Here is a 244,171-nt window from a genome sequence, read left to right on the forward strand (position 1 = left end):
GAGACAAGGTTTCACTATGTTGGCCAGGCTGGTCTTGAACTCCTGACCTTGGGATCTGCCTGCCTCAGCCTCTCAAAGTGCTAGGATTACAGGCGTGAGCCACCACGCCTGGCCTCACTTTTTTTTTCTTAGTAATGTTTGAAATCAGGAAGTGTGAGTCTTACTACTTTGTCCTTTTTCAAGATTGGCTTTTCTGGGTTCCTTACATTTTCTTTTCTTTTTTTTTTTTTTTTTTGAGACAGAGTTTTACTCTGTCGCCCAGGCTAGAGTGCAGTGGTGCGATCTCGGCTCACTGCAACCTCCACCTCCCGGGTTTAAGCAATTCCCCTGCCTCAGCCTCCCGAGTAGCTGGGATTACAGGTGCCCGCCACTGCACTCATCTCATTTTCGTATTTTTTAGTAGAGACAGAGTTTCACCATCTTGGCCAGGCTGGTCTCAAACTCCTGACCTCATGATCCACCTGCCTTGGCCTCCCAAAGTGCTGTGATTACAGGCATGAGCCACCATGCCTGGCCTACATTTTCATATAAACTTTATAACCAGTTTGTCAATTTCTGCACAAAAATGCCAGCTGAAATTTTTTTTTTTTTTTTTTTTTTTTTTTTTTGAGATGGAGTCTTGCTCTGTCACCCAGGCTGGAGTGCAGTGGCGTGATCTTGGCTCACTGCAAGCTCTGCTTCCTGGGTTCACACCATTCTCCTGCCTCAACCTCCCGAGTAGCTGGGACTACAGGAGCCCGCCACCACACCTAGCTAATTTTTTGTATTTTTAGTAGAGATGGGGTTTCACCGTGTTAGCCAGGATGGTCTTGATCTCCTGACCTCGTGATCTGCCCGCCTCGGCCTCCCAAAGTGATGGGAAATTGTAATAGGGATTGGGTTGAATCTGTGGATCAGTTTGGGTAGTATTGCTTATCTCCACAATATTAAGCCTTCCAATCCATGAACGTGGTATGTCTTTCCATTTTAGGTTGTCTTTAATTTCAACAATGTTGTGTAGTTTTCAGTACACAGTATAAAAAGTCTTGCATTCCTTTTGTTAATTTTATTTATTTATTATTATTATTATTACTTTTTTTTTGAGACTCACTGTGTCACCCAGGCTGGACAGTGAGTGATCCTAGCTCACTGCAGCCTTGACCTCCTAGGCTCAAGCAGTCCTCCCACCTTGGCCTCCCAAAGTGCTGGGATTACAGGTGTGAGCCATCATGCTCAGCCAGTCTTGTATCCTAAAATCTTGCTGAACTCATTAGTTCTATAGATTTGTGTGTTTGTAATCCTTAGGATTTTTTTTATATACAAGATCATGTCATTTACAAATACAGATACTTTTTACATTTTCCTGTCCAATCAGGATATCAGGATGTCTTTTCTTTTTCATGACTAATTGCCCCTGGTTAGAACCTCCAGTACAGTGTTAAATAGAAATGACAAAAATGAACATCTTGACTTGTTCTTGTTCACTCGCTTATTTGTACATTTAATTATAGTACCAAGTGCCTTGAATATGTTTGAGTGCAGAGACGTAGTAGGAAAAGATGAAATACTTATGGGTGAAATGATACAATGAAATGTCAGAATTGCCTCAGAATGACTTGGAGAAAGGAGGAAGGTTGCACTGAGTGTGGATGGGTGGGAATGGCCATGGCCAGTTGGCTGGTTGTTGGGGATGGTGATGGCCACTGAGGTTTCATACTATTGTGTCTGCTTTTGTGTACTTTTTTTTTTTTTTTTTTGAGACAGAGTGTTGCTCTGTTGCCAGGCTGGAGTGCAGTGGCACGATCTCTGCTCACTGCAACCTCCATCTCCCGGGTTCAAGCGATTTTCCTGCCTCAGCCTCCCTAGTAGCTGGGATTACATGCGCCTGCCACCACATCCGGCTAATTTTGTATTTTTAGTAGAGACAGGGTTTCACCAGGTTGGCCAGGGGGTCTCAAACTCCCAACCTCAAGTGATTCACTGCCTTGGCCTCCCAAAATTCTGGGATTACAGGCATGAGCCACCACGCCCGGCAACAAGAGTTGTTTAAACGGCACTTATTTGTGGAAGAGACCAAGCCAAATATCCCACACATCTGGATTTGTCCGCCTGCTTCCTCAGAGTGTCATTTAGCACGTCCCTTTATCCCCTGTATTTCCTATTAACTCAAATTACCAAGATAGTCTCCTGTTTTGAGACATTTAGATATTTTCAAATTCCCCTACTACAGGGTTGTGGAGAACATTCTTGTACTTTTCTCCTGGTGCAAGTGGGAAGACTTTCTCTAGCACATAGCAGGAAGTCCTCAGGGTAAGTTCTTCCACTCCATTAGATGTGCCAAATTGCCCTCCAGATTAACTGTATTGATCTGTACCCCCATCGGGTCACATTAGAGACCCCATTTTCAGACCATAGCCGACATTTGGTACTGTCCTCCTTTAATTTCTGCCATTCCTGATGGGTGTAAAATGCATCTTCTTACGCTCACTTTCCCTTTCATGACTTGCAGTGCGGTTGGGCATCTTCTGTCACCTGTGTTGACCTTCCAGGCTAAGGAAGGAGACTGAGACAGCCGAAGCCACAGGATTAAGGAACTGCTTAGAGATGGTACCAACTGGTTTTATTCAAAGGGAAAGTGTTTGGCTCACGCCTGTAATCCCAGCACTTTGGGAGGCCAAGGCAGGCAGATCATGAGGTCAAGAGATGGAGACCATCCTGGCCAACATGGTGAAACCTCTAAAACTTCTACTAAAAATACAAAAATTAGCTAGGTGTGGTGGCGCACACCTGTAGTCCCAGCTACTTGGGAGGCTGAGGCAGGAGAATCTCTTGAACTTGGGAAGCGAAGATTGCAGTAAGGTGAGATCACACCACTGCACTCCAGCCTAGTGACAGAGAGAGACTCCACCTTAAAAAAAAAAAAAAAGGGGGAAGTGTTGCCAGCTGTGGTGGTGCGCACCTGGAATCCCAGCTACTCAGGAGACTGAGGCGGGAGGACTGCTTGAGCCCCAGAGTTTGAGTCCAGCCTGGGCAACATAATGAGGCCCTGTCTCAAAAAAACCACAAAAAATAAGCAGGGGGTGGAGTGCACAATAGCATATTTTCTATATCCACCACAAATGCATTCAGATGTTAAATGTTTTATTGATTTTCATTCTAATGTGTTTTCTGTTATTTTTATTTTTATTTTTTAGTAGAGATGGGGTTTTACCACATTGCTCAGCCTGGTCTCAAACTCCTAACCTCAAATGATCCACCCACCTCAGCCTCCCAAAATGCTGAGATTACAGGTATGAACCACTGCGCCCAGCCTGTTTTTTGTTTTTTGAATTTTTTTTTTTTTTTTTTGAGATGGAGTCTCGCTCTGTCACCCAGGCTGGAGTGCAGTGGCACGATCTCGGCTCACTGCAACCTCCACCTCCTGGGTTCACACGATTCTCCTGCCTCAGCCTCCCAAGTAGCTGGGACTACAGGCGCCCACCACCATGCCTGGCCAATATTTTGTATTTTTAGTAGAGACGGGGTTTCACCGTGTTAGCCAGGATAGTCTCAATCTCCTGACCTTGTGATCCACCCGCCTCGGTCTCCCAGAGTGCCGGGATTACAGGTGTGAGCCACCGCGCCCAGCCTGTTTTCTGAATTTTAACCTGGCATTAAAAAAACAAGAGTGCTTCTTTTTGGACTGCATTTCAAGTTCTAGAACTTTCATTGATCAAGCGTTGAGGCCTAAAATGCTTTCATAAGAAGATGATAGATGTTCCAAGCAAAAACATACACTTGGCAGATAGCGTGTTCAGCTCACTTGCTCTGCACTAACACAATGGCATCTTTGTTCAGATTTTGATGGTGCTATTAATACACCGTGACTCACTAAAGGCCCCGCTTCCCGGAATGTTCTTCTCAGGGAGGTGATGTGACATTCCCTCCTATGGAAGAAGAATCTATAATCACACTTTCAAAGTCTTGAGCAGATCTTGAAGGCTTAGCAAAGGGAACAAAAGCTTCCTAAATTATACAGAATTATTTAAACAAATTGTCATCCCCACAGGAAGGGGGAAAACATCATTTGTACATACCACTTCTTCACTAAGGCCACAAATACGTATCAGGTGTTGGCCACATGCACCAATTTAGCAGTGAACACTCATGCCTTCCCTCCTGGGCTGACAGGCAGCAGAGACAGGAAGACTGACCTGAAACGAATGGTCATTTCCTTATAGTTGTATAATGCTACAAAGAAAGGTAGAAGACGCAAGGGGAGTGTATGCAGGGCTTACGTTATGTCAGGAAAATGTTTTCTGAGACCAGATAATGGAAGGGTTACCTGGGGCCAGATAGTGGAAGAGTAGAAGGATTTAGCCTGGTGTGGGGGGACATGGAGACCATCTCAGGCAACTGATGGCTTACCGGGTACAGAGTTGTTGTTAGGGGAATGAAAAAATTTTGGAAATAGTAATGATAGTTGCATAATGTTGTGAAAGTAGTTAATGCACTGGATTGTATACTTAAAAATGGTTTACAATGGTCAGTTTTATGTTACAGGCCGGGTGTGGTGGCTCACGCCTGTAACCCCAGCACTTTGGGAGGCCAACGTGGGCGGGACACGAGGTCAGAAGTTCGAGACCACCCTGGCCAGTATGGCAAAACCCTGTCTCTACTAAAAGTACAAAAATTAGCCGGGCGTGGTGGCAGGAGCCCATAATCCCAGCTACTTGGGAGGTTGAAGAAGGAGAATCACTTGAACCTGGGAGGCAGAGGTTACAGTGAGCCAAGGATCACACCACTGCACTCCAGCCTGGGCGACAAAGCAAGACTCTCTCAAAAAAACAAAAGTTACATATATTTTACCACAAAAAAAAAAAAAAAATACAAAAAAGCTGGGCGCGGTGGCTTACGCCTGTAATCCCAGCACTTTAGGAGGCTGAGGTGGGTGGATCACGAGGTCAGGAGTTTGAGACCACCCTGGCCAACATGGTGAAACTCTGTCTCTACTAACAAAAATTAGCCGGGCAGAGTGGCTGGCGCCTGTAATCCCAGCTACTTGGGAGGCTGAGCCAGGAGAATCGCTTGAACCTGTGAGGCAGAAGTTGCAGTGAGCTGAGATCATGCCATTGCACTCCAGCCTACGCAACAAGAGCAAAACTCTGTCTCAAAAAAAAAAAAAAAAAAGAGAAAGAGAAATCATTCCAGGCAGAGGAGCTCTGGTGTCTGGTGTGTGAGGTCTTAGAAAGAGACATCAGGTTTTTTCTTTTTCTTTTTTCTTTTTTTTGAGACAGAGTCTTGCTCTATGCCCAGGCTGGAGTGCAGTGGTGTGATCTCGGCTCACTGCAACCTCCACCTCCCAGGTTCAAGTGATTCTCCTGCCTCAGCCTCCTGAGTAGCTGGGATTACAGGCACCTGCCACCATGCCCAGCTAACTTTTGTATTTTAGTAGAGATAGGGTTTCACCATGTTGGTCAGGCTGGTCCTGAACTCCTGACCTCAGGTGATCCGCCCACCTCAGCCTCCCAAAGTGCTGGGATTACAGGCGTCAGCCACTGCAGCAGTCTGTCAGTTTTGAGTTGCCCAGTGCTGAATGCCCCGCCTACATTCGGGGGACTCCCCCACCTCACGAGGCCGGCTGGGAGGAAAAGGCCATGAAAAGACCAGACACCGGTTTTCCCAGCCTCTCTTGCAGCTAGGACACAGGCTAGGCTCAGCCAATCACATTTTGAATGGGGTGTTTGAATGGGGCAGCTGGTGTGGGGAAAAGCCAGGGTCCAGGGACAATCTATTTTGGAAGTGGGTAGGGGAAAATATAGTCTATCTACCTCTTACTTGCTGTGTGACCACTCTGATCTTTGGTTTCCTCATCTATCAGAAGGAAGTGATAAACGATACCTTCTTCATAAGATTCCAGACTCAGATGAGACCTCATTACTGTAATTGTTGCAGCTGACTGGTGGGCACCTGTTGGTTCATAAAACAATTCCTGACCAGGTGCAGTGGCTCATGCCTGTAATCCCAGCACTTTGGGAGGCCAAGGTGGGTGGATCACCTGCCATGCTGGTCAGGAGTTCAAGACCAGCCTGGGCAACATGGAAAAACCCCATCTCTACTAAAAATACAAAAAATTAGCCAGGCATGGTGGCAGTGCTTGTAATCCCAGCTACTTGGGAGTTTGAGGCAGGAGAGTAGCTTGAACCCCAGAGGCAGAGGTTTAGTGAGCCGAGGTCACGCCACTGCACTCTAGCCTGGGGGACAGAGTGAGACTCTGTCTCCAAAAATAAATAAATAAATAAATTAATTAAATTAAATATACTTAACACGAAGTTTACCATTTTAACCTTTTTTTTTTTTTTTTTTTTTTGAGACAGTGTCTGGCTCTGTTGCCCAGGCTGGAGTGCAGTGGTGTGATCTCAGCTCACTGCAAGCTCCGCCTCCCACATTCACGCCACTCTCCTGCCTCAGCCTCCTGAGTAGCTGGGACTACAGGCGCCCACCACCACGCCCAGCTAATTTTTTTGTACTTTTAGTAGAGACGGGGTTTCACCTTGTTAGCCAGGATGGTCTTGATCTCCTGACCTCGTGATCCGTCCGCCTCGGCCTCCCAAAGTACTGGGATTACAGGCGTGAGCCACCGTGCCCAGCCCATTTTAACCATTTTTAAGTCTGCAGTTCAGTGGTGGAGATATCCACATTATTGTACAAACATCATCACCATCCATCTTCAGAACTTTTTCATCTTCCCAAATGAAAACTGTTCCCATTAAATGCTAACTCTCCCTTCCCTCCTCCCCAAGCTTCTGGCAACCAGCATTCTACTTCCTGTCTCTCTGAATTTGCCTACTCTAGGTACCTGAGATAAGTGGAATCATACAGTGTGTGTCCTTCTGTGACTGGCTTGTTTCACTTAGTACAATGTCTTTAAGGTTCATCCATGTTGTAGCATGTGTCAGAATTTTCTTCCTTTTTAAGGCGGAATAATATTCCATTGTATGCATAGACCACATTTTGTTTATCCGTTCATCTTGAGTAAATCCCAAGGAGTGGAATCGCTGGATCATATGGCAATGCTATGTTTAACATTTTGAGGAACAGCCAGACTGTTTTCCAAAACAGTATCATTTTACATTCCTACCAGCAGTGTACCTATGAGGGTTCCAATTTTCCACATCCTTGCCAACATTTGTTATTATCTATCTCCTTCTATTTTGTATGTTTTGGAAATCTCCAAAATAAATAGTTTTTAAAAGAGAGAAAATTAGCCAGGCGTGGTGAAGTGTGCCTGTGGTCCTAGCTACTCGGGAGGCTGAGGCACAAGAATTGCTTGAACCTGGAAGGTGGAGGTTGTGGTGAGCCAAGATGGCGCCACTGCACTCCAGCCTGGGTGACAGAACGAGATTCAGTCTCAAAAAAAAAAATTAGAAACTGTAAGTGAAAGTGTAAACTATGAAGTGCTTAGGTTAATTTGTTATTGGTTAGCAACGATTTGTGTGCCTGCCATGTGCCAGACACTGTTATGAGTATTTGGGATACAAACGTAAGCAAAACACACACACTTCTGTCGTCTTAAACTCAAGACTGGGCCTATCTGCCTCCTGAACCCCTTCCCTGGAAGCAGAGCTGAGCCTAGGACATCCATCCCGCTCCCCAGGCCCTGCCCAGCCCTTGGGCATTTGGGAGGTGCCAGGGTGCAGGAGAAGTCTGATGCTTGCGCCGCAGCCTTGGCCTCCCTTAGCCCAGAGAGCCCTGAGTGTTCTCCACTTCCAGAGCTTGTTTTTCTTATCTATAAAATAAAGTGGGGCCAGGTGCAATGCCTCACACCTGTAATCCCAGAACTTTGGGAAGTTGAGGCAGGAGGATTGCTTGAGTCCAGGTGTTCAAGACCAGCCTGGGTAATATGATGAGACCCCTCCCCACACCCCGCCCCATCTCTACAAAAAATACAAAAATTAGTAATTAGCCGGGCATGGTGGCACGTGCCTGTAGTCTCAGCTGCTTGGGAGGCTAATTTGGGAGGATCGCTTGAGCCTGGAAGGTCAAGGCTGCAGTGAGCTGAGCTTGTACCACTGCACTCCAGCCCAGGCAACAGAGCCAGACCCTGTCTCAAATAATAAAATATAAAATAAAATAAGGCAGGTATGGTGGCTCACACCTGTAATCCCAGCACTTTGGGAGGTGGAGGTAGGCAGATCCCTTGAAGTCAAGAGTTCAAGACCAGCCTGGCCAACATGGTGAAACCCCGTCTCTACTAAAAATACAAAAAATTAGCTGGGTGTGGTAGCGGGAACCTGTAGTCCCAGCTACTCAGGTGCCTGAGGCAGGAGAATGGCGTGAACCCGGGAGGCAGAGCTTGCAGTGAGCCAAGATCGCACCACTGCATTCCAGCCTGGGTGACAGAGCGAGACTCCGTCTCAAAAAAAAAAAAAAAAAAAAAAAAAAAGATGAGACAATTTTGTGAAAGGAGAAGGAGAAGCAGACTTAGCCAGCTGCCTCAGTATTACTGGTATTAAGGACATTTTTCAAGGGGTTGGTACAGGCCCCACCGTTTTGAAGAGGTTTCTCATGGCAAACCACAGGCTACCGGGCCCACGGCTAAAGTTCCAGGAACACACAATAATTTGTATCCCCCCTCAGACAGCTCACATGTCCCTTCCCAAGAGCAAGCATGCCCACTTCTCAAGCCTGGGAGTGTGCCCTTCCTTCAGCCAGGAAAGCCGCCTCCACTTCCCTCTTTTTGAATGAGGTCAGCTTTATTTATTTATGTATTTCTTTCTTTAGACCATCTGAGCAAGTGTATTTATTTAATGTTTTAAATAGAGACAGGGTCTCACTATGTTGCCCAGGCTGGAGTGCAGTGGCTAGTCACAGGCATGATCCCACTTCTGATCAGCCTGGGAGTTTTGAGCTGCTCCATTTCTGACCTGGGTCTGTTCACCCCTCTTAGGCAACCTGGTGGTCCCCCACTCCCAGTAGGTCAATATATTGATGCTGAACTTAACATGGACTTTCGACTGCAGTACAGCACTACAGCCCAGAACTCCGGGGCTCAAGAGATCCTCCTACTCAGCCTCCCAAGTGGCTGGAACTGCAGGCATGCTCCACCGCAGTCCCCTTTCTATCAGTCTGGATATCTCCTTCCCAGAGCTTCTCTGAACTCTGCCCCACCAGCAGAGCAAACCCCACCCTGCTCCGTGCCTCGCCCTCGGTTGGGGTATTCCTGGTAGCTGCTGTAGCTTAGTTCTGCCCTGCTGGCCTCCCCAAGTGGTGCCATCATCACTTGTGTGGCCCACTGCACTGTGTTGGGCTGGCTTTTAGTAGGTATTCTTTTTTTTTTTTTTGAGCTGGAGTCTCGTTCTGTCGCCCAGGCTGGAGTGCAGTGGTGCTATCTCGGCTCACTGCAAGCTCCGCCTCCTGGGTTCACGCCATTCTCATGCTTCAGCCCCCGAGTAGCTGGGACTACAGGCGCCTGCCACGACACCTGGCTGATTTTTTTCTATTTTTCAGTAGAGACGGGGTTTCACCGTGTTAGCCAGGATGGTCTCGATCTCCTGACCTTGTGATCCGCCCCCCTCGGCCTCCCAGAGTGCTGGGATTACAGGCGTGAGCCACCGTGCCCGGCCTTTAGTAGATATTCAATAAAAAGTTGATGAATCAGCAGGACGCGGTGGCTCACACCTGCAATCCCAGTGCTTTGGGAGGCCGAGGTGGGCATATCATGAGGTCAAGAGATCTAGACCATCCTGGCCAACATGGTGAAACTCTGTCTCTACTAAAAATACAAAATTAGCCGGGCGTGGTGGCGTGTGCCTGTAGTCCCAGCTACTGGGGAGGCTGAGGCAGGAGAACTGCTTGCACCCAGGAGGTGGAGGTTGCAGTGAGCCAAGATGGTACCACCGCACTCCAGCCTGGCAACAGAGCAAGACTCTGTCTCAAAAAAAAGGAAAAAAAAAAAGCAAATATTGATCTTGATGAATCTATTATGCCTGGTAGGAATCACTGAAAGTTGAGAGGACCGAGAGATGGTGAGGACAGGGCCACTTCCTGAGGCGACGAGGCAGGCAGGGGGTTCTGCTCCAGAAGAGCCATGCCTGTGGTGGAAGTGGCCTGAGTAAAGTGAGCTCTCAGGACAGGAGAGGATCAGCCTTAAGCAGATGAGTCCTGGCCAGGTGCGTGGCTCACGCCTGTAATCCCAGCACTTAAGACCGGCCAAGGCGGGCAGATCACCTGAGGTCAGGAGTTCCAGACCAGCCTGGCCAACATGGTGAAACCCCGTCTCTACTCAAAATACAAAATTAGCCGGGCATGGTGGCGGGTGCCTGTAATCTCAGCTACTCGGAAGGCTGAGGCAGGAGAATCACTTGAACCCGGGAGGTGGAGTTTGCATTGAGCCTAGATCGCGCCATTGTACTCCAGCCTGGGCAACAAAGTGAGACTGTCTCAGAAAACAACAACAACAAAATTAGCCGGGCATGGTGGTGGGCACCTGTAATCCCACCTACTTGGGAGGCTGAGGCAGGAGAATCGCTTGAACCCAGGAGGCGGAGGTTTCAGTGAGCCAAGATTACGCCACTGCACTCCAGCCTGGACAACACAGTGAGACTTCGTCTCAAAAAAAAAAAAAAAAGAAAAAACATTATATACACACACACAGCTAGCACCACCTGATCATTTTCCAACACTTCCAACACTTCCATTATTGCACTCAAAAGTTCCTTCTTGCCTCTCTGCAGTCACTCCCCGCTTTGACTCCTGGCCCCAGACAACTAGTGCTTTTATTTTATTCTTTTATCTTCATAGAGACAGGGTCTTGTTCTGTGCCCCAGGTTGGGGTGCAGTGGAATGATCATGGCTCACTGCAGCCTTGAACACCTGAGCTCATGCAATCCTCCCACCTCAGCCTCCCAAGTAGTTGGACTACAGGCATGTGCCACCATGCCCAGCTATTTCAATTTTTAATTTTTTTTGAGACGGTGTATCCTTCTGTTGCCCAGTCTGGAACGCAGTGGCGCAATCAGCTCACTGCGACCTACACCTCTAGGGTTCAAGTGATTCTCCTGCCTCAACCTTCCGAGTAGCAGAGATTACAGGTGCCTGCCGCCACACCCAGCTAATTTTTGTATTTTTAGTAGAGATGGGGTTTTGCTATGTTGGCCAGGCTGGTCTGGAACTTCTGACCCTCAGGTGATCCACTCACCTCGGCCTCCCAAAGTGCCGGGATTACAGGCATGAGCCACCACACCTGGCCTTAGTTTAATTTTTTCAGAGGGACAGGGTCTCACTTTGTTGCCTAGGCAGTCTTGAACTCCTGGGCTCAAGCAACCCTACCTTTGCCTCCCAAAGTGTTGGGATTACAGGTGTGAATCACCATGCCTGGCTCAACTGATTTTTATATATTTATCTCTTATCCTATGCTAAAATCACTTCTAGTATAATTTTGGTAGATTCCTTATGAGTTTCCTACCTAGACAACCATGTCATCTATGAAGTCTTTCTCTTGTCCAGTTTGCATGTCTTTTCAGCACTCACCACCCTCCCTGGCAGGATGGAACTTGATTATGGAAGGTTTGAAACAACAGTGAATTTTGAAGCAATAGGGTAAGAATCCTGGAGCAGTGCAAGGGCATTTTCAGCATGACATGTTTCATCTAGCTCATCTTCTCACTCACTGGGCTGGGGATCCATCCTCTTGGTGGTAGTCTCCAGCACAGGGGTTGCTGGGAGATGGGTACTTACCTGTGCATCTGGACCTATCTATTTGCCATAAATGCTTTCCCAGTAACTCCAGGAGAATGAGTTCATTTGGGAGATCATTTATAGAGGTTCTACATTGACTGATTCCCTCAAGTGCCTTATGTTTTTAATTGAAAGAAATCTTAAGATTTTATATTCTTTTGCTAGACCTGGGAAAAAACAAAATTGACTTTTTACCCTTTTTGCCATTCACTTCCTAGTTGAACACCGTAAACCTTTCTTCTAGCTGCTAACACCTTTCAGTATGCAACAAAACTTAGCAAAGTAAAATGGGGCTTTGGAGTTAAATTTAGCCACTACTAAGACCTCAATTTACGTAATTCCTCCTGTATATTGTCGAAGGGGATTAACAACTTCTCACAGGATTTAAAGGATTAAATCTGATTGCCATTTACCAAGCATTCAATACCTGCTTAGCACGACAGACTGAGACTAAGGTCTCTCCTTGTCTGTGCACTGCCCCCTTAGTCACTGTCACATATCCAAGTCCCAGGCATTTCCTATCATTTTTATATATGGCGTTAGGCTCAGAATGCAAATCCTATATGCTATCTAACCAAGTTTTCTCTCTAGAACCACCAAATTTCAGAAGTGAAGACTTATTTAGCCATTACCACCCCCAGTCCCCAGAGGGAATCTTACCTATTGGGCTTTTTCATCTTTTTTTTGAGATGGAGTTTCGCTTTTGCTGCTCAGGCTTGAGTGCAATGGTGCAATCCCAGCCCACCACAACCTCCGCCTCCCAGGTTCAAGCTTCTCCTGCCTCAGCCAGGATGGCTTTAAGTAGATTTGGTAAAGAACTTTGAGATACTGTAAGGCCAAGGAATTAAGTGACTGTATTTAGAAGGTATTCCATGAATAACATCAGAACAATGTGGACGCTAAGAGAACACATGTAAGTCACGGATACAGGGGATGCATGTCGTCTGCATTCCTGTTTTCTGTGCCTACTACAGGTGCTCCACCCCACACCTGCTGAGTACATGCTGGGAAGATTATGTCAACCCTTGGAGCAGCTAGTGCTTAACCATCTCCTACCAGCACCTCATGTTTTACGTTTTGGCACTGTCATCCAGATACTCCCCCCCTTTCCCCCTAAATAAGACACTGTCACACAATATCTTTTAACTCATCTGTATTTGTTACAACTTTAAGCAGAATGTGACTCGAGCACTACATTTCCATCCACAAGACTGGGTCTGAGTTATTTTTGAACAGCTTTATGATATGCTTAGGTAGGCTTATAACTTTGCTCCTCCAAACAATACTTTTCTTTGGAAAACAAGCCCTGCGGAGAGATCCTTCCATCAAGTTGCTTCAGTTTAACCTATTTCTAGAGGACTAGTACATGCAGAATTGTCAACTACAGGGGATGAATAGTTCAAAAAGTAAATCCTACAAGATGTAACAAATACTTTTCTAAACATCAAGGTATAGCTCAGAACACTTCGATAACAAGATTTGGTCTACTTAGGAATCCGGCTTGACAGCTAAACACTTAGACCACAAAGTTAACATCATGTTACATACATCTTACAACGCACGTTACCCCCAATCTGTGAGAATAAACCAACGTGAAACTCAAAAAGCATTACTAGCTCTGCTTTAGTGCCTAAGGTATCACAGCATCACTTAGTAGACAGAAATCTTATCTTCCCCTTAAAGTAGTTGTCATGCCATACAGACTTTTTAATATTAACAAAAATAAAGAAAAACATCCTTGAAAATATATTATTGGAGGAATTGTAGAGTATTGAACAGGTAAGTCATCCCTCAGCCAGAGGTTAGTCTACTTCTTCCATGCGTGATGTGTCGTCATCTCCTTCGAGGGGCGGCATTTCTTCAGTTACAGCAGCACTGGTATCATCAGCAGTAGGGTCATCTTCATCAATACCTGTTTCCAAAATAAAATCCTCGTATTACAAGATTTCTTAAAGCCAGCTATTAGTGTAATACTCTTGGTTTATACCTGCTTTCAAGACAGTATTACAGGACATATATGAGTCTCAATTTTATTTCTTAGCTCTTATAAGACTTTACTTATCCCTAAAAAAATATACTTTAATACCTCCAAGCAGGACAAGGTGCTCCAAGTTTGGATAACTGAAAGTTTACCGTTTTCTTCAGTCATGTGTGTTTATTTTAACATTACGTAGTATAAGGCTTACCCAGACCAAGTTTGATCATCCTGTAGATCCTATTAGCATGTGTCTGGGGATCTTCCAGACTGAAGCCAGAAGACAGGAGCGCAGTTTCATAAAGCAAGATGACCAGATCCTTCACAGACTTGTCGTTCTTATCAGCCTCTGCCTTTTGCCTTAAGGTCTCAATAATGGAATGGTCAGGGTTTATCTCCAGGTGTTTCTTGGCTGCCATGTAACCCATTGTTGAGTTGTCTCTTAGGGCTTGAGCTTTCATGATTCTCTCCATGTTTGCTGTCCAGCCGTATGTGCTCGTGACAATACAGCATGGAGACGTCACCAATCGGTTTGACACAACCACCTGTAATCAAAAAGCGATGACTAGGAGCCTAGAAAGATTAAATCCTAAACTTTCCTTGTGAAATGAAATCTGTAGAACCCAAATTTCAATAGATCCAAAATACTATCTACCGTCAAATACAACTTAAATGTCACATTAGGTATCCAAAAAGCACAGGTTATAATTTCATGTTTTACACACACAACTTTTTTTTTTTGAGATAAGAGTCTCGCTCCATCACCCAGGCTGGAGTGCAGTGGTGCAATCTCGGCTCACTGCAATCTCCGCCTCCCGGGTTTAGGCGATTCTCCTGCCTCAGCCTCCCAAGTGGCTAGGATTACAGGCCATGCCACCACGCCCTAGTTTTTTTTTTGTATTTTTAGTAGAGACTGAGTTTCACCGTGTTAGCCAGGATCCACTGCCTCAACCTCCCAAAGTGCTGGGATTGCAGGCGTGAGCCACTGCGCCCAGCCATACACGACATAGTTTTCTATTTTAAGTTGAAAACATGGGAAAATGGACTATGTATGACTAAGCTTGAAAGCACCTTAGAAGCATCTATGATCAGGAAATGCTGTATTCACATACCTTTTCAACTTTTTTCTCCAATATGTCTTTCATGATTTTGCAGAGGTTCTCAAACTTTGTTTTTTTCTCTTCCTGTTTCTTTTTCTCTTCTTCATCCTCTGGAAGTTCCAGGCCTTCTTTGGTGACTGACACTAAAGTCTTCCCCTCAAATTCCTTCAGCTGTTGGACACAGTACTCATCAATGGGCTCAATCATATAGATCACTTCTAAGCCATGTTTCCGAAGACGTTCCACAAAGGCTGAGTTAGCTACCTGGTCCTTGGTCTCACCTGAGGTATTAATTACAAAGTTACTTTTAGATCTTTTAACAACAGTTTAAGAATGGCTTCATCTAGTTCTGACTTTTCTTGCTAGCCAGATACCTAGGCAGTACCTAAGACAGATCATGACCTAGTTCATGTGAATTATCTTGCCTAGATCAATACCAATTGTAACAGTGCTACCCGAGTAGAAAACACACCCACAGAACCTACAAGGTTGTAAGAATGACGTGTATGACTTTAACATAGTGTCCTCCTAACCTGTGATATAATAGATATGTTTCTGGTTTTCCTTCATTCTGGTGCAGTAGTCCTTGAGAGAAACCATCTCATCACCAGAGGCAGACGTGTAGTACCTTAACAGCTCTGAAAGCTTCTTCCGATTTTGAGAGTCTTCGTGTATTCCAAGCTGAAACAAAATACGTTCTTTACAAAGACTTTCTGAATTAAAAAAAAAAAGATAAAAACAACTAAAAAGGCCAGTTGGAAAACTAATCGTCAAATATTTACACCAACCTTTATGTTTTTAGAGAACTGCTCATAGAATTTCTTGTAGTTCTCTTTATCTTCTGCCAGTTCAGTAAAAAGTTCTAAACATTTTTTGACCAAATTCTTCCTGATAACTTTCAAAATTTTGCTTTGTTGCAACATCTCACGGGAAATGTTTAGAGGGAGATCCTCTGAGTCTACCACCCCTCTAATGAAATCTGAAAAAAATATAAACCAAATGCATTGAGTCATTTCAAGGACAAAACTGGTACTATGTAAACCCCCAAAATCAAAGATAACCTGGAGATGACAGAACGTATTTTTGAGACAGTCTCACTCTGTTGCCCAGGCTGAAGGGCAGTGGCGCAATCTCTGCTCACTGCAACCTCTGCCTCCCGGGGGGTTCAAGCTATTTTCATGCCTCAGCCTGCCACTACATCGAGCTAATTTTTGTAACTTAGTAGAGATGGGGTTTCACCATGTTGGCCAGACTGGTCTTGAACTCCTGACCTCAAGTGATCTGCCCACCCCGGCCTCCCAAAGTGCTAGAAATTATAGGTGTGAGCCGCCATGCCCACCCAGAAAGTATTTCTTTAATCAGTGACAGTGATTATTTTTCCTATCTATACTTACTCAGATATTCAGGGATTAGCTCCTCACAGTTATCCATGATGAAAACTCTGCGTACATACAATTTGATGTTGTTCTTTTTCTTTCTGTTTTCAAACAGGTCAAAAGGAGCACGTCGTGGGACAAATAGAAGAGCTCTGAATTCCAACTGTCCTTCAACTGAAAAATGCTGTAAATAAAACAGATACACTAAGTACCAATAAACAATGCATTATAGAAGATATTTGGGGTGGTGGGGAAAGATGATAATCCAAGGACAAGCTTGAAGCACTCATCAGTCACTCACCTTCACTGCCAAGTGATCTTCCCAATCATTGGTCAAGCTCTTGTAGAATTCTCCGTACTCCTCATTAGTAATATCGTCGGGATTTCTGGTCCAGATGGGCTTTGTTTTGTTGAGTTCTTCTTGGTCGATGTACTTTTCCTTAATCTTCTTCTTCTTCTTCTTATCACCATCCTTCTTTTCTTCTTCTTCCTCATCAGAACCAACATCTTCAATTTCAGGTTTGTCTTCCGACTCTTTCTCTTCTTTTTCTTTTTCTTCTTCTTTGTCTTCCTTTTCTTCAGCCTCATCATCGCTGACTTCTTTATCACGTTCCTTCTCCACCTTCAAAAGAAGACATGAAATCACATCACTGCTGCACTCTAGAACTAAGTGACAGCGCTGCGCCACTATTCTCAACCTAAGGCCAAAGTCTAAATTAGCCAACTTGAGAAGCAGCCAGCTTTTCATCAGTATTTGATACATCTACTTAAGAGCCCGAGGAACCTTTACAGAGTTAGGTAGTAGAGCTTAGGTTCCCCAGGCTTCAGACTAGTTGAACAGACCTAGGGACTAAGGATATAGTACAGTCACCCCAATCACCTACAGACAGTAATTCACTCTGCAATTATATAGAAACTTACAAAAAGAGTAATGGGATATCCAATAAACTGAGAATGTTTCTTCACAATCTCCTTTATTCTTCGTTCCTCTAAGTACTCAGTTTGGTCTTCTTTCAGGTGTAGGATAACCTTTGTTCCACGACCCATAGGTTCACCTGTGAGAAGAAAAATTGACTCAATAATACATTCAATTTAGTGGTCAACGCCATGCCTAACACCTTTACGACGTGTCTGTAAAGCGAGGTTTGCGTTACTACAGACGCAAAGGCGCCCACAGCAGATCTAAGTGCCTTGCCCAAAAGAACCACCACCAAGTCATGCCATTACACTAATTAAGTGCTCCAGCTTGTTCCTGATCGTTGGGCAATCACAAATTTCTGTAAGCTTCACCGCATCCCCAGGGGTCCAAGGGTTGCAGCACCCCACCCTTCCACCGCTCACTTAACCACTGAATGTTCAGGTGCCTACCTGTGTCTGTCCTCACTGTGAATGATCCCCCTGCTGAGGACTCCCAGGCGTACTGCTCATCATCGTTATGTTTGGTGATCACAGTTACTTTCTCAGCAACCAAATAAGCAGAATAAAAACCAACACCGAACTGGCCAATCATAGAGATATCTGCACCAGCCTGCAAAGCTTCCATGAACGCTTTGGTCCCAGACTTGGCGATAGTACCAAGGTTATTGATCAAGTCAGCCTTGGTCATTCCAATTCCAGTATCCACAATAGTGAGGGTTCGATCTTGTTTGTTCGGTATAAGGTTAATATGCAGCTCTTTCCCAGAGTCTAATTTACTGGGATCTGTCAAGCTTTCATACCGGATTTTGTCCAATGCCTATTAACAAAAAATATTAATTTAAGCATACAGCTCTAAAGAAGTTCATACTGAAACCAAAATCCGATTCTGGGTTAATAAGCGACTTACATCTGATGAATTTGAAATGAGCTCTCTCAGAAAAATCTCTTTGTTCGAGTAGAAAGTATTGATGATCAATGACATCAACTGGGCAATTTCTGCCTGAAAGGCGAAGGTCTCAACCTCCTCCTCCTCCATCGGTTGGTCTTGCGTCTGCGTTTCCTCAGGCATCTGGAACGACACCGCGCCGGTTTAAATCCTTGCAGAACGTCTACAGAGGCAACACGAGATTCCATCGCGTCCTCCAAATATTTTTAAAGCCGGATTGGAGATTTACGAAGTTTAAGTAAACCGAAAATAGAAGGGCGGCTGACAAAGGATGACCTCATTTCGGAGCGCGGCAACTACCACGAGCGTGTGCGCGCCTCCGGGAGGCCGCCGCAGGCCCGGGCCCAGTCCCCCGCCGCGGTCCCTAACGGACACCCCGTGTGCCCTCCCGCGCGGGCTGCGGCTCCGCCACGGCCGCCTCCTCCGCCTGCGCCCCAGCGGGGCCGGGCGGGGGACCCCCGCGGCTGGGCCGCTCTGTTCGCGTGAGGCGCCAGCTCCGGCGCTGCTGCAGAGCCTCGGAGAGCCTGCGGCCGCCCGGCCCATTCCTGAAGCGGGATGCGGAGACCGCAGCGGGCCCGAGGCCTCCGGAATAGGAAGCGCGGCCCCGGCTGCTGCAGGGATCCGGTCCGGCCCCCACAGCCTCCCCTCCGCGCCAGCCGCCCCCGGTCCCCAACCCACCTCCACAGGCCCCCACAACCGCCCCTCACCTTGGCTGACTGACCGCACGGTACCCACCACACAGCAACACCAGGACGCTGAAGCAACTGACGCGCCGCCCCCGCGCCTGCCTTATATAGCGACGGGCCCGCCCAGCGCGCGGCGCTTTTTCCAGAAGCCTCCCGAACCTTCCGGAAGAACCCTCCCCAACCGCCGCCGCGGCCGCGCGCCTGCGCCTGCGCTGTCGCCGCGGCAACCCTCCTGCGGGCGCGCGCAGGCCCTGCTCGTGGCCCGGCCCGGGCAACTTTCCCTCAATCGCTGCCGCGCGCCTCTCGCACGCCCCCGCGCCGGCCTCAATGCGCCTGCGCGGCCTGGAATTCTCGGGAAGGTCCGGGGGCCTTATGCGGCCGCCCGCGCCGTCCGCCCTGCACCCCCACCTGCCGAGCGCGGGCGGAGGGCACGCCCGGGCGTGGGGTCTTTGAAGTGGGGTGAAGTTGGCCACCCGGGCTGAGCAGAACGCGGGGCCGGGGCGGGAGGCGCGCCTGGAGGGAGGGTCGTGCGTGGACGGGGAGCGCCCCGGGTGTCACGCGCCCGGGAGACTACCGGAGCCGTCGTCCTGATTGGCGCCGCGCCCGCTGCCAAAGAACCCAGCCGCAGGCGGCGCCGGGATCGCGGGGCTCTGCCCCCTGGGGTTGGCCTCAGGCTGCTGCGCACTGGGGACGCTGTCCCGCGGCCTGCGCGCTCGGGGATTCTGCAGACTCACGGCTGGCTCGGGAGCGCTCCCTACCTTTGGGTTCCCCGAAAGCCATGTGCTTCATACTTCAGGGCCCCTTAGCTTGGGAATCGGGGACTCGGTGAACAAATTCATGCTTACCCAGTTACACCCGGCATGATTTTGAAAAGCCCATCGTTTTGCCGACCGATTTGAGGTCTCCAAATTAAGTATCTAACACTTTGGTGATTAACTTGCCCTAAAAGACAGGTTTGGGTTTTTTTTTTCTTTTTTTCTGGACAGGCTCTCGCTTTGTCGCCCAGGCTGGGGTGCCGTGGCACAATCTCGGCTCACTGCAGCTTCGACCTTCCGGGCTCAGGTGATCCTCCCGCCTCAGCTTTCCCAGTAGCTGGGACGAGCGCGGGCAGAGGACCACAGGCGCGGACACCACACCTGTCTAGTTTTTGTATTTATTTGTAGAGTCGGGGTTTCACCATGTTGCCCAGGCTGGAAGAGCCAGTTTCTACATGGGAATTTTTGGATATTTTGGCCAAGGCCAGCTGTGGAAACCTTGGAAGCGTTGGGGTTCCTTCGACCTGGCTCCCCTGCGTGGTCCATGTCCTTTTCCTCTTTGTCTCTGGCGCCTCCCATGATTGGGCCTTCTCCTGCCTAGACTCATAGCCAGGCCCTGGGAATAATCTGAAAGCTCCTTGCCGTGTAAACCACGGAACTACCGCCGCTTCCTGGTCTCCAGGGAAACGCAGTTTGCTCAGGAGCAGGGGTTTTCAGACCGCGGCCTGGGACCCCCTTAAGAGTGTGTGAAATCAACATAAAGCGTCTTGCCTGGCATTACAAAGCGGCGGAAGTGGAAGAAAACTAGCAGCCACGGGGCGCCGGCCCCAGCGGTGGTTACTGGGTGTGTGCCTGCTTCCGTGGTAGCTGTTGGCGCAGCCTGGGGGCGCGCCCCCGGCCCAGGCTTTCCCTACGGCTGCAGCCTGGATTTGGCGGGGAGGAATCCGGAAGCAGGAGGAGCGGTGAGCGGGTCGCTGAAGGGGGGCGCAAGGTCTTCCCTGGCGAGTGCCGCCTCCGCCTGTTTCCTTCCTGTCACCACCAGCCACTGTCCCCGCTCTCCTCACTTGTAGGAAATTTTCCTACCGCAGTTTTTGCCATTGCCCAGGGGGTTTGAGATTTCTTATAGAGGAGCCATCCAGGGCCCTAGCTCTGACGTTCTTTTTTTTTTTTAGACAAAGTCTCACTCTTGTTCCCCAGGCTGGAGTGCAATGGCACAATCTCTGCTCACTGCAACCTCTGCCTCCTGGGTTCAAGCGATTCTCCTGCCTCAACCTCCTGAGTAGCTGGGATTACAGGCACCCGTCACCACGCCCGGCTAATTTTTGTATTTTTAGTAGAGACGGCGTTTCACTATGTTGGCCAGGCTGGTTTCGAACCCCTGACCTCTGGTGATCCGCCCGCCTCGGCCTCCCAAAGTGCTGGGATTACAGGCGTGAGCCACGGCGCCCGGCCAACTCTGACATTCTTTGTCCTTTGTTTTTGGGACCTTCATTTTCCCCCATTTCTCCAGTGAACCTGCTCCAAAGCCCCTCCCTGGGTCTGGGCATCGCTGGGAACCACTGTTGCCCGTCAGGCCCCATCTTTAATGTCCCTCCTTCCTTCCACAACTTCCTGTCTTTCCAGCTTTCCCGCCTCGGTTAATAAGCAGGACATTTTTGTCCTGTCTCCAGGTGACATTCCAGTTACCCACCAGATGCGACCTCTGTCATGGTTTCTACCATCAACACGCCAGCCCCTGGCTGTTCCTTCTCTCTCCGAAGACTCATGCCCGTCTCCCTGGCACATCATGGAGCTCCTGGAGGTGGGTCTTTGCCCCCAGGAAATCTTGTCCAGCACTCTCACTAATAGAACCTGTGTGCAGATGACTCACGAAGAGCCGGGCCAGGACTCAGCTCCAGACCTGGGTGCTGAGCCTCATGAGCTTCCCCCCGTCTCCAGCCCTCTTTGAGGGCTCGTTAGCCAGGTGACTGACTATCCCACCTTAAAGAACCCCAAGCTTCCCCACAACGGATCTGACACTGAGTCCTGCCACTTCTGCCTCCTAAGTACCTCTTGAACCCAGCCACTTCCCTCCACCTTCATCCCCCGCTTCTGCACAACCGTCAGCTCACCTGGAAGGCCTCCATAACCACCTAACTGCTCCCTGCATATGGTTTGGTCTGTCTCCAAACTGTAGCCAGGGTGAGCTTTGAGAACACAGACCTGGCCCTATCTATTCCCTCCTCCCCACCCTCTGCAAATCCTAGCTGACTTCCCATCCTTCTAGGAGGAAGACAGAGCTCTTTAGGCCTGTGAGGCCCTGCAGATCCCTGGTGCCTACCCATACAGCGCCAGTTCCCACTGTGCTCCTATTTCTGTGTCTGGCACTGTCCCCCTGACTCGCCCCCACGAGGCTGTGCAAATGCTGTTCCCTCTGCCTGGAACACCATTCCCTCTGTTCTCTAATTTTTAATGGGCCTTCTGTTCACACATTTTCTTAGGAACCCCACCTGCCTCCCACCAGGCCAGGTGTCCTGTCATGGAGAGGTTCTCGGAATGTGGTGCCCTCTCCTTCAGAGTACAGACCACATGTGCTCCTCTGCTTCCTCTAGCCCTCCAACCCCAAGTTCTTCCACTCCTGCTTCACTGCCTTTTCTGTCCAGCCTCCTCCTCTTTCTTCCTCAACAACATTTCTTTTTTTTTTTTGAGACGGAGTCTCGCTCTGTCGCCCAGGCTGGAGTGCAGTGGTGCGATCATGGCTCATTACCAGCTCCGCCTCCTGGGTTCACGCCATTCTCCTACTTCAGCCTCCCTAGTAGCTGGGACTACAGGCGCCTGCCACCATGCCTGGCTAATTTTTTGTATTAAGTAGAGAGGGGGTTTCACTGTGTTAGCCAGGATGGTCTTGATCTCCTGACCTTGTGATCCGCCCGCCTTGGCCTCCCAAAGTGCTGGGATTAGAGGCGTGAGCCACAGCGCCTGGCCTCAACAATGTATTTCTAATAGATCACCAAGCCCTGCAGATTTAGCATCCTAAATATTTGTTGACCTCGTCCCACAGTGATGTTGCTGTTAGGGCAATCTGACCATTTTCCTCCTCTATTTGAAAGCTTTCAGTGTCCCTCAGTAAAGCTGGAGCATGGATTCTGGATCCAGGTGGCCTGGATTCAGATCTTAGTTCAGCCACTGCCTGTGTGACCCAGGGCAAGTCACTTACCCTTTCTATGCATCCAGTTCAGTATCTGTAGCATAGACATGAACATGTCTTCTTCATAGAGTGGTTATGAAGCTTAAATGAGCCGCTTCTGGTTTTGGAAATGGCTCAGGTGATAGCCTACCCCATAGCAATTTATGCCCCCTTACATGCTTGCCAGGCAGCAGGCTAGCTACTTTGCATGCAGTTTCTTAATCCTCTCAACTCTGAAGTAGGTGGCTTTGGTCCCACTGTACAGATGAGAACACTGAGGCTCAGGAGAGGTAAGTCCTTTACTCAGGGTCACCCAGAGCAAGGGCCTCCAGGGCAGTTACACCCAGGTCTGGCTCATGATTTTTGTTTTATCCTGATACACAATCTCAGCCGGGTGCAGTGACTCACACCTGTAATCCCAGCACTTTGGGAGGTTGAGGCAGGCCAATCAATTGAGGTCAGAAGTTTGAGACAGCCTGGACAACATGGTGAAACCCCATCTCTACGAAAAATAGAAAAAAATTTAGCTGGGTGTGGCAGTAGTCCCGAGTAGTTCCAGCTACTCGGGAGGCTGAGGCAGGACAATTGCTTGAACTCACGAGGCAGAGGCTGCAGTGAGCCGAGATTGCGCCACTGCACTCCAGCCTGGGCAACAGAGCGAGACTGTCTCAAAAAAACAAACAAACAAAAAAAGAGACAGTTTCACTCTGTTGCCCAGGCTGGAGCACAGTGTCACAAACATGGTTCACTACACAGTCAACCTCCTGGGCGCAAGTGATCCTTCTGCCTCTGCCTCCTGAGGAGCTGGGACCACAGGCATGTGCCACCATACCCAGCTAAATTTTATTTTTTTTGTAGAGATGAGGTCTTGCCATATTACCCAGGCTGGTCTTGAACTCCTGGACTTAAGGAGTCCTCCCACTGTGGCCTCCCAAAGTGCTGGGATTACAGGTGTGAGCCACCACAACTGCCCTTGGCTCATACATTTTGATACATTTTTTTTTCCTTTTCATTCAGTTCAAAATGTTTTTAAAATTTCCTTTTATTTCTTGACTCATGGGTTATTTATAAATGTTTTACTTAGTTTTCAAATAGTTGGAGGTTTTTCAGATTTTTTTTGTTACTGATTTTTTTGGTTTTTTTTTTAGACAGTCCCGCTCTGTCGCCCAGGCTGGAGTGCAGTGTGGTGTGCTCTTGGCTCCCTGCAACCTCCGCCTCCCGGGTTCAAGCAATTCTCGTGCCTCAGTCTCCCAAGTAGCTGGGATTACAGGCATGCGTCACCACACCTGGCTAACTTTTTTGTATTTTTAGTAGAGATGGGCTTTCACCATGTTCACCAGGCTGGTCTCAAACTCCTGGCCTCAAGTGATGTGCCCGCCTCGGCGTCACAAAATCCTGGGATTACAGGAGTGAGCCACCATGCTATTATTGATTTCTAATATTTAATTCCATTGTGGTCTGAGAACATACTTTGCATGATTTGAATCCTTTTGAATTTATTGGGTCTTGTTTAATGGCCCAGAATATGGTCTATTTTGTTTAAATGTTCTTTTTGAAAAATAATTATGCCGAGAGAAAGATGCCAGTCAGTCATTTATATAAAATTTTAGAAAATGCAAACTAATCTATAGTGACAAAAAGCACATCACTGGTTGCCTGTAGGAGGTGGGGCAGACAGGGCAGGAGGGAAGGATCACAGGGACCTCAGGAAACTTTTGGATGATGAATCTTCATTATTTTGATTGTAGTGATAGTTTCTTAGGTATATACATATGTTGAAATACATCAAATTGTACTTTAAACATGTACAGTTTATTGTTTTTATTTTTTTGAGACAGGGTCTGTCACTCAGGCTGGAGTGCAGTGGCAAAATCTCGGCTCACTGCAGCCTCTGCCTCCTCAGTTCAAGTAACTCTCATGCTTCAGCCACCTGAGTAGCTGGGACGCATGCGCCACCACGCCCAGCTAATTTTTGCTTTTTAATAGAGACATGGTTTCACCAAGTTGCCCAAGCTGGTCTTGAACTCCTGGCCTCATGTGATCCACCTGCCTCGGCCTCCCAAAGTGCTGGGATTACAGGCGTGAGCCACCGCGCCCAGCCAACAGCTGTTTTTAAATAATCAATGTTTAGCAAACCTTGTAGAAAGTTGAAGAAATGTTCAGGATCAAGCTATAGTTATATAGGAAAATTAAGTGGTTCATACTTAGGAAAGAAAAATTATAAATCAGTGTAGTGGGGGAAAAGTAAATTTAAAAATATATATATACTTTAAAAAAAAAAAAAAAAGACCGGGTGCAGTGGCTCACGCCTGTAATCCCAGCATTTTGGGAGGCCAAGGCGGGCAGATCACAAGGTCAAGAGATCAAGACCATCCTGGCCAACATGGTGAAACGCTGTCTCTACTAAAAATACAAAAATTAGCTGGGCGTGGTGGCATATGCCTGTAATCCCAGCTACTCGGGAGGCTGAGGCAGGAGAACCACTTAAACCTGAGAGCACGCCACTGCACTCCAGCCTGGTGACAGAGCAAGACTCCGTCTCAAAAAAAAAAAAAAAAAAAAAAAATTCAGTCATTTCTTGGAGACACAGTTTCCAAGAAAGATGGCATCAGTTAAAGTACAGGTCTGGAGCCAGATTGTGAATTCTGTTCCTGCCACTCACTGGCTGTGTGACTCTGAGCAAGCTTCTCAGCCTCTCTGTGCTTTGGTCTAAATCTCTCTACAATAGGTGTGACCATAGAAGGGATGTGAAAGGGCCAGGCGCGGTGGCTCACTTCTTTACTCCCAGCATTTTGGGAGGCCGAGGCGAGCGGATCACCTGAGGTCAGGAGTTAGAGACCAGCATGGCCAACGTGGTAAAACCCCATCTCTACTAAAAATACAAAGAATTAGCCAGGCATGGTGGCGTGCACCTGTAATCCCAGCTACTCAGGAGGCTGAGGCAGGAGAATCACTTGAACCTGAGGGGAGGAGGTTGCAGTGAGCCAAGATTGTGCCACGGCACTCCAGCCTGAGAGACAGAGCAAGACTCTGTCTCAAAAAAGAAAAAAGAAGGAATGTGGGAGGATCCTGGGAGCAGGTGCTGGCCATTTATGTTTCAGAGTTGACCCTAAAGTGGATTTCCACAGAGCAAACCAGTTTTTCCATTGAGTAACTATAAAATCGGGATACTTCAGTACCAAAACTTCACCAAGCAAGTTTCAACCCATCCTTCAAAGGCCGGCTTGGGGTTGGTCACTTCTTGAATTCACCACATGCTGCCGCTGGGAAGCCGGCAAACTCTCCTTCCCCTCCCCTCCCACTGTTGGCAGCACTGAGTGCGGCTGAAAAAAAATGTCTGGCCACGTTGATAAGCCAGAAATGGAGTCTTACTGTTCATTATTTGTCTGTTCACCATTCAGTTCATATCTGTTTACCAAAAGCCCGTGTCCAGGCCCTGGGTCAAAGTGGGAGCAAAATTGCGTCCTGACCATTGTGGTCGAGGCAGGCATAAAGCCCCCACCACCTAAATATGTGGACTTAGAAAGTCTTGAAGAGTGCTAGGATGGTGAGGGCACCCCATGCACTGAGGAGGGCAGGTGCTGGCTGCGGGGAGGGCATGCAGGAGAGGGAGGGAACAGAGTTTGCAAGAGCCCTGAGGGTCTGCGGTGAGATATAGAAGGAGTACTAGGAGTTAGCCAGGGACCAGTGAGAAGGCAAGAATTAAAAAGAAAATGGAGGCTGGAAAATTCCTTCAGCGCAGTGGGTAGGGGGACACAGAGCCCCTCTTGGGGCAGGGGTTGGCTACTGGAGCTGAAGTCAGAGGTAGGCAGGGGCCAAGGGACTGGCAACGTGGCCTGGAGATCACAGGAGGCGTTGTGGTGTCTTCCCAGGAGCTGCAGTCTGACCCGCATCCACTCTGACCGTGGGGTGTAGGAAGCACGCTTCCAGTGAGACCTGAGGAGGGCCTGTCCCCGAAGAGTTGGTGGGTGGAGCAGGGGCAAACTTGGGAGAGGTCAGGGAAGTGAGTTAACAGGGTGAAGCACAGGAGCCCCAGAGGCTCCCAGGTGGGTGAGGCTGTGCTCACCAGGGGAACATAGGGCTCAGGCAGATGATAGCACGTGACCCTTGCCAGTGGTTCAGTGTCACCTTTGTTGGACCACAATGTCTGCTGCGCATCCATGTGGATGGGCCTCCAGTGAACAGGATGCTGGGAATACGAGCAGGAATGTGGTAGAAGGGATGTATTGGGAAGGAAGGGAATGGGACAGGCATGGATGGGCACAAAGACGGTTCCCAGGATGGCAGTCTTAGTAGGGCCAGAAAGCCTGGGATCTCAGAGGAAGAGAGGCCTGGGGTACAGGAGGCTGTGCCTGTGAGGGGGTCCAGTCCTGGGGGTGCTTGGGTGTGGGAGCACCTGTGGGAGAGGGGTGGTGGGACTCTTTCTTCCCTATCACCCCTCACCTGCAGGCCTTCCTAGCCTCCCTCCTGGAGAAGCCTCAGTCTGTATCCCCTGGCATCTGCTCTGAGTCAGGCAGGGGACAGGTGTGTGTGAGCCCGAGTAAAGCACAAAGAACTGACAGAGCAGAGGCAGCTCCCTCAGGAGCTTATGTTCTAGTGGGGGAGGGACAGGCCAGAAACATGCAAACAAGTGGGATGCCTTCTGGCATGCTCCTGTCTCCTAGCAGAACCAGGGTTCCTGGACACGAATTTGAACTCCTTCCCCAAAGTACTGCCATTTTCCCTTGAACTCACCTTCAAATCTTCTGAGTCATCTTTGACTCATCTCTTGCCTTCAGCCCCCACATTCTGACAGCTGACGAGTCTGGTGGATTTTTCCTTTAAAACGTTCTTTCTGTCTGTGCTTAGGGTCCTGCCCTGATCCAGGCCCTCAGGGCCCCACACCATTTCCACTTCCAGCTGGCTCTTGCTGGGTTTATCTGTTCTACATTCCCGTTTTCATCTGCCCACTTCCCAGTGCAGAAAACCCCCGGGCTTCCAGGACACTGAGCCTGTAGTCCCTCTCTTGGTATTCAAACCCCAGGACCTGGCTGACCCCACCTCTGCCTGCTCACTGCTGGCACATCAACATACACCTTCCTTGGGAGGCCCCCTCCTGTGCCCATCTCCATGCCTGACCTTGGTGCTCTCAGACCTGGAATGCCGGGCACCCACATGTCACCAAGGCACTTCCAGCCCTGCCCACAACCCAGCTGAGTTCCCCGAGGCAGCCTAATGGGGCACCATGGTCAGCCCTGACCAGGGGACCTGGTGATTTAAGAATATGGCAGAGAAATAGATACGGAGAGAGGCAAACAGAACACGAAAGGGGGGTGGGGGTGGGGGGTGCACCAAGAATATGTGGCTGCATTGTTTTCCGGTTTTGTTCCAGCCTCACCTCCTCCTCTGAGTTCACAGCAGCTCCATTCTCTCGCCCCTCCCTCCAGCCTCCAGGGGCAGCAGATCCTGCTAAGTGCACTCAGGGCTCCTCAGATTCAACATTACAGCATTCCCTTTCATTCACTCAGATTACTGCAGCAGCCCAAGGGTCTATGGTCTGCTCCGATCATCTCTCCATGCTGGCTTGTTCTCCAAATGCACCTGGAACCTCTTGCCTGCCCTTCCCCAGGCAAACACGTGTCTGCCAAGCTTGGCTTGGAAATCACCTGCTCTGGCCAAATTCACTCTGGGTGCCTTCTCCACAGCTCTTAGTCCCTGGTGTGAATTGAAATTAGACTCTGTCTTTCTCATCTCAAGACGCGGCACATGGCATGCAGCCATCTATGTGTGCTGAATGGATAACTGAATTGCTTTCCAGCGGGACCAAATGGGAACCCTTCGCCCAAAGGCTGTGATTAACCTTTGGTGCCACCTACTGGCCAGCTAATTGGTTGTCTGTGGGGCCTCCAGTTGGAAATGGCTTTGAAGTTTAGGAATTTCATTTTTTCGTTATTCCCTGTGTATGGGAGAATCAGGAAAGTGAGAATTATGTGACCTCCAGTCTAGATCATCATCATTAATATTTCACCCTGAAAAGTTCATGGCAAAGCTTCTAGCCTTTCATGGAGTGGGAATGAAACTGTCTGTGTAAGAGAAGAAAGCAATTTTTTTTTTTTTTTTGAGACAGAGTCTCGCTCTGTCGCCCAGGCTGGAGTGCAGTGGAGTGATCTCAGCTCACTGCAACCTCCACCTCCTGGGTTCAAGTGATTCTCTGCCTCAGCCTCCCAAATAGCTGGGATTATAGGCGCCCACCACCACGCCTTGCTAATTTTGTATTTTTAGTAGAGACGGGGTTTCTCCGTGTTGGCCAGGCTGGTCTCGAACTCCTGACCTCAGATAATCCGCCCGCCTTGGCCTCCCAAAGTGCTGGGATTACAGGTATGAGCCACCGCGCCCAGCAAAAGCAATTTTTTTTGAAGAAGAAAGACTGGAGGGTTAAAAAAAAAAAGCAAAATTTGAAGCAAGCTGAGTCTTAAGGTAGAGAGAGCCAGGGATTGTGGATTGTGGACAGCCCTCCCTGCTCCTCCCCAAAACCTCCCAGGATCTCCCTTATGACTATAGGGTGGTGGATACAAATTGGGGGTGTGTGCAGGCTGGCTCTCCCCTCCACTGCTGCTCCTGTTCTGGTCTTGGCCAATGCAAGAGCAGAGGCCTTTGAGTCCCCCCAAGGGCAACCTCTGGTTCAGCCAGTGGAAGAACAGGCCTAGCTGGTCCGTCCAGTGCCAAGAGGGCTTGTTTATCCTCAGATACTCCTCGAGGTGGGGTGGGTTAAAACTGAAACTAGATGAGGAATGAGCAGATGTGATGTTCCTCCGTGGTAGGGGAGCTGATAGTTCCTTTGTCTACACTGAGCCAGGGGTCACCTGGCTGTCAGGAATTGCCTATGTGGCCAATTGACCAGGTAGTGGGTACCCTGATCAGGCCACCTTGTCATGAATGGGTTGTGAGTTTCAGTGCAGACTTCCTTATAGACTCTTGGGCTGGGCCTACAGGTCCTCTATAACCTGGTCCTGTCAGCTTCTGCCCTCACCTCCAAACCCTGCAATAAAAGGCCCTCCCACCCCGGCACCCAGCTAGTTCATACCTCTGCTCTCATGCTGTTCCTCTTCCCTGGGAAATGGCCACTCCTTTAGGAGCCAGATCAACATGATCCCTTCCGGATGCCTTCCCTCCCTGCCACCTCCAGGGAGAGGGAGTGCTGGCTTCTTTATTCCTCCCTGACTAACCTGGGGGCGAGTCTCTTCTCTTTAAGCCTCGGGTTTTTCTTTTTCTTTTTTCTTTTTTTTGTTTTTTTGAGAGAGTCTCGCTCTGTCTCCCAGGCTGGAGTGCAGTGGCCTGATCTCGGCTCACTACAGCCTCCGCCTCCCGGGTTCAAGCGATTCTCCTGCCTCCCAAGTAGCTGGGACTACAGGCGTCTGCCACCACGCCTGGCTAATTTTTGTTGGTAGAGATGGGGTTTCACCATATTGGCCAGGCTGGTCTCTAACTCCTGACCTTGTGATCTGCCCGCCTCGGCCTCTCAAAGTGCTGGGATTACAGGCATAAGCCACTGCGCCTGGCCTTTTTTTTTTTTTTTTTTGTGACAAAGTCTATCTCTGTCGCCAGGCTGGAGTGCAGTGGCGTGATCTTAGCTCACCACAACCCCCGACTCCCTGGTTCAAGCGATTCTCTTGCCTCAGCCTCCTGAGTAGCTGGGATTACAGGCATGCGCCACCACACCCTGCTAATTTTTATATTTTTAGTAGAGACAGGGTTTCACCATGTTAGCCAGGATGATCTCGATCTCCTGACTTCATAATCTGCCAGCCTTGGTCCCCCAAAGTGCTCTGTCACCCAGGCTGGAGTGCAATGGCACGATCTCGGCTCACTGTAACCTCTGCCTCCGGGGTTCAAGTGATACAGTCCTTGAGCCGCTGCGTCTGGCCAAACTTCAGTTTTGTTGTCTGTAAAATGAGGAGTAGGGATGGGACAGTTGGACCAAGTTCCATTTCTATCTTAATGTAGTTCTAAATTCTTTCACTAGAGGACAGAAAAGCTAGGGTAGAAGTGGATTATTAAGTAGAACTGAGCAAGAATGAGCTGAAACCTCCACACATTGCAAACACCCTGTACCTTCTCCAAAGTTAGAGCAGGCAAGCATTATGCAAATGTTTTATAAACTGATGTGTCCCAGTCCCAATTAATAAGTTGTGGCAAATCATAATGCTAAGTTCATACTTCAAGTGGCTAAGGGATATATAATAGCCAACTAAAAAAATTTCTAAGCTACTTCATAATGTATTATTCTAAGCAGCACTCCACAGCATACAGCATGCTGCTTATAAATTGAAAACCTTTTCAGCAATTTTGTATTTCACTTAAAAATGCAGGAGAGGCTAGGCACGGTGGCTCAAGCCTGTAATCCCAGCACTTTGGGAGGCCGAGGCAGGCAGATCACCTGAGGTCAAGAGTTCGAGAACAGCCTGACCAACATGGAGAAACCCCATCTCTACTAAAAATACAAAATTAGCCAGGTGTGGTGGCACATGCCTGTAATCCCAGCTACTCGGGAGGCTGAGGCAGGAGAATCACTTGAATCTGGGAGGCAGAGGTTGTGGTTGGAGCCGAGATCGCACCATTGCACTCCAGCCTGGGCAACAAGAGTGGAACTCCATCTCAAAAAAAGAAAAAAAATGCAGGAGAGAGAACTCCCTAACATTGCATTTCAGTCAACATTCAATCTTGTTACCCACGTTAAAACAGCTAGCTAATTAAATGTGACACGTGTGTCTAGGGCTGGTGAAGAATGCTCTCTTTACGAAGGCCAGTGGCTGATGTTCTTACTGAGTGAGAAGGTGGACACTTCATGCTTGCTTCTGTTTCCCAAGTGTCAGCCCGTTAGTGCTACTGCCCAGCGGCGGGCTTCCTGATGTCCTTCCGTTCTCACAGGGACCCTGGGCTTCCTGTCATTAGTGGTATCTCTTCTAAATTCTGTTTTAAAATTCAAAAAATAAAATTATAATGTAGGCTGGGCATGGTGATTCACGTCTGTAATCCCAGCACTTTGGGAGGCCAAGTTGGGTGGATAGCTTGAGTCTGGGAGTTCAAGACCAGCCTGGGTGATATAGGGAAATCTCATCTTTACAAAAAATACAAAAATTAGCCAGGCAGTGGTGGCATGCACCTGTGGTCCCAGCTACTTGGGAGGCTGAGCAGGGAGGACAGCTTGAGCCAGGGAGGCAGAGTTTGCAGTGAGCTGAGATTGTGCCACGGCACTCCAGCCTGGGTAACAGAGCAAGACTCTGTCTCGAAAAAAAAAAGAACTATAAATATTCAAAAAAATTATTATGTAAAAATTTTCTCTTTAAAACCGAACCGTTGGTAAATCTCCCAGTGCTTTTTGAGGAAGGATAGCAGTGTTAGGAGGGTCAGGCTTACAGTGAATTCTCTCAGGGCTTGGTTCTATCAGCTATTATTGGGCCACTGCAATCCAGCCAGGGCGACAGAGTGAGACCCTGTCTCAAAAAAACAAAATTTCCAGTCTGGTTTTTTTTTTTTTTTTTTGAGATGGAGTTTCACTCTTGTTGCCCAGGCTGGAGTGCAATGGCACGATCTCAGCTCCCCACAACCTCCGCCTCCCGGGTTCAAGCGATTCTCCTGCCTCAGCATCCCGAGTAGTTGGGATTACAGGCATGCACCACCATGCCCGGCTAATTTTGTATTTTTAGTAGAGACAGGGTTTCTCCATGTTGGTCAGGCTGGTCTCAAACTCCCAACCTCAGGTGATCTTCCCGCCTGAACCTCCCAAACTGCTGGGATTACAGGCGTGAGCCACCATGCCCAGCTCTGATTTTAATTTGCATTTCTTTGATTAGTAATCCTATATTTTCATTATTTACTGGCCATGAGTTTAAATCCCTGCTCTCGTATCACTCTATGTGACTTTGGAGAGACTACTTGACTTCCATGTGCCTCAATTTCCGCATCTGTGAAGTTCCTCTCTAAAGAAACTGACCAGCTTCAAAGACATATAAACTCTGACATAGCGGGACGGGCTCTAATGAAATTTCTGTAACCTTACCCACAAATCATAAAGCTTCTAGTCAGTATTTTAGTACCTCCCATTCTTGTTCAATAAATTACCACGTGCTGGACATGGCCGGCTGGGGGCTGTGGCTCCAGAGATGCTTGAGGGAAGGTCAGTCACCACCTGTCCATCTGCTCCCAGCATTCAAAATTTGGTTCACTTCTCTCTCCTGCTGCTTTCTCCTCTCATTCGTTTGTCCTGTGGCTGCATGAGATACACACATATATAATGTTCACTGCCATATTAGCAGGGCTCCAGAAGGAACAGAGATGAATGCAAATGTTCCACCCACTGTGTCTAACCAGAGGCCAGAGCGACGTTCTAAGGCACTGAGTGTGACTGTTCCTCCAATGCTCAGCCCCTTCCGTGGTTCACTGTGACCTTTGGGTCAAGTCCAAACTCCTCAGCACAGCCTGCCCAGGCCCCTCCAACACTCCCCCGTCATCTCTTGCCACCACCACCCTCCTAGGGTTCAGTCACTCCAAAGCCCACTGCCTGCTTCTGCACGCCCCTCCTGCCCACATTCCTCTCCACTTTTGCTTATGCTGTCCTCCGTGAGTGGGGGTGCTCAAGGCGCAGCTCGCAAGCCACCTCTTCTGAGAGCCCAAGGGATTGGACTGTCTTTCTCTTTTCTCCCACAGCACTTTGTCATATATGCGCTATAGCCCTGTATTATGATGATTGTCACATGCATGCCAGGCAGGGACCTGGGACTCTATTGGACATTGCCTGGGCCTGTGGTGGACCCTCAGTAGATGTCAATGCAGTGGATGGGTAGGCAGGGAATAAACAATAAAGAGAGTGACATTGTTTTAGCATTCTGAGACTCCCACCACCGGTTGGTTGGATGGCTGGTTAACATTAGCTAGAAATGTTTAGGATAGTAATTTTAAACCTTAGTCCACTTACCAGTAGCCTAAGCAATATAAATGGCTGCAGATCCTTGTAGAGGTGTTGCCCTGTACCTTGGCTCCGTCTGAAGGCCAGTGACACGGTAACAGGGAATGCAGAGACGTGGAAGGGCTCTTTCCAGAGACAGAATGGAGTGGTGGATCCAGACACCAACTGATGCCAGGGAAACACTTGGGCCTTTTCTTGGTACCAGTGAACAGGTGCCCTGCTGGGAACATAAACACAATCTTCTGGACTTCCAAACCAAATATAACAGAGATAGAGTGGCAGAGGATGAACCTGGATGGGCCCCAAGCAGGCACGCCCTGGCTTCCTTAGACTTCCTCTGTGACTGTCAAATGGATTAAAATATGTGATATGTTCTCTTCCTGCAGGAAGGTCAACTTGGGAAATGGACCAGGATCCCAGTAAGGAGCTGGGCTTCTCTGTGGATGCTGTATGGCCTAATTCCCCCACTCCAGCAGTGCTTCTCTGGGTGGCCAGGTGCTCTTGGACTGGGCTAGAGGGCCTGCAGCAAAAACTAGAACTTAGTTGTTATTATTCCAGGCTCCATTCAGACTTACCCTAATGACTCAACCAACTGCAGGAGAGCTGCACTGAAGGGTCTGAAATTCTGGTTGGGTTTCAAAGTTAGTGGCTAAGGGGAAAATTGAATCCAGGGGAAGTGTTCCCCTTGAAAGCCCCTGAGGAAAGTAAGCTAAATGCATCAATGACACGAGTTCCCTGTAAGTCACAGAATTCCACACTCTGTATGAAGAAGAGGCTCTGCCACGCACATGACTTGTGAGAGTTTCTCATCAAATGGGAATAGTAATGTCTACTTCCTATGATTATTGTAGAGACTAAATTTAGATAAAATATGGGGAAATATAGTACATAATAAGCACTCAAGGCCAGGAGTGGTGGCTCACGCCTGTAATCCCAACACTTTGGAGGCCAAGGGGAGTGCACTGCTTAAGCCCAGGAGTTTGAGCCTAGCCTGGGCAACATAGTAAGATCCCCCAAAAAGAAACAAAATAAAAAGAAGTGGGGGGCCAGGAGCAGTGACTCACACTTGTAATCCCAGCACTTTGGGAGGCCGAGGTGGGCAGATGACCTGAGGTCAGGAGTTTGAGACCAGCCTGGCCAACATGGTAAAACTCCATCTCTACTGCAAATACAAAAAATTAGCCAGGCATGGTGGCACATGCCTGTAATCCCACCTACTCAGGAGGCTGAGGCACAAGAATCACTTGAACCCAGGAGACAGAGGTTGCAGTGGGCCAAGATGGTGCCAATATAATCCAGCTTGGGCAGCAGAGCAAGACTCAGTCTCAAAAAAAAAAAAAAAAAAACAACAAAAAAAAACAGAAGTGGGAGTTGATTTTTTTTTTTTTTTTTTTTTTTTTTTTTTTCCAGATAGGGTCTCGGTTCTAGTGCAGTGCCATGATCATGACTCACTGCAGCCTCAACCTGCTGGGCTCAAGCGAGCCTCCTACCTCTGCTTCTCGAGTAGCTGGGACTACAGCCGCACACTACCATGTCCGGCTAATTTTAAGAAAAATGTTTTGTAGAGGCCAGGTGCATTGGTTCATGCCATAATCCCAGCATTTTGGAAGGCTGAAGCAGATGGATTGCTTGAGTCCAGGAGTTTGAGATGAGCCTGGGCAACATGGCAAAACCCTATCTTGGCTGGGTGTGGTGGCTCACGCCTGTAATACCATTACGTTGGGAGGCCGAGGTGGGTGGATCACCTGAGGTCAGGAGTTCGAGACCAGTCTGGCCAACATGGTGAAACCCTGTCTCTACTAAAATACAAAAAATTAGCCGGGTGTGGCAGCAGATGCCTGTAATCCCAGATACTTGGGAGGCAGAGGCAGAAGAATTGCTTGAACCTAGGAGGCAAAGGTTGCAGTGAGCTAAGATCACAACATTGCACTCTAGCCTGGGCGACAAGAGCAAAACTCCGTCTCAAAACAAAAACAAAAACAAAAACCCATCTCTACAAAAAAATATAAAAATTAGCCAGGTGTGGCGGTGTGCACCTGTAGTCTCAGCTAGTTGGGAGGCTGAGGGAGGAGAATTACTTGAACCTGGGAGGTGGAGGTTGCAGTGAGCTGAGTTCGGATTACGGGAGGTGGAGGTTGCAGTGAGTTGAGACTGCACCACTGCACCCCGTCCTGGGTGACAGATTGAAATTCTGTCTCAAAAAAAAAAAAAAGAAATTGTTAATGTGTGTTTGATACTTAGATGAATCTCATCAGCAGCCTTGTTCCAAACAACCTCTTAGGAGCCAATGATACTGATCGTGAATGGAGTTGGTTTTTAAAAAAATTATAGATGTATAACAGTTCACATATTTTTGGGGTACATGTGATATATTTTTTTTGAGACGGAGTCTCATTCACTCTGTTGCCCAGGCTGGAGTGCAACGGCACGGATCTTGGCTCACTGCAACCTCTGCCTCCTGGATGCAAGCGATTCTCCTGCCTCAGCCTCCCGAGTAGCTGGGATTACAGGCATGCGCCACCATGCCCGGCTAATTTTTTTTGTATTTTTAGTAGAGATGGGGTTTCACCATGTTGGCCAGGCTGGTCTCAAACTCCTGACCTCAAGTGATCCGCCTACCTCAGCCTCCCAAAGTGCTGGGACTGCAGGTGTGAGCCACCGTGCCCGGCCCACACGTGATATTTTGATGCATGCATGTAATGTGCAATGACCAAATCAGGGTAATTGGGATATCCATCTCCTCAAACATTTTTCTTTGTGCTGAGAACACTACAGTTCCTGTCTTGTAACTATTTTGAGACATATAAATTATTAACTGATTTCTCTACTGTACTTTTGAATACTAGAACTTATTCCTTCTAACTGTATTTTTATACCCATTAACCAACTTCGACTCATCTTTCTCTCTCCTTTCCCTTTCCAGCCTCTGAAAACCATCATTCTACTCTCTACCTCTTTTTTAGCTCCCACATATGAGTGAGAACATGTGATATTTGTCTTCCTGTACCTGGCTTATTTCACTTAACATAATGACCTCCCATCCATCCATGTTACTGCAAATGACAAGATTTCATTCTTGGCTTGGCGCAGTGGCTCACACCTGTAATCCCAGCACTTTGGGAGGCCAAGGTGGGCAGATCACGAGGTCAGGAAATCGAGACCATACTGGCTAACATGGTGAAACGTCTCTACTAAAAAAAAAAAAAAAAAAAAATTAGCCGGGCGTGGTGGCACACCCCTGTAGTCTCAGCTACTCGGGAGGCTGAGGCAGGAGAATCACTTGAACCCGGGAGGTGAAGGTTGCAGTGAGTGAGATCGTGCCACTGCACTCCAGCCTGGGCGACAGAGTGAGAGTCTGTCTCAAAAAAAAACAAAAAACAAACTTCATTCAACAAACACTGATCTAGTTCACAATGTCCAGGGGCCTTGCTAGGGCTGGGGATTCAAAGAACACCCAGTTCCTCGTCTTGGGAGCTCACTGTTGGAAAGACAGATGCAAGAACATGTACTTGTATACCCTGATGTAGAACAGCCTCAGGGAGTTATGGGGGCACAGTGAGGACGAGAAAAGCCTTCCCAAAGGCAAATGGCGCCTGAACTGAGTAGTAAGGAACAACCTGGGGCAGGGTGGAAGAAGGCATGCCAGATGGAGGGGACCGTGTGTGCAAAGGCACAGAGGTGAGAATCAGCATGGTGGGTGCTAGCGGTGGCTGCAGCACAGCTGGTAGGCGTGCAGCTACGCGGGAAGAGGGCTTGCAAGGGAGACAGGGCCTGCGTCTGCAAGGTGTGGCTTGCCTGCCAGTGGGGAGTGTGTTCTGTGTCCACAGGGAAGGTCATTCATTCTGAGACCTGTGTTTTAGGTAGATCTTCATGGCTGTGTTTGGATTTGAGGGTCACAAGTCTGGACACATGGAGACAATTAGAAAGCTTTTGAGGCCGGGCATGGTAGCTAATGCCTGTAATCCCAGCACTTTGGGAGGGTGAGATAGGTAGATCACCTGAGGTCAGGAGTTCCAGACCAGCCTGGCCAACACGGTGAAACCCCGTCTCTACTAAAAATACAAAAATCAGCCGGGTGTGGTGGCATGCACATGTGCCTGTAATCCCAGCTGCTCGGGAGGCTGAGGCAAGAGAATTGCTTGAACCCGGGAGGCTGAGGTTGCAGTGAGCCAAGATGGTGCCACTGCACTCTAGCCTGGGCGACAGAGTGAGACTCCATCTCAAAAAAAAAAAAAAAAAAAAGCTGTTGAAATGGTTCAGGCAAAGGAGGGGAGAGTTCCGTGAAAGTAGGTGCCTGCAGTGTGGTTCATTTACGTTTACATTGTGTATTGGTAGAGCCTGGCTTTTCCAGTTCTTTGTTCAGAAACAGCTCTCTCAGTCAATGGTTCTTGACCACTAAAAGCATCTGTCCACAAAACTATTCGTTTACTCCTGTAAGTTTTTCACTATTTTCATAACAATGGATATCAAAATCCATTTTTTGATCAAAGTATTTTGTTAGCTTTTGACTTTCAGTGAGCAGGGAAGAGCCATAATTTAATCAAGAACCTTTTGTTCTGTCAGCTAATATCAAGTAGGGAGCTTCTTTAAAAAGAAATCCTGATTATACAATCATGAATAATCATGATGAAGATGAAAAGAGGGAAGTAGTAATGGAAACCAGTGTGCCCGCCTGAGCTCATTGTTGAGCTAATTTTTTTTTTTTTTTGAGACACAGTCTCACTCTGTCGCCCAGGCTGGAGTGCAGTGGCACGACTCAGCTCACTAAAACCTCCGCCTCCCAGGTTCAAGTGATTCTCCTCCCTCAGCCTCCCGAGTAGCTGAGATTACAGGCACCTGCCACCACGCCCAGCTGAGTTTTGTATTTTTAGTAAAGATGGGGTTTCCCCATGTTGGCAAGGCTGGTCTTGAACTCCTGACCTCAGGTGATCTACCCACCTCGGCCTCCCAAAGTGCAAGGATTACAGGTGTGAGCCGCTGCGCCCACCCTGTTGAGCTAATGTTTTGAGAGGATGGGCAAAATATAGATGAAGGGAAGTATAATCAGAGATGGATCCTGAAGAATGACACAATCCTGAAAAATACTGTCAGGAGGACTGTGCTGTAATTTGCCAGAAATTCTAAGGAAAATAAAAAAGGTCTTTATTCTTCGGGCAAGAACAAAGAAAGCATAGATCTACTGCTTAGGGGATGATATAGAGTGATACTGAGAGAAGGCACAAATACTCAAATTTTATAGACAGAAGAACTGTTGTCAATGACAATAATTTCAGCTAAGCCTATAGCCAGTTCCTCCTGATATCCTGAGCCCTCTAAGGAGGCGAGGGCGGGGAGTCTGGAAGCAGTAGTGCCCCAACCCTGGCCTGCCACACATCCTAGATTCCTCTCACCACTTCCCTGTTAGAATCCCTGTTTCCTACATCTCATGCTTGCTTCTTTCTTGGTTTAGCCCGTTTCTGTTTTGTTTTGTTTTGTTTTTTTGAGACGTAGCATTGCTCTATTGCCAGGCTGGAGTGCAGTGGCGTGATCTCGGCTCACTGCAGCCTCTGCCTCCCGGGTTCAAGCAATTCTCCTGCCTCAGCCTCCCAAGTAGCTGGGACTACAGGTGCACGCCACCATGCCCAGCTAATTTTTGGATTTTTAGTAGAGATGGGGTTTCACCATGTTGGCCAGGATGGTCTCGATCTCTTGACCTCATGATCTGCCTGCCTTGGCCTCCCAAAGTGCTGGGATTATAGGCATGAGCCACCGCTCCTGGCCTAGCCCCTGGTTGGTTTTGCAGAAGCACATTTTCCACAAGCACAGAGGACATGTAGGGGATATGGCAAGTACTAGCAAGGATGCTGGTGGGTGTGACAGCTGGTGTGGCTGTTCTGGAGAGCCACCTAGCAGTTTCAAATGAAGAATGTGTGAACACTCTGTCCCACCAATCCTGTTCCTGAGCACAGACCCAAGGGAAGTTCTGACAAGGATCCATAAGAGGGCACGTATGAAGATGCTCACTGTAATACTGTTTGTGTCTTTGTGTGTATAAAGGCTTCTGGTTTCTGTAACTGTATACCCTATCATTTCACTGAATTCTCTCTTAATTTTTTTTTTTTTTTTTTTTTAGAATTGGGGCCTTGAAGCCCAGGTACAATGGCTCACACCTGTAATACCAGCACTTTGGGAAGCCAAAACAGGAGCATCACTTGAGACCATTTTGAGACCAACCTGGGCAACATGGCAAGGCCATGTCTCTACAAAAATTTTAGAAAATTAGCTAAGTGTGGTGGCATGCACCTGTGGACCCAGCTACTTGGGAGGCTGAGGTGGGAGGACTGCTTGAAACTGGGAGGTTGAGGCTGCAGTGAGCCATAATCAGGCCATTGCGCTACAGCCTAAGCAACAGAGCGAGACCTTATCTCCAAAAAAAAAAAAAAAATTGGGCCTTGTTCTGTTGCCCAGGCTGGACTCGGAGTCCTGGACTCAAGCAATCCTCATACCTCAAGCTAGGACTATAGCCTTGTGCCATGGTGCCTAGCTTTGAATTCTTTTTTAAAAAATTGTTTTATTAACAGCAGTTTTTTAGTTGATTTTCTTGGGCCTTGTAAATATTGATCCTATCATTAACAAATAGTAAAACTTTTAACTTCTCTTTTCTAATTTTTACACATCTAATTTATAAGTTTTTTTTTTTTTTTTTTTTTTAGATGGAGTCTTGCCCTTGTTGCCCATGCTGGAGTGCAATGATGTGATCTCAGCTTACTGCAGCCTCAACCTCCTGGGTTCGAGCGATTCTCCTGCCTCAGCCTCTGGAGTTGCTGGGATTACAGGTGCCTGCCACCACACTCAGATAATTTTTTGTATTTTTAGTAGAGATGGAGTTTCACCATGTTGGCCAGGTTGGTCTTGAACTCCTGACCTCATGATCCACCACCTTGGCCTCCCAAAGTGCTGGGATTACAGGTGTGAGCCACTGAGCCCAGCCCCTCATTTGTAACTCTTATCTGATCGCTTTGGCTAATACCTTCAATACACTGTTGAACAGTAGTGGAGATAGTGGACATTCTCTTCCTGACTTTAGCAGGGCTATGTGGATTGCATTTCATTTATTTTAATTTTTATTGGACAGCTGAATTTTTTAACTTTTTAAATTAAGGTATAATTTACATAAAGTGCTAAATCCTAAGTGTAATACTTGATACAGTTTTACAGCCAACACCCAGCTCAAGATGCAGACTTTCCAGCACCCCAGAGGCTCCCTATGTTTCTTCCCTATCAATATGTCCCTCAAAGATAACCAACATTCTGGCACCATTGATTAGTTCTGTCCATTTCTGAACTTCATACAAATGGAATTACACAATATGTACTCTCGTGTCTGGCTATGTCCACTCAGCATTAGGTTTGTGGGATTCATCCATGTTGTATGTAACAGTAGTTCCAAGTTGAATATCCCTGATACGGTTTGGCTGTGTCCTCACCCAAATCTCATCTTGAATTGTAACTCCCACAATTCCTACATGTTGTGGGAGGGAGCTGGTGGGAGGTAACTGAATCATGGGGGTGGGTCTTTCCTGTGCTATTCTCATGATAGTGAATAAGGCTCACAAGATCTGATGGTTTTAAAAATGGGAGTTTCCCTGCACAAGCTCTCTCTTTGCCTGCTGCCATCCATGTAAGACATGACTTGCTACTCCTTGCCTTCTGCCATGATTGTGAGGCTTCCCCAGCCATGTGGAACTGTAAGACCATTAAACCTACTTTTCTTCCCAGTCTTGGGTATGTCCTTATCAGCAGCATGAAAATGGACTAATACAGTAAATTGTTACCAGCAAAGGGGGGCGCTGCTGAAAAGATAACCCGAAACTCTGGAAGCAACTTTGGAACTGGGTAATGATGAGAGGTTAGAACAGTTTGGAGGGCTCAGAAGAAGACAGGAAAATGTAGGAAAGTTTGGAACTTCCTAGAGACTTGTTGGATGGCTTTGACTAAAATGCTGATAATGATATGGACAATGAAATCCAGGCTGAAATGGTCTCAGATGGAGATAAGGAACTTGTTAGGAACTGGAGCAAAGGTGACTCTTGTTATTTTATTTTTTTTTGAGATGGAGTCTTGCTCTGTCATTCAGGCTGGAGTGCAGTGGTGCAATCTCAGTTCATTGCAACTTCCGCCTCCTGGGTTCAAGTGATTCTCCTGCCTCAGCCTCCTGAGTAGCTGGGACTACAGGTGCCCACCACCACACCTGGCTAATTTTTTGTATTTTTAGTAGAGACAGGGTTTCACCATATTGGCCAGGCTGGTCTTGAACTCCTGACCTTGTGATCCACCTGCCTTGGCCTCCCAAAGTGCTGGGATTACAGGTGTGAGCCACTGCACCCGGCTGACTCATGTTACGTTTTAGCAAAGAGACTGGTGGCATTCTGCTCCTGACCTGCCCTAAAGATTTGTGGAAATTTGAACTTGAGAGAGATGATTTAGGGTACCTGGTGGAAGAAATTTCTAAGCCGCAAAGCATTCAAGAGGTGGCTTGGGTGCTGTTAAAGGCATTCAGTTTTTTTTTTTTTTTTTTTTTTTTTTGGCAGAGTTTCACTCTGTTGCCCAGGCTGGAGTGCAATGGTGTGATCTTGGCTCACTGCAACCTCCGCCTCCCGGGTTCAAGCAATTCTCCTGCCTCAGCCTCCCAAGCAGCTGGGATTACAGGCGCTCACCACCACGCCCGGATAATTTTTTTTTTTTGAGACAGTCTTGCTCTGTGGCCCAGGCTGGAGTGCAGTGGCGCGATCTTGGCTCACTGCAAGCTCCGCCTCCCGGGTTCACGCCATTCTCCTGCCTCAGCCTCCCGAGTAGCTGGGACTACAGGTGCCCGCCACCACACCCAGCTAATTTTTTTCTATTTTTTAGTAGAGACGGGGTTTCACCGTGTTAGCCAGGATGGTCTCGATCTCCTGACCTCTTGATCCACCCGCCTCTGCCTCCCAACGTGCTGGGATTACAGGCGTGAGCCACTGCGCCCAGCCTAATTTTTTGTATTTTCAGTAGAAACGGGGTTTTGCCATGTTGGCCAGGCTGGTCTCAAACTCCTTTCCTCAGGTGATCCACCTGCCTCTGCCTCCTAAAGTGCTGGGATTACAGGCGTGAGCCACTGCACCCAGCCAAGGCATTCTGTTTTATAAGGGAAGCAGAGCATAAAAGTTTGGAAAATTTGCAGCCTGGAAATGCATTAGAAAAGAAAATCCCATTTTCTGAAGAGAAATTCAAGCTGGCTGCAGAAATTTGCTTAAGTAATGAGGAGCTGAATGTTAATTCCCCAAGACAATGGGAAAAATGTCTCCTGGGCATATCAGAAGTCTTCACGGCAGCCCCTCCCATCACAGGCTTGGAGGCCTAGAAGGAAAAAATGGTTTTATGGGCCGGGCCCAGGGCCCCCTTGCTCTGTGCAGCCTAGGGACTTGGTGCCCTGAGTCCCAGCCACTCCAGCCATGGCTAAAAGGGTCCAAGGAACAAGCTCATTGCTTCAGAGGGTGCAAGCCCCAAGCCTTGGCAGTTTCCACATGGTATTGAGCCTGCAGGTGCATGGAAGTCAAGAATTGAGGCTTGGGAACCTCTGCCTAGATTTCCCTTTCCATGTTCCCTAGATACAATGGGGGTACAGGCATTGCGTAAATACACCCCTTCCAAATGGGAGAAACTGGCCCAAAACAAAGCATATCCTTTCACAGCTTCTTGAGAAGGGGCACAAAGAGGGTAAATTGAAACCCTGCATGTCCCACAATATCTTTATTCTAAACTCATACTTGAGTGATATATTGGTTTAGTTATAAGCTGGAATAAATACTTCCTCAGAATTTTGAAGCCATTTCTCAATTGTTCTCCTACATTCAATAAATTTTTACTGAGAATCTAGCACATGCCTGGCACTGCCTCTAGGCACTTGGGATCCATCAATGAACAACAGAGACAAAGATACATCAAGATAGCATAAAAGAGCTTTTTTTCCTACTTGTGTTCTGGTTTTCAGTGGTGGTGTTTACAAGTCAAGCTATTCTGATTACTGATCCTTTTTATATGACATTTCTTCTCTCTGGAAGCTTGTAGGATCTCCTCTATTCCAAGTGTTCTAAAATTTCAAAGTGATGTACCTTGGTATAGATCTATTTTTATCCATTTTGCTGGACACTTGGTGGGCTCTGTAAACTCATGTTCTTCAGTTCTGGAAATTTTACTTGAAGATTTTGTGGATAATTTCCTCCTATGGTGCTTGGAGTTTGGACCTCTTAGATTCTCTAGGTGGTCTTCTATTATACGCTCTGTCTCTCTCTCTTTTTGAGACGGAGTCTCACTCTGTTGCCAGACTGGGGTGCAGTGGCACGATCTTGGCTCACTGCAGCCTCTGCCTCCTGGGTTCAAGCAATTCTCCTGCCTCAGTCTCCTGAGCAGCTGGGATTATGGGTGCCCACCACCACACCCAGCTAATTTTTGTTGTATTTTTAGTAGAGATGGGGTTTCACCATGTTGACCAGGATGGTCTCGATCTCTTGACCTTGTGATCTGCCTGCCTCAGGCTCCCAAAGTGCTGGTTACAGGCATAAGCCACCGTGCCTGGATCTCCCTTTTTTTTTTTTTTTAAAGAGACAGGGTCTTGCTCTGTTGCCTAGCCTGGAGTGCAGTGGTGTGATCATAGCTCACTGTAATCTTGAACTCCTGGGCTCAAGAGATCCTCCCACCTCAGCTTCCTGAGTAGCTGGGACTGGAGGCACACACCACCATGCGCAGCTAAGTTTTAAATTTTTTTGTGGAGATGGAGGTCTCACTATGTTGCCCAAGCTGGTCTTGAACTCCTGGCCTCAAGGCATCCTCCTGGCTTTACTTCTCAAAGTGCTGGGATTACAGGCGTGAGCCACTGTCAGTGGATTTCAACTTTCTCTTCCAACTCTTCTAGCATTTTAATTTCTGCTGTTAAGTTTTTAATATTCAAGAGGTTTATTTTCCTAAGTTTTTTGCAAGAATGCAGACCGTTCTTATTTCATAGATGCAATATCTATTTAAACTACTAATATTAGCACTTGTTATAAATTCGCATCTCCCTGTAACAGCCTGTTTTCTTCAATATTTTTTTTCTGTTCATTTGTGTCATTTGTTTTGTTTGTATTTATTTATTTTTTTGAGATGGAGTCTCACTCTGTTGCCCAGGCTGGAGTGCAGTAGTATGATCTTGGTTCACTGCAACCTCTGCCTCCTGGGTTCAAGCGATTCTCCTGCCTCAATCTCCCGAGTAGCTGGGACTACAGGTGCCTGCCACCACACCTGGCTAATTCTTGTATTTTTAGTAGAGACGGGGTTTCACCATGTTGGCCAGGCTGGTCTCGAACTCCTGACCTCAGGCAATCTGCCCGCCTTGGCCTCCCAAAGTACTGGGATTACAGGTGTGAGCCACTGCGCCTGGCTTTATTTATTTATTTATTTATTTATTTATTTATTTATTTATTTATGAGACGGAGTCTCACTATGTCACCCCGGCTGGAGTGAAGTGCAGAGTGCAATGTTGTGATCTTGGCTCACTATAACCTCCGCCTCCCATGTTCAAGCAATTCTCCTGCCTCAGCCTCCTGAGTAGCTGGGATTACAGGTGTGGTGTGCCCCACCATGCCTGGCTAATTTTTGTATTTTTAGTGGAGATGGGGTTTCACCATGTTGGCCAGGCTGGAACTCCTGACCTCAAGTGATCTGCCTACTTCAGCTTCCCAGAGTGCTGGGATTACAGGCGTGAGCCACCGCACCAGGCCTATTCATTTATTTTATTTTTAAATTTTTTATTTATTTATTTATTTTGAGAAGGAGTCTCGCTCTGTTGCCCAGGCTGGAGTACAGTGGCATGATCTCGGCTCACTGCAAGCTGTACCTCCTGGGTTCACGCCATTCTCCTGCCTCAGTCTCTGGAGTAGCTGGGACTACAGGCGCCTGCCACCATGCCCAGCTAATTTTTTCTATTTTTAGTTGACACGGTTTCACTGTGTTAGCCAGGATGGTCTCGATCTTCTGACCTCGTGATCTGCCCGCCTTGGCCTCCCAAAGTGCAGGGATTACAGGCATGAGCCACCGCACCCAGCCCCCACTTATTTATTTTTTGCTACAGAGTCTCATTCTGTCATGCAGAGGCATGATCTCATGTCTCCCAGGCTCAAGAGTCTCGTGCCTCAGTCATCCAAGTAGCTGGGACTACAGGTGTGCACTAGCACACCCACCTAATTTTTATATTTTTAGTAGAGATGGGGTTTCACCATGTTGCGCAGGCTGGTCTTGAACTCCTGACCTCAAGTGATCCACCCACCTCGGCCTCCCAAAGTGCTGAGATTGCTGGGATTACAGGTGTGAGCCACTGCACCTGGCCATGTCATTTATTTTGATCTCTAAGTCACGTTTAGAGGCTTTTCTCAGATGTATGATAATCCTTGGATGTCTGCTTATGACTAAGAGTAGAGGACTAAAAAGCCATTTGGAAGATCTGAGCACATGGTTTATAGGATTTTTAGGCTTTGAGATTCACTGCAGGGTATTCTACACAGGCAATTTGTTGGGAAACCTCTTAAACCTATATCCTGGGGATTGTCAGATTCTCCAGAAAAGAGTCTTCTAAAATTTCTGCATGGAGAGTAAAGATTTGGGTGCCAGTGTTTTGAAAGCCTAGTGGAGAGAAAAGGCAGGGGATTATTCCAGCATTCAGTAATCACACACTCACTTAATCCCCATTTTCAAGAGACTCTTCATGCCTTAATTTGGCCTAGTATTCCCTGTATAGAAATTCTTTGTTTTACGGCCAGGCACAGTGGCTGACTGTAATCCCAGCACTTTGGGAGGCTGAGGCGGGTGGATCGCCTGAGCTCAGAAGTTTGGGACCAGCCTGGCCAACATGTTGGAACCTCATCTCTACTAGAACTAAAAAAATTGGCCAGGCATGGTGGCTCACCCCTGTAATCCCAGCACTTTAGGAGGCTGAGGTGGGTGGATCACGAGGTCAGGGGATTTAGACCATCCTGGTTAACACGGTGAAACCCTGTCTCTACTAAAAATACAACAACAACAAAAAAATTAGCTGGGTGTAGTGGCGGGCACGTGTAGTCTCACCTGCTACTCGGGAGGCTGAGGCAGGAGAATGGCGTGAACCCGGGAGGCAGAGCTTGCAGTGAGCCAAGATGGCACCACTGCACTCCAGCCTGGGCCACAGAGCAAGAAAAAAAAAAAATTAGCTGGATGTGGTGGTGCATGCCTGTAGCCCCAGCTACTCGGGAGGCTGAGGCAAGAGGATCCCTTGAAGCCAGGAGGTGGAGTAAGCCAAGATCATACCACTGTATTCCAGCCTGGGTGACAAAGCAAGATTCCATCTCATAAAACAAACAAACAAACAAACAAAACAACTCTATGTTTTACCTTTTCCAAAAAATAAACCTTAGACTCCTGCTAGGATGGGAGAAGGAATCTAGGAATCTAGATTTGCAAGGATTTATGTAAGATAAACTCCAAGAAGTGAGATTGCTGGATTGAAGAGTACGTACATTTTAGATTTTGATTAGTCATTGCCAAATTGTTCTCTATTGAGCTTGTTACAGTTTTACACCAATAGCAGTAATATGCATATTTGTTTCTTAATACCTTGTAAACAGTTATCAAACTTTTTGACTGTGAAAATATTTAGCCAGGTACAGCGGTTCACGCCTGTAATCCCAGTACTGTGGCAGGCTGAGGTGGGAAGATCAGTTGAGCCCAGGAGGTCAAGGCTGCAGTGAGCCATGACTGTGACCCTACACTCCAGCCTGGGTGACAGAGCAAGACCCTGTCTTAAAAGAAAAAAAAAAAATTTATCTGATTCTAAAAAAAATTTTTTAGAGATGGGGTCTCCCTATGTTGTCTAGGCTAGCCTAGAACTTCTGGGCTCAAGTGAAGCTCCTGCCTCAGCCTCCTGAGTAGATGGGATACAGGCACCTGCCACTGAGCCCAGCTTAACTGTTACTTTAATTTGTATTTTTCTTAAGTTTAAGACCGAGCATCTTCTTTTTTTTTTTGAGATGGAGTCTTGCTCTGTCACCCAGGCTAGAGTGCAGTGGCGCCATCTCGGCTCACTGCAAGCTCCGCCTCCTGGGTTCACACCATTCTCCTGCCTCAGCCTCCCAAGTAGTTGAGACTACAGGTGCCCGCCACCACGCCCAGCTAATTTTTTTTGTATTTTTAGTAGAGACAGGGTTTCACCGTGTTAGCCAGGATGGTCTCGATCTCCTGACCTCGTGATCCACCGACCTTGGTCTCTCAAAGTGCTGGGATTACAGGCGTGAGCCACTGCGCCCAGCCAAGACCGAGCATCTTTTAATGGTTGAGAGACAGTTGTGTTTCTGTTTTGTTCCTCTTTGCTCAAATCCTTTGTCCATTAGATTTTTAGCCTTTCTTTTATTGATTTCTAGGAATGCTTTATTCTTTTTCCAGTTTGTTGTTTGTTGATCTTGCTTATTATGGCAGTGGCCACTGCACCAGCCACAGCGGGGAGGTGCAAGCAGTGGCGGCAGGGGCAGCTGCGGGAGTAGGAATGGTGGCAGTGGGTCCCCTGTGCTCCACGTCCCCGAGGCAGGTGACTGTGCTGCCCCCACCCTTGCATGGTCAGGTGAGACCCGTCCCCAGGCCTGGAGCCTCTGCTGCTCTGGACCCTGGTCCCGTGTTGCCACTCTAGCCTACTGCCACTGCGGAGAGGGCATGGGGAGGAGGTAGAGCTGTGCCTGGGGCAGTTCCATGAACCACACAGCCAGCAGGAGCCAGGGACAAGCTGGACCCTCCCCAACACTCCCTGCCCTCCACGGAACCCACCACCCTGGGGACTGCCGCAATGGGGCTGGGCGCAGAGAAGCAGTTGGGCATGGGGGGGCAGGCAGAAAGGGGCCCATTGAGGACCTGGAGCCCCTGCCCCAGGCTGCCTGCAAGTTCCATGCAGTGGTGGGAGCCCCACCCTCCCAGGTGTAGGATCCGGGCATCTCTGCACTCTATGCCTTCAGGGCACAGGCTTGGGGGTGTCTGCTTCCACTGCCTGGCCTCTCCCCACTCCTGGCACCCACTCTGATCTCAGAGTGGCATTGGGGTTGAGCCTGGGAGCTGTCCCAGCCTGGCTGGGTGTGCACCCACTTAGGGCAGCACTAACATGTCAACCTCCCTCTTTGGACTTTTGGTAACGAGAAGCATGGGAGAGATGCCAAGGGGGGTGCTAAGGGCAGCTCGGCACTGGCCTGCAGGCACCCCTCAGCAGGGACAGCCTGGGTGCCATGAAAAGTGGTAGGAAGCAGACCGGCTCCAGGGTGGAAAGGGGTGTGTCCCCAGTGAGGTGCCACCTTCAGGCCAGGGAGGGCCTGAAGGCTGGGGGCCAGGTTGCCAGTCCCATGGACTGGAGTGGGAATTTGTGGTGCCTTTTCCAGGCCCACCCATGGCCACCCATGGACCAATCAGTGTGCACTTCCTCCCCTCTGAGGCCCATAAAAGCCCAGGACTCAGCCAGAGTGGAGCTGAAGACAGGATGACCAGCTGCAGAGATGAGCTACCTTCCATGCTAGGAGCAACACTCCTCGGGATGACCTGCCTACCAGAGAGGAGCTACCCTCTTTGCTAGGAGATGAACACCCTGGCTGCAGAAAGGAGCTACCTCCTCCAGGTTTCCTCGGAGTGGTTCTACCACTCAATAAAGCTCCTCTTCATCTTGCTCACCCTTCACTTATCTGCATACCTCATTCTTCCTGTTCACAGGACAAAAACTCAGGACCCACCGAATGGTGAGACTAAAAGAACTGTAACACAAACAGGGTTAAAACATGCCCACTACTCGCCACGTTGCAGGTGAAGAGAAGGAGAGAAGAGCTGTGGCCCTTTGGGAAGCCCAGACCTGGGAGCTCCCTGAGCCAGGGTTGTGAGTCTCTCTTTGGGGCCCTGCAGTTCCTGGTGTCTCCAAGCTTCTGGGCACCACTGCATTCCCCAGTGCCAGCTGGGGAAGCTGCTTGCAATGTCCCTGGTCCAGCTGCAGCCTTGCAGAGAGCCATTGCCTGTGCTGGCACCTGGAGCTGCCTGCTCCATGGCAGCAGCTGGCATGTCTGACTGCGCAGTGGCTGGACTCCATGCTCGTTCACACACCCCTCACTGCTCCATGCCTGACTTACAGACTCCCCTGGAGGCATAGGATCCAGGCTGGTAGCATGAGCCAAGCACAGCCTGCCAGGCTGAATGGGCAGAATGAGCCCAGTGAGCCCAAGCAAAATTCAGACAAGTGTGCCACCAGCCACAGAGGTCTCTAGCCAGAAACATGATACCCCCTAAGATCCTGCAACACTTATAGTGGTTTATCAGATAAAAAACCACTTTTTAATGTGATCACAATTTCTTCTATGGCTTTCAAATTTTGTGTCATATTAGAAAGAATTTCCATACTCTGAGATTTAAAATGTCTCCCCTTCATTACTTCTATTACTTATTTTTTTTTTTTAATTGAGATGGGGTCTATGTTGCCCAGTCTGGTCTTGGACTCCTGGATTCAAGCGATCCGCCCACCTCAGCCTCCCAAAGTGCAGGGATTATAGGTGTGAGCCACTATGCCTGGCCACTTTTTGTTTTTTGTATTTTAATCTTTCATCCACTTTCCTAGATGACTACCCAGCAATCCTAATCCTATTTATTGAACATTCATCTTTTACCTACAGATTTTAAATAATATTAATAACATTTTAAAAATCACATACAAAATTCTTAGGTGAATTTGTTTCTGGATTTCTCATTCTGTTCTATACGTGCCTGTGCAACAACTACATGTTTTGTTATATATTTTAGTATTTGACAGAGCTGATTCCCCTGCCTCCCCCTCCCCATACATTCTTTTTAGAATTCCTCTGACTCCTCTTGCTTTTCTTTCCTTTTTTTTTTTTTTTTTTTGAGACAAAGTCTCATTTCTATCATTCAGGCTGGAGTGCAGTGGTGCGATCTCGGCTCCCTGCAACCTCCACCTCCCAGGCTCAAGTGATTCTCCCACCTCAGCCCCCCAAGTAGCTGGGACTACAGGCACCTGCCACCACATCCAGCTAATTTTTGTATTTTTAGTAGAGATGGGGTTTCACTATGTTGCCCATGCTGGTTTCAAACTCCTGAGCTCAAGCGATCCACCCTCCTCGCCTCCCAAAGAGCTGGGATTACAGGTGTGAGCCACTGCGCCCAGCCTCTGTTCTTGCTTTTTTGCTTTTTCCACTTGAACTTTGAAGTAACATTGCCTAGTTTCCAAACTTAGTTTGTAATTTAATGAAATCACATAAAATTTATAGACTAACTTAGGAAGAACTAACACCTTTATGATGTTGAGTTTTTCTACTCAAGAACTTAGTGTGCCTTTCCATGTATTTAATTGTTCTTCTGAGTCCTTCAATAGCATTTTAAAATTTTCACCATAAAGATCTAGCACAGTTCTTATTAAGTATATTCTTAGGGGTTTTATCTTATTCATAATTATTGCATATGGAAACTTCTATCACATCTACCAACTAGTTGTGGTTTGTTGTTTGTTTTTTTGAGACGGAGTCTCACTCATCACCCAGGCTGGAGAGCAGTGGTGCGATCTCAGCTCACTGCAACTTCCGCCTCCCAGGTTCAAGCAATTCTCCTGCCTCACCTTCCGGAGTAGCTGGGATTACAAGCACGTGCCACCATGCCCGGCTAATTTTTGTATTTTCAGTAGAGACAGGGTTTCACCATGTTGGCCAGGGTGGTCTCGATCTCCTGACCTTGTGCTCCACCCGCCTCAGCCTCCTAAAGTGCTTGGATTACAGGCGTGAGCCACCACACCCGGCTGTTTTCCTCTTCTTTATGCATTTTGAAGACTAGAATTCATAGCAGTAATCCATGGAATGATATTTTGTTTTGAGGGAGTGTCTATATGATCCATAAAGTTGTATGCAAAATTTGGTATGCATATACATTTGGGTTGGAGAATGAAATTAAAAGCTTTCCTGAAGTTTCCTAAGGGGTATGTTATGCTATAAAAACTTAAGAATCACTTATCACACCAAAAAGATATTAAGCTTTATGTTATTAAATCAAGTTAAAAAGTAATAATTATAGGTCTACTTAGTTTTATTAGAATACAGACTGGGTGTGGTGGCTCATGCCTGTAATCCTAGCACTTTGGGAGGCTGAAGCAGGAGGGTTGCTTGAACCCAGGAGTTCGAGACCAGCCTGGGAAACAGTGGGACCCAATATCTACAAAAGATAATTAGCCAGGCATGGTGGCATGCGCCCGTAATTCCGCCTACTCAGGAGGCTGAGGTGGGAGGATCACTTGAGCTTGGGAGGTCGAGGGTACAGTGAGCCATGACCATGCCACTGTACTCCATCCTGGGTGATGAAGTGAGACCCTGTCCCCCTCCTCCCCCATGAAAAGAATACAGATGATTATGGGAGTCATTTACATTTAAAGACTTCTGTTTGATTACCGTATATTTATATAGCACATTACCATTTACAAAGAGATTTTATATATTTTGTCTTTTGAACTTTTGACGCACATAATACGTAATACTCTAACACAAGAAAATAGATTTAGAGAGGTTACTCTCTAAAAAGTGAAAGTGTTAGTAAGTAATGAAGTCAGTTCTCAAACTCAGAGTTTAATAAAACCTATTTTGTTATAGGTATATACAAATTTTACCTTTTTAGGCCGGGTGCGATGGCTCACACCTGTAATCCCAGCACTTTGGGAGGCTGAGGTGGGCAGATTACCTCAGGTCAGTAGTTTGAGACCAGCCTGGCCAACATGGTGAAACCCTATCTCTACTAAAAATACAAAAATTAGTGTGGTGGTGGGCGCCTGTAATCCCAGCTACCCAGGAGGCAGAGGCAGGAGGATCGCTTGAACCCAGGAGGTGGAAGTTGCAGTGAGCTGAGATTGCACCACTGCACTCCAGCCTGGGCAACGAGAGCTAGACGCAGTCTCAAAAAAAAAAAAAAAAATTTCTGCTTTTCAGAAAATGAAATATACATACTAATCTGCAACATACACACACACACACACACACACATATATATAAAGTTGTGACAGGGTCTTGCTCTGTGGCCCAGGCTGCAGTGCAATGGTGTGATCATGACTCACTGCAGCTCCAACCCCCTGAGCTTAAATGATCGATGCTCCTGCCTTGGCCTCCCAAAGTGCTAGGATACAAGTGTGAGCCACCACACCAGGCCTGTATTTTTCATTTAATATATTTTGGATATGTTTTCATGTCAGTATATATAAGTTTATGAATTCATTGTTTAACAGCTGTAAAGTATGTCATTTCCATAATTTATTTATTGAATTCTCTATTGATGGGTACTTAGATTATTGCCAATTTTTCACTATTAAGAACAATGCCGTGGTGAAAATCCTTATGCACATAATCTTTGTACATTTATGAGGGTAAAGTCCTAGAACTTGAGTTGAGTCAAATCACATAACTACAATAAGTATTTTGACAGAAATGATCAAATTGCCCTCCAAATAAATAACGGCAACTTGCATTCTCACTAATGGAAAATCAAAATGCCTGCTTTTTTTTTCTCACCAAGTATGTGAACCCATCCTGTTTCTTAATACTTGTGCCAACACTAACATCTGTGCTAACACTATTATCAATTTTATATTGATAGTTGATATTTTCCAATGTGATAGTAAAAAATCATTTCAATTTGCATTTCTTTAGTTATTAGAAAACAATGAGCACCCTGGAGTGGGGAAATTCTTTCTAGGCATGACAGGAAACTCAGAAGTCATCAACAAAAATCCTAATGAATGCAACTTTTGTGAATTGCTTGCTTATGTCCTTTGCCTATTTTTTGCTACTGGGTTTTCTTTCTAATTGCTCGAAATAAGTTTTTATTATTAAGGATGTTAATCCCTTGCCATATGTGTTGTGAATATTTTTTCCAAGGTTGTTGTCTTTTCATATGGTGTCTTGTGCCACGTAAGACATAAAATAAAAATATCCTATGGCTTCTGAATTTTGGGCTATGTTTAGAAAAGCTTTCCTCACTTCAAGATTATAAATATATTTATTGAAGTCATTTCTTTTTGGACTCTTATGGTTATTTTTTATATTAAAATCTTTGCTCTATCTGGAGTTTATTTTGGAGTGAGGAGGGAAGTAGGAATCCAATTTTAAAATTATAAATGGTTAGTTGGTTGTTCCAATACCTTTTCTTAAATTAATCCTGCCATCTCTATCATATGTCCATTTTTATTGGGGTCTAATTCTGTACTTATTCCATTTTAGGAGAAGGATCTGTTTAAAGATTTTTTTTTTTTTTTTTTTTTTGACGGAGTCTTGCTCTGTCGCCCAGGCTGGAGTGCAGTGGTGTGATCTTGGCTCAGTGCAAGCTCCACCTCCCGGGTTCACGACATTCTCCTACCTCAGCCTCCTGAGTAGCTGGGACTACAGGCGCCCACAACCACGCCTGCCTAATTTTTTTGTATTTTTAGTAGAGACGGGGTTTCACCGTGTTAGCCAGGATGGTCTCGATCTCCTGACCTTGTGATCCACCTGCCTCGGCCTCCCAAAGTGTTGGGATTATAGGTGTGAGCCACTGTGCCCAGCTTAAGAGGTTTTATAATACATATTAATATTTGGGAGGCAAGTCCCCCCACTCCACTCCTGCCATTGCTCTTCTTTTTATTTTATTTTTTATATATATTTTTTGAGATGGAGTCTCACTCTGTTGCCCAGGCTTGAGTGCAAGGGTGCGATCTCAGCTCACTGCAACCTCTGCCTCCTGGGTTTAAGCGATTCTCCTGCTTCAGCCTCCCGAGTAGCTGGGATTACAGGTGCATGCCACCATGCCCAGCTGATTTTTGTATTTTTAGTAGAGACGGGGTTTCACCACGTTGGCCAGGCTGGTCTTGAACTCCTGACCTCAGGTGATCCACCCGCCTCAGCCTCCCTAAGTGCTGGGATTATAGGCATGAGCCACTGCGCCCAGCCAATACTCTTCTTTTTCATAGTGATTCTTAAATGCTTATTTCAAATGAAACTTAGAATAATTCTGACAAATTGTAAATAAAATTCTGTTGATTTTGATTTGGCCTGAATTCAACTTACACACTGATTCAGACAGAACTGTCATTTTGGCGAGGCACAGTGGCTCATGCCTGTAATGCCAGTATTTTGGGAGGCCAAGGTGGGTGGATCACTTGAGGTCAGGAGTTCGAGACCAGCCTGACCAATATGGTGAAACCCCATTTCTACTAAAAATACAAAAAATTAGCCGAGCATGGTGGTAGGCCCCTGTAATCCCAGCTACTTGAGAGGGTTAGGCAGAATTGCTTGAACCTGTGAAGCAGTAGTGAGCCAAGATCACAACCACTGCACTCCAGTCTGGGTGACAGAGCGAGACTTGGTCTAAAAAAAGGACAAAAAAACAAACAAAAAACCCTGTCATTTCTACAATGTTGAGTCTTGTTACCTAAGAATGAGGTGTTTTAATTATTTTGTTTCTTCAGAATTAAACAGTGCTCTTCAAGTAGTTTCTAAAAACTTTTTTTTTTTTTAAGAGATTGCATCTCACTATGTTGTCCAGGCTGGTCTCAAACTCCTAGCCTCAAGGGATCCTCCCGCCTTGGTCTCCTACAGTACTAGGATTATAGGCATAAGCCACTATGTCCAGATAGTTTATGAACATGTTCTAAATATATTCAGAGAAACTGTGGCTCATCTCACGGGGCACCATTCACACTGGAGTCAATAAAGGCACCCCACTTCCTGTGAGATGTATACTAGCAACCGTGTTTTTTTTTTTTTTTTGAGACACGGTCTCATTCTGCCACCTAGGCTGGAGTGCAGGGGTGTGAACATGGCTTACTGCAGCCTCAACCCCCTGGGCTCAGGCAATGATCCCACCTCAGCCTCCCGACCAGCTGGGACTACAGGTGTGCCCCACCACACCTGGCTAATCTTTAAATTTTTTGAAGAGATGGGGCCTCCCTCTGTTGCCCAGGCTCGTCATGAACTCCTGGCCTCTGCCTCCCAAAATGCTGGGATTACAGGCGGGAGCTACCACGTCCAGCCTATTTATCTTATTTTGTTATTGTGAATGTGACATTTTCTTCCATTATACTTAAATTAGTTACTATTTGACAGAGAAAGTAGAGAAAGTTATTGATGTCTGAATGCTAATTTTTTTTTTTTTTTTGAGATGGAGTTCCACTTTGTTGCCCAGGCTGGAGCGCAATGGGACGATCTGGGCGCACTGCAACCTCTGCCTCCTGGGTTCAAGTGATTCTCCTGCCTCAGCCTCCCACATAGCTGGGATTACAGGTGCTCGCCACCGCGCCCAGCTAATTTTTGTATTTTTAGTAGAGGTGGGGTTTCACCATGTTGGCCAGGCTGGTCTCAAACTCCTCACCTCAGGTGATCTGCCCACCCTGGCTTCCCAAAGTGCTGGGATTATAGGTGTGAGCCACTGTGCCTGGCCTGAATGCTACTTTTTAAATCTGCTATATTACATTGTCTATTGTTTCTTTTTTTCTTTTTTAGAGATGGGAGTCTAGCTATATCCCCCAGGCTGGAGTGCAGTGGCGCTATCATGATTCACAATGTAAACTTGAACTCCTGGCCTCAAGCAATCCTCCTGCCTCAGCCTCCTGATTAGCTGGAATTACAGGTGTATGCCACCATGCTTGGCTTCTTATTGTTTCTTACAGTTCTTCAGTTGATCCTCTTAGATTTCCAACATCTAATCATAGATAAATAATAATTTCATTTAAAACTTTTATGTACTATACTGTCACAATATTAAATAATGTAATCACGAATAGAATTTATGTTACGTCTTTTGACCTTAAGTCCACTGCTCTTTTTTGAGTATATATTCAATCCACTAAATAGTTATTGAGCACCAACAATCTATAAAGCATTGCTATAGATGAGAAAGACATGGTAAAAAGAAAAATCATTCAATGCCCACATTCATAATCTTTATTTATTTTTTTGAGATGAAGTCTCACTCTGTTGCCTAGGCTGGAGTTCAGTGGTGTGATCACAGCTCACTGAAGCCTCAAACTCCTGGGTTCAAGCGATCCTCCCATCTCAGCCTCCCAAGTAGCTGGGACTATAGCCATGTATCACCATATCTAGTTAATTTTTATTTATTTTTTGTAGAGATGGGGGCTCCTTGTGTTGCCTAGGCTGGTCTCCAACTCCTGGGCTCAAGTGATCTGACTGCCTCAGCCTCCCAAAGTGCTGGGATTACAGGCATGAGCCACTGTGCCCAACCTCATAATCTTTTCTTATCCCAACAAACAGATCTAGAGCCACAATAAAAAACCCAGTTGATAATTCTTGCAATGTTAAAACCTGTCCAGCAAATTCAATATTCTATCCTACTAAACTGAAATGTGACCATATGCAAAAATTATTCTCCAAGGACAGGAGTGTTTCGTTTTTGTTATTTTTTAGGAAGAGGGAAGCAGAATGAGCTGGGACTAAGGAAGTGAGTGAACAATGGGCATGCTAAGTAGATATTTACCTGAAAGCCAAATACATAAAATAAACAAGGGGCTGAATCTCCCCCGCTCAGAAAGCTAGAAGCAGAGCTTTCTGAAAGCATGAGTAATGTGACCTAAGGCAGAGTTTAACCTCAGGGGGAAGGTATAAGAAAAGAAAGCATGCATGAGCATGTTTTTAAGTCTGTGAACTGCAATCGTGTGTAGCTAACAACCTAGTGAGATGAGACAGCAATGTAATAAATGTCATAATAAAGTTAAGTATTAACATAAGGTGCTAAAAGAGAATCTTTCTCAAAGGTGAGTCACTCATTTGGCAAGTGTGTATTGAGTACCTATTGAATGTCAGGCCCCAATCTACACACAACATGTCAAACAAAAATAGGCAGGATCCCTCTTATAAGCTTCCGGGCTACTGGGGGAGGTGGCTTTTATTTAAGAAAACATATAAATATGTGTGTGTATGATGTATATATTATTAGAAATTGTGCTAAGTGCTATACGGGAAATAATTCCATGAGAAAATAAGGTGACATAACTTACATTTGGGGCCTCAGGGAAAGCCTCTCCGAGAAGGCAGCCTTTAAGTTGAAAAGTGAGGGATGAATAAGCAGAGAGCATATCAGGCAGGAGTGATTTTTGGAGTGAAGTCTTCTGGGATGAGCAGCCTTCTATTCCCTCTGATGAACAGAGATGAAAGGGAATCTCACTTATGCAAAGGCATGAAAGCACAGGTGTGACAGGTATGAGGAACTACAAGTTACCATAGCTCAGTAAGGGGACACGTGGACATGGAAACACCAGGAAAAGAGAAAAACAAAACGCAAAAATATGAAGAAGATGGAAGAGGAACAAACTAGAAATCTAATTCAGTATGTGTTGATTATTTACTATGTGCTTAGCAATATCTTAGGGGATTCTTAAAGCGTAAAAAGAACAGCTCCTCCTCTCAACAAACTCGGAGTCTAAATGGGTAGATACTGACTGCATCCTCGACTAGATTCTTTTTTTTTTTTTCTCGAGACAAGAGTCTCGCTCTGTCCCCAGGCTGGAGTGCAGTGGCGCAACCACGGCTCACTGCAAGCTCCGCCTCCAGGGTTCACGCCATTCTCTTGCCTCAGCCTCCCAAGTAGCTGGGACTACAGGTGCCCAACACCACGCCCGGCTAATTTTGTTTTTGTATTTTTAGTAGAGACGGGGCTTCACCGTGTTAGCCAGGATGGTCTCGATCTCCTGGCGTGATCCGCCTGCCTAGGCCTCCCAAAGTCCTGGGATTACAGGCATGAGCCACCGCACCTGGCCGACTAGATTCTTTTAATATCATAAACTGTGTTTTTGTTTTCCCCATCAGTAACTCCTAATATGAATTTTTAAATTAACAAATGAATCTTACTTCCTGCCACAGGCCCCAACTACTACTTTACAGCAATCTATGGCTAAAAATCACTCAGTTTTACTGGCTGCTTCTCAAAAGGCCAATAATGCTGATGAGGCTCTTCAGAGAGTGAGAAGTACTTTTTTTTTTTTAAATCACCTCTTCATAGCCTCCTCCCAATAAGTACTTCTAATTATATATAAGTAACACGTTAATTTTTTCTTTACATATAGCATGCTAGCTCTTTTAAAAATCTCATCTTTCCTGTTTCAGGATCTCAAATAGAAAAAAGTTAGAAACTGTTATTGAGGCTATTAGGCTTGAACGTCCTTGCTCTAATCTTTGCAAAGATAAAACCCACAATGCTCATTAAGCTGCTTGGATAAGCTGTTATTTTACTTCTTACTGGAGGAGCTTAACAATGAAAAACAAAACTAGCATGAGTTCTATCTACAAAAAGTGATGTCCTAATTTGAGTTCAGTTCTAACATACTGTAATAATTCAATTAGTTCTGTGACTGTGGCAGAATGTCCTAGCCTTATCACAGTTCTCTTATTTTCTTCCTCTATTTTCCCTTTATTACTATGGTTTGGAACCCACATTTCAGTCTTATCCCTGGAGTCTAAGATAAAAAAATAGCACACATGGAGTTATATTTATTTGAGGGGGTAGGAGACAGCTGTGACTCTTTCAAGGCTGGGACTGGAGACAGTCAGCAATAGGCAGAGGTGTTTTGTTTTATTATACATATACATATATTTTTTGAGACAAGGTCTTGTTCTGTGGCCCAGGCTGGAATGCAGTGTTATGAACACAGCTCACTGCAGCCTCAACTTTCTGGGCTCAAGCGATCCTCCCAACTCAGCCTCCCAAGTAGCTGGGACTACAAGTGTGTGTCGCCATGCCTGGCTAATCTTCTTTTTATAGAGACAGGGCCTTGCTATGTTGCCATGTTGGTTGTGAACTCTTGGGCTCTAGCTATCCTATTGCCTAGGCCTCCCAAAGTGCTGGGATTATAGGTGTGAGCCACCACACCAGCCATGTTTTGTTTTCAATTGGAGAAAGAAGCAATTCTATTAACAATTACCAACACACTGCCAGACTCTCAAGCAAAAATGACCATTGGTTCTTCTGTGCTGCTCTCCTTTGCTCAGCAGGCTTATACTACATGGAAGGAGGCAGTGCAGTGTGGGAGTTTGCCCAGGAGAAACAATAACTTGCTGCTGGAGCAGGGTGTCCTAGAGACCAGGAATTTGTTACAAGAACATGGTGGAGAAATTGATCTTGAAAAGAAGAGGTGGCTGGGCACGGTGGCTCACACTTGTAATGCCAGCACTTTGGGAGGCCGAGGTGGGTAGATCACTCGAGGTCAGCAGTTCAAGACCAGCCTGACCAACATGGTGAAACCCCGTCTCTACCCAAAATACAAAAATTAGGATAGGCGCAGTGGCTCACGCCTGTAATCCCAGAACTTTGGGAGGCCGAGGTGGGTGGATCACCTGAGGTCAGGGGTTTGAGACCAGCCTGGCCAACATGATGAAACCCCATCTCTACTAAAAATACAAAAAATTAGCTGGGCATGGTGGCGGGTGCCTGTAATTCCAGCTACTTGGGAGGCTGAGGCAGGAGATTGCTTGAACCCAAGAGGCAGAGGTTGCAGTAAGCCAAGATCGCACCATTGCACTCTAGCCTGGGCAGTAAGAGCAAAACTCCATCTCGGAAAAAAAAAAAAAAAAATTAGCCGGGTGTGATGGTGCATGCCTGTAAGTCCCAGCTACTCAGGAAGCTGAGACAGTGAATTGCTTGAACCCAGGAAGTGGAGGTTACAGGGAGCTGAGATCATGCCACTGCATTCCAGCCTGAGCCACGTAGCGACACTCCATCTTAAAAAAAAAAAAAGAAAAAGAAAAAAGAAAAGAAGAGGTACTTCTTCTTTTAACCTAGAAGAATAAGAATGGGTTCAGATAGAGATAAGAAGGGAGGTATAAGTTGGAAGGTAAGAAATGAGAAAGGTTTATGCCTTACGGTGATTCCCAAGTTTTCTTGGTTCTCAGAGCCCTCAGTGTTTCAGAATTTCTTTATGGCGCTCCCTGGACCAATAGAAAAATCTAACAGTTCCATTTACCAGGTACAGTTCAAACAACCTAATAAGTAGTTATGTCTGGATAATTTAGCAGCTGTCTGAAAAATAAATTGAGCAATATAGATAGAGTGGCTCTAGTTTTGATTTTTTTTTTTTTTTTTTTTTTTTTGAGACGGAGTCTCACTCTGTCGCCCAGGGTGGAGTGCAGTGGTGCAATCTCGGCTCACTGCAACCTCTGTCTCCAGGGTTCAAGCAATTCTCCTGTCTCAGCCTCCCGAGATTACTACAGGGGACTACAGGCGTGTGCCACCACGCCCACCCGGCTAGGTTTGATTTTTTTAACCGCACATATAATTCACCTAACGACTATAATTCAGTGGTTTCTGGTATATTCAGAACTGTGCAATTATCACCTCTAAAAGAAACCCTGGGCTCATTAGCAGTCACGACTCCTTCCCTGTCATTTCCCCCATCCCTAGGCTACCACAAATCTACTTTCTGTCTCTACACTACATTCCTTTTTTTTTTTTTGAGATGGAGTCTTGCTGTGTCGCCCAGCCTGAAGTGCAGTGGCTCGATCTCAGCTCACTGCAGCCTCCGCCTCCCGGGTGCAAGCAATTCTCCTGCCTCAGCCTCTCGAGTAGCTAGAATTACAGGTGCACGCCACCAATCCCGGCTAATTTTTGTATTTTTTTAGTAGAGACGAGGTTTCACCATGTTGGCTAGGCTGGTCTTGAACCCCTGACCATATGATCCGCCTGCCTTGGCCTCCCAAAGTGCTGGGATTACAGGCGTGAGCCACCACGCCCGACAACTACATTCCTTTCTATCATAGCTGATTAATATTCCATTGTATGGATATACCACATTTTGTTTATCCATTCATTAGTTGATGGACATTTGGTTTGTTTCTACTTTTTGGCTATTTTGAATAATGCTGCTGTGAACATTCATGTATAAGTTTTTGTGTGAATTTTTTTTTTTTTTTTTTTTTTGAGACGGAGTCTCGCTCTGTCGCCCAGGCTGAAGTGCAATGGTGTGATCTCGGCTCACTGCAACCTCCGCCTCCCGGGTTCAAGCAATTCTCCTGCCTCAGCCTCCTGAGTAGCTTGGATTACAGGCCCGCGCCACCACACCTGGCTAATTTTTGTATTTTTAGTACAGACGCAATTTCACCACGTTGGTCAGGCTGGTCTCGAACTCCTGACCTCATGATCCACCTGTCTCAGCCTCCCAAAATGCTAGGATTACAGACGTGAGCCACTGTGCCCAGCCGTGTGAATATGTTTTGATTTCTCTTGGGTATATACATATGATTGGAATTGCTGGGTCCTATGGTAACTGTTGAAACTTTTACGGAACTGCCAGACTATTTTCCATATTGACTGTATTACTTTTCCTTTCTATCTGCAGTACACGGGGGTTTAAATTTCTCCATATTCTCACCAACACTTGTTATTATTTATCTTTTTGATTATAGCCATCCTAGTGTATATGAAGTGACATCTCCTTGTGGTTTTAATTTGCATTTCCCTGATGGCTAATAATGTTGTGAATCTTTTCACGTGCTCCCTGGCCATTTGTGTAACCTTGCAGAAATGTCTATTCAGATCCTTTGTCCATTCTCTTTTTTTGACAGGGTCTTGCTCTGTTGCTCAGGCTGGTGTGCAGTGGTGTGATCATAGCTCCAGTTTTATAGTTTTAGTTCTTACATTTAGGTCTTTAATTCATTTTGAGTTAATTTTTGTTTTTTTGAGACAGGGTCTCCCTCTGTTGCCCAGGCTGGAGTGTAGTGGTGCAATCACAGCTCACTGTAGCCTCAACCTCCTGGGCTCAAGTGATCCTCCTGCCTCAGCCTCCTAGGATTGCTAGAATACACCACTGCACCAGGCTAATTTTAAAATTTTTTGTAGAGACAAGGTCTCGCCATATTGCCCAGGCTGGTCTTGAACTTCTGGGCTCAAGTGATCCTCCTGCCTCAGCCTCCCAAGGTATTGGGATTACAGGCATAAGCCACCATGCCCAGCCTATCCAGGCTTTAAATACTACCTATCTGCTGATAACCGCAGAATACAGATGGGCAGCTCAGACCTCTTTCCAGACTTGATTATTCAACTGCCTTCTGGACATTCCCTATGAATGCCTGATATCTCATACCCAATATGTGAAAAACGGAATTCCTGATCTTCCTTTCAAAACATGCTCTTCCTCAGCCTTCCTCATCTCTGTTAATGGCATTTCCATCGTCCAGTTGCTTATGCCTACGTTGGAGTCATTCCTGACTCCTTCATTTCTCCCACAAGCCACATCCCATCTGCTGGGAAATCCTATCGGCTTTACCTTCAGAGTATATGTAGGATTCTGTAGCCTCTTTTCATCTCAGTTGCTACCTACCTCTGGCACCTGTGGCCTGGATTACTACAGTTAGCTTCCTTAGTGACCTTCCTGTTCTACTCTTGCTTCCTTAAATCTATTCTCAAACCAGCAAACAAATAAATTCTTAAACCCTGCAATGGTTTCCCTGCTCACTCTGCTCTGGCCACAATGGCCTTCTTACTGTTCCCTGAACACACTAGGCACACTTCTGCCTTGGGGGCCTCTGCTGTAGTTTTTTCCTGTGCTTGGTCCACTCTTTTCCCAGTTCTTCCCATGGCCCACCTCCTTACTTCTTTCAAGTCTTTACAGAAATGTCACTGTCTCAAAGAGCCTCATTTTGACCAACATATTTGAAACTGCAAATTACCTGACATATTCTCCATCTCTCTTACCCTGACCTACTACTTTTTCCTAGTGCTGATCAGTACATGATGTACTTAAGTTGTGCTCCTTGCCTTGCTGTTATTGCTTATCCTTTGTTTTCTCCCTACAAGAATATGGAATCCATGAGAGAGGAATTCCTGTTTACTGATGCATCCCAAAAGTTACAACAATGTAGCATATGTAGTCACTCAAAAATGTGAGAATACAGGCTGGCTGTGGTGGCTCATACCTGTAATCACAACACTTCGTGAGGCTGAGGCAGGAGGATCACTTGAGCCCAGGAGTTCAAGACCAGCCTAGGCAACATAGTGAGGTTGTCTTCATAAAAAATTTAAAAATGGCCGGGTATGGTGGCTTACGCCTGTAATCTCAGCACTTTGGGAGGCCGAGATGGCCGGATCATGAGGTCAAGAGATCGAGACCATCCTGGCCAACATGGTGAAACCCCATCTCTACTAAAAATACAAAAATTAGCTGGGCGTGGTGGCGCATGCCTGTAGTCCCAGCTACTCAGGAGGCTGAGGCAGGAGAATTGCTTGAACCCGGGAGGCAGAGGTTGCAGTTAATGGAGATCGTACCACTGCACTCCAGCCTGGCAAAAGAGCAAGACTCAGTCTCAAAAAAATAAATAAATAAATAAATAAAAATAAAACTTAGCTGGGCATGGTGGTACGTTCCTGTAGTCTCAGCTACTCAGCAGGCTGGGACAGGAGGATGGCTTGAGCCTGGAAGGTTGAGGCTGCAATGAGCTGGGCCTGTACCACTGTACTTCCAGTCCAGGCAACATAGTGAGACCTTGTCTCTAAAAAAAGGAAAAAGGAAAAAAATTGAGACAACAGAGAATTTTAACAAGGTTATTCCTATGCTTAAGTGTGCATACAATCTGGCTAAAAGGTAGCATATATGTAAAAAATATAAATATCAATACAAGGGGCTGGGCGTGGTGGCTCATGCCTGTAATCTCAGCACTCTGGGAGGCCGAAGTGGGCAGATCACCTGAGGTCAGGAGTTTGAGACCAACCTGGCCAAATGGCAAAGCCCTGTCTCTACTAAAAATACAAAAAAATTTAGCTGGTGTGGTGGTGCGCACCTGTAATCCCTGCTACTCAGGAGACTGAGGCAGAATTGGTTGAACCCGGGAGGTGGAGGTTGCAGCGAGTTGAGATTGTGCCACTGCACTCCAGCCTGGGCCACAGGGCCAGACTCTGTCTCAAAAAAAAAAAAGGGAGCCAGCTGTGGGGGCGGGCTGGGCGCAGTAGCTCACGCCTGTAATCCCAGCACTTTGGGAGGCCAAGGCGGGTAGATCACCTGAGGTCAGGAGTTCAAGACCAGCCTGGCTAACAGGGTGAAACCCTGTCTCTACTAAAAACAAAAAAATTAGCCGAGCATGGTGGTGGGCGCCTGTAGTCCCAGCTACTCAGGAGGCTGAGGCAGGAGAATCACTTGAACCCGGGAGGTGGAGGTTGCAGTGAGCTGAGATCATGCCATTGCACTCCAGCCTGGGCAACAAGAGCAAAACTCCATCATAAAACAAAACAAAACAATACAAGATAATTAGCACATGCTGATAAGACTCTAATAATATAATGAATATGTATACAAAATTTTGAACACAATTATAGGGAGTTCAAACATTCCCTGAAGCCAACTATGGGTCCTGAGTTGAGAATCTTTGGTTTCAAATATGGTTTTATTACCCAGGGCTTGGTGAGAACAGGATTTAAACTAGTTCTTTTTTTTTTCTTTTGAGATGGAGTTTCGCTCTTGTTGCCCAGGCTGGAGTGCAATGGCGTGATCTCGGCTCACTGCAACCTCCGCCTACCAGGTTCAAGCGATTCTCCTGCCTCAGCCCCTCTAGCAGCTGGGATTACAGGCATATGCCACCATGCCTGGCTAATTTTGTATTTTTAGTAGAGACGAGGTTTCTCCATGTTGGTCAGTCTGGTCTCGAACTCCTGACCTCAGATGATCTGCCCGCCTCCGCCTCCCAAAGTGCTGGGATTACAGGCATGAGCCACCGCACCCGGCCTAAACTAGTTCTTAAAGAATACACTATGAAGGAGAAAGAGGGGCAGTTGAGGGAAGGTCATCTCTAGCAAGGGACATAGCTAAGGATGACAGCAGGTTGGGCATGGTGCCTCATGCCTTGAATTTTGGGAGGCAGAGGTGGGTGGATGGCTTGAGCCCAGGAGTTCGGGACCTGCTTGGCCAACATGGTGAAACTGCGTCTCTACTAAAAATACAAAAATTAGCCGTGCATGGTGGCGGGCGCCTGTAGTCCCATCTACTTGGGAGGCTGAGGCAGGAGAATCGCTTGAACCTGGGAGACAGAGGTTGCAGTGAGCCGAGATTACGCCACTGCACTCCAGCCTGGGCAACAGAGTGAGACCTGTCTCAAAAAAAACCCCGTCTGTACAAAAAATACAACAATTAGCTGGGCACGGTGGCACATGCCTGCAGTCCCAGCTACTTGGGAGGTTTGCCAGGGCCTAGGAGGTGGAGGTTGCAGAGAGCCGACATGGAGCCACTACACTCAAGCCTGGGTGACAGAGCAAGGCTCTGTCTCAAAAAAAAAAAAAAAAAAATAGGATGACAGCAGAACCGTTTGACTGGAATGGAGGATTTATGCAGTAGGTAAGAAACAGGCTGAGAAGTGCTGGTGTATGACTTAAATTGTGTGGGTATTTCAAATAATTGAAAGTTTTTGGACAAAAGAATATGTAATGTCTAAAGCACTGTTTTTAGAAAATTATTTTGGTAGTTGTTTAGAAGGAATTAATTCACAAAACCATCATAATGATTCATGTTTGAAATGAAAAAATAATTCATAAGGTTTAGAGACTGATGAATTTATTTAGAAATACCGTTTGGGCCAGGCGCGGTGGCTCACGCTTGTAATCCCAGCATTTTGGGAGGGCGAGGTGGGCGGATCACGAGGTCAGGAGTACGAGACCAGCCTGACCAACATGGTGAAACCCCGTCTCTGCTAAAAATACAAAAAAATTGGCCAGGCGTGGTGGCACACGCCTGTAGTCTCAGCTACTCGGGAGGCTGAGGCAGGAGACTCGCTTGAATCCGGGAGGTGGAGGTTGCGGTGAGCCAAGATCATGCCACTGCACTCCAGCCTGGGCGACAGAGTGAGACTCCGTCTAAAAAAAAAAAAAAAAAAAAGAAATACCCGGTTTGGACCGGGCACGGTGGCTCACGCCTATAATCCCAGCACTTCCGGAGGCCGAGGCCGGTGGATCACCTGAGGTCAGGAGTTCGAGACCAGCCTGACCAACATGGTTAAAACCTGTCTCTACTAAAAAATACAAAAATTAGCCAGGCGTGGTGGCAGGTGCCTTAATCCCAGCTATTTGGGAGGCAGAGGCAGGAGAATCGTTTGAATCCGGGAGGCAGAGGTTGCAGCGAGTCGAGATTGAGCCATTGCACTCAAGCCTGGGGGACAAGAGCAAGACTTCTCTCAAAAAAAAAAAAAAAAAAAAAAAAAAAGAAAGAAAAAAAAAGAAATACCCAGTTTGAGGCCGGGCATGGTGGCTCACGCCTGTAATCCTAGCACTTTGGGAAGCTGAGGTGGGTGGATCACCTGAAGTCAGGAGTTCGAGACCAGCCTGGCCAACATGGTGAAACCCCGTCTCTACTAAAAATACAAAAATTAGCTGGGTGTGGTGGCATGCGCCTGTAATCCCATATTTTCGGGAGGCTGGGGCAGGAGAATCGCTTGAACATGGGAGGCGGAGAGCTGAGACTGTGCCACCACCGCACTCCAGCCTGGGCAACAGAGTGAGACTCCATCTCAAAAAAAAAAATTTTTTTTTTAAATTCCTGGTTTGAAACTGAAAATCAGAAATAAAATTAGGTCAGGCCCATTTATTTATTTATCTATTTATTTATTTATTTCCTGAGATGGAGTCTCGCTCTTTTGCCCAGGCTGGAGTGCAGTGGTGCGATCTCAGCTCATTGCAACCTCCATCTCCCAGGTTCAAGCAATTCTCTTGCCTCAGCCTCCTGAGCAGCTGGGATTACAGGCATGTGTGACCACGTCTGGCTAATTTTTGTACTTTTAGTAGAGATGGGATTTCACCACGTTGGCCAGGTGGTCTCAAACTCCTGACCTCGTGATCTGCCCACCTTGGCCTCCCAAAGTGCTGGGATTACAGGTGTGAGCCAACATGCCCGGCCATTCAGGCCTAGTTATTTAGATTTGGGTGTTACTTATTGAATCTTTGAATATGGGGGAAAAGTTATGAGAGAAAAAGAATAAAAATAGAGACTATTCAAAGGCTATGCATGGGGCTGGGCACTGTGGCTCATGCCTGTAATACCAGCACTTTGGGAGGCCAAGGCGGGCGGATCAACATGTCAAGAGATGAAGACCATCCTGGCCAACATGGTGAAACCCCATCTCTACTAAAAATTCAAAAATTAGCTGGGCGTGGTGGTGCACATCTGTAGTCCCAGCTACTCGGGAGGCTGAAGCAGGAGCATCGCTTGAACCTGGGAGGCAGAGGTTGCAGTGAGCCAAGATTGCACCACTGCACTCCAGCCTGGCAACAGCGAGACTTCATCTAAAAAAAAAAAACAACAAAAAAACCAAAGGCTATGCATGAGACAAAGTGAACAGTCTATTACTGTGATTATAATAGAATGTTGAATTTATATAGGGTAAAATCTTGATAGAATGCTTGAATTATATAGGTATTATGGGAAATACAATGTTGTGGTTAATTGAATAATAATACAAAATTTTGTTTTAACTTTTGCTCGCTGGGTTTTTTTTTCCCCAAAAAAATCATTATACTTTTTTCCTCTTGATAATTAGGAAACACAGATAAATTATTTTTAGATGATTCAAGATGTCACTATCCTTCAGGTTGATTATTGTAAAATACGTGTTTTCAATGTAAAATAACACAGTTATGGAGTTTGGGATATAGCTATGGTAACCACAGAACATACCCTGGTGTTTCAAGATTAGGGAAAGTCGGATAACAACATCAAAACAATTCTAAGAAAAAATTTTAAGTATTTTTCAGGCTCTATTAATTAAGTAGTACTTCAGTGCTTTTTTTTCTTTTTTTTTTTTTCCCAACACTACAAAGGCTAAAGATGTTATTATCAAATGTATTACTACATCATTGGCACAGTTTCTATTGGTATCTACTTGCTTTTTAATACAGAAGATGTTTATGATTTACATTCCTCCTACTTTAGAAATTCTCTCCATTCACTTCTTTTGTGCCCCTCCAGATATAATCTGAACTTCCAGGAATAGTTTATTCTTGGTGTTACAAATGTTGGCTTCCCCCCTCCCTGGAATTCTATTAGAACGTTTTTGTCACTTTAGAAACTTTCTTATTCTGGTGCAACATGCCAAGAAACCCAGGTATAAAATAGTGATTGTTGACTCTTACTTTGACACGTGTGCCCGTCCTTATAAATCTAGACCCTGTACATTACATGCATACAACTATCCCTATGGATCTCCTAGTAAATAATCTCACAGACTCCACCTGAGGCTTCTGGAAAAAAAAAAATCAATTACCTTAAATTTTATTAAGAGCTCTTCGTAAACTACTGAGCAAGAGAAGTGAATCCTGCATAGATTCAGTCCCCGGTTCCCAAAGCGCTTCCCCGCCCCGTGTCTCTGAATAGCTGGAGACAAACCTCCGCTAAGAAGCGGAAGCCGCCAGTGCTCATCACACGCAGGAATTAGGATATCTGGCTTGAGAACACCTATGCTGTACCACATTCTTCTCTCCCCCTACCCCGCCTGAAATAAAACATAGTGAAGCGTAAATCTTGAGTCCCTTGATACCTTCTCAGAAAACGGCGGCGAGGCTTCAAAGGGGCTTCCTGACCGGGGATCCAGACGGTCGCGCGGGTACTCAGCACTCTGGGCAGGACAGTCCCTGTCCCGAAGGGAGGGCCCAAGATGGGTGGAGCCGTCCCCGCCCGAACACGGGGGCATCCGCACTCCCCGTAGGGTACCCCGCGTGCTGGCTCCGAAGCGGCGGCAGTCGGGGTGGCGCTCTTCCTCCGCTCTTTGGGGTCCCGGCTCCCCTCAGGGCAGGGCGGGAGACCGCTGAGGAGGCACCCTCAAGTTCACCTCAGGCTCATGACACCAGCCCCGCCGCGGTTCCCCCAACCGGCTTTCCGTTGGCCCTGGCGGCTGCGGAACGGTCAACTAGACTCCACCAGCTGAAGCCGGGATCACCTGGGAAGCAGCCAGGCCGCCCGGAGGCCACGCCCGGGGGAGGAGCTTGCGGACGCCCAGTCGGGTGGAGCACGCCAGGTGAGCACGCCTGCGCAGTCGGGACGTAAACAAGCCCGCCCCTTCCTTTTGGCCCGCCCTCGCAGGGCTGGCCCGAGGGTGGGAGGGGCGAGAAGGAAGAGGCAGGGGGTGGGGGAAGAGGGAGCACCAGGAACAGCGCCTGCGCGGTGGGCGTGATCCGGGCACTTAGGGCAGGATGAACGCTGCTTTCCAAGATGGCGACGGAGGGAGGAGGGAAGGAGATGAACGAGATTAAGACCCAATTCACCACCCGGGAAGGTCTGTACAAGCTGCTGCCGCACTCGGAGTACAGCCGGCCCAACCGGGTGCCCTTCAACTCGCAGGGATCCAACCCTGTCCGCGTCTCCTTCGTAAACCTCAACGACCAGTCTGGCAACGGCGACCGCCTCTGCTTCAATGTGGGCCGGGAGCTGTACTTCTATATCTACAAGGGGGTCCGCAAGGTACCGACCCGGGCGTCACCGGAGCCAGCCAGCGGCGTAGGCAGAGGCCGGGAGCAGGGCGGTGACAGTGGGGCCAGGGTGACCGAGAGGGGTGGCCGTCGCTCTTACTTTTGAGTGGGCCGGTAACTCCACTGGGGTACTCCTGAGGAGAGGGGATTCAGGAGTAAGGAGGGTGGTGGCGGTGACGTTTCGAAGGGGTGGGGGCAGTGGAAAGGGACCGTGGGGCGCGGGGGTTCTGGCTGGGAGGCTCCCGGGGGAGCCGGCTGCGTCCCTTCCAGCCTGGTCCATCAGGCTCTGACATGGCCAGGGAGCGGGCCTGCAAGTCCCCGGAAGAGGTGAGGTGGCCGTCTTTTCTGCTTTGATTGCCTCGCCTCCCTGGAGGGTTGGAAGTCTCGCCCTGGGTTAGAGAACAGGGACGCAAGACGACTTAACAAGATCTCTGTAAGGCGGAACCGGGGCCGGGAAGCGGAGGATTGAGACTAGGTCAGAAAGAACCTGCTCGGCACGCAGGGCTGCTCCACCTGCTGCCGCACTGACACTTCCTAGGAGCCTCTCCTGTGTTAACATTTCTGTTTCCAAAAACATCCGCGGGAGGACGGCTGTCACTCACTGTCTCCGCCGTGGGGACCTTCTGAAAGATTGTTAAGGAGAGTCATCTTGTCCCTTGTAGTATGCGAAGGGCTGAGTACTACAGTTGAAATGATGTTTCCAGTGAACTAAGCTGGTTCAGAGGGGTTGTGTGAGAATGCCCAGATTAATCTTGTCCAACAAGTCAGACTGTGTCCCAAACAGGGAGTGATATGCCTTAAAAGCTACTTTAAAGGGACCATGCTTCTTGGCGGGCGAGTTACCGGTAATTCTGTGAAGCATGTAAGCATCCTTTAAAAGTATCTCTTTAAAAGCAGCCATTTATTAGAGCTTTTCTTTCATTGGCTATGTAACTATGTTTTCACTGAGAATTGCTTATTTTTGAGATTGTAGTCTTTGACTTGATGTCATGGAAGAGTGAGGAAATTAATGCATCCCACAGCACCTCCAAATAGGACAAGGTGATAAAAGATTAATTCGTAAATGCATGTTAGCATGAAAATAAATTGTTCATATTGAAGAGTGAACATTCTTCAGGATTTAATATAGCCAGATCCAGTACAGGATTTTCGCTTGTTACAAGAGCTAGGGAAATGACATTGGTATCTAAATGTAGCAAAGTTGTTTCTTTCATTCAGGGTGAATCTTTTTTATTAGTCTTTATGATAATAAGTGTACCACTGTATTTGGGGTATGCTGTTGGAAGTTATTAAGGGTAAATCGCTTGACCTTTTTTTTTTTTCCTCGTTTGGAATTGCAAAAGCTTGAAGTGGTCTTCAGTCTAGGGGCTGCAGTTTTACTCCTACTCCCAACTTTGTCACTGACTTGTTGGGTGACCTTGGATAAGTTATTTAACTTCTATTTGCACCTCTTTAAAAAGGGAATGTTACAGTGCACATTGTGATTAATAATATAATAATCGTAATGAACTTTAAGGCCCTGAAACACTCAGTAGATGTAAAATATAGTTAAAGAAATACTAACTGTCAAATAAGAAGCTGCCGTCTTGACATTGATAATCGGAGTGAAAGGACCAATTTTGTCTCAGGAAATTGAGTTTAGAATTTTAAGTTATAAAAATTTATATTCATATAAAAATACGATGTGCTTAAAAACTAAACTCACTAGCTATTATTAATGCAGGAATTACTTAAATTTTTTTTTTTTCTTTGAAAGGTTATGACTTCCAAAGCGTCCTAATGGCAGACCTTATCTGGATCTGGTAGCCCTGTTTTACATCATAAAGACAGGTTTCTTGCCTGGAAGTATCATTACAATAGTGTTCTCTTTTAGTGGGACGCTATTCCCTGAAGGGTAAAAGGAGGCAAGGTTTTTAAAACCACACCAAAAAATTATTTTAAACAAGATAAATGTGAAATACATAAATTGCCCTTACCTGCATAATTTGAGTGTTTTAACGTTTTTTGGGTAAAATTTCATTTTCATGTGGTAGTATCTTGTAGATACATTTGCATTGTGTTGCAGCTGTTTCTACTCTCTTTTAATTGTAACTTAAACATTTTATTCCGTGAATGAGTTTGCATTTATTTGTTGTTATTTCTGAGTATAAGTGACTTTTTATGACTATTTTCTGATTTAAAATATAGGAAATACATTTTCTTTAATTGGAAAACCAAAATTTACTTTTTAGAGTTAGTAGTTATAAACCTATTTTTGACAGTTGGCTATTAAACATGTTTTTTTGTTTTTAGAGATAGGATCTCATCCTGTTGCCTAGGCTGGAGTGCGGTGGCATGCTTATTGTTCACTACAGCCTCAAACTCCTGGGCTCAAATGATCTTCCCACTTCAGCCTTCCTAGTGGCTGGAACTACAGGTGTACACCACCATGCCTGGCTAATTAAAAAAAAAATGTTTTTTAGAGGTGGAGGTCTTGCCATGTTGCCCAGGCTGGTCTTGAACTCCTGGCTTCAAGCGATCCTCCCACCTCAGCCTGCTAAAGTGCTGAGATTATGGATATGACCCACCACGTCCAGTGCACAGTTGGCTGTTTTGAATGGTTTTTTTTTTTTTTTTTTTGGTCCTTTGAGGCGTGTAAAATTTTACAATAATTACTTGGATTATTCAGAAGATCTAATTTAGATGAGTAAATTCAACTTAAGTCTGTGTGTAAAATGAGTAGAAAATAGGTCTTTAAAGAACTTAACTCATGAATTACGTGCTACCATTCCTGAGAGGAAACATGGGGTCCTGGGGAAATGGAGTAGGTGAGAAAGTAGTCTAACATTCATGCTGAGGAGTGCAATCTTGATCCTTTTAAAAGGTTTACAGGTCAGTGTCTGGAGCTAGAAAGAACTTTAGAGTTTGTTACTTCCTCCTCAGAGAGAACCAAGGCCAGAGAGGGGATGCAAACCTGTTAGAATTTTTTCTTATAGTAAGGAAGATGAAGCACAGCTGAGTCTAAACTATCTTAGAAGAGACTGATCCAGCTTTTTGATCACAGGGATATCATATACTCCAAGCACTTCAGAATCTACCCCGGCATTTTGCCATATATTATTTTATTAAATTCTTGAGGTAGATTAAAACATCTTTTCACAGTTGAGGAAGTTTAGAATGGGGTTTCTTGTGTGAGATGTAGTTTTGCAAATTTATTTAACTAAAGACAGTATTAACATTGATTTAATACTGACACTAATCATTTCACCAGATTTGAGTGATTACTGTGATAGTAATAATACTAGGCAAGGTGATGTGAGGTATTCAGAGCTAAATAAGACCCTGTCCCTCTCCCCAAAAGACTTTCAACTACTAGCTTTTAAACATCTTTTTTTTTTTTTTTTTTTTTTTCAGACAGAGTCTAGCTCTGTCACCCAGGGTGGAATGCAGTGGCACAATCTCGGCTCACTGCAACCTCTGCCTCCTAGGTTCAAGCGATTCTCCTCCCTCAGCCTCCCGAGCAGCTGGGACTACAGGTGCGTACCACCACGCCCAGCTAATTTTTGTGTTTTTGGTAGAGATGGGGTTTCACCATATTAGCCAGGCTGGCCTCGAACTCCTGACCTCGTGATCCACCCTCCTCAGCTTTCCAAAGTGCTGGGATTACAGGCGTGAGCCACTGCGCCCGGCCATAAACATCTTTATTACATACTTTGTTCTTCTTCTTTTAAAAAAGAGATGGTGGTCGGGTGCAGTGGCTCACACCTGCAATCCCAGCACTTTGGGAGACTGAGGTGGGAGGATTGCTTGAGCCCAGGAGTTTGAGACCAGCCTGGATAACATATCAATACCCTGTGTCCACAAAAAATAATAACAAAAAAAAAATTAGCTGGGCATGGTGGTATGTGCCTGTAGTCACAGCTACTTGGGAAGCTGAGGAGGGCTCTTGAGCCCAAGAGTTAAGGTTACAGTGAGCTATGATTGTGCCACTGCACCCCAACCTGGGCAACAGAATGAGACCCTGTCTTTAAAACAACAAAAAAGGGGAGCGGGGCTGCGCGCCATGGCTCACACCTGTAATCTCAGCGCTTTGGGAGGCCGAGGCGGGTAGATCACCTGAGGTCAGGAGTTTGAGACCAGCTTGGCCAACATGGTAAAACCCCGTCTCTACTAAAAATACAAAATTAGCTGGGCGTGGTGGTGCTCGCCTATAGTCCCAGCTACTCGGGAGGCCGAGGCAGGAGAATCGCTTGAACCCTGGAGTCGGAGGTTGCAGTGAGCCAAGATCATACCACTGCACTCCAGCCTGGGCAACAGAGCTAGACTCTGTCTCAAAAAGAAAAAAAAAAAAAAAAATTGTTTTAGGATGTAGGATAAAAGATGCCAAAGGTAAGGTAGCTGGGCTTATTGGACCAATCCTCTCATTTTATGAACATCTGTTTTTACATAAATATGAATGGCCTCCATTCAGATCTCAGCTTAACCATCACTTCCTCAGGAATTTTTTCTTTGAATCCCCATGGTGTATCAGTTTTTCCTTATTACATGTTTTCTTTGTTTGTTTTTTGTTTTTGAGACAGAATCTTGCTCTGTTGCCCAGGCTGGAGTGCAGTGGTGTGATCTTGGCTCACTGCAACCTCTGCTGCCCAGGCCCAAGTGATTCTTGTGCCTCAGCCTCCCGGGTAGCTGAGATTACAGGCATGTGCCACCATGTCCAACTCATTTTTGTATTTTAATAGAGACAGGGTTTTGCCATGTTGGCCAGGCTGGTCTTGAACTCCTGGCCTCAAGTGATTCACCCGCCTCAGCCTCCCAAAGTGCTGGGATCACAGGCTCTATTATATGTTCTTAGAGCATCTTGTGCTTTGCCTTCCTAGCACTTTTCTGAATTTGTAATTCTGTGTGATGATCCACCTGTGCCTTCTATAAAACAAAGCTCCCTTAGAATAGGGACCTTATCTTTCCTGCTCTCCATCTTCTCAATGCGCAGTGCAGTGTCCAGTTTAGAGTTAGCCCCTTGCTGTGTATTTGTTGAGTGAATGACTGAGTAAAGCCGTGTCTGTCTATGCCAAACTTGAAAGAGATCTTTAGAAGCTGAAAAACCTATTCAGTTTTGGGCCCAAAAGTAACTTGGGTATTTTTTAATAGCTCATATCTTTTAAAAGACATTTAAAAATATTGCTAGTAGGTAAAAAATTTAACCTTCTTAAAATAGGGAAATCGTGTAAGAGACAATGAAGTAATAGTAAACAAATGACACAGATTACTTTTGATCTACTTCTGTCAAACCATGTCACCTACAAGATCCATGTACAACTTTCAAAAACTTCTCAGGCCAGGAGTGGTGGCTCATACCTATAATCCTAACACTTTGGGAGGCCAAGGCGAGAGGATTGCAGGAGTTCAGCCTGGGCAACACAGTGAAACCTCGTGTGGGTTCGAGACCAGCCTGGACAACATAGGGAAACCCTGTCTCTACAAGGGTGGGCGTGGTGTCACGTGCCTCTAGTCCCAGCTACTTGGAAGGCTGAGGTGGAAGGGTCACTTGAACTGGGGAGGTTGAGGCTGCAGTGAGCTGTAATCGTGCCACTGCACTCCAGCCTGGGCAACAGAGGGAGAGCCTGTTTCAAAAAAAAACAAAACAATCAATAATAAACAAAAACTGTATGTACTCAGAATTACTTAACATTCAAACCGAAGAACCTTCTTACCTCCCCACATCTTAAGATTCCAGGCCACAAATGTACTGCCCAGAGAAGTTACTGAAGTGATAACTATAGGAGGTAGGAAGTAGATTTAGAGGGTTCTAAGGTTTTTCCATCTCTAAAGCTTATATGATTCTGTACTCAGTTTTGTTTTTTTTTTTAAATGAAAATGGATTCATCATTCTATTGGGGAGATATCTTCATCTCTTTGATTCATTGCCTACTTGATTTGGAACTGAGAGGGGTGGGGTGTTTGGGAAAGCAAGCTGAAAACATTGTGATTTCTGGGTCTTTATGCTGGAAGAGTTTTTGTTTGTTTGTTTGTTTGTTTGTTTTTGAGATGAAGTCTTGCTCTGTTGCCCAGGCTGGAGTGCAGTGGCTTGATCTTGGCTCACTGCGACCTCTGGCACCCGGGTTTTAAGCGATTCTCCTGCCTCAGCCTCCGAAGTAGCTGGGATTACAGGAAAGTGCCACCATGCCCAGCTAATTTTTGTATATTTAGTAGAGACAGGGTTTCAGCATCTTGGCCAGGCTGGTCTTGAACTCCTGACCTTGTGATCCACCCGTCTCGGCCTCTCAAAGTGCTGGGATTACAGGCGTGAGTCACCATGCCCGGCTAGAAGAGCTTTATGTTCATGATGCTGAGATGAAGTTGGGGCCAGAAGAAGAGTCAGTTGATAAAAGCTAAAGTATTTTTAGATCCTGATTAAAGAAGAAGGTAATGGGTTGACTTGAGGGAGAATGAGTGTTCTGTTATGGGAATGCTCATATGGGAAATGTTCTGTCTCTTTTTCAAAAACTGCAGGACCACCTGTTGGTGACACTGGAGGAATTCCTGCTTTGTGTGGGAGGGTGAACTAGATGCCTTTAAAAAAAATTTCCCCCCTACAGACTGGTTTTAGATACTTTACTGCTTCAGAGAGGGTCATGTTCACACCCTTCTCCCCTTTTGTAATTTTTCACACCTCCCTGCCTCCCCTTTTATAATTTAGAAAGAGGTTTAGAAGTCTATAACTTTATTAGATTTACTTTGAGAAATCTTGTACTTAATTTAGTAGGTCACAGAGGGTTGCTAAATGACTGGAAACTTGTGTTTCTTTTCCATTAAGAGCTATTTACTGACTTCTGAAATATTGATGATTTATTTGACTTTAGAATTTTGCATACTGAGGGGAAAGCATCTTAATATATCATTTAAAGCAGGAGATACTTTCATACTATACCTGGGTTCTCTTGGCTTTGCAGAGGAGGGTGGTCACGAGATTTTGAAAGATTCCATGGGTGGCCTGTCATCCCAGCACTTTGGGAGGCCGAGGCAGGTGGATCATCTGGGGTTAGGAGTTCAAGACCAGCCTGGCCAACATGGGGAAACCCCATCTCTACTAAAAATACAAAAATTAGCCAAGTATGGTGGCGCATGCCTGTAATCCCAGCTACTTAGGACGCAGGAAAATCGCTTGAACCCAGGAGGTGGAGGTTGCAGTGAGCCAAGATCGTGCCAGTGCGCTCCAGCCTGGGCAACAAAGCGAGACCTCCCCAAAAAAGGAGGACTTCATGGGTGGATATGAGCAATGGTGAGAAGCACCTGGAATATGTCATGGAAGTCCATGAGGTAGTCATGAATGCCATTCTTTCAGCAAATATTCATGGAGTATGCCTACCAGATACGAGGTACCGTTTTAGATGCTGGGTGTAGTCAAAGTCTCTGCCCTCAAGAAATGTGTCACTTATACGATATTTATTATCATTGACTTAATATAGTGACTTAAGGGTAATGTGCTTTGATGGCAAACTTGAGCTTGAGCAAGCATCAAAACATGGTGGATTTTGTCACTGAGTGGTTTGGCTGTATGGCTAAAGAACCTTGTTTTATTTTATTTTAGTTTTAGTTTTAGTTTTGGAGACAGAGTCTCACTCTATTCCCCAGGCTGGAGTGCAATGGCATGATCTTGATTCACTGCAACCTCCGCCTCCCGGGTTCAAGCCATTCGCAGGCCTCAGCCTCCTGAGTAACTGGGATTACAGGCACCCGCCATCACATCTGGCTAATTTTTGTATTTTTAGTAGAGACAGGGTTTTCCCATGTTGGCCAGGCTGGCCTTGAACTCCTGACCTCAGGTGATCCGCCTGCCTGGGCCTCCCAAAGTGCTGGGATTACAGGCGTGGGCTACCACGCCTGGCCAAGAACCTTGTTTTAAAAATAGGAAGATTTTTGTCGTCTGGAATGTAGTATCTTAGCGAATTATTCTGTTTGTTTCTCAGTGAGGTTAGTTTGTGCAGGAATATGAAATGTGATCTTGTTTGGTTATTCAGGAGAAGACCTTAAAAATAGAAGTAACCTTAATTGGTAGACATTTCTAATTGGTAGAATTCAGTTTTAATTTTCAGGACAGTTGAAATTGACAGCATCAGTGACAAGTTACCTTGGCTCATGCCCATAATCCCAGTATTTTAGGAGGCTGAGGCAGGAGGATTGCTTGAGCCCCAGGAGTTTGAGACCAGCCAGGGCAACATAGTGAGAGCTCATCTCTACAAGAAAAAATTAGCCAGGTGTGGTGGTGCATGCCTGTGGCCCCAGCTATTCAGGTGGCTTAGGTGGGAGAATTGCTGGAGCCTGGGAGGTTGAGGCTGCAGTGAGCTGAAATTGTGCCACTGGACTCCAGCCTGGGTGACAGAGCTGAGACTCTGTCTCAAAAAAAAAAAAAAAAAAATCATAATCCTCATTCATCAAGCATTTATTGATGACTGGTATATATACAAGGCACTGCTGTCTATTGTGGCTGATGTGAAGTGTATTTAACACTCCTGTCTTTAAAGAGTTTGGCTTTGTGTGTGTGTGTGTGTTTGGAACAGGGTCTCACTGTGTCACCTAGGCTGGAGGGCAGTGGCACAATCATAGCTCACTGCAGCTTCAACCTCCTGAGCTCAAGTGATCCTCCCACCTCAGCCTCCTGAGTAATTGGGACTACAGGCATGTGCCACTGTGCCTGGATAATTTAAAAAAAAAATTTTTGTAGGCCAGGCGTAGTGGCTTACGCCTGTAATCCCTGCACTTTGGGAGGCCGAGGCGGGCGGATCACGAGGTCAGGAGTTTGAGACCATCCTGGCTAACATGGTGACACCCCGTCTCTACTAAAAATACAAAAAAAATTAGCCGGGTGTGGTGGCGGGTGCCTGTAGTCCCAGCTACTCGGAAGGCTGAGGCAGGAGAATCCTTGAACCCGGGAGGTGGCGCTTGCAGTGAACAGAGATCGCGCCACTGCACTCCAGCCTGGGTGACAGAGTGAGACTCTCTCAAAACAAACAAACAAAAAAACAAATACGTAAATAAATACTTTTTTTCTTTTGTAGAGACTGAGTCTTGCTGTGTTGCCTAGGCTGGCCTTGAACTCCTGGGCTCAAGTGATCCTTTTGCCTTGTGTTCCCAAAGTGCTGGGATTACAGACGTGAGCCACTGTTCCTGGCTGATTTTGTATTTATCATTATAATACAAAGTAGTGGTTATGTGCTCTGCACGTGGCATAGCAATATAAGTATCAAGTGGAATTAAGGAGTAAAGGTGAAGTGGAAAAGTATTTCTCTGCCTAGTAGAAGAATATTGCATTGGGTTTCAAATAGATGATTAGCCCTAAAATGTTGTGTGCAGATCATGTTTTTTATAAATTTTTAAATTTGTTGCCTTGTATTTCTAATTTCAGAAATGATTTTTATTTCTGATGGAGCTTTAGATGTCGACTGCTCTTTTAGCGTTTTTCTCAACTTTTCAGCTTCTCTGCCATTTGGTAATTTGTAAATTGAGAAATATTTTATGTCATCAATTCTATTTTATTTATTTATTTTTTCTGAGATGGAGTCTCACTCTGTCACCCAAGCTGGAGTGCAGTGGCTCGATCTCGGCACACTGCAACCTCTGCCTCCTGGGTTCAAGCAATTCTCTGCTTCAGACTCCAGAGTAGCTGGGACTGCAGGCACATGCTACCACGCCCGGCTAATTTTTGTATTTTTTAGTAGAGATGGGGTTTCACTGTATTGGCCAGGCTGGTCTCTTAACTCCTCACCTCATGATCCACCCGCCTCGGCGTCCCAAAGTGCTGGGATTACAGGCGTGAGCCACCGCACCCGGGCGTCAATTCTATTTTGTAGTAGATTTTTTAAAAGTAGATATATTATTCTAAAAACATGCCAAATCAGTTTGTGTTACACCTTATCTTGCTTTGTATCAATAGGAAAATAGCTTAAATATATAGGTTTTATAAGAAAGCAGCAAGAATCATTCATGAGGAGGGAATTTATAAGGATTTTATATTTACAAAGTAAGAATCAGGCCTGGCATAGGATTACATCACGCCTGTAATCCTAGCACGTTGGGAGGCTGAGGTGGGAGGATTTATTGAGGCTAGGAGTTGGAAACCAGCCTGGACAACATAGTGAGACCCCATCTCTACAAAAAATTAAAAATTAGCTGAGTGTGGTGGTGTGCGCCTGTAGTCCCAGCTACTCAGGAGGCAAGTATGAGGTACGGGCCCTGACCTTAAGAGGAGTATCATCTAACCAAGGACGGACATGATATTCACACACTCATTCTAAGAGGACTTACTGAGTGCCTGCTCTATATTGTTAAGAATCTCTGCTGTCAAAGAGTTCACAGTCCAATGGAATAATCAAGGGCTTATTCATTCAACTAACATTTATTGGACCTGTGGATCTGAAGATAAATAAGACATAGTCCCTGGCCCAAAGTGCCTACAGTCTAGTGGTGAGACAGACAAGTAAACCAGCAATGATAAGGCAGCTGCTAAAAGGCATTCAAAACTGAACATTATCTATTAATAGGTGCTGTGTACAGTTGGTGAGAGGATAAATGCATAACTCTTTAAAGTTTATAGCCTTTTTATTTTCTCTTCAAAACCATCCGTTGGGGAATTTTTTTTTTTTTTTGTCATTGGAGAGATTGTAGTGTGTCCACCGATAATGAAGGGCTATGGTAGAGCCTGATGTTAAACCCAAGGCCTGTGCCTGGGCCTCTTACATGAGCTTTTCTGTCAAAAAACGAACTATGACTGATACTGATGTCATTCCTGAGAGTGGGAAATAGTAGGCTAAAAAGTAATTAGGAGGTGTTTTTTTTGTTTTGTTTCGTTTTTGTTTTTTTGAGACAGGGTCTCACTTTGTAGCCCAGGCTGGAGTGCAGTGGCTCAATCATAGTTCACTGCAGCCTTGAACTCCTGGGCTGAAGCCATCCTCCCACCTTAGCCTCCCATGTAGCTGGGACTACAGGTGTGCACCACCAGGCCTGGCTAATTTCTTTTTTGGTAGAGACGAGGTCTTGCTAGGTTGTCTGGGTTGGTCTTGCCTGGGTTCAAACGATCTCCCCTCCTTAGCCTCCCAAAGTGTTGGGATTATAGGCATGAACCACCATGCTGGGCCAGGAAATATTTTATAGAAGAGATATGACATGGGTACTCTTTTCTTTTCCTTTTTCTTTTTTTTAATAAAACAAGATTTCACTTTGTCACCCAGGCTGTAGTGCAGTGACACAATCATGGCTCACTGCAGCCTCAACCTTCTGGGCCCGAATAATCCTCCTGCCTCAGCCTTCCGAGTAGCTGAGTCTATAGGAGCATGCTACCACCCACACCCACCTGGCTAATTTTTACTTTTTTTGTTTTTGGACACAGGGTCGGTCTCACTCTGTTGCCCAGGCTGGAGTGCACTGGCACGATCTCAACTCACTGCAGCCTCCGCCTCCTGGGATCAAGTGATCTTCCCACTTCAGCCTCCTGAGTATCTGGGACTATAGGCACCATGCCTGGCTAATTTCTGTATTTTTTTTTATAGAGACAGGGTTTCACCATGTTGCCCAGGCTGGTCTTGAACTCCTGAGCTGATATGATCCTCCCACCACAGCCTCCCAAAGTGGTAGGATTATAGGTGTGAGCCACTGCACCCTGGCCCATGAGTACTCTTTTTCTTCCTCTCGGATATAAAGAAATGAGCTGAACATCCCTGGAAGTATTCATAAGAAAGACAGCAAGATTTAAGACATCATGTAATAATAGTAATAGCTGACGTTATTAATAACATATTAATCATGTTAATAATAGCATGGATTATGGATAATTATGGATATTGTGCTAACAGATTATGCACGATCTCTCTTTTTTTTTTTTTTTTTTTTTTTGAGACAGAGTCTTGCTCTGTTGCCAGGCTGGAGTACAGTGGGGTGATCTCGGCTCACTGAAGCCTCCACCTTCCAAGTTCAAGCAATTCTCCTGCCTCAGACTCCCGAGTAGCTGGGACTATAGGTGTGTGCCACCACGCCCGGCCAATTTTCGTATTTTTACTACAGACGGGGTTTCACCATGTTGGTCAGGATGGCCTGGATCTCTTGACCTCGTGATCCACCTGCCTCAGCCTCCCAAAGTGCTGGGATTATAGGCGTGAGCCACCGCAGCTGGCCGCATGATCTCGTTAAATCTTTGCAAATAATCTTATAAAGTAGACGCTATTAGTATCCTTATTTTACAGGTGAGAAAATGAGGTTTGTAGCAATCGGATACTTTGCATAGGTTATAAAACTAATCAGCCATTGTCCTGGGGTTTGAATCCAGTTCTGTTCAACCCTAGAACCAGAGTGCTTAACAATAAGCTAGGGACTTACATTGTCAGTACGCACAGGACTAGGAGTCTCAATGGGAGCTCTGGTCCCTGCCTAAATCTCATGTTGAATAGTAATCCCTAGTATTGGAGGTGGGGCCTGGTGGGAAGTGATTAGATCAAGGGGTGGATTTCTCAGGAATGGTTTAGCACCATCTACTTGGTGCTGCCCTCACGCTAGTGAGTACGAGTTCTCTCCAGAACTGGCTGTTTAAAAGTGTATGTGGCACTTCCTTGTCTCCCTCTTGCACCTTCTTTCTCCATGTGAAGTGCCTGCTCCCCCTTCACCTTCTGCCATGATTGAAAGCTTCTTGAGGCCTCCCTAGAAGCCGAGTAGATGGCAGCACTATGCTTCCTGTAAAGGTTGCATAACCGTGAGCCAGTGAAACCTCTTTTTTTTTTTTTTTGAGATGGAGTCTTACTCTGTCACCCAGGCTGGAGTGCAGCAGTGTGATCTCGGCTCACTGCAAGCTCCGCCTCCCGGGTTCACGCCATTCTCCTGCCTCAGCCTCTGGAGTAGCTGGGATTACAGGCGCCCACCACCACGCCTGGCTAATTTTTTGTATTTTTAGTAGAGACGGGGTTTCACCATGTTAGCCAGGATGGTCTCGATCTCCTAACCTCATGATCTGCCCGCCTCGGCCTCCGAAAGTGCTGGGATTACAGGTGTGAGCCACCGCACCCGGCCACCTCTTTCTTTATAAATTACCCAGTCTCAGGTATTTCCTTGTAGCAATGGAAGAACAGCCTAATACACTGCTAGATGAGAATTTGCTAGTATAACCTGTGCCCTCCCTAGAACCTCTTTATACTAACTGCTTCCTCTACTAGGAATGCTCACCTCCCTTATTTTATGCATTGCTGGCTCCTTCTTGCTGTTTAGATCACAGCAAGATGTCACCATCCATCAGAGAACCTACTCTTGACCATCAATTTGTGGTAGCTATTGGTCACCTTCAGTAATATCACTCTTTTAAATATCCTTTGTCTGGGTACAGTGGCTCATGCCTATAATCCCAGCACTTTGGGATGCTGAAGCAGGAGGATTGCTTGAGGCCCAGAGTTTGAGACTTTGTCTCACTATGTTAAAAATTTTTTTAAATGAGCTAGATGTGGTAGCATGCACCTGTAGTTCCAGGGGAGACTGAGGTGGGATCATCTCTTGAGCATAGGATTTTGAGGTTGCAGTGAGCTGTGCTCATGCTGCTGCATTCCAGCCTGTGTTACAGAGCAAGACCCTGTCTCAAAAAAAGAAAAAATCTTTCATATACTACTTACTACTGGTTGTCTTAGTCTCTCAGACTACTGTAACAAAATACCATAGACTAGGTATCCTGTAAAGAACAGAAATGTATTTCTCACAGTTCTGGAGTCTGGGAGGTCAAGATGAAGGTGGTGGCAGATTTGTTATCTGGTGAGGGCTCTCTTTCTGGTTGGTGTTTACTCACTGTGTCACCACATGGTGGAAGGGGAAGGCAGCTCCGTGGGACCTCTTTTATAAGGGCGCCAGTCCCATCCATGGGAGCCACACCACCATGATCTAATCACCCAGAAGCCCCCACCTCCTGATATTATCACATTGTTGATGACGTTTCAACAAATGAATTTTGAGGGGACACAAACATTCAGACCATAGCACTGGTGTTGTCATGTTTACTTATGTATGCATTTGTCTGTCTCTTTCACCTTCCTTATTGAACATAAGCTTCCTGAGAGCATGAATAAGCCTTTCTGTCTTATTCATCATTGTATCCCCTGTTTGGTACCTAGAACAGTGCTTGGCATGTTGCAGGCACTGAACTATTTATTGAATGAATAAATGAATGTATACTTTGTTGCCTTTTTGTTTGTATGCTGTCCTTGATTATTGATGAGAATGATAACTTCACAGTCTATAAAGCATTTACATAGAGCACTTTAGTTGAGCTTTATGGGAGGTAAGGTCAGGCAGTCATTTATTGTTATTGTTCCTACTTTATGGAAGAAGAAATGATTCAAGGACATGGATAATAATTGATAGGATTATTAATAATTGATAGGACAAAGACTTGTGACTTTGTCCAGCTTTTACTCCCTGCATTAACCTGAAGCTGCCGTCCCAGCAGTTCTGAGTTTAAAATAGACCAACTCATGTTTGGAGCCTTTTTAGAGGTTGAGATTGCTCCGACAGTGCATATTTTGCCTTTTGTACGATGATCTGTGTGACTTTGAGCAGGTTGTTTAACCTCTCAGAGCCTCAGGTTTCATTTTTTGTAAATAGAGATGAGAATATCTGTCCTGCCTACTTCACTGTTTTTTTAGGATTAGTGAGATAATTATATAAACACTATTTCAGAAATGGTAAGGTACTGTCAAATGTAAGCTATTTCTTTTAGTTATACAAGGATATACCAAAGGGCTGCAACTGACTCATTCTACTATCTCTCACATGTGACTTGCTAATTGACTGCTGTTTTCTTTCATCTGGAACCCTGCAAGGAGAAGGGGGAACTGGGTAAGAATAGGGAAAGGAGAGCAGCCTTAGAGACCAGAGAGAGATTACTGGGAGAGCAGTGTGGGAATTTTCAAAGGTTGAAGAGACTCTGGGGAGAAGGGAAAGCAGATATAGGAGCTCAGTATTTTCCATCCCTTTGTAGATGTGCAGACTGTGTCTGCTCTATTAGACAGCATTCACTCATTAGGGCTCCTTAGCCTGACTAGAATTTAGAGGGTAGCCTGAATGGGAAAAATATTTCACTTTAAAAAATTTATTTATTTATTTATTTTTTACTAACTTCTGACATTTAACATGTTCCTCAGTTATGAATACAGGCGACATCACAATAATAATAGAACCTGTGGCAATTATCAATGAAAATCACAGACATTTTCTTTTTCTTTTTTTTTTTTTTGAGGGTCTCCCTGTCACCCAGGCTGGAGTGCAGTGGTGTGATGTGGGCTCACTGCAACCTCCACCCCCAGGCTCAAATGATCTTCCCACCTGACTTTCTCAGGTAGACGGGTCTACATGAAGCTTGGCTAATTTTTAAATTTTTTTTTTTTTTTTTTTTTTTTTTGTGGAGGCAAAGTTTCACTATATTATAGCCTAGGCTGGTGTTGAACTCCTGGGCTCATGCAAACCTCCCGCCTTGGCCTCCCAAAGTGTTGGGATTAGAGGCATTAGGCAGAGGCACCACTCCCGGCCCACAGATGTTTTCATATCACATTGTGGTTGTTGCATGTGTGTCAAATATCATTTACACCCATCACTACTTTGAAATTACCATTAGATCTTTTTTTTTTTTTTGAGATGGAGTCTTGGTCTGTCCCCCAGGCTGGAGTGCAGTGGCAGCAATCTTGGCTCACTGCAAGCTCTGCCTCCCGGGTTCACGCCATTCTCCTGCCTCAGCCTCCCGAGTAGCTGGGACTACAGGTGCCCACCACCACGCCCGGTTAATTTTTTTGTGTTTTTAGCAGAGATGGGGTTTCACCGTGTTAGCCAGGATGGTCTCGGTCTCCTGACCTCGTGATCTGCCCACCTTGGCTTCCCAAAGTGCTGGGATTGCAGGCGTGAGCCACCGCGCCCGGCCCCATTAGATCTTGTTATTCGATATGTAATTAAGAAATTTTTGAAAAGTTATAGTTATTTAGTATAATACAACTGTACTTTAATGTAGAATTTTTTTTTTTTTTTTTTTGGAAGCGGTCTCACTGCAGCCTTGACTTCCTGGGCTCAAGTGATCCTTCTGCTCTGGCCTCCCAGAGTACTGGTATTATAGGTCTGAGCCACCATGCCTGGCCATAGATTTCTTTTATAAGTTTATGCATTTTAAAACTATTGGGGCCAGGTGCGGTGGCTCGTGCCTGTAATCCTAGCACTTTGGAAGGCTGAGGTGGGCGGATCATCTGAGGCAGGAATTCGAGACCAGCCTGACCAACATGGTGAAACCCCTTCTTAAAATACAAAAACTAGCTGGGCGTGGTAGCAGGCGCCTGTAATCCCAGATACTTGGGAGGCTAAGGCAAGAGAATCGCTTGAACCTGGGAGGCGGAGGTTGCAGAGAGCTGAGATCGTGCCGTTGCACTCCATCTTGGGTGATAGAGCAAGACTCCATCTCAAAATAAAAAATAAATAAAATAAAAATTATTGGGGCTGAGGTGGGAGGATTGTTTGAGGCCAGGAGTTTGAGGCCAGCCTGGGCAGCACTGTGAGACACCCATCTCTGCAAAAAATTTTTAAAAATTATCGGGCATTGTGGCACATGCCTGTTGTCCCAGCTACTCAAGAGGCTGAGGTGGGAGGATCACTTGAACCCAGGAGGTTGAGGCTGCAGTGAGTCATGGTCACACCACTGCACTCCAGCCTGGGCAACAGAGACCCTGTCTCTAAAACAACAAAAACGATTGTAAGGAGTCCATGGCACAGAAAGTTTAAGCACCCTGATTTAGATAAGTCTTTACTTCTTTAGTATCCCATGTGTGATTGAATATAAGAAGGGTAACTAGTTTCTTATGTCCTGTGAAGTGAAACTTTTAGCTCCATGAAGAGCTCTCTTATGGTACTTTCACTCAGCAGTTGCTTATCTAGAATTCTAAGCTGGCCATGCTTTTTGCTTCATTTTTCTTCTTCTTCGTGATCATTCTTGCTGCCCTAACTAGAGGGCAGAATACAAGAACCACTCTACAAGGTGGACTCTGTTCCATTTGGTTCAGATAATAGGTGATGACAGTGTAATATTTGTCTCAATTGCAGCAGGAACTTTAGAGAAGCTTTAATAAGGTGACATTTGAATTCGGATGGTGGGTCAGCTGAAAGGGGAGGGGATTCTAAACCAAGAGAACTAGAAGCTCAAGGCCTAAGGATGTGGCAGCTGATGTCTCCTTCTGGGAGTCTGAGCTGCAGTGTGAGGGCTGAAGCTTGTTCAAGGCTTGGGGAGGGTAGGATTATCTTCCTTAGTGGTGGTCATTTAAATGTTGGCTGTATCCTAGCCTCTTTTGGAATTCTTAGTATGATTTAAAAAGTGTGTCTTAAAATGTGTTTTCTGTTGGTGCTATTTCTAAAGTAATGTACTGCATTAGTGTATTGTCGTCCTTTAGGGCTGAAGTCATCAGATTGTATCAGTGCTGTCTCGGGGTGCATCGCTTCCCTTCCTTTCTCAATGCTTTCAGCCTTGCCTCACTGCCACCCTCTCAAGCATTACCCCTGTTCCAGTGCAGTGAGCAATCATTATAACGCCCCTCGTTTACACACTCGATCCCAATCTTGGCCACAGTGAATCCTCTGCCTACTGTACATCTGCACGTGTGCCCCGCATGTGGTTGAAGAATAGCACATCTATGCTGCCTACACTCCCCTAAGATTCAGAACCATCACCTTGGAGGGGTGCATGGCGCTGAAAAGCAGTTGCACCACACTGACCCCACCCTTCTAGATGACAATTTTTTTTGTTTTTAAGATGGAGTCTCACTCTTTTGCCCAGGCTGGAGTGTAATGGTGTGATCTCGACTCAGTGCAACCTCTGCCTCCTGGGTTCAAGCGGTTCTCCTGCCTCAGCCTCCTGAGTAGCTGAGATTACAGGCATGTACCACCACGCCTGGCTAATTTTTGTATTTTAAGTAGAGACGGGGTTTCACCATGTTGGGCAGGCTGGTCTCGAACTCCTGACCTTATGATCCGCCCACCTTGGCCTCCCAAAGTGTTGAGATTACAGGCATTAGCCACTGTGCCCAGCCTAGGTGACAATTTTACAACTTTGTCCTCAGATCTTCAATAACTTTCTTCCCTATCCTTATTCTTAGTTGATGACTGTACTTCTTATTTCACTTAGAACAATTAAACAGTCAAAAGAGAATTTCTCCAGATTTCTACCCTCACATCTCAGCTTCTGGCATCTGTACCGGATGCCTTCCCTTCTATTGTTAAGGAAGAGCTCTGCCCCTGTCTAAAGTCACCTCCCCGACTCGTTAGCTAAATCCCACCTCATTTTGGCTAATCGCTATTCTGTTTCCTACAGACGTGTCGCTGTTTCTCTCATTTTAAAACAGTTGTCAGGGGGAGAGACTCTTTCTGACACCCACTCATTTTCTTTATTTTTTTTAAGGCAGGGTCTCTCTCAGTCACCCAGACTGGAGTGTAGTAATGTGATCATAGCTCACTACAACCTTAAACTCCTGGCCTCAAGCGATCCTCCCACCTCACACTCCCAAGTAGCTGGGACTAAAAGGGTGCACCATCACACCCCTGGCTAATTTTTACATTTTTTCTAGAGATGGAGTCTCACTATGTTACCCAGGCTGGTCTTGAACTTCTGGGCTCCAGTGGTCCTGCTTCATCCTCCCAAAGTGCTGGGATGACAGCCATGAGCCACCGCACCCGGCCTACCCACTCATTTTCTATGGGTCATGTGCCTCCAGTTGCTGCTAGCCCATTTCTCAGCTACTTCTTAGAGCAAAGCACCTCTAGTTGTTTAAATTGTCTCAACCCTCAAAGTGTGATCCACAGAGCAGCATCCGCATCATCAGCGGTCACCTGGGAGCCTGTTGGAAGTGCAGAATATTGGCCCCATTTACTGAATTAAATCTGCATTCTAAGAGAATCCTCAAGTGTTTCAGGTACACACTAAAGTTGAAGAGGCACTGGTCTTTACTAGCTTTCTTTGATTGTTTCACTGCCTCTTAAAACTTAATCCAGCTGGGTGCGGGGGCGCACGCCGGTAATCCCAACACTTTGGGAGGCTGAGGTGGGCAGATCGCTTTATCTCAGGAGTTCGAGACCAGCCTGGGCAAAACAGACCTCATCTCTGTTAAAAATTTTTAAAAAGATCAGCGAGGAGTGGTGACATATGCCTGTAGTCCCAGCTGCTTGGAAGGCTGAGGTGGGAGGATCATTTGAGCTGGGGAGACAGAGGTTGTAGTGAACCGAGATCGAGCCACTGCACTCCAGCCTAGGCAACAGAGGAAGAGCCTGTCTCCAAAAAAATAAAAACCTTCTTCCAGTTTTGGGAGGCTGAGGTGGGAGGATCACTTAAGACCAGGAATTTGAGACCAGCCTGGGCAACATTGTGAGACCCTGTCTTTACAAAAAAATTTAAAAACTAGCCAGGCATGGTGGTACACATCTGCAGTCCTGCTACTTGGGAGGCTGAGGCGATAGGATGGCTTAAGCCCAGGAATTCAAGGCTTCAGTGAGCTATGATCATACCACTGCACTCCACCCTGAGTGACGGAGCGAAACCCTGTCTCTAAAAACAAAAAACTTGAATGCACTCAAATTATTTCTTCTTGCTATCTGTTTTAAGTGTACAATTGTATGATTTTTAGTAATTTATTGAGTCGTACAATTATCACTGTAGTCTAGTTTTAGAACAGGAAAGATTGGTTTTAAAATTTAATTTTATATTTCAATTATGCAGAACATTTACATGGTTCCAGCATATAGAACAAGGTTATATTCAGAGAGGTCTGTTTTCTAGTCCTGTCCTCCTTCTCCCTGCTAGCTCCCTTCCTCTAACTATAGATAATATTTTATTTGTTTTTGACTTATTCTTTTGTTGTTACACAAATAAGACAATGTTTGAGCAGAGATGGGAAGGAATTGAGTGAACATACTGTGTATGGTATTTTACATCTTGTTTTTTCTGCTTAATGATCTATATTGGAGATCTTTCAATATTAGTAAAAGAGAGCTTCACTCTTTCTTGTCATTGCTTTGTACTCCATGCTGTGGATGTACCATAATTTATTTGACAACATCACCCTTGATTGATTGATGATCCCTTTAAAAAATATGAATAATGGTTGGGCGCGGTGGCTCACGCCTGTAATCCCAGCACTTTGGGAGGCCGAGGTGGGTGGATCACGAGGTCAGGAGATCAAGACCATCCTGGCTAACACGGTGAAACCCCATCTCTACTAAATATACAAAAAAAAAAATTAGCCGGGCGTAGTGGCGGGTGCCTGTATTCCCAGCTACTGGGGAGGCTGAGGCAGGAGAATGGCGTGAACCCAGCGGGCAGAGCTTGCAGTGAGCCGAGATCATGCCACTGCACTCCAGCCTGGGCGACAGGGCAAGACTCCGTCTCAAAAAAAAAAAAAAAAAAAAAGAATAATGCTGCAGTGAATAACCTCACATGTATGATAAATTTCCAGAGGAGGTACTGCTAAGTCAAAGCATAACTGCATATATGTAATATACACATATACATATATATACACACACATATATACGTGTGTATATATATACACGTATATATGTACACACATATATATACACACATATATATGTGTGTGTGTATATATATATATATATATATATATATTTTTTTTTTTTTTTTGAGATGGAGTCTCACTCTGTCACCCAGGCTGGAGTGTAGTGGCATGATCACGGCTCACTGCAAGCTCCGCCTTCTGGGTTCATGCCATTCTCCTGCCTCAGCCTCCCTAGTAGCTGGGACTACAGGTGCCCACCACCACGCCCGGCTAATTTGTTCCATTTTTTAGTAGAGACGGGATTTCACCGTGTTAGCCAGGATGGTCTCGATTTCCTGACCTCGTTATCTGCCTGCCTTGGCCTCCCAAAGTGCTGGGATTACAGGCCTGAGCCACCGCACCTGGCCAACTGCATTTATATTTTTTATAGATGTTGCCAGATCCCCTTTTTAGAAGTTGTACTGTTTTGTCCTCCCACATAGCTGAGAGTACCTGTTCTCCCACAGCCTCACCAACAGTGTGTTGTTAGACTTTTGTATTTGATCTAATACATGACATATTGTAATTTTTGTTTTTCCCTTGTGCTGGGTGAGGTTGAGCATCTTTATATAGATTTAAGAGTGAGATATATTTCTTTTTCTTTGAATGATGTTTCATATCCCTTGCCCATTTTAAAAAATTGGATTGTTGGATATGGGTTTTTTTTTTTTTTTTTTTTTTTTTTTTTTTTTTTGAGGCAGAGTCTCACTCAGTTGCCCAGGCTAGACTGCAGTGGCGCAAGCTTGGCGCACTGCAACCTCCACCTCCTGGGTTCAAGCAGTCCTCCTGCCTCAGCCTCCCAAGTAGCTGGGATTACAGGTGCCTAGCACCCTGCTTGGCTATTTTTTTTTTTTTTAAGACAGGGTCTCTCTCTGTCACCCAGGCTGGGGTGCAGTGGTGCGATCATGGCTTACTGTAGCTTCAGCCTCCTGGTCTCAAGCAACTCTTTGACCTCAGCCTCCTGAGTAGCTGGGACTACAGGCTCGAGCCACCATGCCCATTTAATTTTTGTATTTTTTGTATAGACAGGGTTTCGCCATATTGCCCATGCTGGGTTCACTAGTGTGTTTTAGCATTTAGCATACTTAGGAATGTTGTAGTTTACAAGTAACAGGAAACCCATTCAAACTGTTTAAATTTTAAAGGGGTGTATTGGTGTATGTCACTGAAAATTCCACAGGTACAGTGGGCTTCAGGCATGGTTTGATTGGGATGCCAGCTCAGTTTTGCTGAGATTCCATTGGTTCTGCTTTCTACCGTGTTTCAGCCCGGTTTAGGCGGCAAAACAGTGGCGGAAATGTTAGGCTTCACATCACTGTACCACATAGACCAAAATGAGAGCTAATATCCAGGATGTCTTAAAATCAGGCTCTTCTAATCAGGCTGTCATAAAAATAAGGAAGCTTATTTTATAGAAGCCTTTACCAAACCTCCTTCTTTGACTCGTTGTTCCAAATTGGATTAACCAGCCCATTCCTTTGGCCAAGGAAATATGCACTGGTTAACCCAGTCTTTACTAACCCATACCTTTAGCAAAGAGATTGGATTATCCAACAACTTGATTGCTCTGGAGACTACTTTGGAGTTGGGGTATGAGATAGTAGGTAGGAGAATGATCTGTAAGTAGATATTGGATAGGCGAGTAAGAAATGTGAACTACACTGAGGTGTTGCCCTGGTCTAGGTATTGGGACCCAGATGTAATAGACATAGTTCTTTTCTCGAGACAAGCTCATAGGAGAACCGGTACAGCAGGGAATATGACACACTGGAATTGGCACATTGAGTGCAGCTTTGACTGCATTGTACTGTTTCGTGGTTTAAACCTGTCTTTCCTTTGCCCTTGTTGTTTGACTACTATGATTGAGCTGCCACCTTTTCACACAATATTGGAATTTTTTGTTTGAATCTCTATTTACCCTACTGGACTGTGAATCTTGAGGGCAGAAACCATATCTTATTGATCATATCCATCGCAGTGCCTGTACGTAGTAGGCACATTATGTTCATTTTTAAGTTGAACAAAATTTGAACGAATTTGTTGAAATTATATTCCTCCAACAAGGACTCACTTGAATACATCAGATAATCAATCTTTCTTTCTTTCTCTTTCTTTCTTTCTTTCTCTCGCTCTCTCACGCTCTCTCACGCTCTCTCGCTCTGTTGCCCAGGCTGGAGTGCAGTGTGATCTCAGCTCACTGCAACCTCTGCCTCCTGGGCTCAAGCCAACCTCCCACAGCCTCCCAAACGTTGTGACTGCAGGTGTGTACCACCATGCCCAGCTAATTTTTGTGTTTTTTGTAGAGACAGGATTTTGCCATGTAGCCCAGGCTGGTCTTGAATTACTGGACTCAAGGTATCTGCCTGCCTCAGCCTCCCAAAGTGCTGGGATTACAGGCATGAGCCACCTTGCCAGGCCCTTAGATAATCTTTCAAAATCCCTTTCACAAGCTAAAATTATCTGCTGGTGACTGGAACTCACAGACAGAGGCTTGTTAGCCCTTTTGCATTGATTGAGAGGCTTTTCAAAATTAGTCACTGCTATGATTTCAATATGTGTTCCCTCCAAAACTCATTTTAGGATTTAATTGACATGGGGCCTTTAAGGGCTGATGAGATCATGAAGGCTCTGCCTTTACGAATGGATTGATGCCATTATTGAGGGAGTGGGTTAGTTATTATGAGACTGGGTTTGACATAAAAACAAGTTGGCCAATTTCCTCTGTCTGTGTTGGGCAATTGCTTCTACTTCTGCCATGGGATGACCTCCGCCAGATACCAGCGCCATATTCTTGGAGTACCCAGCCGTCAGAACCATGAGCCAAATAAACTTGTTTATAAATTACTCAGTCTGGCGAGGCGCAGTGGCTCATGCCTGTAATCCCAGCACTTTGGGAGGCCGAGGCGGGCGGATCACCTGAGGTCAGGAGTTGGAGACCAGCCTGGCCAACATGGCGAAACCCTGTCTCTACCAAAAATACAAAAATTAGCCAGGCGTGGTGGCGTGTGCCTGTAATCCCGGCTACCCAGGAGGCTGAGGCAGGAGAATCGCTGGAACCCAGTGGGCAGAGGCTACAATGAGCCAAGATTGCGCCACTGCACTCCAGCCTGGGTGATAGACCAAGATTCTGTCTCAAAAAAAAAAAAAATTAGTCTGTGGTATTCTGTTAATAGCAGCAGAAAATGGAGTAAGACAGTCACAACCTGAAATCTTATGTTGTTAGAATTCTTTTGGGATAACCCAGAAGGAAGCTTTACATAGTGTCTTGATTGCCTGAAACTAGCTTTGTTTGGAAGTTTTGCTTTCCCTATCCTGGTGTCCTGGAGAAAATGCTTGCACTCTCCCTTCCAGAAGCAGGTGGCTTTGCTGCTATCCCTACTTCTTTCCCGTTAATTACAGGAATTACACTACTCCTTACATTGCCTTTTTCTTCCCTTTGAATTATAGAATAGGTGTATATGTAGTTAGCAAGACTGAAGGCATTATTAGCTCACCTAATTTAAAAATGATGGGTGTTGTGCTCAGGGCTTTCCTTGATGTGGCAGCAGTCTGACTTTGCCAGGGAGCTCAGAGAGTATCTCACAAGTTGAGCTGGAAAGACTTCACAGAACCCTGACTGATACACTGGAAGTGCCACGTTAGACCAGGCTTTGGTCCATTTGCCACTCCTGGCATCCCTTTGGAGCCTCTACCTTTAGACTCACGACACCTTTCTCTCTCTTCCTCATGGCCATATACTGACTTCCCAGCCACTTTTAATCATTGAAGACTCCAGTGCCTGACTCACAGCCTTCCTTTCCACTCCAGTTCCTGCCATCATCTTGGGTGGTTTCATCTTCATCACATGACCCATCAAGTACCTTGGCTGCTAGCTTTCTTGGCTTCCATGTCCACCCCACTAATCTCCTCTAGTCCACCTCTGGCACTCTCTCCCACAGTGACATGCGGGATCTTGTCATCAGCTGAAATGGTTTAGCTCCAAAATCACTAATTCAGATAGAAACAGTTAGCCTTCTACTGCAATATGGCCTTGCTTCTCACTGCTCTAATTTCTCCAGGATACTGATGACTCAACTTCATGTTGCCAGATCCATTGGACACCACTTGGCCCACAACTTCCTTGACCTCTCAGCAGCATTTGACACAACTGATCATCATCTCTTTATTGAAACATTCTTTGTCTTGACATTTTAACCTCAACTTTTTTTTATACATTTCTGACCCACTCAGTACTTCACCTCCTTTGCTAGTTCTTTCTACTCTACCTAGAATTTAACTATTGGATTTCTTTCATTGCTCAGTCTTCTTCCCTTTTCTTTTCCATTATTAGTTTCCACTATATCAGAAGTTATATTTCCCTTTTGTTCCTAAAATTGTTTCTTGTGCCTTTTCTCCATCACCAAAGGAAAAACTATTATTATTGCAATAAATTAATACAGCAGGTATTCCTGTGAAAGCGCAAGTTAATTTGTTAGGGCAATTAAAACTTCTATGACATATGCTCCGGCAGAGTTCCGTCTCTGCCACTGGCAGCTTAAGATCTGCCTTCTTGAGAGTGGTTTTTGCCAGTTCCTTTTCCCACTCAGTTGCCTTTTGCTTTCTGGACCACCTGTTTCCAGTCATGGGTGTGGTCATTTTTGGGTGGAACTGTGGCTCTCCCCTCCTCAGCTCCAGAGCTTCTGTGGCACTATCATTTTTCTGCTGCTGCTTGGGTGGCTGCTGGGTTCAGTCACCAGCTTTAGCTTCACCCCTTCATTCATATTTTAATTTTTTTCTTGAACAGACTTATAAGAGTTTGTCAATTAAAATTTTTTTCAAAGAGTCAGCTAGTATCTGCTTTCTGTTTTGTGAATGTCTGTCATCTTTATTTCCTTTCTTTAGGTTTACTCTGTTCTTTTTCTAGCTTACTGAATTGAAAACATGTTCATCCTTTCTTGCTTTTTAATGATAGCTCAAGGCTGTAACATTCCCTCTAAGTGTTGTTTGAGGAGCTTCTCGTATGTTAGCTGTGTGGGTGTGTAATCATTGTGGTATTAAATAATAGTCTTCAGCATGTCAAGACCTAATTTTTTGTTTCTTTTTCTTTTCTTTTATTTTTTTGGAGACAGGGTCTCACTCTGTTGCTCAGGCTGGAGTGCAGTGGTTCGATCACAACTGGCTACAGCCTTGACCTCCCATGCTCAGGCGATCCTCCCACCTCAGCCTCCCGAGTAACTGGGACTACAGGCACGTGCCACCATGCCTAGCTAATTTTTTTTTTTTTTTTCTAGTAGAAACAGGGTTTCATCATATTGCCCAGGCTGGTCTCCAACTCCTGGGCTCAAGCAATCTTCCTGCCTCGGCCTCCTGAAGTAGTGGGATTACAGGCATGAGCCACTGGACCAGGCCTAGTTTGTTATTTCCATTTTTATTCTCTCCTTAATCTTTGAGTTTCTAAGCAAGTGATTTTCTTTTTTTTTTTTTTTTAAAGACAGGGTCTCACTTGGTCCCCCAAGCTGGAGTACAGTGACGTCATCACGGCTCACTGCAACCTTCGCCTCTTGGGCTCAAGCGATTCCCCCATCCCCCACCCCCCTTCTCACCCCCAGATTGGACTATAGGCATGTACCACCACGCCTGGCAGAGACCGGGTTTTGCCATTGCCCAAGCTGATCTCGAACTCCTGAGCTCAAGCGATCCGCCTATCTCAGCCTCCCCTAAGCAAACATTTTTAAGTTTCTATGCTGTTTAATTTTTTTTAACTGATTAATTTATTTGCATTGTGTGGTCATGGAATATGTTTTTATGATATTGGTTATTTGAGATATGGTGAGTCTTTCTTTGTAACCTAGTTAAACCATTCCATGTCTTTTTAAAAGGATGTATATTCCCTATCTGTTAGGCTGAAGGTGACGTATATCTGTGCATGCATGTTTGATGAAGTTTGTAATACTATTCACATGTCCATATCATTACTATTTTTATGACTGCCCCTCTTATTTATCAGTTTCTGATAGATGTGTTATAAATATCTCATTGTGATTCTGGACTTGACAGTTTCTCTTTGCCAGTTTTGCTTTATATTAAATTCAAAATTGTTAGTCTGTGCATTGTTCTTTGTGTTGGTATACTATACTCTTCATTATCTCTATTTGTTTTTGCCCTGATTTTGTTTTGAGGATTGGACAGTCAGTTTATTTTGGTTACTATTTGCATGGAATGTCTTTATATGCCTTACTAACTTGTCATTCATGAGACTGTCTTTTCCTTTACCTCACTCCCTCCACCTACTTTCACTCTATCACTAATTCCTATTGATTTTCTCTCTGAAGTATGTATCTTGACTACATCTGCTTCCGTTTTCACTGCCCTCACTCATCTCACCTGGGCACTGTACTGCCTCTGACTGGTCTCCTGGTCCACTGTTGCTCCCTCTAATCTATTCTCTGGAGAGCAGTCAGTGATCTTTAAAAATGTGAATCTGATTGTCACTCCCAGGCTTGAAAATCTTTCAATGGTTCCTGTTGCTTTTAGCATGAAAGACGAAATTCCTAACACAGCGTACAAGCCCTACATGAACTACCCCTTGCCTACCTTATCAGTAGCTCTTCCCTTCATTATATCTTTCTGACTTGCTGGCTTCCTTTTAATTCCTCTCACAAACCTTAACCTTTTTTTGACATAGATTCTTCTTCTTATTTATTTATTTGACACAGGGTCTCGCTTTGTCTTCCAGGCTGGAGTGCAGTGGTGCAGTCATAGCCCACCGGTAACCTCAAACTCCTTGGGCTTAAGCTATCCTCCTGCCTTAGCCTTCCAAGTAGCTAGGACTGTAGACGTGTGCTGCCACACTCGGCTAATTTTTTTCTTTCTTATTTTTTTAGAGACAAGGTCTCGCCATGTTGCCCAGGCTGGTCTCTAATTCCTGGCCTCAAGCTATCCTCCTGCCTTGGCCTCTCAAAGCACTGGGATAATAGTTGTGAGCCACCGTGCCCAGCCTAGATTCTTCTTAATATGCTGTTTCCTTTGCCTGGAATGTGCTTCTATTCCTCACTCTCTGCCCCTTCATCTGTTTGACTCCTACTCCTTGAAATCTTAGCTCATATGTAATTTTGTCCAAGCCTTTTACCCTGACCTTCAGACTGGATCCGGTCTCCCTGTTACCGTCTACCAGGTCGCCTCTCTAGCGCATGCCACAGTAGTAATTAAATAAGTAGAAATTGAAATGTAATGTCTCTTTACTCTCTACCCACCAAACTAGATTACAAACTATTGAGGGCTGATTTTATCTGATTGATTGCTGAACTCCTGTCTATTCTGCATGCTAGCTCAGTGCCTTTGATGCATTATAGGTACTTCATAAATATTTGAATGAATGGATAAATATACAAGGGACTTTGTCATTTACTTATTGACAGTGGGCAGACTGCTATGGTAAGCATATTGTGTGCAGTAGGTATTTGGTTAAATATTTTCAATGAACAGTTGTTCGCCTGATCTTTCTCATCTGTGTTTGGTGACATGATATATTTAAAGAACAGCAGGTGGTTATTTGTACCCCTCATTTCTCTCTACTGTATTTCTCTCTTCCCCCCATTTCCCATACATCTCCCATATCTTACCATAGCACTGATAACAAACAGGTACAGGCATGAAAGAAAGACCTGAGAAATCTGCCTAGTTTAGGAGCTTTTTTTAGAAGGCAAGCCTGTTAATCATTCAAATCACTAAATCAATTTGCTGTGTGGGAATTTTTTCTTAATTGGCAGCAGTAAAAAGGAAAAGTTTTTCCCCCCAAAGATAAAAATAGAGTAGTTTATTGTAGAAAATTGGAAAACTCAAGGAAGAAAAAAACTCCATATCCCACAGCTGTTAGTAATTTGGTATTTTTACCTGTCAGTCTTTTTTTTTGGTGTTCAGTTATGTATTTGAAGCATAATTTAGGTCCCTAGTACCGAGTATTATGCCTGGCACGGTGTAGGTGCTCAGTAGTTAGAGAGTGAACCCAAGCATGTGTTTTTTCAATTTTAAAATGGCTGCAGCTTCCCAGTTTGGTATGTAGATGAGCATTGCTTTTTTTTGATGGTGTTCATAACCTGTTTTAGAGTAGTTGAACTTTATATGAAGGTGTGACTTTTAAAAAATGAGCCCGTTAGATCATTGTAAAAAGTTGTTTGGGTTAAATATTTTGGAGTCACCTGTGATTTCTTTTTTTCACGGTCTACTTCCTGTCCGTTCAGTAGAGCCTGTTGACTCTGCCTCTAAATATATCCAGAATCTGAACACTTCTGCTTCTACTGCTACCACCCTAGTTTAAGGAAGCACCATCTCTCACTTGGATTATTACAGAGGTCTCCAACTGGCTGCCTGCCTCTATCCTTGCCTCTTACAATCTGTTCTGATGTCAGCCAGAGTGATCATTTAAACAGTATGGGTCAGATCATATTCTTCACTGCTTAAAACTTTCTGATGAGTTTCTGTAGCACTTAGAATAAGATCTGAATTGCTTTTGATACAGTGCTTTTCCCCTCCCCAATTCCCCAGTGTGATTTGCTGCCACCTTCTCCTCATTTATTCCATCCATTGCATTCCATGAAGAGCAGCTGCACCCCTCCCCGTCCCACCCGCGGAGCCAATGGTACACGCTCTGCTTAGAATCCTTAGTCCCTCTGCTTAGAATCCCCTCCCCAGTGGCCATGGGGCTGGCTCCCTCACTTCTTCAGGTCTCTGCCCAAATGTGGTTCTGTTAAAGAAGCTTTCTCTTAGCCCTGCCAGAAAGGCACTGCCATCACCTTTCCACCTCAGTCCTTCCACTCCCCTTTCCTGACTGATTTTTCTTCATGCTCCTTGTTGATGTTCGTTTTGTTGCCTGCTTATGGACTAGTCCCACCTAAAATCTACAAGAGGAGGGCTTTATCTGTCTTTGTTGCTGAGATACCAGGGTCTAAAACGGTGCCTGAAGCGTATAGAATTCAATAAATATTGGATGAATGGATAGTGGATATTCTCAAGTAACTTTTTTTTTTTTTTTTGAGGTGAAATCTCACTCTTGTCTCCCAGGCTAGAGTGCAATGGCGTAATATTCACTGCAACCTCTGCCTCCCGGGTTCAAGCGATTCTCCTGCCTCAGCCTCCCGAGTAGCTGGGATTACAGGCGCCTGCCACTATGCCCGGCTTATTTTTGTATTTTTTGTAGAGGCGGGGTTTCACCATGTTGGCCAGGCTGGTCTCGAACTCTTGACCTCAGGTGATCCACCCGACTCGGCCTCCCAAAGTGCTGGGATTTTGGTGTGAGCCACTGTGCCCGGCCTTTCTCAAGTAACTTAGTGAGAAAGTCTGCATTGGGAATTAGGTATTGTGACGTCTCATAGGCCTATTTTATTTTTTAATAGGTAATACGTTCATATGGTTCAAAATTCAAAGAGCATGCAATGAAGTCTCTCACACTTTGCCCTCCAGCGCCACCCTGTCCCCCTCCTCTGAAGTAACCAGTATTAAGTTCTTGTGTGTATTTCCAGAGATAGCCAATGTTTTAATACACAAAGTTACAGATATAGTCTTTTCCTCCTTTATAAAAATGCAAACTTTAGCATCTGCACTGTTTTACACCTTGTTTTTGTTTTGTATACTTCGGAGATTGTTCTTTGTCAATAAAGACATTATTGTGTAAAAGCATCTTTAATGCCTGTAGAATATCCCATTGTGTACATTTATCATAATTCTTCTTTTGATGGACATTGATATTTCTAGTCTTTAGCTCTTACACACTATACTTCAATAAATCACTTTGTACATACATCATCTTGCCTTGTTGCTAGTATATCTGAGGAATAAATTCCTGTGAGGAATTGCTGGGTGAAAAGGATATGTGCATTTGTAATTTTAGAGACATAGTCAAATCGCCTTCTAAAAATTGTACCAATTTTTACTTCTGGCATAGTGTATTGTTATTTTGATCTTTGCTAATTTGACAGATGAAAGATGGTATAACACTAGAATTTTTTGGTGTTTCTTATGCTATGAATTAAGCATTGTTTTGTATATTTAAGAGCCATCTGTATTTTCTATGAGTTGTTCATGTCCTGAACGCACTTTTCTACTAGGATTCTGGTCTTTAAAAAAAAAAAAAAAAATTAACTTGGTAGGAGTTCTCGTTCATGATTATTTATTTTTAATTTTTAAATTTTTTTAGAGATGGGATCTCACTGTGTTGCCCAGGCTGGTCTGCGATCATTCCCCCTCAGCCTCTGAGCAGCTGAGACTAGGCATGCACCACCATGCCCAGCCTTTTATATAAGTTAGCCCTTAGTCTGTGATCTGAGGGACAGACATTTTGTTCCATTTGTCAGTTGTCTTCTGATTTTGCTCATGGTAGTTTTTTCTTACATAGAAATTTGCTTTTTTTCCCTTTATTTTTCTTCTTCCTCCTCCTTGGGAAATTTCATTTTTGTTTTAATTATTATTATTTTTTTTTGAGATGGAGTCTAGCTCTGTCGCCCAGGCTAGAGTGCAGTGGCATGATCTCAGCTCACTGCAACCTCCGCCTCCCAGCAGTTCTGCCTCAGGCTCCTGAGTAGCTGGGATTACAGGCATGCGCCACCACGCCTGGCTAATTTTTATATTTTTAGTAGTGATGGTGTTTCACCATGTTGGTCAGGCTGGTCTCAAACTCCTGACCTCGTGATCTGCCTGCCTTGGCCTCCCAAAGTGCTGGGATTACAGGTGCGAGCCACCGTGCCCGGCCTCTCTCTCTCTCTCTCTTTTTTTTTCCTTTTTAAGAGACAGGGTCTTGCTCTGTTGCCCAAGCTGGAGTACAGTAGTATAATCATAACTCATTGTAACCTCAAACTCTTTGGCTCAAGGGATTCTCCCACATCAGCCTGGTGAGTAGCTGGGACTACAGGCATGAGCCATACTGTTGGCCTCTTGTGCTTCTGAGGTTTCATTTCTTACATATGATTTCTTTTTGATATTGCTGAGATTTATTCTGGTATAAATTGTGAGGTGAATTTTGTAAAAAACATTTTGTAAAAAACAATTTTAGGGTTTCTTGATCTTTTATGTCTTGTCTGGAGAGTAATTTGTCAGCTGTTTTCTGCTAAACTGTGAGTGGTGTAGACCAGTTAGCTATGTCCTGTGTACTTTTCAGTTTAAGACATAGTTGCCTTTATCTTCCCAAAGATCTTATCTTTGTTGACTTAAAAATAACGGTGGAAATACAGCCTATTGGGGAGTATTGTGTTAAAACAAATTTTATAGAATTTTCAGTTGGAAAAGATTGATAAGATTAGTAATAATAGGTAAAATAGGTAATTAACTATGCATTATATTTAAAGAATATGTTTAGTACATTATATAATGCTAACGAAATAGGGATTTTTCTGTTTTTTATTTATTATTTATTTTTTTGGAGGCAGCCTTATTCTGTTGCCCAGGCTGGAGTGCAGTGGTACGATCTCAGCTCACTGCAACCTTCACCTTCTGGGTTCAACTGATTCTTCTGCCTCAGCCTCACGAGCAGTTGGGACTACAGGCTTGTGCCACCATGCCTGCCCAGTTTTTTGTATTTTTAGTAGAGATGGGGTCTCACCGTGTTGCCCAGGCTGGTCTCAGACTCCTGAGCTCAGACACTCCACCCACCTTGGCCTCCCAAAGTGCTGGGATTACAGGTGTGTGCCACTACACCCGGCCTGTTTTTTTCCTTTTTTTATTATTATTATTATTTTTTTATCAATAGGTTTTTGGGGAACAGGATGTATTTGGTTACATGGGTAAATTCTTCAGTGGTGATTTCCTAGATTTTGGTGCAGCCATCACCTGAGCGGTGTACACTGTACCCAATGTGTAGTCTTTTATCCCTCATCCCCCTCCCACCCTTCCCCCCGCATCCCCAAAGTTCATTATATCGTTCTTGTGCTTTTGCGTCCTCATAGCTTAGCTCCCACTTACAAGTGAGAACATACAATGTTTGGTTTTCCATTCCTGAGTTACTTCACTTAGAATAACTAGCCGGGTGAGGTGACTCACGCCTGTAATCCCAGCACTTTGAGAGGCCAAGATGGGCAGATCATGAAGTCAGGAGATCGAGACCATCCTGGCTAACATGCTGAAACCCCGTCTCTACTAAAACTACAAAAAATTAGCTGGGCGTGGTGGCGGGCGCCTGTAGTCCCAGCCACTCGGGAGGCTGAGGCAGGAGAATGGTGTGAACCCGGGAGGCGGAGCTTGCAGTGAGCTGAGATCGCGCCATTGCACTCCAGCTTGGGCGACAGAGTGAGACTCCATCTCAAAAAAAAAAAAAAAAAGAATAATGGTCTCCAGCTTGATCCAGGTTGCTTGGAATGCCATTATTATTATTATTTTACATTTTCTTTATCCACCTGATTGATGGGCATTTGTGGTGGTTCCATATTTTTGCAATTGTGAATTCTGCTGCTGTAAATATGCATGTGCAAGTGTCTTTTTCATATAATGACTTCTTTTCCTCCGGGTAGGTACCCTGTGGTGAGATTGCTGGATCAAATGGAAGATCTACTTTTAGTTCTTTAAGGAATCTCCATGCTGTTTTCCGTAGTGGTTGTACTAGTTTACATTTCCACCAGCCATGTAAAAGTGTTCGCTTTTCACCACATCCACACCAGCATCTGTTATTTTTTATTTATTTATTATTATTTTTTTTTGAGACAGAGTCTTGCTGTGTCACCCAGGCTAGAGTGCAATGGCACAATCTCAGCTCACTGAAACCTCCGCCTCCTGGGTTCAAGCAATTCTCCTGTCTCAGCCTCCTGAGTAGCTGGGACTACAGGCGCCCGCCACCATGCCTGGCTAATTTTTTGTATTTTTAGTAGAGACAGGGTTTCACCATATTAGCCAGGATGATCTCGATCTCCTGACCTCATGATCCACCCACCTTAGCCTCCCAAAGTGCTGGGACTACAGGCGTGAGCCACTATGCCCAGCATTTTTTGTTTTTTTTAGTTATGGCCATTGCTACAGGAGTAAGGTTGTATCGTATTATGGTTTTGATTTGCATTTCCCTGATAATTAGTGATGTTTAGCATTTTTTCATATGTTTACTGTCAATTTGTATATCTTCTTTTGAGAATTGTCTATTCATGTCCTTAGCCCACTTTTTGATGGGATTATTATTAATTATTTTCTTGCTGATTTGTTTAAACAGTTTCTTGTAGATTCTAGATATTAGTTCTTTGTTGGATGCATAGTTTGTGAAGATTTTCTCTGCAACCCTGTGGGTTGTTTACTCTGCTGATTATTTCTTTTGCTGTGCAGAAGTTTTTTCATTTAATTAAGTCCCATCTATTTATCTTTATTTTTGTTGCATTTGCTTTTGGGTTCTTGGTCATGAAATCTTTGCCTAAGCCAATGCCTAGAAGGATTTTTCCGGTATTATCTTCTAGAATTTTTATGGTTTCAGGTTAGATTTAAGTCTTTGATTCATCTTGAGTTGATTTTTGTATTAGGTGAGAGATGAGGATCCAATTTTATTCTTCTACATGTGGCTTACCAATTATCCCAGCACCATTCGTTGAATAGGGTGTCTTTTCCCCACTTTATGTTTTTGTTTGCTTTTTCGAAGATCAGTTGGCTGTAAATATTTGGGTTTATTTCTGGATTCTCTGTTACGTTCCGTTGGTCTATATATCTGTTTTTATACCAGTACTATGCTGTTTTGGTGACTATAGCCATATAGTATAGTGTGAAGCCAGGTAATATGATGCCCCCAGATTTTTTTCTTTTTGCTTTGTCTTGCTTTGGCTATGTGGGCTCTTTTTTGTTTCCATATGAATTTTAGGATTGTTTTTCCTAGTTCGGTGAAGAATGATGATGGCATTTTGATGGGAATTGCACTGAATTTATAGATTGCTTTTGGCAGTGAGGTCATTTTCACAATACTGATTTTACGCATCCATGGCATGGGATGTGTTTTCATTTGTTTGTGTCATCTGTGATTTCTTTCAGCAGTGTCTTGTAGTTTTCCTTGTAGAGGTCTTTCACGTCAATGGTTAGGTATATTCCTAAGTATTTTATTATTATTTTTTTGCAGTTATTGTAAAAGGGGTTAAGTTCTTGATTTGATTCTCAGCTTGGTCACTGTTGGTGTATAGCAGAGCCACTAACTTGTGTACATTGATTTTGTATCCAGAAACTTTACTGAATTCATTTATCAGATCTAGGAGCTTTTGGGATGAGTCTTTAAGGTTTTCTAGGTATATGATTATATATCATCAGCATACAGCAGCAGTTTGACTTCCTCTTTACTCATTTGGATGCCGTTTATTTCTTTTCTCTTGTCTGATTGCTCTGGCTAGGACTTCCAGAACTATGTTGAATAAAAGTGAAAGTCAGGGCCGGGAACGGTGGCTCACGCCTGTAATCTCAGCACTTTGGGAGGCCGAGATGGGCAGATCACGAGGTCAGGAGATCGAGACCATCCTGGCTGACACGGTGAAACCCCATCTCTACTAAAAATACAAAAAAATTAGCCGGGCGTGGTGGCATGCACCTGTAGTCCCAGCTACCTGGGAGGCTGAGGCAGGAGAATCGCTTGAACCCAGGAGGCAGAGGTTGCAGTGAGCCGAGATCGCGCCACTGTACTCCAGCCTGGGCGACAGAGCGAGACTCTGTCTCAAAAAAAAAAAAAAAGTGAAAGTGGGGCCGGGCGCGGTGGCTCACACCTGTAATCCCAGCACTTTGGGAGGCCAAGGCGGGTGGATCATGAGGTCAAGAAATCAAGACCATCCTGGCTAACATGGTGAAACCCCATCTTTACTAAAAATGCAAAAATTCATGCCTGGCTGAGGATTTTTACATCTCCGTTCGTCAGGGATATTGGTCTGTAGTTTTCTTTCCTTTTTTTTTTGGTTATATCCTTTCTGGTTTTGTGTATTAGGGTGATACTGGCTTCATAGAATGATTTAGGGAGGATTCCCCCTTTCTCTGTCTTTTGTAATAGTTTCAGTAGGATTGGTACCAATTCTTTTTTTTTTTTTGAGACGGAATCTCGCTCTGTCTCCCAGGCTGGGGTGCAGTGGCGCCATCTCGGCTCACTGCAAGCTCTGCCTCCCAGGTTCACCCCATTCTCCTGCCTTAGCCTCCTGAGTAGCTGGGACTACAGGCGCCTGCCATCACGCCCGGCTAATTACTTGTATTTTTTTTTTTTTTTTTTTAGTAGAGATTGGGTCAAGCTGGTCCTGCACTCCCAACCTCAGGTGATCCGCCTGCCTTGGCCTCCCAAAGTGCTGGGATTACAGGCGTGAGCCACCGTGCCCCACCTTGCAGTTACCATTTCTACCATGTGGCTAACTTGCCCGAGATTTGTAATGGTTCACTTTACTGATGACATCAAATCCAAGCTAAACCCAGTAAGTTACCCTGTCAGTGCCTCTTCAAAATCTCTCTATCATCATTTCTCCTGATGAGATTCTCCCATTCAGATATTGAACTAGCTGAGCTGAGACCATTGTTTTCACACACTTGTTTATCTATTTGTCTCGCTCTTTTCTCAAGTGCCTTCCCACATATTTCTACTTGCCAATGCCATTGCCCAAGTATTTTACTTCTTACATTTACAAAAACTGTGAGACTGCAGGAACTTTGAAAAACATCAGTATTTGTCCCAGTGTTACTAAGCAAAAGGGGCTTGCTGTCCAATGTGCCAGAAGCCTATACTGTGACACTGGGTTTTTGAGAAAGTTTTCTCAAAACCCAGTGAAGGGAGTCTACTAGCTATGACAAATATAGCCAGATGAGAATCAAGCCACTGGGTTTTTGAGTATTTTCTCAAAAACCCAGTGTCATGATGTTGGCTTTCTTTTTATTGCAAGTTGACCCACGAGGAGTCAGGAGTTCAGCTCAAATCTGTCTCTCTGTGCTGGCTTTAAGGCAGTCACTTTATTAGAAAAGCTTTAGGGAGTGGATTCTGGGAGTAGCAGGTGATTGATATAAGGAAAGGAGTGGTCTGGAAAGTCTTCAGGCTTCCGCAGTTATCTCTTCATGCCTCCTCATGGGTCCCATGTGCAAATTTGGGGGAAGTTAGTATGAACCATGTGGTAGAAATTTAAGCTTGTTCTACACAAACTCCAGTCACCTATATTGATTCCAACCAATTTTAGCCTGTTATGTTATCTGTCTTACAAGTGGAGGGCGTGTCAGTAAGTTGTTTCTTTTCTTATCTGCAATCCTGCAAACTCAAGAATTTCTGTTGGTCATTGGTGTCTTTAACTCTTGGGGGCATGGTTTCACCAGTCCTGAAGGATCCCTGTGCCTTGGCATCCTCATTTTTTATAACATGAGTTTGTATCTTTTGTGGGGTGGTGGAGTTTGAGATCTGTATATGTGGGGTTGAATTGTTATGTGGCTAGGTGCAGTGGCTCATGCCTGTAATCCCAGCACTTTGGGGGGCTGAGGTGGGCAGATCACTTGAGGTCAGGAGTTCGAGACTCGTCTGGCTAACATAGTGAAACCCTGTCTCTACCAAAAATATAAAAATTAGCCAGGTGTGGCGGCATGAGCCTGTAGTCCCAGCTACTTGGGAGGCTGAGGCAGGAGAATTGCTTGAACCCCAGAGGCAGAGTTTGCAGTTAGCCAAGATCGTGCCATTACACTCCAGCCTGGGCTACAGAGTGCGACTCTGTCTCAAAAAAAAAAAAAAAAATTGTTTGGTGTGTGTGTATTCCAGATCCTCAGTGAGTTCCTTGTAGGAACGGACCATGTTTGTGCACCTCTTCTCCCTCTCTTCCCTTACACCAGTGGTTCTCTTAGGCGTGGTCCCTGCCCAGCAGTATCAGCGTCCCCTCAGAACTTGTGGCAATGAAGATTCTGGGCCCCTGCACTTGAACACTGAATCAGGAACTGTGAGAGCGGGCCCAGCAATCTGTGGTGTAACTAGCATGCCAGGGAATTCTGATGGGCTAGTTTGAGAACCACAGCCTTATAGGATGTAATATCGGTTTACCTCACAGCGAACGAACACTCAGCTCACTGACTATTTAATTTGTAGACTATACTAATCACTGCTGATTTGTTTCTATCTCATCACAGCTCCCATTTACTGAATAGCTACACTGAGCTGGACACTGAACTAGGTGCTGTCACATGCATTGTCCCTTATGATCTCACAGATACTTTGCAGAAGAGGGAGTGGCGTGTCCCACTTTATATAGAGATAAGAGAGGGGAGTCTCTGAGGGATATAGTAACTTGCCAAGGCTACACAGCTGGTAAGTGGCAGCCGGAGATTTCGGCAAGGCCTGTCAGACTCCAAAGCCTATGTTCTTTCTAGTGCCCCACCCTGCTTTTCGTGTAAACTCTTGCTCCCAGAGAATGCATGTGCCTGTGTGGCTGTCATGTGGTTTTATAATAAATGGTTGTAATACCTGTATTTCTAGATTTCTCTCATCATATACTTAACCCACCCACTAAGCAGCAGCCTTTCAGCTTTTTAAAAAAAGACTATTTTCCATTTAATAATATTCATTTATTTACAATGTGTCAGAATTAGGAGGTATTATAAAAGAGGCCTTTGAGATCATATTCTAACCTCTGTATTTTCACAGGTAGAGCCATCATATGTGCTACTCTGTTTTTGTCTCAGAAATTAAACTTTCATTGAGGTGTAAATTGGTATACTACACAGTTCTGACCTCTGAACTTCTAACTTTTTTTTAAAGTATTTTTTTCCTAAAAAAAAAAAAAAAAAAGAAAAAAGAAATGGGGTCTCACTATGTTGCCCAGGCTGGTCTTGAACTCCTGGCCCCAAGCACTCCTCCCATCTCAGCCTCCCAAAGTGCTAAGATTACAAACGTGAGCCACCACACCCTGTCTGTATTTATAACTTAAAAAAATCATGCTACATCAAGTCCAGTAAAATCTTAACTGATTGGAAAGAGTAATTTTACTGGTTTAACTTTGCCCTTCCTTACCCCCCTCATTTTCAAATCCCTCCCCTCATATTTGTACATACATTTTCCAACAGGTGGCTAAATATTAACTTTTATTTTTAAAATGCCTTGTAAGGAATCAAATACTTATTTCCATGCTAACTCACTGTAGTTCTTGGTTTGAATGCATTTAGAAAATGTAAATTGATACTATTAATAATGATAACAGTTACGTCGGGATGGTGGCTCACGCCTGTTGTAATCTCAGCACTTTATGAGGCCGAGGCAGGCGGATCACTTGAGGTCAGGAATTCAAGACCAGCCTGACCAACATGGTGAAACCCTGTCTCTACTAAAAATACAAAAATTAGCCAGGCGTGGTGGCAGGCGCTTGTTATCCCAGCTAGTTGGGAGGCTGAGGCAGGAGAATCACTTGAACCCAGGAGACGGAGGTTTCAGTCAACTGAGACTGCACTCCAGCCTGGGCAACATAGCAAGACTGTCTCAAAAACAAAACAATAATAATAATAATAACAGTCAGTACTTACATAGCACTTACTTTGTTCCAGGTATGATTCTGACCACTTTACATATTTTAACTGCTTTAATCCTCGAATGCTGCTTGTAGCAGGGTCACTATTTTATTAACCCCATTTTCCCATTTTGTGGAAGTGGTGGTACATAAAAGCAAATAGCTTGTTCAAGCTCACAGGACAGAACCTGAAGGCATCTTGGCTCCAGAGTCTCTGCTCTTAACCACTCTTTAGAATGTCTTGCACGTTTTCAACCAGAGCTTTCTCTATATAACATATCACTTTACGCTTTTAAAATAGCATACTATTTATTGCAACTCCTGGGTTCAAGGGATCCTCTTGACTTAGCCTCCGGAGTAGCTGGGATTACTGCTTGGGGTCAAGAATTTTGTAAGAATTTTGTGAGAGCAGGGCAAGTACTCAGGCTTGCTGTGGGCAACAGGAAAAGTGGGGACGTTGTGTTATTTTGGGTCCCTTCATATTTAAAGACAAATCTAGTTGTAGTACTCTACACAGAGGAGAGATCAGATCTTGCTATGTCACTTTAGAGATTCTCTTTTGGTTTGTAGCCACAGCTGCTGTCTATGAGACCTGCTGATATTTGGAACTTTACCCTTTGTCATAACCATGTGAGGGGCTGGCCTGCATTTCTTAGCTTTCCATATCTATGTACCCTAGTTTAAAATTGCTGCCCGTTTCTGCCTTCCTTGTATTTGCATACAGAATTTTGCATACATCCTTGCTGACTAGAGTTTTTTTGGTGAGTATTTGGCTGCATGGCAAAGGGATGATTTTCCTGAAGGTGGCCAAAAGCTTTGGAAAGAGCTGTGGATGTGGGCTTTGGCATTAGTTCATCAGGACACATTCAGCTTGAGAGCCTTGAATTATCAAGAGGCAAGCAACTCATGTCTTCCTGTACAGTTGCTGTTTCCTGAAGAAGGCTGGCAGCATTCAGAACGTAACTTATGAACTTTAACCAAATGAGTGTCATTTGGTTTATCCTAAATTTAATGAGTTTGGGAAAGTCTTCTGTAGTTCATGGCACTGTGTTATAAATAATAGAATAGTTTCAGGTTCTGTCTGGTAGTTACTGTCTGATGTAGAAGCAGGAAGACCACAGGTGAGAGGAGGAGGAGACTGAGAAATGAGGGCTTTGGGTTAGATTACCTTAGTGCTTTTCCTAGTTTCCTGGGCATGGTGCACTTACAGTGAATGAGACCAGAGCTCCGAGTTGAGCTGCTGTGTTAATTGGTTGTACGATTTTAGGCAGTTTACTTCTTTGGTCTGAGTTGCAGCATCTTGAGAACAAGTGTGACTTTTTTTTTTTAAATGACCATTTCACCTGAGGTGACTTTTTGAAGTGCCACTCCAGCTTTGTCTATTATCTGATCCCCTGATGTAAGACTTAGATTACCTACATTCATATAAGATTTTTGTATATTATAAATATATTACAGAATTATTCACACTGGGAAATGAGTTGCTTCTGTAGTCTACTTCTTTGGGAATAGCTTTATATTTAACTTTTAAGCTAGTAGTTGCAAAATTTTAATTCCATATGTTACGTCATATGAGACTGCAGTGCATTATATGAGATCATGAGTGGTAAACTGAGCATAGAGCATAGCCATAGCACATGTAGAATTGTTGACAAGCGTTAACTTTTGGATTATGGTTGACTTTAGCCTTCAGTATGGAGCTTCCTATTCAGTTCTAAGTGAGTTAGCCTGCTAACCTACATTTTAAATACAGCACTGTCCCTTATTGAGACTACGAATACACCTCCTTTCTCTTTCAGTGTAATATTTTTATTTCAGGTTTCAAGATTTTAACTTCTAAATGCTAAAAATATTACTGAATACTTGAAAACAAATTTCACTGTGTAACCCTTTTAGCTGTTTCTTCTGGATTAAGGGTAGTGTAGGATTCAGTTTTCCTAGAATCTTTAGAAGACTGTAAAATTGGTGATAAATTCTCAGTTCAGTTCTTATGAAAAAGATGTGGATTCATACTATAAATATACATTAGAGAAAAATAGAGAGCTAAACTTGGAACAGATTGGATTTCCCAAAGAGGACTCTGGGGAAAGCTATCTTTATTTGCCACTGTAGCAAATTAAGAGCACACAGTGAACTGTTCTAACACTGAATGCTATTTGAAGAGTAAAACAAAAGAACTAGCCATGGCCTCCTCATCTATTGCCTGAATGGTTGGCTTCTTTAAATAATTGTCCTGACCTTTCTCCTCTCATTGAGTGATGTCACTGATGCCACAGAAAGATGAGTAATAAACTCCTGTGGTCTTATATTATCATCTGTTGATACATCATTCCCATTCATGCATTTGCTCAGTGTTACAGTAAGCTTCCTTTTATTGTGAATTTTACTTTCATCAAGTCACAGATTTTTCTGTGACCCTAATACCAAGCAATGACATGCTTTTAAACTATTAGAATAATTTTGAGATAGTTTTAGTAGTTTTTTGGTAATTTTTTTCTATTAAAAAATTATATAAGTAATATATGATTATTGATAAAAAGGCAGAAAACATCTAAATATTACCCACTCTTTTAATAGTAGACACTTTTAATATTTTGGTGAATATCTTTTCAAACTGTTTTCTTTGCAAATATGTACATGTAAATAAATATATGGCCCAAGCAGAATTAGACTTTTTAAATTCCATATATATATATGTTTTTTATACATATATGTATTTATTTTATTTTATTTTTTAATTGAGACATTTCACCATGTTGCCCAGGCTGGTTTCAAACTCCTGGACTCAAGTGATCCACCCCACCTTGGCCTTCCAAAGCGCTGGGATTACAGGCGTGAGCCACTGTGCCCAGCTATATTTTTAGTATAGAAATTTAGCTATAGAAATTTTAGTTATAGAAATTTTCCAGTTTATACAAAAGTACCCAAAATAGTATAATGAACTTTCATGTACCTGGCTCCCAGCTTCAACAGTTAACGACATATGGCAAGTCTCATTTCATCTATTATCTTATCCCCATTGGATTATTTTAAAGCAAATCCCAAACATCATGTCTTTTCTTCTGTATTTAAAAATTTTTTTTAATAGAAATTTTTTTTTTTTTTTTTGCTATGTTGGCCAGGCTGGTCTCAAACTCCTGCCTTCAATCAATCCTCCCAACTCGGCCTCCCAAAGTGGGAGGATTACAGGCACGAGCCACTGTTCCTGGCATCCTGTATTCTTTTTTTAAGAGTTTGGGTCTATATTTTCCATGCTGGCCTTGAAAACATAATGAAATAAGTTTATATTTGAACACAGGCTGTTCCTTGACAGATGTGTAAATATTCTTTATGGTTGATTTCTTGACTTATGAAGGTCTTTTTCTTGTATTTAATCTAGTTTTAACTTTTTTTTTCTTTCTTTTTAAAAATTGTTTTGTAGAGGCAAGTTCTCACTATGTTGCCCAGGCTGGTCTTGAACTTCTGGACTCAATTTGTTCTCCTTTCTTGGCCCCCTAAAGTTCTGGGATTACAGGCATGAGCCACCATGCCTGGCCCTATAAAAAATAAACAGGCCGGTGCGGTGGCTCGTGCCTATAACCCCAGCACTTTGGGAGGCCGAGGCGGTCGGATCATTTGAGGTCAGGAGTTCAAGACCAGTCTGGCCAACATAGTGAAACCCTGTCTCTACTAAAAATATAAAAATTAGCCAGCTGTGGTGGTGCATACCTGTAATCTCAGCTACTTGGGAGGCTGAGGCAGGATAATCACTTGAGCCCAGGAGGTTGAGGTTGCAGGGAGCCGAGATTGCGCTACTGCACTCCAGCCTGGGCAACAGAGCTCTCTGTCTCAGAGAAAAAAAAAAAAAAAGTTGTGCCATAAACATTTTTTTAGGTTATTTGAGGATATTCGACATATATGACAAATGACTAACAGCACAAGTGCCAAGTGAGTAGTTGCAGTGATGAACTAATGCTGTTGAACTTCCGATGAAGGCGAGATCAAAGCTTTTCCTAACACTAGTATTTAGAAGATCAGCTCTCTGTTACCTGAATTGATTTGAGGCTGTATTCTTCAGCTCACGCCTGGTTGGATCAGAGATTATTTGAATTACAGAAGCCAAGTCAAGCATTTTGGCCGCTTGTTTTAGTAGCTGATCTCCATTAATGTTTAAGATATGTTTAATGTTCTCTCACTCCAGCTCTTTTGCTTCCTGTTTGAAACACAGCAGTGTACTATGTCCAAAATGCTGTCATTTGATGTACAATTACTGACTACACGTGTTGTTTATTGAAATTTTATACATTATAGATTCAGTAGCTTGTTCTAGCTGACGCTGGGTGATTGAAAAGGAAGTAACAGCTAGATATGGTTAAAGGTGAAGTCGTATGCATTATGAACCTTGGGCAGATCACCACCTTTTCCTGGGCCTCGGTTTCTCTGTAGGATGAGGAAATGGAAGTTTGTAGGCCCTCTGCACAACTGGGGACTTAGGGCTGTTTTCACTTAGGAGGGGAGCTCTTCTACCGATTGTTGCTTTTGTTACTCAGCAACTTGAATTGGAAATTTAAAATCATTTATGTGCTCTGCAGAATATAATGAGCCCATGGATGGTCCAAAGGTTAGAACAACAGTATAGTAGTTAGGCAGCACACAGGAATTACTCTCTGCTCTATAATGCTCTTTAATTTACCAGTGTTGTCTCAACACTTTCAGAAAGGCGTAGAATTCTATCTTTAAAAAAATTTTTTTTCTAAGAATTTGAAATCATCTTGTGCAGAAATGAATGCATCTTGCCTTTTCGTCAGTGTGAGATATTGGTATTCCCTTTGGAATGGGAATACGTATTCCTATACATATTTAACAGAAGGGTTCAATAAAAATAGGTCATTTGAATATGTCAGCATTTTAATGTGATGAGATCTGGTGTTAGTATGTGTGCAAATTGAATTTATCTTGATGTTTATTCATAGCTTTTCTTTAATGAAGAAATCAGTATTTCATTAGCCTAAGGAAACCTCACAACAGCCATTTGTGGTGACTTGCCTCGCGCGGAGATCTAACCTTCCGTGGAGTACAGCATCAGAGAATTAAGAGCTGGTAAAGATGTTGCAGTGTAGCTGTTTTTTAAGTTCATCTTTAAGAAGCTACTCTGAAGGAAGAGAAGTAGATTTTAATAGCTAGCAGTTTCTAAATGACAGGCTGCCTTAGGAAAAAGTGACATGTGAGAACAACAAAAGCTTGTTATTTCAGCAGATGCTTGACTGAGGGTGCTAGGCCAGGGAAGATGCTGCCACAGAACGTCCGCCCTCTGCTTGTTTCTGCTTTCCCCTGGCGGCCACCCTCTCCCCACCCAATGCAGAGCTCCAAAGGAGGGGCTTTTGCTGGCGCCTGGGAGAAGCCGTCTGATGAGCAGCAAGCAATTCCAGAGATTGTCACTGTGAAATTTTTACTTAACGCATGTTACGCATTTTGTGACTGTGTGTCTCTTCTCATTTTGGGGTGACATGAAGGTGATGTTCCACACGTCTTACATCTTGCTATTTGCTGACGTTTGACTTGTTGTCTTGCCTACCTCCCCTCTGTCTAATTCTCTGTGCCGCCTCTCAAAGCCTTGCTGCGGCTAAACGCAGCCCCTTGAACGTGGGTGGCCGGGGCTCATTCCAGGTCAGAGCCCATCAGAAGTGCGCTAGAGACAACGCACCAACGGTTGGTCTTTAGTGAAGGGGATGGGTTTGGAATGCCAAGCAAGTGTGGGCTGTACTAGTATGTTTGAGAATGAAGGAGGAATGGAAACTAAGAAAGAGAAGCTACTGTTTTGGAAGATTATACTGGAAGGAAAACCTGCTGAAAGTGGGCTTCCACTGCTGGTGTCGTTCTCCAGGAAATTTAGGGCAGAAAAAAAATCTCTGTTTTTCCTTATGTCTATTTCTTTGAAGGTATTAATGAATGATGAGAATTTTCAAAGCCCATATGATAAGTAGCAAGTCCTTATGTATTCAGAAGGAAACTAATGTTTCCCGAGTGCCTTTTAAGTGCCAGGGATTCTGCTGGGACTTATATTATTCCATTTTAATAAAATAATGCTGTGAGGCAAATGATTGAAAAGAAGAGGCAGATCTGGAATCTAGGCCACACTGAGAAAGGCTGGAATATTTGAGTCCCACTTCAACAAGCCTAGGAACATGGAGTTACATGGTGATAGAATTGTAGAACTAGGTGCCACCTCACAAGTCTGTTGCACCACCCCAGCAGTAGAAGGTGGTGCAGTAGAAGGCACACGGGCTGGAATTTCGATGGCCAGACTCTACCACTGGGTTCCTCTGGGCGGCTGATTCTATTTTCTTGTTTATAAAATGGGAGTGGCAGTTGTACTTACTGCGCAGGTTTGTAGCGAGGTTTCAAAAAACTGATGCATGGAGGTGCTTTGTAAACTGTAAAGTGATGTACTAATATTTACTGATGGAGACTGTTTGCTTTCATGGATGGACACCCAAGAAGGCATTTATTCTTAGCGTTTTGGTCAGCAAAAGAATTATCGAGATTGCGCCACTGCAGTCCAGCCTGGGCGACAGAGCGAGACTCCATCTCAAAAAAAAAAAAAAAAAAAAAAAAAGAATTATATATTTGCTTTTATATACATTTGGCTGTAGGTCTCTTGGTTTCTATCACTTTACTATTCTTTCCCTCCATTTTCAGAATTGTTTCCTTTCTGTGACAGATATTCAGTGATAACCTTCTGTGTGCCAGGCCCTCTATTAGATGTTGGAGACAGGGAGGTGAATAACACAGATAAGTTCTTGTCCTTTTTGAAATGAAACACTGAAACTGTACAATTGATTACTGTTTGTTTTTCCTATGGGCGTAAGCGACCCAAGCCTAACTGACTTCTTATGTTTCTGACATACATATATTTTAAACAAGTGTTAGGCTCTTTACATACTGTTAATGCCAACTGTTCAGATATGTTGGCTGTAACTATTGAATTGAAGAGACTGTGAGAAACATGGATTGTGTGGGTCTTTCCATAAGATAAACCTGGTTTTGTTACCCCTTCAAGGGCAGTGGTAGGACTGTGGAATTGGCATCTGTGTGGTGCTGTGCAGCTGATTGTTACTTTAGCGTTAAACTGTTCGCCTACACGTGAAGTGTGGGCAGTTGAAGATGTTTGAAAATCACTGTGTGGTATTTTTGTCATTAGACCCACCCAGTTATTTCCCATTATGTTGAAGAAAATTTTGGTTAAATAGTTGAGCTTTGTTCAAAAGGTGAATATCAGCTCTGATTGGCCAAGGTCTCTTTTCATCTTCAGTGCCTCCCCCCACAACACCCCCCTGTGGTTTCACCAGGATGACAAGCAGATGTGGTCCAGCCCCAGGCCCTGGACTGTGGACTAATCAATCCCTAACAGGCACTAGCAGCCCCAAGCCTGACTAAGTTAAAAGTTCCACCAAGGCATGGTGGTTCACACCTGTAATCCCAGCACTTTGGGAGGCTGAGGTGGGCGGATCACGAGGTCAGGAGATGGAGACCATCCTGGCTAACATGGTGAAACCCCGTCTCTACTAAAAATACAAAAAATTAGCCGGGCATGGTGGCGGGCGCCTGTAGTCCCAGCTACTGGGGAGGCTGAGGCAGGAGAATGGCGTGAACCCAGGAGGTGGAGCTTGCAGTGAGCCGAGATCGCACCACTGCACTCCAGCCTGGGCGATAGAGTGAGACTCCATTTCAAAAAAAAAAAAAAAAGTTCCGCCAAGAACACCTGTGGAAGAGTCTTTGCAATGTGGTTTATTTTGGATCTCAAGTTTTAAGATAGGCCCCTAGTTGTTCCACTTCTTTTCTAGTAGGTGATCCTTTGTGGCCCTTGGAAGTAATTTCTTGGTCACTTTTGGTCCCTGTTTTGGTTGTCTGAGATGTGGTCAAGAGGACTGATAATAGCACTACAATCGTTCTCTTCTGATTTTCAAAATGGCTTATGGCAACCTTTGATGCTACTCAGACTGCTCCAGCTAGTTTTGATTAATTCATTCAGGCTGTCAGTGACTCAGCAGCCTCCTGGCTTCTTTCTTGTTTTTAAAAGGAGCTGGACTTTCACAATATATGGAATATAGTTAACATATTGCAGCTAATAAGTGTGGCACATAGTGATAGGCATCAGTGAAGGGGGCTGGGGGGGCTCAGGAGGACGTGACATCTCTGCTTTTGTGAATATGAGGGTAGGGGACGTTTTTCTGGGTGAAAGAAGGAATGGCAGGAGAGGCAAGGTGTCAGAAGCACAGGCAGCAGCCAAGGGTCTTTGGGGTAATGTGTGTGGAGGGCGGGGGTGATAAGGCCACACTGGGCAGCCTGTGAGTGCTAAGCTGTAGGCCCTGCAGAGCCGTGGCAATGGTGGAGTGGGAGAGTGACCTAAGGCTTCCCGAAGATGCGTCTGGCAGAGTGTAGGGCGAATTGCATGTGATTGGAAATGGGTGGAAGGAGGCTGGCACAGAGCTAGAGAGGCTGAGCTAGGCTGGGGAAACCCAGGCTGGATGAGGGCCCTGAAGCTGTCCTTTGGGCAGGGGTGCCAGGCAGGGGACCCAACAGAGCGCCAAGCATAAAGCTGGTTGGGGTGGGGCTTAAGGATGGGAGGAGTGGACTTAGGAGGTAGAGAGTGCTTTGGGTGTAGGCCAGGTGAGTTTCTGGTCTGCCTGCATTAGGCACTTGGTAGCTGTTAGCTATGCCAGTAAAAGGATCTTTTACTTTTCTGGCAAGACTCTGCAAGACCGGTTCTCTCTTAGGTGATTCTCAGGTGGGGATGGGGAGGAAAGATGTGAAATTTAGGGAAAATAAAACTATTACCTACACTATTTCCACCTGATTCATTTAAAATTATGTCTAAGATTATAATTTGACACACATTTTTCAAAACAGCTCAGATATTTTTCGTACCACATCAGATGCTTCTGGGCACTGAGGAGTTTTATCAAGTGAAACTTTACCAGGCCCATGTGATGTGACATGGCTGTTGCCTGTGATGCCACAGGCTTCCCAAAGCCCTACTGAGGCCCACTAAGTTGGTGGGAACCAGGCTGCAAGCTTTTTGCCTTTGGTGGAATAGCCCCTCACAGGTTGAAGTCCTTCCTCCACATTTCTGTCCACTCAGCAGCATTCCCGAGGGAAGAGTGGGCAGGCAGGGCTAAGGTGAAGGCATGAACTGGAACTGGAGTGTTTCTTTTGCAGACCCTTTGTGGTACTGGAAATAAATTCCTCAAGGATCTATAGGCTCATTAGTGCTGTGCTAAACTGACCCAGCTGACTCTGAATTTCAGTAGTATTGTTCCAGAAAAAAATTCCAGCCAGGCATGGTGACTCACATCTGTAATCCCAGCACTTTGGGAGGCTGAGATGTGAGGGTTCTTGGAGCCTAGGAGTTTGATACCAGCCTGGGCAACATGGCAAGACCCTGTCTCTACAGAAAATTTAAAAAAAAAAAGTTAGTTGGGCATGGTGGCACGCACCGGTGTCCCAGCTACTTGAGAGGCTGAGGCAGGAGGATCAGTTGAGCCCAGGAAGTTGAGGCTGTAGTGAGCTGTATTTGCATCACTGTACTCCAGTCTGGGCAACAGAGCGAGACCCTGTTTCCAAAAAAAAAAATAAATAAATAAATAAATAAATTCCAGAGATTTTAAGGATGAAAAGTCTAAGGAAGGCCAGCTGTGATGGCTCATGCCTGTAATCCCACCACTTTGGGAGGCCAAGGTAGGCGTATCACTTGATGTCAGTTCGAGACCAGCCTGGTCAACATGGTGAAACCCCGTCTCTACAAAAAATACAAAAATTAGCTGGGCGTGGTGGCGCGTACCTGTAATCCCAGCTACTCAGGAGGCTGAGGCAGGAGAATCACTTGAATCCAGGAGGCAGAGGTTGCAGTGAGCCCGATCACACCACTGCACTCCAGCCTGGGCAATATAGTGAGACCCTGTCTCAATAATAATAATAGTAATGAAGAAAAAGAAAAAGTCCAAGGAAAAGAGAAGTATTACATTTAAAAATGTTTACTTACTGATTGAGGCTTTGGTAACTAGTTGTTTCTTTAGTAGGAATTTTAAAACTATCACTTAAAATTTTTCTATTAAGTTGAGAACTTAATAAGTATGATGAGACTGTCAAATTATTTGTAATCAGTAACTCCTTATGCAAACTCATGAGCATAATGATGAAATTTAAACTTTCCATAGAAAAAATTAAGAAACAGTTGTGGTTTAATGTATTCTACAAATACTTAGCCTCTGTGGCAGGCTGGATACTCTGCTGGGGCTGAAGACCAAATACCCGGTTCTTAAAATGGGTAAGAATGTTTAATAAATTGGTTCTTCTATAAATTGATGTTTATCTGTCAGAATCTGAGTGGAAAAAAACTTATGGTGAAGAACTTAGGTAACTGGTAATAATTAGGATGCAAACCATTTTTTGAAATCTCAAAGTGTGTGGAATCTATCAGAAAGCTGAAAAAAACTAATTTTGTGGAACTATACAGTGGCAACTGTTTAATAAAGTTCTCCTTAAAAGAGTTTTTATTATAATTTTTTTAATTGATTATAACAGACATAAAACAATTCTGAAATCATATAAGTGATTAAATATTGAATGTTGTGGAACAAATTAAGTACTTGAGAATTCAGATACAGGAGCAGCACAAAGAATGGTTGGGAAAATCCTTGCTGTGGGTGGTGGAACTTGAACTGACGGGCAAGATTTCTGGGAAGGTGGGCAAAGGAGACTGTCCCTACCAAGAGGGTGACTTAAGCCAAGAAAGAGGGGCTGTCTGCTCTGGCCAGTGCTCATGAGTGGTGTGGAGGGCCAGTGAAGGGTGGAGAGGTGAGATGGTGTAGAGCTGATAGGAGCACAGCCTCACGACCCTGAACTTGCTTCCAGGTCCCTCGTCAGTGTAGTGTGGACACATTAGTGCCAGCTTTGAGGGCTGACTAGGATTGGATTGGATGATGAGTGTAAAGTTCCTGGTGCAGGCCTGGCACATAGGAAGTGTGACTAGGCCAGGCGCAGTGGCTCATGCCTGTAATCCCAGCGCTTTGGGAGGCCAAGGCGGGTGGATCACCTGAGGTCAGGAGTTTGAGACCAGCCTGGCCAACATGGTGAAACCCTGTCTCTACTAAAAATACCAAAAACAAACAAACAAAAACAAAAAACAAAAAATTAGCCAGGTGTGGTGGCAGGTGCCTTTAATCCCAGCTACTCAGGAGGCCATGGTAAGAGAAACACTTGAACCTGAGAGGCAGAGGTTACAGTGAGCCGAGATCACACCATTGCACTCCAGCCTGGGCAACAAGAGGGAAAGTCTGTCTCAAAAAAAAAAAAAAAAAGTGTTGACTAGACAGAAGGTGATATTGCTGTTGGGGAGGATGGGGCTGAACCCTGGAGGGCAGGGGTGCTAGGTACTTTTTCCTACGTTGATGTGATAGAAATTAGGAGGCCACAGGCCAGGTGTGGTGGCTCATGCCTGTAATCCCAGCACTTTGGGAGGCTGAGACGGGCAGATCACTTGAGGTCAGGAGTTCGAGACCAGCATAGGCAACATGGTGAAGAAACCCTGTCTCTGCTGAAAATACAAAAATTAGCCGGGCATGTTGGTGCATGCCTGTAATCCCAGCTGCTAAGGAGGCTGAGGCACAAGAATTGCTTGAACCCCAAAAGTGGAGGTTACAGTGAGCTGAAGTCATGCCAGTGCACTCTAGCCTTATCTCAAAAAAAAAGAAAAAAGAAAAAAATTAGGAGATGTTTTGATTAGAGATAAGATGTGGCTAGAATGAATGAATAACGGTAGCTACCCAAATACTTCTGTGTGCTCTGTGCTTTCTGTTATCTGCAGCCTTCACCATTGCCCTGCAGGGGCAGGGCGGGCCTTTGATCTCCTATTAGTGAGAGGAAACTTGCACTTTGCCCAAGGCCACTTGGCTATCAAGAGGGAAGGCAGGATTTGAACTTAGGCTTGCCTGGTCTGGGCTCTTTCTCTCGCTACCAGACTGCCCCTGCCTGGGAAGCCATCTGCCAGGGGCTGATGACCCCATGGGGAAGAGGAATAGCTGGCTTGGGTCGTTACTCCTACTCCTAAAAAGGTGTGTGAGCTCAGAGTGCATGTTGGCAGACACCCCATCCCCCGCCCCCCAGAGGAGGAGGAAATAGGATGGTCACATATCAGTGGAAATTGAGTTAGAACTCAGTGATGAATGGAAAGAGGACAGGTGAGTGGGAGATGGTCCTGCTTGGACATGAAGGCAGGCACTGGGAGACCTGGCCTTTCTCTATCTGGGGTGGGGCTCCAAAAAGCTCAGGCCCAAGAGTGGAGTCCATAGATTTTTCAGAAATATAATTTTTTTTATGGGCACATAACCTAGCAGTCACTTCTGACTTCTTGGTAATTCTTACTTGGTAAAGGTGACATGTTGCCTGGCTGGACTTCTGCTGTTCCCATTTGGTCAGTGCCACTGGAAAGGGATTGGGGAGGGAGGAGTGACCTTAGGTGAGAGAGATTCTAAATGTTCCTTGGGGCCAGCCAGGTCTACTTTTGTGTCTTCTAGACAGTGCCACTCACACTAGTGTTGACAGACCAACTTTAAAAAAATTTTAGTCTATGTGGATTGATACTTTTGTAAATTAAAAAGAATTAATAGGAAAAGAAACTGAAAAAGACACACAGAATACAAACTCTAACTTTTTATCATTAGATTCAACAGGTATAAAATTTGTCAGTTGCCGTAAAAGTTTCTAAACTCTTATTCTCAGTGTCTGTGCTACAGGCAGTGCATTTGACTGCAGACTGAGAAACTAGTCCTGGACTGGTGCACTTCAGGAACGCTGACCTAGGAAGAAAGATTGTTAAGCAAATTAGTAGAATGAACAGGATATTTTTAGAATATTTACCTGATTTTTTTTTTTTTGAGATGGAGTCTCGCTCTGTCGCCCAGACTGGAGTGCAGTGGGACGATTTTGGCTCACTGCAAGCTCCGCCTCCCAGGTTCAAGCGATTCTCCTGTCTCAGCCTCCCGAGTAGCTGGGACTACAGGCTCCCGCCACCACGCCCAGCTAATTTTTGTATTTTTAGTAGAGATGGAGTTTCATCATATTGGTCAGGCTGGTCTCAAACTCCTGACCTCAGGTGATCCACCCGCCTCAGCCTCCCAAAGTGCTGGGATTACAGGCGTGAGCCACCGTGCCTTCTGGCCCATTTTACCTGATTTAACAATAAAAATAATCTCTTCTCATTTAAAATACTTCTATCTTTTCAGTAAAGTTCCATATTGGGAGGCAGGGATATAAAAATATACCAGTAACTGAAGCCAATATAGTTGTGAGGGGTCCCTAAGTCTAACCCTAAACTGGTGGCAGTACTTGGAAAAATAGGTGCTTTTACTTCCTCTGTTGTTTCTGAGAAACATTACGTATTTTTAAATTTATATTAGACTATTTTCTCTGTTAATTTCTGGCTAGCCTTTAAATTGATCTGTGTATTTCAGTGCATAATTTTAGGTATATCTTTCAGGGGAAAGTTCCCTAAGTGGTTGTTGTTGTCGTTTGTCTTGCTATGTCATCTAGCCTGGAGTGCGGTGGTGCAATCCTGTTTAACTGTTACCTTGAATTCCTGGGTTCAAGCAGTCTTCCCACCTCAGCCTCCTGAATAACTGGGGCCACAGGCACGCACCACCACACCTCACTGATTTTTTATTTTTCTTAAGCAAACTAAAAAAAAAAAAAAAAAAAAAGTCTCAAGAGTTGAATATGCTGATACAGTAATTATGTATAACTTAATTGTTCGTATTTCAAATTGGATTTTTGTTCTCTAGCCGCCAGTTATATCTTATTTTATATTTGTAGAGTTTTGTTTTGTTTTGTTTTGTTTTTTTCTGTGGATGTCTTCCTCGTTCTGAGATGAATGGCATGTGGTATTCTCTCAGGCCAGGATTCTCTTTCCCTGCCATCCGAGCCGCTCAGAAGCTGCCTTCCTCAGACAGCCTGTCCGACAGTGGCCATCGTCCCGGGCCCCGCTGCTCACTCGCAGCACTCAGCTGAGCTGCCTTCAGCCCGCCTTGCTGCACAGCGGCCGCTCCCCTCCGCTGGCCGCTTTTCTCCTCGCTCCGAAGTCAGGACTCCCTTTTGTTTTGTATCGTGCTTTGTATTACACTTTTCAAGGCTCTTTCATGTATATATTCTCTTATTTCATCCTCCAGACAATCCCATGAGGTTGGTAGAACAGAGATTCTCATCTCCGTTTTAACTGAGGTGAGGCTGGGAGAGTGTCCGCATGGCATGCACCCTCATTCCTTTGCCCTGGGGCTCCCAGAGCTACTTGTTACCGCTCAGGTCCAGACTTCCACATGTGCGCCTGTAATTTTGAGGTCCTCTTTTCTACTCAGTATTTATATTTGTTATTGGAAAGTCAAACATTAGAATACTTGGTTCAATGTCACAGGCCTCTTTGGAAGAAAGAAATCTTCAGAACCTGAGGGGGCGGTCAGTAGAGAACTAGAGCCGGGAGCCCCAGAGGGCCACACAGTGTGAACTGGGTGTCTTGAGGGACAAGTTCTGCTTCAGGGTTAGTTGTCTCCACTGGAGATTTTCAGACAAGAGTGGGAGGGGGTGGGTTTCCCTTATTTCACCAATAAAAGCCCAGCGTATTGGGATGCCACAGGACATTTCTCATGAAGAAAAGAATCCTTGAAAGTGGGGAGGGCACGTTGAAAAATCACTTTTCACCCAAGTGAGAAATCATTTGCTTTTGACTCTCTCTCCCCATCCCCTTAATGGTCAAACAGACCTGGGTTCCAAATCCAGCCCTGCCACTTACTAGGTAGGTATGGTGACGTTGGTCAAGTTATTTAACTTCCCTAAACTTGTTTTCTCGTCTGTAAAATGGTAAAATATTGTCCACTTAGGAGCATTATTGTTAGGATTAAGGACAATGCATGTAAAGTCCTTTGATTATGGCCTCAATAAGTGAATGTTCCCTGAAACCTACTCCAGAAGAGGGATTTTGACCCAAGAAGGGAGCCACCTGTATAGAGTGGGCTCGCAGTGGTTCTTAGACTTGAGCGGGCATCAGAGTCACCTGGAAGGCTCTTTACGGCTTGCTGGCCCTACTCCCATAGTTTCTGATTCATTTAGTCTGGGGTGAGGTTTGAGATTTTTGCATTTCTAAGTTCCCACATGCTGCTGCTGCTGCTTCTGGTTTGGGGACTACACTTTGAGAACCACTGGGCTGCAGGTAACTGGCCAGTGGGCATGTAGGTGCTGTAGATACATTTGAAAGCTGAGCTTTTTATGTGGTTACTCTGTTAGACACTGCTTGAAATGCATTTTGGAAATACTGAATTTAATATCTCAAGGATATTTCCTGCTGAAGTCCAGGAGTCTTTGTTACATATATTTGAAGGAGAATAAGTTGTGAAAGTAACAGTTATAAACATATTATAGATAGTCTAATAATATCTAATTGGCTAAGGTATGTGAAAGTGCTTTTATAAAATGTTAGATGAATGTTAAGTCACAACTGAAAAAACATTTTTAAATAACTTTGTTTTTAAGATTAAACATCATAATGGAGTATAAAGTAGCATAACTTAGATTTCTCATCTCAATGTGCTGTTTACTGTATGTATTTTTCTCTTTCTCCTCCAGGCTGCTGACTTGAGTAAACCAATAGATAAAAGGATATACAAAGGAACACAGCCTACTTGTCATGACTTCAACCACCTAACAGCCACAGCAGAAAGTGTCTCTCTCCTAGTGGGCTTTTCCGCAGGCCAAGTCCAGCTTATAGACCCAATCAAAAAAGAAACTAGCAAACTTTTTAATGAGGAAGTAAGTAGCACCCTGTCTTAGCTGTTAAGAATCCCTTTAAGAGTTGATACATTCTTACCGAGGGTAGTCGGCCTTATTTTGCACTTCAAGCTAAGCCCATTTTTTATTTGCCCAGCCCTCCTACCTAGTATGCCCAAGTTTAAATGTGGTGGATTAATTTGTTGACCTTATCTCTTCTTCCTTGGGGTGACTGTTTTGTGCATTTTTATGGAGCATGCTCAGGTGTCTATAACAGGTGTTTTAAAACTCTTCTATAATGGAGATAGGGACAGTACTGTAACTCGGTATTTATAATTTAAATAAGAAAATGTAGAATTCCAAAGTTGGTTTACATCACCAGAACATTTCATGCAGATCAAAGAACTTGATGACATTTCCTTAGGCTGCTTAAATTGTAGCCAAAGCTTCTGTATGTATGTTTGACAGTCATTTGGCTAAGGAGTACTTCACTTGCTCTTGAAAATAGTTACTGTAAACTCAACTTTGACATAGTTAGAAATCCTGGCACTTAAAGTTTGGTCACATGACATAGCTTTTGCCAGTGTTATAGTATGTACTGGGGTTTCTAGTATCTTCAGTTTCATTCTGGAAAGAGCCTGAGATATCTGAGCTGTCTGTTCAGGAACATGTCAGGACTGTTAAATGTGGCATATAGAAATTGCCAAGTAGATTATATTTTTTAAAGCTGTTGGAGCATCTTTCAGCCTCAAGTATTGCTATTTCATATTTAATATTCTTCCTCCTCTGTTTCAGTATGACTTTTCTACCAAGTGGAAAAGATAAGGTAGCCTTGCTGAGTTAGAAGCCCTGGGTTCCAATCTCTACTTGGGACCTTGCCCCTGAGGCGCAAGGGTCAGGCTGTGTAGGACCCCCTCCCTTTTGCATTGTTGCATGGTTTTAACATCATTAACTTGGAACAAAAACACATTATAGAGTATGGTTTTTAAGAAATAATTTTGTTTGGGGAAGAAAATTCAAATTGACAAATGGCAGTTAAAATTTGGATCCTTTTGCAGTCATGGTACTTGCTATTCATGTAAATCAGTATCCACCCAGGGTGCTCCTGTTTGACATTGCCAGTGGATTTGATAAGATCTTATGAACCATGCCATCTCTTCTAGTTTCCTCTGAGTTGACTGGAAACAGACTTGCCATCTGGACTGACAGATTGTAGAGGAAAAGTATTTAATCCTATTTTCCATTAAAAAAAAGTTAAGCAGAAAATATTTTATTTACCTAGATGTTTTATTAGTATCATCTGCGGAAGTGATTTCTAAGTAGCTGGATGATTATTTTTTTGGTGCTGGGTGGGGGAGCAGCGCACAAAATTGGCCTCCTCTGCACTGTTAGCAGAAATTGTGAATTTGGAATCATTGTGGGTTTTTATTGTTTAGGTAGGGGAGAGTGTGATTGAGGGGGCAGGGATTGGAGCCATGTAAGGGCTGTTAGTAAACAAGACCCGGAGGCAGCCCTGGCCGAGGATGGTACAGAATGCCGCTTAGAGAACAAGAAAGTTTTGTGTGTCGTGGCAGGGGGAGGGCAGGGAGTTGGAGACCACACGTCCCCAGAATCTCAGGGCTCTGGGAGCACTCAGGCTGCATCGGCCAGAACTATCCCTGCCCTGGTGACTGGGAGTTGCAGGCTGGAAGGCAGCTCCTCATTCTTCATGATTTAAGCATGAGTTATCTCATACTCATTTTACATTTTATTTGAGAAATTGCTATTTAGAATGCTAGGACTGTGTGTGGTTTATTGCCAGCTTCGCATTTACAGCTTGAGGCTGAAATTGATTGCCCTTCATAGTAAGGAAATCCTCTGGCCATGTGGATACATTTTTATCAGATTTTGGTCAGAATGTCTAAGAGCAAGGGTCACCGGAAGTTTGTTCCTTAGAGAGTGCCAGGAATGGTGGTGAAGTAGTCATTGTGTTGTGCTTTGCTGTGGTGTGAGATTTACAGGTTTCAAGGCACTTTTACCTATGGCCTCTACAGGGAGGGTGGGGAGTTGTTCCCATTTTACAGGTGAGGAAATAGTCACAGAGCACATACGTGAATTGTCCAGATCAGGTAGCAAGTTGATGATAGAGTCGGAACCAGAAATTCATTCCAGAAACTCATTGGTTACAGGCCCCACCATGCATGGTTGCCAGATCAGCTGTTGCCCTTCCGGGAGCTCACAGTTTAGTAAGAATGGACAGAGAGTACTGGGCATGTGTCAGCATAGCGGTAGGAACAAAATACCAAGGGCTAGCTGCCGCAGGAATTCTTTAGTATGCGTCACATAACAGAAAGTTTTTTAAAATGTTAAGTTCACTGGGGGAGTTCCAAGAAATGCTTTCAATAAGTGACGTTTGATCTGGGTCTTAAAGGGTACATAGTCATTAGAGGAGGGTAAGGAAGGCCTTCAAAGCTGGAGGAACAACTAGGCATGTGAAAGAACATCCAGTAACAGCTTGGCCACATCACGATGTGGGACTTGGAGTGTCCGAGTTCGAAGCTGGAAAGATAAATTGGAACCAGCTTGTCTTATAAAAGCCCTTTCATGTCACGTGAAGCAATTTGGAACTGACACTGGAAGATGTGGGGGAACCTTTGGCCTTTTAATCAAGGGAGTGACAGGATCAAATGTGTTTTTTTAGAACTCTTGTCAGCACTTGTGGAAGGTGGATTGGAATGAAGAAAGACAGAATGAAGGTAGCAAGACCAGTGAGGAGGCTCTAGTAACTGTCCAGGTGAGAGCTGAGGGCTTGAACTAGAGTTGCTGCCATTGTTTCATTCATTCACGACAGGCAAAACTTGCCCTCCTGTGACCCCTCTCAGGAGGGAAGAGAGGTGTAATAAATAGCACCACCCCGACACACTGGTGACCACAGACGGTGACACTTCGTGATGTAAGAGGCAAGAGAGCAGGCCTGAGAAAGGGAGAGAATAACGGAGGTCTACTTTATTTACTTATTTATTTATGAGACAGAGTCTTACTCTGTCACCCAGGCTGGAGTGCAGTGGCGCAATCTTGGCTCACTGCAACCTTCACCTCCCAGGTTCAAGCTATTCTTGTGCCTCACCTACCCAAGTAGCTGGGATTACAGGCCACCTGACTAATTTTTGTATTTTTAGTAGAGACGGGATTTCACCATGTTGGCCAGGCTGGTCTGGAACTCCTGGCTTCAAGTGATCCACCCACCTCAGCTTCCCAAAGTGCTGGAATTACAGGCGTGAGCCACCACACCTGGCCAACACAGAGGTCTACTTTAAACTGGGAGGCAGAGGACATCTCTCGGAGGAAGTGGTATGTTTTAAGCTGAGCCTCATGTGAGAAGAAGGCCAACCAGGTAAGGAACTGGAGATGGAGCTTTCCTGCAAAAGGAATAGCACGTGAGGGCCCTTGAGCCCAAGGAAACTGAAAGAAGGACGGTTTACCTGGGGAAGGTGGCATGAAGTAAGGGCATGAGATTGGAGGGCCACATCACTTAGGGCCTGATCCAGATTTGTTTCTTAGCCTGAAGTACGGGATTCCTTAGAAGGGAGCAGGTGCAGAAGGCAGGCAGATTGGTGTTTTTGAAAGGTACCCTGGCTGCTTTTTGGAGACTGAATTGGAGAGGTGTATTAATAAATCAGGTTTCTGGGTGTCTCTTGCTGTGTTGGGTGAGACTGGGAAAGGAGCAGTTGTCAGGGAATGGAGGGGAAGATCAGAGGTTCTGGTCTGTACTTGCTAAGTTTGAGAGGCCTGTAGATGGTGGGCTGTATGGATCTGGAGCACAAAACTAGGGGCCACAATTTGGCAGTTGTCAGCATCGAAATAATAATCACATCCTTGAGATTAGATGAAGGGTCTTTGGAGAGATGATGGTGAGAACAAAGAAGGCCTGGGTCTGAGGCCTGATTATACTCCAAGATTCTGGCCATCTCAGCTACTGCTTTCAAAGGGGCACTTAACACACAGGTAATTACCATGACACTTACAACTTCACAGCCCAGAATGCTGAGGGCTCGGACACCAGCTCTGCCACTTTCTGCTTGCAGGATGATGTGGATCTTACCTCTCCTCAGTTGGAAAATTGGTGGGAACAGCACCCACCTGAGAGGTTTTTGATGAGGCTCAGATGAGTGAGTTCAGGCAAGGTGTTTGTGAAGGGCCTGAAGAGCGAGCCTTGGTGAATGCTCAGCAACGTGGAGGTTGAGAGAAACTCAGGCTTCCTTTCCTGGGACGGGTGGTGTTGGAAGGAAAGGCTTCTGTGGGAGGTGAGATACCAACCGTTTTGAAATATAAATAATTAATTTTCTAGGACAAGCAGGTAGGAGCATGGCAACCCAGGCAGAGAGTCAACATGTGTGAGGCTGAGGGTTGGCCCGCTGGTCACAATTCCAGCAATGTGGCCTTTCAGTGTTCCTCACCAGAACCCCTCTCAGACCCGCCTGCTACCACACGTGCACACACCTTCACACACCGCATCCCCAGCATCAGTTACTCTGGCCTTTGCCTCCTTTCTGGTGCCTGGTACATGAAAATAGAATAAATGTTGGGATGGACAAATGAATGAAATGGAATTATAAATTTCAGAAATCCACCTGAGATAAACATGGATGAAAAATTCCCATCTGGGAACAAGTATATTTTAAAAGATGATTTTCCCCCTGTCAATTAAAAATTGTGTGCATTTAAAATGCTTGTTGATAGAAAAATTGGAAAATAGAGAGGTACAAAGAAGGTAGGAAAGCATCACCTCTAAACCGCAACACTCACTGTTGACTTTCACAGTCTGTGATTGTTTTCAATGAGGGGACACCATAGGGCTCACGCCAAACTTCACCTCCACGTCTGGCCCTGATCAGGTCAGCCCAGTGAGCATGGGCAGGCCCTGCCCTCTTCCCGCTCCCTGGGACTGTCCCCAGTCACACTGGAGGTCCTTGCACTGGAGGTGCATCTGTTCAAGACCCAAAGAAAGTCGAATGCCCAGTCCTTTCTAGCCCCTCTCAGGAAATCATCCCCAGCTCCCTGGAGTCTCTGCTTTCCCCAGTCTTCCAGAGTAGATTTTGGGTTTCTATTTGTAGCATTCTGTACATATGATGCCCTTGAAAATGTCTAATGGGCCATTATTGAAAGTATCTTGGTGCAGGGTTCATCTGACAAGCTCCCAGATCGTGGAGCGTGTCCTCATCATCAGAGCTGCCCACAGAGGAGAGTCACCCGGTCACATTCAGCTCACTGTGGTGAAGCACCCCACAGGGGCGAGGAGTTTACTTTTTAAATTTTTTTGTGGTTGTGTGTGTGTGTGTGTGTGTGTGTGTGTGTGTGTGTGTATGTTTAGTTCACTCTGCCCTGTTCTGAAGTTTGCTTTTTATAACTAATGGTTATATATTTGGGGAGGAAGAGTTACAAAGGGACAGTTCCTATATGGTAACGAATACAACCTTGTTGTATTTGTAAAAATCCTGATTTTGGAGTATATTCACAGAATAATAACTTTAAAGGATTTTCAAGTATGTGTTAATTGTTGGCTGAAATATAAAATGTTAAAGAACTTGGCATTTGGCTTCTTTCGTTACTGACACGATACCCTCTGCTGTTGCCCTTCTCCTCTCGCAGGCTGTGAGGCTGAGGCAGACACACTGGGTAGGTCCCACGTCTCCTTGTGGCATTTAGATCCAGTCTTACTGAAGGGCATGCTGAAGAGGAGATGGCCCTGACTCCTGGGGTGTGGAGGGACACTGCTGCCAGCCCAGGCTGCGTGGCACATCCTGCCAGCTGCAGGTGCCTCCCAGGCGTGGGGTAAAGCTTAGCAGTGTTCTGTCTATTCTGATACAAAGGAATGGTCTGTACATTTTGTTAGTTTTGTTTCTGTTGCTTTTCTAATCAAAGGAAGGAAATGAGCCTGTAATGATCTACTCCTTAAAGCTTGAACATAGATAAGATGACATCCGATCCCCTCTTAACGTGGCTTTGAAATACCCTTTCCTGATACTTCCTGAGCCCTCTTCAAATGCCTTCACATTATCAGAGCCTTTAGTTGCCATTTTTGCTTGTGGTTGCATTATGGCTTTTCTAGTAGCTGCTGTGGTTTTTGAATTGTGTCAGTATTTTTGTTATAAATTAATATATGCATTTTGAAATGCAGATCCACTCACCCCCAAACTAATTTTTGTTTTTTGCTTATCATATTGATAGTAATGAAAAAAAAGAAAAAGAAAATGAAGTGCCTTAGAAAGCATCAGTGTGAGTTGCTTTCACAAAATTACACTTTGATGTGGTTATAGACTTATTTTTATTCTTGTTTCATTTTAACTAGTCTAGTGTATTTAGAAAATCTTGTCTGTTGATGGCATTTGGGATGGTAGTGTTTTCGTTGTTCATGTGATTTTTCTTTGTATTCATATCTTAAGTGGCACGGTCTATTTGGCTTGCAGAGCTGGAACTATGGGGAGGGCCGCGCTGAGCGTTTGGTGGAGACATGGAGCCTGCATCCCCACAGAACACTGGCCCAGAGCAGGTGTCTTGACGTACATAGAAATGTGTCTGTATTTCGTTTTGCTTTTAAGGTTTATTTGCGTTTTGGGTTTTTTGTTTTTATGAAAGTGTTTATTAAGAATGGGCCTTGGAGCATTTTGGAGTTAGACACTAATGGAGAGCCCTGTGGCCAGGCCAGCTGCTCTGCCAGCACCTCTGTTACTTCCCCTACCTTCCCTCCGCCTCCTCGCTGAGCACCTGCCCTGCCCATCTCTCAGTGTACCCCTGCCCTGGAGGGGCTGCGACTGGGACCGAGGCTCTCCTGCACTGCTTCCCACTAGAGCCTTCCTGCCTCTGCCTGTGTCTGTTCCCCAGCACCTCCTTTCTGGCCCAGGGAGCAGGTCTCTCCCCTGTGCCTCACTCCCGGACCTCACCTTCCTCCACCAGGCACCTGCCCTGCACCCTCCTCCCCTACAGTGTCCCTTTGCTGTCAGCACCTTCTCTGCCCCCACCCTGCTTCCCTGTGCTCTCTCCTAAGGACCACCCCTCCCTGTGCGCTCCATCCCTCTAGGGCTCAACTTCCTCAAGTCTCGGAGGCCTGTCCTCTGAAGCTCTGGCCCCCTGTGGCAGCTCCTTCCTCTTGTGCCTGCTCTCCTCATGGCACTTCTGGGTTGTTTGCTTGGATTTTCCTTCTGCTTTCCTCATTTTTGTCCTGTGTCCTGTATGGAGTGTTTTTTTTTTTTTTTTTTTTTTTGTGAGACGGAGTCTCGCTCTGTCGCCTAGGCTGGAGTGCAGTGGTGCGATCTCGGCTCACTGCAAACCTCTGCCTCCCGGGTTCACGCCATTCTCCTGCCTCACCACCCAAGTAGCTGGGACTACAGGCACCCACCACCATGCCCGGCTAATTTTTTTGTATTTTTAGTAGAGACGGGGTTTCACCATATTAGCCAGGATGGTCTCCCATCTCCTGACCTCGTGATCCACCCGCCTTGGCCTCCCAAAGTGCTGGGATTACAGGTGTGAGCCACCGCGCCGGGCCTGTACAGAGGTTTTTTTCAGAGTTTCACACGCTCTTCCTCCGCTGCACCTGCTTCTTTGGAGATATTTACTTATTTATTTCAGAGACAGGGTCTCACTGTGTCACCCAGGCTGGAGTACAGTGGTGTAATCATAACTCACTGCAGCCTTGACCTGGGCTCAAGTGATCCTCCTTGGAGATCTTAGGATGTTACTATTTGCAGCCAATTTCTGTGACATTCGTGGTTATATTTATTAGCTGCAGACCTTTCTAGCTGTATACTGGGCAAAACCCAGGGGTCTTTACACACCCCTGCTTTCCATTTTGCCCTCCACCCAGCCACATTCTGCCATGCTGCCCATGGTCAAGTTTAAGACCTATTTGTCCACGGCACGGACAGTCGTCATAGCCTCCTAACTGGTTCCGCATCACCCCCACCCCACCTTGCATTCTGCACCTACTGCTGGGGGATTTCATGTTATTCTGCCACTTCCCTTCCTAGAAACTGTCTGTGCCTCCCCTGTCTGCAGCAGCATCCCCAGTAGAAATACAGTGCCAGCCACGTGTGCAAGTTTAAATTTTCTAATTACCACATTAAAATAGTAAAAACCAGGTGAAATGAATTTTAAGAAAATATTGTATTTTATATATATATCTCCAAAATATTATTTCAGCATATAACCATTGTAAAAACTATAAATGAGATCATTGACATTCTTTTTTCATACCACATTTTTAGAACCCTGTGTGTGTTTACAGTGACAGCACATTCCACTTGAGAGCAGTGCTGCGGGACTGGGGAGTGCAAGCGTCAGGGTCCCAGCCGAAGCCCTTTAGTTTGGGACTTCACAGCCACGGCCTGAGTCCCAGCTCACAACTCCAGACCAAATTCCCCTCCCAGCTCATGTGCTGCAACCAAGACAGACGCCACACATGGCCTGGATCCCCACCCCCCTGGCCTGCTGCATTGGCTAGGCTTTTCCTTGGAGCATGGCCCCTGGTGCTGCTTCCACTCCTATCTCCCTGCCCTGCCCCGAAACCCCATCCCTCAGAGGGACCAGGCATTTTTCAACATCCTCATCCAGATCAAGGCTCCATTGACATTGGAGAATTCAAGCCCAACAGGGAATTCCATTACTTAACATTGAGCACTGACTAAGATTTTTTTTTTAACTAGACTTTTTCTGAAACAAAAATATACCTTATAGTGCAGAAACTGGACTGCATAATTTTTATTCTTGTATTTATTTAATTAAATATTCTAGGTATTTCTTTTTCTTAATTTGAAAGACAGGAGAAAAATGTGTTCTGTTCTCTTCCTCTTTTGTTTAACCCAATCCAAATAAGCCAGAGTCATGTAAGTTAAATGACTGTGCTTCCCATGCTGTCCTGGGGTCTGAGACAGGCTGGTGCCCTGTTCCTGAGAACGCTTGGGAGTGGCCCTGCAGGCCGGTCGTTGGAGCCAGGTGATGTGTGTCTGTGGAACGGGAGACGGCATGCTCGCTTTGGGATCTGATGGGCCCATCTGTTCCCCTGGCACTGGTTCTGCTGCGTCTCTCTGCCTCGGAGTCCTTGAAGTTGTTCTCTGTGAGGGTACACTTCCCCAAACATCCTCTTAGCCTGATATTTGCTGTCTTTCTGTCCTTCTGTCTTGCTCAGCTGTCCAGCACCAGCAGAGGAAGAGGCCTTTCTTGGCCATCCTATTCAACATTGAAATCACTAGAGTCCCCTCCTCCCCAGCACGTTCTCTTCTCTCCCTGGTTTATTTTTCTCCACAGCACTTATCATCATCAGATCACATACATTTCACTTGTCTTCTCATCCCACTTGAACCTAAATTTCATGAGGGAAAGATGCCTGTTTTAATTTATGTTGCATCAGTGCCTGGCATGTGGTATGCACTCAATACTGGATGGATGGATGGATGGATGGATGGATGGATGGATGGATGGATGGGAAGGGACTTCAGGCAAGTTTCTTGACCTCTCTAAGCTTCTTTTCTCACTGATAATATGGCAACAATCCCTACCTTCCTGTAGGGAGACAGGCATGACTGCATTTTCCATTTTCTATGCGAGGCAATTTGGTAACATCTGTAAAAATCATAAATGTATATATCTTTTGGCTCAGTTACTCCACTGGGAGTTTATCCTGTAGGTGCATTACTCACACATGTGAAAAGTGCGTGTGTGCAAGGGCATTCATTGCTACATAGATGTCCATCAGTGGGGCACTTCCACAATAAACCACAGTTTATCCAAACAGTTGAATAGTCTGCAGCTTTAGAAAAGAATGAGGATGCTGTCTTTGTGCCCATACAGACTGATGTACAAATACACTTGGAGGCTGGGCATGGTGGCTCACGCCTTTAATCCCAGCACTTTGAGAGGCCAAGGCAGGAGGATTGCTTTGCTCCTGAAGCCAGGAGTTTGAGACCAGCCTGGACAACATAGCGACACCCTGTATTTACAAAAAATATAAATTTTTAATCAGCTGGGTGTGGTGACACTCACCTGTAGCACCAGCTACTCAGGAGGCTGAGGTGGGAGCATTGCTTCAGCCTGGGAGGTCAAGGCTGCAGTGAGCTGTGATTGCACCACTGCACTCCAGCCTGGGTGACGGAGCGAGACCCTGTCTCAAAAAGAAAAAAAAAAAAAAAAGATGTGGAATGAGAAAGCAGAGGTGAGACAGTGCATAGTATGCTTCCTTTGGTATGAAAAAGAAGAGTGGATAAATGCGTATTCATATTTGCCTTGTACACGCACAAAGACACTCTGGAGAGAGAAATGGGAAGTTAGTACAGTGACTCAGGACAGAGGATCTGGAATGGAGGAGAAGAATGTAAGGCTTTCTACTGTATACTTTTATGTGAGTTAATAATGTATTACCCATTCACACAAAAAGCGTATCTTGAAAGGTTATTTTGAGGCTTACAGAGCATGGGTGTAAGCCTCTACCAGTGGCCAGCACCCACAGTAAACACTCTGATTGAAAGTGAGGGCCAGCACCGCTGCTGTTGCTGCCCACAGACATTGATGCCTGCCTGCCACTCACCCTGACACTGCTGAGACACAGGGCGCCCCCAGAGAAGCACACATTTTCCCTGCTGTCAAGCACATGATTGACGGAGAAAACCAATGGGTAAGGCAAGTGAGAAACCCTTACCACAATACAGGTGGATCCAAGGTCATTTTTTTTTTTTGGGGGGTCTGCGATTGCTTAAACTGGTGTGCTCAGTCCACCATTGCCAGTGTGTCACAGTAGCATTTAATTAGGCCCCCAGAGGGGGATTGAAGTAGATTGGCACAGGATGTTATCTGTAAGTTACATCCATGTGTCTACTTAGGGTAGTCTCAGTGCACCGTTTTTTTTTGTTGTTTTTTTTTTTTGAAACGGAGTCTGACTTTGTCGCTCAGGCTGGAATGCAATGATGTGATCTTGGCTCACTGCATGCAGCCACTGCCTCCTGGGTTCAAGTAATTTTCCTGCCTCAGCTTCCAGAGCAGCTGGGATTACAGGTGCGCGCTATCATGCCCAGCTAATTTTTGTATTTTTAGTAGAGACAGGGTTTCACCATGTTGGCCAGGCTGGTCTCGAACTCCTGACCTAAAGTGATCCACCCTCCTCGGCCTCCCAAAGTGCTGGGATTACAGGCGTGAGCCACCGCGCCTGGCCACAGTGCAGCTTCTTAATACGGGAGTGAAGGTTTTTAATGTGTTTTGTCATTGCGGTAACATTTATTTTTAATGGTGCTATAAATGCTGTTCATACCTCACTATTGCAAAGCAATACTGTTTTTACTTGATAATACTAGTTTTTGAGTTCTCATGCAGTTTTTTGTTGTGTTTTTTAAGGCCCAAAATAAAATTTACTCCTAACCATGCTGCTAGAAGTTTTTATGTCCTTAAATTTCTCCACACATGGTAAATAGAGTAACAGTGAAGTGATCCTAGAAAAACTGGGATTTGATTTGGTTCTGGTGAAATGTAAGGTGCAGGAATTGGGAGCCACCGTACCAAAATCAGGACAGCAGTCTGGCTCCCCAGGCCTGAGCTAGCTGGTGTAGGCCTGCCTGACAAGGCCAGTGATGGAGCGAGCTGCAGACACCCTTAGGCCCTGGGCGATCAGGTACAGTCGTGTTTGTGGGATCGAGAGTGCTGGGGTAGGCTGGGCCCAGGGGGCACAGCAAGATCTGGCAGAGCTGTGATGGGAGAGTGGAGGCCTCTTAACCCACCGTTCACCATCCCATCATCCTTGCACCTCCCTCCACCACCAAAAAAAAAAGCCCTGCTCTGGCCATGTAAATTATCTCTCTAACCCCTTGCTGAGAAAATTGCATGAAGGTCTAATGGAAATCCTGCCAGAGCAGCGCTGGGTTTTTAGGTTGTTGGCATTAGTGCAGGTCAGGTACTGTTTATAGGTAGGTCACCAGACAGGAGGGTAAAGAGGTGGGGGATGAAAATATTGGCTGTGTCCCCAAGGCTGGCTTGCCACATGCCTATTAATTTAAGAGGGCCAGCCATGCCATTTTACGGCAGTAAGCAGTGACACCTGCTGCTGAGTAGCCTTTGCCCAATGCATGGTCCCCAGCCCTGGGCCCGCATACTGTGTGGCGTTCAAGCCTCTGTTCTTCCTGCCTGGGGTCATTTGTCAGCAACCTACTTTCTAGGGTCTAATGTTCATGCAGGGAGCTTGCATGGCTCATTAATTTCTTTTCCAGCCGTTCTTTTAAAAATCAAGTTGTCTTATTTCTGTAATTCTCTGTAAAGATGTGTAGCACACATGGCAGGTACATGGCCTCAAAGCCACCCCGGCAGAAGTCAAAATATTTCTTGGCAGATTCTGCCCCTGTGTGCCCAGTACCCCTCTGAGACTTGAGTTGGGGACTCCCCCATCTGTTAAGTGAAGTGGTGTTCAACTTACCTGGGGCTGCTGGGCTCCTAAAGGGACACTGTTACTGGGGCGCTGGTGCAGTGGAGAGCATTTGGCAGTAGGAGCTTCTAGGTAGAACTTGGAAGTCTTGGGACTTTTGGATGCGTTCTGAGATGCGATTTTGCGCTCAGGCGGTCTAGAAAGGGACCGCCCCTGTGGAAGCTATTGCGCTGGCATCCCCATCGCAGGATTGATTGGCAAGCAGGGAAAGAGACTTGTGCCTTTGATGGGGCGGGTATTTTTGCCCTTCGTTATTTGGATTTTAAAGGCAAGACTACTGACATACGCCTGTTAAAGAAACACCTTGGTCAGGGGTCCAAAGTTAGCATATGGAGCAGAGTGATGGTAATGAGACACACACTCCCGAATGAATCGTCAGTGTATCTCTCTCAACACCAGCAGAGAGGGTTTCGAGGAGATGCTTATGGAGATGCACATGGGGCGGCACATGGGAGTGAGGCGGCCTCGGTGGGCCCAGGCTCTGTTTTGGAGTTGTGTGTGCTGCCAGCCGTGGACTGTGGATTTCACTCCCCACCTTCAAGCCGCCACAGCAGAGGGGCAGATGGAGCCAGCCCATTACTTACAGTGACAGTAAAGGCAGAGAAACCCGTGAGGGTGAGGCAGAGCTCTCCTGGCTGTGAGGACTCAGAGACTTCACCTGCAGGTCCTCATAGAGGGGATACCACATGTAGATGCAGTGACCCCCAGATTCAGACGCTCCTACTGTTAAGGAAGAAAGATCCCAGCAGGGCTCTTCCCTCCGCAGTGAACCCTGTGCCTGGCATAGCGTCTGGCACTCAGTGGCCCCTCTGCAAATATTTGTTGGCTGCCTGACTCCCTCAGTGAAAGCCAGTAGCCTAACACCGATTTTAGAAAGTAATTCTGAATTACCCCAAAAGGGCCAAAATGCTCCTTGCTGCCTTGGCTGACTGCAGGATAAAACGTGGAGGGCCTGGATGGACTTGCCCCTTCCCACTGGGAAGCGCACAAGTTTTCTTGCTGGAAAAGTAGACCTTTGAGACTTCTCCATTGTGCTAACTTGTTCTCCTTTGTCTTCACAGAGACTAATAGACAAGTCACGAGTTACCTGTGTCAAATGGGTTCCCGGTTCGGAAAGCCTTTTCCTAGTAGCCCACTCGAGTGGGAACATGTACTTGTATAATGTGGAGCACACTTGTGGCACCACAGCCCCCCACTACCAGCTTCTGAAGCAGGGAGAGAGCTTTGCCGTGCACACTTGCAAGAGCAAATCCACGAGGAACCCTCTCCTTAAGTGGACGGTGGGCGAGGGGGCCCTCAACGAGTTTGCTTTCTCCCCAGATGGCAAGTTCTTAGCGTGCGTGAGCCAGGACGGGTTTCTGCGGGTGTTCAACTTTGACTCAGTGGAGCTGCACGGTACGATGAAAAGCTACTTTGGGGGCTTGCTGTGTGTGTGCTGGAGCCCGGATGGCAAGTACATTGTGACAGGTGGCGAGGACGACTTGGTGACAGTCTGGTCCTTTGTAGACTGCCGAGTAATAGCCAGAGGCCACGGGCACAAGTCCTGGGTCAGTGTTGTAGCGTTTGACCCTTATACCACTAGTGTAGAAGAAGGTGACCCTATGGAGTTTAGTGGCAGCGATGAGGACTTCCAAGACCTTCTTCATTTTGGCAGAGATCGAGCAAATAGTACACAGTCCAGGCTCTCCAAACGGAACTCTACAGACAGCCGCCCCGTAAGTGTCACGTATCGGTTTGGTTCCGTGGGCCAGGACACACAGCTCTGTTTATGGGACCTTACAGAAGATATCCTTTTCCCTCACCAACCCCTCTCAAGAGCAAGGACACACACAAATGTCATGAATGCTACGAGTCCTCCTGCTGGAAGCAATGGGAACAGTGTCACAACGCCCGGGAACTCTGTGCTCCCTCCTCTGCCACGGTCCAACAGCCTTCCACATTCAGCAGTCTCAAATGCTGGCAGCAAAAGCAGTGTCATGGACGGGGCCATTGCTTCTGGGGTCAGCAAGTTTGCAACACTTTCACTACATGACCGGAAGGAGAGGCACCACGAGAAAGATCACAAGCGAAATCATAGCATGGGACACATTTCTAGCAAGAGCAGTGACAAACTGAATCTAGTTACCAAAACCAAAACGGACCCTGCTAAAACTTTGGGCACGCCCCTGTGTCCTCGAATGGAAGATGTTCCCTTGTTAGAGCCGCTGATATGTAAAAAGATAGCACATGAGAGACTGACTGTACTAATATTTCTTGAAGACTGTATAGTCACTGCTTGTCAGGAGGGATTTATTTGCACATGGGGAAGGCCTGGTAAAGTGGTAAGTTTTAATCCTTAATGCTGCACCAGATCTAGAACTTGAATAGGTAGTGACTTTTTTTTTTTTTTTTTTCGTGGGAGGGGTGGGGTGTACAATGAATGTGAATGACACTTCTTATTCTTAATGTAAATCTCAATGCATCAGAGCCATAATTTTGGATACTGCATGCCATGTAATTCTGAATCATTTGATAATTTACCTTAGAGCATTTAAAAAAATATAATCAAACTAATTGCCAGCCAAGTCAGTCATCCTCCTGGGAGTATATAGAGTCCCAAGGTTAGCGCTCCTGTATTAGACTATTTCAGTTTTAGGAAAATCATGACCATGTGGGGAAACAATGACTTTAAAATGCTGAAATTAAAATTTATGCTTTAACTGGAATATTTTTTGCTTAACTACTCAATTAGAATATTGTACACCTGATCGATGTGTGTTCAGCACAGATGGCCATGAATTGTCATTTATAGTCCAATTTTTTATCTTAATCATAAAATGTTTAGGAATCTATGAAATTTAACTTTAGGAACAAAACGTTTAGCAGGGTTGATTGATATTATTTTTACATTGTTCTGGCAATCCACAGAAAGAGAAGAGCCTTAATTTTTAAAACCCATTTTAGTCATTTTATGACAATTAAAGTTGTTTAATAAACATCTTTTTTCAAAGAAGCAGTTTGTAGCACTTTGATTGAGGTTCTGTGTACTAAGATACCCACCTCACTCAGAGCCTGACAGTTCGTGGGAACTGCGGGCCGAGGACGCCAACAGCATTGCAGAAGTGCCTCTTGCCACATAAGCGAAGACCTTTTCTGTCAGATGCACTTTGCTTGTGTGCTTTCCCAACAAGGGAAAAGGAGTTTTTTGGTTTTTTGCCTGGGGGGAGGTGCGGTGGGGGAGGGGGATTGGGTCAGAAAGGCACGTGACTCCTCCGCTTTGTTTCGTAAAGCCTGAGACTCCCCAGCCTTCCGACTTCTCCCTTACGTGGCCCTCATTTGGGCTTCGTCCCCCCGCAGAGGAAGCGGAAGTGCAGGTTTCCCCTCTCCTTGTTCTTGGATGGCAGTTGTGGTTCCAGGATTACTCTTGGGACGCTGACGCTGGCCATGTGCGTAGGCTTCGTCCTCAGTGGCTCCCACCCCAGCGCCTCAGCCCCGGGGCCTGGTGGCCTGTGGCTTCCTCGGTAGTGGGAGGCTCTGCTGCTCCCCCGGAGACCGCAGTCTTTCACCCTCACTCTCTACTGCTGCACCAGGAGCTGCTTTTCAAATTCTGGTTTTCACAGTGGGTGAGATGGCCCCTTGAACTATATATTCCATGTCAAGATGGTGGTTATCTTACTTGTTAACTCATTTTGGGCATTTAGGTTTTTCTGTTTTGTACACCTTTGTAATTAAATATAGAGACAACGATCACTTATACCAGTTTGCGTAGTGAATATGATTCAGCAAAGCGAAGACCTGGTGGCTTTTCTTTCTCTGCAGTGTAAAGACTGCTGAAGTCTTTGCATTGGTAGCTGAAGCAGCAGCTCCCTGTGCTCTTAACGCAGCCCTCCCAGGAAAGCCGGGCCAGGTTCCCAGGCCTGCTTCCCATCTGCAAACATGTCACGGTGGCGCCATCCACCCTGTGCCCATCGTGGGCCTTAACGCAGTGGTTTCTGTTCAGTGTGATGGCATGGCCGCATGCTGCCACCTGGGAACCACAGCAGCCTTCAGGTGCATCTCACCTGGCTGTGCCTTTCACATCCCTGAGCACTACTCCTAGGAATATTCGTGTCCTCTCTACCTGTGGAATACGGGCCTTTGTTCCTAAAGGTGAACTGATCTAAGGTAGCCATGACAGCCATCCTTGTGGGCAGTTTCCGCTTTGGAGGCCAAATTGGGTCATGTGGAGAGATTAGTGATGAACGCTCCATGTGCAACTTTTGCACCTACATAGTTGTAAACGTTCAGTTTCAAATGCTTCTGAGGCATTGAGTATGCAGTTTCAAAATTCAGGACTTAGTATTTGGCCTAAATAGAGAGTGGCCGATCCCAGGTAAGTAGCATTTATGGTGACATTTCTGGCAACCTTGCAGTTCTGAAGGTGTTGCCCCGGACAGGGAAGCCGTGGGGGTGTGCCCGAGTAACCAACGTGACCGACTGGGGACTCTGATTTCTCCCCCTTCTTTACAATTCTCAGTCGCAGTGGCTGGGATGAAAGAGGGATTGCAGGGGTACACTGACAGGTGACTTAGGAGTCATTTGCTGATAGGAACCAGGGGTGGGAGAGGCAAGAGGAGGAGGTTGTGTTTCCTTTGAAAACAACTCTGAAATGTGCTGTCTAGTATGGAGGCCTGTGTGTGTCTTTCTCCCCCCACCTCCAGTTTTAAACACTATGATATTGTCAGTTTTGGATTTGGGGCTTGATCACAATCTTTTTCTTCCAGTTTTTGCCAAGGAGTGTACTGTCCTTAATGTCTGTCTGGTACCTTGTCTGGGGTCCCTTCATTGTGTCTCCGTGCCCTCCCCAAGGCCCCTCCTGCTGGGTTCAGGGCCCAGTGGAGAGCACTGTGCCAGCCTGGGGAGGGGCTGCTTTTCACTGCATGTCCTGACCCCTGGCTCAGCCCAGGCTGGCCTAGGCCCTGCAGGGCGACACCACTCTGTGTCCACTCTGCCCCTCTGACTGCTGCCCCTTTCTTTGACAGCCGGCAGAGCACTTCTGCAGGCAGGAGGACAGGATGCAAGGTGTTCTCCAAGACCAGAACTAAAGGTGCCCGACAGCTTGAGAAGAGGGCACTGGAGAGAGGGGCAGGGAAGCGCCCTCCTCCTCGGCTGTGCTTCTGAGTAATGGCTCCCGCAGACCTGGGGAGGGCCCGGGGAGGGGTGGCCGCAGTGGTTCCTGAGATCAGGTGTGTAAGGTACAATGCGTGCTGCTAACCCTAAGAGAAATTTGGGGAAAATATTTGTAGTTTTCTCACCAAACTTTGAGCTTCCTCATCGAAATTTTTCAGTTTTTCAGCCTAAACATTATTATGAGCAAGAATATCTTTTCTAACCTAATCTCTGGAATAAAACACAGCATTTGGCAAGAAGGGGCTGTTAACTACTCAGTCAGCATCACTGTTCCAGTGTGTACCAAACCACAGAGATGAGAGGCTCAGACGAAAGTCAGGTGCACGCTGTGTGGCTGGAGAATCCCGCTCCCACCCGGCAAGGGGGCGAGCTGGGCCCTGGGCAGTGTCAGACGCCTTCTGAAGGTGCCAGGCCAGGGCCAGGGGAGCTTCTACTCGCCCTACTTGGGTTGGCCTTTTTCACCAGAATTCAAGAAGCCAGATTTGTGCTGTGACTGCGATGGGGCAGGCTTCTAAACACTACCGGCGGCCCTGGAGCCTTTCTCTGAGGCTTTTTTCTTATTCAGAAGGGGAATTAAAAATTCCCCCAGAGGCCAGGAGAAGGGAGCCTTTGGAAAAGCTTGCCTTGTTTTAAAAGCAAATGCATGTGCAGGAGTAGACACTTTACAAATAACCAGTAACCTTCAGGTCGAAATTTGCTTAAATCATGGTAAAGGATCTCATTTCTCTTTTGTGCTGATTGAACCTTCTAGCAGTTTGGAAGTGTTCTTCTGTGAACCCTTAGCTGGGGACTGAGGGTAAATGCCTTAAAAATGGAGGCATGGAAAATCAGAAAGGAACTATCACAATCATTCTTGTCTCAAAGGGGTTCAGGAATTCTGAGGAAGAAATGCAGTGACAGGGTGGGATTTTATGGGCAAGGACCCCATCCGGGTGGGGCCCAGGGCTCTCCACTGGCTGACTTCACCCCCAGGGCCCAGCTGGCATGTGGCCAGGCAGCCATTTCTCCCCAGTTCCTCCACTTCCTGGGGTTCATTTTAAATATTAAATAAATTGTAAAGTATGAAATGAGTGCTGAAGTTGCCTGCGTACAAGGTCCTCATCACCTCTCGCCTGGGAGGGAGACATTTTCTTTCTTTGTTGAGCGAGCTCAAAGTGTGAGGCGGAGAAAACCTAGGGGTTGGGGGCGGCTGGAGAAGGGATCCACAGAAACCCAAGCACCACATCATGCGTGTCTGACTGCCCACGGAAGAACTAGAAGCAGTTCACCAGTGGATTTTCTGGGGAAAGATTCATGGAACACAGCGTCTGGCGTCCAGTTTTGTGGGTGAGGGCATGGAGGGGGATCCAGCAGCCCTGCCCTGCCTCCAGCGCCGGTGGATGGGGGAGGGACTGGCCTCTGACTGCGGGGTTGCACCATGGCGGTGGTCGGTGTGCCCTTGGCTGAGGTTTCGTTCCTTAGCAGAACCTTCACGTGCGTGGGTAGGGGTCGGGGTCGGGTGACCTGGAGACGCCGCCTCCGGTCTGGTCTGGGTGACAAAGGTGAAGGTTTCTAGTCTACCACTCTGGCAGCAGCCTGCAGGGCCCCCCCTTGTCTGGAGCATGCCCTTTGCCACGGGCTGATTGGGACTGTCATGTGTTGCTTTAAGTTAACAAGGTGCACATCACAGTGACCCCAAGTGATGTCCCAAAGGGAGGAGACATTAGTCTGGCCGAAGTGAAGTTTGTGGCTTTATATGTAAAAGCACTTGTATTCAACTGTTACCTTTGAAACTCAGATCCTAGTTACAAACTATAAGAACGTGCCCCTCCAGTAGAGGGAAACTCTCACTGATGTTGATTTTTTTATTTGTTTCCGCATCTGTTACACGAACTTTGTGTCATAAATTGCTATCCCTTCATTTGGAAGTGTAAAAGAAAAATTTCCTGCATTTTTATCATTTCTGTATACTTGAGTTTATTAAAGATTGTTATGTTAGGTGACACTGTATAAAATTGTATGGATATTTTGAGTGAAAATCAAAAGTAAAATTCACATGTATTTCCTTTTTTATATTTTCATCCAATTTCTTGACAACTTGAATAAATTTCATAAAGAGCCTTCCTAACGTGAAATATTGGTAAATTAAATTCTTAACTGTTGCAATAATTAATGAAGCTTTAATATCAGTATTGTTTTATAATTTTAAGGAAATCATGTTTCTGTTTCACTGCTTTTTTTTTTTTTTAGCTGTTCCCTTGTCACTGTCACAGCTAACAAGACTTACTACATACTTGATATTCTGAAGTACTGTGGGGCTGTCCTCTGTATACTGACATTAAATAAACATGTGTGAGTGAACTGTAAATGTAGATAATTTTCAGTAGTCATTTTCACATCTAAGCTTTAAAAATCCCAGTGAACCAAAACCAGAAAAGTTTTTAAATGCTGTGAAATTAAGGACCTTGTTAATGTTTATGGAACAGCCAGCCACCGGAATTGTTCCCTCTTACTTAAGCTGACTGTGTTTCTCATAGTTGGCAGCGTACTCGATGAAATGTTCTGCGTCTCAGATACTGTTTTATGTGGTCCTCCCCTGTGCCAACTCCAGTCCGGGAGAAGGACTGTGGATTGGCATTTCGGCTGAGCTGTATAGAGGCTTCTGTTTAATGAGAATGCGGACATTCTGAAGTCGTCCTGGGCCACGAGCTGGCTTTGGTTACATGGACTCACTATCCCGGATGCTGGACATCCGACATTCTGTCCAGCCACCCAGCCAGCAGCTGGGAGAGTGGAGAAGGTAGCGGCTGCTAGGCTGCTTTCTTTTTTTTTTATTTTGCTGTAAGTTCTGGGATATATGTGCTGAACGTGCAGGTTTGTTACATAGGTATACATGTGCCACGGTGGTTTGTTGCGCCCATCAGCCCATCATCTATGTTTTAAGCCCCGCTTGCATTAGGTATTTTTCCTTATGCCCTCCCTCCCCTTGCCCCCAGGTAGGCTGCTTTCAGTAGGAGCTCTTTTCCTGGCTAGAGTGCATTGTTTTCCTACTCCTCATCTTGAATAGTGTTTGCTTAAGGCTTTGTGCTGGCATGAGGTTGTCCTGCCGTAGACACCAGGCCCCTCCTCGGTGCAGAGCGTTTCCTACACAGGGCAGTGGGGGACGTTCCATTTGGGATGAGAAGAACTCATGATTTACATTGTCTTACTATGAAATACCATCCCTCACTCTTGACAGACGATGTAGCTGATCTGAGCAGCGCCCTGGCACCCGCAGGCCTAGCCCCCCTGCCTGAGGTGTGACGAGTGAGGGCGAGCTGGCCTGAGACACAGCCCTTCACGGGGCCCTTGTGCTCCCATTTAATTGTCACTTCCCTGCTGTGTCATGAGACATCCAGGTCCCACTCAGCTGCCTCTCCATGTTGGCAGCCGGCTGAGCCCTGTGCTCTGCCTCCAGCACGTTCATCGGGTGGGGAACTCCCAGAAGCTTCCCACGGTGCTGTCTCTGGAGTGCTGGGTCGGCAGAGCCTCCAGTGCTGAACTGTCTGCACTTTTTGTCTTGAGTCTGGGCTGCCAAAGCGGAGGGAACATTCAGACCTACAGCTCTCAAAAGCAGCCTCCTGGGGCCTACGACTGCCACAAGAGTGCACAGGGCTCTGTTCCTAGCACTGAACAGGGTGTTTTTGTTTGTGTTTTTTGAGACAGGGTCTCGCTGTGTTGCCCGAACATGGCTTACTAAAGTCTTGACCTCCTGGGCTCAGTGATCCTCCCATCTCAGCCTCTTGAGTAACTGGAACCATAGGCACACACCACCAAACTCAGCTAATTTTTGTGCATTTTTATTTCTTTAGGTACAGGGTCTTGCCATGTTGCCCAGGCTAGCACCGAGTAGATTTTAAGCCCTAAAGACTATTAAGTTGACAGCAAGTTTTGTTTTTTTAAGAAAACCATGACATTTTCGTCTTTTAAAAATAGTTTGTACCTTCAAAAAAATAAAAATAGCCAGTTCTCAGCTGGGCGTGGTGGCTCACGCCTGTAAACCCAGCACTTTGGGAGGCCGAGGTGGGTGGATCACCTGAGCCCAGGAGTTTGAGACCAGCCCAGCCATCATGGCAAAACCCCATCTGTACTAAAAATACAATGAGCCGGGCGTGGTGGCGGGCGCCTGTAGTCCCAGCTACTCGGGAGGCTGAGGCACCATGAGAATCACTTGAACCCAGGAGGTGGAGGTTGCAGTGAGTCGAGATGGCGCCACTGCACTCCAGCCTGGGCGACAGAGCGAGACTCTGTCTTAAAGAAAAAAAATAGCCATTTCTCCATGTGTGGCTGCCTGTCAGAATTAATGGATTCGGAACCCAGGGGTCTCTGGAGATGAATGGACCATCTAGAGGCTCTCAGCCCCCCACCACCCCTTCCAGGGTCAGTGGCTTCCAAAACCAGCCTCCCCTTTTAGGTGGGGGTCAGCATGAGCAAAATCCTCCTTGAAGTTACTCAAGCTAGAAAGGCTTTATGGAGACTAAGTCAGGTCCCTTCTTCCTGCCCCACACAGCAGAGAGGATTGCAGGGCAGGGCCAAGTGGGTCCCAGGAGCGGGAGGGCCTCCAGTGACAGCCCGGGCCGGTGCTGGTCTCCATCAGTGAACGGGATCACAATGAAGGCCCACTGACTTGCACACGTTCTCTCTGATGCTTTTCTTCCCGCCTTCAGATCGCAGCGGAGCCCTTAAATGGTCATGCCTTCATTTGCATGGTCTTTCCCCAGAAGTCTGAAGAGCACAATCCTTTTCTCTGGGTGGCTTTTCTCATTAGATGCCAGGTTGAGTGGCATCTGGGCAAGTGTGGCCCCTCACTGTCACCTGTCAGTGGACAGGTTAAAGCTGGCAGAGGTACGTGGTCCACTGTCCAGCTACAACTGAGGTCCCAGGCCAGACTGCATGGCAAGTCTGGGGCAGAGATGGGTCCCGACGTCCCTGGGCTGGGCCCAGGGTCCCCGGCTCTGTGGCTCACGTACGCTTGTATGATGTAGAGACTGGCTTCGCATGCCGTGAATAAACCATGGCTGCTTTCTCCAGGTTTGCTTTGGTTCCTTTCTGTCGTGGTCTGTGTAGTGAGAATGGTGGGAGTCTGGCAGGTGAGCAGTTAAGGAGTGTGTTCAGAGGTGGGAGTCTTGGTTCTGAGAGCAGGCTAGCCTGGTCATAGTTCTCATCGTTCCCGCACCGTCTCTAAAAAGGTGTTGCTTTGCAAATAACATTTAACTCGTGTTCTCCCCAGGGTGAGATTCTGCCAGGAGCACCTGCCACAGAGGCCAGCACTGGAGCCTCAGGGGCTACGTGCAGGGCCAAGGCTGGCCTTCTCCCTCTGGGGGACGCCAGTGGAGGTGACCTCCACAGCACCCCGGCCAGCTGGCACCAAGCTCCCAGATGTTGTGGCTGTGTAGAACCAGATTCTGTCTTGTGGTACTTTGTCCACGATCTCAGGAGAGAAGCGCTAGTCTGCCTGCCTGCCTGCCTGCCCGCCCACCCACCCGCCTGCCTGCCTGCAATGAAATGGGTCCAGGACCTGTGTGCGTGTTACTTTTGTTTGGGTTGGAAAGGGTGACCTTGGGGGTTGAATGACCAGAGAGGGTTTTGAACAGTCCCAGGTGGATGAGGGATGAGCTGGCGCCCAGCCCACACTCTCATCCACATCCCACACACTCATCCACATCCCACACACTCATCCACATCCCACAGCTGTCTCCTTGAGGTTCTGTCTTCTCTGACATTCACAGGCCAGGGGTCGTGGGGGTCGGAAGAGGGAGCCCTCCCAGAACCCAGAGCCAGGAGACCGTCCTGGGCCTGACAGAGCTTCAGGGCATGTCCTTTCTCTGACGTGGCCTGTGGCCCTCACAGTCCTGTCTTGCTGTCAGAATCTCCAGTCTGAGCAGCACCTGCAGGGGCAGGAACGTGGCCTTGCTGCTTTATTGTAAATTGTTTTGAACCAAAATATTTTTCATATATATTCTGGTGCAACAAGGTGTAATTCTCTTAACTTAGTATTATAAATTAGAATCAAACCCAAACCAAGAGCTGGAGTATGTTTTTATCACTTAATTTTGAACTGAAATCTCTAGCAGGAATAAAACAGTGACTCTGCGGGGAGCCGAGCAGCTGACTAATATTAGAGCCAAGGCTTGCCCCGTTCCTCTCACAGCGTGGGGGCTGATGGGACGCCGTGCAGATTCTGCCTGGGGAACTCCTTTGCCTGATGGCAACTGGTAAAGCCTGGAATTGCCAGCTGTCCTGCTTCTGGTGCACAGCCCAGCAGCTCCCGCACGCTGCTGAGGACAGGTGAAGCGTGGGCGGGCTCCCTTGCCAGGTCCTCCGTCGGCCGGGTCGGGCCTTGCCCCTTTTCTCCCATGAAAAGGAAGCAGAAGGACAGGGTAAAACCACACTCCCTCCCAGAAGAGCAGGCGGATTGGGGCAGCAGGGTCCCTGTCACTGGGAGTTTGACATGGATGACCATTTGGGCAGTGGATCCCCCACGCTTAAACATGCGCCTCCCATTGTGCTCTGGAGGGAAGCTGCAGCCGGGATCCTTCCATGGGGCCTAGGTGTCTGTTTCTTGGCTTCCTCTTCTGCCACCTGATAATCTTTAGACTAAATCACAGGCTGATAGAAACAAGGTGACTTTTTTCATTTAATTTTCTTTTGAATGGCGTTTTTTCCTCCCGTTGCCTCCAGTGTTCATCACGGCAAAGTGAGTCCATCTCCAGCAAGTGACGGGTGCCAAGATGAAGGGTCCAGTGACTCGCACAAGTCCTCAGCTGCGTGCAGGGCGCCGAGGCCCCTTCCCTGCCATCCGGAGTGCTCACTGTGTCGCACCCCCTGCTTCTGGGCATGCCTGGCACTGATGCCAACTCAGGGCCGCAGCAGGCCCAGCGCACTCCAGGGCTTGTGCCTGCAGGACTGTCTCCTGGGGCTTGCTGGGTTCACTGCTGGAGAACTGGAGGCCAGGCCCATTGGGCCTTCGCTTCGCCTTCCTGTTAACTCCTCTTAGAGACCACCGTTTTCCCCTTTGCTCTGACAGGCGGGCTCCAGGGAGTCCCTGGTCAAGCACCCTGGGGGTCCTCTTGGGTTTTTCACCGGTGGCCAACCTGCTTCCTCAGTGCTCCAGCGTAGGGACCCTGAGTTTTTGTTCACATGCTTTGCATGCTGATCCATTCTAAAAGAACTGTTAACCAGGGTTGACATCAAAAGGGCTAAGCCCTGCTAACGGCAACCCCCAGTTCCCTGTTATGCCAGTATGGGCTACAGAAGGCGAGAGGAGGACAGGTTTGAGGGCGGTAGATTCAAGATCTCTCTGGAAGCTGGGCCCAGTGGAGAGTGGGACAGTGGAGGGCACGAGGGTGGTTCTAGTTGGCTCCCAGCTGCCACCACAACTGGCATCAAGGCTTAGCCAGCAGAAACTGGAGAATGAGTGTGCATTTGTTTTGTGCTAATGGGAGAATAGGAAGCCTGCAGCCCTCGGGTTGGGTCACTTTCTAGGGGTGGGGCTTTGTAGGGACCAGCTGGCGGAAGCAGTGTGTCCCTCAACATCAGGCTCTGGCAGCCTGGTGGCTGCACCACCTCTGCGTCTCAACACCCGCCCTCCCCTGGGAGTGATGGAAAGCAGCCGAGTCCTCCAGGGCCTCACGCTCAGTGAGAGGAAGTCTAAGGAAGGGTGCTGTCCCTCATGGCCATCATGAGCCACCTGCAGCCACTAAATATGTAAACTGGGGCCAGTCCAACCTAAAAAGTGCCATAACGTGTCAACCACACAGCACACCTCAAAGGCTTCTTACCAAAAAAGTCATTAGTAATTTTTATATTGCTGAATATGGTATGAAACATCTTCAGTTAAAATATTAAAATTGGCCAGGTGCGGTGGCTCACGCCTGTAATCCCAGCACTTTGGGAGGCCGAGGCAGGTGGATCACGAGGTCAGGAGGTCTTCAAGACCATCCTGACTAACACGGTGAAACCCCATCTCTACTAAAAATACAAAAAATTAGGTGGGCATGGTGGCGGGTGCCTGTAGTCCCAGGTACTTGGGAGGCTGAGGCAGGAGAATCGCTTGAATCCAGGAGGTGGAGCTTGCAGTGAGCCGAGATCACGCCACTGTACTCCAGCCTGGGCAACAAAGTGAGACTCCGTCTCAAAACAAAAAGAAAATATTAAAATTAATGTCACTTGTTTTTATTATCTTTTCATTTTTTGAGACAGGATCTTGCTCTGTCCCCCAGGCTGGAGTGCAGTGGATCGCGGCTCATTGCACCCCGCATCTCCTGGGCTCAAGCCATCCTCCTGCCTCAGCCTCCTGAGTAGCTGGGATGACAGGCGCGCGCCACCACACCCGGCTAATTTTGTATTTTTGGTAGAGACGGAGTTTCACCATGTTGGCCAGGCTGGTCTCAAACTCCTGGGCTCAAGTGATCCCCCCACCTCAGCCTCCCACAGGGCTGGCTGTCACTTGTTTTTAAGTTGTTAAACGTGCTCCTAGGAAGCTAAACTTAACACAGGACTGGTAGAGACGCCACCTTCCTGTGGGTGGGGCTGCCTCATACCTGGAGCAGCACTCACCTCCACCTGGCACTCCATGAAAGGGGAGGAAGAGAGGAAGACTCTGGCTGCCAGATGAGGGTGGCCCCTCTCCGTCTGTCCCCAGGCTGGGTCACCACCACTTTCTCCCTCTGCCAGGAGTAGATGACTTTTCTGTTGCCAGGGGGAAGGGAGGTGCCTCCTGGTTCTGGAGATTTGTCACTTCTTGGACACCACATAGCTTGTGGAAAGCACTTTCTTAGGGTGCGCGTGGTGATGAAGGCAGAGTGTCCTGTGTGAGAGGCTTCCTTCCTCCAGACTGTCTACGACAGAAGTGGGGTCAGGCACCTGCTGCCCATCTTTCCTCCACAGCCTTGATGTGTTTGAGCCAGAAGTATGGGGCGTTTGTGGGGTCCTCCACAAGTACAAACAGGGTTCTGTCCCTTTTCAGGGGTCCCAGAGGAAAAGCGCTCCTGTAGACTCTGAGCAGGGGCAGCTGCCACATTCCGTTTGCTTCCTGAGCTTGTCTAGGTGAACAGATTTCAGGTGGAAGGTAAGAAACGGGATGAAATGACTTGAGCGGGACAGCTTGCTTCCCAGCTTCCTGCAGCAGGGTGTGGGCGAGGCTGAAGGGCAGTTTCCGATTGTCACCCTCATTTGTGTCCACACAAGTCCAATGTGTGAGAAGGTAGCAATGTCAGCTTGAGTTAAAGGCTTGTCATTTGTAAACAGTACTCATCAGCCGAAGCCTTCTTCCATGACAGCTTAGGGTAAGTTGTATTCCCAGAGCTGAAAATGTGCAACTTTGGGGCTGCACTGTCGCCATCTTAATGTTCTTCTTCATAAATGAACGCCACACCTTGATGTAACGTAACTGCCGCCCAATAGTAAATGCAAAGAAATGGAAGTACTCTTTGCTGTGTAGGTTAAACCCTCTTAGGTTTACCCAAGCTCACACCTGTATTGCAAAATCTGGGTGAGATCCCCCTCCCTCTGACAGTGAGCCTCTCAGCAGGAGCCACCCCGAAGAACCAGATGCCCCCCGCATTCTTCCTGCTGGCCCTGGTGGGTTGGCCCCCACATCCCTTCTGCACACCCAGCCGCAGCCTCACGGCAAGACTACTTTGTTCTGGGGCTCCCCCGACCTCGGCCTGGGCCCTGCTGTCGCTACCTGTGGGGCCTACACATGTGGACAGCTACAGCCAGAGGGTGCCATGGTCACACCACCCAACAAAGCAAGAACCTCCCCCAGCAGAGAATGCCCTTTCAAAGGTGCCACTGAACTCTGTCCTTGGAGGCAACCCCTGGCTCCGAGGGACTGGGTGTGCAGTCCAGAACTGCGGTGCCCTGGGCTCGACCCTGGCTGAAGGCGCTGAACACCTCCCACGAGGCACCTGCACCTTTGGGTCAGCAAAGCTCCAAAGAACCTGTTCTCAGGTGCCGAGAAACCACTGTCTCCCCCAAGGGCAAGGCCAGCCCTGCCCACTCTTCTCTTGGACGGTATTGAGGCTACAGTGTTGCACCCAGCAGGGTTCCAGTTCTCTAGGAATGGGACGCAGTGATCTGCGTAGGAATTAAATAGATGAAGTGGAGGGTTTGTTCCCACACTGGCTTCCACACCAACAGCACCAGTTTTGACCACGTGGAGCTGCTGGCGGAGGGCGCGCATGGTGGCTGTCGCCCGTCCGGTGTTTTGCTGGATTAATGTAGACTGCTTTGTTTGCAGGGCTCATTGTCATCCCCAAGCCAGGCCAGTTCTCCAGGTGGAACTGTAGTGTAGCGACCCCACTGCTGCGCGCACAGCCTCCCGGGACTCGGACTCGAGGGAGTGACGAGGAGGAGCCCCGAGCTGCGCCTGAGCCGTGCCAGCTGGCGGACCTCAGGCGGTGGACGTCGGCGATAGCCGTGCGGATGGTGACTGGCTCACTCTGCGGCGCCGTGTTTCCGCTGCTCACCCAAAGAAATTGTTTCCATTTTAAATCGGTCTTTTGGGGCTGCAGTAAAAAATAAGAAATGGAGTTTTCTTGCTTTTTACTCTAAAATTCAATGTAATTAAATTTCATATATATATATAATATATACATATATACATAGTGTAAAATAAAATGTTTCTTGGACAAGAAATCCCCTGAAATTCAACTGTTATAGTGCTTCACTGTTTTTGCACTGATTTTTCTATACCTTAGGTGGTCAGAAGACAACCTTGAATGCACTCATAGAGAAAATTGTTATTTTCTGACGTAATGTAATTCAGGAAGACAGATGCTGCAATCACAGATTTTAAAAAATTGTTTGCACTTAAAAATAGTTGAATGCTGGTGGAAAGTTACTTTGCAGATGGGTGTAAGGACTCATGGCCCTCTGAGGTGCGGCGTGAAGATGCCCTTTTTACCTGTTGATGTTTATTTTAATACTATTGTTTCCAACGCAATCAACTCTGTATTATATGTATAAATAATGTAATTCTGCAGTTGGGGAAAATAGTTACTTCACTAGTAATTTTCATCATTTAAGAGTGATATTTCTAATTCACAAAAAAAGTTAATATTAAAACTATCTTGAATATACCGCTTGTTTATCTTCTGTTAAATTGGCTTAGTTTGTCCTGTACATTTGGGTTGAACTGGTTGGTATGGAATTGTTTTGTCTTTTTCACCCCATGTTACTCGAAGCCCCCTCATCAGTCACACTTGAGATGGGCTGTTCAAGAATATGGCTCAGGAGGGCTTGGGCTCCGTGGTCGCCTCGCAGTCTCAGCTGTCTGTGGCCACTGTGGGCAGCTGCACATCTGCAGAGGGCTTCAAGATCACGTTTCCATACAGCTCCGAGTCCTTTTTTCGTCATTGAAAGCCTGTGACCACACATAACACAGTTTCTACAGTGAGTATGAACGTGGGACATGAACTAGCTAATCAAACTGTTTACCTGAGATCTTTTTTTTTTTTTGAGACGGAGTCTCGCTCTGTCGCCCAGGCTGGAGTGCAGTGGCACGATCTCAGCTCACTGCAAGCTCCGCCTCCCAGGTTCACGCCATTCTCCTGCCACAGCCTCCCGAGTAGCTGGGACTACAGGCACCCGCCACCGTGCCCGGCTAATTTTTGTGTTTTTAGTAGAGACGGGGTTTCACCATGTTAGCCAGGATGGTCTCGATCTCCTGACCTCGTGATCCGCCTGCCTTGGCCTCCCAAAGTGCTGGGATTACAGGCGTGAGCCACTGCGCCCGGCCTTACCTGAGGTTTTTCTTACTTGGTTGAAACCAGCTCGTGAGCATCTGTGAGTTTAGGGCATCCCACACCTGCTCAGCGAGTTACTGGAATCCCAACAGAATGTGCAGCTACCAAGCAGAAGAATGTTTATTTTTTAAAAAAATCATTTACAACTGGATTCTTTGAAAGCTTTATTTTGTGAGACTTTAAACCATGAAGTGTCTGAAACCTATTTCTCTAATTCATCACATTAAATTGGGGGCATGTCTTTACTTTCAGGCTTTTGAGGGGAGGTATGCTACATTTTCACCATTTGTATGAATGCAGCCATGGAAAACTTCACATCAGCTCAGCCCTCGGTTTAGTTTTCTTCAAAGGAGAGATTAGTTACAGCTTGAGTTCTCAGCCTGCCCCACTCGGAGGCCCCAGCAGGGCCTCTGGATCACGGGGCCATGAACTATGGAGTGAGTCTTCTAGAAAGAGAAATAATACAAGACACAAAGACTTGCTGTTCTAAATGAAAGAATCAGAATGGATAAATTAGACACATGCAGAGTGACCTCTGTATTAAGATAAGATATTAGCACGTTTTAGGTACTTTGGTATTTCTGTCATTTTAAAGTGCTGATTGCTAGGTGCTGTCAGTTACACAGGAAGCCAAACGCAGGAGGGCCCAAAACAGCTACAGTGAACCACGGGTGTATTTGGAAGTCAGAAGGAACTACTTTTGAAAATAAATATACAATCATTTTCTGTTTAAGACAGAGTCTCACCTGTCATCCAGGCTGGAATGAAGTGGTGCGATCATAGCTCATTGTAGCCCCAACCTCCTGGGTTCAAGTGATCCTCCCATCTCAGCCTCCCGAGTAGCTAGAATCACACGTGTGTGCCACCACACCTGGGTAATTTTTTGATATTTTGTAGAGATGGGGTCTCCTTATGTTGCCCAGGCTGGTCTCAAACTCCTGGGCTCAAGCGATCCTCCTGCCTCAGCCTCCCAAGATGCTGGGATTACAGGTGTGAGCCACCACACCCAGCCAAGTCTAGAATTCTTAATCCAGCAGTCTTCCTGGTCATCTCCTTATTCTGTCTCCGGTTTGTGGGAAGTGGCAGGTGGAAATTTAATACCAGGACAATAATTATGTAAAGATTTGAGCAGTTTGGTCAGATGACCCAGCCGTGTCCAAAACTTTTGCTGGCCCCAAGATGGCATCACTCGAGACGGTTAGTCCTAGCTCTGCCTCAGCCCAGTCTGTCACCCTTCGCTGGTTCTGGAATGCAGTTTGCATTTGGCCATAACTGTACTAACGCTGTCAGATACACCCCAGTTTACTCTAGATGCATCTGTGTCAGGAATAAATCTTTATTTTTATGGCGCTGTTCCTAAGACTGCTCCGTAGCCAAGTGGGCCAACATGACTTCCAAAATCTAACTGCCTCATAACTGTCCCCACCACTGTCACCATGGACTCAAGCACTCAGCAGGCCCTGGGCAGATGGCAGCGAGGCAGCGTCAAGGCTGGTCATGCCCTCAGTCAGGTGCCCTGGAAAGACTAGCTTCCCCGGTACGATTTGGGTTTGCTCTTCTCACTTGTTGCCTTGCACTTTGTTACACTTCTAGCGTTGGAGAATGCATGGGGATTAGGCCCACAAGAAGCCAGGAAGAGGTCGGCCGTGCCAGGGGTGGGTCTAGCTGGACTCTAGCTGCCTCGTGGCAGGCTGGCTGCACCGCAGGTGTGGGGACAGCAGAGCAGGAGACGGGAGGTCACGGTCGCACTGCTGCCGCCTGTCACACAAGGGCGTGCACGTCTGAGTGCCGGATGGAGATGGCTGCTTACTGCTTCTCCCCGCAAGGCCCGCCCCCACCAGGGTGGAGGCCCAGCTGCCCTGGGCCCTGGCGTGCCGGGCTCGACACTGCTTCAGAGCGTTTATGCCCGAGTCTAACAAAACCAGGAGGGCCTGAAGTGGTGTACCTTGGGATGGTCCTCCTCTTGCTTTAGGGACTGTTTCTTGCCTCCAGAGGGCCCCCAGCCCCGCTGCCCCCACCAGGAGGAGGGTGACAGTCAGGACAGGGCAGCTGGTGTCCTGGGCACCGGCATCTGCAGACCACATTTGCTTTCTCAAAAAGGCCTGCAGAAGAACTGTAGACTTTCCCTTCATATTTTATAGACGTGAAGGGAGTAACACGTTTCCCAAGTACACACTCAATCCGTTAACATGCCTGACCTTGAAGCCAGGCCGGGGGACATGGCATGGCCCTCCTAGCTACCACTCCCCTACCCACAGGTCCCTCTCTTGTGACCTGCGCGCCGACCCCCCTACAGCCATCTCCGAGCCTTCTGTCCCCCAGCCCTCCCTGCTGCTGGGCTCTGCCCACGGCCCTGGCGTCTGACTCCCCTGGGACTCCCAGGCCCTCTGTGGAGGCAGAACGGCACCACCCCCCTGCTCAGACACCTCCCCTACAGCAAGGGCAGCCCTCAAGGCTGCACCAGGGTCTCAAATGGGTTTAAAAGGAGCCCAGGGAGAGCCTGCACCGCACCCTGCTCTGAACATTACGGCAAGCCTCACTTCCGGTCTGAACATTACGGCAAGCCTCACTTCCGGGCTGAACATTATGGCAAGCCTCACTTCCGGTCTGAACATTACGGCAAGCCTCACTTCCGGGCTGGAATCTGCCTTCTGGGGTTCCTTTGCCCCCATGTGGTGCAGAGCGGGCACCTGTGCCCACGGACTCGCTGCCCCACACTCCCGGCCCTTTCCTCCTCCTCCAGCCTGCCCTCCCTCCGTGTGGCCCGGGGTCCATCTCCTGCGGCCCCGCTGTCGTGTCAGGTGGCCTGGGGCTGGGGCCAGGGCCACTGGAGAGCATGTTAAGGAAGGGAGTCACAGATTTGTCTCAACAGGGGAACAAGGAGGCTTAAACACTAGCCTGGGAAATTTAGCTTTTTCCAAAAATATCTCATAAGTTTGGGAAGATGACAAAAAAGAAGACCCAATTACTAAGTTACTTTCCCAGATAAACAAGAGGACTTACTAGGACTTTTCTTTTGCCCAGCAGCCCGGCCAGTGCCACGGTTCCTTTGCAATGTTCTCATCCCATCCCCAAGGGGAAACAGGTTTCTCTTTCTAGGACACAAGGTGCCCAACTTATTGTTGGCACTCAGCAAACAGCTCAAAGCACCCACTGGCAGGCCAGGGGCAGGGCTCCATACTCCCCAGAGACAGCTGGGCACCAGGAGCTAAAATGACAACGTGGTCACCTTGAAGCCTGTGCTCAGAAGAGACCCTTCAGGCCTGCCCTGTGCCCCGCACCACCTCGCCAGGCTAGTCACTGAGGAGCACACAGGGCTCCGAGGACACACTTGTGTGTGTTCCTTCCTGAATGGTTCTTCAAATGAAAAGCCACACTAGGCCAGGCGCGGTGGCTCATGCCTGTAATCCCAGCACTTTGGGAGGCCGAGGCGGGAGGATCACCTTAAGTCGGTAGTTTTGAGACCAGCCTGACCAACATGGAGAAACCCCGTCTCTACTAAAAATACAAAAAAATCAGCCGGGCGTGGTGGTGCATGCACGTAATCCCAGCTACTTGAGAGGCTGAGGCGGGAGAATCCCTTGAACCCGGGAGGTGGAGGTTGCAGTGAGCCAAGATTGCGCCATTGCACTCCAACCTGGGCAATGAGCGAAACGCCGTCTCAAAAAAAAATTAAGCCACGCCAAAGTCTTCCCAACAAAATCAATTCCCCTCGTGTGCCCACAAAAGCTAAAATAAAGGAATGGCTGGTAAGGACACATGTTGGACTCGGAAAATATTAAAATGCAATACTGTAACGACAGCTTATTCTTTAATAAAAGTCAGGGGTGTCAGCTGCGTCACTGGTAAGACGTGGTGGCGCTCCACGACCGACCAGCAGCGCTGGGAGGGGACACGCAGAACCCACCTTCCAACCACGCCCAACGCATCACAGAAATGCCTGCTCGTTTGTTTTGATTCATATACAAAATTACAAAATATTTCCTGCCCCAAATTCTTAACGAAAATGAAAGAAAACCCTAGAATGCGGTGGTTTTACAAATATATTAGCCCAGAACATCCTAGGCAGCTGCGCGGGCCGCGAGTGCGGCAGGGCGCAGGGCAGCACCCAGAGCCCCGGCCAGCGCGAAACGGACGCAGGCGCATCCCCAGCCCTCCGTGGCGTCTCAGAAGCAGATCGCTCAGGCCTGGCCCGATCGGGTTTGGTGTTGCCTCCGGAAGTCGAGACGACGGTGCTGCTCAGTATCTTCCGCCTTTCCGCACTATGGTGGGCAGGCGACACTGCTGCGGGGCAGGCTTAAGGTCCTTCCGCGGATCTGTCTGTCAAAGAAAAATTACAGACACAAAATTCAGTGGCGGCCTGGGCTGGGTCGAAGAGCAGCGCTGTCAGAGAAGCTGGTTCCGCGCTACCTTCTTGCTCGCAGGGATGCACTTCAAGGGTCTCAGCACCGGCACTCTTCCATTTGTTCCAGATCCAAGCACGGACTGCAGCGTGGGGCTGGAGTAAGACGACAGTTTGACCACTCCCGAAAGCTTTAGTTTGGGCAGTTCCATGACATAGGCTGGTCCTTGTCTCTTGGGATGGTCCTCCTCTTGCTCTAGGGACTGTTTCTTGAAACAGAACAGAGGCCAGATGGACATAAAACGCTTTCTGCTTTATGGAAATTAGGAAAAACGAAAGAGGCTCTTTTGTATTGCTTTTGCCTAATACAATTTCTTGACCATGAGATGTGACTGGGACACATCCACCAGGTCCCAGACACCCCAAGGGAGTGGCTGCTCACTAGAGTCCCACAGGGGAGGCCAAACCTTCAGGGGGAACCTGAAGAATGCCAACTGCGAGCTGAGCAGTGCGGGCGGCAAAGGGCTCGCGGGCTGTGGTGCCCACACCTCCTGCCTCCTGCTCTAGCTCCAAGGTCTCACACCCTGATCTGCCTGTCGCCTGGTTTTGGGTGGCTTGTGAGCTAAGGATGGTTTTACATTTGGGGTTTTTTGTTTTTGTTTTGTTTTTTGCGACACGGTGTTTGTTGCTCTGTAGCGCAGACTGGAGTGCAGTGGTGCAATCTTGGCTCACTGTAGCCTCAGCTTCCTAGGCTCAGGCGATCCTCCTGCCTCAGCCTCCCAAGTAGCTGGGACCAAAGGCACACACCACACCCAGCTAATTTTTAAAACAGATGGGGTGGTGGGGCAGTGGTCTTGCCTACGTTGCCCAGGCTGGTCTCAAACTCCTGGCCTCAAGTGACCCTACCTTGGCCTCCCTAAGCACTGGGTTTACAGGTGTGGCCCACCGCATCCACCCGGTTTTTATATTTTTTAATGATTGAAAAAAAAAGTTTCATGGCATGTGAAAATTATGTGAAATTCAAATTTTAGTGTCCCCAGTTCTACTGTAACGCAGCCTCCATGTGGTTCATGTGTTGCCTCCAGCTGTTTTCACACCGCAGCAAAGTGGGGAGTGTAACGAACACCCCACGGCCGTGGGGCCTAAAATATTTCCTATCGGGCCCTTAGAGAAAAGCATGCTGACCTCGGATGTGACTGAGGGTGGGGACTTGGGTGAATGCCGGCCAGGAGTGACATCAAGGGTTTGAAGCAGACCCTCTGTCCAGGAGGGAGCGGAGGCAGAGCAGGGACAGTAGTGAGAAGGCCACCTGTGGTGACTTAGGCAAGGTGAGGAGGACGTAGGAGGCAAGAAGGCGAAGCCCCTGTGGGATGAAGGAAGGGTCCACGGGGGGCCTGGGCAGTTGACGAAGTTGCCACTGCCGGAGGGAAGTCCACGGGAAGCCACAGGGAAAAAGCACGTTTGGGGAAAGATCAGGAGGAGTTTCAGCAAGTTTGTCTTTTGGACATTCAAGTGGAGCTGTCAAATCGGGGGCCAACGGGACACAGGAGCCTGGCTTTCTGGAGAGCAGCCTGACTGCAGCTCTGGGTTCCCAGCTCCCAAGCGGTCAGGGAGCACTCGGTAAAGGCTGGGAGGAGCGAGTGACGTACAGACGACCAAACAGATGAATGATGGAAAGGCACGCTGTCACACTGTTGGGGTGCCAGCCCAGAACTGGGAGACTGGTGCGACCCTGCCAGCAGGTGACACAGGACTGCACCAGGCTAGGATGCCACACGGTAGGTGGGAAGGTGAAGGCACTGAGGAGTGAAGCTGGCATTTCTCAACCCAAAATGTGTACAACCTCTGCTGATGGGACGAAGTGCTCATCTGGGGCCAGGCAGAGACAGCGACTTGAGACCTGTCACTGGCTGGGTGGGTGACTTGGGCCTAGGACTTAAGGCCTGTCACTGGCTGGGTGGGTGACTCGGGCCTAGGACTTGGGGCCTGTCACTGGCTGGGTGGGTGACTTGGGCCAGCATTGCATCTTCTTGGCGCCTCCCTCCAGGGCCGTTCTGAGGGGCAATGTCTGCACGGTGCTTTGGCATAGAACCTGGCACCTGCACGTGGTCATCAGGACAGACACAAAAGTTGATGCAAGCGTCCCCTCTCTGGGCCTGCTCACATGGGATATTCGTCATCAATTCTTAGCTACTGGGGCAGAAAGGGCTTGAGCAAATAGAACTGGGGTCCCTGATGTCCCAACACATGGAGCCATCAACTCGCATGCTGTTCAGGCCTTGACTGACAATGTGGTATGCCACAGCCTCCACAGGTGGCGTCCTCCTCAGAGAGACACAGGCCACCTGAGGGCATCCAGTCCTGGCTGAGCTAGGCAGTCTCTGGCTCCGATTTCGCTTAGTACCTGCTTTCTGCCCTCCTTGGAAATCTGGCAGCTGTTACTGAGTGGTTCCGGTGCCACAGGGTGCTCCGGAAAGACAGCTTTTCTGTGGCTGCCCAGAGCCCGCTTCTCTGTTTTCCTACGGGGAAGGAGAAGAGAACGGAGCAGCTCCACTGAGAGCCCGTGGAGCACACGGCCTATTGGCTTGTCTCCAATTTGTCTACTGTGTGAGTTGTCACTAGCTCTTCTTTTCCGCCTGAGCTGTAATCAGGAGACTTTTTTTTTTTTCTTTTCTGTCTCAGCCTGACAGTCTCTGGGCCAGGAACAGAGCTGGCTCCACGAACCAGAAGCACTGCCTACCCAGGGACTCGCAGTTTCAGATCAAACTGTCACCTCCACAGTTACGCAAACAGGAGTGTCCAGAGGTACGGAATTAGATGACCTCAGGGTAGACATGTCTTAGATTCACATTCAGCAGGTACTTCCAGTGCCAGGTGACATTCAAAGTGCTCTAACATCTCAGAATGCATCCTGTTCACACCATTTACAAGGGCCGCACACCAGGCTCTTCTAGAAGGCTTACTACCCGTAGCCTTGGCGTCAACCGCAAAGTGGACAGCCAGCCCCTCTTTCTCCTGCCATGGAGCTGCTAACATCCTCATTTTGGGGAGGATGCACCAGAATGCAGCAAGGTGTGGGCCCCAAGAGGCCCTGACCACTCTTCAGGATAGAGAGCGCGATTCCCAAGAACCAGGGACCCTCCAGAGGGCAGTCCCTTGCCCCACCATGTGCCCATGGGTCTCATTTGCCAGGTCCTGCATCTGCCCCACCGAACCCACGAGAGTGCCTACCTCTGTTCTTGGAAGTAGGGGTGCTGCAGGGCCTGGTGGGCGGCGATTCTCTCATCGGGATCGTAGGCCACCATTGCGTGCAAGAGGGAGAGGCATTGTGGGGACAAATTGGTTGTCAGTAGAGGTATTCCTGATCCCTTTTTAAAAGGAAAATCAAAATTCATAGCTCTCGACCTGTATTAAAAGCCCAATGATAATAAATGGTCATGCCGTCACTGAGCGCACCGGCGGTCCACCATCACAACTAAGGGCTCTGTGTGGTGGGGAACGGTTTATGACTGCAGAGTCTACACCTGTCCCAGCCCACAGAACGTGCACCACCAAGAGGGACCCCTGATGTAAATGATGGGCTCTGTGTAGTAATGAGATATCCACGGTTCATCGACCATAACAAACACACCACTCGAGGCGGGTGCTGACGACAGCGGAGGCTGTGTGCACATGGGGACAGGGCTCTATGGAAACCTAAAACTGCTCTTAAAAAAATCTATTAAAAAATAGTCTATTATAAAGGGGGGGATCTGTTATGCTATAAATGTAAGAAAACTACCTTTCCTATAAAAGATTAATATCACCTTCCCACATGAGAAGATGAAATAAAAGTTTAACAAAAAAAGAAGAGTCCAAAATTGTTGCCACCTTCTCCCTCCCTGGGTTGTGGGGGCTGCTGGGTGCTATTCGCCCCCTCAGCCCACAGGCCCTCCCTGGGAAGTCCCAACTCCCCAGCCTCAGCTTCATCAGAATGACCCTAAGAGTCCGGGAACACCTCTTCCAGGCGTTGGTCCTGCCAGCAGGGCTGTGGAGGGCTGCAGAAAGCCCTCACCACCTATGCTCTGTGCTTGCGGAACGTTTCCACCCAAAGGCTTCTAAGTCCTGTTTAAATTACTCAGGGAACAAAGCCTGACTCCCCGGCCCTCAGAAAGCCTGTGACAAATCTTTCTGTGATGCTCAAGGAAGAGCTCACCTTGGAGACCCTTAAAAGTGCTGGGCTCTGTCTGAGCAGCCACTCACTGGCCCTCAAGTGAACTTGAAGCCCTGTTGTCGGCCGAAGGAGCTCCTGAGAGGGGTTTGAGGGACGCACAGGGAGGGGCTTGCCCTGCCGCAGGTCCTAGCAGGGGAGTGAGTCCATGTCCACTCTCAGAGCACAATACTTACTGTTTGAACTTGGTGAGGGTCTTCTGAGCAGGTGTGCCGATAACATCGTGGATTTTTGAGATTTGGTCCAGTTCATTTACTCCAGGAAAGAGGGGCTGCAGACTGGAAGGGCACAAGGGGCACTGTGGTCAGTGTTAGGGCGGAGCCAGCAGACTTCACCAATTACAGACCATCTGGACCGCACAAGGGGGGATCGTGGGAAGCATAAACAAACTTTACCTACACCCTTCTGTAAATTCCTGCTGTTCATCTAGCTGCTACCATAAACATCACAAGGTGATATGTGGCAAAATTAACCAGCAAACAACCCCGGGATGTGACTATACCGAAGAACTCCCTCAAACTCCCCTCCCCAATATAAACCCCTCAATCTGTAAGCTTGGGGCTGCTTCCTCTGACTGTTAAGCAGCTGGTGGCAGGTTAATAAAAACTTGCTTGCCTGACTTTGGGTCAATTTTTCCTTTCTCTGGGCTGACCTAACATTCTGGTGCCGAAACCCGGGAAGGGGGATAGACTCTGGCCAGGACTCGCTCACTATCAATCTCTCTCTCTCTCTCTCTTTCTCTCTCTCTCCCTCCCTCCCCTATCACTGCTCTCCTGGCCAATCTCCCCTTCCCCGAACCTGCCGAAGACCCAGAGAATCTCCTAGACTCTCCCATTGCTGGTGACTTCATCCACCATCAAAGCCTCTGCCAGGGTGAGTAAAAAGAGACTGTTGCCATTCCCTGGAACTCTTGACCGTCCATCTCTCCGTTTCCAAAAGACCCAGCGCTGGGCCAAGGGCTTCCTCCAGCCTCCAGGCCTCTGGTTCCTCCGTTTCAAGGACGCCTGACACGGCGGTTACCTCCTCTATTCCTGACAAGTTCCGCGGGAAAGGGGACATCACCGGCAGTCTCTTCTTCCTCTACCCCTCTCCCTTCCATTCACTATGGGAGCCTCTCAGTCTATTCCTCCTAAAACTACCCCCCTTGGGTGCCTCCTACACAATCTGTATACTCTTGGCCTCCGTTCAGAAATCTGCCCTAAAAGGCTTATCTTTTACTGTAACACCACATGGCCTCAATACAAATTAGACCATGGCTCCCAATGGCCTGAAAATGGCACTTTCGATTCCGACGTGCTCAGAGACTTAGACAACTTTTGCCACCGCAGTGGGTAGTGGTCTGAGATTCCTCATGTTCAGGCTTTCTTTACTATCCGTAGTCGTCCCTCCCTCTGCCAGTCCTGCTGTACTTTTCAAATTCTCCTCGCCTGCTCCAAACCCGACTCGCCTCCTGCTCCCCTCATCCCAATAGCCCCAGCGGACGACTTCTCCTTCTTTGATCCCGCCGATTTCTCCCCTCCTCGACAACATCCTAATCCTCCACCGGAATAGCATGACCCCCCACCGTATGCCTCCGCTCCGGCTCTACCTCTCTCTCCCCTTCTCTCCAACCACTCCGCCTCCGAGTCTGAGTCCTCCCCATCTCCACCCCTTACTCGTTCTCGAGCCCAACACACCCAACAGTCTGCTCCCTTGCTTCTTCTCCGGGAAGTGGCATGGGCCGAAGGGATGGTCCGTGTCCACGTCCCCTTTTCCCTCTCCAATGTCTCCCAAATTGAGAAACGTCTCAGGTCCTTCTCCGATCCCGACACTTATATCAAAGAATTTAAATATCTCACCCAGTCTTATGAACTTACTTGGCATGATCTCTATATTATTTTGTTTTCTACCCTCCTTCCGGAAGAAAAGGAAAGAGTGTGGCTTGCAGCCCAGGCCCAGGCCGATGACCTCCATCGGCAAGATCCTACTAGGCCAGTAGGGGCCGCTGCAGTTCCCGGAGAAGAGCGTACCTGGGCGTATCAACCCACAGGCCCCGGCCAGGCCTCCTGTAATCATATGGTTACTTGCCTCACTGCAGGCCTTAACAAAACTGCCCATAAGGCTGTAAATTTCGAAAAACTCAAAGGAATCTCCCAAAAGGCCAACGAAAACCCTGCCCAATTCCTTTCTCGCCTTATAGACACTCTCCAAAACTACACGCGCGTCGATCCCGCCTCCCGGGAAGGAACTATTGTTCTTAACACCCATTTTATTTCCCAATCTGCCCCCGACATCTGGCGCAAACTTAAAAAGGCTGAAGATGCCCCTCAGACCCCACAACGAGACCTCCTTAATCTGGCTTTCAAAGTCTTTAATAACAAGGATGAGGAAAATAAATTAGATAAAGCCCAAAGAGATCGTGCTAAATACCAGCTTCTAGCAGCGGCTATCCATCAACCCAGCCATATTACCCAAGGGCACAAAAGACCCGATAGCAGCAACCCTCCGGGCCTTGTTTTAAGTGTGGCAAAGAAGGCCACCGGGCGTGGGCATATCCTAACCCTCGAGTGCCAAAGAGTCCTTGTCCAGTGTGCCTGCAGACGGGCCACTGGAAGTCCGACTGTCCTCTCAACAAACGGACAGACAAGCCTGCTCCTCAGAGCCACCGCCCCTTTAACAAGACAAAAAGTGAAGAATCGCTTGCATTCCCGCAGCTCCTCGGCCTAGCCGCTGAAGACTGACCGGGCCCAGAGCCCCCGCCCCATCTGCCATCACTGCATTGGAGCCCAGGGCAACTCTGTGAGTAGCAGGTAAGCCGATCTCTTTTTTAATCCATAAGCGGGGCCACCTACTCAGCTATGCCTGAATTTTCAGGACCCACTCATCCCTCTCAGGTCTCAGTCGTGGCGGCTGATGGACTCATCTTGGGTCCACGCGCCACCAGACCCCTTACTTGCTCTCTGTTTGATACTGTTTTCTCGCACTCTTTCCTTATCATGCCTCATTGCCCTACCCCCATCCTAGGCCAAATTCAAAGCCAAATTCAAATTCAAATTTTGGCCAAATTCAAAGCTTCTATCACCTATTTCTCTCTCCCTCAACCGGAGTCCCTCCTACTCCTCTCTGCGAGTCCAGCCCCTGACCCCTCCCTCCAGCACCCACTTCCCACCTCTCTTGTAAACCCAATAGGGTGGGACACCACCACCCCTTCCCTAGCTGCTCACCATGACCCCATCAAAATCCAGTTAAAAGACCTCTCTAAATTTCCCAGCATCCCCAAAAACCCCATCTCCCTAACCCACCAAAAAGGCTTACGGCCCATCACAAACAAGCTCTGTTCACGCCGTCTTCTTAGGCCAACACGTTCTTCATATAACACCCCCATCCTCCCGGTTAAAAAATCAGATGGCTCATACCGACTCCCGCAAGACCTCCGAGCCATCAATCAGGCTGTCCTTCCTATTCATCCCATAGTCCCTAACCCCTATACACTTCTCTGTCTCATTCCCTCCAACACCACCTGCTACACTGCTATGGACCTAAAAGATGCCTTTTTTACTATTCCCCTGCACCCTGATTCCCAAAACCTCTTTGCTTTCACCTGGACCGACCTTGACACCCTCCAGTCACAACTAACCTGGACTGTCCTCCCTCAAGTCTTCAGAGATAGCCCTCATTTCTTAGGACAAGCTTTAGCTCGAGATCTCACCTCCTTAAACCTTTCCCCTAGCCGTCTCCTTCAATATGTGAACAATCTTCTCCTTTGCAGCCCCTCTCTAGAAGACTCTCAAACCCACACAGTCACTCTCTTAAACTTTCTCACCACCAAAGGGTATACAGTCTCCCCCTCCAAAGCTCAACTTTCCACCTCCATAGTAACTTACCTAGGAGTTCAACTTTCCCCTGGGACCTGGGCTATGACCCTTGCCCTAGCAGCACTAATAGATAATCTGCCCCCGCCCTCCTCCAAAAGCAAAGTTCTCTCCTTCCTAGAACTAGCGGGCTTTTTTAGAATATGGATTCCCAACTTTGCCCTCCTAGCTCACCCGCTCTGTGAAGAAGCCAAAGGCCCTCTCAATGAGCCTCTAAATCCCTCGCATAACATACTCCCCAACTTCTGCAAACTTCAAACCGCTCTTGTCACTGCACCAGCTCTGTCCTTACCTGGTATCTCCCAAGCTCTCACACTCTATACTGCTGAAAGCTGAGGAATAGCCCTCGGTGTCTCAGGGCAACAGAAAGGAGACCCTCCTTCCTTTGCTCCTGTAGCCTACCTCTCTAAACAGTTAGACAACACAGTCAGAGGATGGCCAACCTGTCTTGGAATACTAGCAGCAGCAGCCACTTTAAGCTCTAAGCAGGAAACTAACATTCAGTCAAAATACCACCATCTACAGTCCTCATAATCTACACCATCTCCTCTCCTCCTGAGCATTAGGCTCCCTCCTTCCCGGATTCAATTACCCCATGCCCTCTTTATCAAAACTCCCGAATTCAGTCTTGCCAAAAGTGCTCCCTGCAACCCAGCATCCTTACTCCCTGTATCTTCTTCCCCTCCTACTCACTCTTGCGCTGATGTCCTAGATCACCTGCAGCCGCACTCTCCTAACATTTCCTCCAAGCCTCTTACCAACCACGATGACCAGCTATTTATAGATGGCTCCTCTTCCGGGCCCACTGGCTCCCCCAAAATTGCTGGGTATGCAGTTGTTTCCCTTGAACCAAGTAATTGAAGCTAAGCCCCTACCTCCAGGAACCTCCTCTCAAAAAGCAGAACTCATAGCTCTCACCAGAGCCCTAACCCTTTCCAAAGGCAAATGAGTCAACACTTACACAGACTCCAAAGATGCATATCACATTCTTCATTCCCACGCCACCATCTGGCAAGAGAGGGGATTCCTTACTGCCAAAGTGACCGTATCACTAACCGCCCCCTTATTTACCAACTCCTTCAGGCCGCACATCTCCCAACTGAGGCAGGAGTTATACACTGTCGGGGACATCAAACAGGAACAGATAAAATCTCAAGAGGCAACAGAAAGACCGATGGGGCAGCAAAAGAAGCCTCCCTTTCTTCCGCTCCTGCCTCCCTCCTCCTCATTACCCCTGCAGTCCAACCTCAATACTCCCCCACTGAAAAAGCCTCACTGCTACAACAAGGAGCCTTCCTCCAGGGGGACTGGATAGATAAGGACCAGAAGCTAGACCTTCCCCAGGGCCAAACCAACAAAATCCTGACATCTCTCCACCAATCCTTCCATATTGGTGCATGTCCCCTGTATCTCCTCCTCCGCCCATATTTCTTCTCCCCTCACCTATTTACCTCACTAAAAAGTATAACTTCAAACTGTCATATATGCTCTGTCACCTCCTCTCAAGGAGCCCTCCATTCCCCATCTATTCCTACACACCAGCTAAGAGGAACACTCCCAGGGGAAGACTGGCAAATAGACTTCACCCACATGCCTCCAGTCAAAAATACAAGACTCCTTCTCACTCTCATAGACATCTTCTCTGGGTGGGTGGAGGCATTTCCTACCTCTTCAGAAAAAGCCGCAGTAGTCTCCCAGATACCTACAAGAGAAATCATCCCTAGCTTTGGTCTCCCTCGCTCCAATCAATCAGACAATGGCCCTGACTTCATTTCCCAAATCACCCAACAGCTCTCCCGGTCCCTCGGCACCCAGTGGCACCTCCATATCCCATATTGACCCCAACCATCAGGAAAAGTCGACAGGGCAAATGGAGTCCTTAAAACTCAGTTGATCAAACTCACTCTAGAAGTCCAGAGGCCCTGGACTTGCCTCCTACCCATAGCTCTAGCCAGCATCAGAGCCAGCCCAAAGGCACCCTCCTTCCTCAGCCCATTTGAATTAATGTATGGATGCCCTTTCCTCTTACAAAACAGGCCTCTTTCTGATTCTCAATTAGGAAAATACCTCCCAGCACTCTCCCCCATCTGCCATCTCCTCTGCAAACAGGCAGACCAGGCCCTCCCAACACCACATAAAGGCCTCACTGACCAGACCCTCCTACCAGGAGAACATGTTTTTCTAAAAACCCTTAACCCGGCTGGGCGAGGTGGCTCACGCCTGTAATCCCAGTACAATGGGAGGCCGAGTTGGGTGAATCACAAGGTCAAGAGATTGAGACCATCCTGGCCAACATGGTGAAACCCCTTCTCTACTAAAAATACAAAAATTAGCCGGGCATGGTGGCAGGCACCTGTAGTCCCAGCTACTCGGGAGGCTAAGGCAGGAGAATCACTTGAACCTGGGAGGCAAAGGTTGCAGTGAGCTGAGACTGTGCCCTGCACTCCAGCCTGGCGACAGGGAAGGACTCTGTCTCAAAACAAAAAACAAAAATCAAACAAAAAAGAACCCTTAACCCAACCAGCCTTAAACCAAAATGGGAAGGCCCTTTCCAGGTCATCCTTACTGTCAGGCCTCTGAGCCCAAGCCTGCACGTACACATCCAGATGGCCCGAAGCAAGTGAAGAATCACAAAAGAAGTGAAAATGGCTGGCCCTGCCTTAACTGATGACATTACCTTATGAAATTCCTTCTCCTGGCTCAGAAGCTTCCACACTGAGCACCTTGTGACCCCCTTGCCCCTGCCCGCCACAGAACAACCCCCTTTGACTGTAATTTTCCTCTACCTACCCAAATCCTCTAAAACGACCCCACTCCTATCTCCCTTTGCTGACTCTCTTTTCGGACTCAGCCCGCCTGCACCGAGGTGAAATAAACAGCCTTGTTGCTCACACAAAGCCCGTTTGGTGGTCTCTTCACAGGGACACATGTGACATTTGGTGCCGAAACCCGAGACAGGAGGACTCCTTCGGGAGACCAGTCCCCTGTCCTTGCCCTCACTCCGTGAGGAGATCCACCTACAACCTCGGGTCCTCAGACCAACCAGCCCAAGGAACATCTCACCAATTTCAAATCAGGTAAGTGGTCTTTTCACTCTCTTCTCCAGCCTCTCTTGCTACCCTTCAGTCTCCCTGTTCTTTCAATTCCAGTTCTTTTTCCTCTCTAGTAGAGACGAAGGAGACACATTTTATCCGTGGACTGAAAACTCCAGCGCCAGTCACAGACTTGGGAAGACAGTCTTCTCTTGGTGTTTAATCACTGCGGGGACGCCTGCCTGATTATTCACCCACACTCCATTGGTGTCTGATCACCTTGGTCATTCACCCACATTCCCTTGGTGGCAAGTCAACTGTGGGGACGCCTGCTTTGGCTGCTCACCACCCTCCTTCTCCATGTCTCTACCCAAGTCAACTGCAGGGACACCTGCTTTGGCTGCTCCCCACCCTCCTTCTCCATGTCTCTACCCTCTCTTTTCTCTGGGCTTGCCTGCTTCACTATGGGCAATCTTCCACCCTCCATTCTCCCTTCTTCTTCCTTAGGCTGTATTCTCAAAAACTTAAAACCTCTTCAACTCTTGCCTGACCTAAAACCTAAGTGTCTTATTTTCTTCTCCAACACCACTTGACCCCAGTACAAACTCGATAATGGTTCTAAACAGCCAGAAAATGGCACTTTTGATTTCTCCATTTTACAAGACCTGGATGATTTTTGTCGAAAAATGGGCAAATGGTCTGAGGTCCAGGCATTCTTTTACACATCGGTCCCTCCCTAGTCTCTGCTCCCAATGCGACTCATCCCAAATCTTTCTTCTCTCCTGTCTATTCCTTCAGTCTCCACTCCAAGCTCTGAGTCCTTTGAATCCTCCTTTTCTACAGACCCATCTGACCTCTCCCTTCCTCCCCAGGCTACTCCTCGCCTGGCCGAGCCAGGTCTCAATTCTTCCTCAGCCTCTGCTCCCCCCACCCTATAATCCTTTAATCACCTCCCCTCCTCACACAGGGTCCAGCTTACAGTTTCACGTGGGGAGACTAGCCCTCCTGCACCTGCCCAACAATTTCCTCTTAAGGAGGTGGCTGGAGCCGAAGGCTTAGCCAAGGTTAATGCTCCTTTTTCTTTATCTGACCTCTCCCAAATCAGTTAGTGTTTAGGCTCTTTTTCATCAAATATAAAAACTCAACCCAGTTCATGGCCCATTTGGCAACAACCCTTAGACGCTTTACCGCCCTAGACCCAGAGGGGCCAGAAGGCCATCTTATTCTCAATGGGCATTTTATTACCCAATCTGCTCCTGACATTAGAAAAAGCTCCAAAAATTAGATTCCGGCCCTCAAATCCCACAACAGGACTTAATTAACCTCGCCTTCAAGGTGTACAATAATAGAGTAGAGGCAGCCAAGTAGCAATGAATTTCTGAATTTCAATTCCTTGCCTCCACTGTGAGACAAACCCCAGCCACATCTCCAGGACACAAGAACTTCCAAATGCCTGAACCGCAGCAGCCAGGCCTTCCTCCAGAACTGCCTCCCCAAGGATCTTACTTCAAGCGCCAGAAATCTGGCCACTGGGCCAAGAAATGCCCACAGCCCAGAATTCCTCCTAAACCATGTCCCATCTGTGCGAGACCTCACTGGAAATCGGACTGTCCAACTCGCCCAGCAGCCACTCCCAGAGTCCCTGGAACTCTGGCCCAAGGCTCTCTGACTGACTCCTTCTCAGATCTTCTCGGCTTTAGCGGCTGAAGACTAACGCTGCCCAATTGCCTCGGAAGCCTCCTGGACCATCACAGATGCTTTGGCTAACTCTTACAGTGGAGGGTAAGTCCATCCCCTTCTTAATCAATACGGAGGTTACCCACTCCACATTACCTTCTTTTCCCTTGCCTCCACAATTGTGGGTATTGACGGCCAGGCTTCTAAACCTTTTAAAACTCCCCAACTCTGGTGCCAACTTGGACAACATTCTTTTATGCACTCCTTTTTAGTTATCCTCACCTGCCCAGCCCCCTTACTAGGTCGAGACATTTTAACTAAATTATCTGCTTCCCTGACTATTCCTAGACTATAGCCACACCTCATTGCTGCCCTTTTCCCCAGTTCAAAGCCTCCTTCGCATCTTCCCCTCGTATCTCCCCACCTTAATCTACAAGTATGGGACACCTCTACTCCCTCCCTGGCAACTGACCACACACCCCTCACCATCCCGTTAAAACCTCATCACCCTTACCCGCTCAACGCCAGTATCCCATCCCACAGCACACTTTAAAAGGATTAAAGCCTGTTATCACTCGCCTGCTACAGCATGGCCTTTTAAAGCCTATAAACTCTGCTTACAATTCCCCCATTTTACCTGTCCAAAAACCGGACAAGTCTTACAAGTTAGTTCAGGATCTGCACCTTATCAACCAAATTGTTTTGGCTATCCACCCTGTAGTGCCAAACCCATATACTCTCCTATCCTCAATACCTCCCTCAACAACCCCTCCACAACCCATTATTCTGTTCTGGATCTCAAACATGCTTTCTTTACTATTCCTTTGCACCCTTCATCCCAGCCACTCTTCGCTTTCACTTGGACTGACCCTGACACCCATCAGGCTCAGCAAATTACTGGGCTGTACTGCCGCAAGGCTTCATGGACAGCCCCCAATACTTCAGTCAAACCCAAATTTCTTCCTCATCCATTACCTATCTCGGCATAATTCTTCATGAAAACACACATGCCCTCCCTGCTAATTGTGTCCGGCTAATCTCCCAAACCCCAACCCTTCTACAAAACAACAACTCCTTTCCTTCCTGGGCATGGTTAAATACTTTCACCTTTAAATACCTGGTTTTGCCATCCTAACAAAACCATTATATAAACTCACAGAAGAAAACCTAGCTGACCACATAGATCCTAAATCCTTTCCCCATTCCTCTTTCCGTTCCTTAAAAACAGCCTGGAAGCTGTTCCCACACTAGCTCTCCCTAACGCATCCCAACCCTTTTTCATTACACAGAGCCGAAGTGCAGGGCTGTGCAGTCAAAATTCTTACACAAGAGCTGGGACCGCGCCCTGTATCCTTTTTGTCCAAACAACTTGACCTCACCGTTTTAGGCTGGCCATCATGTCTCCGTGTGGCAGCTGCCGTCACCCTAATACTTTTAGAGGCCCTCAAAATCACAAACTATGCTCAACTCACTCTCTACAGCCCTCATAACTTCCAAAATCTATTTTCTTCCTCACACCTGATGCATATACTTTCTGCTCCCTGGCTCCTTCAGCTGTACTCACTCTTTGTTGAGTCTCCCACAATTACCATTGTTCCTGGGCCAGACTTCAATCCATCCTCCCACATTATTCCAGATACCATACCTGACCCCCATGACTGTATCTCTTTGATCCACCTGACATTCACTCCATTTCCCCATATTTCCTTCTTTCCTGTTCCTTACCCTGATCACACTTGGTTTATCCATGGCAGTTCCACCAGGCCTAATCCCCACTCACCAGCAAAGGCAGGCTATGCTATAGTATCTTCCACATCTATCATTGAGGCTACTGCTCTGCCCCACTCCACTACCTCTCAGCAAGCCGAACTCATTGCTTTAACTCCAGCCCTCACTCTTGCTAAGGAATTATGCGTCAATATTTATACTGACTCTAAATGTGCCTTCCATATTCTGCCCCACCATGCTGTTATATGGGCTGAAAGAGGTTTCCTCACTACACAAGAGTCCTCCATCATTAATGCCTCCTTAATAAAAACTCTTCTCAAGGCCACTTTACTTCCAAAGGAAACTGGAGTCATTCACTGCAAGGGCCATCAAAAGGCGTCAGATCCCACTGCTCAGGTCAACACTTATGCTGATAAGGTAGCTAAAGCAGCAGCTAGTGTTCCAACTTCTATCCCTCATGGCAGTTTTTCTCCTCCTCATCGGTCACTCCCACCTACTCTGCCACTGAAACTTCCACCTATCAATCTCTTCCCACACAAGGCAAATAGTTCTTGGACCAAGGAACATATCTCCTTCCAGCCTCACAGACCCATTCTATTCTGTCGTCATTTCATAACCTCTTCCATGCAGGTTACAAGCTGCTAGTCTGCCTCTTAAAACCTTTCATTTCCTTTCCATCGTGGAAATCTATCCTCAAGGAAATCAGTTCTCAGTGTTCCACCTGCTATTCTACTACTCCTCAGGGATTATTCAGGCCCCCTCCCTTCCCTACACATCAAGCTCGGGGATTGGCCCCTGCCCAGGACTGGCAAATTGACTTTACTCACAGGCCCCGAGTCAGGAAACTAAAATACCTCTCGGTCTAGATAGACACTTTCACTGGATGGGTAGAGGCCTTTCCCACAGGGTCTGAGAAGGCCACCACGGTCATTTCTTCCCTTCTGTCAGACATAATTCCTCGGTTTGGCCTTCCCACCTCTATACAGTCCGATAACGGACTGGGCTTTATTAGTCAAATCACCCAAGCAGTTTCTCAGGCTCTTGGTATTCAGTGGAACCTTCATACCCCTTACTGTCCTTAGTCTTCAGGAAAGGTAGAACGGAACGGACTAATGATCTTTTAAAAACATCTCACCAAGCTCAGCCTCCAACTTAAAAAGGAGGACTCTGTCAAGGATAGAGCCCAAAAACTCACCAACCAAGCAAGTAATTATGCTGAACCCCCTTGGGCACTCTCTAATTGGATGTCCTGGGTCCTCCCAATTCTTAGTCCTTTAATACCTGTTTTTCTCCTTCTCTTATTCGGACCTTGTGTCTTCCATTTAGCTCTCAATTCATACAAAACCACATCCAGGCCATCACCAATCATTCTATATGACAAATGCTCCTTCTAAGAACCCCACAATATCGCCCCTTACCCCGAAATCTTCTTTCAGCTGAATCTCTCCCACTCCAGGTTCCCATGCCACCCCTAATCCCACTTGAAGCAGCCCTGAGAAACATCGCCCATTATCTCTCCATACCACCCCCCCAAAATTTTCACTGCCCCAACACTTCAATACTATTTTATGTTATTTTTCTTATTAATATAAGAAGACAGGAATGTCAGGCCTCTAAGCCCAAGCCGGCACGTATACATCCAGATGGCCTGAAGCAAGTGAAGAATCACAAAAGAAGTGAAAATGGCCGGTCCCTGCCTTAACTGATGATATTACCTTGTGAAATTCCTTCTCCTGGCTCAGAAGCTTCCTCACTGAGCACCTTGTGACCTCCCCTGCCACCCCTGCCCGCCAGAGAACAAACCCCTTTGACTGTCATTTTCCACTATCTACCCAAATCCTCTAAAACGGCCCCACCCCTATCTCCCTTCGATGCCTCTTTTCGGACTCAGCCCACCTGCACCCCGGTGAAATAAATAGCCTTGTTGTTCACACAAAGCCTGTTTGGTGGTCTCTTCACATGGACATGCGTGACACTTACAACCCCTACTGCAGCCAAACTCTCAGGACATACCCCCTAGTATCACCTTTCCAGGTTAAAGAGAGCTCCCACCTCCGATCCACCAACCAGCACCTCACCAACTTCTAACTGTTATTCCAGCACACTCCTTGCCTGACTCCGTCTCACATCCATCCCAGAAGAAACTTCACATCAGTAAATCCATCCATCTCAAACAGGTTTAAAGTTCTATTACAACTAGCCTCCTTTAATGGAAACACTCTATTATACCCTAATTGCAGGCATTATAATACTTACCCTATTGTTTGCAGTGGGATTATATAGTGTAACTCCTTCCAATTGGAATACCAGCCAAAAAGTCTCCCTCACTTTAGCCTTCTGCCTAATCGTTACCCTTATAGCAGGAATCACAATCACTATCAAACATTCCCACATCCTCCCTAGATGCCCTGCTTTTGTCTATCCTGCCACTTCACTCTCTTCCTTCACGTCCTCTCACAAGATATTTCCTGGTTCCACCCATGGAACAACACCCTGGAGGCCTTTTTCAAGTGGATAACCGACCTTTTCTTCCAAGGCTCTCTCTATGGCTTTACTCTGGGTGAAACCGAACTATTTATTTTTCTGCTCACTATCTGCCTTTCTAACCCGTCTCGTAATCAATACCCCAACCCTTCTTTCAGTCCAACCAATACCTACAACCCCTGAACACCTATACAGAACACTTAATCTCACACACTCCTTACTAAAAAACTCCAATTCCTCTCTGGCAAGAGACTGCTGACTCTGCGTATCCCTCCTCTCCACAACATACAATGCAATCCCTGCCTCAGCCTATAACTGGACTTCCACCCAAGAAAGCTACCATCCTGAAATCCTCATTAACAGCCCCTCAAACTCGACATACAGGCATTAACAAAAATCTCCCCCCAGTTAGCTAGTGAGTTTGGTCCGGCTGTTACAACCTTACATCCCTACTTACGCAACCTAGCCCCCTACCGCAGCTGTGATAAATGCATATGAGTAGGAACCATAACAACCCACAGAATCTTATCCTATCCAGCACCACTTTGCACCAACGACATCTACCCTCAGGCATTCCCCTCAGCCACCTAAATTCCAAACTGTGCAACTTACACCGCACAACTCAAACCCTCCACCGAACAGACTACTCTCAAAGCCACCAACAATATAGACAGGCTTCGTTTCTCTAGCCCCCTAGCCCTTGACACCTCCCACCTTCTTAACAAAAACTCAGAGTACTGCAACGGCCGACACCTCCCATTTATCCCTCTTCCCTTAGCTCCCCTCTCCATGCACCATCCCTGCACCCGCCACCCGCGACTGTGTCCTTATCCCGACATTCAGCAACACTCCCACATGGATCTTAGTGGACACAAAACGCTTCCTCTTACGCTGGGAAAAAAGAACCCACAGCCCCCAGCCTAAAGCAAACACCCTTTACAACCACTCACAGCAGCAGCTCTAGCCGGGGCCCTAGGAGTATGGATGCATGAGGACAACAAAACAGTACATCTTTTTAGCATACACAACCAGTTCTGTCTACCAAGCCAAGGCATACTTTTCCAGTGCAGTACCTCAACTTATATTTGCCTCCCCTCTAACTGGACAGGCACCTGCACCCTGGTTTTCCTCAGTCCAAAAATCAACGTTTCCCCAGGAGACCAACCCCTACCAATCCCAATTAATACCCCCATCCGACACCGCCGTGCTATACAACTCATACCTCTATTAGCAGTCCCCAGAATAACTACAGGAGTTGGAACTGAGACTGTGGGATTAACCACCTCTGTTTCCTATTACCAATCCCTCTCCAAAGACCTCACAGATAGCTTGGAAGAGATAGCCAAATCCATTACAACTCTCCAATCACAAACAGATTCTTTAGCAGCAGTGGTTCTTCAAAATCACAGAGGTGTAGACCTACTCACAGCCAAAAAGGGAGGACTCTGCCTCTTTCTAGATGAACAGTGTTGCTTTTATCGTAACCAATCTGGCTTAGTACAAAATTCTGTAAAAACACTAAAGGACCGAGCACAAAAATTAAAGAAAATGTCCCCCGATGGCCAGCGTGGCCCACCTGGTCCTTTAGTACCTGGTTTCCATGGCTAATGCCCCTCCTAGGCCCAGCCATAACCATTCTTCTTTTTCTAGCATTCAGCCCTTGTCTCCTACGCCTTCTCACTCAGTTTTTACAGGACCGTATTGGAGCCTTCAATACAATACAAGATATGATGCGCTCCAAGAATACCAATGGCTCCAAGAACGGCAGTCCCTACTGTCCGGCCTTCCCCCATAACCGTCGCCCCTTCCCAGCAAGAAGCGGCCAGACGCCAACGGTGCCCCTCTTCTATTACCTATTAAAGGGCTGGAATGTTAGGGACAAACTGCCCCAAAAAAGCTTCTTGGTGCTGCCCACCCCTCCCCCTAAAGCTCTGCAACCCTTCTCCGTGCGGTCCACCCTTCCCTCAAGCCTCTTTACATTTCTAAGCCTTTATCTAGGCGCCACGGTAAAGCCAGCAGACTTCATCTGTCAGACCTCGCTGTGATAAGCAAACACCCCAATTACAAACCATCCAGACCTCACAGCAGGAGGTCCTGGGAAGCATAAACAAACTTTACCTACACCCTTCTGTAAGTTCCTGCTCTTCATCTAGTTGCTACCGTAAACATCACAAGGTGATATGTGGCAAAATTAACCAGCAAACAACCCTGGGATGGCCGGGCGCGGTGGCTCACACCTGTAATCCCAGCACTTTGGGAGGCTGAGGCAGGTGGATCACGAGGTCAGGAGATCAAGACCATCCTGGCTAACATGATGAAACCCCGTCTCTACTAAAAATACAAAAAATTAGCTGGGTATGGTGGCAGGCGCCTGTAGTCCCAGCTACTCAGGAGTCTGAGGCAGGAGAATGGTGTGAACCCGGGAGGCGGAGCTTGCAGTGAGCCGAGATCACGCCACTGCACTCCAGCCTGGGCGACAGAGCAAGACTGTCTCAAAAAAAAAGAAAAAAAACCAACCCCAGGATGCGGCCATACCAAAGAACTCCCTCAAACTCCTCTCCCCAATATAAATCCCTCATTCTATAGGCTTGGGGCTGCTTCCTCTGACTGTCTGACTTGCTTGCCTGACTTTGGGTCTATTTTTCCTTTCTCTCAGCTGACCTTACAGTCAGGACATGGCCATGGGTCTCTCCATTCTGCCTAGTCCCCTCGACCAGGCAGACTCGCCCACACGAAACACGAGGAACTCAGCCTGGCGTGTGCAGCGACCTTAGCTGCTGGGAGGCTCCTCTCCCCCTCGTGCTTGACCTTTCTGTTTCCACTTTACCAATAGGTCCGACATGTTTTCTAAGAGGCAAAAGACAGATCCACATTCCGTCATCTGTCCAGCATGATGTCTGTGGTGAAATGTGACTAATTCACAGTAACCATGATAAATAACCCCACAGTGAGCCTCCCATCAGCCAAGGGGAGTTTTGCTGACAAATTCAGGGTGAGGCAGGTCAGGTTTTGTCAACAAATGAGTCCCAAGAAATCTTTTGGTTTCCAGAGCTTTTATAGATTTTGGAATTGTGGGAACAAGATTTTAAACCTGTGCTGGGCGCGGTGGCTCATGCCTGTAATCCCAGCACTTTGGGAGGCTGAGGCGGGCAGATCACCTGAAGTCGGGAGTTCGAGACCAGCCTGACCAACATGGAGAAACCCCATCTCTACTAAAAATACAAAATTAGCCGGGCGTGGTGGTGCATGCCTGTAATCCCAGCTACTCAGGAGGCTGAGGCAGGAGAATCGCTGGAACCCGGGAGGTGGAAGCTGCGGTGAGCCGAGATGACACCATTACACTCCAGCCTAGGCAACAAGAGCAAAACTCCATCTCAAGAAAATAAATAAAAATAAAGATTTTAAATCTGTATAAATAAATTCAATTCATATTACATGCCACAAATAATATTTTAAAATACAGCTCTGGTGGTAGGCCTAGCTTCTATTCCAGAAAACGGCAGGATCTTATGACTAAAGGAGAGAGGAGGAAATGTGGGTGAGCAGGAAACAGCTCCAAGTGGGGAGATGAGTGCCTCAGTCCAGTTCGGTGACTTGGTGCACCATGGGCCATCTTGTGTGCTGGTGAGATGCAGGTGGCCTTGTGCTCCTGACATCTGCCCCCTCCAGATGAACTCACAGGACCCGGGCTCATGAGAAGGGACTCTTGGTTGACACTTCTGGCTGCAGTGAAATTGCCATTCAGCTTTCCAAAATGAAAAGTTACCAGTATGAACCATCTGGATCAAAGGAGAGTATGTCCTGAAGTGCATTTCTGCAGCAGTCTGTTGAGCAGGCGGGACCAGACTTTGACCCCTCAGATGCGCCCCCAGACCTTAACCTCACTGCCACTTGCCTGGAGACCCACTGGGAGCAAGAGGTGCAGCCCTCCACCCCCGTGCGCTTCTTCAACTCAACACTATTCACCTTGGAGTGGGACCAGCCCCCATCTCCTCGTCCCTGGGCCATTGCTCCTTCCCAAAGGCTGGAGGGAGTGGGAAGTTTGGAGGCTGAAGCAGGGAGGGGTGGGATTGGGGCTTTCTAGAGTCCAGCTGTGCCAGAAGGTGCCTCATCCTCACACCTGTGGCCAGGGCACCCTACTTGATATGACTGCACATCTCAGGGGAGGCCTGGCTCACCCCTCCCCACAGCAGCCCCATCAAACACCACATGGCAAGCCCAAGGAGGCAGCTGCCCACACCACCAGGGTGTGCGGGAAGGAGAACAACTGAGGGCTGCTGCTCTTCTCCGGGAAGGGCAGGCAAGGCCAAATATGTACAACAAGTAAAATGAAAGCCTAGTCAATTTTCTGTTAAATTAAAAACAGTAAAACAGAAAGAAAAACCAGAATGACCATGACACCTGGATTGTAAGGGAAGGAGCATGAGCCTGGCTGCCCTGCCCCTCCACTGCAGGAACCAGGCAGGAGCCTGGCCTGGTGCTACCTGGCGATCTCGTAGAACACACAGCCGGCGCTCCACAGGTCCATCTTGTACGTGTAGAACCCGTCGGTGAGGAGACACTCCGGGGCCCGGTACCAGCGGGTGGAGATGTATTCTGTGTACGGCTGCTTGGAATAGACACTCCGGCAGGAGCCAAAGTCCGCTAATTTCAGGACATCCTGCTGGAAGGGGAGAGAAGCAAGGACAAGTAACGTCCCATTATGTGGCTATCGTAATACAAACCATTCCAAATATTTATGCACCAGCAGGAAAATTACTAACATCTAAAGTAGTCTGTAAAATACAAATTACTGGCTTTATGAGCACCTGAAAGTGCCTCCAGCAGATGAGGAAGTGATGTGTCTATTCAGTGGAACAGGTTTACAAATATTCTGGCTATGTTTTACATATATTTCCAAAATGTCTACAGGTTTGGAAAATGGTTAACTCGCGGCGCTTCTACAAACAAATGACACACACTAGTCGTCTGTCCGGTCATGCTGCCAGCTTGCCCAGCAAGGGCTCTTTTAGCCACACAGCCTCAGAGGACCCTGCTGACAGCCAGTGACAGGTGCTGGGAAACAGCAAATTATACGGTTTAAACACAGGTAGTTTAGTGGCTTGGAAGTGAGACAGACCTGAGCTCAAATCTTGCCTCTGCCACATTTCCCTCTAGAAGGTTTGAACGGCCGTCTGAATAGGGTTCATTTTTGTCTGAAGTGTGAAAATGGTGCTTTCTATTATTTTCTTCCAGGTGCAGTCAGTTATGTTGATGGCATTTATTAAATAAACCATTTTTTACAACCTGAGAGGGGAAAAAATTACTGTAACAAACAGGCTGTCTAGCTGCATGGACTGAAAGTTCCTCCGGTAGGAGGGGAAAAGCTTTCAGGGAAAGATTTTCTGTTCAACTTTTATTCTGATACCTAGCTTTCATGTAAAAGCTCTTACCTTTATTAGTATATTTTCTGGTTTTACATCTCTGTGAAATATTCCATTTCTGCATTCAGTATAGAAGGAAAAATAGAATTACACTTCATTTATTCAAATTCTTGAATCTGAATGTTAACACATTTTATTAATTTCAGAGCTGTCAAATCTCCAAGAGCATACCTGTGAATATGATCCAGGGACTTACATAACTGGTACATATAATGCATAATTTTTTTTTCTGATAATGGGTATCTTCTCCCTGTACAATCAAAGAAATAGGCAAACATGGTTACTGGATGGTACATATCCTCTTTTTTGAAACAAAAATAATCCATTTTTATTTAATGATGTGTGAAAATCCCCTGTAAAAAATAATCTGAAGTAGTCTTAGGAAATATGTAGTGTACCTACAAAACATACCATTTAAAATTCCATATACTGGCCAGGGGCGGTGGCTCACACCTGTAATCCTGGCACTTTGGGAGGCTGAGGTGAGTGGATCACGAGATCAGGAGTTTGAGACCAGCCTGGCCAACATGGTGAAACCCCATGTCTACTAAAAATACAAAAATTTGCCAGGTATGGTGGCGGGTGCCTGTAATCCCAGCTACTTGGGAGGCTGAGGCTGGAGAATCACTTGAACCCAGGAGGTAGAGGTTGCAGCAAGCCGAGATGGCACCATTGCACTCCAGCCTGGGCAACAGGAGCAAAACTCCGTCCAAAAAAAACAATCTGTATAATGGCATGATCTCATTTAAAATTACATAGCACATACATTTTTAAAGGAAAATCCCTTTTTATTTTTCTTTTTGGCAGTTTATAGAGGTTTCTTTTACATCCTCAACTATGTGTTAGTAGCACCATGTAATTTTTAGAATTGTAGTCAAATCTGGGGAAACTGCTAAGTTTCTTTCATATCAGAGCTATAAGATTTCATATTTCAAGTTTTCTATGGAGTGAGTGCTCTTTAATCTTTGAATTGACCATATTCAGAGTATTCCTAGAAGACATCCCGAATGAGATGGCCAGCAATAATGTAACTATTAATACTGGAAGAGACTGCAAAGCATATAAATGTATCCCAGCCAACCCTTAACAAGATTCCAGATATGTCCATGGCTACTTCACGGTTACGCTAAGGCGGGAAATATGACATAGGAGAGGTTAAAATAGAAGAGATGGCAGTCTTAACTTTGTGGTTGAAATATCTTATTTTTGCAAATTTAACAAAATCTATAAACATGGTGGAGACACCGCAAGGGCCTGTTTTGGAAGCCCCGGGCGAGTCAGCTCTATCAGCTGCACAGTGACTCTGCTGCTGCTCTAGCACACATGGTTTTTCTGAGTTTTGAAACAGGTGAAGCAGGTTTGGGAAATTGCCAATTAAAAAATTAATAAACAACAAACGTTACTGAAGAATGACAGAATTGTTGATAATTTTTTTCCTTTTATTTTTAGTGGAAATGTAGTAATTGTACCTATTCATGGGACCCAGAGAGTGTTATTTTGATCCATACATACAATGTGTAAGGATGAAATCGGGGCAATTAGCACGTGCGTCACCTCCAACATTGGCCACAGCTCTGTGAACATTCAGAGCGCATGTGCTATGGTTTCAGTGGGAACAGCACTGAGCAATCGTCGCACAAGTAGCATGGTCTGACAGCCTCAGCCGGCCTCGGAGGCCTTCCAGGACGCTGTCCTTCAGCCTACGCTGATTATGAAAATGTTAGGAGTCACTTGTCAACCCAGTGTTCCGCTAGGCTTTCCTGTTTATGTGGAGATGTCCACTTTAAAGGGGGATAGATCACAGTTCAAGAAGCAGTTCAACTGCTTTCAGTCTCGGTCCACATGTCTTCTTTCACAGGAGAGGCCGTTTAGCGTGGCTGGCACAGTCCCCCCTGCAGCTGCCCTGTACTCAGCACCTGGGCTGGCTGTGCCTTGGTGCCCGCAGCTTTCTACTGTGTTTGAAGACTTCATACCACACACCCAGCATCACAGTTTACCCCTGTTCCAGAAGATGTCAATTTTACTTGATTTTAATTTTCAAAGTGTGTTTTAAGTTATTAAGTTTTAAATCTGCACAATGACCATGTTCACCTAACAGTCTGGAAATCCGCTTCCTCCCTCCATGAGCACATACACCATTTGACACTTTTGGTCCTAAGTTTACAATTTCTTTTGAAAAATTAAAATTATTCTTTTTCTCTACTTAACAAGAATTATTTTACAAATAATAGAATTTAAATTGTAAAATGTCTAGGTGCAATTAGCTTTTTCTTTTTTTTGGGATGACGTCTCGCACTGTCACCCAGGCTGGAGTACATTGGTACGATCTCCGCCCGCTGCAACCTTCACCTCCCAGGTTCAAGCGATTCTCCTGCCTCAGCCTCTCAAGTAGCTGGAATTACAGGCACCCGCCACCACTACACCCTGATAATTTTTTTGTATTTTTGGTAGAGACGGGGTTTCACTATGTTGACCAGGCTGGTCTTGAACTCCTGACCTCGTGATCCGCCCGCCTCGGCCTCCCGAAGTGCTGAGATTACAGGCTTGAGCCACTGCACCTGGCTGCAATTAACTTTTTTGTGTCATACTATCATCTTTTTATTGTTTCACATGATTTATCATCAATTTTCCAGAATTAAAATCAAAAGAATCAAAAATAAGACCTTTATCAGCTTTCCCAAGCTGATAATTCTGGAATCTTATTAAACTAATATCTATAACAGATGAAAAGAAAGCAACTTTCCATTCTCCTTCACACACGCAGCAGGATGAAGCTGCTGGAATTTCATCTCATCAGGTGCTCCTGGGTCCTGTGATCAAACCCAGTCTCACTGCCCCCGACTTACCCTGGCACTCAAGACCTCCTTCAACCAATTCCTCTCCACCAAAAGGGTTCTCAGACTCCCACGAGTGGGTTGCTAAGACACATACTGTCCCTCCCCATCTCCACCCACATTTCTGATTCAGAAGGTCTGCAGTGGGGCCTCATAGTCGCCTAACTAGAGCCCAGGTGCAGCTACTAGTCTTGGGTCCTAGCTTCGAGAACCATGCCCCCACCACACCCTTCTTGTTTATCGAATGCTCAGGTGAATTCCCTCATGGACTCTTCTCTGGTTGCTCCCGAAGCTCGCCTGCTTCGTACCTATATTCATGATGTTCCATTCCAGGAATGCCCTTCCCAGCCATGTCCACACATTCAAATCTTACTCGTATCATAAAATTGTCATTAGAGTCATCTGAACTTGAACTTGGGAAACGTGGAATCTTTTAGGAAAAGTCTAATCTATCCAATCTTCATAATCACCTAGAAGTCTTTTAAAAAGCAGATTAAAAAGCCTGTAATCCCAGCACTTTGGGAGGCTGAGGCAGGCGGATCACGAGGTCAGGAGATTGAGACCATCCTGGCTAACACGATGAAACCCCGTCTCTACTAACAATACAAAAAAAAATTAGCAGGGCTAATTTAGTGGTGGTGGGTACCTGTAGTCCCAGCTACTCGGGAGGCTGAGGCAGGAGAATGGCGTGAACCCGGGAGGCGGAGCTTGCAGTGAGCCGAGATCACCCCACTGCACTCCAGCCTGGGCGACAGAGTGAGACTCTGTACCAAAAAAAAAATTTTTTTTTGGTACAGAGTCTCAGGCTAGTCTCAAACTCCTGTGCTCAAGCAATCCTCCCGCCTTGGCCTCCCAAAGTGTTGGGACTACACACGTGAGCCACTGCACCTGGCCCTATGAATTTAACTTGAAACAGTTAAAAAAAAAAAAAAAAAAAAAGAGCAGAATCAGATACAATTTTGTAAAAGAGTAGCTGCCTCTATAGTCAGATTATGAGGGAAACTAAACCTCCTTTACAGTTTTTCCTTCATAAATTCCAAGACAGGCTTTCCTATTGCAGATGGCATGAGCCCAGAGCCATAAGCACATGCACCCAAATACACAAACTAGGATCGCTGGTGGGCAGCCATTCTCTATTCACCCCAATTACTAACTCACGCCAAAGAAGAATTCAGAGACATTCATCCAGAGAGAGTGGCAGGCAAAGGGCCTTCGCCATCCCTTCCCCAGGCTCCCACACCACTCTTGCCTTCGTGGCACACCCGCAGATTGGCTTGCTCAGGACCTACCCCAAACCCCCATCTAGCATGCCAGGCCTGAACGTCCAAATGACATTCTTCATGCTGCCTTGCAGCTGAGTGTTCCAGATGTGACTTAGGCTCCGCCTAAATGGGAACACTTGGGAAAGATGCTTCTGGCCCAGGTGTGGCAAATGAGAGGATGGAAGGCATCCATTCTGAGGGCATGGATCACGGCTGCCTCCTGATCCTGACAGAAGAGGCATGATTCCAGGCCTGGTAGCTGCAGCAGCTTTATTCTGCAGAGCGTTGTCAGCGGCAGGGCCAGCAGCCTCATCATGGAGAGCAGAGTTGTGAGAAGCAACTCTCACAACTTGGCCTATAGGCCAAGCCCAGAGTCTGCTTCTTCAGTCCTCCCAACAATTCTGGCAATCTATCCATATCACAGAGTAACCCCTCTTGAGTTAATCAGAGAATCGGGGAGGCTGTTATTTGCAACTAAAAGGGAGAACCAACACATCCACCTACAGCACATTTACTCTTTAAACAGCAACTGGAGAATTCCTTCTAAAAAGATGCTACTCAAAGCACAGTCCATGAGCTGATGATGGTTCAGGGACTGTTTGTTACTGGTCTAAGAGGAGATGACATAAATTAAGAATAACTGTTTAGGGCTGGGCGCAGTGGCTCACGCCTGTAACCCCAGCACTTTGGGAGGCCGAGGTGGGCGGATCACAAGGTCAAGAGATCGAGACCATCCTGGCCAACATGGTGAAACCCCGTCTCTACCAAAAACACAAAAATTAGCCGGGCGTGGTGGCGCGCACCTGTAGTCCCAGCTACTTGGGAGCCAGAGGCAGGAGAATTGCTTGAATCCGGGAGGCAGAGGTCACAGTGAGCAGAGATCACGCCACTGCACTCCAGCCTGCCAATAGAGTGAGACTCTGTCTCAAAAAAAAAAAAAAAAAAAAAAATACCTGTTTAGAACCACTTATAGCAATTTGACATGCTGTGACATCTAAGCACGTGATCACTTTTCTGGTAATTCATTTTTACTATATTTTACAAAAATTCTGGTCTGCAATAGATTAGAAATAAAACAACTGGTCTTCTGTGATCGTTTTGGAAACACTGGTCTAAACACCAATTGAAAACCACCTCTCCCTTGCTTTAAAGCCCAATAATGGCTTCCCATTGAACTTAGAGTAATGAAAATTCTTACCCTCACCCTACCAGCCTCATTGATGCCTGCCTACTCCGTTTCCTGCAACTCTCCTCCATGTCCTCCAGCCACATGGGCCTCTTCCCTCACGGTGGCCTCAGGGCCTTTGCACTGGCTGTCCCTCTGCCTGAAGTACTCTATCCTCATCACTCTCTAACACACTGGCCTGTTTTATTCACTGACAGCACTTATCCCTATCTGGAATTCTTGATCATTTTGACTGATATTCTTGATAATTTCTTCATTTGTTTCCTGTCTCTCCTCATCAAGTGTGAGCTCCACATGGGTGGGACCTGTGTCTGCTGTGTTCCCCACCATGTCCCTGCCTCTGGAATAGCCCATGGCACGTCACTGCAAATGGGACATCCTCTCCCGCACCTGTCCAATTCCACCACTCCTCCAGGAAAGCCTTATTTTCCCAGCCCGCGCCGTCTCCGCCTCATCCGACACCTGTTCAACAAAGAGAAGTCTACCCCAGCCATTCCTTTTCTCTTATGATATCACTCTCATATAGTTTATGTGGACACTACACTATATACTCTTTCAGGCTGGGCGCGGTGGCTCACGCCTATAATCCCAGCACTTTGGGAGGCTGAGGCGGGCAGATCACGAGGTCAGGAGTTTGAGACAGCCTGGCCAACATAGTGAAACCCTGTCTGTACTGAAAATACAAAAAATTAGCCGGACATGGTGGCGGGCACCTGTAATCCCAGCTACTCGGGAGGCTGAGGCAGGAGAATCGCTTGAACCCAGGAGACGGAGGATGCAGTGAGCCAAGATCGTGCCATTGCACTCCAGCCTGGGCAACAGAGTGAGACTCCATCTCAAGAAAAAAAAAAACAAAAAGACTATATACTCTTTCAATATAAAAAACATGCATCTGACATGCTGCTTCTTTATCTTCCCAGTTCTTGCCAGACCTTGCACACTGCTGTAAAGCAGACAATTCAATAATGGCTGTGTGGTCGTTCCCTTATTTCATTATTATCTTCTTCTTTAGTCTTTAATAGTGCTCCTCAATATTCTAATAACCTGAGAGCAGCAATTTAAGTCATAAAAATTGCCATTCTGGTATCTAAAGCCTTAGTGAGTGATTCAGTTTTCACTAAAGCAGCATCATCATCAACAACCGTAAATAATTAGGTGCCTCTACTCATTTAAGGCACTGAGCTGGGCCCAGAAATAGAGACCCAGGGCAGCAACAGAGCTTAATGCTTAGGATTTCAGAGTCAGGCTTGAGTTTAAGTCCTAGTTCTGCCATTTATTAACAGCTTAATTTTGGATTATTACTTAATCCTTCAAGACTCAACTCCCTCATCTGTAAAATGGGAATCATAATAGTGCCAACCACATAGGGTTGTCATGAGGTGATATGTATGGTGGTTAAGAACATGCACTCCAGGATCAGGTTATCTAGGTTCAGCCCCAGTTCTACCACTTACTAGGTATATAACCTTGGACAAGCAACTTATCTCCCCATGCCTCAATGTCCTCATGTTTCAAATGAGGATAATAACAGTATCTGGGCCAGGTACAGTGGCTCATGCTTGTAATCCCAGCACTTTGAGAGGCCAAGGCGGGCAGATCACGAGGTCAAGAGATCGAGACCATCCTGGCCAACATGGTGAAACCTGTCTCTACTAAAAATACAAAACTTAGCCAGGCGCGGTGGCTCACGCCTGTAATCCCAGCACTTTGGGAGGTCAAGGTGGGCGGATCACCTGAGGTCGGGAGTTCAAGACCAGCCTGACCAACATAGAAAAACCCCATCTCTATTAAAAATACAAAATTAGCTGGGGTGGTGGCGCATGCCTGTAATCCCAGCTACTTGGGAGGCTAAGGCAGGAGAATCACTTGAACCCGGGAGGCAGAGGCTGCAGTGAGCCGAGATCACGCCATTGCACTCCAGCCTGGGCAAAAAGAGTAAAACTCCATCTCAAAAAAAAAAAAAAAAAAAAAAAATTAGCTGGGCATGGTGGCATGCTCCTGTAGTCCCAGCTGCTTGGGAGGCTGAGGCAGGAGAACTGCTTGAACCCACGAGGTGGAAGTTGCAGTGAGCAGAAATCGTGCCACTGCACTCCAGCCTGGTGACAGAGTGAGACTCCATCTTAAAAAAATAAAAAGTAACCGTATATGCCTGACAGGGTTGTTGGAAGGTTAAAATGAGTTAATTCCTATAAAGTATTAAGAACAGTGCCTGGCCATATGGGTACCATTCATGAACTGTTAGCTATTATCATTATATTTCATCAATTCTAGGACAGCCTTTTTTTTCAAATTTTACCAACTCTAAAATCAGGATGCATATTTCAATATTTACTACCCTACAAGCACTGTTGGCCACTCTCCTTACATTTTAAGATCTCTGAACCTAGGATGCTCCGTATTGCTCACAGCATCTCAGAGTTGGTGCACTGAACACACTGCCTGGCCTACGGAAGACAATATTTATATAATGAACGGAGGTCTACTGCGAGGTCTGTTTTCTACAATCGCTGTAGACAGTTATTGAAAGAAATAGATTCAATTTCTTCAATTATACAATTCCTCTACTACTGAAAATACATATAAATGTATCCTAAAAATACATATATTCTAAGGCTGGGCGCAGTGGCTCACGCCTATAATCCCAGCACTTTGGGAGGCCGAGAAAGGTGGATCACAAGGTCAAGGAGATTGAGACCATCCTGGCTAACAAGGTGAAACCTCGTCTCTACTAAAAATACAAAACAATTGGCTGGGCGCGGTGGCTCATGCCTGTAATCCTAGCACTTTGGGAGGCCGAGACAGGCAGATCACAAGGTCAAGAGATCAAGGCCATCCTGGCCAACATGGTGAAACCCCGTCAGTACTAAAAATACAAAAAAATAGCTGGGCGTGGTGGCATGCGCCTGTAGTCCCAGCTACTCAGGAGGCTAAGGCAGGAGAATCGCTTAAACCTGGGAGGCAGAGGTTGCAGTGAGCTGATTGCACCATTACACTCAGCCTGGCAACAGAGCGAGACTCCGCCTAAAAAAAAAAAAAAAAAAAAAAAAAAAGGCCAAGTATGGTAGCACATGCCTGTAGTCCCACCTACTTGGGAGGCTGAGGCAGGAGAATCTCTTGAACCTGGGAGGCAGAGGTTGCAGTGAGCTGAGATCGCACCACTGGCAGAGTGAGACTCTGTCTCAAAAAAAAAAAAAAAAAATATATATATATATATATATAAAAACAAAGCTTTCTCAAGCGTCTAAACACACAGCAACTTGCCAAAAATTCTCCCTTCTTGTTGACTTTTATTTTTATTTTTTTATTTTCTCTTGAGATGGAGTCTCGCTGTGATGTCTAGGCTGGAGTGCAGTGGCACGATCTCGGCTCACTGCAACTTCTGCCTCCCAGCTTCAAGCGATTCTCCTGCCTCAGCCTCCCAAGTAGCTGGGACTACAGACACATGCCACCACGCCCGGCTAATTTGTTTTGTATTTTTAGCAGAGACAAGGTTTCGCCATATTGGCCAGGTTGGTCTTGAACTCCTGACCTCAAGTGATCCACCTGCCTCAGCCTCCCAAAGTGCTGGGATTACAGGCATAAACCACCACGCCCGGCCTTTTTTATTTTTTTTTATTTTATTTATTTTTTTTTTTGAGACGGAGTCTCGCTCTGTTGCCCAGGCTGGAGTGCAGTGGCATGATCTTGGCTCACTGCAAGCTCCACCTCTTGTTATGCCATCTCCTGCCTCAGCCTCCCAAGTAGCTGGGACTACAGGCGCCCGCCACCACGCCTGGCTAATTTTTTTGTATTTTTAATAGAGACGGGGTTTCACTGTGTTAGCCAGGATGGTCTCGATCTCCTGACCTCGTGATCCGCCCACCTCAGCCTCCCAAAGTGCTGAGATTACAGGCGTGAGCCACCGCGCCCAGCCCCCCGCCTTTATTTTTATTTTTTGAGACAGAGTCTCGCTCTGTCGCCCAGGCTGGAGTGCAGTGGAACGATCTCAGCTCACTGCAACCTCCGCCTCCTAGGTTCAATCGATTCTCCTGCCTCAGCCTCCTGAGTAGGTGGGACTACAGGCACACACCACCATGCCTGGCTAATTTTTTTGTGTGTATTTTTTAGTAGAGACAGGGTTTCACCTTGTTAGTCAGGCTGGTCTTGAACTCCTGACCTCAAGTGATCCAACCGCACTGGCCTCCCTCCTAAAGTGCTAGGATTATAGGCATGAGCCACTGCACCCAGCTTTATATACATCAACTTTTATGGATGTAGAAAAACTTGGCTACTTATGCTATTTATTTTGTTAGTAATTTACTATCACACACATATTTTAAGTCACATATAAGATAAATATTGATATAATGCTTTCTCCACTATCCAACTTCATAAAAACAATTTTATTTGAACTCTTCATGTATATCTTCAACATCAGTGTCTTCTTCATCACAAAAATAGTTTATCAATCTAAAAATTTTCCATAGCACATCATCTTCAGTTTGGCCCAAATTGTAAGATAATACACCATCTAAATCATCTATGATGCTGTCACTAAAATTCTATTCCAAGTCATAAGTAGTCACTCATGTGACAGTAGGACAGTTGTTTTTTATCTTCCTCTAGGTATAATGTGATTTGTAAAATATAACACTTGCTACTTTACTTTCTTAGTGAGATATACAAGGTTCATTTGTTCTGACATCTAACACAACCATTAGGTCAGACCCCCAGGAACAATTGGCTAAGTGTGGGCCAGCCTCTCCTTTTCTCCTGTTCCCCTCAGGCAACCTCTATAAGTATCTCAAACCAGCCCTGACTGAGGTCACCTCAGGCAAACACGCTCTCTTAAACAGTGCTTTATTGTTCAGAAGAAGGGAATGAACGAGCATCCTGGAAAATGTTAGGAGCTTCCCTCACGTGCAGGGGAGTATTCTGGAGGGAGAGCTCTGCCTTAAGAGGCATGGAACAGAATGTCGAGCAACAGCAGATCTGGGGAGCAGAGAGGCCCCCAAGCCAGCGGGGCTGCACACACATGCCCACGGTGGGGCTGGCTGCAGGCGCTCTGCAGCAGAGCTGCCCCTGCTGCCTCCCGCCACTCTCCCCCAGATCACATGGGCACCCAGAGGGCCTGGGGCTTCCATTCTTGTTTGCAGCCCTGTTCTGAGTAGATGAGCAGTCAGAAAAATGCCTCCTGGTGAATGAAGTGACCCTGTACTGTGTATTGTATATAACTACAGCACTATGATGACTAATGATGTTGAGAACAACTAAGCATATATGAATTACAAGCCTTAAAAGAGGATCTTAGGTTAGCCTTCAAATTATTCTACGTACCTCGTATTAGCTCATAAATATTCATGTCCATAAATTCACATATTAGTGCAAGAGAACCAGATTTTCTGTCACTGAAGAAGAAAGCAAGTTTTTAAAATAAATTTTCTGGCCTTAATCAGAAAATATAATCCAATATTTAATTCATTTGTAAACATTTCTAGTAAACATAAGGCACTCTCACATCAAATACTACAGTGTAATTGCTGAAACAGTAAAGGTTTTGATTTTAAATCAGTATTTCAGATAAAATTAACTAAAAATACTAGCAAAACCCAACTTTGAACAAAATTCTAGAAGTTGAAAACAGATATGTCTTGAAAATACATAATTAATTATCAGCAGAAAGAAGAAAAAGGTTGGGGAGTTGGGTAAGCAAAACAATAGAAGAGGCCAGGCGTGGTGGCTCACGCCTGTAATCCCAACGCTTTGGGAGCCCAGGTGGTCGATCACTTCAGGTTAGGAGTTTGAGACCAGCCTGGCCAACATGGTGAAACCCCATCTCTACTAAAAATACAAAAGCTGGGCGTGGTGGCGTGTGCCTGTAGTCTCAGCTGCTTGGGAGGCTGAAGGAGGAGAATAGCTTAAACCCGGGAGGCGGAGGTTGCAGTGAGCTGAGATCGCACCACTGTACTCCAGCCTGGGCAACAGAGTGAGACCCTGTCAAAAAAAAAAGAAAGAAAGAAAGAAAATTAATTCGTGCTTCATGACTGCAAATTTAATTTTAATTTAGCTAAATTCCTTCCATGTAATTGGGATAAATCACAATGGAAGAGTAAAAACCAAAAACCAGTCAGGGGAAAAAGAGAAAAACGAGTCACATCACAAGGGTGTGATATCACCGCTGACAGAGAATGGGGACAGAGACTGCTGGCTGAGCCACCAACTTCTCCTGAGTTCAAGCAGGCCCTTAAAGGGTTCCCAGAGTCCTGAGCAAGAGCCTGCATCACCCCAGACCCTACTCTGGGTGCCTCCAATCTGGCTGGAAGGGGTCTCGGTTGTTACGAGGCCCATGTGAGATTCTGGACAGAGTACTTTGTAAAGTGCGTGGAAAGTGCATGACGTGCATGCAGTGTTGAGACTATTACATACAAACTGCAGTCTCTGGACCTGGCCCAAACTGACTTCTAACAACGCTACAGGTCAGGAACCCACACAGTTATAACAAGACATTTCATTTTGAGTTTAAAACTGTTTCATTCTCTGATTAAAATCTACCAGACTTTAACTGGCAGTGGAGTTTAACTGGAGTTCCTTGGCCGATCTTACAGGCCAGGCTCCCTCCGGAGCCACAGCGAAGCTTCTACACTGAGGTGCACCCTCTCAGAGTGTCGGTGCCATTCTAGCCCACAGCAAAGAAGGTCCCAAAACCCTGTAGCCTGACTCCCTGGTTCAGTGAGGTCTGTAAGCACAGCACAGAGCTGTCAGGAAGAAGGCTTCCCAGGCTCAGGCAGGCACCGAGAGACAAGCTGTGCTCTGCCTTTTTGATTGATAGATAAGCCTTATGGAAACTATTCTATAATTAGAACAGAAATGAAAAATCCCCAGAAATGTTATCAATTACAGTAAGAAAGACCAGGAGACTGTTCAGAAATGGCAACTGGCAGGGACAGAGTGAGAATGTACAATCCCTGAAATAACACAAACAGTGCTTTCCCAGTAGGTCAAAATTCACACTCAAGACCTCAGCAGCCTAACTGAGCTCCAGGAGATGAACTGTTTGCATGATGGATGCTTTTATGATGTGGAGTCACCTAAATGAAGGCATTTCCACATTAATTAAGAATGAGATGCCGGCCGGGCACAGTGGCTCATGCTCGTAATCCCAGCATTTTGGGAGACCAAGGTGAGCGGATAACCTGAGGTCAGGAGTTTGAAACCAACCTGGCCAACATGGTGAAACCCCATCTCTACTAAAAATACAAAAATTAGCTGGGCGTGGTGGTGGGTGCCTGTGATCCCAGCTACTCGGGAGGCTGAGGCAGGAGATGGCTTGAACCAGGGAGGCAGAGTTTTTTGTGAGCCGAGATCACGCCACTGCACTCCAGCCTGGGTGACAGAGAGAGAGACTGCTTCTTAAAAAATAATAATAATAAAAAAGAATCAGATGCACATTTTTCCAAATAAAAATGTGATGTAAGATGAAGTAAAAATGGTTACTCTCTGAGCTACAAAGTAAATATTCAAAATGTCTACCATGGTTTTCTTTCTTAAAAAGAGATTATTTTCATCAAATTTAGATAACTTTTCAAGCTCCAAATATACTTACAAAACCACTTCATGCAACATAAGAATGTTTGGGTGCGGATTCAGGCGCCTCAGTGCTTGGATCTCTCGGAGGCTGTTGACTTGCTCAATACTATTGTGTAGGTAAAAATGGATAGCTCATTCACAGTTTAGGTCAACTTCAAAATTAGAGTTACTTATTATCCAGGATCACAATTTTAAAACTCACAAATATTTCAAGCAAGTTAATCAGGTTTTATTTCTCCCATTAGAAACTGAAGTTAAGTATACCTCATTGCTGCATTAAAAAATCAAGGATCTTATAGCTAGAACATATGTTAAAATTTTTCCCATCTAAGATTCTGAAAGAATACTTGGTAGTTTATTTTACATATTAACATACATAAAAATAGACATTAAAACTTATGATTAAATTTATTAATAAGATTAATAATTAAGATTTAGTCTTCAGTTTATAGATACACTATCTGAAAATGAGCATTTCAAAGTTCCAAGAAAAGACCCACCCCTCCTTTTTTTTTTTTTTTTTTTGAGACAAAGCCTCACTGTCATCCAGGCTGGAGTGCAATGGTGCAATCATGTCTCACTGAAGCCTCAACCTTCCAGGCTCAGGTGATCCTCCCACCTTAGCCTCCTGAGTAGCTGGGACCACAGGTGCATCCCACTATGCCCTCTCAAACTCCCAGGCTCAAATGATCTGCCCGCCTCAGCCACCCAAAGTACTGTGATTACAAGCGTGAGCCACTGTGCCCGGCCTCTTTCTTATCTTTAATGATGCTGTACTCTTTTTGATTTCTTTCTTTTTTTTTTTGAAATGGAGTTTCCCTCTTGTTGCCCAGGCTGGAGTGCAACGGTGTGATCTTGGCTCACTGCAACCTCTGCCTCCCACGTTCAAGCGATTCTCCTGCCTCAGCCTCCCAAGTAGGTGGGATTATAGGCACCCGCCACCATGCCTGGCTAATTTTTTTATTTTTAGTAGAGATGGAGTTCACCATGTTGGCCAGGCTGGTCTCAAACCCCTGACCTCAGGTGATCCACCCACCTTGGCCTCCCAAAGTGCGGGGATTACAGGTGTGAGCTACCACGCCCGGCCCTCTTTTCCATTTCATTCTCTTGGCGACAAGCATTCTCTTGGCAGGTGTGCCTTATTGCAGGCTCTTCTTTATGAAGACTGCTCTGCCAATACAAATCATGCCAATACAGTGCAATCAGGCCCAAGGCCTGAGGCTAGCTATCACTGCCCTCTAGACAGACCTCTTTTGAGAATGCCACTTCACCACGGTAGGCCCATGGGGTCACACCTAATTGAATAATTCAATTCACCAGAAATTTTCATCTCAGGGGCTCCAAAAGGAACTAATTGTGGGACTATTTTTTCAACTGGCAAATTCTGTTCTATCAACTTTTAACATATATTGGAAAGCTCAACATTTGTTTGGTTATTTGAAGAGTACCCAGTAGTAGTATAGGTGTAGTTTTAAATCAGTATGGCTGAGGCCAGGCATGGTCGCTCATGCCTGTAATCCCAGCACTTTGGGAGGCCAAGGCAGGTGGATCACCTGAGGTCAGGAGTTCCAGACCAGCCTGGCCAACATGGTGAAACCCCGTCTCTACTAAAAATACAAAAATCAGCCGGGCGCAGTGGCACGTGCCTGTAATCCCAGCCACTTGGGAGGCTGAGGCAGGAGAATCGCTTGAACCCAGGAGGTGGAGGCTGCAGTAAGCCAAGATTGTGCCATTGCACTCCAGCCTGGGCAACAGAGTGAGATTCCACCTCAAAAAATAAATAAATAAATATGTCTGAATATTTTAAGTCACTCTCATGTTAGCCAACAAATAGAAGCCTGATATTTAAGAAGAGCCTGAAAACAGAGTAGCCTGAAGAGCCTAAGAATATTTTTGGACTAAAAGTTCTAGCCCCCATTTTCATTTGTATCCTGTATTTCCTCCCTCACATCCAAGTTGGTATTCAAAGTGTTAGCAACTCGCACCCCAGGTCCACAACCAATCAGAAAAGACACAGCCCACCATGCTAGAGCTGGGTCCTCAAAGTAGCCAGAACTAGGGAGTGCTGAACAAGGGGGCCAGGCGAGACTCAGGAGGGTCAGGACAGCAGCTATTTACCAATGAATACAAATCATTCAATATTCTACAATGCACAGAACAGAAAAAAAAAAATCCAGACCAAAATGCCAACAGTGTTGAGATAGAGAAATCCTGCTTCAGGTGGAAAGAGCAAGAAGCTAACAAGCTAGCAGTAGTTCCAATTTTTGAACACCCGATCTGAAAAACTTAGTTTTTAGAACTGGGCAGCCAAACAGCCATACTATTTACACAAATATCCACTCTTCTCCTCTGTAATAGGAAAACCAGTTATCACACCCCAAAACATATTTTGCTTATTGTAGATAGGATTCTTTCATGTCTCCACAGGCATTCACTGAGAAATAATGAACTAAGACAAACATTTAGAAAGGCACATTTTCCTGGATATTGCTAGATATCAGGATCTAGCAATTGTTCAAATAACAGTGCTTAATAAAATTCAAATCAACTCTGTCCCCTCTTTTAAAATCAAGAAAAAAAAAAATCTAAAAAAACCTGGAAGTAAACTACTTTTCTTTGCCTTGGAGTTGCGTTGAATTTTGTTGTCAGGTGACACTGAGTTTGTTTTTGTTTATTGTTCTGTTGGAAACAAAATACCACAGAACTGAATGTAAGAGGAATGTAGGCAGCGTTTGCTCCAAAAAGAACCAGATGACATTTACCGTAAGTGGAATCTACAAATGGAACAAATTATGATCACCAGGACTCACACTTTTAAAAAAAATTTAAAGATCGGCTGGGCGCGGTGGCTCATGCCTGTAATCCCAGCACTTTGGGAGGCCGAGGCGGGCGGATCATGAGGTCAGGAGATCGAGACCATCCTGGCTAACACAGTGAAACTCCGTCTCTACTAAAAAATACAAAAAATTAGCCGGGCATGGTGGCGGGTGCCTGTAGTCCCAGCTACTCTGGAGGCTGAGGCAGGAGAATGGCGTAAACCTGGGAGGTGGAGCTTGCACTGAGCCGAAATCACGCCACTGCACTCCAGCCTGGGCGACAGTGTGAGACTCCGTCTCAAAAAAAAAAAAAAAAAAAAAAAATTATTTAAAGATCAACTATGAAATTTCAACATTTCATTTTATTGGATGAATTTTATGGAAAATAAGTTTATCTAACCAATACAATCTATATGAAGAAAGTCCTCAAAGTGAAGGGGAGGAAGAAATGATTATATTAATATTAGACAAAATAGACTGCAAAATAAGGATTACTACTACTTATGATTTCATGATGATAAAAAAAAGAGTCAATACATTAGGAAGCAATGACAATTGTAAATGTGTATGTGTCAAATAAGAGAATTTTTTTTTTTTTTTGAGACAAAATCTTGCTCTGTCATCCAGGCTGGAGTGCAGTGGCACGATCTAGGCTCACTGCAACCTCCACCTCCCAGGTGCAAGCTATTGTCCTGCCTCAGCCTCCTGAGTAGCTGGGATTACAGGTGCCCACCACCATCCCAGACTATTTTTGTATTTTTAGTAGAGACGAGGTTTCATCACAGTGGCCAGGCTGGTCTCGACCCCCAACCTCAGGTGATCCACCCGCCTCGGCCTCCCAAAGTGATGAGCCACCACAACCAGCTTTTTTTTTTTTTGTGAGACGGAGTCTTGCTCTGTTGACCAGGCTAGAGTGCAGTGGAGTAATCTTGGCTCACTGCAATCTCCATCTCCCGGGTTCAAGTGATTCTCCTGCCTCAGCCTCCCAAGTAGCTGGGATTATAGGCACCTGCCACCACGCCTGGATGATTCTTATATTTTCAGTAGAGACAAGGTTTCACCATGTTGGCCAGGCTGGTTTCAAACTCCTGATCTCAAGTGATCCACCTGCCTCAGCCTCCCAAAGTACTGGGATTACAGGTGTGAGCCACTGTGCCTGGCCTAAATGAGAAAATTTTAATATACATAAAGGAAAAGTTGACAATACTAAAGAAAGAGATGAAGATTTTAACACTCTACTCCCATAATTGATTGAACAATCTTTCAAAAAAATCAGTAAAGATACAGAAGATCTTAACAGCATTATTAACTACCTGTCCTAATTGACATTTACAGAACAGTATATTCAACAACTGTATATAAAATATTCTTTTCAAGTATATATGAAACATTCATCCATATAGATAATGTGCTGGACCATAAGGTAAGTCTCAATACATTTCAAAAGACTGAAAACTTTACACAACATGTTCTCAGACCACAATGGATTAAATTAGAAATCAGTATAGTAAGTTACCTACAAAAGCCTCAAATATTTGGAAATTAAACAGTAAAGAAGAAATCACAAGGGAAATTAGAAAACATTTCAAACCAAATAAAGCATAACATATAGAAATTTATGAGATGCAGCTAAAACAGGATTTAGAAAGATATTTATGTGTAAATACTAAAGGAAGAAAGGGTTAAAATCAATTATCTAAATGTCCCCCTTGGCCGGGTACAGGGGCTCACGCCTGTAATCCCAGCACTTTGGGAGGCCAAGGCGGGTGGATCACAAGGTCAGGAGTTCGAGACCAGCCTGGCCAACACAGTGAAACCCTGTCTCCACTAAAAATACAAGAATTAGCCAAGCGTGGTGGCAGGGTGCCTGTAATTCCAGCTCCTCAGGAGGCTAAGGCAGGAGAATCAGTTGGACCCGGGAGGCAGAGGTTGCAGTGAGGCGAGATTGTGCCATTGCACTCCAGCCTGGGCAACAAGAGCAAGACTCCATCTCAAAAAAAAAAAAAAATTAAATAATAATAATGAGAGTATTACAAATAACTGTATGCCAATAAATATGACAATTTAGGGTAGATAAACAAATTCCTGAAAAAACAGTTACCAAATCTGACACAAAATAAAACTGGAAATTGAAACAGCCCTATTTAATAAAATAGCCCTATTTTATTCTTATTAGTTGTTATCAAAAACCTCCCAACAGATGGTGAAAGTGTTCTAAAACGGAATTGTGGTGACAGTTGCACAGCCGTATAAATGTCCTGAAACTCACTTACAATAGCTGAATTTTATGAAAGGAAAATTATACTTCAGGCTGGGCACAGTGGCTCACGCCTATAATTCCAACACTTTGGGAGGCCGAGGCGGGTGGATAACCTGAGGTCAGGAGTTTGAGACCAGCCTGGCCAACATGATGAAACCCCACCTCTACTAAAAATACAAAAATTAGTGGTGGCGGGTGCCTGTAATCCCCGCTACTCAGGAGGCTGAGGCAGGAGAATTGCTTGAACTCAGGAGGCAGAGGTTGCAGCAAGCCACGACTGCACCACTGCATTCTAGCCTGGATGACAGAGCGAAACTCCATCTCAAAAGAAACAAAAGGAAATCATCCTTCAATAAAGCTTTTAAAAAATCATACGGAAATCCTTCCAAATTATTTGGCATAGTTCTGCTTTTTTTTCTTTAATATTCTTTGATACAGATGTGCTTTGAGATCATTCCTTGTTCTGCCACTTCATCGTGATCCCATCTTTTTATCACTATGAATGATGTTATAATAAACATCCTTGCGGGGGGACCTTCCCCACAAGGAAAACTCCTAGACCAGACAATTTCACTGGTGAATTATTTCAAACATTTAAAAAAGAAATACTCTTACACATACTTTTTCAGCAAAAAAAAGGAGGAATGAACACTTCCCAACTTGTTCTGTTAGACCTGAAAACCTTTATACCAAAACCTAACAAAAACTTTTTTTTTTTTTTTTTTAAGACAGATTCTCGCTCTGTTGCCCAGGCTGGAGTGCACTGGCGCAACCTCGGCTCACTGCAAACTCCGCCTCAAGGGTTCAAGCCATTCTTGTGCCTCAGCCTCCTGAGTAACTGGGATTACAGGCATGCACTACCATGCCCACCTAATTTTTGTAGTTTTGGTAGAAACAGAGTTTTGCCATGTTGGCCAGGCTAGTCTCAAACTCCTGGCCTTAAGTGATCCACCTACCTCAGCCTCTCAAAGTGCTGGGAATACAGGTGTGAGCCACTGCGCCCAGCCGCAAAACCTAATAAAGACTTTTTTCTTTTTCTTTTTTTGAGACAGGGTCTCACTCCATGGCCCAGGCTGGAGTGCAGTAGTGTAATCACTGCTTACTGCAGCCTTGACCTCCTGATCTTAAGCCATCCTCCCAAGTGGCTGGGACCACAGGTGCCTGCCACCATGCCCAGCTGTTTTTTATTTGTAGAAACAAGGTCTCGTCTTGTCCAGGCTGGCCTCAAACTCCTGGGCTTAAGCCATCCTCCCACCTCAGCCTCCCAATGTGCTGGGATTAAAGGTATGAGATGCCTCACCTAACTCCCTAACAAAGACTTTTATATAATAAGAAAAGTATAGGCCAAGCATGGTAGCTCACGCCTGTAATCCTAGCGCTTTGGGAGGCCAAGTCTGGTGAATTGCCTGAGGTCAGGAGTTCAAGACCAGCCTGGCCAACGTGGCAAAACCACATCTCTACTAAAAATACAAAAATTAGCCAGGCATGGTGGCACGCGCCTGTAATCCCAGCTACTTGGGAGGCTGAAGCAGAATTGCTTGAGGCGGAGGTTGCAGTGAGCCGAGATCACGCCACCACACTCCAGCCTGTGCAGCACAGCGAGACTCCATCACGAAAAAAAAAAAGTATCCCTTATGAGTACAAATACAAAAATACTTGACAAAATACTATCAAATCCAGCAATATGTAAAACTGATCGTATGTTATGACTAAGTGGGGAATCCCAGCTATACTGGGAATGCAAGATTGAGTTATTATTAAAAAATGAATCAATGTTATCCACCATAATAAAAGAAAAAGGAAAAAATAATAATGCCAAAAAGTCATTTGACAGAATTCGATACCAATTCAGGACAAAAACTCTCAGCAAGCTATTCATGAAAGGGAACTCTGTCAATTTGATAAAAGACATATACAGCTAACATCATGCTTCTAATGTTGAAATGCTGAACACTTCCCCGCTACTTGCATTCAATATTGTACTGGAAATCTGAGCTAGTGGGAAAGGCTAGAAAAAAAGTCATGGGCCGGGCACAGTGGCTCACGCCTGTAATCCCAGCACTCTGGGAGGCCAAGGTGGGCAGATCACAAAGTCAGGAGTTCGAGACCAGCCTGGCCAATACGGTTAAGCCCCGTCTCTACTTAAAAGACAAAAATTAGCCAGGCGTGGTGGCAGGTGCCTGTAGTCCCAGCTACTTGGGAGGCTGAGGCAGGAGAATCACTTGAATCCGGGAGGCGGAGGTTGCAGTGAGCTGAGATCGCGCCACTGCACTCCAGCCTGGGCAACAGAGCAAAACTCCGTCTCAAAAAAAGTCATCAACATTGGGAAAGAAGAGTAAAACTGTCTCTACTTGCAGGTGACATATTTCTTTAAGTAAAAAATCCCAAGAAAGCAACCAAAACATACTAGAACAAAAAAAAAATAAGTGAATCCTGAGAAATTTCTCAAAATACAAAGTAAACAAGAATTAATTGCATTTCTACATACTTATGGCTAACAATGGGAAATAAATGTTTAAAATATCCTTTTATAATAATGTTATAAAACATAAAACACTTAGATATAAATTTAACAAAAGACACGTAAGACCCTTTCAGTGAAACTACAAAACAGCTGAAACCGTCCAGGCAAGGTGGCTCACACCTGTAATCTGAACACTTTGGGAGGCCAAGGTGGGCGGATCACCTGGGGTCAGGAGTTCGAGACCAGCCTGGCCAACATGACAAAACCCTGTCTCTACTAAACATACAAAAATTAGCTGGGCATGATGCCACATGCCTGTAATCCCAGCTACTCGGCAGGCTGAGGCAGGAGAATCTCTAGAACCTGTGAACCTGGAAGGCAGAGGTTGCAGTGAGCTGAGATCATACCATTGCACTCCAGCCTGGGCAACAAGAGCAAAACTCCGTCTCAAAAACAAAAACAAAAACAAAACATAGCTGAAACTAAAGCAAACTGAAATAAATGGAGAGATGGTTATACCATGTTTATTAATTGCAAAGTTCAATATTGCTAAGACATGCATTCTCTCCCAAATTGAACAATAGATTCAATACAATCTAATTCATAATCTCAATAGGTTTTTTTTCGTTGTTTTTCTTTTTTGAGACAGTCTCACTCTGTCGCCCAGGCTGGAATGCAGTGCCGCGATCTCCACTCACTGCAAGCTCCACCTCCCGGGTTCACTCCATTCTCCTGCCTCAGCCTCCCGAGTAGCTGGGACTATAGGCGCCCGCCACCACACCCGGCTAATTTTCTGTATTTTTAGTAGAGATGGGGTTTCATCGTGTTAGCCAGGATGGTCTTGACCTCCTGACCTCATGATCTGCCCGCCTTGGCCTCCCAAAGTGCTGGGATTACAGGCATGAGCCACCGCACCCACATTTTTTTTTTTTTTTTGAGACAGGTTCTCACTCTGTCACCCAGGTTGGAGTGCAGCTGCATGATCTTGGCTCACTGAAGCCTCCACCTCCCAGGCTCAAGCAATCCTCCCACCTCAGCCTCCCAAGCAGCTGCGACTACAGGTATGTGCCACTACACCTGGCTAATTTTTGTTATTTTCAGTCGAGATGAGGTTTCACCATGTTTTCCAGGCTGGTCTTGAACTCCTGGGCTCAAGTGATCAGCCCACCTTCAGCCTCCTAAAGTGCTGGGATTACAGGCGTTGAGATACTGTGCCCGGCTGGTTTTATTTTTTAATAGAATTGATGAGCTATATTCCTAGAATCCTCACAGAAAAAAAAAATTGAGCTGATTCTAAAATGTATGTGGATGTACGGAGGACCTAGAGTAGGCAAAACCGTCTTTAAAAAGATGAAGAGGCCGGGCACGGTAACTCATGCCTGTAATCCCAGCACTTTGGGAGGACGAGGCAGGTGGATCACCTGAGGTCAAGAGTTTGAGACCAGCCCGGCCAACATGGTGAAACCCTGTCTCGACTAAAGATACAAAAATTAGCCAGGTGTGGTGGTGGGCCCCTGTAATCCCAGCTACTCAGGAGGCTGAGGCAGGAGAATTGCTTGAAACCAGGAGGCGGAGGTTGCAGTGAGCCGAGATTACACCATTGCACTCCAGCCTGCGTGACAGAATGAGAATCTGTCTCAAAAAAAAAAAAAAAAAAGAAGAAAGACTTTTAGTATCTGACTTCAAAACTTACTGTTGAGCTACATTAATCAAAACAGTATGGTATTGGCATAATGACAGTCAGAGAGAGCAATGAAACAGAATAGAGAGTCCAAAACAGACCTATACTTTTACAGTCAATTAGCTTTTGACAAAATAATCCACTGAAGGCAAGGAAAGTCTTTTTTTAACAAATGATGCTGGAACAACTGGATATTCATTTGGGGGAAAAAACTGATGCTTGATCCCTACCGCTCACCATTCACAAAAATTAATTTAAGATGGATTGGCCGGGCACAGTGGCTCACGCCTGTAATCCCAGCACTTTGGGAGGCCAAGGCGGGTGGATCGCAAGGTCAGGAGATCGAGACCATCCTGGCTAACACGGTGAAACCCAGTCTCTATTAAAAATACAAAAAATTAGCCAGGCGTGGTGGTGGGCGCCTGTGGTCCCAGCTACTCGGGAGGCTGAGGCAGGAGAATGGAGTGAACCCGGGAGGCAGAGCTTGCAGCGAGCGGAGATAGCGCCACTGCAGTCCAGCCTGGGTGACAGAGCGAGACTCCATCTCAAAAAAAAAAAAAGATAGATCACAGACCTAAATGTAAAAAGTTAAAATGATAAGGTTTTTAGAAGAAAATACAGGAGAATATATTCACAACCTAGAAGTAGGCAAAAATTTCTTCTAAGACAGAAAACAAAAAATAATAACCACAAAAAAACTCCATAAATTGGACTTCACTGACATTAAAAAACTTCAGCACATGGAAAGATGCCATAAAGAAAATGGATAGGCAAACCACAGACTTGGAGAAACTACCTGCAAAACATATTTGATAAAAGACTTCTATACAGAATATATAAAGAACTCCTAAATTCAATAAAAAGGCAAACAGCCTAATTTTTAAAATTATTTTTTCTTTTTTTCTCCCTTAGGATGGCTTGTTTCTTAAGGTCTAAATTTTTAAAGGGGCAAAAACTTGGATAGGCAATTCATAAATGAAGATACATGAATGGCCAATAAGTACATGATCAAGTAAGTGTTTATCATTAGTCATCGGGGAAGTAGAAACTAAAACTACCATGAGATAATTCCACACAATCACCAGAATGGCTTAAACTTAAAAGAATAACAACATCAAATGCTGGTGGGAATATGGAGCAACTGGAACTTTCATTCTTTGCCGGTGGTAATATAAAAAGCTACAGGCTGGGCATGGTGGCTCACGCCTGTAATCCCAACACTTTCGGAGGTCGAAGTGGGTGGATCACAAGGTCAGGAGATCGAGACCATCCTGGCTAACATGGTGAAACCCCATCTCTACTAAAAAATACAAAAAAAAAAAAAAATTAGCCGGGCGTGGTGGCAGGCGCCTGTAGTCCCAGCTACTCAAGAGGCTGAGGCAAGAGAATGGCGTGAACCCAGGAGTCGGACCTTGCAGTGAGCTGAGATAACCAGCCTGGGCAACAGAGCGAGACTCTGTTTCAAATAAATAAATTAATTAATTAAATAAAATAAAATAATAAAAAGTTACAATCACTTTGAGAAAAGGCTTGTCAGTTTCTTATAAAGTTAAACATATACCTACCCTTTGACCCAGTGATTCTGTTTCTAGGTAACTGCCTAAGAAAAAATGAAAACATACAAAAAATTAGCTGGGTGTGATGGTGCATGCCTGTAATCCCAGCTACTCTGGAGGCTGAGGCAGGAGAATCACTTGAACCCAGGAGGCGGAGGTTGTGGTGAGCTGAGATCATGCCAATGCCCTCCAGCCTGGGTAACAAGAGCGAAACTCCGTCTCAAAAAAAAAAAAAGAAAGAAAGAAAAAATGAAAACATATATGCACAAGTAGAATTTCTATATTTCTTTTGTTGTTTTTCTGAGACAGGGTCTTGCTCTGTCACCTAGGCTGGAGTGCAGTGGTGTGATCATGGCTCATTGCAGCCTCAACTTCCTAGGCTCAAGCAATGCTCCCATCACAGCTTCTCAAGTAGCTAGGACTACAGGAGTGAGCCACTATGCCCTGGTCTTTTTTTTTTTTTTTTTTGTAGAGGAAAAAAAAAGATAGTAAAAGTCTTTCTTCATACGACATACAGACCAGGCTATATGTCATCCAGCCTGGTCTCAAACTTCTGGGCTCAAGCAATCCTCACGCCTCAGCCTCCCAAAGTGCTGGGATTACAGAAGCAAGCCACCACACCCAGCCTAAGAAGTTGAATTTCATAAGCAGCTTTATTCATGGTAGCCCAAAACTGGAAACTATCAAAAAGTCCATTAACAGGAAAATGGATAAAGAAATTGTGTTGTAGTCACAGATTGTAATGAATGTTGCTCAGCATAAAAGAGGCATAAACTGGCCAGGTGCAGTTGCTCACACCTATAATCCCAGCACTTTGGGAGGCTGAAGCGGGTGGATCACCTGAGGTCAGGAGTTCAAGACCAGCCTGTCCAGTGAAACCCCGTCACTACTAAAAATATAACAATTAGCTGGGTGTGGCGGCACAGGCCTGTAGTCCCAGCTACTCGGGAGACTGAGGCAGGAGAAGCAGGAGAACTGCTTGAACCTGGAAGGCAGAGGTTGCAGTGGGCTGAGATTGTGCCACTGCACTCCAGTCTGGGCAACAGAGCAAGACTCCGTCTCAAAAAAAAAAAAAAGAGATAAACTACTGAACAACAGTAATGATGAATCTCAAAGACATGAAGCTGAGTTAAAGGAGGTGGACACAAGAGCACATACTAGTGATTGCCTGGGATGGCAGCAGGAAACTGAAAAGGAACAAGGAAGAACTTTCTAGGGTTACAGTAACGTTCTACATCTCGATTACATGAGAATATCCATTTGCCAAAATTGTACAGATAAACAATGTGCACTTCAAGGTATACAAATTTTGACTTTAAAAAACTGTATAACGTCATAGATTGCAAGTTTGTGTCCTCTAAAATTCATACGTTGAAACCCTAAACCCCTAATGGGATGATATGAGGAGGTGGGGCTTTTGAGAGGTAATTAGAGCACATGGCATTAGTGGCTCTAAGAAGAAATGCCAGAAAGACGCTAGAGAACATGCGTCCTCTCTCTCTCTCTGCTATCTGTCATTTGAGGACAAAGCAAGAAGAGGGCCACCTGCAAATCCTAAAGCAAGCCCTCGCCAGATACCAGACCTGTCTGCCAGCATCTTAATCTTGCACTTATCACCCTCCAGAACTGTAAGAAATAAATGTCTGCTGTTTAAGCCACACAGAATACAGTATAATTTGTTATAGCAGCCCAAGTAGAGGAAGGACACTGGGTGGAGGTATAGATTAAATAAAAATAGCAGGGATGTTGATTCTGGCTGCTGGATACCTAGGGCTACTGTTCATTTTGTATATGCTTGAGGTTTTTCATATTATACTCTTTTAAGTAAAAAAAAAAAAGGCTTTTAGGAGACTAATAAATTCCTTGCCTTTGTTTCTATTTATAACCTTACACAGCAGACTTTTTGTTTTTGTAAAAGTAATTTGAGGACTGCTTAGAGGTGTGACTTGAGAAAAACCATGTACTACATCTAGACCTGACGTTGGCATCAGCGTCTGCAGCTGGGAAGAACAGTGGGAAGATCACCAGCTCAGGACCTACACAGACCTGGGCTCAGACTCGCCTCCACGACTTGCAGGTTGGGTAGCAACGGGCCAGGTGGGGAACTTGATCTCTCTGAATTTCAATTCCCTAGTCTGAAAGATGTAACAATGCATCTTCCTCCCAGGGCCGCAGTGAGGATTCAATGACGCATGCATATAATTCACCTAGTACTGTTCATGACACCAGATATGTAGTGAACAACTGCGGTAATCTTACTATTATTATCTCACGTCCATCTCCAAAATAGTCTTCAAGCTCTGCTAACTTGTATTATCTGTTATGGAAAAACTGATTTAAATAGCAAGTTGCTTTATTACGGTGTGCCAGCACAGCACTAAGTGCTTCATCTGCATTATTTAATTTGACCCTCACAACAATCTTATGGGGTAGATACTGTGGTTATCCCCATTGTATAAAGAAAGAAACAGAGGCACGGAGAACTTATGGAATTGTCCAAGATCGCATTAACTGAAGTGGAAGAGCTGCTAGTTCTGACCTTTAGAGTCAAAGCTAGTAACCCTACACTGAACCCCAGGTTTAGCAGACTTGTGCCAATGTCACTGCCTTGGGGCACAAAGGGAGATCCTACAAATACCAAGACTAGGGATTTTTTTTAAGAGACTCACTCCATTTCTTCTATTTCTATAGGAAAAATATAGACTAAAAGAATAGCAAAAGAGAACCGTTTTTTGTTGTTGTTGTTGTTTGAGACAGGGTCTTGCTCTGTCACCCAGGCTGGAGTGCAGTGGCACAATCATGGCTCACTGCAACCTCAACCTCAACCTCCAGGACTCAGGCGATCCCCCCACGTCACCCTCCTGAGTAGCTAGAACTACAGGCACCACCACTATGCCCAGCTAATTTTTTTATTTCTTTTTTTGGTAGAGCGGGGGTTTTGCCATGTTGCCCAGGCTGGTCTTGAACTTCCAGGCTCAACTGATCTGCCCACCTTGGCCTCCCAAAGTGCTGAGATTACAGGTGTGAGAGCCACTGTGCCCAAAGAGAGCCTGTTCTTAATTGTGTACTTTTGGCGAGTATTGGTGGAGGAAAATTCTGAGGATATACCAGAAAAGATACAAAACGACTCAGTTCTGTTGAGGCCTCAGGCAACTAACTAACTTTCTTATCCCTAAGTCCTTGAGTGACTCAAAAGGCAAACAATGCTCAGGAGTGAAAGTGCCCTCCCTCCCTGCCACAGTACTAATCCATTATGTGTATTTTTCTTACCTTTCTTTAACTTCATATTAACTAAGATTACTGCAAAAGCCATCTGTTTCTATTTGAAATAAAGCAGAGGAAAGGAGCAGAAGTAATACTGGAGGGGGTAGGGGTCAGAGGTTCCAAATACCAACCTCATGCTGCCCAAGTGACTCAGTGTGACTTTCTGCTACTAATGCTTCACATTCCTCACACCACCCACACAACTGTGCAAGGTGACTCTGAGGATTCATTTATATAATGATAAGCAAGCAGAAACGGATTTTTGCGTGTGTGCGGTTACCTAACGGACATGGTTTCCTGGTGGTGAGGCACATCCTGGATCTGCTTTCTGCCAAATCCCTCACACACCAAAAGTGCCTGGTCCAGCGGAATTTTGGCTTCCTTGTCAAAGAAGGCAGAGTGAGACAGGATCTCACTCTGTCGCCCAGGCTGGAGTTCAGTGGCACAAACACAACTCATTGCAGCATCACCTTCCTGGATTCAAGAGATCCTCCCACTTCAGCCTCCCAAGTAGATGGGACCACAGGCACACACTATCGTGCCCGGCTGATTTTTAAAATTTTTTTGTGGAGACAGAGTTTCTCTTTGTTGCCCGGGCTGGTCTCAAACTCCTGGGCTCAAGCGATTCTCCCACCTAGGCCCTCCAACGTGCTGGGATTACAAGGCATGAGCCACCATGCTGGGCCAACCTGTGGGATGTGTTCTAATCAACTGCTTTTGAAGTTAAAGGCAAAGAACACAAATTGTTTCTGAAATACAACGAATGATTATGCATACAGTAAGGAAGGCCATCATCCACTGCACATTTGCCATGTGCCCCACCTTGTTAGTTTTCTGTTCATTCCTTTGCTTAATCGTCAAGCACTATGACAAGGAAGCCAAGATTCAGGTGGACCAGGCACTTTCGGTGTGTGAGGAATCCGGCAGATGGCAGACCCAGGATGTGCTTCATCACCGGGAAACCACGTCCGTTATGTAACCACACAATCTTCCCAGGGCCTGAGGAGGCATGAGAAGGAACTTCAATAAACTGAGTGTTCTTCACCCGCCAGAGAACTGCTCCTTAGAACATTCTAAACTTATTTGATAGAGGCTGGACCCAGGACTGTAATCCTAGCACTTTGGGAGGCCAAGGCAAGTGGATCGCTTTGAGCTCAGGAGTTCAAGACCAGCCGCAATATGGCGAGACCCTGTCTCTACAAAAATACAAAAATTAGGCTGGACATGGTGGCTCACACCTGTAATCCCTGCACTTTGGGAGGCCAAGGTGGGCAGATCACTTGAGGTCAGGAGTCTGAGACCAGCCGGGCCAACATGGTGAAACCCCATCTCTACTAAAAATACAAAAATTAGCCAAGTGCTGTGACGCACGCCTGTAGTCCCAGATACTCGGGAGGCTGAGGCAGAAGAATTGCTTGAACCTGGGAGGCAGAGGTTGCAGTGAGCCAAGATCACGCCACTGCACTCCAGCCTAGGTGACAATGCAAAACTCTGTCTCAAAAAAAAAAAAAAATTATAAAAATTATCTAGGCATTTGGTGGCTCACACCTGTAGTCCCTGTTACTCATGAGGCTGAGGCTGGAGAATCGCTTGAGCCCTGGAAGCAGAGGTTGCAGTGAGCTGAGATCACACCACTGCACTCTAGCCTGGGCAACAGAGTGAGACCCTGACTCAAAAAAAAAAAAAAAAAAAAGCATCACACCCTACTGTTCAAAGTCCGTCCTGTACTGGCAACTTTGGGTCAAAGGTGGCTGTTTAAGGAAGTCTGTTCTTTTTTTAATTTTTGTAGAGATGGGGTCTTGCTATGTTGCCCAGGCTGATCTCGAACTCCTGTGCTCAAGCAATCCTCCTGCCTCAGCCTCCCAAGTAGCTGGAATTTCAGGTGTGAGCCATACCATCCAGCTGTCTCCTCTTTAGATACGGGATAATCAGTACACTGTGCATATAATTCTCTCTCATCAGTGGTTTACAAGTAAAGATGGAGTCAGGGAAAGATAAAGAAACACAGAGAATGCAGAATGCATAGAGAGGAAGAAGTGCTAGAAGAGAAGGAGCAGAACACTTGGTGGCTTCAGTCTTCCTAGTGGTAGGTAAACTGCCATATGCATTGGGCAGTGAAGAACAAGGATTTACCTTAGCAGAATCTGGGTTCACATCTGGCTCTGCCCACCCAGTGATCTAGAAAAAATGTCAAATTACCTCACATCTCTAAGCACCTATCCTCATGTACGAAACAAGGATAACTACTCTATCCAGATGTCATGAGGATGAAATTACAGTTCTTGGCCAGATGTGATGGCTCACACCTATAATTCTAGCACTTTGGGAGGCTGAGGCAGAAAGATCACTTGAGCCTAGGAGTTCAAGCTCAGCTTGGGCAACACAGTGAGATCCCATCTCCATTTTAAAAGTTAACTAATTAATTAAAAAATGAAGGCTGGGTGTAGTGGCTCAGGCTGAGTGTGATGGCTCAGGTTGGGCACGGTGGCTCATGCCTGTCACTTATATTAATGTAATATTAATATATTAATTTATTCACAGTTAGTTAAATTGCAAGGACCTCTAATACATTTAGACTAAGGTTGCATTTATAGAAGTCCAACACACAGCCAGGCACGGTGGCTCATGCCTGTAATCCCAGCCCTTTGGGAGGCTAAGGCAGGCAGATACCTTAAGGTCAGGAGTTCAAGACCAGCACAGGCAACGCGGTGAAACCCCGTCTCTACAAAAAATACAAAAATTAGCCAGGCGTGTGGTGTGCTCCTGTGGTCCCAGCTACTCAGGAGACTGAGGTGGGAAGATCGCTTAAGCCTGGGAGGTGGAGGCTGCAGTGAGCCGAGATCGAGCCATTGCACTCCAGCCTGGATGACAGAGTGAGACCCTGTCTCAAACAAAACAAAATACAAAAACCCAGGCACAGTGGCTCACGCCTGTAATCCCAGCACTTTGGGAGGCCAAGGCAGGCCAATCACTTGAGGCCAAGGAGTTCAAGACCAGCCTGGCCAACGTGGTGAAACCTGATCTATACTTAAAAAAATAATAATTAGCCAGGCTTGGTGGCACATGCCTGCAGTTGCAGCTACTAGGAGGCTAAGTCACGAGAATCACTTGAACTGGGGTGGCGGAGGTTGCAGTGAGCCAAGATTGTGTCACTGCACTCCAGCCTGGGAGACAGAGTGAGACTCTGTCTCAAAAAAAAAAAAAAAAATCAATGGATCACAAAATCAAATGGATCATAAAGGGTTCACTTCCGAGCTCTCTATCCTGTTCCATTGGTTGATATATAATTTTTTTGCCGTTTTTTTAATTTAAAAAAAAAAGAAATCCAACACATATATAACTTTTAGGAACATACAGACTGTTTAAGGTGAGACACACTTTTGAAACAAACTTTTTTATGGTCATTCATCACTGATATTACAGTAAGCCTGGATATGAGTAAAGTCCAGTATGATAAACATAACATTAGCATATAACCCTCACTGCCCAAAGAAATCTGATTGTATCTTACATATTATTAAATCAATAAAGTTCCCCCCTAATATTAAGTCGCCGTTATTGATTGAAACCTGGATCTGTGTTTGGTCCCAAGTGCATCTCTGTGGCCTACCTTTCAAAGCGCTGCTTCATTCGTTTACACGCATAGTAGTTTCCATCTCTCAGGCTTTGCATCTTCATAACCTCAGAAAACGTTCCCTCTCCTATTTTGCCAATGGCTTTATAGTCTATAAATAAAAATGATTACAAAAATAAAATATTATTTATGCATACACTTGTATTCACTTCCAGACAGTAAACTTTTAATCTATAAGATAATTTAAACAGCAATATACTGAGAATTGTTTCTCCTATCTTTGTAAGATTTAGTGGTCCCCTCAACTTTAGGGGAAGCTGGAACAAAGCATCATCTCCTCCCAGTCTGTGCCCTCCCTTGTATAGCAGGAACCACCTTATCTGGATCCTGGCCAGTGAGGAGAGGCTCAGCTACCCTACAAGATTCAGAAGATAGAGGAGCAGCAGAGGTGGGATTCTTCCAGCAGAGGTGGGCATGGGCGTGAGCTTAGGCTCTGGGCTGATGTCATATTGCACCAGCAGCCTCTAAGGACTCTCCTGAAATTCACCTTCCCTGGTCCTATAGAGGGCCCAGCTGATCCGCAAGTTTCCTACGGATTCTTGCACTTCCTAATTTTCTGAAAGCTAACAGCAATTTTCCCTGGCTGTGCTGCCACCACATCACCCCAGCCCTGATAATGGTTTTGTAACCCTCTAGATCACTATGTTAAATGCCTTCCTGCTTGATACCTAGGGTAGTTTCCATTTTCCTGACCAAAACCTGACTGACAACAACTGAGCACCTTGATGTGGGGTGCTGCTGTGAACAAAAGTCTAAAATATGTTAGTTTGGCTTATTGGTCAGGTGGCAAAATGCTAGAGAGCCTGGCATATCATGATGAAATATCGCCCACTTAAAGGAATGCCTGCACTCACTGCTGCCTTTCATGGACCCAGTGTCCGCTGAGCCTGCTGGCCTAAGGAAAGTGGTGGGAAGAGTCAGAATGATGGAGTATGCTAATTATTACTGACTGCCTTAGCAAGCTATTTCAAGACAAAGATAAGTACAGGCAAGAATGGCTATACCACTTTTCAAGCAGAAATGGAAGGAATAAATAAAATCTACAGAGCAAAAGTCTCACCAGTTGTAAAAGTTTCTACAGCCCAAATAATAGGAGAGTAAGACTGCAAAAACATTGGCAGAGACAGTCTGTGAGCCTTCTACATTGAACAAATGGCTGAGAGCACAGGAAGGCAGTTACACTCTCCGGGCATTTGTTTCAGAAAGCTTCAAGGAAGCTCCTACAAATTGAGACCCAAAAGCACATGAGCGAGGCCACAAAGAAATAAGGCAGGCTTGGGGCCAGGCGCGGTGGCTCACGCCTGTAATCCCTGCACTTTAGGAGGCCGAGGCAGGCAGATCACCCACCTGAGGTCAGGAGTTCCAGACCAGCCTGGCCAACATGCCGAAACCCTGTCTCTACTAAAAATACAAAAAATTAGCCAGACGTGGTGGCATGCACCTGTAGTCCCGGCCACTCGGGAGGGTGGGGCAGGAGAATACCTCAAACCCGGGAGGTGGAGGTTGCAGTGAGCCAAGATCACACCACTGCACTCCAGCCTGGGCTACAGAGTGAGACGCCATCTCAAAAAAAAAAAAAAAAAAAAAAAATACACAGGCTTGAGAACTAGATCTAGAAGAGAACCTTGGGTGTGGAACTGACCAGAAGAAAACAGACCAGAAATCTTTAAACATCACTTAGATTGCGGCAGAAACAAGCCTAGAGTAAAAGAGGCCTTCACTTCAGGCCCCAAACCTGCATCTGCACAAAGCAGATGGGGTCGTGCTATGTTGCCCAGGCTGGCCTCAAACTCCTGGGCTCAAGCCTAAACTTCTACCTCAGCCTCCCAAGTGGCTAGCATGAGCCACTGCACCTAATTCACAGGTTTTCAAAACTGCAGCGCTGAAGGTGGGCATCCTCTTCAGTATTCCTTTCCACATGCACATTTTGAATGCCTTGTCTGAATTCTGATTTGAACAAACCCATCGGTAAAAAGGTACTCATTTTTCAGAAGTGATAATGGTTATGTCAAAACACAAAAAATGTCCTTATCTGTTAGCAAGAAATACAGAAGTATTTCCAGATGAAAATGATACAATAATTGGGATTTACTTTAAAATATCCCTGGCCAGGTGGTGGCTCACACCTGTAATCCCAGCACTTTGGGAGACCCAGGTCGGTGGATCACTTGAGGCCAGGAGTTCGAAACCTGTCTGGACAACATGGTGAAACCACATCTCTACTAAAAATACAAAAATTAGCTGGGTGTGGTGGTGCGCACCTGTAATCCCAGCTACTTGGGAGGCTGAGGTAGAAGAATTGTTCAAACCCGGAAGGCAGAGGTTGCAGCAAGCCAAGATCGCACCACTGCACTCCAGCTTGGGGGACAAAAGCAAAACTCCGTCTCAAAAAATAAAATAAAATACCCCTGTACATTCCCATTCACTACGGCTGAAATTATAAACTGGCATAGTGTCTTTGGAGGGCAATTTGGCAGAACCTATCAAATCTTTAAGACGTGCATCCTCCAGCCGGGCGCGGTGGCTCACGCCTGTAATCCCAGCACTTTTGGAGGCCAAGGTGAGGATCACTTGAGCCCAGGAGTTCAAGGCCAAGTTGGGCAACATGGACCCCGTCTCTACAAAAAATAATTACCCAGACTCAATGGCGCATGCCTGTCATCCCAGCTACTCAGGAGGCTGAAGTGGGAGAATCACTTGAGCCCAGGAGTTTGAGGCTGCAGTGAGTAGGGATCGCACTACTATACACTAGCCTGGGCGACAGAGGGAGACCCTGTCTAAAAGAAAAAAAATAACTTGTTCAAGTACATGTGATAGGAAGATTAATGATTGCACCATTAATCAATACAGTTAAGCTGATAACCCAAATGGCCCCCATAGGAAACTGGATTAATATGGTTTACCTGTATAATGGAATATACTGTAAATATTTAAAATAATGGGTGGCAGGTGCCTGTAGTCCCAGCTACTCGAGAGGCTGACGCAGGAGAATCACTTCAACCTGGGAGGTGGAGGTTGCAGTAAGCTGAGATTGTGCCACTACACTCCAGCCTGGGCAACAAAGTGAGACTCCGTCTCAAATAATAATAATAATAATAGTAATAATAATAATAATGTCCTTAAAAACTATACACACACACAGAATTAATAGTGGCTCTGTCTGAGGTTACAGGTGTCTCATTTTCTAAGTTAGATATTTTCCACAATGTTGTTTTTTGAAATAAGAGCACGATTTTCACTATTTTATTTCAAAATAACAAAAACTAAATACTCCTCCCCCAGAAAAGATGGTGGTGGGGAAAATGGTAAAATGCTGATCACTGCTGAAATTCGGTGATAGATTTATGAGGGTTCAGTGGGCGTGGTGGCTCACGCCTGTCATCCCAGCACTTTGGGAAGCCGAAGCAGGCAGATTACCTGAGGTCAGGACTTCGAGACCAGCCTGGCCAACATGGCGAAAATCCATCTCTACTACAAATACAAAACTTGGCCAGGCGCAGTGGCACATGCCTGTAATCCCAGCACTTTGGGAAGCTGAGACGGGCAGATCACGAGGTCAGGAGTTCAAGACCAGGCCAGCCTGACCAAGATGATGAAACCCCATCGTACTAAAAATATAAAAATTAGCCGAGCATGGCAGCGCGCGCCTGTAGTCCCAGCTACTTGGGAGGCTGAAGCAGAAGAATCACTTGAACCCGAGAGGCGGAGGTTGCAGTGAGCCAAGACTGCGCTACTGCACTCCAGCCTGGGTGACAGAGCAAAACTCCGTCTCAAAAAAAAAAAAAAAAAAAAAAAACTTAGCTGGGCGTGGTGGCACACACCTGTAATCCCAGCTACTCAGGAGGCTGAAGCAGGAGAATCACTTGAACCCAGGAGACGGAGGTTGCAGTGAGCTGAGATCGTGCCACTGCACTCCAGCCTAGGCAACAAAGCAAGATTCCATCTCAAAAAAAAAAAAAAAAAAAGGATTTATGAGGGTTTACTCCATTTAATTTTCTATACTTCTGGCATGCTTGAAATTTTCTATAATAAAAACAAAACAAAACAAAAAATAAGGCCACACGTGGTGGCTCACACCTATAATCCCAGCACTTTGGGAGGCTGATGTGGGAGGATTGTTTCAGCTCAAGGAGTTCGAGTCCAGCCTAGGTGTGGTGGTGCAACTGTAAAGTGCAGGAGAGAAGAGGGGAGAGGAGCAAATGGACATGGTTCTGGACAGACCTAAGCCCCTCTGTAACAAACAAGAAGCCAGTAAGTTTTATACATCAGACGTTTTCTTTGGGTTTCAAGCAAAAGAGCAATCTTACCTAAACAGAAATGCAAATTGCCTCTCCTGCCCAGGAACGTCAAGTGTCTTTCCAAGGCCAGGGCCCCAGCCCATCTGCCTGGGCCTGGCCAGCAGAGATGGGTGGTCTTCCCTAGGAATTTCACCTGCACATGCACAGGGTCTGCCGGCTATTCTCATTTGCAATCCAAGTCCCTGCTGAATTCCAACTCTCTTTTTTTTTTATTATTGTGGCAGAATTTTAAAGTATTTGGCTTGCCTTTTCTATGTTTTGCTATGTTTTACTTTAACTTATTTTACTTCTTTTTTACTTATATTTGAGTACCAGGAATATCAATCATGTGCCAGAGCAGCCACGTTCTGTCACCACCCTTTTCGGTCACAACTCACTGGGGCAAGAAAGGCAAACAGCAACCAATAAGGTGGTCAAGCTAAGCAGGCTCCACCCAGTAGGCAGAGAAGTAGACCACTAGCTCTCACAGGAAAATGAATTGATAAGTATGCAGAGAGTCAAGCTGTGAACACTGACCAAAGCTGAAAAGTCATGAGACAGTAAGAGGCTAAAGGGGCCATAAATGGGCTAAGAGGAAGCAGGAGTTAAAGATAAGCAAGACAGAGCTACTAAAGCTGAACACAGGCACACCCTCTGACCTAGAAGGTTAGATACCCAAGTGAAATATGTCCGCCCGACACAAGAATGTTCACGGAAGCACTGTTTTTAATAACCCAAAATGATAAACAACAGTAGACTAGATGTATGTTTAATACTGAGTGTCAACTTGATTGGATTGAAGGATGCAAAGTATTGATCCTGGGTGTGTCTGTGAGGGTGTCGGCAAAGGAGGTTAACATTTGAGTCAGTGGGCTAGGAAAGGCAGACCCACCTTTAATCTGGGTGGGCACCATCTAATCGGCTGCCAGTGCAGTCAGAATATAAAGCAGGCAGAAGAATGTGAAAAGACTAGACTGGCCTAGCCTCCCAGCCTACATCTTTCTCCCGTGCTGGATGCTTCCTGCCCTCGAACATCGGAATCCAAGTTCCTCAGCTTTGGGACTCGGACTGGCTTCCTTGCTCCTCAGCCTGCAAACAGCCTATTGTGGGACTTTGTGATTGTGTGAGTTAATACTCCTTAATAAATTCCCCTTTATATATGTATCTATCCTATTAGTTCTGTCCCTCTAGAGAACCCTAATACACTAGATAAAGAAATGTAGTATATCCACACAACAGTATACTATACAGTAATGAGAATAAACAAAGTACAACTACACACAATACGGCTACATCTCACAAACATCACATTAAGCAAAATAACCTAATTATAAAGAGTTCACATTGTATGAGTCCATTTATATAAAGTTCAAAAACATGCAAAACTAAAGACAACCCACAGATAAAAGCAAAATATCTGCAAATCATATATCTGATAAGAAACTTGTATCTAGAATATATAAATAAGTCTTATAACTTAATAACACAAAGACAATCCAACTAAAAGGTGATCAAAAGATTTGACAGACAGACATTTGGAGATTATGTCTCCAAACAAGACATAAAAATGACCAATAGGCTACGAAATGATGCTCAACGTCATTAGTCATTAGGGAAAAGCAAGTCAAAACTATGATGAGATACCACTTCACACTCACTAGAATCAAAAAGATAGATAATAACAAGTGTTGGTGAGGATGTGGAGAAATTGGGACCCTCATACATTGCTGGCAGGAATGGAAAATGGTGCAGACACTATGAAAAACAGTTTGGCCAGTTCTTTGAGATGTTAAACAGAGTTACCATATGACCTAGCAATTCCACTCCTACATATATGCCCAAGAGAAACAAAAACATAAGTCCAAACAAAAACCTGTAAGTGAATGTTCACAGTAGCATTATTCATAATATCTGAAAGGTGGAAAGCATCCAAATGTCCATCAGTAGATGAACAGATAAACAAAATGTGGTCTATCCATACAATGGAATATTATTCAGCCATGAAAAGGAATGAAGTACCGACACACGCTACAACATGGATGAACCTTGAGGACATTATGCTAAGTGAAAGAAATCAGGAACAAAATGCCACATATTATGTGATCCCACTTATATGAAATGTCCAGAATAAGCAAATCTATAGAGACAGAAAATAGATTTGTAATTGCCTAGGGTTGGTGGAATGTGGGATAAATAAGGAGTAACCACTCCTCATTTCTTTTGGGGTACAGGTTTCTTTTGGGGATGATGAAAATATTTTAACATTAGATTATAGTTATAGTTACACAACTCAGAAAATATACTTAAAACCACTGAACAGTATACTTTAAATGAGTGAACGTTATGCTATGTATATTTCAATAACTCCATTAAAACAGACAACTCTGTGGTGTTGGAAATCAGAAAGTGGTTACCTTGTGGGGTGAAGTGACCAGAATGGGCTGAAGGGGACACCCATCATACCAGTAACACTCTGCTTCTTGATCTGGAAGCAGGTTTCATGTGCATGTTCACTTCACCAACTTGTATACTTAAATATAAGTGCAGTTTTGTTTTGTTTTGTTTTGTTTTGTTTTGTTTTGAGACAGGGTCTCACTCCGTTGCCCAGGTTGGAGTGCAGTGGTGCAACCTCGGCTCATTGCAACCTCCACCTCCCACTCTCAAGCGATCATCCCACCTCAGCCTTCTGAGTAGCTGGGACTACAGGCACCCGCCACCATGCCCAGCTAATTGTTTTGTATTTTTTGTAGAGACAGGATTTTGCCATGTTGCCCAGGCTGGTCTCAAACTCCTCAGCACAAGTGATCCGCCCGTCTTGGCCTCCCAAAGTGCTGGGATTACAGGCACGAGCCACCGCGCTTGGCCAATTTGTGCAGTTTTCTGTATTATGTTATACTCCAAAATAAAATTAGAAAAAAAAAAACAAGAGTTAGGAATAAGCAGAGAGTATAACGAACAGAAGTGACACATGGTAAAGAGTATATACAGGGAAAATCACAAAGAAAAACAGACTGAGAAATCTCATTAATGGCAGAATATGCACGTCTACAAATCCTTACTGCTGAGGTGCAAAACAATCTGCTTTCAATACTATTCTAGTTCCTAAGAGGGCCAATTCCCTCCTGCTCTCGGGTTTTCCTATTCTTAAGCTCCTGTTTTTTATTTTTTATTTATTTATTTTTTGAGACAGAGTCTCACTGTGTTGCCCAAGTGATCTCGGCTCACTACAACCTCCATCTTCCAAGTTCAAGAGATTCTCATGTCTCAGCCTCCCAAGTAGCTGGGATTACAGGTGTGTGCCACCATACCAAGCTAATTTTTGTATTTTTATTAGAGATGGGGTTTCACCATGTTGGCCAGGCTGGTCTCGAACTCCTAACCTCAGGTAATCCACCCGCCTCAGCTTCCCACCCGCCTCACCCTCCCAAAGTGCTGGGATTATAGGCGTGAGCCACTGCACCCAGCCCTCAAGCTCCTTCTTTGTCAACAATTATAATAATATGTCTCCATACTGTGAGGTGTAAGGAGACTTACTGGTCCTTACAATTGAAACTAAAACAATTCTCTTAATAAGAACTAAAGGATAAAGAACACTTCTTCAACAGTCTTCCTAACAAGGAGACTAGATTCTTTTTCTCCATGGTTAGCATGAGACATCCTCTTTTGGTTTCTCAAAACAGGTCTCCACCCTATTTCCCAGGTGGCTTCCTTGTTCGAAATGAAAACCCTCCGGGAAGGGTTTGAGTATTACTTGGTCCTGGAAACTTACAAGAAGCAGGAGATAAAATGCAGTACACTTAGAGAAACAACAACAAAAAAAGACCAGGTACGGTGGCTGATGCCTATAATCCCAGCACTTTGGAAGGCCGAGGTGGGCGGATCATCTGAGGTTGGGAGTTCAAGACCAGCCTGACCAACATGGAGAAACCCCGTCTCTACTAAAAATACAAAATTAGCCGGGTGTGGTGGTGCATGCCTGTAATCCCAGCTACTCAGGAAGGCTGAGGCAGGAGAATCGCTTGAACCCGGGAGGAGGAGGTTGCGGTGAGCCGAGATCACGCCACTGCACTCCAGCCTGGGCAACAAGAGCAAAACTCAGTCTCAAAAAAAAAAGAGAAACAAACAAACAAAAAATAGTAAAAACGAACAAAAAAGGCTTGGGGAATGGAACATTAACCATTCAATTTGTGTATGAGTAAATCAGTACATTAAAAGTCACAGCCTGAGACAAAGCCAAGTGTCACAACTAGTCTGTGTTATGAGCAAAAGAAAGGTGGTCTACTGCACCAGGAAGGGCTGCTCTCCATTACCACTTCCAGGAAAAACAACCTGAGGATGCTGAATCTCCAGACCAGCATTTTCCAAACTGAGTACTACAAAACACGAGGATCCCTGAACCCTAATGGGTATTCCACAAAAGAGGGTTCCATAAGCAAATAAATTTAGGAAATACAGAGTTAAATACGGCAAAATGTGTTTGCAGAATTCCTCAATGCCTTTCCCTGCATATGAGATGAGTCTCCAAATGGAGGTGGGGTATATGAGAGGGGGTGTGAGATACAACCAGAGAACACCAGTTAACATCCCCCAGCACTGCTCTAGATCCCCAAACCGAAGATCTTCAAACTATGCTATTAGAATCCCTTTTATCCAAGTTTTCCCTGAATAAAAGAGGAACTAATCTAGCTTCCAGCAAGGCAGGGTTTCAGAACTATTCTGCTAGCTTTATTGTTCTCACTTGCCTTCTGGGAGAAACTGGCTAATGTAAGGCAGGAGTGAGCCCCACTGAGCCTTCAGGACAGAGCACGGTACCATATGCCTTCTGACAAAAAACCGGAAGCCATAACTTGCTTGACAACTATACCTTAACTAAGTCCCAGAGCCTCTCTACAACTGGAAACCTAATTAAATTCCATTAAATCCTAAAACCACGCAATAAAGATTCTTTGGTGCATCTCCAAGAAGCTTCTGCAAAAGAAATGGACCAAAATACAGGCCCTGGCCCTGACCACTGATTTGTACAGTTTAAAACCTCATTAAGTAATTTTGACAAGTTTCTTGAGGAGCCTCCAAACTTGAAACTTTGTGGGAAAATTCAACAGCCTAAACATCTTCTGCCCTCAGGCAGACCCTCATACTGACCTACCAGGCCCTGTTCGTACTAGTCAAGGGATAGCTGCTGCTTGCTAAAACACTACCAAAATTTACCCCTTCTCTTAAATGAATTAAACTGGAAAGCCCAGAAATTTCTCTACAAGAAGATCAGTGTCTTCATTGTGCAGAAGAGCTCACACAGCAGGCCTGGGACTTCTCTCCTTAGAAAGGTCTGCTTGCAGCCAAGTGTGGTGGCTCACACCTGTAATCCCAGCACTTTGGGAGGCCAAGGTGGGCAGATCACCTGAGATCGGGAGTTTGAGACCAGCCTGGCCAACATGGTGAAACCCCATCTCTACTAAAAATACAAAAAATTATCCAGGCATGGTGGCCTGTGCCTGTAATCCCAGCTACTTGGGAGGCTGAGACAGAACTGTTTGAACCTGGGAGGCGGAGGTTGCAGTGAGCCGAGATCACGCCACTGTACTGCAGCCTGGGCAACAGAGCAAAACTCTGTCTCAAAAAAAAAGTAACAATAATAATAATAAAGACTTCTTAGCACCAGCTATATACCACACACCGTGCCACGCACTGTAGACACAAAGATCATTACAACATAATCCCTAGTCTTGAGAATTTACAGTATGTCCCCATACCCCTAATTTTAGGTCCTTTCCTTATAAAAGAGGGAGGGAGGAAATGGAACATTTTTGTTTAGAAAATATCAATGGTCAAATTATGGAGTACATAGGCCAGGTGCGGTGGCTCATGCCTGTAATCCCAGCACTTTGGGAGGCCGAGGCGGGTGGATCACAAGGTCAGGAGATCAAGACCATCCTGGCTAACACAGTGAAACCCCGTCTCTACTAAAAATGTGAAAAATTAGCTGGGCATGGTGGCAGACGGCTGTAGTCCCAGCTACTCAGAAGGCTGAGGCAGGAGAATGGTGTGAACCCAGGAGGTGGAGCTTGCAGTGAGCCGAGATAGCGCCACTGCACTCTAGCTTGGGCGACAGAGCGAGACTCCATCTCAAAACAAAACAAACAAAACAAAAAAACTACAAATTATGGAGTACACAGTGTGTAATACCAAATACATGGTGCTCTGGATTCCAATCTTCCAGGACTAGTCTGGGAAGCCTTCAAGCAGATGTCTTTCTTCCTTCTGTGTGCACCTTGTCCTCCTGTTACAGAACTGCTCATGCTCCACTATGCACCTTCTCCTCATAAAGCCATAAACCCCTTAAAGGGAAAGTCTACAATCTGTTCTCTCTTGTGCCATTACACTTAGAGAAACAAAAACCAACAGGAAAAAAAAAAAAAACCTTGGGGAATTAAATATTATTTTAGTATTAAAACCATTCAATTTGTATATGAGTGAATCTGTACATTAACAGCCACATTGAGGCTGGGTGTGGTAGCTCATGCCTGTAATCCCAGCACTTTGGGAGGCTGAGGTGGGCAGATCACCTGAGGTCAGGGGTTCCAAACCAGTCTGGCCAACATAATGAAACCCCGTCTCTACTAAAAATACAAAAATTGGCCAGGAGGGTGGCGCGCACCTGCAATCCCAGCCGCTAGCAAGGCTGAGGCATGAGAATCGCTTGAACCTGGGAGGCAGAGGTTGCAGTGAGTGGAGATTGTGCCACTGTACTCCAGCCTGGGCGACAGAGCTAGATTCCATCTCAAAAACAAAAAACAAACGAACAAACAAAAAACTTTATAAACAAAGATGGTATTCACAGTGTCACAAAAGTAAGAATGCCAGAAACTTAAATATCCAGTATCAAGGAAATGTTCTAACAAGCTATGAAATAGCCACAGACTGAAATATTATGTAACCATTGATAACGATGCTTTCAAAAAATATTTCATGACATGGGAAAATGTTCAGCCATAATTTCATGTTAAGTGAAAAAAAGGATGATAATGATCATACACACAACACATGCACAGAGAAAGACTGAATACAGCTGGGTGCAGTGGCTCACGCCTGTAATCCCAGCACTTTGGGAGGCTGAGGCAGGCAGATCACCTGAGGTCAGGAGTTCGAGACCAGCCTGACCAACATAGAGAAACCCCGTCTCTACTAAAAATACAAAATTAGCCAGGCGTGGTGGCGCATGCCTGTAATCCCAGCTACCCGGGAGGCTGGGGCAGGAGAATCGCTTGAACCCGGGAGGCGGAGGTTGCAGTGAGCCAAGATCATAGTGCCATCGCACTCCAGCCTGGGCAACAAGAGCGAAACTCCATCACAAAAAAAAAAAAAAAGAAAAGAAAAAAAAGAAAAAGATTGAATATAAATATGTAAATTTTTTAATGTATCTATGTCTGAGTAGGACTGAAGGTGATTTAAATTTTCTTCATTATAATTATCTACATTATTCAATGTTCTCAATGAATACACATTAAATGTGTGTAAAGGTGAACATTTCAAGAATTTTAAGAAATCAGTGAAAGTGTTGGCTAAGTGCCACGAAAAACATGAACTTAAAATGAACTGTCTTAAAACTACAATATCCTTTTAAAGGAAGACAGTCATAATGATCACGGGAAGGGGCCAGGTGTGGTGGCTCACGCCTGTAATCCCAGCACTCTGGGAGGCTTAGGCAGGCGGATCACCTGATCCCAGGAGTTTGAGACCAGCCTGGGTAACATGGTGAAATCTTGTCTCTACCAAAAATACAAAAAAATTAGCCACGTGAGGCCGGGTGTGGTGGCTCATGCCTGTAATCCCAGCACTTTGGGAGGCCAAGGTGGGCGGATCACAAGGTCAGGAGATCAAGACCATCCTGGCTAACATGGTGAAACCCCGTCTCTACTAAAAATACAAAAAATTAGCCAGGCGTCGTGGCGGGTACCTGTAGTCCCAGCTACTCGGGAGGCTGAGGCAGGAAAATGGCATGAACCCAGGAGGCGGAGCTGGCAGTGAGCCGAGATAGCACCACTGCACTCCAGCCAGGGTGACAGAGCGAGACTCCGTCTCAAAAAAAAAAAAAAATTAGCCAGGCATCGTGATGCGTGCCTGTAGCCCCAGCTATTTGGGAGGCTGAGGTAGGCGAATCATCTGAGCCCGGGAAGTCAAGGCTGCAGTGAGCCATGATGGTGCCACTGTACTCCAGCCTGAGTGACAGACAGAGAGAGACCTTGTCTCAAAAAGAAAAAAAAAAAGAAAATCAAAGGAGGGACTGGAGGTCAATCACTGAAAGTCAAGCTGTGGACTAAGGAATTCGGATTTAAGAGAAGAGGGAATTTACACAATCAATTCCAATTTGTGTTTCATCACAGATAAATTAAGCAGACTTGCTTTAAAAAAATAGGTCAACTGTGAACTGTAAAGTGGTTTCAGCACACAAATTCAGTGTGTGCTAATGTCCCAGGCTGGCTCTAAACCATCACAACCAGCAATAAATGGAACTTGCCGCACTGGAGGTGTCTGTTGGTAGATAAAGGGGTCACTTGTTTCCCTCATGACTCTTCTAGTAGGCAGAAAGTATGGGGTATAAAATAAGGATAAGAGGCAGGGATTAAAAAAGAAACCACCTCTATGAAAAAATACGTGGGAAAAGTTCCTGTTCTCTCCAACAAGATCTGGCATATTTTCATAGGCCTTCAAAATTAAACAAGAAACACTGAAATGCAGACAAAGCATGATACAAAGCTCTGAAGGGCACAGAGCTATGATACTGTAAATGAACGTCATGCCCCACATTATTGGGAATAGAGTAAACAAGCACCAAAACAAAAAACAGACTCAAGGACAAAGGCGTTAAAATAACAGAGCTGGATGAAAAAGGGAGAACAAGGGAGATAAATGAATACATCTGTATTAAGATTCTATGCACATTTATTAAACCAAGGCTTGTTTGTTGAAGTGGAATTTAAGCCTTATTTAACAAGTGAAAATGAAGGTCAAATTCACTTTTTGTGAAATGCAAAACTTGTCACGTTCAAGTCCAAACATTTTTATTCATGTGCTGTTTATAAAGTTCTTAATCAGGGTGGGTGACAGGCATCAGAGCTATGGGGCTTCACCAACAGAGGGAGGAAAATAATTGGGGGAGGTTAATTGCTGACTACAACTAGAGTATGCAAGGAAGAAGATTTCAGCTTCTTACTAATTTCCATTCTCTTCAAGAGATTAAACAGTTCAAACCAAATTACTAAAACAAGGTCAGGAAGCTTCAATGAAGAGGGGCTGTACACAATTAATTATTTGATATAGTGAGGAAAATTATGACCTGAATTACCAAACATTGTGAAAACACAAAAGAACACAAAACTATTCAAAAACTCGTAATATTTTAAAATTGAAATTACACCTATTAACCCAGTAAGTCCACTGCTAATAAACTTGAAGAATTATTCAAAGATCTATGTTCTGGACTGGGCGTGATGGCTCACATCTGTAATCCTAACACTTTGGGAGTGCAAGATGGGAGGATCACTTCAAATCAGGAGTTCATGACCAGCCTGGTCAACATAGCAACACGTGGCCAGGCATGGTGGCTCATGCCTGTAATCCCAGCACTTTGGGAGACCAAGACGGGTCGATCACCTGAGGTCAGGAGTTCAAGACCAGCCTGGCCAATATGGTGAAACCGAGTCTCTACTAAAAATACAAAAATTAGCCAGGCGTGGTGGTGCCTGCCTGTAATCTCAGCTACCTGGGAGGCTGAGGCAGGAGAATCGCTTGAACCCAGAAGGTGGAGAGCACAGTGAGCCAAAATCATGCCACTGCACTCCAGCCTGGGCAACAGACTAAGAGTACGTCTCAAAAAAAAAAAAAAAATAGCAAGATCTATTAAAAAAAAAAAAACTATGTTCAAACATCTTCATAGATGCATCATCCTACAAGCTACAACACAACATATTTAATGTAATCCCATTTGATTTTGGGTAAGGAACAACCATATATTTATATGTATATACACACACACCAATATATAAACGTGTGTGTATATACACAAAAATATGCATAGAAAATGTATGAATGTCCATCTAAGAAAATGTTAACCAGGATTTACTGTGGCAAATAGGGGAAGGTCCTGAGGCTAACTCAAAACCTTCTATGGTTTGGATTTATCACAAAGCCAGTATTAAGTTGACCTCATTTTGTTTTTATTTCAAGAGAAACAGTTGCTAGATAATGCATCTACTTATAAAAACAGAAGGTGGCCAGGCACAGTGGCTCACACCTGTAATTCCAACATATTGGGAGGCCAAGACAGGAGGACCACCAGATCCCAGGATTTTGAGACCAGTCTAGGCAACATGGTGAAGACCCTCATCTCTAAAAAAAAAAAAATAAATAAATAAATAAGTAAAATAAAATGGCTCACACCTGTAATCCCAGCACTTTGGGAGGCTGAGGCAGGCGGATCACAAGGTCAGGAGATCGAGACAAGCCTGGCCAATATGGTGAAACCCTGTCTCTACTAAATATACAAAAATTACCCAGGCGTGGTGGCGGACACTTGTAGTCCCATCTACTTGGGAGGCTGAGGTGGAAGAATACCTTGAACCCAGGAGGCAGAGGTTGCAGTGAGCTGAAATCGCACCATTGCACTCCAGCCTGGGCAACACAGCGAGACTCTGTCTCAAAAAATAATAATAAATAGGCTGGGCACGGTGACTCACGCCTGTAATACCAGCACTTTGGGAGGCCGAGGCAGGCAGATCACAAGGTCGGGAGATCAAGACCATCCTGGCTAACACGGTGAAACCCCATCTCTACTAAAAGTACAAAAAATTAGCAGGTTGTGGTGGTGGGCGCCTGTAGTGCCAGCTACTCTGGAGACTGAGGCAGGAGAACAGCATGAACCCAGGAGGTGGAGCTCACAGTGAGCCGAGATTGCACCACTGCACTCCAGCCTGGTCCACACTGCAAGACTCCATCTCAAAAATAATAATAACGATAATAAATAAATAAATAAAATGAAAACAAAAGTTGATGCTCACAGAAGGAGATGAAAAGGATTATTTGAGGTACCTTTTTTGATTCCATGAAAATACCAGTGAGAGGTGATAGCGTGCTGGCAGCCCTTGCAGCCCTCGCTAGCTCTCGGCACCTCCTCCGCCTCGGTGCCCACTCTGGCCACACTTGAGGAGCCCTTCAGCCCGCCGCTGCACTGTGGGAGCCCCTCCCTGGGCTGACCAGGGCCAGAGCCGGCTCTCAGCTTGCAGGGAGGTGTGGAGGGAGAGGCGCAGGTGGGAAGCGTGGCTGCATGTGGCGCTTGTGGGCCAGCACGGGTTCCTGGTGCTGCTGGCCCAGGTAGTGAGGGGTTTAGCACCCGGGCCAGCAGCTGCTGAGGGTGCGCCTGGTCCCCCTGCAGTGCCGGCCCACCGGCCCTGCCTGCGCTCAAATTCTTTCTGGGCCTCAGCTGCTTCCCGTGGGGCAGGACTTGAGACCTGCAGCCCGCCATGCCTGAGCCTCCCAACCCCCGCCGTGGGCTCCTGCGCAGCCCCAGCCTCCCCGACGAGCACCGCCCCCTGCTCTAGGGTGCCCAGTCCCATCGACTGCCCAAGGGCTGAGGGGTGCAGCGGCATGGTGCGGGACTGGCGGGCAGCTCCATCTGCAGCCCCAGTGTCAGATCCACTAGGTGAAGCCAGCTGGGCTCCTGAGTCTAGTGGGGACTTAGAGAACCTTTATGTCTAGCTAAGGTATTATAAATACACCAATCAGCACTCTGTGTCTAGCTCAAGGTTTGTAAATGCACCAATCAGCACTCTGCATCTAGCTAATCTGGTGGGGACTTGGAGAATCTTTATGTCTAGCTAAGAGATTGTAAATACACCAATCAGCACTCTGTGTCTAGCTCAAAGTTTGTAAACACACCAATCAGCACCCTGTATCTAGCTCAAGGTTTGTAAATGCACCAATCAGTGCTCTGTGTCTAGCTGATCTAGCAGGGACTTGGAGAACTTTTGTGTCTAGCTCAGGGACTGTAAACACACCAATCAGCACCCTGTCAAAACGGACCAATCAGCTCTCTGTAAAACAGACCAACTGGCTCTCTGTAAAATGGACCAATCAGCTCTCTGTAAAATGGACCAATCAGCAGGATGTGGGTGGTGCCAGATAAGAGAATAAAAGCAGGCTGCCTAAGCCAGCAGTGGCAACTTGCTCTGGTCCCCTTCCACACTGTGGAAGCTTTGTTCTTTCACCCTTTAAAATAAATGTTGCTGCTGCTCACTCTTTGGGTCCACACCGCTTTTATGAGCTGTAACACTCGCTGCAAAGGTCTGTAGCTTCTCTCCTGAGGCCAGCAAGACCACGAACCCACCAGGAGGAACAAACAACTCCAGACGCAGCACCTTCAGAGCGATAACGCTCACCGCGAACGTCTGCAGCTTTACTCCTGAAGCCAGTGAGACCACTAACCCACCAGAAGGAAGAAACTCTGAACACATCTGAACATCAGAAGGAATAAACTCCAGACACACTGCCTTTAAGAACTCTAACACTCACCGCGAGGGTCCGAGGGTTCGTTCTTGAAGTCAGTGAGACCAAAGAACCCACCAATTCCGGACACACTAGCATTTAAAAAAGACAAATTACTTAACTCTTCCCATGGCGGAAAAAAAAAGACAGCTTAAACCTCATTGTAATTACAACAGATACTTTTAAAAATTTTCTCTGGGCCGGACGCAGTGGCTCATGCCTGTAATCCCAGCACTTTGGGAGGCTGAGGCGGGCAGATCACCTGAGATCAGGAGTTCGAGACCAACCTGGCCAACATGGTGAAATCCCATCTCTACTAAAACTACAAAAATTAACCAGGCGTGGTGGTGTGCACCTATAATCCCAGCTACTCGGGAGGCTGATGCATGAGAATTGCTTGAACCCTGGAAGCAGAGGTTGCAGTGAGCCAAGATCATGCCACTGCACTCCAGCCTGGGCAACAGAGTGAGACTACCTACAAAAAAAAAGAAAAATTCTCTATGATACAATAGCAAACTGTTACCGCCTTAGGAATGTAACTTCTCTGGGTTTTTGTTTTATTTTTTTGAAACAGGGTCTTCCTTTGACATCCACGCTGGACAGCAGTGGCGTGATCCCAGCTCACTACAGCCTCAAACTCTTGGGTTCAAGCAATGCTCCTGCCTCAGCCTCCCGAGTACCTGGGACCACAGGCATGCACTGCCATGCTTGGCCAATTTTTTAATTATTTAGTAGAGACAGAGTCTCGTCATGTTGCCCAGGCTGGTCTCAGACTCCTGGATTTAAGAAATCTCTTGCCTCAGCCTCTCAAAGTGCTGGGTTTACAGACATGAGCCACCATGTCTGGCCACTTTTCTCTTTTTACAGGTATGTTTTGAATAATTCATTAAAAAGTTGAGACAGGACCAGGCACAGTGGCTCATGCCTATAATCCAGGAGTTCAAGACCAGCCAGGGCAATGTAGGGAGACCCCCAACTCTAGTAAACAATTAAAAACTTAAACCTGGGCAGCCAGGAGCAGTGGCTCACGCATGTAATCCCAGCACTTTGGGAGGCCAAGGTGGGCAGATTGCCTGAGGTCAGGAGTTCGAGACCAGCCTGGCCAGCATGGTGAAACCCAATCTCTCCTAAAAATACAAAAATTAGCCAGGTATGTTGGCAGGCGCCTGTAATCCCAGCTATTTGGGGGGCTGAGGCAGAAGAATCACTTGAACCCGGGAGGTGGAGGTTGCAGCAAGCTGAGATCATGCCATTGGACTCCAGCCTAGGCGACGGGGAAAGACTCCATCTCAAAAAAAAAAAAAAAAAAAAAAAAAAAAGCCTGGGCTGGGCAACACAGCAAAACCCCATCTCCACCAAAAAAAAAAAAAAAAAAAAAAAAAAAAAATTAGCTGGGCGAGGAGGCACATGCCTGTGGTCCTAACTACTCAGGAGGCTGAGGTGGGAGGATTGCCTGAGCCCAGGAGATGGAGGCTGTCGTGAGCTGTGACTACACCGCAGCACTCCAGCCTAGGCAACAGACTCTATCTCAAACAAAAAAGAAAAGAAAAGAAAGTTCAGACAGGAAAAAAGAGTGGTACTTCAACTAGACTAGATAAGGGAAAACTTTTCCAAGTAAGGATCTGACTGATGTTTTCATTCTTTCCCTTTTTATATCCCTGCCTGCCATCCGCTGAAATAGCAAATAATAATTCATTCACAATTTATCATGTACCAGACACTGTGCTATCAGCTTTATATAGATGATTTCACTTAATCTTTGAAACAATGCTATGTGATTGGTATTATCATCCCTGTTTAAAGATGAATGTGGGCTGGGCACACTGGCTCACAGCTGTAATCTCAGCACTTTGGAAGGCCAAGGCAGGTGGATCACCTGAGGTCAGGAGTTCTTGATCAGCCTGACCAACATGGTGAAACCCCGTCTCTACTCAAAATACAAAAATTAGCCAGGTGTAGTGGTGCGCCTAAAATCCCAGCTACTCAGGAGGCTGAGACAGGAGAATCGCTTGAACCCAGGAGGCAGAGGTTGCAGTGAGCCAAGATTGTGCCACTGTACTCATTCCAGCCTGGCCAACAGAGCAAGACTCCATCTCAAAATAAAAAAGAAACTTTTAAGATGACTTCAGCTCCAGCCACCATCTGAGTGCATGAGAGACTTCCAGTAAGACCTGCCTAGTTGAATCCAGGCAACCTGAAGAACTACAAGAAAGACTGTTGTTCCTTTAAGCCACAAAATTGAAGTGATCTGTTACGCAGCAATAGGTAACCGGAACAATGAAGAAAAGCAGTATAAGAAAAAGTAACATGCCTGAAGCTGCTATGCCCACCCGGTTCCAATGCCCACGCTCTTATCAACTGCACTGTGTCACTCTTTGCTCTCTACTGTTGCAAATGATGCCAAATAAAAAGAAGGACAGGAATACTCCACAGAACAACACACCCCTAAACACATGGGCATCACCTAGAAAACAAGTACAAAAATATACCTAGAAAATCCTGACAGACCCCTGTAATAATCTAGCATTCCCAGCCCCACTCTGACCCCAAGCTATGGATCCAATTTCACCATTACTCACTTTTCCTGATCATTCTACTTCTATAACTCTGTCTCTGTGATTTCAAGTTCTGGAATATTCTCTCCATTGTTAACTATTTTTAAATCATTTATTTAATGATCAGGATGTAAACCAGGGGGACAAAAGGTTACAATAATTCTTAGAGTAGATTTTAAGGTAGAAGGAAGAAAGGGAGAATAAAGATGTCACCACTAAACCAAGCAACCGAAAACTACCAAAATGACCATCTAAAAGAACATACCAAACAATACTAAATATAATTTAAAAACAAAAGTTTACAAGAAGTAAATCATAAATGTACATTTTTTGTGTATTTTGTTTTGTTTTGATTTTTTTTTTTTTTTTTTTGTATTTTTTGGTTGAGACGGGGTTTCACCACATTGGCCAGGCTGGTCTCGAACTCCTGACCTCAAGTGATCAGCCAACCTCGGCGTCCCGAAGTGCTGGGATTACAGGAGTGAGCCACTGCACCCGCCCCATAAATGTAAATTTTATATGTATACATACATATGCATTTTTTATTTTTATTTTTGCTCTGTTGCCCAGGCTAGAGTGCAGTAGTGCGATCTCGGCTCACTGCAACCCCCGCGAGGTTCAAGCGATTCCCCTGCCTCAGCCTCCCAAGTAGCTGGGATTAGAGGCACCTGCCACCACGCCTGACTAATTTTTGTATTTTTAGTAGAGACGGGGTTTCACCATGTTGGCCAGGCTGGTCTCAAACTCCTGACTTCAAGTGATCCACCCACCTCAGCCTCTCAAAGTGCTGCGATTACAGGCGTGAGCCACTGCACCCGGCCCACAAATGTAAATTTTATATATATACACATATATACATATTTCTTTTCTTTTTTTTTTTTGAGACGGAGTCTCTTGCTTTGTTGCCCAGGCTGGAGTACAGTGGCCCGATCTTGGCTCACTGCAAGCTCTGCCTCCCAGGTCCACGCCATTCTCTTGACTCAGCCTCCCGAGTAGCTGGGACTACAGGTGCCCGCCACCACACCTGGCTAATTTTTTGTATTTTTAATAGAGCCAGGGTTTCACCGTGTTAGCCAGGATGGTCTTGATCTCCTGAACTCATGATCCGCCCACCTCGGCCTCCCAAAGTGCTGGGATTACAGGTGTGAGCCACTGCGCCCAGCCAGCACATGTACATATTTCTATATAGGTATACACATGCAGTGCTAACATTAGTTTTTTAAAAAGGGAGAAATACACATTTATATATTTATATATAATATATATATAGAGAGAGAGTAAATTACTGGAAGTGATGCCTCTAGGTAGTGGGGTATGAAGAGTCTAAGAGGAAGGCCAGGCACGGTGGCTCTCGTCTGTAATTCCAATACTTTGGGAGGCTTAGGCAGGTGGATCGCTTGACGTCAGGAGTTTGAGACCAGCCTGGCCAACATGTTGAAACCCCGTCTCTACCAAAAAATACAAGTTAGCTGGGCGTGGTGGTGCACACCTGTAATCTCAGCTACTTGGGAGGCTGAGGTGGGAGAATCACTTGAACCCGGGAGGCAAAGGTTGCAGTGAGCCAAGATTGCACCTCTGCACTCCAGCCAGGGTGACACAGAGAGACCCTGTCAAAAAAAAAAAAAAAAGTCTAAGAGAAAAAGAAGGTAGATAAATAAACCAAATGATCAAATCTAACTTCAGCAAAACGGCAATGAACTGACGTCAGGCACTCTGGAAGGGCCACACTGACAGAGACACAATGTTGCCTCTCACATATTCCTGGTAAAAACATTTAAGCTGAAGCTAATTATGAGGCGACAATCAGACAAATCCAAATTGAGAGATATTCTGCAAAACACTGGGCTGGATTCTTTAAAAATGTCATTTGGCCTACAGAGGACAGCCAAATAAAAATGAAAATATCATTGTCATGAAAGACACAAAAGGCAGGGACACCATATTAAAAGAGACCAAAGAGATATGACAACAGAATACAATTTGTGATTCTTGATTGGACAGAAAAAATATAAACAACTATAACATGTTATTGGGATAAATGGAAAAACTGAAATATGGACTGTATATCAGAGTATTGTATCACTGTTAAATTTTCTAAATGTGTTATTTGTAATGTGATGATGTAGGAGAATATCCTTGTTCTTGGCAGATAACTGCTGAAAGAAGTGGTGAATTATTAGTAGTCTACAACTAACTCTTGAAAGGTCCAGTGAAAATATATACATAAATGGGAGAGAGAAAACACCAGAGCGAAAGTGAGCACACAAAAATAAGGCAAAATGGTGCATCTAAGTGAAGGACGGGTTTATAAATATTCAATGTACTGCTCTTGCAACTTTCCTGTACATCTGAAAATTTTCAAAACAAACCGATGGGAAGAAAAAAATGAATATAGTACAAAATATGTGCAGTATCATAGTCTGCACTGTAAGTAAAAGTGTAAAGTCTTTTGTAGACCTTGGATTCTAACTACAGTTTTGTAGTGCATTAATGAAAAAGGTAAACATTAAACAATATCCAACAAAATAAAATAAAAATAAAAATGCCTTGTAAAGGGTGAATGAGATGAATTATTTTAAATGTTATGCAACGTACACCATTGACAATTAGGATACAATGCAAATTTAACATTATAACTACTCCTAACATAATATTTTCACAGCAAAGGTCTGAATTTTTACTGCACCTCTGGTTCACAACCATAAACAATTATATCTGTACAGTAATAATAATTTAAAAAACATCATTCTAGCTGGTTGCACTTGGATTGTCAATAATCCACAAATCCTACTAAAGAAAATTTTTTACCCCTTACATTTTCTAGAATGACTACCTCATTTCCCAACTTTGAAGTAACAGCTTTTAACTAAAAGGTTGCTTCAAAATTACTACTAAAAAGTGGTTCCTATAAAACACTACTGCTTGACCCAAAAAATAAAATAAAACACACAGCCCAGCTTTCCTCTCAATTGGACACTAAACCAGTATCATGAAAAGGCAGGGAGCCACGCTGTAAGCGCTCCCCCGTTTTCTGCCGAATGTTCAGGAAAGAGTGTCAGGTTCAAGCCAGCATTTAAAATAAAATAAAATGAATCACACTCAACTCCCTAAACTCCAATGTAAGAACCACGCACCTGCACCAAAATATGCCTGAGCAGGACTCGAGTCGGCTCTCCGAGACCCCAAAGTTCCCAACCTAGCCCCAACCCCTCGAGCTTCCCCCAGGGACACCGGCTTCTCACAGCCGAGGGGGATTCGGGGCCCACATGCGGAGCCTCCCGGGCCTGCCGAGCCACGGCAGAAGGCGACGACGCCCGGCCGCGCCGGCCCCACAGGCCCCTCAAGCTCCTCAAGCTCCCCCAGTCCCTCCCTCCCCCGCCACTCGCTCTCCAGTCCCTGCCCCCCTCCCCGGCCCCACTCACTCTTCATCTTGGATGCGGAAGCCGGTGACAACCCCTTGCCGACACTGGACGGAAAAGAAAGAGGCAGGAAGGTTGTCCCCCTGCTTTCCACTTCCCTGAGGCGGGGTCCCGCACTAGGATCTCCGTGGTGGTCCCTCGAAGGAGAGCATTAGGGATCCCGCCGCCATGTTGTGTCCCTGTCACCCTAGCAACCGTCAGGCCCTGAACGCCACGCGCTGTCGCCTGCGCATGCGCAAGATGCCCCGCCCGTGTACGCGTGCGCAGTGCAGCCCGTCCGCTCAGCCCGGTTGCTAAGCAACCTCTCCTCCGCTTCCATGTAAATACTGTGTAATTCCCCGCCTTTGCACACAGGCTACCTTGCTCGGCTCTCTCTCCCTGCTGTCCTGGGAACTTAGCGATTTGGAACCCACTACGTGGACGATAGCTTTGAGCTTTAATTGGGCTTGGGAGCTTCTACACGAATTTTTTTTTCTTGAGACAGAATCTCGCTCTGTTGCCCAGGTTGGGGTGCAATGGCGTGATCTCGGCTCACTGCAACCTCCGCCTCCCAGCTTCAAGCGATTCTCCTGCCTCAGCCTCCCAAGTAGCTGGGATTACAGGCGCCCACCACTACACCCGGCTAATGTTTTTGTATTTTTAGTAGAGACGGGGTTTCACCATGTTAGGATGGTCTCGAACTCCTGACCTCAGGTGGTCCGCCTGCCTCGGCCTCCCGAAGTGCTGGGATTACAGGCGTGAGCCACCACGCCCGGCCCAGTTTTTCTTTTTAATTCAACAAGCATTTGTTTTTGCCCCAGGAACTGTCGCAGGCATTGGGGATTAAAGGACAACGTAGACGAGGTGACTGAGTTCTTGAAACTAACATTCTAGTGTAAAGATGAATGAATGTACACCGGAATGAACTATGTGCAGACACGGTGCCTAAGCAACACAGTGGCCTAGTTCTCTGGACCCTGACAAAACAATAAAATAACAACCATACTATGTATGGGTATAGTATTTTATGAAGCTCATTAGATTAGCCTCATAATTATTCCATGAGATCGAAACCCTGTTTTTTCCTCCTTCCATTTTTTTTTCCTTTTACTAAAATACATCGTTTATTTTTAAAACAGATAAGTAGCCTTGCCAAAACAAAGCCTCAGAAAATTGGTTTAAGACTGAATTTGCCAGGTGTGGTGGCTCACACCTGTAATCCCAGCACTTTGGAAGGCCGGGGCAAGAGGATCGCTTGAGGCCAGAAATTCAAGACCAGCCCGGGCAACATAGAGAAAACTCACTTCCCTACTTAAAAAAAAAAAAAAAAAAAAAAAACAAAACAAAAAACCTCCGGGCATGGTGGCTCACACCTGTAATCCAGCACTTTGGGAGGCCAAGGCGGGCAGATCACGAGGTCAGGAAATCGAGACCATCCTGGCTAACACGGTGAAACCCCGTCTCTACTAAAAATACAAAAAAAATTAGTTGGGCGTAGTGGCGGGCGCTGTAGTCCCAGCTACTCCGGGGGCTGAGGCAAGAGAATGGCGTCAACCCTGGAGGCAGAGCTCGCAGTGAGCCGAGATTGCACCACCCGCACTCCAGCCTGGGCGACAGAGCAAGAGACTCCAAAAAAAAAAAAAAAATAGCCAGGCACGGTGGCACATGCCTGTAAACCCAACTATTCAGAAGAATAAGGCGGAGGGATGGCGGAGGGATCCCTTGAGACCAGGAGTTCTAGGCTCAGTGAGCTATGATAGCACCACTGCACTCCAGCCTGGGTGACAAAGCAAGACCCTGTCTCGAAAGAAAGAGAAAGCGGCCGGTCGCGGTGGCTCACGCCTGCAATCCCAGCACGTTGGGAGGCCGAGGCAGGCAGATCACTTGAGTCCAGGAGTTCGAGACCAGCCTGGCCAACATGGGGGAAACCCCGTCTCTACTAAAAAAATACAAAACGGCTGGGCACAGTGGCTCATGCCTGTAATCCCAGCACTTTGGGAGGCCAAGGCGGGTGGATCCGCAGGTCAGGAGTTCAAGACTGGCCTAGCCAAGATGATGAAACCCCATCTCTACTGAAAATAAAAAAATCAGCCGGGCGTGGTGGCAGGCACCTGTAATCCCAGCTACTCGGGAGGCTGAGGCAGAGAATTGCTTGAACCCGGGAGGTGGAGGTTGCAGTGAGCCAAGACTGCGCCACTGCACTCCAGCCTGGGCAACAGAGTGAGCCGCCATCTAAAAAAGCAAATAAAAAAATACAAAACAAGCCAGGCATGGTGGCTCACACCTATAATCCCAGCACTTTGGGAGGCCGAGGAGGATGGACCAACTGAGGTCAGGAATTCGAGACCAGCCGGCCAACCAACATGGTGAAACCCTGTCACTACTAAAAATACAAAAATTAGCCAGGTGTGGTGATGTGCTCCTGTAATCCCAGCTACTCAGGAGGCTGAGGCGGGAGAATCACTTGAACCCAGGAGGTGGAGGCTACAGTGAGCTGAGATCGTGCCACTACACTCCAGTCTGGGCGACAGAGCAAGACTCCATCTCAAAAAATAATAAATAAATAAATGGTTACAATGGCGAATTTTATGTTATGTAAATTTTCTCTCAATAAAAAAGTTGAAAAAATAAATAGTGATTATTGCTGGTGTATTATTGTTGGTGGTGCCATCTTTGTTGGCTTTGAGAAGCCACATCTAATCTCTCCAGACCACTAGGATTTGATCTATCCCTTCTTCTCCTCTTGTGTTCTTTCTTATTTGGGGGCTTGCCCTTATGTCACATTTATCTTTCTATCCCTGTCTCTTGCATGTTAGTTTCTTCTAACCAGGTGGGTTCTAAGTTCCTTGGGCCCCTCATCTGTCTTTTCTCTACCTTGCAGGGCAGAGTGTATTAAATAGGTGAACAGGTGAATGCATTTAGCAAGTGAGAGCCCCATTGTTTCCCAATTCACTAGGTGCTGATGGATTTTCTGCTTACCTTCATCGTGGACAAGTGGTTCTCAGAAGTGAAATTGTAGAGACCATGTTGGTCCTGATCGGGCAGATGATTTAGAGCAAGGTGCCCCCAGTGGGTAGACACAGTCTATGTGCTTACCTAGGTGAACAGGGGCAGCTGGACTTGCGGCCTCACCTGCCCCTCTGGCTGAGCACCCTTGTTCCAAGTGCATCTTAAGGTTGGGTGAGGGGACGAACTCCAGAATGTTCCATTCGATCAGGGATTTCCGCCCCCATTATTTCTAAATCTGTGAGTCTGGAGTGGGGGATAATTTGCAGCTCTAGCAAAATTCCAGATGATGCTGCACCAGTGGCCATATTTTGAAAACCACTGGCCTAGAGAATTCATTATTCTTTCTTTAATTCTAAATGAAATAGGAAATGCTGCTTTGAAAAGAAGGAACAATTGCTGAGGAGCTTCTCTTCCTGTGGTAAACACGCTCAAACATCAGCGGAGGGGTCAGCCTGCTCAGGCTTCTGCAGGGTGGCCTCAGCACCTGCCTAGCTGGGCCACTCCAGCCCTGAATGGACAGATAAGTAAGAAGCACCAGGCTGTGAACTCCTCCAGAGAGGGTCTTCACCCCAAGCCTCTCACCTGCCCAGCTCACCCAGAGCCACGAGCTCAGCACATATTACACGCTTAGGAAACGCTTGTGAAATGGAACCACCATGCATCTCAGAGCTTCGCTTTTTTTTAATTTTTTTTATTTAATTTTTTTTTTTTGAGTCAGAGTCTCGCTCTGTCACGCAGCCTGGAGTACAGTGGCTTCATCTCGGCTCACTGCAACCTCTGCCTCCCAGGTTCAAGCAATTCTCCTGTCTCAGCCTTCCAAGTAGCTGAGACTACAGGCACGTGCCACCACACCTGGCATTTTTGTATTTTTAGTAGAGATGGGGTTTCACCATATTGGTCAGGGTGGTCTCGAACTCCTGACCTCAGGTGATTCACCTGCCTCAGCCTCCCAAAGTGCTGGGATTACAGGCGTGAGCCACCGCGCCCAGCCCCAGAGCTCTGCTTTTAAAACTGTATGAACACTACCTAATTATAACCACTTGAGCTTTTCGAATCATTCTAAAACTTCCTCAGACTGTTCATCCCATATTCTAGCATTAGTTTTTCCCTATTTGCCAATGTTAAGGGATTCAGCCATGTGGCTGTGTTTAGCAGACAACCTATTTCCTTCTGCTGAGCATCTGAATTAAGGTTCAAACCAGGAAACAAGTCAGAAAAGCTAGGGATGACAGACATTTCAAACGTGTTAACACTGTTAAAGTGGGTAAAACGCAAATCTACCTAAAGATATTAGAAATTAGATTGATTTTGTAAAATAAAAAACATATCTCAGGGAAAACTAAGCTTGAACAAGGATATTAAATAAGGAGGAGCAAAAACATTAGCCACTGAAATTAACATGAGGGATGGTAGTTAACCAAGCACTCTAGAAATTAGATCCTGGTCTAGTGTGGATGCAAAAATAGGTAAAATTCAGTCTACGAAGAAGTCTGTGTAGGTTTCTGAGAAAAAGGAACTCAAAGAAATACATTTAGAGTTTTTTAAGTGTAAGAAAAGGTTTCCTGGCCAGGAATAGTGGCTCACACCTGTAATCCCAGCACTTTAGGAGGCTGAGGCAAGCAGATGGTTTGAGCTCAGGGGTTCGAGACCAGCCAAGGCAACATGGTGAAACCCCTTATCTACCAAAAATACAAAAAATTAGCTGGGCTTGGTGGCAGGTGCCTGCAGTCCCAGCTACTCAGAAGCCTAAAGTGGGAGAATCACCTGAGCCTGGGAAGTCGTGGCTGCAATAAGCCATGTTTGCACCACTGACCTCCAGCCTGGCAACAGGAGAGAGCCATTGTCTCAAAAAATAACAATAATAATACAAAAAATATAAAAATTGGCCAGGCGTGGTGGCTCATGCCTGTAATCCCAGCACTTTGGGAGGCTGAGGCCAGCGGATCACAAAGTCAGGAGTTCAAGACCAGCCTGGCCAAGATGGTAAAACCCTGTATCTACTAAAACTACAAAAAAATTAGCCAGGTGTGGTGGTGGGCACCTGTAATCCCGGCTACTCTGAGGCAGAGAATTGCTTGAACCCGGGAGGCAGAGGTTGCAGTGAGCCAAGATGAAACCACTGCACTCCAGCCTGGGCAACAGAGCGAGACTCTGTCTCAAAAAAAAAAAAAAAAAAGCAAAACTTAACTGGGCATGGTGGTGCATGCCTGTAGTCCCAGCTGCTCAGGATTCTGAGGTGGGAGGACCATTTGAGCCTGGGAGGCAGAGGCTGCAGGAAACCGAGATGGTGCCACTGCCCTTCAGCCTGGGTGACAGAGCCAGACCCTTTCTCAAAAAAAAAAAAAGAAAGAAAAGAAGAAAAAAAAGAAAGAAAACAAAAGAAGGCTGGGCGCAGTGGGTCACACCTGTAATCCCAGCACTTTGGGAGGCCAAGGAGGGCGGATCACCCGAGGTCGGGAATGCAACACCAGCCTGACCAACATGGAAAAACCTCGTCTCTACTAAAAATACAAACTTAACCGGGCATGGCGGCACATGCCTGTAATCCCAGCAACTCAGGAGGCTGAGGCAGGAGAACGGCTTGAACCCGGGAGGTGGAAGTTGCAGTGAGCCGAGATCGCGCCATCGCACTCCAGCCTAGGCAACAAAAGCGAAACTCCGTCTCAAAAAAAAAAAAAAGAAAAGAAAAGAAAAAGGCTCACCGTTCTGCCTCCCGGGTTCAAGCCATTCTTTGCCTCAGCCTCCGGAGTAGCTGGGATTACAGGCGCCCACCACCACACCCAGCTAATTTTTGTATTTTTAGTAGAGACAGGGGTTTCACCGTATTGGTCAGGCTGAGTCTTGAACTCCTGACCTCGTGATCTGCCCGCCTCTGCCTCCCAAAGTGCTGGGATTACAGGCATGAGCCACAGCACCTGGCCTTAAAATTCAGCTCTTAAAGTGGTAGGAGAGAGACTCATACTATGTAACTCCTGCCAAGTTGTAGTACCACTGTTTTCTTGTTTTTGTAAAGTAGGGATAAAAATATCCACTACAGGCTGGGCGCAGTGGCTCACGTCTGTAATCCCAGCACTCTGGGAGGCCGAGGCGGGCGGATTGCTTGAGGTTCAAGAATGGCTTGAACCCGGGAGGCGGAGGTTCCGGTGAGCCTTTTTTTTTTTTTTTTTTTTTGAGACAGTTTTTTCAGACGAAGTTCAAGACCAGCCTGGCCAACATGGTGAAACCCTGTCTCTACTAAAAATATAAAAATTAGCCGGGCATGGTGGTGGGTGCCTGTAATCCTAGCTACTTGGGAGGCTGAGGCAGGAGAATCATTCAAACCCAGGAGGTGGAGGTTGCAGTGAGCTGAGATCACACCACTGCACTCCAGCCTGGGCAACAGAGCAAGACTTCATCTCAAAAAAAAAAAAAAACAAAACCCACTACAAAAGGTAGTAGAAGGCCGGGCATGGTGGCTCAAGCCTGTAATCCCAGCACTTTTGGAGGCCGAGGCAGGTGGATCACCTGAGGTCAGGAGTTCGAGACCAGCCTGGCCAACAAGGTGAAACCCCATCTCCACTAAAAATACACAAAAAACTAGCTGGGCATGGTGGCACACATCTGTATTCCCAGCTATTTGAGAGGCTGAGGCAAGCGAATCGCTTGAATCCTGGAGGCAGAGATTGCAGTGAGCCAACATCGTGCTATGGCATTCGAGCGTGGGCAACAAGAGCAAAACTTGGTCACCAAAAAAAAAAAAAAAAAAAAAAAAAGGTTAAATGAGATGTCCATGTGTCCATGATGAATACTCTACAAATGCTTATTGATTTTTACTCAAAGTCTAACACAGGGCCTGGCACAGAGCAGTTGCTCAATAAATACTTGTTGGGGCCAGGTACAGTGGCTCATGCCTGCAATCCCAGCACTTTGGGAGGCCAAGGCTGGAGGATCACCTGAGGTCGGGAGTTTGACACCAGCCTGACCAACACGGAGAAACCCCATTTCTACTAAAAATACAAAATTAGCCAGGCGTGGTGGCACATGCCTGTAATCCCAGCTACTCGGGAGGCTGGGGCAGGAGAATCTCTTGAACCCGGGAGGTGGAGGTTGCAGTGAACTGGGATTGTGCCATTGCACTCCAGCCTGGGCAACAGGAGGGAAACTCTGTCTCAATAAATAAATAAATACATACATACATACATACATACATACATACATACATACTTGTTGGATAATCAAGAAGCAATGCCACCTGCCACTTTTCACCTGCTCTGTCATTCCTTTCTGGCAGGGGCAAGCCCAATTTTAAATGACTATTGAGGATCCAGGACAACCTTTAACTCTTGATAAAATTAAACGGGCTGGTGAGAGAGAATCCTTGCTTACTTGAGTTTATAGAAGCCATGTGGCCTGTTCTTGGAGACCCAGAGAGGAAAAGGGCTTTGTTTGCCAAGGTTCCTCACTTGCTGCTGGCTCCCCCGGGCTTGGATCCTAGTTCGTGGCTTCCAGTTCCCCGTCTTCTACTGCTTATTATTATTATTGCTATTTTTTTTTTTTTTTGAGATGGAGTCTTGCTCTGTTGCCCAGGCTGGAGTGTAGTGGTGCCATCTCGGCTCACTACAACCTCCACCTCCCGGGTTCAAGCGATTCTCCCGCCTCAGCCTCCCGAGTAGCTGGGATTACAGGCGCCCGCCATCACGCCCAGCTAATTTTTGTATTTTTGTAGAGACAGGGTTTCACCACATTGGCCAGGCTGGTCTTGAACTCCTGACCAAAGGTGATCTGCCCGCCTCTGCCTCCCAAAGTGCTGGGATTACAGGCGTGAGTCACCACGCCCAGCCTATTATTATATTTATTTATTTATTTATTTTTGGGAGAGACGGAGTTTCTCCAAGTTGTCCAGGCTGGTCTCAAACTCCTAGGCTAAAGCGATCTGCTCGCCAAGGCCTCTCAACGTGCTGAGATGACAGGTGTGAGCCACTGCGCCTGGCCTTCTACTGCTCTTTCTTACATCTAACAAAGACTTTGGGCCTGGCAAGGTGGCTCACGCCCAAAATCCCGGCACTTTGGGAGACTGAGGCGAGCAAATCACCTGAGGTCAGGAGTTCAAGATCAGCCTGGCCAACATGGTGAAACCCCGTCTCTACTAAAAATACAAAAATTAGCTGGGCATGGTGGTGGGCGCTTGTAATCCCAGTTCCTTGGGAGGCTGAGGCAGGAGAATTGCTTGAACCTAGGAGGCAGAGGTTGCAGTGAGCCAAGATCACGCCATTGCACTCCTGCCTGGGTGGCAAGAGCGAAACTCCATCTCAAAAACAAGAAAAAAGACTTTTGAGACTTTGTCAAAACTTCGCAATAATGTACGTGCTTCCAGGCCGAGGCAGGTGTATCACTTGAGGTCACGACTTCAAGACCAGGCTGGCCAACATGGTGAAACCCCATCTCGACTAAAAAGACAAAATTAGCCGGGCGTGGTGGCGAATGCCTGTAATCCCAGCTACTCAGGAGGCTGAGGCAGGAGAATCGCTTGAACCCGGGAGGCGGAGGTTGCAGTGAGCCGAGCCAAGATCGCGCCATTGCACTCCAGCCTGGGCAACAAGAGGGAAACTCCGTCTAAAAAAAAAAAAAAAAAAGGTCTTCAGGGTGGCTTTAGTCCATTATGACTGTCGTCTACACAAAAGGGGAGATTTGGACACAGGGACACACAGGGAGAACAGTATGTGAAGATGCCGGCAGAGACCAGGGTGAAGCTTCTACAAGCGAAGGGAGGCCAAAGTTGGCCCGAAATCCACCAGAAGCCAGGAGACAGCCTGGGGCGGTCTCTGTGGGAGCCTCCGAAGGAAGCGACCTTCCCGACACCCTGACTTTGGACGTCTGCCTACTAGAACGGTGAGGCCATATATTCTGTTGTGTGGCCACCTACCTTAGAATCCTCTGCTGTGGCCGACCTGGGAAACTAACACAGCGGGTCGTTACTGTCAGACCACAGGTTCCAACTTATAAACAGAATGAAACATTTCGTAAGTTGAATTTAAAGAAAATGGATTATTTAAAATGCACATGGGCCCCCCGCCCCACATTAAAAAAACAAAAAACAAATACAAGGCGGAGGTTGCAGTGAGCCGAAATCGCGCCACTGCGCTCCATCCTGGGCGACAACAGCGAGACTCCGTCTCAAAAACAAAAACAAAAGCAAGAAAACAAGCCCGAATGGTATTCTGTAACAATTCTGAAAGTATGTAGATTCGTGTTTTCGTCACTCAGAGAATGAAAATTAGGGTTTGTTTGTCTAAGAAGAGCTCTAAGACGGGGTGAGAAGTGGAGGGAGAGGTCCAGAGGAGGAAAGAAAACTGCTCGCCGGCGCCGGCCCTACAGCTGCACGTGGGGCGCCCTAAGCCTGGGTTCGGAGCTGACGGCGCAGGTCTCAGGTGCCCTCTAGCGGCTGACGTCAGTCACGGCGCCCCGGCCCCGAGGCACCCCGTCCACTCCGCCCACTCGGGACGCGTGGCTTGAAGTCCCGGGAATGCCACGGTTGCACCCACAAGGGTCGATCAATTCGGCTTCCTTCAGGAGACCTGGACTGACCACCCGCTGTGTGCCAAGCACTGTTTAGGTGCTGGTAAAATAGAGCCCACTGCCCCTGGAGTTCGCTCTAGCGGTGGGAGGCCGACGATTAGCAGCGGGAATAAGCGATGGAGGGGGGTCGGGCCGGGAACCGCAGGGATCCTGGGTGCGGGTTGCGATTGCAAATGGGGGCATCGGGTAAACCTCGCTGAGTAAGTGACATTTAAGCAGCAACCACGACGAGGAGGAGGAGCTTTGACACTGTCTGCAGGAAGAGTGGTCCAGGAAGAGGAACAGAAGCGCAAAAGCCCCAGCACAGGAGCAAGGGCCAGGGAGGAAGCCGGGCAGGGGTGCAGGAGGGCAGACGGGAAAGGCGCAGGTCCGGTGGTGTCTTTCAACGGGATGTTACCCTGG

At 46.1% G+C, this 244,171-nt stretch overlaps 3 protein-coding genes and 2 long non-coding RNA genes across 48 annotated transcripts; 2 read left to right on the top strand and 3 right to left on the bottom strand.

The window, feature by feature from the left end:
• Positions 1-12,835: 12,835 nt before the first annotated feature.
• HSP90AA1 (heat shock protein 90 alpha family class A member 1) lies at positions 12,836-18,946 on the bottom strand. 2 transcript variants are annotated; one of them, XM_054448400.2, is made up of 11 exons: positions 18,720-18,946; positions 17,974-18,135; positions 17,517-17,883; positions 17,070-17,203; positions 16,450-16,770; positions 16,167-16,332; positions 15,561-15,751; positions 15,306-15,453; positions 14,785-15,053; positions 13,884-14,217; positions 12,836-13,609 (listed from the first exon to the last, which is right to left on the bottom strand). In XM_054448400.2, the coding sequence occupies exons 2-11, from the start codon at positions 18,133-18,135 to the stop codon at positions 13,500-13,502; spliced, it is 2,202 nt and encodes a 733-aa protein (XP_054304375.1). In that variant the 5' UTR covers positions 18,720-18,946; the 3' UTR covers positions 12,836-13,499. The 2 variants fall into 2 exon arrangements, with proteins under 2 accessions (XP_054304375.1, XP_054304376.1); XM_054448401.2 differs by having other exon boundaries at positions 17,974-18,175; positions 18,720-18,923.
• Positions 18,947-19,007: 61 nt separating this feature from the next.
• Positions 19,008-42,139, top strand: LOC129012595 (uncharacterized). The gene is made up of 3 exons (XR_008493654.2): positions 19,008-20,415; positions 21,124-21,254; positions 40,257-42,139. It is a non-coding gene; the product is annotated as an uncharacterized LOC129012595 (long non-coding RNA).
• LOC134738087 (uncharacterized) lies at positions 24,998-69,668 on the bottom strand. Of its 4 annotated transcripts, XR_010123635.1 has the most exons (7): positions 69,123-69,611; positions 60,484-64,103; positions 57,626-57,762; positions 33,574-33,784; positions 32,721-32,868; positions 31,422-31,568; positions 24,998-30,541 (listed from the first exon to the last, which is right to left on the bottom strand). It is a non-coding gene; the product is annotated as an uncharacterized LOC134738087 (long non-coding RNA). The 4 variants fall into 4 exon arrangements; XR_010123632.1 differs by having other exon boundaries at positions 33,574-33,781; positions 57,626-64,103; XR_010123633.1 differs by having other exon boundaries at positions 57,626-64,103.
• WDR20 (WD repeat domain 20) lies at positions 69,532-153,502 on the top strand. Of its 30 annotated transcripts, XM_054448413.2 has the most exons (7): positions 69,763-70,042; positions 123,229-123,280; positions 124,676-124,858; positions 127,497-127,589; positions 138,314-139,573; positions 151,387-151,488; positions 152,662-152,691. In XM_054448413.2, the coding sequence occupies exons 1-6, from the start codon at positions 69,996-69,998 to the stop codon at positions 151,468-151,470; spliced, it is 1,719 nt and encodes a 572-aa protein (XP_054304388.1). In that variant the 5' UTR covers positions 69,763-69,995; the 3' UTR covers positions 151,471-151,488; positions 152,662-152,691. The 30 variants fall into 30 exon arrangements, with proteins under 30 accessions (XP_054304379.1, XP_054304387.1, XP_054304384.1 ...); XM_054448403.2 differs by lacking the exon at positions 123,229-123,280 and having other exon boundaries at positions 69,685-70,042; XM_054448414.2 differs by lacking the exon at positions 127,497-127,589 and having other exon boundaries at positions 69,855-70,042.
• MOK (MOK protein kinase) lies at positions 152,857-234,508 on the bottom strand. 11 transcript variants are annotated; one of them, XM_054448429.2, is made up of 12 exons: positions 234,230-234,508; positions 211,415-211,529; positions 193,780-193,869; positions 191,514-191,584; positions 181,087-181,165; positions 180,925-180,973; positions 179,977-180,155; positions 162,897-162,998; positions 161,742-161,915; positions 160,915-161,029; positions 158,579-158,779; positions 155,823-158,488 (listed from the first exon to the last, which is right to left on the bottom strand). In XM_054448429.2, the coding sequence occupies exons 1-12, from the start codon at positions 234,234-234,236 to the stop codon at positions 158,408-158,410; spliced, it is 1,263 nt and encodes a 420-aa protein (XP_054304404.2). In that variant the 5' UTR covers positions 234,237-234,508; the 3' UTR covers positions 155,823-158,407. The 11 variants fall into 11 exon arrangements, 10 of the variants coding, with proteins under 10 accessions (XP_054304404.2, XP_054304405.2, XP_063507307.1 ...); XM_054448430.2 differs by having other exon boundaries at positions 179,977-180,152; positions 234,230-234,432; XM_063651237.1 differs by lacking the exon at positions 234,230-234,508 and adding an exon at positions 233,942-233,973.
• Between the last annotated feature and the right edge of the window lie 9,663 nt (positions 234,509-244,171).

Source organism: Pongo pygmaeus, chromosome 15, assembly GCF_028885625.2.
Source record: "Pongo pygmaeus isolate AG05252 chromosome 15, NHGRI_mPonPyg2-v2.0_pri, whole genome shotgun sequence".
Taxonomy (NCBI): domain Eukaryota; kingdom Metazoa; phylum Chordata; class Mammalia; order Primates; family Hominidae; genus Pongo; species Pongo pygmaeus.

Excerpts from the sequence above, each read along its gene's own strand:
- MOK (XM_054448429.2), bottom strand. Across the intron at positions 191,585-193,779 it reads ATGTTGCATGAAGTGGTTTT|TGACAGAAAATCTGGTTCTC; the intron begins GTAAGTATATTT and ends TTTCTTCTTCAG. Across the intron at positions 158,780-160,914 it reads CCAAGGAGGGCAGAAAGCAG|AAACAGTCCCTAGAGCAAGA; the intron begins GTACTAAGCGAA and ends TTCTGTTTCAAG.
- WDR20 (XM_063651225.1), top strand. The coding sequence starts at position 69,794 with ATGGCGACGGAGGGAGGAGGGAAGGAGATGAACGAGATTAAGACCCAA. Across the intron at positions 70,079-124,675 it reads CACCGGAGCCAGCCAGCGGC|GCTGCTGACTTGAGTAAACC; the intron begins GTAGGCAGAGGC and ends TTTCTCCTCCAG. Across the intron at positions 139,574-142,252 it reads GGGGAAGGCCTGGTAAAGTG|CCGGCAGAGCACTTCTGCAG; the intron begins GTAAGTTTTAAT and ends TTTCTTTGACAG.
- HSP90AA1 (XM_054448400.2), bottom strand. The coding sequence starts at position 18,135 with ATGCCTGAGGAAACGCAGACGCAAGACCAACCGATGGAGGAGGAGGAG. Across the intron at positions 15,054-15,305 it reads ACATATCTATTATATCACAG|GTGAGACCAAGGACCAGGTA; the intron begins GTTAGGAGGACA and ends TTAATACCTCAG. Across the intron at positions 14,218-14,784 it reads TGGAGAAAAAAGTTGAAAAG|GTGGTTGTGTCAAACCGATT; the intron begins GTATGTGAATAC and ends TTTTGATTACAG.